The sequence below is a fragment of the Carassius carassius genome, chromosome 32, assembly GCF_963082965.1.
Source record: "Carassius carassius chromosome 32, fCarCar2.1, whole genome shotgun sequence".
NCBI lineage: Eukaryota > Metazoa > Chordata > Actinopteri > Cypriniformes > Cyprinidae > Carassius > Carassius carassius.
The window spans coordinates 20,205,019-20,452,815 of NC_081786.1; the positions used below are offsets into that span (position 1 = coordinate 20,205,019).

At 37.5% G+C, this 247,797-nt stretch overlaps 9 protein-coding genes and 1 long non-coding RNA gene across 12 annotated transcripts in view; 6 read left to right on the top strand and 4 right to left on the bottom strand.

Moving 5' to 3' along the window:
• Positions 1-17,576, bottom strand: part of LOC132112943 (ribosomal protein S6 kinase alpha-5-like) — a 26,832-nt gene extending 9,256 nt beyond the window's left edge. The window contains exons 1-11 of the mRNA XM_059520706.1: positions 17,260-17,576; positions 12,690-12,761; positions 12,382-12,600; positions 10,300-10,415; positions 9,593-9,694; positions 5,209-5,292; positions 4,956-5,059; positions 3,968-4,118; positions 3,649-3,810; positions 1,729-1,854; positions 1-7 (exon numbers count right to left, since the gene is read on the bottom strand). The exon at positions 1-7 is cut by the window's left edge and continues 127 nt beyond it. Coding sequence (XP_059376689.1) covers positions 1-7; positions 1,729-1,854; positions 3,649-3,810; positions 3,968-4,118; positions 4,956-5,059; positions 5,209-5,292; positions 9,593-9,694; positions 10,300-10,415; positions 12,382-12,600; positions 12,690-12,761; positions 17,260-17,329 — 1,213 coding nt within the window. The 5' untranslated portion in view covers positions 17,330-17,576. The remainder of the gene's footprint in view (positions 8-1,728; positions 1,855-3,648; positions 3,811-3,967; positions 4,119-4,955; positions 5,060-5,208; positions 5,293-9,592; positions 9,695-10,299; positions 10,416-12,381; positions 12,601-12,689; positions 12,762-17,259) is intronic.
• A 1,337-nt stretch (positions 17,577-18,913) lies between these two features.
• cdan1 (codanin 1) lies at positions 18,914-31,907 on the top strand. 2 transcript variants are annotated; one of them, XM_059520708.1, is made up of 28 exons: positions 18,914-19,037; positions 20,062-20,723; positions 22,862-23,062; positions 23,142-23,332; positions 23,683-23,802; positions 24,734-24,812; positions 24,893-25,013; positions 25,089-25,198; positions 25,284-25,373; positions 25,480-25,555; positions 25,638-25,843; positions 26,437-26,569; positions 26,659-26,802; positions 26,892-27,058; positions 27,134-27,215; positions 28,072-28,161; positions 28,276-28,330; positions 28,422-28,555; positions 28,651-28,754; positions 28,863-29,012; positions 29,102-29,165; positions 29,367-29,445; positions 29,570-29,778; positions 30,370-30,477; positions 30,608-30,671; positions 30,771-30,931; positions 31,057-31,164; positions 31,284-31,907. In XM_059520708.1, the coding sequence occupies exons 1-28, from the start codon at positions 18,942-18,944 to the stop codon at positions 31,377-31,379; spliced, it is 3,900 nt and encodes a 1,299-aa protein (XP_059376691.1). In that variant the 5' UTR covers positions 18,914-18,941; the 3' UTR covers positions 31,380-31,907. The 2 variants fall into 2 exon arrangements, with proteins under 2 accessions (XP_059376691.1, XP_059376690.1); XM_059520707.1 differs by lacking the exon at positions 18,914-19,037 and adding an exon at positions 19,118-19,372.
• Positions 31,908-32,766: 859 nt separating this feature from the next.
• On the top strand, positions 32,767-84,981 carry LOC132113387 (stAR-related lipid transfer protein 9-like). The gene is made up of 23 exons (XM_059521170.1): positions 32,767-33,030; positions 37,370-37,439; positions 46,089-46,217; positions 67,497-67,613; positions 67,697-67,729; positions 68,230-68,288; positions 68,418-68,530; positions 69,699-69,841; positions 70,729-70,796; positions 70,972-71,069; positions 71,145-71,345; positions 71,424-71,521; positions 71,612-71,689; positions 72,773-72,850; positions 73,070-73,249; positions 73,871-73,925; positions 80,907-81,032; positions 81,175-81,257; positions 81,434-81,495; positions 81,823-81,995; positions 82,287-82,758; positions 83,182-84,824; positions 84,938-84,981. Exons 1-23 carry the CDS (start codon positions 32,984-32,986, stop codon positions 84,979-84,981), a joined length of 4,170 nt encoding a protein of 1,389 aa, XP_059377153.1. The 5' UTR covers positions 32,767-32,983.
• Positions 84,747-101,683, top strand: LOC132112947 (stAR-related lipid transfer protein 9-like). Its single transcript, XM_059520710.1, has 11 exons — positions 84,747-90,216; positions 91,113-91,310; positions 91,389-91,572; positions 91,686-91,826; positions 91,915-92,008; positions 99,525-99,685; positions 99,764-99,828; positions 99,903-100,105; positions 100,866-100,945; positions 101,025-101,183; positions 101,276-101,683. The coding sequence occupies exons 1-11, from the start codon at positions 85,118-85,120 to the stop codon at positions 101,375-101,377; spliced, it is 6,486 nt and encodes a 2,161-aa protein (XP_059376693.1). The 5' UTR covers positions 84,747-85,117; the 3' UTR covers positions 101,378-101,683.
• A 10,370-nt stretch (positions 101,684-112,053) lies between these two features.
• On the top strand, positions 112,054-133,571 carry LOC132112950 (spectrin beta chain, erythrocytic-like). Its single transcript, XM_059520714.1, has 36 exons — positions 112,054-112,628; positions 120,662-120,813; positions 120,904-121,077; positions 121,780-121,886; positions 121,997-122,077; positions 122,340-122,455; positions 122,545-122,657; positions 122,747-122,934; positions 123,024-123,141; positions 123,559-123,717; positions 123,856-124,158; positions 124,285-124,435; positions 124,549-125,419; positions 125,530-125,667; positions 125,789-126,548; positions 126,741-126,943; positions 127,621-127,711; positions 127,835-127,981; positions 128,231-128,500; positions 128,655-128,879; positions 128,986-129,075; positions 129,282-129,566; positions 129,735-129,865; positions 130,020-130,224; positions 130,379-130,602; positions 130,819-130,969; positions 131,066-131,310; positions 131,398-131,536; positions 131,623-131,707; positions 131,803-131,999; positions 132,110-132,183; positions 132,272-132,335; positions 132,560-132,816; positions 132,958-133,131; positions 133,246-133,288; positions 133,387-133,571. Exons 1-36 carry the CDS (start codon positions 112,106-112,108, stop codon positions 133,567-133,569), a joined length of 7,437 nt encoding a protein of 2,478 aa, XP_059376697.1. The 5' UTR covers positions 112,054-112,105; the 3' UTR covers positions 133,570-133,571.
• On the bottom strand, positions 132,278-133,391 carry LOC132112951 (uncharacterized). The gene is made up of 4 exons (XR_009425060.1): positions 133,219-133,391; positions 132,938-133,098; positions 132,507-132,794; positions 132,278-132,430 (listed from the first exon to the last, which is right to left on the bottom strand). It is a non-coding gene; the product is annotated as an uncharacterized LOC132112951 (long non-coding RNA).
• Positions 133,572-136,128: 2,557 nt separating the features above from the next.
• Positions 136,129-202,333, top strand: LOC132112948 (protein Daple). Its single transcript, XM_059520712.1, has 30 exons — positions 136,129-136,621; positions 137,638-137,738; positions 139,599-139,707; positions 167,782-167,851; positions 171,359-171,417; positions 172,951-173,034; positions 173,127-173,267; positions 173,381-173,568; positions 173,780-173,861; positions 173,979-174,137; positions 174,450-174,596; positions 175,082-175,226; positions 176,635-176,816; positions 176,907-177,044; positions 177,164-178,234; positions 179,127-179,254; positions 181,199-181,340; positions 181,476-181,661; positions 181,779-181,940; positions 182,719-182,996; positions 185,035-185,178; positions 186,483-186,669; positions 186,843-186,988; positions 187,281-187,370; positions 187,514-187,800; positions 191,786-191,992; positions 194,163-194,237; positions 194,331-194,390; positions 198,519-198,766; positions 200,031-202,333. The coding sequence occupies exons 1-30, from the start codon at positions 136,562-136,564 to the stop codon at positions 200,931-200,933; spliced, it is 5,979 nt and encodes a 1,992-aa protein (XP_059376695.1). The 5' UTR covers positions 136,129-136,561; the 3' UTR covers positions 200,934-202,333.
• On the bottom strand, positions 151,659-158,196 carry LOC132113332 (uncharacterized). The gene is made up of 11 exons (XM_059521132.1): positions 158,045-158,196; positions 157,537-157,722; positions 156,238-156,289; positions 155,871-156,045; positions 154,797-155,151; positions 154,245-154,448; positions 153,397-153,512; positions 152,905-153,278; positions 152,692-152,758; positions 152,340-152,505; positions 151,659-151,866 (listed from the first exon to the last, which is right to left on the bottom strand). The coding sequence occupies exons 1-11, from the start codon at positions 158,194-158,196 to the stop codon at positions 151,752-151,754; spliced, it is 1,962 nt and encodes a 653-aa protein (XP_059377115.1). The 3' UTR covers positions 151,659-151,751.
• Positions 202,334-203,046: 713 nt separating the features above from the next.
• LOC132112949 (ovarian cancer G-protein coupled receptor 1-like) lies at positions 203,047-225,677 on the top strand. Its single transcript, XM_059520713.1, has 2 exons — positions 203,047-203,180; positions 224,305-225,677. The coding sequence occupies exon 2, from the start codon at positions 224,400-224,402 to the stop codon at positions 225,429-225,431; it is 1,032 nt and encodes a 343-aa protein (XP_059376696.1). The 5' UTR covers positions 203,047-203,180; positions 224,305-224,399; the 3' UTR covers positions 225,432-225,677.
• A 5,707-nt stretch (positions 225,678-231,384) lies between these two features.
• Positions 231,385-242,196, bottom strand: LOC132112952 (D-glutamate cyclase, mitochondrial-like). 2 transcript variants are annotated; one of them, XM_059520716.1, is made up of 13 exons: positions 242,096-242,196; positions 240,779-240,865; positions 239,611-239,764; positions 238,892-239,090; positions 238,572-238,722; positions 237,396-237,518; positions 236,970-237,173; positions 235,994-236,254; positions 235,728-235,827; positions 234,203-234,351; positions 233,791-233,910; positions 232,361-232,515; positions 231,385-231,867 (listed from the first exon to the last, which is right to left on the bottom strand). In XM_059520716.1, exons 1-13 carry the CDS (start codon positions 242,097-242,099, stop codon positions 231,724-231,726), a joined length of 1,851 nt encoding a protein of 616 aa, XP_059376699.1. In that variant the 5' UTR covers positions 242,100-242,196; the 3' UTR covers positions 231,385-231,723. The 2 variants fall into 2 exon arrangements, with proteins under 2 accessions (XP_059376699.1, XP_059376698.1); XM_059520715.1 differs by lacking the exons at positions 240,779-240,865; positions 242,096-242,196 and adding an exon at positions 240,543-240,649.
• Between the last annotated feature and the right edge of the window lie 5,601 nt (positions 242,197-247,797).

Here is a 247,797-nt window from a genome sequence, read left to right on the forward strand (position 1 = left end):
GAGAGTCCTACGGTCAGTTTGTCAGAGGTCAGGTAAAATCCACTTACAAAGTTAATCAAGATTTTTGGCACCAAAACAATTGTAATATATATAGGCTGTCCTATATAATTTGTTGAATTTCAAACTGACATTTATCAGAATCAAGTTCATGATTAATGTGAAACTGCTGCAAAGGTCATATGTTATTGTGCTTATGGTTTGACGAATTCTGAATGATCCATTTTCGATGATTTATTTCTGATAAATGGTCTGGATGGACTGTGAAGGGAGCTTTGGTCGTAAATGTAAAAATCTTTTATTTTAGAAAAGCAAAGAAAAACTAAAAATCAACCAAAATACTGATATTATGGTATAACTAATGTGTGATAATAAAAATGCACAATATACATTCGATATCCATTCTTCTAGCTCAACCAGTAGAGCATGGCACCAGCTTTGGAAAAAAAAGCATCTGACAAACACATAAATGTAAATGTATTACCAAAAATAATTTGATCCTGTATTATATAATAATAGAAAGTCAAATTATTTATGCATCCAACTGAAATATTAAGTTACTGTACCTGTGAACTATGTATAATTAAAATTAGTGAACTTTAACCTTGTATAATTGTTATTTAAGACTTAAAGTCCTTAGGGATGGGACGGTATGAAAATTTAATATCACGATTATAGTGACTAAAATTATCACGATTATCAATATTATCACGGTTTTGTTGAAACGAGATGAAAGTGTTCAAAAATAGTTGATGCTCACACTGAAAACATTTCAGCAAGTTTTATATTTAATAATCAACAAACAACTAATAAAACAAGCAACTCTATGCACTTAATTTAAAGAAAGATTAAATTCTGTGGCATTTTCTTCCTTACAATGAAAAGTGTAGAAGCATAGAAAAGCATAGAAAAGTCACTGACTTTCGCCATTCCTTCTCGAAAAAAAACAAAAAAAACATTGTGCGCTGCGCTTGCGTCAGACTGTTGCTGGCTGGACATGATTTAATAGTGAGTTATTAAAACCGCGATAATCAAACACGGTTTTAATGATAATTCATTTTTAAACGATATTACTAACCTTCAGCACATTTTATCACGGTTATCAATAAAACCGGTTATCGTCCCATCCCTAGTCCTTGTCCGAAATTTTCGGATCATCCTTTCGTATTTTTCATCCTTTCCTATCAAAATCCTTGCTACGGATGTGAAATTAATTTTTTTATTACGGACAAAAGTTTTGGAGGCAGTGTGTAAGCACAACATGCCAACAACGCATTACTTTTTTAAGATGCAAAAATTTTGGACTCAGTGTGCAAAGACCTTTAAACTTAAGATGGCGTAAAACTGATATTTAAGAACCAATAACCACTTTAGTAAAAAAAAAAAAAAAAAAAAAAAAAGTGAAAATATGGTTTCAAAATATTAATAGTAGTTTAATGGTCTATCACTATTGAAAACTCATTTTACTGCCTAATAAGAACTGCCATTTCTTTCAGTGTTTTTGCAAAAATAATGACTGTTTCAAACAGGTTTCCTGAAGATTTCACCCTTTTTCCATTGGTTGCAATGGAGAAATGTTTACACTTGTAGGTCAAATCAACAAATGAATGGCATTTGCACCTCACATTAAACTGGGATGGGAGACAGTATTTTTCAGTTAACACTGAAAAATGACATACTTCAGCTTTAAATATAGTAATGTTTTTTTAAATCAGCAATATGCTTACTGACCTTCATCATAGCACTACGGGCAACAGCGGCAGAGCCCGGCCTCTCTGACCCGCCGCACAGCTGACCCGGATCGTCCATCACCGCGTTCCTCTTAAACAGAATGGAGGGAGCCATGAAGGAATAGCCCTGCAGATGCAAACAACTATAAACACACTGACTAACAGAACAGAGAACTAATGCAGAGGAAGTTTTAGGGTCACTGACAGAATTCAAATACCCAGGCCTTTTGCATTTCTGCAAATCATTCATGCTGAGGGACTCCAGTCACATTGTTTGCAATAACTGTATCATGTGCGCCCATCTAAATAAAGCCTCCGACAGCCCATGTCCCACTTACACGGCCAGACTACAGCTGTGTGCTATATGGGCGGAGGAGTGGCTGGCTGGTTGAGAGGATGGCTGGACGGAAGGATGAGGAGATGAATGGTTGAAAAATGCTTTTAATTGCTAAGCCAAGGTATTTGATTGCCCCGCTTTTCAAATGATCACAGTCCTCTAATGCAGTTTAATTTCAGATTGTGAGGAGTATGAGGGGGTGGCTGGGTTTATATGCGGCTATGCATGTGTGTGTGTGTGTGTGTGTGCTGTGGAGCGCTTCGCAAGTTATCATTGCAGACGCCGCTGCAATTGTACCGCCCGAGAGTTACGAAGGATCAAAATTCCAGCTCACATGAAAGGCGAACGCTTAGAAAAGCCATGATGAAGTTGGTAATCAAAGGTTGAAGGAGTAATTGAGCCAGACATGGTTGTTCTTGCAGACGCCGACCTTTTATTCCATGACAGAGCCGTTTAATGGCGGCATTGATCCAGCAGACTGAAGGATTCAGAAGGCAATCATAGACACCATCTCTTTCGCAGCCTCCCATTTCAGCTGGCATCATGCTATAGGCAACGTTATGGATCAAGCCGCATCAAAAATAGTCATTCACATCTGATGCTTGAATCCATCTCCATATCACCATAATTACATCTCCAAAAAGCTCTCTAATTCATCTGAATATCAACATAGACAGCCAGGCACTTACATCACCGTAAGTGATCATTATAAAGGCTGACTTGCCAATATACACTTTGGTACTTCCTGCTTACTAATAATGGAGGGTTAACGGAACGATAATATTCTAAAGCAACATCAAATGTCCACTCGTGTGCAAAAAAAATCATTCTCAATGTCATAAATAAATGCTCAGTGTGAATCAATATTATTTTAGGCACATCACACATGGATGACATTAGTGAAAAATAGATATATTGGCCTGGAAAGGAAATCGTACAATATTTGGTCATTTTGGGACAATCCTGCTTCAAAAGCTGAGCTTTATTTGAGTGAATTTTGAGGACATTTGCATAAAAAAAACTACCATTCAAAATTTGGAGTCAGTAGGATTTTTGTTGAAAGAAGTTAATACTTGCATGCAGCAAATATGCATTCATTTGATAAAAAATGGCAGTAAACACAGTTAATTTATATTTCAAATAATTCTATTAATCAAATAATTCTGAAAATCAATGCATCAGTTCCCGGAAAATTATTAATAACTGTTTTCAACACTGAAAATATAATGACATGACAATGATTTCTGAAGGATCTTGTAAAAACTGAAGTAATTGCTGCTATAAAATTTCAGCTTTTCCAACATAATAATATAATCAATAAAAATATAATTTAACTGCATTTAAGTTATATCATTGCATGATTACATAAACTAGTGAACTGAACCAGTTAGTGGAAAAGAATTGTACTTTCCCATTCGCCTGATGCTATAGATTAAAGGTAATAACAGCTAACTTTTACTGGATGAACTACCAGTTTAAATTCCTCACTTTCACATGTTAGGCCGTCTGACTTGCAAATAACCAAAAATATCTGCCAATAAACAAATATTTTAATACAATAAAAGCAGTTATTAATTCTATTACCTGAAAGATGCGGTCACAGTTGTTTGGAAGTGCTGCTGGGGAGTATGTCGGGTCCATCTCTGTAAACTCCTCAGCAAAGTTGCTAACATCCAGCTCATCACGAATTACAGGCTTAAACAGAGCCGGAACCTTCTTAGCAGCTAGATCCTCCCAGTTCATTTTCTGAATCAACCATAGTCAAACATTTTAGATGTTGGTCCTTCAAAGCATGAGTGAATCTCAATTAACAAGCCAATTAAATTACTTGTATTATTCTGTACTAAATATTTTATTTTATTTTTTTGTGGGTAAAAAAGTAAATTATTCATTTTCGTCTTGCCTGGTAAAATGGATGGCTTTTCACATTCTGGGCCCCACAGGGCCCGGAGCCCAGCCTCTTCTTTGGGTCTTTGATTAGCAGTTGCTGGATAATGTCTTTGGCCAGAGGCACCATGTCTTTGGGGAATGGAGGATCTTTGTTCATAATTCTCCTATCGGGAAAAACGTGAGAATTAATAATAAAAAAAAAAGCAACAACAACACCACCAACTGTACCCTTCCTTCAGATTTGTTTTGGAATTATAATAAAACCAAGACAGGTTAAGAGGGAAAAAAAGTGCAGCTTTAAGAAGATAATTCAATGATATTGTCATTATCATTATCAATATGCTGATGCAATCAAACAGTCAACTCATGATTTCAATGCAAGGCGGACTTCAAGATAATAACAGGAGAACTGGTGTTTAACCACATAAAGGCATGCAAAGAATTAGGGTTGGAAACCGAGAACCAGTTATTATTCAAAACAAGAATTCAAGAATTCAAAACAAGAATTCAAAAATAAAAATAATTTGAGTTTTCAGATCTGTTGAAGTCTGATTCCTAAAAAAAATTCCTCCAACGAGTCATCAAATTTCTTCTTGTCAGATGAACCCCCAAAAAACTATTCTTATTATCTGTATGTAAGGCTCATGATACTCTAGTTGTCTAGTTGACTGATCCTATCTGTTCATATGACAATGTGTGTTCATAACAAACAGATTTGGTACCCAATAACTTCCTTTCCATACAATGAAAGTCAATAGGAACTGAAACCGTATAGCAACCAACGTTCTTCAAAAGTACCTTCTGTTGTCTTATACAGAAGTCAGTCATACAGGTTTGGAACAACATGAGGGCAAGTAAAGATTTTTCATTTTTGGGTGAACTATCCTTTTAAAGAACCAGAGTTGCTAAGAGTAATCACAATCAGAATCAGCATCATTAAATTCCTTACTCCCATTCTTAGAGATGAAACGGCTCTGAGTGTGTGTATGTGCTGGTCTTACTCAGCAATGTCAGAATGAGAGTTCTCATTGCCATCGACAGTGAAAGGAGAGCCTCCGGTCAACAGCTCATACATCAGAACTCCCATACTCCACCAGTCCACCGCCTGCAGGAGCACAACACAAGGCCTATATTCCCAAAAGCACATTCAAATATATGCTGATTGGTGCAAAAGATTTATGAATCAACTTTCAAAGTCAAACTTTTTGTAATTAAATAGCACTTAAAAATGGGTGGATAAGCGGTTCACTTTACCTTGTCATGTCCCGACTCTCCTCCTGCTACAATCTCAGGAGCCATGTACTCAATAGTGCCACAGATGGAATAAGCCCTCTCTACCTACAAGACCAAAAGGGTTTATTTTACTGTTTGCAAAAACCTGCACCTCCCTTGCTTCCAAATGTCCTAAGGTTTCTTCTACAATTTCAGTTTTCAAAATTATTTTCTATCAGACACATAGATATGTGAATGTTGGGTTTAGGGCTGGGTGTATTTACTCAACCGAAAATTCTCTTTAATCTACCATGTGTCTTACACGACTGACAGTGGAAGCATGGACACAGAAGGTTCACTAACAATGGACCAATCAGCTTTGAGCTCAGGGCAAAACTTACACAGTGAAAAAAAAGTGCATTTCTTTGTTTACTACTTTATTACCAATAAAAAATACATTGGTATTAAAAATAAATAAATAATCACACAAGATTACATTTGGTCAGACAAAAAAAACATGATTCATAATACATGAAACATAATGAGCTGGCTTTGCAGAAATGGTAAAAAATATTATAATATATACACTACTGTTCAAAGGTTTGAGGTGGGTAAGATTTTTATAATGCATGTTTTTGAAATAAGTTTTACACTCATCAAATCTGCAATTATTTGATCAACAATTCAGTAAAAACAGCAATATTATGAAAAAGTATTACAATTTACAACTGTTTTCATATATTTTAAAAAGTATTATAATATATTCCTGTGAAGGCAAAGCTAAATTTCCAGCAGCCATTTCTCCAGTCTTCAGAGTCACATGATCCTCCAGAAATCATTCTCATATGCTGATTTGCTGCTCAAGAATATCTCTTCTTATTATCAGTGTTTCTTATTAGCAATGATTCTTTGATGCATAGAAAGTTCAAAAGAACAGCATTTATTTGAAACATTATAATTGTCTTTAAATTCCCTTTTGATCAATTTAATGTATTCTTGCTAAATAAAAGTATTAATTTCCTTGAAAAAAATATCTTACTGGCCCCCTGTATCAATTGCAACACAGTGTTTTAAAAGTTAAAGAAAAAATGAAATGTAAACCTATGCAGCAAAACACAATTCTTCATTCTAGAAGGATTAATTGCTGCACTTAGATGCTGTTGAGGCTAAGACTAAATGCCATCTGCGCTTTCTAAATTGGGCAAAACTGCTTTCTGAATTATACATCATATTTACGGAATGAAATACATGGAAACATCTGGAACAATCTTCTTTAATATCCTATGTGCATTTAACATTCTTGCCACATGTTTGAATACCGTTACAAGCACATGGCTTTTATAATTAAAGGTCCTGCATACATTTATTAATTGCTTTTATTTTTATGCATCTCATAATCAGCACATTTCTGTCGGATGAATTTACTCCTTTTATGTGCGCTGGTTTATATGTTCGCTATAAAGTCTTTAGTATTCACAGGCATGATTTCAAACCACACTTGTAAAATAAATCCTGGCTAGAAATGGGTTGTTAGCTAGTACAACAAAGGTCAAACTGAGGAAAACAAAAAGTTAATATAATCTTTTAGAACAAAGAACACCAAAACATGCATGATAAGCAATTACAGCATTGAGTAAACAGCCTTGCGCTGTAACTGCATCCATGGGACGGAGGGAGGTTCAGTTTGAACTATTGAAACATCAAACAGACACTGACAGGGCAGGACCAAGCGGGATATTGGGTGGTCCCCGGGAATAAACAATCATTTGTTATAGATGCACTTCTTAAAGACAATGTTAAAACTAGCAACAAGAACTATCTTAATACCGATTTTTTTACATTTGTCTCAAACACCCATAACAAAAATTTAGAAAAAGTGGAAGTCTGGTCGTTTTTAATAAGGAACACTTATCCTTGCTAAATAAAAGTATTAATTTCCTTCAAAAATATCTTACTGCCCCCTTTCACTCGCAATGCATCAATCGCAACACAGTGTTTTAAAAGTGAAAGATAAAAACAAATGTAAACTTATGCACTGAAACATGATTCTTCATTCTAGAATGATTAATTACTGCTCTTAGAAGCTGTTGAGGCTAAGACTAAACACCATCTGTGCTGTGTGTAAATTGGATGTATGTAATGTACTGCAATATTCACTTTAAATGTAGCATTTATGATGCAGGACAATGGTTGGTAAAGCTTATTGAGCCTTTTTGTCCTTGACTGGACAACCACTTGTCTGATGGCTCCCACATATGTTTGTTTGCACAGGTTGAACTCATGGTTTTGTGGTGTATATGCTGCTACAGATGTGACCAAAAAGCTCTTTTTGCAAACCACATGGTACTTATTTGTATGTGTTATGTTTTGCCCTTAGTATACTTTTGTAATAACCAGAACTATATGTAATTTGATCCAGAATTATATGAAAAAGAATTGTTATGCAGTTAATTTAAACTGCTATGAACTAGGAAGACTGTGTCAGGATGCTGCCTTGTCTCATGAATTAAGCTGCATTGTTAATGTCTGCACATTTTTTCTCACATATTTACTTCCACAATGACAATCTGTGGATATGTGGACAGACTCCAGCTGAAACACTGAAAACTAAACATTTTGTTCCACATTTTTGAACCTGCATTCTCTACAGTAACAACATCAAAAGTGAAGCATAGTGGGGACAATGGGAACAACACTTTAGGGCTCTACAATACATTAGCACCAGAGTTTACTGGCTTGTATATACGTGTATATATATATATATGATATACATCATATATATATATATATATATATATATATATATATATATACACACCACATCATGTAATTAATTAGATGAAAATTTGTAATCACTTACCAGCCCTATATATATATATATATATATATATATATATATATATATATTAGTGCTGTCAATCGAGTAAAAATTTTAACTAGATTAATCACACATTTTTTCTGTGATTAATTGCAATTAATCGCAATAAAAAAGAAATGTTTTTGTACGTTTTTAATATATTTTTTAATGTAATAATTTCACAGTTAAATTTAAATACTTGTTTAAATGGCATCTTTTTATGAATGAAGGCCAGTATTACTGATATTAATACAGCTACTGATTTTTTTTTTTTTTTTACATTTATTATTAGGCTTCAAAAATATAACAGTTTTTAATTTAAGTAAACTTAAAACAATGCTAACATAAACCCATAATAAATGTCATGCTTACTCCTGCCCTTCCTGTCTTAACAGTTAGGAAATATACAGAAATTTAATAAAGTTATCAAAGTTATATGCAGTCTGCACTGCATAAACTATAAATTAAATAGTTAATCCTTATTAAAGCTACAAAAGTTATTTAGTCAAGAGCAGTGAGTCCTTTTCTCTGTTCCCTTTGTTCTTTAACTTTACTGACAGGAAGCTTTATTGGCTGCTGTCCCTTTAAGAGCAGACAGACACGCGGATCTCACCGTTTATATACTGTCTATGGATCTCGCCTCATACTCTCACAACTCTTTTTGTTCATTTTAGACTTTATATAAATCATTTAAGATTGCTCTTATGAGGATAATCGACAAAACTGGCACTTTGGGATGTTTATTGTTAGTTCAAGTGGTTAAGAGAACTGGATTCTGGCGCCCTGTCTATGCATTGTGTGTGTGTGTGTGTGTGTGTGTGTGTGTGTACGTGTGTATGTGTCACATAAGGGCATTCACAGACAGCGCATTCTCTTTTGTCTTGCCGCGCTTGAAATGTTTAAAAGCATTTAAATGAATAAGAGCGTGATCATATAATGTAAAGCTAGCCAATGGATGGCAGAAAATACGGATGCTACGTTAATTGCGTTAAATATTTTGACACGTTAAACCAGACAAAAATTAATCGCATGCGTTAACGTGTTAACGTTGACAGCACTAATATACATATATATATATATAATTTAATATATATATATATATACATATATATATATATATATATAATTTAATATATATATATATATATATATATATATATATATATATATATATATATATATATATATATATATATATATATATATATATATATATATATATATATATAGGGCTGGTAAGCGATTACAAATTTTCATCTAATTAATTACATGATGTGGCGATTAATTAATTGCATATTAATTGCACATCAGATTTGGGTGAGAAATTACTCCCAAAAGATTATTTAAATTATTGTTGTGTAAAGCATCAAACAGACATTACAAAAAGTAGCTTCAGCAAGAAATATTTTGTTTGATAAAATGTATTACATATACTCTTTTGGACCAATGAGGGTGAGTAAATGATTTTTGGGTCATTAACAGGTTTCATAAAATATTGATAACTTGCAGGAATCCAAAGTACAAAAAGAGTTTCTTAAAGGAGAAAAACATGTAGAGTAACACACTCACCTCATGGAACTCCTTACTAAGGCCAAAGTCCGTCAACACGATGTGACCGTTTGAATCAAGAAGTATATTCTCAAGTTTTAGGTCTCTGTAGACAATTCCCAGCTGAAAAACAAAAAAGGAACGAATAGGCTCTTATGCTTAGATGTGTGACCAAATACTTACATTTTCATATCATAATTCACCACATTTTTTTGTCATCCTTTCCAAAAGTATTTGCTCAAAGGTTGTGTTCACAACCTTAACTTGTCTGGGGTCATAAAATGCAGCCATTGACCTAGTAAATGCAACAATACTTTAATAAATAATAAATGGCAACATAACAGGCAATGACAAAAAAATGAGACTGAACCAAAACAATGTTAATCTCACTGTCAATGTCCTTTTTACAAATGCTGCAATGCCTCCAGGGCAACTCTCTTCTCTCTGAATAATGGCTGCTATGCACAGAACAAGCATGCATTAAAAACACTTTTCTTCCTTTTTTGGTAAACACAGCCTTCGAGAAACTTTGTGCGCTGCAGATACATTTGCCCTGGCCTGGTTAACGGAGTGAGGAATTGATCTGAGTAGGCAGGAGAGAGGAGAAGTACCATCTGAGTAAAGGAAGGAATTACTTTCACTATTCTCTCTAAATGAGGATGCGTTCAGTCAGATTGCAAAGGAAATGAAGAGTGAAAATAAGTGTGCAATTTTTGCAGCAATTTTACCTTATGCAAGTGTTCCAGGGCTAGTACAATCTCCCCGCTGTACAAGGTAACCTCTTGCTCTTTAAAGCGAACTCTTTGGACCAAGTGTGTGAAGAGCTCACCTCCGTTCACATAGTCTGCAATCGAAGGTATATAAAACAAAATTGCAACTGGTCAAAGACACTTTTATATTTCTTATGTACCTGCTATTATGCAAAATCCTGCTTTAATGCTGACACTGACACAATCGGTTCCAAGCTTTACCACAAAACCAAGAGTTCCTGTAGTGGCATGCATGCTTCCGCTTTTCATTATTAAAGCATATTAACAGTCAGTGTTGTCACGGTACCAAAATTTCAGTATTCAGTACCGATACCAGTGAAAATCCACGGTTCTCGGTACCAAAACAAAACACAAAATTATGCTAATAAAAAAAAAAAAACACTTTTTATCACTAAAAATAAAACCAATGCCATTCTTTATACTTATTTACAATTGTGTTTAAAGTTTTTCTACAAGTAATATAATTATGAAAAACAGTAAACAAGTTTCACCCAAATTTAATTTGTCTTTTAACTAATGAAATTTAAACATTTTATTTTTTTGGTAAATAAAGGGAATTTGCTATTAAAATTAAAACGTGGAAGAAATATTGTGTGATTAATTTCTTTAAAAATAAAGTTTTATACATTTTTTCAACAGTAGTAGCAGTATCACATACATTCTACTAAATAATAGTAATATTTCTGGCACAATGGCTTTATGTAAAAATAAACTTTTATTTTGACTGTTTACCTCGAATTCCTTTAAATTGACACTGGTTTTACTCAAATGAAACGGTAAAATGCTTGTGAAGTGACTCAGAACAGTTCTGATGATGTTGTTTATGTATTTACAGTAAGTAGACAGCCTAATTGGGCTTTACCGCCGCGGTAACTGTAATTCAGTCGCGTGTTAAAATCATTCGCGAAACTACCGCCAGGTGGCGCAAAGGGACGGATTGCGAAATGAATGTAATTGTAAAATGAGATAAAAGGAAGAACTAAAACAACAATAACAGTATGATATAACATTGTAACATCTTTAAAAAATATACACTATTATGTTAACACTATTAACGGTGTTGAAATTCACGGGGTCCCTAGAGTTCACTGGTCTCTACACACTTAAATGTCCTACAGGTTCATCAAACAACACCTGAGTCACACAAAGAAAGGGTTTCAAGCATGATAATGTACAAGCAAAAAACATAAATTACTTATATATTCAGCCAAATTATTTATTTTAATGTAATAAATTATACACTGCAGTTCTGGGATCAGTAAGATGAAAGAAAAAAAATGTTTCTTGAGGATCTAATCAGCATATAAAAAGGATTTCATGTGACACTAAAGACTGGAGTAATGATGCTAAAAATTCAGCTTTGTTATCATGGGAGTACACAACATTTTTAAATATATTAAAATAAAATACAAAATTGGAAATTTAAATATAATTTCACAATATTACTGTTTTTAACTGTATTTTTATTTAAATAAATGCAACCCAGGTGAACATATGACCCTTCTTTCAAAAACACTACAAAAATCCCCAAACTTTTCAACAGTATTGTAAAGTATGTGTATTTTCTATTTTAAAAAAGTTTTTACGCATGTACCTGTTAAGTAACATAATAATGATGGCATTCTAACAGTCTTGAAATTGAAATACTCTCATATGGCCCAGCAACCACTTCTGAGGTTAATCAAGCTGAATAAAAATGCCAGAGATTGTGCACAATGACTGATGGGTAAATTTCCCTGCCCACTTCCTCTGAAGTGAGATATCAGTGTATACTTGTTCACTAAGCTATCTGCAGTCAGACTGACTAAATGCTCCCAATGACTGCATCACACCTGATGGCCAAAACCTTATAACGTCTGCTTGCTAGAGCACTAGTAGACAACAGGAATAGTTCACTATAACAATACTGGTGGTGAGCAAGAATGCAGGGGAATTGTTGAGTCTGCACAGGTCACACTCTTTTAAATGCAGAAGTAAAATTGAAGCATAAAGAACAGGTTGCATTTTTGCGGTCCACGAGAGAGAGAGGAGAGAGCGTACCTAGAATGAGATGCAGATTGGTGTCTGTCTGGAAGGCGTAATGGAGTGTAACCAGGAAAGGAGACTGTCTGATATGCTCGAGGACCTGTCTCTCCGTGCGTGTGTGCTCTGCTGTCTTGGCCTTCTGCACAATAGTGGCCTTTTTCAACACCTTCATTGCATAGAGCTTACCCGAATCATGGCCGCTCACCTTGCGAACCAAGAACACCTTGCCATAGGCTGCACAAAGGAGAAGAACGATTTGTTAGTGGAGTAGGAACAAATATAAGCAGAGAACACAGAGTTCACATACTTGAACTATCACTGACCTCCTGTTCCCAGCACTTTCAGCAGCTCAAAGTTCTCAATGCCCACTCGCTCCACGTGACCCGTCAGATTGGCTGGGGAAAGATTTAAACACATGCATCTGGTCACACGGCCAAGAAATCATGTTCTTCACTTGGATCACATACAAGAAACCTTCTCAACTTTGGTTGCTTGAACCTTTGCCACTTTCCACAACAGTGAGAACAGAAAATGTGTTCAAAATGGTGAACCCTTGGAGATGAACCTCTCTAGCTGTTTGTATACAGTATGCAGCTTATAAACACGTCCAGATGGAAACTTTTTTATGCATTTTCTGCACTGACTTTAAATATTTAAACATGCTAAAACAAAAGTGGCAGCCGAAAGCATTATGAAATCAGGCAAAAAATAAATAAATAAACACACTACCATTCACATGTTCGGGGTCAGGCATTTTTATTTATTTATTTTTTTAAAAGCAATTTATATCTTTATTTACCAAAGATGCATTAAATTGCTCAAAAGTGACAGTACAGACATTTATCATGTTACAAAATACTTATTTTTCAAATGTGATGTCCTTTTGAAATTTCTAATCTTTAAAGAATTTGAAAAGAACTAAGACTGCAAAACGATTAATCAGGATTAAATCACATTCAAAATAAAAGTTTGTTTACATACCATATGTGTGTGTACTGGGTATATGTATTATGCATATATAAATACCCACACATATACATCTTTTTCCAGAACATTTATAATAAAATGATAAATCAAAATATTAAAATCATTTCTAAATGATCATGTAACACTGTAAATTGGAGTAATAGCTTCTGAAAATTCAGCTTTGCTATCACAGGAATAAATTATATTTTAAAGATCCCATATAGTACACTTTTTTGGAGTTTTATTTTAGGATTTGATGTCCTTAATATACATTTGCGGTATAATTACTAAAACCCATTATGTTTTTACAGCTCCTTTCTCAGGAGGTCTGCTAAGAACAGGTCAATTTTATCCTGTCTAATTAATATTCATGAGGCCCTCTTCTGATTGGCCTGATGTTTTCTGAGTGACGCATTTCCAGGCCAGCCACAGGTAACTAGGGTCAGCTGATGTCAAAGTGCTAGCTGGAGGCAGCAAAACAAAGGGGAAACTGGAGGTGGCCCGCTCAAACAAGCACAGATTTAGCTACGTAAGGAACTTAAAATATCATCTTGTTTTGATGTTGGGTCCCAGAATCTACGTAATACAGCCTCAAATTAGAAATTTGAATGAATATCTGCTGCCACTGCAAGACAAACAAACCGATGACAGCTATGGTTAAACGCGTTAAACGAGCGGACTGGATAGAAACATTCATCAAAAATGCTTGTGTTGGCAGCGCACATTTATTGAAAAGGTTCAATAAAGTATTGTCTTTTGTTGTTATGGACGAGTCTACAGATCTCTTGCCATATGTTTCTTGAATCTTGCGATGTCATGTATGAAAAAATGCATGTGTGTAAAACAACAAACTGATGATTTATATATAATTGTATATACATTGTTGTGATATATTGTGGCTAGAACAATAATGTAGCAGTAAAAATAGTTGCCTGCTGAAATTGAGCATGCTAGATAGACACGATGAGTTTGTCTTTACTATACACGATAGATGTGATCCACCTCATAGTAACAATCCTATCAGATCATCCATCCTTTGAGTGAGAGTGTAACGTTACAGGTCAGCTTATCTGGTTTCGTGGTTAAAGTTAACCTTTTCGACATGTTTCAGTGCTGTTGTTGCTCAATGCTCAGCAATGGCACGGACGCGATGTTGTCTGGGGGTTTGACAAAAAGAGAGTGGGACGGTGGCTGGTGCTCGGGGTGGTGACGGAAGGAGGTGACTGTGTAGTTCTGACGTCAACTTTATACGGAAATCACAATGGTTCGTGAAAAATCACAGCTACTTTAAGCAGGCTGTATGCATTTTACTGTGGACTGACTGTTTTGAAATTTATATTGTAGTTAAATAGACCCTAGACCTCAGCTATCATGACAAAAAGACAGGAAATTTCAACTTTGACAATATGGGATCTTTGAAATTTCAAATATTAAAAAAATGCTATTTTAAAATTGCAATAATATGAATATTACAGAAGATTTCTGTATTTTCTGATTTTTTTTTCTGTATTTCTGTCTTGGTTTTCATAGATTTCGTTAAAAAAAACATTTTTAAAAATATAAAATGACCCCAAACTTTTGAACGGCACTGTAGAGGCATAACTATGAGGCATAACTATGAAATAAATGCATTCAAATTCTGCAGAAATCCGAGTTCTGAAGGTGCAGATTCTGTGTGGGCCTGCTCATAAATAACGAAGAGCCTGATGATTCAGAGGAAACAAAACGGCATTCATGAACGAGACATGGAAGAACGCGAGCATGTGTGTGGTGTATGTTTACATGGTAGCGTGCAGCCTGAACTAAGGTCACTTGTTTTATTCAGTAGATAGATACCAATGAGCGTGACCAGTGAAGGGAACACATTCCTGCTGTTACCCTGCATCTCAAACAAAATCATGATCTTTCTCCGTCTTTGCAAATTATCTGATTTTAGAAGGGGAAAAAAGCATATTCTGTTACCACATCCTCTGACTGGATATCAAGCAGCATATTTAAGGTGCGTGCAAGCACTCTAGAGAGGCCCATGGGAACTACCATGTTTATTAATACACTTCCAAACCCTGACCTTCTCCACAATCTGGATCCAAAAGCATTAATGAAAGAATCCGGTCCTTATTGGGCTTTCTTAGGTGAGCCTTATCAGGTGACCGCCTTCTAGTCTTTAGTTCTTCATTCTTATGTTACACACTTTGTTAATCATAACTAGCCAGAAACAATTACGTGCCCGTAAACTGATCACCTGCACTGACCTGCATTAGTGAAACAGTAATGCTCAGAGTATAATTTTTGGATCTGGCTTAGCATCTTAAATATTATAAACTTGTGGTCGACTGATATGGGTTTCTAATGGCTGAAACCAATAACTAGAGAACAAAGTGGTCAATCGCAAAATACATTTTAATGACTGCAGAACAATAAACAATATTTCCTGAAAACAGAAAATATGATCTATTCATAAATCTCTTTTGGAAATGCTATTAATAATCACATGGAATAACCAACTACTGTTAATTTGGCCTGGCCAATAATTTAGTGGTTGGAACTTATTTTTATGATGGGTTGCACAAGTCAAAACAGACCTTTAGACATGAGAGCTTCTGTGTCAAGATGGCAAAATTAATATTGATTTATTTTAATTGATAGAGTAAAAAATAGGGCCTGAAACACCTGGAAAAAAAATGTTATGAGCTGTTTTACTCACAGTGTTTTTTTAGGTTTTTCCTCAAAAATGTTGCTATGAAAATTTGTTGAAATACAATAATGTTTGGTTAAAAAAAATGTTCTTTCAAAAACTTGGGTAACAAGAGTTTAGCTAATTGTTTAGTTAACGAATGCAGTCGTACTAAAATTGTAGTAAAATTTGTGAAAATGGAATGAAATTACAATTCATCGTGTTGTAGCAAAAGAAAGGTCCACGAGTTATGAATCGAGCTTGGGACGACCAAGCGAAATTACATTATATGTCGCGAGGCTATAAGCGCCAATTAGTTTGAATAACTGAATATGAATGTAATAACTTATAAAACAAATTATTACATAGAATTAGATACAATTATAAAATTATTATCAAATATTTTTTTGTTATGTAAATTTGGGATGTTGTGTGAGCCTCACAACTGAGACGCTACATTTTCTTTAACGTTGCAGTAACATTTTCTGATACAGTCAAAAATTAGGCCTAGTACATTGAATTTTACTCTCTGACACACTCTGAAGATAACGAGGCGAGCCAAAATCCCTGTTTTATGTTTTTTTTATAGTGGGCATACAGACATTTGAAAGTAGTATGCGGCATTGTATTTTATCAAACATAGGTCTCACAACAAAAATGTGGCATTGGTATATCTAAAAAAGTCATAAGACAACAAAGTAATGCACCATATTGATGGAATGTGCCTACTAAGCATTTACTAAGACAGTCAAGTAAGGACAAACCTGGTAACTTCATTTACTATACAAAGACAACATCAGGGCCCTAGAGATTAAATTAGCTCCAGTAATTGGGTTTCGTTAGACTCAAGGGCATGTCATGACTGAGCAACTACTGAAACCACTGACACATAATAAATGCAATTAATTCCATACAGTAAAATCATTTTCTTCAATGTCAATTTGATTTCTTTTAAAAATTGCAAACACAACATGCACTGAAATACAAGTGCACTTAAGTGCAACTGCGGTTATGAATGTGAATTATGCAATTGCACATGCAGAACATCCTCTAACCTCAAAGTACCCCAGGCTGGAGGATAATTTGTGATACAGATATCAATATAAGCTACTAATAGCATTTACTTATGCTTTTACAATAGCCGATCAGCTAACGTTAAAGCGTCTCTTCAACTATATAACGAAAACATTATTTATAATTAAGCGTTGTTTCTTAAACATAAGCGCAGGACAGCATGCCCGGCGTTCATTTACCGTTTTTGAGCTCGTGTTTGACGGTAAACAGGTCACCTTCCCCCGACGAGCCCTCCATCGTAGACGGCATTACTCGCGGGATCGGAGCGGAGCACGCGCTCTTTCCTCTGCTCGCTGCACGACACTTGTGCAAATACTACGACAGAGACAGTCACAGCAGGATTACATAAACGGAGTTGTTGTTATATAGCAACATTTTGGGAAATAATGTAAATGACAATAACGGCATTCTCGCGGGAAGGGCAGCGGAGCTGTAAATACTACAGCTGCACTAACAGAGATACACACGCCGAGCCCCGTTAGACACGCCCACTAGAGCTTCTGGGAAAAATACTTCTGCTCTATTGGACCAGCCGACTGTCACTCAACGCCCATCGAACTACGTAACTGTAACGATGTCTTTAACTATTTACTGTAAAAGCCTGGGAAGCCTGTGTTCTCATTTGGACAAGCAAGGCCTGTTAACTCCACTTCTATTATGTTCTATTATAATAACTTCTTTTTCGTGCAATCACAGGAAACACCCAGTATACTCCCAGTATTTATTGTAAACTGCCTACACAGTTATAGATTGTTTACCATGTAAATATTCCCTAAACAAATTAAGACATTTACACAATGTACAGTACAGACAAGGCGTTGTAGCCAAACAGACACAAATACTGGTAGGGAAGGCACACACTGTGCATGCAATGCAAGCAAGCAGAGCTTATGAAGATTATTCATAATGTTTGTTGATGGTTTCGATGGTTCTGTCTGCAAAGAATAACTGGTTTCCAGTTAATTGTCTCATTCTGTTTTGTTTACTACACAAGCTGTTCCTTTTGTAGGTGCTTTGCTCATAATATAGCGTCTTTATATATTATAGGGACCAGTATAGATAAAAGCATTGTTCTGTTGTATTTATTGCAGGACATAAAACTGTCCAGTTTACAGTCCTAAAACCCAGAAGGGAATTACCGCTAAATTGGTAAATTGAAATCATTACTGAACAGCTCTTAATACAGTGTTTTTAGTAAAAAAAACAACAACACATAATTGATTTTCTTTTTGCAAATTAAAATTAGGCAAGGATAAATGTACAGGCGGCTCAGTAGGTTGTTCCATAACACATTTATTTAAATGAAATTACAATCTGAGAATTACAATTAAATTAAATTAAATTAAAAATTGAATGTATGCATTTAGCAGGCGCTTTTATCCAAAGCGACTTATAGTGCATTCAGGCTAACATTTTTTGCCTAACATGTGCTCCCTGGGAATCGAACCCACAACCTTTATTAAATTAAATAGGCTATGGCAGTGTGTTTGTTCTGTACTCTTAAAAAACTTAAAAACACAAAACCCTTTAAAAGAATTACAGAACGTATTTTTAGCACAAATTAAAAGGTTAAGTCTGTATCTTTAAAAGTATATGTCTGAATATACTGGCTAGAAAACATGTTTTTTTTGTATCACAAAACTAAAATCAAATAAATTAAAACAAACATTTTCTGTTTTTACCAACACCCTATTTTAAACAGTTTTATTCAATAATGAAATGGAAGGTACAGCCACAAGTGTCTTTTGAACTTTTATTTTGAAGTTCGTTCCGTGTAGGCGGTGTTGTTGAGATTTGCGCGCGCTGCAGCGCTCAGCCAATCCCGGCCCTGACCCGAGGCTCGTCACTGTCCTGATCCTCCATGGATCCTCCGAGCAGAATGGCGGCTCTTTTGGAATCGTTGCTGCTCAGTAAAGTGGAGTTAGGCGAGGCTGTGCTCTGGCTCAGAGGACGACACGTAAGAGCTGTACTTTCTCACTAGTGCTGCGGTGTCTTACTGTCACTGCGTGGTCGAGTGGAAGAGAGATTGTTCTCCTGAAATACAGTCAGCTAATTTATAGCTGCGTTAGCAAACAAACATTAAGGAGTCGCTTTATTTTAGAGCTGGATGTTTACAGTTTTGTTGGTTATTTTATGATAACTGCCACAGAACCTCTCCGAGGGATAAGCAGGAACGCTGTCATCAGCAAGTTTCTGTTTGGTGGAAAATTAAAAACAGGTTTTGGGGAAAATACATATATTTTAATACACATTACCTTCCAAGTTGGTATATTTGTTTTGATTGAGAGTAAAGTTAGTTCAATATAACATTTACTTAAGATAACTGAATTAATTTTTGTGTCAGAATAAAAACTGTTTTTTTAACGCGGTATATAACGTACAGTAATGTTTTAGTAGTATTTAGTAATACTGTGTTTTGAAAGAGTTTTTTATAATTTCGTTTTAGTGAGTTTATGAACTTTTTCATTACTATTAAATTCTATTTATCTTTATCCTATTTTTAACTTTGTTTCAGTTTTAGTTGTTTTATTTTATTTAACTTATTTTAGTTAGTTGCAAACGCATTTCTAACTTTTCTTTAGGGGTTACGTATTTGTTTATTTATTTTTATATTTTATTTCTAAATTTAAGTTAATGAAAAGGTTTTAGTTTCAGTTAACGATAAGAGCACTGATAATGTAATATGAAGTGGAGAAATTTCATACAAAATATCCAAATAAAAATCAAATTTTTTTTTGCTGTAAACACACAAGTAACTTGTTTGAGGTTTATTATTTCATAAAGTGTCATACAACTTGCATGAGGTTTTATTTATTGTGATTACATTAACATTTAATTTGATTCAGTTAAGAAATTAATATGGATAACTAAAATGTTGTCTCTGCATTATTTATTGGTAGCTTTTTGGGGCTCAGTTTGTAGTGTATTCAATTCTAGTGTCTTGGATCATGACTTAAATTTGATTCTTTTTTTCTTGCCAGGTTTGTGAATCCCAAAACTTTCCATTCAAGTTCAGCAAAGAGGAGTTTGTGCCTTTCCTATTGAATTTTTTGCGTGATCAGAGCAGTCAGACTTTGACCCATGGCCCCACCACGCCTGCCAAGACCCCCAGCACCTCCAGATCTGTCAGGACTCAGGACTTTTCTCGGAGAGGCAACAAATCCACACCAATTCAGACTTCACGCAGCGGCAGTCGAGTCCAGCTCTTCTCTCCTGCCCCGTCTGTGTCCCCGGTGAGTGAGAGGAGTGAGCAGGAGACCCCATTTACCGGCTCTCATTGTTTGAGTGGCATCAGTGCCCTCAGTAGCCCTTCCTTCAGCTCTGTCTGGAGCCCTGCTCCCCGCAGCACCCTCTCTGAGCGCCGCTCCGCCCAGCGTCCCAGCCTTGGCGACTTCATGACATCACCCCCAGAGACGCAGCACAGAGGCCGCAGGAGGAGCGGGGGGTTTGGGGGGGGTGCACCCGGCCGCCAGACGGGAACTCGCAGTGCTGCGTCGGAGGAAGGAATTCGCTGGGATGGAGGAGGCAGGAGGAGCAGAGGTGTGGGGAGGACTGAACCAGTGTCACCTCCAGCACCGGTGCAGCTCAACTTCAATAATTTGGAGGACTTTCCACCAGTGGGTGCCGCCCAGTCTTCACCAGTGTAAGTAAGGAGTCAGTGACTAATATTAGTATCAGTTATGTATTAATGTTGGTTTAAAAAAAAACTAAAAAACCTATATACAGGGCTTAAAGTTCTCCGGCACCGGCTCAGAAGTTTTTGGTCCTATAAACACGGGACGCACACTAGCTGCTGAATGGAAAAAGAAGCCTGGGTCTCGAGCGTGGTGAAAAAGCTGTGAGGCACAATGGTCAAAGATTTTCATTTAGCATCATATTTACATAGAAAAGCTATATAAAAAGCAGCGGAGCTTTGTAAACGGCTCAGAGTTATCATGTCATCCCCATGAGAACGGGATTTTTGAAAAAGATAATTTTACCAGTAAAGACTGTATGTGTGAAAGGGGCTAAACCACTGATATATCTATTTTATAGATCAGTGGGCTAAACTCTTCCTCTGCTTATGCTGTGAGTTTGGGTTGCTTAATGTTCATCTGGGAGAACTCACTTGATTTTTAATGTAAATCATTTAAACCTATGCCAACACTGAGAACATATTTCTAAATATGTGATTTATTTTACATTGCGATTTCAAAATAAAAGTCTTTGACTTTGCATGTGGTCAAAATTGAAAATTAAATGGATATAAACATGGTTGAATCATATGAAACATCACCAGACCGTTTGAGCGGTCTGCCGTATTTGTTATAATATAGGCATATTACATTATGTATTTAATGGTGTTGTTCAATAAAACGATGTACTTGGTTTTAAAACTTTAATTTAGGCCAATTATCATTGCCTCATCTTTACTTAATATATTAATATAGTCATATTAAAGCCTGTTTTTTCACTTTGTTCTATTTGTATTACTAAAAAAGATCAGATTACTCAATTGTCAAAATAATCAGATTACTTGATTAGCAAATTAATCATTAGTTAACCACTAGATCAGTTAAAACTTTACAAAATACAACCGCATTGTTTTAATTTTTGTGATTTAAAAGACAAATATGTTGTCATTTGAAAATAAATACTTAAAGTATTCAAACATTGTCTTGTTCTAGTGAACCAAGTGTCTGCATTTTGTCTCTTCTTGTAAACTAAGACCATGTCAACACAAAATCTCCGTCCACATGAAACGCAAACACATGCTATGATACACTGTAAAGAGCATGCCAAACCAACAGGTGACTAATATAATCTCAACCGTAAAGCCATGTTGGCCAATCAGAAGCCTGAAAAAGTTTCTAGTAGGTGGAGATAACAACGCAGGCTCTGATCTCACAATCCAAAAACTCGCTTCTCTGTCTATACGATAACACTGCAACCAGAGTTTTTGGAAATCTTCACCCTGGCAGGCGTTTTAAAATTTTTTCGGTTTCAGTAACCTGGCACTGCGTTTGCCTGTGGCCGAATGGCCTAACCACGTACAAAAAGCTGCGGTTTTAAAAATTTCCTTAGTGCCTTTGAGCATGATAAAGCTCATAATTTTCTAAGTGTATGACATTGCTTTCATTCTCCAGGTCAATCATATATTCCTGAAAAAAAAATCTGTTAGGAAATAAGGAAAGCCGTAACTTTGCCGGAGTATCCTTTCAAATGTTAAAGTTGCCAAAGTAACTGCATTCTTTGCATGTGCTGCACTTTATTTGTACCATGTTTATTTCATTAGTTTATTTATTAGAATTTGAAAGATAATAACAACATTGATTAATAAGTGAGATCTGATTTTAGTCCTTGAAAACCAAAAAAGTAGTGCAAGTCGTTGAAAGTCCTGGAATTGTATTTTGCCGTATCTGTACAAACCCTGTTTAAGTTGCCAGTTCTTGGACCATTTTAGATGAGCACTAGAGGTGATTTAGCCAATCACAACACAGTCACACTAGGCCAGCTAACCAATCAGAGCCCATTGCTTATTTCTGAGGCAGGGGCTTCATAAAAGCAGGAAATGATCAGCACGTTTTTCAGAGAAGGGACAGAGCGATGTGGAATAAAGGTAAATTATGTGAAAAATTAGGCATTGACCTTGACGAAAAAAATGGTTAGTTTCCCTGTTTTTTTTGTTTTTTTTGCACATCCTTTGAATGTTCTAGTTAGTGGTGCATATGTGTATTTATTGCAATTTCATGATAAATATAATATGAAAGATAAATGAAAACTTTTCTTCTGCTTTTCCAGAGCAACCAAACCTTCTCGGAGAATCAACCCAACTCCCGTAAGTGCTGAGCGGCCTAACTCCAAACCTAAGAGCTGCTTCACATCCACCCCGCTCAGCCTCCCTGCCAGCCCCCCTGCCATACCAGAGAGTGATGGGGCCAAACTCACCTCTGGCAGCCCTCACAGTCTGCAGGAAGAGAGAGAGTTGCTTAGGAGAGAAAGGTATGTTTGGGCTGTAATATTTAATTTGAATAATATCCCTGTGTTTATCTGTCACTAATTGTCCTCTTGTTTTCTTTAGGTCTAAACTTGCCCAGCAGACCAGCTCCCCACTGAAAACCACCCCTGCCATCTGTACCCCAACCAAAACATTGCACAGACAGGGGTCAAAGGTGACCCCTGACCCTCAGTCACCTTGCCCTGATCCAAGCAAAGTGACACAGAAATCAGAGCTGGATCTCTTAGCAGAGCTGTACTGTACCTGCATTTCAGGTGAATGGCCTCTAGAGGGTGCCGTATACAGCTGTAATCTTTTACAGCTGATCAAAGTTTGCTCCTTTATTTATTTATTTTTTATATTTGCGAAAATCAGTTTAATACTGAAAGGAATATATATCTACTCAAAATATTGGGTTCAGTGATTTTTTTTTTTTTAAGAAATGAATGATTTTATTCAGCAGGGAGATACATATATACACATATATCAATACATAATTTTTAAGCCCCCTGTTTCTTAAGAAAAAAAAGTAATAAAATCTTACCCTAAACTTTTGAACTGTGGCATATATTTTCATAAGAATAAGATGAAGTCTGTTTTAAAGTTGAATGTGTTTTGCTTCTAGAGAACCTGGTTCCTTGTGTCTTCCTGGAGCTGTTCTTCGTGCTGCAGCTCTTGACATCTCATGGCGTGTCTGTCTCTGAATCTGGGGAGGAAGGAAACAGTTTATGTGAAGACAGCCCAGGTGAGTTTGAGCGCAAACTATCAGTAATTTAAAGATTATTTAATCCTTCAAGTTTTTCGACAACATGATAAATCACGCTGAAGGAATGTCATAAGGATGGGTTTTTTTATCATAAGCTTTAAAAATGCATTACTCATACATTATTCTTTGCTGAAAGCTCCTATTTATAACATTTATGATCATCTTTTGTCATCTTTTTAAAATTGTACTGTCCAATAAAGTAAATTTCTTAAACTCAGTGTATTTTACAGTAAATGGTATTATTGCAATTATTAGTAATATTTTGCTTGAGTTAATTTATAAATTAAGCAGATATTATAATAGTAATAATGTGTTTTGATAATAGTACTATTATATAATCTATATTAATAACTTAATTATAATTATATTAATCCTGATATACAACTTATTATAATTAATAATCATATGTATATTATTGTCGTTGTATCATCATATAGAATGGATTCAGTTTATGGATTTTAAAGTGTGGATTTAAAAAAATTATATATGCTACATAATTGCATCACTGTGCTTGTTAAATATTTATTCTAGGTTTGAGAATGAAAATCTCAAAATGAATAATAAACCTTGTAGAGATTAGACACAATATTGAATTTTATACAGATAAAAAACAATGCTTTGAAGGATAGACTTACAGTCTTTAAAATGTGTTTTGCACTAAATAAAAGTCCTACAACCTATAATTTTCACAACTTCCCCAAAACTGCTTTTATGGACTGTCAACTGAAATAGTTTTACGAAAGACATTTCACCAGCTGAACAATTATGTTGTTAAACCACAGTACAATAATTTATTCCGTCCCTTACAGCCTTAGTTTAATTCCTGTCAAAAATCAATTTTGCGCTACACTGCTTAAGGTCTGTGATGATGATGAATTTGATCTGTGTGCTGTTCTTTATGTTCATGCAGATGTGTTGGAGAAAGCTTACCTGGGAAATGTCCACAACTGTGTGTATTTTTCTGTGAGGGTGTTGGAGAATCAGTTTGAGTAAGTCTGGTTATTGTTTAATTACTGCTCACTCAAATCGGTCTCAGAGAGTCTGACTGTCTGTCTTCTCTGTTGGTCAGGTTGGTCTCACACCTGGACAAATGCACGCTACGGCTTCTGTCTGAGAATGAGAGAGTCGGGACTTTCTCCTCATCGCTGAAAGATCGTCTGGCACAAGCTCAGGACAACTGCACAGCTAAAGTAAGCAATAGTTTGAAAACAACCAATACGTTACCCTTTGAAAGCTCGCACTGAATAATCCCCACACTTTCTCAGGTGCTCCCCAGTCCACCTTTGTTCGTTCATTCAGTCCCGTTCCAGCCCGCCACAGACAACCGCTCCAATTTTAGCAGTGACAGGGCCTTCCACACCTTTAAAAAGCAAAGGTACACTGCAAACCATGAATCTTTTTCAGACATATGTGACGTTATCAGTTTGATATGGTTCATGTTATGCTTTCTGCTTTTGTAGGGATGTGTTTTACGGTTTTCTCAGAGAATGGGAGGACTCTCACAAAGAACCTGGCTGGGATTTTGAGGCTGCATTAGGCAGTAGAGTCAGGTGACTTTTTTTTTTGGACATTTTATTCTCTTTTGGTATGATATACATATCCTCCCCAAATCATTTTGATTGTTATTCCTATTTTAATATTTTCTTATACCCACAGAATGATGGTCAGTCAGCTCACAGCAGCAGGAAGCCACTCTCACTTTGCTAGACTCTTCCAGAAGCAGCTGATCCAGGTGAGCCACAATGAATGATTATTCTGACATTTATTCTTATCCTCTGTCTGGCTGTTTTAAATTCTTTCCATTTCTGCTCTAGATGTGCAAAGGTTCTTGTGTGCTGGGGTCCTCCAGTGATGCCCCTGATGCTGATTTGCTCGGCATGCTGGGAGCAGACAGCCTGGGTCGTCTGAAGCGCCTGCAGCAGCGTCTGGTCCAGCCTCAAGGACTCATTGGTCCCTGCCCTCCACCATCCTTTCCTGGTCATCAGGAGTTCTTCAAGTGCTTCCTACAAACTGCCAGCTGGTAAATGTTGTTGACACAGGCCTTGAACTTTTCGAAGTTTGAGTGCAGTTTAATTTCCTGTTGACATTTTTTGTTGAAACGGGAAGTGCGCAGGACTAATCAAATTGCTTATCTCTTTGTAAACAGCGAATAGTTATTCATTTAACATCACAGCACAGAAAAATGCTGGGTTAAAGCAGTGGAAAAACCCACCAGAGCTACATTAAATTAAAAATATAGTAACTGTAATATTGTGAAATGACAATTTAAAATAACTCTAGTCATCAGTGTCACATAATCTTTCAGAAATCATTCAAATATGCTGATTTGGTGCTCAAGAAACATTTATTAGTTTTTTATTGTGGAAAACTGTTGTTGCATAATATTTTTGAGGAACTGTTTTTTTTTTTGCTTATCCAAGTATTAATTTCTTGGAAAAAAAAATTATTGACCCTTAACACTAGTATATACTTGCTTAAAGTACATTTTGTCAGCTTTTAGGAGTACAGTGCCGTATGTCAAAGTTAATAATAGATTAAACACTTTAATTTTGAGTTAATGGATTCATTAAGTGTTTTGGTGCTTGGCTCTAATTCCTGTCATCTTTATACTAGCTGTCAGCTAAACCAGCATCTGAAAGATGGTCTGTGTCAGCAGCTGCTGAAGCTAGATGAGGTGTCCATCCTCGGTCCAGACGCCAGCCCTGCCCGGGGAGAGGAGACGGGTGATGGAGACATGGAGCAGCAGGTTAGAGCAGAAAGCAAAATATTCACATGCTCTACAGTAATCAGAGGCTTGAATGGGTTTAAAATGCACATCTGTGGTCTTTGTTTTAGGATGAGAAGCAGCGTTTCTCCTCTGTGCTTCTCACGGCTCGACTTCTGGCCAAGTTTTTGGGCTTCATCTCTTTCCTGCCTTACCAGACCTCTGAGCTGCCGTCGAGAGACATACAGGACACTGCGATCACTCTGCGGATCAAGGTAAGGATTGTATAAGGGCAAGATTTTATTTTGGCCCTAGAAGCTATGTTTCACAGCCTAATTTGGTTTTATATACGTATATTGTCAAGAGTTCTCCAGTGCTTGATGTGTGTGCGGTGTTGAGGAGTTCAGTGCATAGGAGACGCACCATTTTGACAGTGCCCTGGATAGTGGAGTTCCTGTCCATGCTGGATTACATTGGCCCACTTCTTCCTTTTTACAGGACTGCTCTGTGCCTTCTGCTCCAGATCTACAAGTGAGTTTGAGATGTACGTCAAAGATGATCTCTGCGTGTGATTTGTGTTGTTAATTACGGTTGTGTGTGTGTCAGGAGGATGGTATTGGGTCGAGGAGGGGAGCTGTGTTACATGAATCAGCTGCTCATGGTGGCAGTTTTGGGCTGGCTCTTCCAGGTGAGATAACTCAAGTGAGGTTCTAAAATTGATTGAAATTGCGTAAAAAATATTTTAATGTGTGATGTTGCCAAACAGCAGAACGCTGCTATCTAAGACACAGAGTAGAGACACTGCTGATTTGTTTAAATTTGACACCAGGGTGAAAGCTATTGCTACTATGCTACTGTTGTAGTCAGAGACCTCTAATGTGTACAACTGTGTGTAAAGTTAGACAAATTTACTTATTACTTATGACTAGGGGTCAACAGCTATATGTGTTTCAGGGCTGATGCCCACATTGATTATTACAGATCAAGTAAGACCGATATTTTGAATCGACAAATGTCTGGTAAAAAATTAAAATTAATGTCAAAATTAAGAATAACAAGGGCTCTGACAAAAACTTTCATTAAATGCTTTTCAATTATTTTAATGCCAAATCGATATTGAAAATGATCCATACCGATAACCATAAAATATTTAAAATCGGCACAGATAATAGGTTGACCCCTACTTATGACACAACAGTCCATGCCATCATTTATTATAAAGTCTAAAAATATAAAAAAAAATTCAAAAATGTACCCAAAATGCTCTTAAACAGTGATCTGAATCTACTTTTAGAGTAAAAGCAGGCGTGAATGGATTGGAAAGTTAACTGGGTTCTTTTTTGCTTTTGCTAACTGAAAGAAATCTGAGTTTGGTCAAAAGCGACTGAACTAAAAATGACTTATTTCATAATTAATTCAAGGCATCATTTGATAGTTTGTTTTGCATACACTGTTTATCATATCACAATTGACCAAATTGTGCAGCCTTGTCAAAGAAGATAGGCTATGAACCTGTCAAAACTTTCTGTAATTGTCTCTTTTAGATCCCTATCTTCCCTGAAGATCTCTTCTTTAGCACAGATCTAAAGGAAGATGTTAAAGAACTGGAGAATATTCCAAGCTCTCAGGGGCTGGTGAGTGGGTCTCTGATTTTTTGCTCTGGGTACCTTTAACTTTTTCCTGTGTTTATTTATCTTTCCTTTTTTCTGAGTTGGCAATGTGTATAATACTGTATATTTACTTTCCAGGACACCCTCCCGTTAGTGGACCAACAGCTTCTCTACACTTGCTGTCCATATTTAGGTGAGAGTGAACTGTTCGGGGAGAAAAAAAAATAAGTGGCTTAAAATTCCAGTTGAGGGTGATGGATGTATCTTTGTCATTCTTTTGGCAGGGGAGTTTCGTAAGCTGCTTGCTGCTTTTGTTGCTGGTAGTACATCCAAGAGCGGAGGCTTAATTCGCAAGATCACCCCCACATCTGCAGAACTGAGGGGACCATCCACCACCCGTTCACAGCAGAAACTTCAGGTACACTGCCAGCAAAATGCCTCCCATCTGTAGAAGAATTAAGGGCATGTCGTCCATGTGTGGCTGTTCATGTTTTTCCATGTGTTTTTCCATAGGTTGACCTGGAACAGGCCTTCTTTCACAACCAGCCCCCATCTCTCAGACGGACTGTAGAGTTTGTTGCTGAGAGAGTCGGATCCAACTGCGTCAAACACATCAAGTCAGTCTCTCACTGTTTAATCAGTTTGTCTTATTCTGTATGTTAGTCTGTGTAAATCATTTAAGATTTGGTTTTCATCATTCCTATTTTCCTAACTCTGTGTGGTAGGGCTACGCTTGTGTTGGAGCTCGTGAAGGGTGGAGAGAAAACTCTCAGAGATAGTTTGGGTTTGGAGGGTGTCAACACGGCCAAGTTAAACGATTCTATCTGTGCTCAGCTGTGTGACGCAGGCATGCAGGCTCTAGATACAGCAACCAGGTCAGCAGCTCTCTTCTCTCATTACATATATATCATGTTGTTGGACGTGTTTTGGACTAGTTGTCCTCGATCACATCCTCTCATGATAGGTTCTGCAGTGAAAATGCCCCTGGAGCTGTCCGAGTACTTCTTCCTCTGGAGACCTCTCCTTCTGTGAGTAAAACAGTTACTATTAATCAATTCAGTCCATTTAAAATCCTGTTGCAGTGCTCAAATACAGTGTTTGTCTTGGGTGTATAGTGTTGTACAGAATTACTTTTTTTGTCATTTCATTTCCTGATTAATTTTAGAAAAAATTATTTAAGTTAATTTAGTTACTTTGCTATGTGATTAATATTTTATGATGTGGTTTAGATCCTGACCACTGCTGAGAGCATCACCACCCGTTTGGCTACAGAAAAGGCTTGCAGCTGGCTCTCCTCCAACATCACAAGTAGTGAAGTCTAATTTTAGTGACATTTTAAAATGGCAAATGCTCTATTACTTATTTTGTAGGAAGGTGTTTTTTTTTCTTTTTTTTAAAGGATTTGAATTAACCATTTGAATTTATCCCTCAGCACTGCTGAAGAGGGAGTGGAAGAGTGCTTTTGATAGGGTGATGAAGAGTGTGCCCTCATCCATCAGTTTGGATGCTGAAGAGGGCGAGGGATTGAGCAGGAGTCAGCAGGTCCAAAAGAGTACCTCAGGGCTTAGTGCTGGGCCCTCTTGTGTTTCAGACTGCATCCATAAAGTTCCACTGGGTTCACAAGTCATGATTGAAATAAAGGTGATTATTGCTAATTGGGTGTCAGAAAAGTTGTACAAACTAGTTAAAACAGATTCATTGGTGGATTGGTGGATTTCTGATGGTGATTTATACAAAATATAATTTAATGGTGAGAAATGAGACCTCCACACAATTGCTGAAAGTAAACACACAATTCACACAATTACTCAGTGAAACATTTTTTTTTTATTATTTCTTAGACCTTATCAGAAGTTTTTTTTTTTTTTTTGAAAATTAAACCTAAAGCTATTTAAATTATTTTAAAGTTAAAATAATCTGTATTACTACTTATACAACAGTTGTAACAAGAAAGCAATGAGTAAACCTATTGTAATTCACATTTTCAAATGTGAGTCAGATCACAAACAATGGGGTGGTGTTGGCGCAGTGGATAAGACACACGTCTTTGGTGTGAGAGACTCGGGTTCGAATCCACTGTGAGACACCAATGTGTCCCTGAGCAAGACACTTAACCCCTAGTTGCTCCAGAGGCGTACGACCTCTGACATATATAGCAATTGTAAGTCGCTTTGGATAAAAGCGTCAGCTAAATGGATAAATGTAAATGTAAACCATGTTGTCTCGTTTCAGGAGGTTTTAAGTGTTGCTGTAGGACCCAGATCTGATGAGGAAGTTTACACTGTTCATCAGATCGAGTCTCTGCTGGACAGAGTGGGACAAACACTTGGATGCAGAAAAGTAATCAGAACCCCTTCAAGCGTACTTGATTCAAAACTTTATAATCCACATCATTCAATGTTTTAATACTTTATTTTGAACTGTTTACTACACTTACACAGTCTTTCCTTTGTCCTGGTCTTTTTTCTAGCTCCTCTCCCCCGTGGTTGAGCAGATGTTGTTGCGTTGTACTGTTCAGCTTGCCTGCAAACTTGGTGAGAGTGCAATTAATGGAAAATTGAGAAAAGAACATAGTCAATTCTGTACATAATTAATATCCTATTGTGTCTGTTTGGGTTTGTTTCCATGTGCAGTATCCGGGGAGCTGCCACTTGTCTCCTCAGCCGAGGGTAACAAGAGACCTGCTCTTCTGGAAAAGTTTCTAGTTCTGTGGTCTCAGACTCCCTCTCCGCCTTTGCATCTTCTCCTAAGTGAACCCACTTTGACTGCCATTTTAAGTGCCACAGATAGTGAGGTATAACCGCTGATTTAATCTTGTAGTTGATGCAGTTTGCTTGTAAATATAACCCTTATTCTGCATTAAAACTAAAAACATTGGTGAATTGGTGATTTAAATTGTTTTATCTTTTAATATCCCAGAGGACTGACTACCTGTTCCTGATAAGACAGCTAATAGAGAGGGGTCTTTTAGGAGAGGAGGAAGTGGGCACTAACTGGCAAAAGTTGTCAGCGTTATCTTGGCCAGCGGTAATTGCTTCTTGCATATGATATGTGTTAACTCTTTTTAGAGAGAGCAAAACATTACGTTTTGAGGCTGGAATTCTCACAAATCACAGTCTGATGGCTTTTCTCATTTGCTTTTGTAGGAGTCTGCAGAGAAGTTTCAGCAGCTCTCTTTGGGCACCCAGTTCCCATTGCCTTCACTGCCAAACCACAGGGATATTCTGCAGGTCTCTCAGTGACCACCAGGGGGACACAGTCATCTACATTACCAACTGTACACATGAATCCCAGCCAAACACTATTGTATTAACAGACAGCAAGTGATGCATATTTGAACACAATAATGCTTAAACCTGCAATATATATGATTTTAAAAATATTTTAAAGTCTGATTTATTAGTTGCAAGGAGAGTATTTGCTGCTTAAAAATGCTGATTTGATAAGACAAGCCATTGATGGATTATAAACCTTAAAACACATTTTGTGGGGAAATTTTAGCAGGGCTTTGCCAGTTTTCTCTCGTGCTGCCTCAAAGTAGAAAAAGATAAAGACCATTCACTGTGCTTTCTTGTCATTTATGAAATCCTATTTATTTGTTTTAAGTGCATGTAAATGTTTTTCTGCTTGTTGGTTGATGAGTGTGTCTGTTTGTATGCTTTTCTTAGTCTATATTTGCGGAAGATTTGCACTTTGTTAATGTTGGACAATGTTTTCATCTGATTAATGCTAAACCTATCTAATGTAATAAAATGTAATTTTGTGAATAATGTCAAAGTGTCTTTAATGTGTTAGATTTATAGCTCAGCTAGGCTGCTCTTTTGACGAATTTCATGGGAACTGACCATTTTAAAATGGAAATAAGAAATGTATAAAACGGAGAAATCGGGGTAATATAATTATTTTTCTCTGTAGAAGTAATGACTCTCCGTGTCACGAATTACTCCAGTGAAGGTGAAGCTAAATTTTCACAGGCCATTACTCCACTTTTCCGAGTCTCATAATCTTTCAGAAATATAATATGACTAGGAAGATATTTTAATATAGATATTCTATTCTAATAATTATAATATGCTAATTTGATGCTCAAGAAACATTTATTCTTGTAATTTTGAAAACATTTGTGCTGCTTAATAATTTTGTAGAAACGGTGATAATGAACAGCATTCAACAATAAAGCAGTTATTTGCCAGAGATAAGTGTGATTTTTAAACAATTTTTTATTTGCTGAATAAATTTATTAATTTATTTTAGAAAAATCTTACAGAGCCCTTCATTTTAAACATTCGTGCATATGCTTTTAAAAGCGGAAAAACTATTGGCCTAATTAGCGTACACGAGATTATAATAAAGCAGAGACGTGTAGTTAATGCGTGCCTTCAGGCGAACACCTCGCCTTTGTTTCTTTTTCCAAAGTTTTCTACTATGGCGATGGCCTGCCTCATGAATATTAAAGTTATACTGAAGTTGCTTCCAGGATTGACCAGTAAAAATCTAAGCCCCGCCTTATTCAAAATTCAAGGTTCGTTCAGCAAATCGGAAAGAACCATGGGAACTAACGTCGTCCTGCCTTATTAATATTCATGAGCGAAGCCTTCGCCGTAGTATGATTCGTAACCTCGCCTTCAGTAGAGACGGCAGGAAGTTTCAGCGCAGTGCAACTGCGGCCGCGGCTTTATGATGAGCTCTGTGATTGTCTAGACGATATAAATAACATGACCCGAAAAACTTGGTTTCCTCACCCTGCTCGGAATAATTCAGTGCTCTGGAGGGATTTAATAAATGGACTCTAACGGTCAGCTGAACTTAAACTCATCGTTTCCCTCCTCCGCCCGGTGTCAAACGAATGGCAAACGTGAAAGTCGCGATTCGAGTCCGTCCGCTGAACTCCAGGTACGATAAGCTTTCTTGAATCTTATGTTGCATTATTTATCTGTAAAAGCTCGTGATAAAACTGCTGAATACAGTCATATTGAGTTCATAAACAGCACTGAGTTGATGGTGCTGTTGCTATGTCTGGGAATAGACCTGCGCTGACTGAACGCCAACTGAAACAAATAAACTGCCATTCAATAAAACTATCGCGTGAGCTTTGCATCTACACATCTCATTATATTGCAAATCTATATGATCTACTATACAAGTAATTAAACTTTTAAAACGTCAAATAAATGATAGCGTTTTCATAAACAACGCATAACGATGCATTAAATATATTATGCATAAGCAGTGCACACATGAAGACAATGCATGTTATGATGATCAACGCTGTTTTTGTTCACGATAAATGTACTATAATCATCAAAAATCTCCTTGAATCCCCTAAAACCCCTTCCCCCAAAACTGACAGTACTGTATAATTGTAATGTCCTGTTTGTATCAATTTTACAGAATTGCATTACAAATGTGTTGCATCACTAAAATCTAATGGATGTGTTTTGCTTTAACTTTTTTAAAAAAGGGGGGTATCCTGTATACAGAGTTTTACCCAAGAGAGCCCACTGCCCCACCCTGCAGCATTAGCCAAATTACTACAGTATGTGGGTCCTGGACAGGGGAGTAAAGAAACTCCTCCCAGATTGACACACAAAGCTGTGTGCGTGTGTCTGGCCGGAGCTGCTAGCCTTGACATTTAAAGAGTCTCCCTGAAGTGTGCATCACAAAGGACGACTTCATGGCTGTCCGTCTCTATTGTGCAAATGAAGATTGCTTTTTAACAGGCAGCCGTTGGTTTTATGAGTATGCGCATAATAAATATGTGACTTTATGCTCTTTGTGCTTTTGTAAAAAAAAGACTTCTGTTTGAGTTCAGAGTTTTAGCTGCTGCAGATGGCAGGAATTGTGTGGGAATGGCACAGAAATCCAAGTTTGTAAACATGTTCTCCTCATTACGAGAGTTATTTTTTCTTTCCACTGATTATGTTTTAAAATGCACCGTTTCTAGGCAGAGGTTTGTACACACACATACAGTGTCAGGCGAAGCAGGCTGTTGTGGTTGTGGGTAGGGCTTCCATTCATCGTTGGCAGAGTGAAACAGACCCACATGGTAAGAGCTTCATAACACTGAACATTCAGTGGGAGAGTCCATTGCTTAAAGGTGCGTAACATCTGCTGCATTATCAGCAGCAAACAGAACTGGAAAATAGGTTGATTTTGTACATTTTCAAAGAATTGTGCAATGATACTATGGCATTGTGATTGGTTGCTGAGGTGTTCCAAATAGTTTTTAGTGCATTTGCCAGGCTGTTTTGAATGGTTTCTAGGATGTTCTTACTCAGAGGCGTCGTGCCCATTCGAAGTGAGGGGGCACGTGCCCCCTCAGATTTCTGAGCCAAGTGGATTTTAAATGCAGCTTCCAAACAAAAAAAAAAAATTGCAGAATAATATTTTTTATATATTTGATACAATCACAGCGGTGTGATTAGATCGTTCAGTGCACAGCATCAGCTGCTAAATTCAAATCTGCGTTTGCTGGCTGGCGCTGAGCCAGAGACAGACGCGTTCGTACAACGCTTCATGATAACCAATCAGAAACTATTCTGTTGCGCTTATGGACGCAATGGCCAATCAGAGACGTCCAGAAGAGTCATCACTGAAACGCGGTGTTTTGTTCACTTGCTCGCTGACTGAATTATTTAGCGAATTCTCTCATCAGAAACAACAAAAAGTGCAGATGTGCGTACGAATGTAAGTAAGATATTCGTTTCATAATGTAAAGTGCTTCAGTGATTTTAATGGGAGTTTTTGAGAGTGCCTGAACTCTGCCTAGACTGAATGAAAATGTTTTTTGATAATGTAAATGTTCTTTACTCTCTGTAAAATGAAAGTGTTAAAATAAGTATCTTACAATATTGTTATTTAAAATTTACATTAAATGCAAATTCAGTCGTATTAAAAATATTTTATGGCATGATATGGCACTTAAGTAAAAAGTCAGGTTTTTATGTGTAGTTAATAGATTACACTACATTTCCATATATTGATCAAATAACAATCTATAAAGGTGCAAAACGCGTTTACCTACACATATTTGAGAAATGAGATATTTCCTGCTATATTAAGCATGTTTGGAATTGTTTTGAATAAAAAGGAAAAAAAAATAAATAAAAAAATAAGCCTATATCAGTTATACAGTGCTTTCGTAGAATGACTTATACCCCCGACCCCCCCCCCCCCCCCCAAAAAAAAATGTGCCCCCTCAAAAATCATGAATGCATGACGCCCCTGTTCTTACTGCTTAAAAAGTCAAACAGTCAAAAAAACCCATCCTCAAAGTTGCAGTAACCTAGTATTTTTTTAATACAATTTGTATTTGATACATATACACTACTGGTCAGTTTAGAGTAATTACTATTTTTGATTTGAAAGATTTTGACTGCATTTATTTAATTAAAATAATTTAGTGAATATTATTAGTATTTATAATATTACAATTGAAAAAAAAAAACTGTTTGTTATTTATGTCACCATTGTTATGTAATATGTTTTAATTAGTAATTTATTCCTGGGATGGAAAAGCTGATTTTTCAGCATCATTACTCCAGTCTTCAGTGTCACATGATCCCTCAGAAATCATTTTAACATGCTGTATTAGGGGCTTATTACTTGCCTGTTATTATTAGTACTAAATTATTAATAATTGTTCTTTAATTATTATAATATAATTAATATAATATAATTATAATTATTAGAAAATATTTTTGTGGAAATCCTTATACATATTTTTTCCGGATTCTTTGATGAATAAAAAATTCAAAAGAACAACACTCATTTGAAATATAAATCTTTTTACAACCGTGTAAATTTCTTTACTGTCACTTCTGATCAATTTAATTAAATTTCTTTTAAATTAATTAATTAATTTTTTTTTTCATACCCAAAGCTTTTGAATGGTAGTGTATCACAGTTTCCAAAAAATATTAAGTAGCAAAAACAATAAATAAATAATAACAATAATAATATATTTTTATTACTATTGTTATTAGTGATGATATTATTTTAATAATAATTTGAAGTGTTAATTATTATTCATATTTAAGTTTAACACATATCCCATAGTAGACCTGAACACCTTGATTCTAATCAATTTATAATTTATTTCATTTTTAGTCCGACATCAACAATAAAAAAGTACCACCACAAACTCACACCATTGGTTGAACTAGAAGTTGTTGTTGACAGTGTTTTGAAAGCACCTCAGAGCCACACAGTGTGAAAGTCCGCATACTGTACGAATGACTTACTTATAGTTGTGTGTGTGCATTAAACTAAATAGGAGAACATATTTTAACACTGAAAAATGACACACTGTAAGATGAAGTTTAGACTAACACGTTGTCAGAGTTTAGATTTGTATACAGCCGTGCTCCTACACTGGATTTCATTCTCTTGCATCAGTTTTATCTGGAACCCGATACTGTAGAGATTGCATAGCTGTCCTCACTGCTCTCTCACATACTGACACACATATCCTGCACGTGCGCACACACACACACACACACCTGATTCAGCTCAGCTGTGCAGTTCATGGAGGATTTTTCAGCTGTCTGTTTTCATTCTCATGCGACGCAGCAGAACTGTGGAGACGAATCCTCCAGACCCCCGGCCTCTCACTCCACTGCCCTGTCTGAATATGGGCCTGGATATGATCACAGCCAAATAAACATGCCTCTGAGGATTTTAGAAGGTTTATAGTTAACCTGGAGTGAACCAAACCATGCAATATGAAAAAAACTAAAAAGTATAATATCAATTTGGAACTGTTATCTTAGGGGGGAAAATTACATATGTTTGCACTTACATTTTTTTTTTCAGAATACATTGATTAATATAATGTTTAAATGAATAGAAATCTTTTGTAACATTGTAAATGTCTATGTTGTCACTGAATCTGAATTTAAAAAAAAGAAAGAAAATAAAATCATACATTCTCTCAACTTTAGAACACTAGTGTAAAAAACAAAGGCCTGCATATTTCAAATAACTAGGTCATATTTGACACTTTAAATGGCATTTTCCCCTCGAGTCTTGGTTATTTTCTGACTCTGGTAACTTGTTATTCTACACTCTCACATGTTCAGTAATGAATGAGCGTTTAGCCTGTTTTGAGTCACAAATACTTTTAACTAGGCACTAGAGTTTGTCGAATATGGTTGTTCTATACAGTAAATGTTTACTTAGTAGTTCTCTGAGCACTGTCTTGAATATCAGTCTGTTTGTTTTTGTTCTGCAGGGAGAGTCTGGATGGAGGACGGTTAGCTGTACAAGTAGAAGACAAAGTGGTGAGGGTCCGAAATGTGAAGGTAGGTCCATTTTTGTTTAAATATTAGTTCATACGTAATATTTATGATTATTTGTGAACTATTTAGTTGAATCTTTTAGCTTAGGGTGCCAGAAAGTACCTTTTTTTTAAAATTGCACTAGAAATGGTCAGTTGTTGACATTTCATTGGCTACATTGGCTGTAAGACTTCAAAGAGGAGGCGGTGTCAGGGTTAGATGGCTACTTGCAGTATCTCAGCAACAGGAAGTTTATAGTGAAAATGATTCTCTTCCTGCTGGATTACTCACTTGTTTATTTATTCCATGCATGAAAAGCATAGACCTATTTGATTATAGAAGCAACATGCTATTATCGCCTTCCACTTTACACATGAAAACCCCAAACACCTAAACAAGTAGCACACTTACCTTACACTTTCTAAAATCATTCCACACATTCTTGACAGAGAGCTTCAAAACCTGATTGGTGGGATGTTCTCTGCTTCTGGACCAAATAGTGTGGTGATGGCTACAGGGACTACAGGGCATAAATAAATATAAAAAAATATATAAGTGATGTCAATCGATTTAAAATAAAGTTAACTAATCAATCGCACATTTCTTATGAAATTCCAACATTAAAATTTTTATACTTTTGTATTGCAATAATTTCACATTCAATCTTCAAAATAATGTAGAAACAACATAGACAACATATTTTTGATGTTTGTTTAATGGCATCATTTTTTATGACTGAAGGTGAGTATCACTGATACCAATATTGCTGATGTCTCTAGGAAATTGTTCTTTTTTTCCTAATATTTAACCATTGACTATAGCCATTCAACATTACTGTATAATTGAGAGCTATCAATTGTAACATTTACTAGGCATTAAAAATAACAACAACTAATTTAAGTTAACTTAAACAATCTTCACATAAACCCATTATAATAAATATCATATTTACCTGTGCTCTTTTGCAAGTAGCAAATATACAGAAATTGAATTAAGTTTTTAAACACTGAATTCTAAATTAAATATAGATAAATTCTTAAAGCTACAAAAGTAATTTCTTTTCTCTTTTGTTCTTTGATTAACAGACATCACAGCAGCCAGGTTAGGTTATTAGGCTGCTATTACTTTAAGAGCTGCCGCTGCTGCTGCTGAGCATGATGTGGATCTGACATGCAAGCTTGTAGTTTCATTTGCGCTTTTAATATGAAATGATACAGATAACAGCGCTACAGTGATTTGTTCGTGGAATTGAATAGCATATTTTTGATGTTGTCGTAAAGATGTTCTGCATCTAAATAAACACAATTGTTGTCAAGGAAAAGAGACCGAAGCAGCAGTTGTGAGTGACAGTAAAGACTTTTACTTTGTTACAAATGAAAATCTATTTCAAATGACTATATCTGAAATGGCTTTTAATGTAACTGTGTGTCTCAAATGTATAGACACACTCTTACTTCTGAAGCAGGAAATACTCCCTTGCAGTCAGCACTTGATTAATAGATTAATGAAATGGCAGAAGCCACATCTGGTCACCTGCTGTAAGCATGTGAGCAAGATAAAGACTTACTTTCCATCAGGTTTTTTTAAAGAAAGTAAGATGGTTTTCAAGGGAATAGATGGGCTGCCATGAAGACAAGTGTGGAAGGCAGACAATAAAAACAGCAGGAAACACATTTTCACATTGTATTAATTGTTATTGCTGCACACATTAGAGGATAAGTGGTCTATGATCAGATCATAGTTCTTTTTGATATTAGTGTCCCGGGGCAGAGATCGGTCACATTAACTGAGTGATGAATGTCATGAGCCCAGTGTGTCAGTCGACTGAATCCCATTAAGAGTGAAATGAGAATCCAGAGGTCCAAGGAGTCTGAACGATTCATTATTATGTCTTTATTCCTGTGTTCACCTTAATGTTGAAATAATCATAATGTTATCAAAGCCATGGCCTAGTTGTTAACACCGATGCTTTGACATATTGTCTGAACTACAGTTTCATGTACAATAGTGTGAAAGTTTAGTACTAAAGTAGTGCATGTTTCCCAGATCAGATTGTTTGTTATAAAGTAAAATATAATAGTTCAGATAGTTTAATTGTTCAACCAAAAATGAAAACTCTGTCAACATTTACTTACCCTTATGTCATTCTAAACCTGTATAATTTTCTTTTTCTTTTGTGGAACAAAAGTATTTTAAACATTGTCATTAACCAAACAGTTTTAGTGACAATTGGCTTCCATTGAATGGGAAAAAAATAGCAAAATTTCTGCGTCCATGCAGTGTTATTTTAGTATTTTTATATATTATTACAGTTATTATTTCTATTTTGAATGAGCATTATTTTTATATTTTTAGTTTTTGTTTTCAGTTGAGTTTGTGCTTTTTGTCTTTTTTTTTAATTTATCTTTTAAATATTTTTCTTTACAAATATTTCTTCAATTTATTTTATTTAAGTTTTACTTATAATCATTTTAGTATGTAAAATTCAACTTATTTTAATTGTTGATCGGGCAACATTTCTGATTTTCACTTAAGTTTAACTAAAGTTTTTTCATCTAATATTCATATTTTAATTTGTCTTAATGAAAATGATTTTCAATATTTAACTAAAGCCCCTTTCACACAAGTTGGTCGAGAAGGGTCTGGCTGCAGACTTGCACTTGCACTCTCAGACTTGCACTCTCAGACACTTGTGCTTCCGCTAACGACGTCACTTGCAGTCTTTATTTTTTTTCATTTTATTCTATTTATTGATAACTTTTAGTTTGAATCTCTCATTTTACAACAGTAGACGTCACTTGCAATCAACACAAATCGTGCATGTTATAAAATATAGTACTTAATGTAATCCTGTTTCATAATGTTTCAGGAAACCAGGCCATGTGGAGCCATATTATCAGATCTGATTTTGTGTATTAGTATTGAGTCTAAATATAACGGTGCTAAATGCAATGTTGGGGCTCATTAGTAAAGCTGTGGGCCATATTGTGAGGTCATTAAGTCAGCTGCAGGATTGCTATTGTGTGAATATTTACACACCTGAACCGCAAATGTAATGTTATCTGGGTGACAGGTTGGCAATGCCCGGGCATGTTTCTGCATGCTCCTCCAAATGCACATGCTGTGCTGTGAAGATTGTGTTTGACTGGACGAATAATGAGCTGAGATATACACGATCTCTGTTTGCTGAGTTTTTGGAAATAACTTGATGCTGACGGGTCCATTCACGACGTGGTTATGCTCGGATGCTTAAGTCATTTGTCTCCCAGCCTAACTACTTCCTATTAATGTTGCTTTTGAGCCCACTAAAGAGTATCCCAGGCATAAGCTACAGGCACCCAGCCTTGCTTCTTGGCATCAGTGTACTGTAACATTATTAGTGGAAAAATTGAGCACATAAAGGGCTGGTCTCCCAGTAACCGAATAAATGAGCTAAATAGATTTTCAATAAAAAATCACTTTTATCAAAGTCTAATGTAGTTTGTGAAAGCATTTAATGAGAAAGAATCATAATGAAGGGTTATCAGCTGCTACAAGTGCTGTATAGGAAAATCAGTATAATCAGTATAACATTTGGTTGGGCGGATAACTAAGTATGTGAAATTATTTCAACAAAGAACATGATATCACTGGCGCCAGTGAGTAGTTGTGTGATGTAATATGATTTATGTTTTAGTGACGTTGTTAAATAACACTACTGCTCATATTTGAGGATTTAATCCAGCCACTAACCCTGAACATGAAACTTCAGAATTTAACTTAAGAATGAGACCTTAGATAGTGTGTTGAGAAGAGCTGCACTATTGCTATTTAGCGTCCACCTAGCAGCAAGCAACCCTTTAGAAATTCTTTAAAAAGATGGGTGTGAATCCCAGAGGGATTGTTAACCACTTAGTTGGAGAGGAGTGCCTAAGCAAGTTGGCGAGCGCTACCATCTGTGTTGCCAAGTCCGCGGTTGTTTTTTATGTCGCATGTTGTAGCGACCCCAATAACGTCATATTTAGGCAATGGAATGCGAATTTACCAGGGGAACCCTGACTGAAAGCGTAAATTTTACACCCCAGAACAAGATTTTTAAAGGGTGATTACCCTCGAAACACTGTTGGGCTAGTTTTAAGTAGGATTTGGGATGGTTTTGTTGCGACAACCTGGCAACCCTAGCATGCACCTATACATAAAACAATAATATAGTGCTCCAATCAGTTCTTAAAATAATGACAAAACTTTTTTTAACACTTATGCAAGTGAATCATGCCCACAGCTAAAGTTTAGCTGCTAAACTGTAAACACTTAACAAAACAATTATGGTGGATATGTTAGCCGAGTGCTGATGTGACTAACTGATGAAACAATACAGTTTGAAAAATATGAATAATACCAAAATATGTCTACTGTAATGTCTGTAGAGCGACAGACAAAAGACGCTTCGTGTCTTAACCTTTAATTATAATGGAGAACTAGGGATGGGACGATAACCGGTTTTATTGATAACCGTGATAAAATGTGCTGAAGGTTAGTAATATCGTTTAAAAATGAATTATCATTAAAACCGTGTTTGATTATCGCGGTTTTAATAACTCACTATTAAATCATGTCCAGCCAGCAACAGTCTGACGCAAGCGCAGCGCACAATGTTTTTTTTGTTTTTTTTCGAGAAGGAAATGTCAAAAAAAAAAAAGTCAGTGACTTTTCTATGCTTTTCTATGCTTCTACACTTTTCATTGTAAGGAAGGAAATGCCACAGAATTTAATCTTTCTTTAAATTAAGTGCATAGAGTTGCTTGTTTTATTAGTTGTTTGTTGATTATTAAATATAAAACTTGCTGAAATGTTTTCAGTGTGAGCATCAACTATTTTTGAACACTTTCATCTCGTTTCAACAAAACCGTGATAATATTGATAATCGTGATAATTTTAGTCACTATAATCGTGATATTAAATTTTCATACCGTCCCATCCCTATGGAGAACAGCTGTATCACATGAGCACCAGCCTTTTACTCCCTGCATTAACCTTACAACTACATAAACGGCACTTTCACAAAGATTATAAAGTCTGTCCACTACATTACATTATTTATTATTAAATAAAGTAATTAGAACAATGTCAGAAATAGTGGGTTCATAGTGAATTATCAGAACTACTTCATTAAGACAGTAATATCTTGTGCTTTAGTGCTTTACCTGGAAACCTAAAGCTACACTAGATATAAATTACATATTAACACACACACACACACAAAAAAAACTAGATATTTTGAGCACTTAATTAAAAATGTACACATAACATATCAATTATACTTACAGGTTGTGGTTCAGAGATGCTTGTTGGTCCAAATAAAGAAGATTAGAAGCCAACGAACATAAAAGGCAAGATTAGAGTAGCAGTCCTTAGTAAAAGTATGAGCACATCAAAAGGTTCGAATTGTATTGCTGTGGTATTGTGGAGCAAAGCATCTTCTCGACACAGAGAGAGTTTGTATTTTTTGGGCATGCAGGGATTATGCTAATGTGATACCCAGTAACGTATACAAGTAACAGGTGGAAGATTCGAAAAAATATAACAACTCGCTAAGGTGATTCTGAGTCGACTCTTTCTTTTGAGAAAAAAAATCTCTTTATTTGTCATGCACTTTTATGATTAACAATTTTGCAGACTGTTTACATTGAAGAATAGCTACCTTACAAACGGCAATAGAGATATTTTTCAAATACCCATATGACCTGCTCTTAAAAAAAAATCAAGCTCACCATAGACAAGTAAACAGTCAATGATTAAATAAAAATAAGAAACTAATTACCAGCAATTGGCCATAAAATCTACAGTAGAACAAATAAGAAATGCTACGTACACTGTATAAAGTAATCAAACGTACAGTATAAAACACTGCATATTCTTCACTGTGTAAATTAAGTATATATTTCTCCTTATTAAAGTTACAAAACAATTTAGTCAAGAGCAGTGAGAGAGATGTTTTCTCTTTTGTCTGATTAACATGAATGACAGACATCAAGAAGTTTAGACTGCTGTCACTTTAAGAGCTGCCCAGATCCATTACCGTTACATATGTTTTCTTCCTCAGCGGTTTGCTTTCACTTAAGACCTAATGTGTTTATATCACTGATCTACAAACCCCATTCCAAAAAAGTTGGGACACATTACAGATTGTGAGTAAAAAAGGAATGGAATAATTTACAAATCTCATAAACTTATATTTTATTCACAATAGAATATAGGTAACATAGCAAATGTTTAAAGTGAGACATTTTGAAATGTCATGCCAAATATAGGCTCATTTTGGATTTCATGAGAGCTACACATTCCAAAAAAATTGGGACAGGTAGCAATAAGAGGCCAGACAAGTTAAATGTACATATAAGGAACTGCTGGAGGACCAATTTGCAACTTATTACCGTATTTTCCGGACTGTAAGTCGCACTTTTTTCATAGTTTGGATGGTCCTGCGACTTATAGTCAGGTGCGACTTATTTATGTTTTTTCCTCATGACGTATTTTTGGACTGATGCGACTTATACTCAGGTGCGACTTATAGTCCGAAAAATACGGTAGGTCAATTGGCAACATGATCTCTCAGAGGATCACCAATTCCTCCAATGCTGCGTAAAAAATAGTGGAGCAATATCAGAAAGGAGTTTCTCAGAGAAAAATTGCAAAGAGTTTGAAGTTATCATCACCTACAGTGCATAATATCATCCAAAGGCTCAGAGAATCTGGAACAATCTCTGTGCGTTAGGGTCAAGGCCCGAAAACCATACTGGATACCCGTCATTTTTGGGCCCTTAGACAGCACTGCATCACATACAGGAATGCTACTGTAATGGAAACCACAACATGGGCTCAGGAATACTTCCAGAAAACATTGCCGGTGAACACAATCCACCATGCCATTCGCCGTTGCCTGCTAAAACTCTATAGGTCAAAAAAGAAGCCATATCTAAGCATGATACAGAAGCGCAGGCGTTTTCTCTGGGCCATGGCTCATTTAAAATGGACTGTGGCAAAGTGAAAGCTGTTCTGTGGTCAGATGCATCAAAATTTGAAGTTCTTTTTGGAAAACTGGGACACCATGTCATCGGGACTAAAGAGGACAAGGACAACCCAAGTTGTTATCAGTGCTCAGTTCAGAAGCCTGCATCTCTGATGGTATGGGGTTGCATGAGTGCATGTGGCATGGGTAGATTACACATCTGGAAAGGCACCATCAATGCTGAAAGGTATCTTCAAGTTCTAGAACAACATATGCTCCTATCCAGACGTCGTCTCTTTCAGGGAAGACCTTGAATTTTGAAACATGACAATGCCAGACCACATACTGCATCAATTACAACATCATGGCTGCGTAGAAGAAGGATCCGGGTACTGAAATGGCCAGCCTGCAGTCCAGATCTTTCGCCCATAGAAAACATTTTGCGAATCATAAAGAGGAAAATGCAACAAAGAAGACCTAAGACAGTTGAGCTAAGCCTCTATTAGACAAGAATGGGACAACATTTCTATTCCTAAACTTGAGCAACTTGTCTCCTCGGTCCTCAGACGTTTGCAGACTGTTATAAAAAGAAGAGGGGATGCCACACAGTGGTAAACATGGCCTTGTCCCAACATTTTTTTAGATGTGTTGATGCCATGAAATTTAAAATCAACTTATTTTTCCCTTAAAATGATACATTTTCTCAGTTTAACTATTTGATATGTCATCTGTGTTGTATTGTGAATAAAATGTTGACATTTGAATCTTCCACATCATTGCATTCTGTTTTTATTCACAATTTGTACAGTGTCCCAACTTTTTTTGGAATCGGGTTTGTATAATAGAGATTCAATATATAGATAAGTCAATAGAACTCATTATAAACAGTACTGCTGTCTAAACTGGATGCAGCAAGGCGTGACACTACAAATCCCTGACAGTAAACTGCTGCTGCATTCCGTTTATGACGTGCTGACAGAAATTTCTAATAATGCCGGTGCAACATTGTGATGTAAATCAGCCATCGGCAAAGGATGATGGCATAGTCTATCATTCCAACCCTACTCCTGAGCTCTATGAGGACCATCTTCATGTGTGTGCGTCTCAGACAGCACACAGATGTAGCAAAATTAGTTCTCTTTCGCTGCTGATTTTTTTTTAACAACATACAATCACTTGATTTAAAACCGCAATTCTTATAAACACATACAAATGATAAGATTTCGTGACCATGTAGCACAGCAACTTGATGTGAGCATGTAACTGTGATAGAGACAACAGTCCAAAATCTCTACTGGTTACTGGTATATCGCCCACCCCTACCTGGGGGAACCCATGATTGAACAAAACATCTGGAAATAAAACAAAACAACAGAGTACCAAAATAGTGAAGTAGTCTTCTGATCCCATGTTTATTATTTACATCAATAATCTGACATTAATTTGATCTCGATTAATTTGAAATCAATTAATTAACAGAAGTTATTACACCACATCCAGTGTGATGGTGGTTGTGATACATGTGGTTAGTTTATAATGTAGTTAATTAAACTATATGCATTATATTAGTCAAGCAAACCACAGAACGGCACTATGGCAAGGAAGATCTTAGGAAGTGTAAGAAAAAAAATCTAGTTTATTTTGCTAACTGTCTTCCATTTATCTCCATTTTTTTCTCAATGTAGTTGGAGGGGCGTTTAGATGGGCGATCAGAAGTCTTGCCTGACTCCAGGGAGAAGTTTATGGAGTTTGGGTTTGATTTCTGCTACTGGTCCGTGGATCCATCGGCTCCCAACTATGCGTCACAAGAGGAGGTGAGCTTCCACTCTCATGCATGTTTACTGTATCTGCACTGATGTTGATGTCACTGATGAGCTTGTGTATCTCCTGTGTCCTGGGTGGAGGCTGGTGCATGATAATCAGAGCACTGCAGGATGATAGTGTAATCAACACCTTTGACCCACCAGGATAAAGTCTGAGGAAATATTATCCCTAAGCAGAATCAAAACACTGCTCAGAGCAGAAGATATTACATCATCTCTGTGAAGAGAGTCTGCCCACCCTACATAGCCTTACATTTAGTTTATTTTAACCTATATGTGGGTGTGCAAAGTTGGCCGGACGATTAAGGTCAGAAACATACTCTATAAGTGTGCACATGTAGTTGTGAAGCATTTCCCTGTGTTAAATAAGCTGCCAGCACTTCAGTTTACCGCTGTTCATTCAGCTCTTCAGCTTAATCACATGCAGCTTGTGCACAACAGCAATACACAACATTAATAACTATAATTGGGAATGTCATTATAAAGAGAATATTACCGTAATAAAGAAAGTTGTGAATTATTTGGGATTATTTGCCGTGTTTCAGCATGCTCAGAGTGTGTCCACGACATATCTGACTATTCGGGTTGTAGCGCGAGTGCATAGCAATATTGGAAATAGTCTACTTCTGTTTTAAACCGTGAAGGCGAGCCAGTGGATATCATACAAGCAACGTGCAAACTTTGTGCAAGTCAAACTTATGCTGGTGAAATTCTATCACTGTGCTAGTGAAAGTAAAAACTGACGGTGCTTTCGTCATCTGACGACACATGTTTAGAATGTCATGTAAAATTAATGTAAGTTCAACTTTTTAAAAACATATCTCGAGACTTTATGGTGGGTTTTTGTTCCCCATCCAACTGCATCTCATGTTCTTGTGGTCTCAGGAGAGAAGCCAAACGCTTTTCTTCACCCGAACTGAAATTATGCAGTTCAAATTCAAAATGATATTTTGACAGCCCTATTAAGCATTTTTTTATTTTTTCTAAGGCTGCTTTATGTTTGATTTATGTTGAAGTGTTTAATGCCTTTTAATGATGAGACTTTTTTGGTAAACAGGGTCTCAAAAATTATGTAAAAATGTGGATTTAGATTTATCGGCCAACATATCGGGTATCGGCTTTCATATTTAAAGAATTATCGATTATCAGTATCGGCCAAAATTTTCATATACAGATCCCTACTTTAAATGCTCAAGCTCTTGAAAGTCATGTGGTTTCTGATTGGCTGTCAATGATTTTCATTCATTGGCTAGAAATTTTTTTTTGAAAATGATTTAAATTATATAATTTGTCTGTGCTGTTATCGTATAGTTGAAGGGCTTGAATTTCGGTGTGGGATTGCGGGGATAGCACATAATTCTACTGATTCCTGCAGTTTCCATGCTTGTAATGTGGGAAATTTAAATATTCCCGCTAGGGCTGTAAGATTAATCGAAATCGAATCGAAATCGTGATTTGAGACGTTGCGATTTGCTAATCGCAAAAGCCTGCGATGTCGACGCGATATTACTCTCTTCCTGAGCATATGCATGACTGTCAGCCTTCAGTGACAGTCTTACCAACCAATAAAGTGAGCGCACCTCCGTTCTCCCCAATCAGCTCTGCTCTAGGCAGCTGTGTAAACGCCCACCATTAAAAAAAAAAAAAATAGGCAAATTAAACCTAAAGAAAAACGTTCGTTAACTTAAGCTTTGAAAAGACAGACAACGAACAAAAAATATAATTTACAAGAGCTGCGACACGATGCATATCAAGAGCATCTCTTATTGCATGTTCGCTATTCCCCATTCTGAAGACCGCACACATAGCCTGTGTCTCTGAATGCTTCTCATACTCGCCCCTCTCTTCCCTATGCGGCGTGAATCTCGTGTCATGGGAAAGTCATGGTCCCTTTCTGTGAGCCACCTCACACACAAAGTATGCGCACATAGAGACGCATCTGAGAGCGCACGCCTTTGCGCATAAACAGCCAAATATGTATTTATTTGTGCCAGTGCTTGTCATTAATCTATTCTTATTTTATTACTGTTTACTTGTCTTTTTTAGTTAAAATAAATTCAATTCAGTTTGAAAGTTTTGTTAAGTATCTTCCTCACAATATAAATATGAATCAACAACATTATAAATTTTAAATACACTGGGTGATGAAACATTTTGTTTGTATGATTGTAGTTTAAAAATATGTCTAAAAAAATACCGTTGCTCCCCTCTAGGATTAAAAAATTCCGCCCATAAGAGCCACCTAAAGGGGGAATTCCCCTCATTTCCCAAAACGAAATTCAGGCCCTGAGTTGTGTAGTTGTGGTGTAGATGCTATTCTTATAGAATTATATTGACTATTAAATATGTATAGTTATAGTAACTCTCGTAGTTTTCATGCTTGGTGTGTAAATGGGCCTTAACGCAAACTTTCAAAACTTCTCTTTCTGTTGTGAAGTAGAATTGATAGAATTACAACCAATCATAAGATATTTTGTAGAGTGGGATATTGAAACAATGAGATTTCACTGATTCAACAATAATTTAAACTAATTGAATACTGCTGGCCTGCTGCAAAAACAACAAGTTCTCTCAAACTTCAGACCAACAAGCACGTATCTCATACACATAGTACTCACAGTTAACCAAGTTAGGTTAAACAATTGAGCTATAACTTTCCTTTGTCAGTGAATCTTCTCCTCAGTCACGCCCTGGTGTTCCCTTCAGAGTGTCTTTGTCCACACTGTATGAAAGAGTGAGCTGTGATGGCCCATGCACAGAGTATGGCCTTGTCTCCACAACACTTTTCTTTCTCTTCTCTCACTTCCTCTCTTTCAATTTTGCCCAGTCAGAGCTTTACGGCAGAAGCACAGAGCTTGCATTCCCTGGGCGGCCTGTAGCAAAGTCTGTTCAGAGAGAAAGAAACTGACCTCTTTCTGGAGTCCTGTTGGACGGAGTCCCATCTGAAGCAAAAAAAAAAGTCCAGACAGTCTCATCATCATGGGTGCACTGTGATCAACCTCACAGTGTGTAAAAAAAATATATATATATCTTCTGCTTTATGACTTGATATCCCAAAAAGCACCTTGTGAGCATGATTTTTAATACAAATAGTGTACTAGCTTGCAGAATTGTTCTGTAATTTAGTTTGAAGTTCACATGAAATAATAATTGACTGCTGGCGTTTGTGCATGCTATCAAATCAAGTATGGCATACTTCAAAAGGTGTGTAGCTGTCTACATAAGTGTTCATGTCAAATTTGAAGTGTACTTTAAGCCGTAGTGTACATTACTAGTCTTGTGGTGATCAATTCACCCATGAAAGTTCATTTACAGGTCTTTATAAACTTAAATCAAAATCTGAAACTTGACGCTCTAGACAAACATCCTTGAACCATTTCCGTCAAAAGCAAAAAAACAACAATGGCAGTTCCCTCAGAAACATGTCACAAGTGAAGTAAGTCTTTCATTTCACACAGACTCTAATTTTGTAACAACATTAATAGCTGATGCAAAGTTACCACAGTTTTAGTGTAGTACCAATAACTCTAGAAACTGGGATTTTAAATGAAACTTTGGTTTTTGAATGTAAATATTTGCAAGAGTAAGAGACCACATTACAGACAGGATAAATGCTTTTCTCTATTCAGCTCGCTTGCATATATATTTTTTAATTGAATAGCATTCATTTAATATTAAGTTTGAATCGTTTTATCCAATTTAGTTTAATTGGTTTTTAGTGAAAAGTCTTGTGAAGTCGCACATGTTGCTCCTTAATTGGATCTTCCTGTGAACTGCTGTTCTCTGTGGCTGCAAGCAACAGAATGAGACTGCAACCTCTCCTTCCTGTGGGGTCTCTAGAGGCGCCTCAGTGGAGGAGAAGCCAGCCGTGCTCCTTCTCTCCAACTTCTCCCCCACTGTTTCCCTTTTGAAGCCAGCTGCCCCTCCCTGCACTTCTCTCTGTGCATGTGGGAATATACTTTCGGGTTTTTTTGTTTTTTGTTTTTTTGGTGGCTAAAAGTTTGGTGGTTGTCTTTAGAGAAACATGTCTATCTGTATATGTCCATGTGTGACGAGAAAGCAGAGGGCTGAGAGTAGGATGGAGAGGTTGATCAGGCCTCGGAGCAGAATAGATAAAGATGGGTAATGGAAGCCAGCTGTTGTGAAGGCAAGGTTGGATCACATCCTGAATGCATTACTGGGTATTGGATTAAACAGCATCTAAACCATTGGTAATACATTAAGTGCACACTTTTGTAACAAAATAACAAATTTTTTTTTTCTTGAGTTATTTTTTTTTAGGAACTAGTTGAACCAGTGCACCAAATTGGTTGTTGATTGAATGAATATGAGCTTGCTGTTGATTGTAGGAAAGGGGAAGGGTTTATGCAGACTAAATGATTGGAAGGTCCAGCTAAAAAATAAAATAAAATAAATAAAAACATAATTTCTCACAATGAAATCAAGTTAGAAAATATGTAAGGTGGATTTCTTTTTCATGCAGATTTTTAAGCAAAATGTAAGTGCACTCTGGTAGTAAAAATAAATAGTTTCAAAGGGATAGTTTTTTTACTGCAATAAAAATATTTAAGGCAAGGACAGAGCTATAGGGTTGGCCACCCCACTCACAATTGCTGGTTCTGTATCTCTTTCTCTTGACAAGAAGTGCATTTATGTAATCGCAGAACGTCTTTACGACCACATCAAACAGTAGACGGTTCAGACATGTGCTTCAAATTCACTTCAGCATCAGGTGCGAGTGCGAAAGCGGTGCTGTGCTTGGAGCGTGTGCTGCCACGTGCTGTAGCCTGCATAATTTCATATCAAAGCACGAAATAAACTATGTGCATGCAATGCCGTGGTCAGTTAAGTCATGAAGATAACAAAAAGGCGATTAACCCTCTGGAGTCTAAGGGTATTTTTGGGGCCTGGAGAAGTTTTGTCATGCCCTGACATTTGTGCTTTTTTCAGTTTCTTATAAACATCTAAATGGCTAAAGTCTAATCTCACTGTAATCGGCACAACCTGGGCTATAATAATATGTGTGCAGCATGTATGTACATGATTGTGTTTTTGAGGAAAAAAAAATGTTATGCGTGGTTAGTGAAAAACTTAAAATGTTAAATCACTTGAATAAGGCCATAAAACACATACAGAACATTGGTTCCCGGGACTTTTGAGAACTGGAGCTTGTAGCCTATAATTTTTCTTTCTAAATTATGTGAAAATCATCTTGTTTACTCACTCACAGAAAACAATATATTGATTTAAATTTTCTAAGACACTTTTTGTTTGTAAAAGTCATATGCGAGTAGGCGCCAACTATCATCAATATCATTATGATTTACACCTGAGAAGACAAAGGCCTGCATAATGAGCTGATAATGAGCCTTTCAGTCAGGTCTGAGAGGGAGGAGATACAAGAAAGAATGTGAGGACAAAATAAATGTATATAATTTTATGTTTGTAGTTTATTTAGAATATATTTAATTATCCCACAACATAATTTAATATCCACTTGCGAGTGCAGTTAAACAGTTTATTAGGAAAAATCAAAGCTGACTTTCAAACTGAATTTTTTGCATCATTACTCCAGTCACACAATCCTTCAGAAATCCTTTAAACCAGTGGTTCCCAACCTTTTTCAACTCGCGGCCCACACAACCAAACACATATGTTTGCGCGGCCCACTGCAATAAAATTAACTGAATTTTTTCCTATCGTTGGGTTAATAACTTAGTACTCTAGATTGTTAACTATTTATTGAATGAACTAGGGCTGTGCAATATGAAAAAAAAAACCTATCGTGATTTATTTGATACATTTTGCTATTTCGATTTAAATCATAATTTGACACACACAGATATGCTTTACAGTCATAAATGCATTCAAGATGAATTTTGAAACATATTTCCAAAAGAAAACTAATTAGAGCTTTATCAAAAAGTTGTAACGTTGTAACGTCTCTAGAACAGACATAAGTCAAAATAATCACTATAGTAAAGGTAAACAAAATTTCTAGACTTATGGCAAAAATATATAAATCCCGTGTCCAGAGACTTTTTTTTTTCTTTTTTGCCATGCATTGGTCATAGAGCTCATTAATTGTAACGGTGCCTCAGGTGTTGAAATAGATTTGTTATACATTATACAGGTGCACATGCACTCCGTTTGCAGTGTGTATAATACAGCATGTGTCTGCGTTGGAGAAGCAGCAGCGAGAGTGCGTTAATGTAATGCGAAAGCACATTAAAATAATTCACGAGCACGAATCCCTCTGTTCGCACGCGGATTTCCTTTGTTCTGTCACAAAACCAGGCGTGCTTGCTCAGATACATTCTGCTCTGGCATGGAGAGAGTGTGCGCACTTAAAGGTGCTCTAAGTGATGTCACACATTTTTTAGGCCAAAACATTTTTTGTCACATCCAGCAAACATCTCCTCACTATCCGCTAGCTGCTTGTCCCCTGAACACATAGTAAAAAAACGGGGTCTCTCTAGACACCACAGGCTCCACAAACAACAAGAAAAACAAACTGGGCTCACCCGCACCACAAAACATAACAAACTGTTCCAGCCAATAACCGTCAAGAAAGATTTGGGGGGTTAGTGCGTGGATGAGGAGGAGGGAGGGTCTAGCTAGCCTCCGTTTTGTTTGACAACAATTTGAACGTCAACAAGAAGTTACGACTCCTGGCATCGCTTAGAGCACCTGTCTCCTCTCACTTAAACTGCGTCCTGTGCACTCAACTCTCTCTATGCTCATGTGCTAGATATTAATTATTTTCGCACGTTTTTATTTCTAGCTTTTTATCGCGTGCAGTGTGAACGCTCTGATCCGTTAACATGGGCTCGGAAAAAAGGCGCATCACAGACAGTGTGTGAACCTGGAGTAGGCATATGCTCAGTCTGTTCTGTTCTCGCGCTAGGCGCTGCATTCTGATTGGATCGGATAGCATACTACAGGAGGTCAGGGCCGCGGAAACGCTCACGCTCGTGCACGCTCAAATCGTGATTTTATGATGATTTCTATTAATCGCACAGCCCTAGAATGAACTGGCAACAAACAGAAAATAAAATATGAAATTATGTTATTATGTTATGACTTAGACATTTTTACATAGATTAACAATATTATTATTTCTTTTAATAGTAATTGGCAGCCCACCTGCAATACCACCGCAACCCACTAGGGGGCCGCGGACCACAGGTTGAAAACCACTGCTTTGAACAATCTGATTTTCTACAACAAAAAAAAACAACAACAACATTTATTATTATTATTATTATTATTCAAAACTATTTAGAATTTTGCTTAATGAATTTTTCTCTAGATTTCTCTGTGAATTTTACTTCTATCTCAAAATAACCACCAAATATGAAATCCTGAGACTCAGACCTTTCCAATGATATGTTTGTTGCCAAGATTATAAAAAGTTTTGGTTCTAGAAGACCGTAATGCATTATGTTTTATGACACTTGACCCTGTCCACTAAGGGGGAGGTGACCGCCATTAGATTTTAAAGTACCATTTCCATGGTAGAGCAATGTCCGATTTCAAAATGGTTTTCACAGGATAAATCTTGGGCTTCTAAGCTTTCAAATGATATATGATTTCTGATGATTACTAAAAGATTTTATAGAGAAAAAGACAACAACAAAAAAGAGTGCCAAGAGTGCCAAGCGTCCCACAGGTGGGACGGTGACAGTTATGGGGTTTGAAAATACAAATTCTTGTAGGAAAACAGGTTTTAAAAAGCCATTTGAGAACACAAGTGCTTAAACATCCATTTCATCAAAACATCAAAGTTTCTCTAATAATATACAGAACTAGAAGAAAGGTAGATGAGTGGTATAAAAGAGGTAAAATGTAACTGAGGGGGAAAGAAAAAGGCATGAATTGGGGAAAAATGAGGAGTGGCAGGCAAAATAACGGCTCATCAATTACTTTAAAGATTGTAAGTGTTCTCTATATAAACAAGTAAATGTAGCTTTCTGACCTTTGAATGATTTGCACAATACATGGTCATTGACAGTGTTGGGGAGTAACTAGTTACATGTAACGGCGTTACGTAATTTAACTACAAAATTATTGTAACTGTAATTAGTTACAGTTACTACGAAAAAATGAGTAATTAAATTACAGTTACTTATGAAATTTTTAACGATTACAAAGGGGATTACATTTGAATATTTACGCATCCACATACAGATTTAACTGATTTATTTCCCAAATTGCACTGACTATTCTGAGACATACGCCCTAATAATTTCCGGGATGCGGAAACACAGTCTGGTTCGTAGAATCCAGTCATAAAAACGGAATGCTTGACGCGGACGGAATATGCCACATTTTGGATGACTAAATCAAAAGTAGGTCAGTACACTTGAATCAAAACATGACATGGAATAGTGTCTGTGAATATTAAGCCCCAAAAATGCAATATATGACTTCCACATTCTGCGTGTCTGTGGAAATCAGGCGCGGACTGGACACCGGGAGAACCGGGACAATTCCCGGTGGCCTGGCAGCCGATTTTGCCCCACTATTTAATATCATTATTGTATAATTGCCTGCCGAATGTACTAAAGCGATCATTTGCGAATCCGCCATTTGATAATTAAATCTCTAATAAATCATGAATTGTTAATCATGACTCACGCGCTCTCCGCGCCTCCGCCAAACGGTTTGGATCAGACTCCGAGTAATCAATGCGAGAGAGAGAGAGAGAGAGAGAGAGAGAGAGAGAGAGAGAGAGAGAGAGAGAGAGAGAGAGAGAGAGAGAGAGAGAGAGAAAGAAAGAAAGAATAGAGTGGACAGCTGGAGCAGAGAAGCAGAACTACTGTTCAGGGTTTCAGGTCAGTTTCATCTGTAAAGATGCTTTTTTGTCTTTGTTTTTTTCTTTATTTAATCAAGCAGCAGCACGTTGCTCATCAGTCATCACTCAAAATACTATATAAAGGACACCATTATTATCTGTTGTAATGTTACAGTAGTAATTTAGCTGAAAAAAATTCAGATTTTTTTTATAGGTTTAGGGGGAGCTACGACAGACAACAACACAACCCTTACGAAAATTAACGTTTTAATATTTAACTATAAATCCAGAGAAAATGGTTACTATTGTTTAACTGTGATAACCAAAAATGTAAAATTATTTTACAAATGTATTTATTTAAAAATAAATACAAATCCATTTGCAAAAAAAAAAAAAAAAAAAAAATTACTCATGGTTATTTTACTTTTATATAGGCTAATAAAAGCATGGTTAATTTTTGTAAGGGAAGAATATGGATTATATATAGGATTTTTCTATAAAGATATTGTAGTATTGTAGAGAGTATTGTATTGTAAAGTATAGTTTTGTTTAATCTTGAGTATTAAAGTCATGAGAGAGATGCATAACAGGGCAAAATAAAAAGACTGAAGAGAAAAATGGAAGTGAAGGTGCAGTTCAGGAGAGAACTTTTAATTATTTTGCATGTCCCCAAATTAAAGATTTAAAATAGATAAAAAATAGTTTTGTCCATGAATTTGTTTGTATGAGTTTGAATTTTCCAGTCAATGTAAATTAATGGCAAAGACATGGCTTCATTTACTACACATAGGCCTGCTGAAGCTCGTGGTGTTTTCAACCTCTGCTGCCTCAATATAGGAGTACACGAGCACATAAACATAATTTCTAGAACTGCTCTGTGTCACTTCATGTGCATTTTACTTATTTTGAGTTTTGAAAACTATCATCATATACAAAGAGACAGCAGTTTAAAAGAAACACCAATGTTTAGGATTTTATTACACAGAATACGTCACATGCTTATTAGATAACTGTATTTAAGTTGATGTATATGCTTTTATTTATTATTCTTTAATTTTCACAAATTTACAAAAGTAATCAAAAAGTACTCAAAAGTAATTAGTTACATTACTTTAATAAAGTAATTGAAAAAGTTACACTACTATTACATTTTAAACAGGGTAACTTGTAATCTGTAACCTATTACATTTCCAAAGTAACCTTCCCAACACTGGTCATTGACTGTGTTGAATAATACTCACGTTGTAAACTCTCACTAAAAGCAATAAGAACACACAAGTGAAATTGGTCTATTTCCAATAAATGCTCAAAGTTTTTTCCTGACAGTAAACACTTGACCAACATTCAGCATTAGAGATTTCAGATAAAGAAAAAAATAAATATATATATATTTTTTTATATTTTGTTATATTTGTACATGATATTATTGATGGCATGTTTAGGCACACTATATAGTATAGTACTTTGACTGACAGTCAAAAAAGCATTTTAGTATAATTTATTACTGATTCTGGGATAAAATAATAATAATAATAAATATATTGTAATAGTTAAGCTGATTGACTTTTTCCCTACACATACTGCTCTACAATGAATTCACTATCATCAGTACATTAACAAGATTTAAATATTCTCTTACATCACACATCTTGATTATCTCAGAAGTCTCCTCTGAAAGGAAGCGCAGAAGGCCAAGTAAGGCAGCTTTTCTTCTGTTCCAATTTGTGTCCTACAGTACATACAATTATAAACAAGACTGAGTGACTCCAATATATAAATTAGAAAACTTATATAAGTGCAAATTGATCAAATTGAGTTCATTTTTATTCATACCTCCTTTTCAAGGCACTGAATAACTGCTAAGGCTCAAGCTCCTGCTTGATGATACAGCTGCTTTGTACAGCTCTAAAAGACACCAAGGCATCTAGTCCATCCAAGAAATACTGCAGACGATCAGTGGTGAACTCTGTGCTTATCTGAAACAGACACAAGACAGGAGGAAAAATGGAGCCAAAGAGACTAGTAGTGGGCAGCAATTACAGATGAAAAATAATCACATATGTAAATCACATGCCATCTTATAACATAAATGATTAAGAAGATCATGTATAAAGGTCATGACACAAGTAATAAAATCAAGAATAAAGAATGATTAAAAAATGAGCAAGTTCACAATTACCTTATTGTAAAATGAACGTCCTTCACACAGCTTCTTGAAAACTTTGTAGGGTGACACTTTATATCTTGAGGTGACAATAACTTTGAAGAGGATTCAACAGCTGTAACGGTGCAGAAAAGCAGTAGCATATCAGTAAAACAATATAGACTAAGCATATGAAATTGTACAAAAAGAACTGTATGGTCTGCATTAAATATGTTGTGTGACTGCATTAGGCATGCAACAAATATACAAGTTAAACAGCAAAAGATAATAATATCAGTAAGGATGTGTTAACTGTACGTAATCGTACATCGTAACAAGACGTAAACGTCATCGTAACAAGAATGTCCTTAAAATCAGCTTCTTGAAAACTCTGCAGGGTGACAACCTTATATCTTGAGGTGACAATAACTTGGAAGAGGAAGAGCTGTAATGGAGTGAAAAAGCAGTAGCATATCAGTAGAAGCAATACAAACTAAGCATATGAAATTGTGCTATAAAAAAATTAGTAGACAAACAGCTGTCAGAAACGTTTAAAAGTAACTTTAAAGTAAATACAAGCGTAAAATTAGGGGAAAACCCTGCGTCCTTACATTGCCCCAGTCAAGCGAGTCTTCATCTGTGAACATCCGGTCAAGACAGCCGCTGCCTGGATTTGAACATTTGTTCTGTAATGGTTTTCAAAACCGTCCTGGCGCAGCCCAGCACTTTCTTCCTCATCTTACACTCCCGATTCAACTTGTCAGCTCATTAATAGAGACTTCAAGACCTGAAGTGGGTCAGAAAAGGTAAAGAGAATTGAGAGAAAATACGATGTCTCTCAGATGCGTGTTATGTTAAGCAGCGGCAGCTCTTAAAGAAATAGCAGCCAAAAAAACCTAATAACCAGCTGCTGTGATTTCTGATCATCAAATAAAAAAAAGCGTAAATCAATAACTAATTTAGTTAGTTCGAATTTAGTGTTTGATAACTTCAATTTCAGTTTTTGTAGGCTATATTTTTGCTGAAGGGCACTTTGAAGATTGTTTTAAGTTCACTTAAATTAGAAGTAATTTTTAAAGTCTAATAAATGTTCAGATTGATAGCTCTCAATCATACTGTAATTTTGAATGGCTAGTCAATGCTTAAATATAAGGTGGGGAAACAATTTGGTACTTGTTTTAGTAGACATCGGTAGTACTGGTATCAGTGATACTGGCCTTCAGTCATAAAAAAGATGCCATTAAACAAATCTTAAAAATATACTGTCTTTATGTTGTTTGTACATCAATTTGAAGGTTTAATGTGAAATTATTGCAATATAAAAGTACTTTAAAAATCTTTTATGTTAGGAGGGATTGATCGCGATTTAATTTCAGAAAAAAATGGGTGAATAATTAGTATTTTTTTAATCGATTGACAGCACTAATTAAGATATTTTTGATTAAATCCGAGAGCTCTCTGACTCTCTCGGAGTTCTCAACTGAAATGTTTTCAGACCCAGAAACATAGTAAGGACATCGATAAAATAGTCCATGTAGCATCAGTGGTTCAACCATAATTTTACAAAGCTGCAAGAATACTTTTTGTGTGCAAAGAAAACCAAAATAAAGACTTTATTCAAAAATTATTCTCCCCCAAATTACATCTTCCACCATTATCTAGGGTACCTCTGCACGTAAACAACACATGCTGCTGATGTAGAACATGCATGCGCTGCGCCTTGTTTACATGCAGACGAAAGCAATGATACTCTTGAAAATGGTGGGATACGTCATTTGGAAGAGAAGAATTGTTGAATAAAGTCATTACTTTTGTTTTCTGTGTCCACAAAAAGTATTCTCGTAGCTTCGTAAAATTCAGGTTGAACCACTGTACAGTCGTGGCCAAAAGTTTTGAGAATTACATACATATTAGTTTTCAAAAGGTTTCCTGCTAAACTGCTTTTAGATCTTTGTTTCAGTTGTTTCTGTGATGTACTGAAATATAATTACAAGCACTTCATACGTTTCAAAGGCTTTTATCGACAATTACGGGACATTTATGCAAAGAGTCAGTATTTGTAGTGTTGGCCCTTCTTTTTCAGGACCTCTGCAATTCGACTGGGCATGCTCTCAATCAACTTCTGGGCCAAATCCTGACTGATAGCAACCCATTCTTTCATTATCACTTCTTGGAGTTTGTCAGAATTAGTGGGTTTTTGTTTGTCCACCCGCCTCTTGAGGATTGACCACAAGTTCTCAATGGGATTAAGATCTGGGGAGTTTCCAGGCCATGGACCCAAAATTTCAACATTCTGGTCCCAGAGCCACTTAGTTATCACTTTTGCCTTATGGCACGATGCTCCATCGTGCTGGAAAATGCATTGTTTTTCACCAAACTGTTGTTGGATTGTTGGAAGAAGTTGCTGTTGGAGGGTGTTTTGGTACCATTCTTTATTCATGGCTGTGTTTTTGGGCAGAATTGTGAGTGAGCCCACTCCCTTGGATGAGAAGCAACCCCACACATGAATGGTGTCAGGATGCTTTACTGTTGGCATGACACAGGACTGATGGTAGCGCTCACCTTTTCTTCTCCGGACAATCCTTTTTCCAGATGCCCCAAACAATCAGAAAGGGGCTTCATCAGAGAATATGACTTTGCCCCAGTCCTCAGCAGTCCATTCACTATACTTTCTGCAGAAGATCAATCTGTCCCTGATGTTTTTTTTGGAGAGAAGTGGCTTCTTTGCTGCCCTTCTTGACACCAGGCCATCTTCCAAAAGTCTTGGCCTCACTGTGCGTGCAGATGCGCTCACACCTGCCTCCTGCCATTCCTGAGCAAGCTCTGCACTGGTGGCACTCCGATCCCGCAGCTGAATCCTCTTTAGGAGACGATCCTGGCGCTTGCTGGACTTTCTTGGACGCCCTGAAGCCTTTTTACAAGAATTGAACCTCTTTCCTTGAAGTTCTTGATGATCCTATAAATTGTTGATTTAGGTGCAATCTTAGTAGCCACAATATCCTTGCCTGTGAAGCAATTTTTATGCAACGCAATGATGGCTGCACGTTTTTCTTTGCAGGTCACCATGGTTAACAATGGAAGAACAATGATTTCAAGCATCACCCTCCTTTTAACATGTCAAGTCTGCCATTCTAACCCAATCAGCCTGACATAATGATCTCCAGCCTTGTGCTCGTCAACATTCTCATCTGAATTAACAAGACGATTACTGAAATGATCTCAGCAGGTCCTTTAATGACAGCAATGAAATGCAGTGGAAAGGTTTTTTTTGGGATTAAGTTAATTTTCATGGCAAAGAAGGACTATGCAATTCATCTGATCACTCTTCACAACATTCTGGAGTATATGCAAATTGCTATTATAAAAACTTAAGCAGCAACTTTTCCAATTTCCAATATTTATGTAATTCTCAAAACTTTTGGCCACGACTGTAAAGACCTTGTCTCAGATGACCACCAGGACAAGACCCCAGGAAACAGATGATTCTTCTGCACAATCTGACTTTGCTGCAGCCTGGAATTGAACTACTGGTTTCGTCTGGTCAGAGGAGAACTGGCCCCCCAACTGAGCCTGGTTTCTCCAAAGGTTTTTTTCTCCATTCTGTCACCGATGGAGTTTCGGTTCCTTGCCGCTGTTGCCTCTGGCTTGCTTAGTTGGGGTCACTTCATCTACAGTGATATCGTTGACTTGATTGCAAATAAATGCACGGACACTATTTAAACTGAACAAAGATGACATCACTGAATTCAATGATGAACTGCCTTTAACTGTCATTTGCATTATTGACACACTGTTTTCCTAATGAATGTTGTTCAGTTGCTTTGACGCAATGTATTTTGTTTAAAGCACTATATAAATAAAGGTGACTTGACTTGACTTGACTGATGTCACATAGAGTATTTTATCGATGTCCTTACTACCTTTCTGGGCCTGGAAACATTTCAGTTGTATTCCTGCCTATGCAGGGTCAGGATCTCTCAGATTGAATCAAAAATATCTTAATTTGTGTTCCAAAGATGAACAAAGGTTTTACAGGTTTGGAACGACATGAGTGAGAGTAATTAATGACAGAATTTTCATTCTTGAATTGCCTGCGTTTCTTTGTAACTATTTGTGAAATTTACTTTACATTTTCTGATGAAAAATTTTTCAAAGTAATTTTTTTTAAAAATTATACAAAAATCCATGTCTTGGCATTCACATAATTTTTACTATTTCAAAAGTTATTATTTGCAGAGCTTCATATTAAAAGCACCCGCTAGTATAGTGAATTTTTTTTCCAAGATATGCACCTTTATATCTCTTCTATTTCAGTTTCAGTTGATTTGATTTTCTCAGGTTTTCACAGCTTGAAGTAATGACAGTTTTTGAGTGAGTTGAGATGACATTAAACAAAAGATGAGTGTAAAGTAGATGAAGGTGAAGGGCACTGGGGTCGCTTTTAGCTGCAGCTCCTCTCTTGCCAGCCTCACAGCTGCTTTAGTAAATCATTTTTCACAGACAGATTGTGCTGAGAGGACGTCATCGGTCCAGAGCTGGAGCACAATGCTGGTTTTCTTTTCCAAGTGAAGTCAGCTTTGTGTTTTTACCCTCCTTCTTTCTCTTTATCACACTCTCTCTCTCTCTCTCTCTCTCTCTCTCCCCCCTCCTTCTTTTTCTTTTGGATACAGTGCATGACTTCATTATGCTCTTGGTATTTCTGGGTTTCTGTGTCAGTGGCGTGAAGAAAATCCCCACAAACATCTTTACACACAAACTGACCATGTAAAATAAATTTTTTAAATGACGCAGAAATGAACTTGTGTCTTTTGAACTTTATATTCATCAAAGACTCCTGAAAGGAAATCATAACATAAAGGTTAATAAGAAATTTTCTTTCTTTTCTTTCTTTTTTTTTTTTTTTTTTTTTTAAGTTTTTTTAAGTTTTTAAGTTTGAGCACCAAATCTGCATATTAGAATGAGTTCTGATGGATCATGTGACACTGAGCTTTGCCATCACAGAAGTAAATTACATTTAAAAAAAATATATTTTTTAAAGGTAAAATAACTGTTTTGTATTTTAATATATCAAAAATATTAGATACAAAAAAAAATGTACAGATTCCAAAGTTTTTAGTATATGTACTTCTTCATTACTATAGTGTGGACTTTAAATTGTGCTGCAGGATTTCATTTACCCTAAAAAGACCAGCTGCGATACAGGCAGCTTTCAGTAGAGTGGGAAGAGGAGATTGGGGGAAAACTCCACTGGTTTTGTGTCCTTGTTTTATCCTGAAGTTTAGCCCCCTATTGGCTCGTTGGCTAATTGCAGCAGCAGTTTTGGAATTCCTGCTAAAACTCCAGTCCAGTCTCTCACTAACTCTCTTTCTTTAGCTCATTTGTTTTTGTAGGCCGTCTCTATGTAGCCCTCAGAATCCCCTGACCTCTTTCCCTCCCCTTGCAAATTTGACCCACATAATGTCTGTGAAAGTATGACAAACCAGAAGCAAGCTGAACCCCTGCCAATCAGCTCTGTTTCATTCTCTCTCTCCCACAGTCCACCCCACCAGACCTTTAACCCAGCTTTCCCTACAGTAGCATACGGCTATAAACAGGATCTCAAAATTATAACATGAAACTGTCCTTTGTACTAGGATTAGTATTAGTTTGTGTATTTATTAGCAGGTTTGAAGGCCACATACATTATTTGGATCTTCTACTATATGTCAGCAACAATAGCACGGATTCAGTGAGATCGTTTACTCATAAATGAACATTCTGGCATCATTTACTCATTATTTAGACTTATGTTGTTCCAAACCTGAACTTTGTTTTTCATGGATCAAAAGGAGATAGTCAGCACAATGTCCAAGCTGCTCTTTAACCATAGAATGATCATTTGTAGTTGTCATCAACATCCACTTTCATTGTGTACAGTTTGCATTCAGGTTTTTTGTTTTGCATCATTGATCTAGATTTTATATTTGAAAATTTTTATATTTATTTCTTGTATCACTATCATAAAAAAATTGGCGATGGTTATTTAATTATTTTTTTTTAAAATGCCTCTTATGCTTACCAAGACTGCATTTTTTTGATCAAAAATACACTAAAAGCATTAATATAGTGACATATTACTTTTGAAAGTGAACTTTTTGTATTTTAATATATTTTAAAGTATAATTTATTACTGCTATGCAAAGCTGTGATTTTTTTTTTGCTGTCAAATTTTGTATAACGTATTTTAATACTGATTTTTTAATTTAATTTTTTATAGATTTTTGTGATACTCTTCGAGTTCCTGCAATATAAACCATGTGTTTCTGTATTTTTGTCCCTGTACTGTATATGCAAGAGAACTGACGTATTGGTCTTTGGTCTGGGACGGCCTTTGCCTTGGATGGGTTTCAGTTGGCACTCCCCATGAGATCTCACAAGAAACAAGGGAGTTTTTCAGAGGTCGCTATTAAGAAAGCCACATTAAAGAGCCTCTCCCCACTGTAGCGCTCCACACACTGATTACAGGTCTTAAGATTTTAAAGTGGATGCATTACGCACTAAAAGTTTATTAATGGAGTTTCTCTCCTTCTTTCATATCCATCCCTCTTTTTCTGCTTGAATAATTCATCTTGAAGCACCCTCTCTTTTACTACGTCTTTGACTAAAGCATTTACACCCTTTAAACGAGAAGCCAAGACCGTACCCACGATAGTGTTGTTTGTTATTGAAAGACGTCATCTCCCTTAATTTAGACCGCCTGACTCTTCCTTTCCACTGCCCCACTTTTGGGTTTGCTCCTCCCTAATCGAGCATCTCCTCATAGGGGTCTTTGGGATCATGTTGCCCGAAGCACTAACCTTCTGGAAACTTCCTGTCCTGAATCAACTCTATATTCAGCTTTCCTCATGCATTGTGACCAAAAGTCCTGTTGTTTTTGTTTGTGTTATGATGAGGGAAAAGGAGGAAAGCAAACATCAGATGCTTTTGTCCAAGGTTTCCTTTGGCTGTACACATGCACACATTCATAACTGCATGCACAAACATATAATCATAGAGGGGATTTAATTCAATTATTATTGTTATTATTATGTGGTCCTATTGAGTGGTTTCTGTAAAAACAACAATGTGAATGTGGCGTGTGGCAACTAAAGTGGAAAGAGACTTTTTTAAAGGTGACATTATGAAAATCTGACTTTTTCTCCATTTAAGTGCTATAATCAGTGCATCTACCCAGGCAACATGGGAAACAACAACCCAGTATTTCTTTTTGGCAAGCCTTTCTCTGAAAACCTGTGAAATAAGCGTGTCAGATTTAGCTCCCCCCGTGACTTAGAAAGTGGATCTTATTATAATGTTACTGACCATTAATCTGCTCGTTTCCACCCACGTCACCACCATTGTGTTTCGTAAGGGACAACAGCGTACCAGTTCTAACGTAAATTCAAGCAAAGATTGCTAACTGTTCTGTCTTTGGCTGCACAGGTGAGCACAGAACATTATACAAAGTGCCAGCCTCAGAGGAGGCAAGAGAGCAGTGGATTTATTGATTAATTTGCTGTTTATTACACTGCTGCCACACAGATCTAATAGAAACATGGAATTTCTTTCCCAGCTGTTTACCGTCACAGACATAACTATGGAAGCCTGTTTTTCCGCCACTGAATAAAAAAACAAAACAAGGTAATTGCGACTTTTTTTTTCATATCTCGCAATTCTGATGTTTTTTCTCAAAGAAGTCAAAATTGTGAGATATAACCTTTTTTTCTCTGAATTGCGAGTTTATATCTCGCAATTTTTACTTTATAACTCTCAAGTTTTACTTTTTTTTACTGTCAGTTCTGACCTAATAGCTCGCAATTACAAAATTCTGAGATATAAAGTAAGAATTATGAGATAAAAAAGTTGCAATTATCATGTTTTATTTTTTATTTAGTGTTGGAAACGGGCTAACATACATAACCAACTCTTTTTGTGTGTGTTTTTAACTTTAAGCACAATAAGACATTAAAGAGTTTAGTACTCAAGCTGATTTCTGTGCGTGTGCTTCCTTCCGTATATCATTACCTTCTCTGAAAACTCCTACTTTTTTGATGCTGCTTTTACATTTTTTTTTTAATTGTTGGCAAAAGTGAACAGATTTTGCTTTAAGTGAAGTTAGACACATTAATTGTTGTGTGCCAGTTCACTACTACCCACCCTAAGCACATTGCTGTTTAAGAAGTTGTTAGCTCAGGCAAGAGTCCAGTGGTGACAAGGAGAGCAAATTAAAAGAACATGCTGTGACAGTGGAAAAAAAGCATCTTACATGAGCAGAGTTCAGTGGAGAGTGAGTTAAGATGGACTCCTCTAACAAGCTCCCTCACTGATTCTTTCAAGTTGAAGAAGCTCAGAGCTCAGGCTAATTAGAGTGAGACAGACAGAAGTGGCTGCTAGATGCTGATCTGCTCTCCCTGCAGACAGCATCCCAATTAGCCTCTATTCACACCCTACACCGAGAGCGCAACAGCCCCAGGACTCTTCTCATCTCGGCCAAATACATACCTGGGTTACAATACTCTGAGAGAGTCTCTTGTTTTGCTGACTCACTGGGTTTTCAATGGACGTGAAGGTCAAATTACTTTCACTCTCCCACACCTGTAGTACACAATAAGAAAGACTGTGTTTTATGCTTTTAGTGTTTGTAATGCTTTTGAAAGTTCATGAAGATAGACAAAGGTGTGTAAAAAAATAATTAAAAGAGCATTAACCTGTTTTTCCTTTAAGAGCTGGCACGAGGGCAAGGCTGTTTAAAGAATACATTACAGTGCCATTTGTCTGGCCAATCTTATAGATTTTGATTTGTTTCTCGTGTGTTAGCTGTTAAACATTATCACAATGTGTACATGCTTTCTCTCTGAGATCGACATTGGTTCTTTTATTACCAATCTACACAGTTACACTACTATAATAGGGGTTGTTTTCTTACTGTACATGTTCATGGTGTCAGACAGTTTAACAGGCACATAGTTCACCCCAAAACCCTTCTGTAGCTCCAAACTTGTATGATTTTCTGTGGAACGTAAATGGAGGAATTTAAATAATGTAAAGTTACAATGAATGGGAAATGGACCTTTAAATCTTTTATAAATAAAATTACCATAAAAGGTTCAACTTGTTACATGTGCATTTCATAATAATCCTCTCTTCCATTGGCCTGTTAACTGTACCAAGGAAAACACCAGTCAGATTTGTGAATTAATCATTCAGACCAGTTTTGTGAAATTAATAAACCAATTAAGTGAAAAGATTAGTCTAAGTAAAATCTTTTACATATTGTGATTAAAGATGACCTAATATTAGTTTTTGAACTATTCCTTTAAAATTTCAATTTAATTTTAAACTGTTCCCCAACCCTATTATGAACAGTAGTTATACTGAAGCTTGCCTCTGTAAAATAGTCATGCACCAACATTTTTTACTCAAACCCAAATTAAAGTTTTCATTTAGCCAAAAAAAGAAACAGATAATAAAGCTTCTTTTTGTTTTTCAGTGTGTTGTGTTCTCAAGTGATAAATGAAACCAGTCGTAGTCATGTTATTTGGCAATAAACCACTTTTCGATATTTCAGCCGAACAAATTTTACATATTGTCCACACTGTGTGCATAAAAGAGATGCTGACACAGTCAAAATTCAATATTGGAAAAGCTACTTAAACATTACTGTTTCGGTCAGTGGTTTCGGCCCTCCAAAACTATTTTGGCTAAAACGAAAAGTTTTTATTTTTTTATTTGCTGTTTTAGTCGAATATTTTTGGTTGCTGCAATTTTGATGCATCACTACTCTTTAGAGTAGTGTTGATTGAGAACTTTGCTCTGACCAGACATGTGTCAAGTCAGTGTCGAAGCCAAGATGAAGTGTAATATAAAACAAATGCCAGCGTAGTGGAACATTCTTTCAAAGCCATTTCGTTAAGACACAGGGGTTGAATAATTCTGAAGAAAAGTAGACTGAAGGAAGAAAAAGAGGAAAATAATGCAGTACAAAGTGGGGATGGTGAGAGAGCAGTAGGTCTCTGTGTTTTCATTTCTCCTCTCCTTACAGTGAGAACGGAAGAAGTTTGATCTCCACACACTCTGAGAATCTCAGGCAAACAGACGCAGCACATTCTCTTTACTCGAAACCTGCACAAACATAACTTTCAGAGAACAGGCTCGCTCTCTTTCTCTCAAATAAACACAGATCAACAATCACATTCTGTCAACAAACCCATAGAACAAGAATTTCACCTGTGTGTCAGAACATTAGACTTGTTATTAGAGATTACAATAAAAAAATGCTTTTCTGTCAAAAATGTGCTTTCTCTTCCTGTAGGTGTTTCAAGACCTTGGTGTGTGTGTCCTGTCTGGAGCTTCAGAGGGGTATAATGTGTGTCTGTTTGCGTATGGACAGACGGGCTCAGGGAAAACTTACACCATGATGGGCACTCCAGTACGTAAATACTTGTATGAGATAAAGACGATGGTAAAGCATTATTTCAACCTAATTATTGTGTCTCCTCTTAATCTGTGCAGGACTCCATTGGACTGACACCAAGGATCTGTCAAGTAAGTTACTGGCATTTAAGGGATAGTTCACCCAAAAATTACATTTCTGTCATTATTCAGTTAATGGAAAACAAGTGTAAGTTTCATGATTTTAATTAACTAGAAATGGCTTTTGATTAATACCATTTAATTGAACCATTAAAACACGTTTTAAAATAATTAAAATAGGCAAAAAAGGGAATACAGAAAAATTCAAATCGAAAAATGGAATTTGGGAAAAAATCTAATGAATTTTTTAGGGCCCTAGATTACACTGCAGGATTCATATGGATTACTTTTATGATGTCTTTCGAGCTTTTTGAAGCATTAATTTTTTGGTTGCATGGAATTTCAATGGAGGAACAGAAATCTCTCAGGTTTCATCAAATATGACTTCATTTGTGCTTTCAAGATGAATGAAAATTGTATGGTTTTGGAATGACATGAGGGCGAGTAAATGATTTGAGTGCATGATAATTGGGTTACCTAATAAGCCTATTTTTTACCCTTTTTTGATAAAGGGTCTTTTTAGGTCTGGAGTTGAGTCTGCAGATGGACAGAGCTGTAGAGTTGAAATAAGGTTAGAAGGAAACCCTCTGTTTCTTTTTCTTTGACTCTTTCGCAACAGTATCAGTAAGCCAATCCTGAGAATGAAGCAAGAAGTATGCTTGTAAGCAAAAGCATATCGCAACCTCATTTTCCCTCTCAGTTTTTTAGAGATCTATAATGAGCGTGTGCGTGATCTGCTGAGAGGGGCAGAGCAGAAGAAGCCAGCACCCCTGAGGGTTCGAGAACACCCAGAGAAGGGGCCCTATGTGCAGGGTGAGTGTTCACAAAAGCAAATGTAAAATGCCCTTCATGCTGATTTGTTGTAGAAAGAATTGTGGTGAAGCCAAATTACCTTGTGTAACCAGTACTAATGAAAACATGAGGAAAGCGCTCACTGTGTTATAATGTTTGATGAATGTTTGGGTATTTTTATTAAAGAGGTAATTGTGTACATAAGTTACTTGTTCCTGAGTGTTTGCATTTGTTACTCAATTCCCACCGCAGCGTGGTTGCTGGAGCCACGCCCACCTAACTCGACGGCAGAGACAGCAGCGGCAATCCACCTGTCACTCAAGTGGCCACGCCCTTCATTATGCAGAACTATAAGGTTTAATATAATTTAAACGGATGAGTTAAAAAAAATTCACCCCCTCACAGTTGTCACGAAGGGCAAAATTAAATATATATACCAAAATCATTTTTTGTACCAGGCTGTAAACATGTTTTTGATCTGCTGTAAAGTTGGGCATTTTGACATGGGGAGTATATGGGATTTACTCCCTTTTGGAGCCAGCCTCAAGCGGCCAGTCGATGAATTGCAGTTTTAGTCACTTTCTTGATGGCTTCAGGAGAGAGAGCGGGAGGTTGCCGCTTCTCTCTCTCTTTCTCCTTTTTCTTGTCCAACATCCAGTCATTGTGTGTATAAGGAAAAAAGCCCAGTGCAGCAAAGGAAGTGACCTCACTTCCATGTGGCTGCTAGAAGCTCAGTACAGGGGCATTGTGTATTGACCAAGATGTGTTTCTCACACATGTAAACACAGTGACCTCAAAAAGTATTTGGACACTCGAGGCACTTAAAATATATACATTTTCTTAGCACTGAATACCAAAATATAGAATTTTTTTATTTGTAACTATTCTGTTAATTCCTGACAGATTAACAACCAGCTGGACAACAAAATTTGTCCAGGTGCTAAAATACGTTGTATTTTAAAACCTAACAACTAAATGTACAGAAATAAGCACACAGCAACTGTAACTAAACTCAGGCCCAATTACACTCTAGAAGATCAATAAATAAAAGTTTTAGCACCCCAGGCCGCTTTACATAATGAAAGATGATCTTCCTCATTTTGTTCCATTTCTATTCTCTGGCAGGAAGAGAGTGTCTGTGACTCAAATCATGGAAAGGATGATGATGCTATTATGCTGTTTATCTTAGGTCTCTCTCAGCATGTAGTGACTGACTACAAACAAGCAGTGAATCTGCTTGAGGAGGGCATCGCTAACCGCATCACAGCCGCTACACATGTCCATGATGCGAGCAGTCGATCTCATGCCATCTTTACCATTCAATACACACAGGTTTGCATCTCATTAAGTTCATTACATTTACATTTATGCATTTAGCAGACTGCAACTGAACATCTCTCATCAGTCTTTTTTAAATCCCAAACTGCATTAGACTACTTTAGTTGTGTAACTAAATGGCTTCTAGTCACACTAGATAATTCACACATATTTCACTCTAGACTATATATTTTGCTTTATTATCCATGTGCCAAAAATGTAATGAAATCACCTTTACAATAGTTTTTGTACAGTTTGGCTTCAGTAGGATAAATTTTTTTTTAAAGAAATTAGTACTTTTATTTAGCAAAGATGGATTCAGTTGATCAAAAGTAACATTGAATACTTTGTATGTTATAAAAGATTTCTATTTTTAATAAATGCTGTTCTTTTGAAACTTTTATTCATGCAAAACAATTTTTTTTTTTTACATCTATAATAATAATAAGAAATATTTTTGGGCACTAAATCAGCATATCCATCACAGGAAAAAATGACATTTTTAAAATGTATTAAAAAAGGGAAACCAGTTATCTTAAATTTTAATACCGTAATATTACAAAATATTACTGTTGGTAACACTTTAAGGTCCAATTCTTGCAATTAACAAACCATTAACTATGTCTTTATTGCTCAGTAAACTCATAATTTGCTGCTTATTAATAGTTAGTAAGGTAGTTGTTAATTTAGGTATTGTGCAGCCAATATGTTAATAATAGGCATGCTAATAAGCAACTAGTTAATAGTGAGAATTGGTCCCTTTACAAAAGTGTTACCTCGCTGTTTTTACTGTAATTTTGATCAAATAAATGCAGTCTTGATAAGCATAAGATGCTTCTTTCCAAAACATAAAAAATAATCTTACTGACCCCAAACTTTTGAATGCTAATATTCTTTTATAGGCTATTCTAGAAAATAACCTTCCCTCGGAAATAGTGAGCAAGATCAACTTGGTGGACCTGGCTGGCAGGTTAGTGTTTTAGTTTAAACTTAAACCAAAGTCTCCTTGTTTAAAATCCAGAAAGCTGCATTCACTGACATGAAACCATTATATGTGGCCAGGTTGCCCTCTAGTGGCTGATCACATAATGGTGAACAGTAAAGTGCTAACTTGACTTGAAATATCACTCTTTGTGCTGTGTCAGTGAACGAGCCGACCCTCAGTACTGCAGAGATAGAATAACAGAAGGTGCCAACATCAACAAATCTCTTGTCACCCTTGGCATCGTCATCTCTGCTCTTGGTAGGCACCGGTCTTCTTTATTCTTACTATCCCCTCTTATCTTCCTTGTCATGAAATTGCACTTTGTTTTTCTAGCCCAGAACTCTCTGATGTTCAGCAGCAGTCAGAGCATTAACAGTGTGCTCAGTGAGGGTGAAGGAAGCACTGTGGGTAGTCAGTCCAGCTCTCTGTCGGGCAGCGGGCGCAGACAATGCTTCATTCCCTACAGGGACTCTGTCCTCACATGGCTCCTCAAAGACAGTCTGGGCGGCAACTCCAAAACCATCATGATTGCAAGTAAGCCGGTCAGAGTCGAGATATGCTGCATCAGTTTCAGTGCTAGTGGAATTGATCCTGAGATTCATTTTCCTCCAGCTGTCTCACCATCCAGCAGCAGCTACAATGAGACTCTGAGCACCCTCCGCTATGCAGCTCATGCCAGGAACATCGTCAACAAGCCAAGAGTCAATGAGGTGTGTTCAGATGTCTCCAAATGTCTGTACCACCATCAACAGAAAATTATGTTAATGAAACTAAAAGTAAAACATTTTGTTTTATCTCAGGATGCCAATGTGAGGTTGATCAGAGAATTGCGAGAGGAAATTGATCGTCTGAAGAGCATGCTGATCAGCTTTGAAATGGTACCAAACTTTAAATGGATAGTTCACCCATAATAATTCTGTCATTAATTACTCACCCTCATGTCGTTCCAAACCTGTAAGATCTTTTGGATCTTTAGGATATTTTGGATGCATTCTGAGAGCTCTCAGATTATTTTTACGATCTCCTTGATACGTTTCTTAGCCTTGATTGTGTAAGGATCCTTGCTGTCTATGGAGGGTCAGAGAGCTCTCGAAATTCATCAAAAATATCTTAATTTGTGTTCCAAAGATGAACAAAGGTCTTGTGTGTTTGGAACAACATGAGCGTGAGTAATTAATGACAGACTTTTCATTTTTGAGTGAACTATCCCTTTAACAGCTTAAATAGACTAGGTACAATATAAATATTGGGTATCAAGTAATTAGATAAAAAATGAGTTGTATTGAGTGAGAAATTGACAAATGAGATTTCAATGTGGCCTAGACTACTTTGCACCATCAACAGTAACAAAACCAAGTCTTGTTGTCCTGTGCTGTTTACTGTTGCAGTTGGTTGGGATTAGGGCTGCCAAAACTTTGTGCTTGCCTTACATGGAAAATATATCTAGTGACATGTCTACTTTTAAATAAACCAATTCAATCGGAAAACACATTATCAGACGTATCCTTATATTATCTGAATATGAAACATGCATGTTAACTGTGGTGTCCGTGTCGTCGGCTTCATCACTGCAGCCAAAAATACAGAAAACACTAGTTAGTTATTGAATTATTATGATGTTAAGGCAGTCTTCTTCCTGTTTTATCTCTGAAGCATTCATAATCATTTCTTCTGTGGTGCACTGTTGCAAGCTGACTGTAGGCAATTAAAGGCTCATTATTATGAATTGCATGGTTTGTTAAGATAAGCATGCGATTAGTCAACTAATCGCTTAAAATGAATGGCTATTAGTTTATCAGAAAAATCTTTAGTCAAGGACTAAGCACTAGTCAGGATTAAAATGGAATGGACACTTGTCAGGTGCCTGGTTAGGACATGGTGTTACAAAGTCAATGGTTTCCATATTCATATTAAACAAAAGTTGTGCAAAAGTGAATGATAATTGTCTTTTCCATCCACAGCAAAGGAATCCCAGTCCATCTCTCAGTGATGAGAGAGAAGGTAGCTTGTCTGATATAGTCCTACAGAATGAACTGAAGGTTAGTCCACCTATCTTTTGTGACATGATAAAGTTCCACACTTTTGAACGGTTGTGTAAATTGTAGTGTGGGTCTCCTTAGGGTGATTTTGCTCGTTTTCTACAGAATTCTTTTTTTTTTTCTTTCTGTTTTTTCTTTTCTTTATCATCACTCTTCAGTTTTTTTTCCACAGTTAACTTTCCACCTGCTAATTTTCACTCGCTCATGTTTCCTTTGCAGGTGGAGCAGCTGACTAAGGACTGGTCTGACAGTTGGTGTGATACGCGAGCCCTGTTGGAGCGCTACAGTGTGGACATTAACCAGGACAGAGCAGGAGTTCTCATTCACTCGCTCTTGCCCCACCTCATCGCTCTAGAGCCAGACGTCCTCAGTACAGGGGTCACCATCTACCACCTTCGGGTAGAATTATTTAGCTATTTATACACAATACATTGCTTTTTCATGTCACATCCTTGAAACCTTTAGCTAGCCTTCTCTCTATAAAATCCTTTGTCCTTTCAGGTCATTTAACCTATGATTCTTTCTCTTTTCCCTCCAATAGATTTCCCCTTCACTTCTCTTCTATCTTTTCTACTCTTGTTCTGTGTGCAAAACTCTTGAGATACCTCTCACAGGAAGGTAAAACATCTCAGAGTTTTAGTCATGTGGTCCAGACATTCCCTCCTATTCTTTTCACTTTCCTCTTACATACTTTTGTGTGATTGTGCAGGAACACTTTAGTGAGGATTACTCTGTGTTTGCGTAAATCTGTGGTAAGAGGTTAGTCATGATAGCCCATAAAAGGCTTACGGCTGTGCAATTTCAGCAGTTACCTTGCTAAAGCCACCTGGGAATGATCGTGCACCCATGTGTCCAGGCTTATATAAGCAGGTATTTTATCATTCATAAACAGTAGACAAATCCTTTGTTTGGCTGTGAGGTGTATAAGGAACAAAAAATAAGACATGGAAGAAGAAAATGTTTTATTTTCGACTAAATCCTCTTAATTCTATTAATGTTTGTTTTATTTTGGTGCTACAGGAAGGGGTAACAAGAATCGGGCCTCAGGATGACAATCTGGAAGAGCCTCACATAGGTATCTCATATTCATCTCATCTTTAAGAATTATGGTTTATTTACATCTGTTAGGAACCCGTGTTGTTAAAATGCTCGTTGCTAAAGGGTTCAGCAACATAAAAGGAGACGCAAGGCAGAGAGCAGTTCAAAACATTTATTAAGACTAATAGGATGACTGCACAAACTCACGTCTCAATTTTTCTCTCTCCTCACATGTAAACACACATTTACTCTACACTAAAGTCAATACAGACATAACAAACACTAACAAAGATAAACAAAATAGTAGCACAAAAGACAAAGAACACAGTTTGAGTTGACCAGCGGCTAGGTATCATGACGCGCACGGAGTCACCGTCGCGTGTCTCACCCTCCTTCACACTCCACTTATATGCTCAGCACGAGCCATCAGAGCAACGGGCCACAGGGGCGCAAGGGCGGAGTCTACATTCAGAAAGAAACCCCCGATTAGAAAACGAAACAAACACACAAATACACACAGGCAACACCCATAAGGCTGAGGCCGTAACACTTCTCCCCCTAAAGGAAGAATCAGATTTTTTTTTTTTTTTTTTTTCCTTCCTTTAGAAGAGAAAAGAAAACTGATTCTGCATGAAATCACACAGAAAGCTTAAACTAATCCGCGAGACAACGCGTCTGCAACCACGTTGTCAGATCCTCTTTTATGATGGATCTCTAAATTATATGGTTGAACCATTAAAGCCCAATGCATCAATCGTTGATTATGGTTGTACATTTTGCTCAGAAAAACCAGCGGATTATGATCCGTGTAAACAACGACAGGAGAAGAACTAGACCCCACATAAACGTTAAAATGTTGTAATGCTAACAACATAGCTAAAGTCTCTTTTTCGATTGTTGAATAATTCAACTGATGACGGTTAAACTTAGCTGAAAAGTAAGATACTGGGTGGCCTATTTCGTCAGCACCCTCCTGCAGCAAGACAGCTCCCACTCCAACCGCACTAGCATCTACCTCAAGCTGGAATGGACGAGTCACATCTGGAGCAGACAGAACAGGTGCACTGCAAAGGAGAGATTTTGCAGAGAGAAATGCCTGCTGGCACTCATTAGTCCAGTTAAAACAAACTTTAGGACTACACAATTTTGTTAAAGAGGCAACGACACTCGAGAAATTTTTACAAAAGCACCGGTAGTACCCAACCATCCCCAGGAATCTACGTAATTCTCTCCTCGTAGTAGGCACTGGGTAGCTGAGGACAGCAGCCACTTTTCCGTCCACTGGCCGTACCTGACCGTTTCCCACCTGCTTCCCTAAATAGGTGACAGAAGCCTTCACAAATTCACATTTTTTTAGGTTTAACGTTAAGGAAGCCGCTTCTAATCGGTGAAACACGTCATGTAAAGTCAACATGTGTTCAGCCCATGTAGACGAATAAATGACCACATCGTCTAAATAGATATTGCAGTTTGGAACTTCGCCTAACACGATAAACATTAAACGTTGAAACGTTGCTGGTGCGTTCCGCAAACCGAAGGCCATACGCGTGTACTGCAGAAAAGCATCAGGGGTTACGAACGCGGAGATCTTAGAAGCGCGCTCGGTTAAAGGCACCTGCCAATAACCTTTCAAAAGGTCTAACTTAGTGATGTATTTCGCACCCCCAAGACTGTCAATGCAATCGTCCATTCGCGGTAACGGAAAAGCATCAGCCACAGTGATAGAATATACCTTTCTAAAGTCAGTACAAAAACGTAAAGACCCATCAGCCTTTGGTACGAGGACGCACGGCGAGCTCCATGGACTATTACTCGGGACAGCGAAACCATTCTGCTATAAATACTTAACCTCACTTTTCATTGCTTCTCTCTTATTTATTGGGCAACGATAAGCATGTTGCTTGATTGGCAATGAACTACCGACCTCGATGTCATGCTGGATGATATTAGTACCGGGAGGAACGTCGTTAAACAAACTCGAGAAACTATCTATCAGCTTCATTACGTCTTCTCGCTGTTCAGGCGAGAGATAAGATAGTTGATAAGGAAGCGAAGATAAAACTTCAGAGTTCTCAAAACATCCTCCTTTTAAAGCTTCCATAGATACATTCAACCCATCATCCTCAGTGTCGGTAGGCAAAGCATAAGTTAGCAGTGAAACATGCTCAGTGGTTAACTCAGTCACCGGTTCACAGACCAAATCCTCAGTGTTCTCTTTTGACTCAACACGACATAAATATGGTTTCATCATATTCACGTGACATAAACGGGTTTTTCGCCTCCGTTCTGGAGTGTATAAGATATAGTCAGTTTCACTCAACTTACTTTTTATCACGTAAGGACCGGAGAAACGCGCAGAGAGAGAGGATCCAGGAATGGGAAACAGCACTAGAACTTTCTCTCCTGGCAGAAAATTACGCACCACTGCTTTCCTATCGAAATTTCTCTTCATTTTCTTTTGTGACAGAGAAAGTGCTTCCCTCGCCACAGTACACGCATTTTGCAAATGTTCACGAGTACGTGATACGAAATCAAGGACGTTGGGCTTCGCAGACGAATCATTACAGAGAAATTCCTCCTTTAACATTTTCAAAGGACCACGGACATTATGTCCGAACACAAGCTCTGACGGGCTAAACCCAAGCGAGTCCTGTCGCGCCTCACGCACCGCAAACAAAACCAATGGGACTCCATCATCCCACTCATTTCCAGTCTCTATACAATACTTCCGCAGCGCAGATTTTAATGTTTGGTGCCACCTCTCCAAAGCTCCTTGCGACTCAGGGTGATATGCACTTGATACGACGTGAGATACCCCAAGAGCCTTTAATGATGTACAAAAAACGTGCGACACGAAATTTGAACCCTGATCCGTTTGGACAGTTTTCGGTAGCCCAAAAGTTGTAAAGAACTTCGTTAAAGCCTTAGTTACAGTCTTAGCCGTTATATTCCGTAACGGAATGGCCTCTGGGAAACGTGTAGCTACGCACATGATTGTCAACAAATATTGACAACCAGACTTAGCCCGAGGGAGTGGACCCACACAATCAACTAGAACACGCTCAAATGGTTCGCCGACTGCAGGAATAGGACAGAGAGGAGCAGGCGGTACCACCTGATTAGGTTTTCCACTGACCTGACAAATATGACATGTTTTACAGTACCTCACGACATCAGATTTTAACCCTGGCCAGAAAAAATGCTGGAGCACCTGGTTATAGGTTTTAGTTATCCCTAGGTGTCCAGACCAAGGATGGTCATGGGCCAGACTTAAAACATGTGGTCGATATTTTAAAGGTACCACAATTTGATGCACCGCATTCCACTCTTCCCGCTGCTCAGGATTTAACGATCTACTCCATTTACGCATGAGCACATTATCGTTCCAGTAAAACTGGTGGTTACGCAGCAACATTTTATCATTTTCAGCACTCGCACGACATTTGTCTAATGATAGATCACTTCGCTGAGCTTCAATCAGAGTCTCACGCGAGACAGACAAGTCAGCGGTAAGATCAAAGCAAACAGATGACCTAGAAGTCATTTTAGACGAGTCTGGAGAATCAGGAAGAACATCAGTTTTCAAAATATTTGAAAAGACAGAATCGCCAAGAATATCACTTTCCTGAATGTCACGATTCGCTTGTGCTCGCGTCCCCACAGCACTAAACACATTTGGCAAATTCTTACCAAGTGCATCAGCCTGCGAATCATTACACGGGACATCAACCACTTGCACTACCGGCATTACCTTACCTCCAGCTATGTCATTTCCCATGATGAAGTCAACACCTTTCACAGGTAAAGAGGGACGAACGGCAACCTCAAAACACCCAGATGCCAAATCAGAAGAAACATATACCCGATGAAGTGGAACAGGAACAAAACCCATTTCAATACCCTGCACAATCGCGCTTGTATTACATGCCGAATCAGCACAAAAATCCAGAATATCTGATAATATAAAGGACTGAGACCCTCCGGTATCACAGAGAATTCTTACAGGTTTTCGGCTTTCGACCTTCTCATTTAACGACACAAATCCATCGAACACAAAAGGCTGAAAACAGCTATCAGGAGTCGCAGGAAAACCAGAGAATGATGGAGACAAAGTTTTCACCAAAACAGAACCTCGAGGCTGAAACGATGAGGACTCTTGTCGCTCTTGTTTCCGTTTTAGAGTACGACACTCGGCCATCATGTGTCCCATCTTGTGACAATAACCACACTCTCTATTGGACTTCGGACTGGTAGGAACCCATTTATTTTTTGAATCAGAAAGATTTTCATTTTCTTTTAGTGAGGGACCCCCAGAATCAGACGAACGCTTAAAAAACACCGTTTTGTGCATTAATGCGTACTCGTCAGCCAACACAGCAGCCTGTTGTACCGTGCTGACTTTTTGTTCGTTTAAATACAACGCAGTACGTTCCGAAACACAGTTTTTAAACTCTTCGATCAGCAACAATTCTCGCAATGAATTATAATCAGTTACCTTGCACGCTTTGATCCACCGATCAAATAAAATGCCCTTTTCGCGAACAAATTCGACATAAGTTTGAGACGTACCTTTTTTCGTGGTACGAAATCGTTGTCGATAGTGCTCAGGAACTAATTCATATGCTCGTAAAATTGCATTTTTCACGGCATCATACTGCACGCTGTCCTCTAACGAGAGAGATGCACACACCTCTTGTGCCTTACCTGATAGTTTACATTGTAACATTAGTGCCCAAACCTCGGTTGGCCATCTTAATACACCCGCAACTCTTTCAAACGCCTGAAAATACGCTTCAACTTCCTTCTCACGGAAGGGTGGAACAATAGCGATATTTTTAGCCACATCAAAATGTGTCGAAACCGGCGCTACTACAGATTCAGATGCGGTACCAGCCGAGACAGAATTAATACTCGAATTTGATGGACCAGCCAGTGTCTCCGAATTACCCTTCAAACTAGATGTTTTTAAAGTAGATTTTTTAGGGACTTCTGGAACAACCTGCAACTCCAACTCCCGCAGTCGCACTTTTGTATCTGCATCAATTCGATACATTTCGATCTGACGCTTCAAATCATCTTGTCTCGCCTGAGCTCTATCTTGAGTCTCTAATTGTAACCGTGCTAAACGTATCTTTAAACGTGACTCTAAAGGCAAACCAGATGATGCCTCGGTGGAAAGTGAAAGAGGTTCAAATTTAGGCATCGAAAAAGACGGACCTACCTCCGCGCCAGCCACAGTCACTGGAGTCACTGGAATACCACTCAATACACGTAAGGGCGAACTTCCTGCAGCTGGTGCCGCCAACTCCGCTGCTGGAACAGTCTCAGAAGGAAATACCCCCTTGGTAATCAAACTAGCCACTAAACAAGCTTTTAACTCTTCTTTACGTAGTGTTCTAGAGATAGAAATCTCATAATGTTGAGCAATAAGAAACAAATAATTTTTCCGACATGTCTCTAATATTTCAACACTAGGCTGATCTATAAATTGATTTAACTCAAACGTTGCCATCTTTTAAAAAAGAAAACACAAAACAATCAGAATGATCCAACACTCTCTGGACCTACCTACCTCACCATTAATCTAACTATCCCCTACCTAATCTTCAGAGGGTACCGATTAAGAGATCGCTCTCTCCCCCGGAATACCTGCAAAAACAACAAACTAAAATAACAAAGAAAAACAATAAACAGTAAACCGTCGTCAGGACTGGCGCTAAGCACAGCCCCGCTGGTTTACTCTTTCTAACCAGAGAATATGGATCACCTGAATCAAATGAGATCAATCAAATTGCTACTACTCAGACACAAATCCTGGACGACAAGATCCCGGATGAGCCCCCATTTATGTTAGGAACCCGTGTTGTTAAAATGCTCGTTGCTAAAGGGTTCAGCAACATAAAAGGTGACGCAAGGCAGAGAGCAGTTCAAAACATTTATTAAGACTAATAGGATGACTGCACAAACTCACGTCTCTCAATTTTTCTCTCTCCTCACATGTAAACACACATTTACTCTACACTAAAGTCAATACAGACATAACAAACACTAACAAAGATAAACAAAATAGTAGCACAAAAGACAAAGAACACAGTTTGAGTTGACCAGCGGCTAGGTATCATGACGCGCACGGAGTCACCGTCGCGTGTCTCACCCTCCTTCACACTCCACTTATATGCTCAGCACGAGCCATCAGAGCAACGGGCCACAGGTGCGCAAGGGCGGAGCCTACATTCAGAAAGAAACCCCCGATTAGAAAACGAAACAAACACACAAATACACACAGGCAACACCCATAAGGCTGAGGCCGTAACACATCTGATAATAACAGCATTAAATAGTGCCACAGGGATGACACATTTTTGTAGGTCAAAAACCAGAAACAAGGGAGGAATTTTTGAACTTCCCAGTTCCATCGTCCCAAAAATCTGTTTTATAATTTTTTTTGAATGGGTGTTTAGTTAAATGCATAAATAACACCTGCAGCTAATACAAGCATAAAACATTTTCACATTTTATTTCTAAGACCCCTTGTGACATTTTTTAAAAAGCTTTGACTTGTCTAAAAAAAGATGATTGCTAATAAGTGGCTAAAGCAGACTACACAGGTAAATGATACTGTCATCACTCATCTACTCAGTTCACTTTCACAACCATGGTGTTGTTCATTTATATGCTACATTTAACATTTGACCTCTGGAGACTATATTCATTTTTTTCAAGTTCTGTTCATTTGTGAAGATTATCATGATAAACAAAACATATAAGCATAATAAACATTTCATAATCAAAAAGCCAATAAAAACATCTTGTTGGGTTGACCTACAAAAACATGTCATCATTGCAGGACTCTGTACTAGTGTAAATGAGAATTAAAGCATATCGTGATCCGATCACTCGAACCGCTTTCGGAGATGACCAGGGACGCATATATACAAAATAGTCTGTTAAAGTGCTGTTTAGCAATATATATCTTTTACGTGAACAGCAGTGATTGACTTGCATCTCAACCCCTCAGTCTTGCCAGAAGGTTCCTCCTGTGAGATTGAGAATAAGAGTGGGGTGGTGACTCTGAAGCCGGTCTCAGGGAACATCTGCAGAGTCAATGAAAGAGAGATCAAGGAACCCTGCAGACTTGCACAAGGTAAATGAAACGTTCAAAATACAACAGTTATACCAAATGCATGTAAAGCAAAATCTAAATATACAGAACAAAATAATATATTTACATTAGCAGATACTGGGAGTATCCTGAAGTAACATTGTGCATCTCTGTTTCCCCTAAGGTTCAGTGATTACCTTAGGAGGACTCCATAAGTTCAGGTTCAACCACCCTGCAGAGGCGGCTATTCTGAGGGAGAGAAGACGGGTACGGTCCATTCTTTGTAATGAATTTATCCACTAAAATGACCTTGAGATTAGATGGCTAAAAGTATTTACAAAAATAGCTCAGAAAATTCAAGTAAGTTCAGGAAAATGTAATAGAATCGAATTACATATATGTATTTACTTATTTATTTACTTTTTTATTTTTTATTTATGCAGACCAGTGATGGAAGTCTGGTCTACAACTCTACAGAGCTCAGCTCATCCAGTTCTGACATAAGGTAAATGTTTTGTTTATTCGAGAGCAATACATTATTGAACCATAGATATATTGTACAAGTTCATGGTGTTTCTAAATGTTGAACTGGTAATGAGGCCTCTGGAGGAACTGTTGTTTATTGTAGCGTTTACATGGTGTTGCTTGGTTACTATAGTGAGAATGCAAACAATAAAAGAAAGGTGGGATGGAAGTAAACTAGTTTGTTTGCTGTGTAATTGTAACTTTCTTTAGATCTTTTGTTTCTAATTTTTCAGAACTAATGGTCATATATCTGGTTGGCTGGTGTGTCAACCTCCAGCATATGAGTTTTTGTCTTTGGTGTGCTCAGGGTTGCAGGAGCAGGTTGTCATGAGAAAGGCAATGGGACAGTTCCCAGACAGCAACTAGAGGAGCAGCAGTGGTACATAGAGTGTCTACGAGAGGAGATTCAGATGGAGCAGAAAAGAGCGGAGAAAGATCTGGAAAGAGAGCAGGCACGTCTCCGGCAGCAGCACACTGAGAGTGAGTTGTATTCAAATGCATGTTTGGCATTCAGAAAGGTTCAAAATATAGAAAATGCTCTTCAATAAGTAACTTTATTTCTGCTGAAATGTAGGCTTTTAAGAAATGGATTAAGACATTAGTTATATTTTACACACTTTGTGCTGAGATGTTTTTATTTTGGCAGCAAATGCACAGTCTTTAACAAAGCTTAAAATAAATTAATATTGAATTCCTGACAATAAGAAATCGTCCAAATTTCAAACATAAACCTTACCTTACTCTAAATTCTGGTTTCTTTTGCATCTAAAGTCAAGCAGTGGATCTTGCAGGAAAAGCAACGGCTTGAAGCCCACAGGGAAAAGGGAACACTGGAGTCAGGGGTTCAGACAGATCTCATACTTCATAGTGGTTTATCAAGTCAGATGACTGAGGAGCAAGGCAGTGCTGAAAGAGTCCAACCATCACCGTTAATGGGTGACAGGAAAAGAGTGGTGCAGGAGGAGCTACTGAAGCACCATGCATTACGCAGAGCTGAGAACCGTGTGCGCCGCAAAAGGTTATGTTACCAACTGGAGAAGATTGCACGAAAGCGCCATCTGTTGGAGGCAAAGCGAGAGCTGCAGAGGCTAGAAAATGAGCTTCTACAAGGGGGCGATGAAGCCTCATCTCCAGATCTGGCCTACCCCTCAAAATTCAGGGGACGTCCAATGACTTTACGAAGGCATTCATTTTCTGCTGATCTGCTGTCCCGACTATACCCTCAGCACACTCCTATTTTCAGGTGAGTGTAATCATTTACTGAGAGGCTCTAAAGGAAGGGTTGTTTGGAAAGCCCTTATATGGAAATGATGTATGTGTGCTAACCTTTTGCATGTCATTGCTAATTTTTAATCATTTAGATTTATTAATATTAGAGCAATGTTACGAACAAGTGTTAAGCAGATTTTATTTTTATTTTTTTTTTGTGAAAAGTTCTGCTTTGCATGCAAAAATAAATAGAACACTGCAATTGTAAGTGAGTGAGACCCGCTGTGCATGTTTTGGAGTTTACCTGGTTTAAAGAATAAAGTAGTACACCTTACCAAACAAGGTGTTATTCATGTTTAGATTACATTATAATTTAAAACGATTCTTTCAATAAAACCAAGAACAGTGGATTGTGTTTTTTTTTTACTTTTAATACTTTTTCTTTTTCTCCAAACAGCCAGTTCCTCAAAAGGAATAGATCTTTTGAGTTTACAGCGTCTCTATCTGGCTCTGCTTGTTCCACTAAATGGGAATCTGATGAATGTCTCCGAGATCAAAAGATTAGAAGACGTTCAAATACAATGCCCTCAAGATATGACCAAGGATCCACAGGTTTGGCCAGTTTTTCTGACAGCATCAGAAGTCCCATAAAAGATGCAAGTTCAACTGATGCTACAAAATTTAAAATGGCCTCCTCGAGGTTGACAGTCAAGAAAAGCACAAGTGTCCAAGACAAGAATTGTCTGGATTCAAACACCAAAGTCATTAGAAAAGTATTACCAATAATAAAACAGAAAAGTTCAGTGAAGGGAACAAAGACTCTGTCTCAAGGTGGAAATAAAGGTTTGGAGACCATCCGCAAGGTTTTTTCCCACTCTGTTGGCTTTGGGATCAGAAGTGTTTTGACAAAAGTTTTCTGCAAGCCACCATCAGGCTCACGGGGACATAGAAATGTCAAATCTGTGAATAAAAAGATAGGTCCACTTAATGAGAAATCATACAAAATCAAGACAGGAAACAGGAAACAGGAAAAGTGCCCTATCAAGCCAACAATGTCCTGTGAAAATTTGGAGCAGCTTAACTCACTAAAACATAAGCCACAGAGACAATGGCATAGTGCAGAAGTACTAACGAGTACCAAGCAATGGGTTGCAGGGCAAAAAGAAACCGCTGGATGGGTGGAACTTGGTGGTTGGGAGGATCCAAATGGATCTTCAGATTGTGATAGTATCTTCTCATTGGATTCACTGTCATCAGCTTATGCTACAGCTCTAGCTGAACAACTTCAGCAGGAGGAATGTGATTCCAGTGACGCTGAGAGTGAAGACAGTCAGATGTCTCAAGATTCTCTTGTTATGGAGAGCAGTGGGAAGCATGTGACTGCCAGACCAGTGCTGAGGTTTAAAAATTTTCCAAGCCACTTAACCAGCCCTACAATACCGGCCTCAAGCAGCTCTCAGGCAATTGGCAATAAAGAGAAAGTGAGAATATCCAAAGATGTACCTGCAGAGGTTTTCTGGAGCCTTAATGGTAGTCAGAAATTGAAAACGGAGAATGGCAAAGGGATGGCTAGAGAGCCTTCACACATCTCTTGTCTAGCATCTGAATCAAGACCTTGTAGTGGTGCAAGTATGAGAGAGACTGAGAATCCACTTGCTCTTACCGATGCTTGGTCATCTACTGATGCAGCAGACAGTCCAAGAATAATCAGGGCTTCAGGACACTTGATTAAACAGGATCCACACACACTAATAGAGAGCAGTAGATGCCAAAGCTCTACGAGCCTGGATCTATCCGACAACATGAATGCCTCAGAAAGCCAGAGCTCACCTCGTTCTGACTCTGGAAATACAACACTGGAAGAACAAAATGACACATCCTTTGAAAATACCCTGTTGTTAGAGAATGATATCAGTTTTATCCCAGGGCAAGAGATCTATTTTAATGAACTGGCTACCAATGCAGGACCATGTACAACTGTCTGTGACTCTACAGACTCTTCAAATGTGGAATCAGACCCAAATACCCTAACCACTGAATATGAGCCACTGAATTCCACTGTGACTGAAGCATTGCTGATCAACTCTTGTTCCAAAGATGGTGAGATCCCAATAAATACCACTTTCTTTCCAGTTAACTCTAGTAGAGAAGATTTACACGTTAGAGAGGAGCTATCCTCATCCCCAGTGTACCCTGAGGATTGTTCTCTGAAGTTGCACTTAAACCTAACAGCAGGTTATCAGGTTTCAACATGTGACAATGCAGGAGATCCAGAAGTTAAAGCAGCACAGATTCTAAATGAATCACACAACAATGCAAGCACTGCCAATGGCAAAACAATTGAACACTGTGATGAAGAAAATAATTACTTCTATACAAAACAGTGCACTGAAATGGCTTGCACAACAGATACCAAAGATTATTCACTGACAATCGAACAATCAGACAAGCATGGTGGAGAAGTTAATAGATTTGTCAGAAATGGCGAACACTTTGGGATACAGTTGGAGAATGAGCCAATCATTGGTGCATGCAAAATGAAAGACCCTCATGCAGGCTTTGTAGGAAATATGAAGCTTCCAAAGAAAAGTTATGAATATGTTTCCGACACTGAGACAGCACTTTTAAATATAGATCAGGAACGGTCATCTACTTGTTCAACAACCAATGCAGAATCTGTAAAAAATATATCTCTTTTGAAAAACTGGCTAACACCTGATATGGAAAACACTCATCAAGAGATAGAAGACATAAAAATAAAAAATGCACCATTAGCAGGTGATGATCACAAGACTTTAATCAGCAAAGTTCACATTAATACTTTAAGAAGTGACAGCAGTGTATGCGATAGTGGATTGACACACACAAATTGTACTAGCCTGAAATCCTCTAGGAGTCCAGAAATAAAAAACAATATTGACATCAGTAAAGAGGATAGAAAATATGCAGACCAGATTGTGGAAAGAAAGGCCAATAACCGTTATTTTCAGATGAGTGACTCTGCAATTAATGATAAAATATCAGAGGTGGTGAAAGAACATTTTATGATCTCTCTAAGAGAAGACTACAGTGAAGATCAAGAGCCAAACACAAAGACAGAAAATTCTTCTTCTGCTAAACTGGATACTTCGAAGGCCAAAACAAGCAAACACGAATTTAATATCAAAACTACTCAGGCTGGACATGGTGAGAATAATAGTTCCCAGACTTTCTCATGTATGTCAAAATCAGAGATTCATGTAGACAACTCTGTGCACTTTGATAGCGGCAATGCACAAACAGAATCAAGACATTCTTTGACTATGAAGGATAACACAGTCTTGAACTCCAGTGGCACAGAAGAGCAAATTGTAAGGAAGGAAGAGAAGAAAGTTGAACAAGAAAGTCCAAAATGTGAATATGTCAGTGATAACATGGAATCAGTACTATACTGCACTACACAGGAACAGAGCACAGATAAACTAAAAACAAGTGAATCAGTGTTGTCATGTGTCAAAGAAACTATTATTGATGTGAATACATCAAAAGAGAGCATAATTGTCTGCTCCCAACTGAGAAAGGATTATGTTGATGCTTCAAACCCTGTTCAAGGGAAAGATTGCATCAGCGAAGGGGATTTAGAGGGGGGTAGAGTAACAGTATTAAAGCCACTGCTTCCCTGCATGTTTGCACAAGATACTTTATCTCTTAAGCTGACAAATGGGTTGGAGAAAGTTCAGAAAGTAAATCAGTGCTTGCACCAGAATGCACGGGTAGTTGACAACAAAACAAAACTAAATGAAAGTACACTAATCTCTAAGGAAATGGACAGTTGTGATGATAAACCACTAACCCATGGACATTCAAGACTTTTGAATGAAACTTTGTGCTCACCAAGTGAAAACTGTCTTATGAAGGTCTCAACTCCAGTAAAGTTGAGTAAATGCCACATTCCTCAGGTGTCATTGTCCTCTGATGCAACAGTGAAACATACTGTCTCAGGTATACATTCTGAATATGTAGCTGATACATTTCAGCAAACCATGGAGGCACAAAATAAAAAGACATGTTCATATAACTCTTCAGTATCAAGTATGGAAGATTACCACTCAAAAGTGGATGGCAGTTACCCAACTCCCGAAGCCCAGCCTTCAAGCAATCTTGCATTTTATGAATTTGGTCAAGGATATCTTGGAAAACATAATGGTTGTGTCAGCCAAGATAAAACTTGCACTAAACATTCCTTGGAAACTGCCACTATCAGTAGTAATTGTGATAAAGACAAAGAAAGAACTGTGGAGCACACACTCAAAAGTTACTCTGAAGATTTAAGAAAAGATGGCACAATTTCAGATTTAGGCCAGGCACCACAAAGAACACAAATGCACAATTTGCTTAAAATCTGTGATACTGGAAAAACAAACAAGGATCAAACAATCTACACAAGTAATCAAATGGAAATTGTGTTTAAATCTCAGTATAATGATGGCAGCATCAAAGGAATACAAAGTTGTGATAACCAACAACCGAAAAATCAAGAGCCAAATATGCCTAAAAATCACCAGTCAACTGAAAAAAGAGAGCCTGGTACATCTGTTGAGGTATATCACGATGCAAAACAAACTCCTTGCAATCAAAATACAAAGGAATATTATAATAACACATCTACAGACAAAGCAGAACATGTCACAGCAGCGAATGTTACAAAACATTTTGTTGGCAGTGGTAATGATGACAGACGGAAAGGGAAACAAAAGCGATACAGAAAGGCCCACTTTATAGCACCTCCAAGTTCATCCACTGATTCTGCACCCGATTTATCTTTGGATGAAAGTACCACATCTAAATGTCATGTGTCTCGTACCAACCTTCTTCCTACCAGTGAAAATGCTCTTGGCAAATACAAAAGTTCTCCACTTGATGAACAAAGCATTCCTTTACCTTCAGCAATTAGTCCAAGATCATTAGAAGCACAGACAGGACAGAAGAACACCCAGCAGCCTAGAGAGATACTTCCCATACGCAACAAAGTTGGGATTGAGACAGTTGCATGTCAACAAGATCATGGTTCTACCGAAGAAATGCCAAAGATAGAAATGAGGGAATCAAAGGGTAACAAAGACATTACTTTAAGGAAGAATGCTTCTTCTGAAGATATTTCAGTTTGTGTGGAAGCCCTTGCTCAGCCATTCGAGGAGACTTTCCCACATACAAGAGATTCTGCAATGCATTTTGCTTCAAGTGATATTAACCCATTTATTCATTCAAGAACTACTGTGGCGGTTAACACAGCAGTCCACAAAAAGCAGGCCTTTGGAAGTGCAGCCAATTTATCCTGCAAACACTCTCCACTCAGTAGTTCCAACAAGTATATAAAGAGGTGCTGTAGTGTAGACAATGGCCTAAATATTCAGGACTCCCCTTTCAGTTCCCATTTGAGCGCGTATGTAAATCATAAAGGCCTCTCTAGCACACTGAGTAGTAATGAATATTCTAGAGATCAAATTTCATCTGAACCTCTGTTGAAGGCAGCTTCTTATTCCTCTAGCAGTTCAAATAAGCAGACCCCAACAGCTTTGAAATGTGACTCTTACAATTGTGCCTCAGAAGAGTTACGCCAGAGTTCAGGTCAAGTTGACGAAATAGTGTTAGTCTACTCCTCTGAGTATGAATCTCAGGAACATCCTAGTCCAAGCAGGTGTAATCAAGGCACACAAACCATTGAGGTTAATAAGGACCTTAAAAGGAAGAGCCGGCACAGAAGAAGCAGCACCCAGACACCAGTGTCCAAACCAGGGAATGGTGCCCCAACCACGTGGACAAGTCTGCAGAACATGTCTGAACATCTCTCTGACCTTATACACAACACCTCTGATCTTCTGGGGAACATACAGTGTATGCGAACAGGGGAAAAGCCACCAAAATATGACTGTTTCCAGGTTTCATCTGGCAGTAACTACAAGAGGGACTGTTGTACACAAACTTCACTGGACATTGGGGTCCAGACAGAGAATGCTCCAAGGTCAGCAAATCCTACAGCCCATGAAGTAAATGTTATTGTTAAAGTCATTGGCTCAGATATTTGTAATGTGTCCCAGCTTGGAGGTGATGCCAAGATTTTGAAGAATAAATGTGAAAGTGAACAGGCCTATGAAAGGATTAAAAGCCTGCCTGATTTACGTCCCAAAAGTTCAAAGGTGACTGAGAGTCAAACTTTTCTGATTCCTCCCCAAAAGGTTCTTTCATTAGAGACTCTTATGCCAAATCAGGATGCTCCCACTAAAGGAAATACAGTCGATAATTCCTGTAAGAAGTCTTCATCCGGCTACCTTGGAGCAAAACGCTCACATATGAAGCAAGAAGAGAAGCAGACTTGTCACAGAAATGTAGACCTAAGGAATTGCTTTAATAAACAAATTATGCTTATGGATCGTGCATGCTCCCCTATTCTTACAGTGAAGGCTGCAAGATACACACAGCAAAGACAAGTAAAAACAACCCATGCTTCAACAAACCAGAAAACCGAGGGACAAGAGAATCAGTACTCAAATGTATACAACATGCCATTGAAAGGTCATATAATGTCCAACCATGAGAATAAGGTACTAGATCAGCAGAACCTTTGTATCCTTCACAATAAAAATGCAAGAACAGCATCTACATCAGTGTCATCTGTGACCTATGAAAACCTTAGAGACCGTTGTTGTCCAAATCTAGGTGAGTCGGATGACTTCTCAAATAGCATCTGTCCCCACAGCAAATGCATAGAAAATAAGAGGAATGAATATTCTTATGAAGTTGAAGACAGGGTCATAAGTAAACCCAACCATTCCCCATCTCAGCCACAAAGAATGTCCCTTTCCCCTCCAAGCAGTAACACTGGTGTCCAACTAGCATCCTCCTCAGATAACGTCAGACAATCTAAAACTGAAAACATAGAAAAACCTAATTTTTTAACTGTGAACAGTCATTTGAGCCACAGATCTTCCAAGTATATAATAAAGAGTTGGGATCATTCAAAACAAATTACTGTGCAACAGGAGGAAGATGATGTGATGTCTCTGGTGCCAAGCGAGTGCAACACAGATGTTCTGGTCAGCATCAATCCTCTGGCAGAATCCACCACACTCAGAGAACATCAGTGGATCCCTGATGATCTGCCCATGCACAACAAATTTACTAACTGGTCTGGCATTAAACAGCAACCACCATCAACATTTAGTAAAATTCACAGACCAATTGGACAGCAGTTCACAAAGCTCAGCCCCAGTTACTGGCAAGAGCCATCAGACAAAACAGACAGGAGGGCACAAGAAATTGAGAAGCTGAGGAAAGAACGTGAGCAGGTTTTAGCCTCTGTACATATGGATCTGAGCCCTCATCAGCTGACTGTTGAACTCACAGAGGCCAGGCTGCATTATGGCCAAGGGGAAACAGACACTCTGCTTAAGATTCTCAAGTCTGGTTCTAAAAAGGCGTTTTTAGACTGTGACAAACGGGAGCTCCTTAACAGGTCTGTATAACCTGTGATTACATATTATTTGAAGTATTACAAAGTTTGTACAATATTTAAAGTGGTCATGAACTGCCTTTGTTTTTTTTATTTTGGACCGTTCTTATCGAGATTATATACCGAGTATTATATACCGAGGTCCACTTATAAAAGATTTTTACATCAAAAAACATAATTTATAAATAATAGTTTATTTTCTCTCCTGTAGTGACCACGTAATAAAAATGGTTACTCACACTTGTGTGGTGCGACATGAATGTCAGATTCAAAATAGTAGGCACAGCTTTGTCACTATTACATCATAAAGTGGCACATTCAACAACCTGTCATTTTGGCGGATTTGCTTCAATATAATCTGTTTTTAGACTAATGAGAAAGTTTTGAGTTCTGAAACTTGAAAAAGAATGTTTTCGTAACACAATGACCTCTTACATGTCAAAATATCAAAGGAATTTTGATTTCTCAGTTCGTGACCCCTTTAAAGTTTTTTTTTTCCTTTGGAAATACATTTAGGGTGCACACTAGCACTTTGATTTGTACCCAGGTTTATTTGTCATCAGAATTTGGTGTGTTTGGATGATGTGAATGGCTCCAGCAGGAATTTATGTTATTTTCAAACATTTGCAATATATTTGACCATATAGACAAATTTCTGTGTTGACGCATGGGAAAATAAATTCACATGTTCTAAAAGATGTAGCACAATACATGGTCATTAACAAGCAATAAATACTGTGGTTTAGACCCCAAAAATATAGTGTATACACAATGCACACAAACTGGGGCCAGGGTATGGGAACATTCCAGCAATGGTTCAAGGCAAGCAATTGGACCAAGTGTGAAAGCACCCTTAGTTTTCAGAGTTTGTGTTAAATTGAATTCTGTTCTGTCATCAGGCACAGGAAGAGCATTGAAAGTTTGAGAAAAGACAGAGAAGCCCGTTTTCAGATTTGCCGTCGGGCTCGAAGCCTCAGTCCCAGTAAGCGTCGGATCCCTATAAATGATGAGGAGCAATCTCAAAGAGTTTCAGACCTGCCAAGCAGACAAAGGGAATATATGCAGCAGATCAGACAAGAGATTGTCGAAACCAGCAGGTGATTTGGAATTTCAAAAGTTACATTTTGATGTAATATTCTAGAATTCTACATACAAAACCAGATGCCCTTCCACAGAGTACCTGATTCACCAAGAAGGGAGGGTCAATGTCCATCTGACATTGAGCTTCTATTGCGTGACTACAGTCGAGCCCGTGAGGAGGCAAGAGCAGAGATTGCACGTGCACGAGACCGACTCCGTGAGAGGACCGAACAGGAGAAGAGACGACTACAGCAGCAAGCTCTCTCACTGGCAGTGAAGGTCAGTGACACTTGATCATTTTTAAAACTTCAAAGAATCAGGAAATATCAACCTTTGCTGTTTTGAAATAGTTTTGCATAATTTCTTTCCCTATTTCCCTGTTGCTTATGTAGGATGACCTGCGGTTTCGCACACGCATTAGTAACAGTACTTTATGTAGTGGTTCGAACCTGAGTCTCTCCTCAGGGCCCACTTCAGGGTACAACAGCAGCAATGCTGCTTTATTTAAAGATATTAATTCACCATTAATACAGGTAAGGAACCACACTAAAAAGTTTAACGTGCTTCCATAATATTTTCATTTAAAATGCTGTTTTTCAAGCTCTTCTCCTCATTCCTTAGGTAAATGGAGTCTCAGAATTCAAAGTAAGGACTCGACCTCCTATGATTCCGTTGCAGACTTCAAAAGCTCAGCGTAGATGGTTGTCAGTCCAGGGTGAGCAATAACCCATAAACGATTGAAAACCCAACGGTTTTGAATCCACTTAATCCCGGGTACGGCACAGGACCCAGTTTTTATGGTAGCCTGTGAAAGGAACAGTGGCATGCTCCTTCCCTCCGTAGTGCTAGGGTCTTCTCCTTGGGCAAGAGAGAACAACCCTTTAGCCCCCCTTACTAGGGTTACAGTTATTTTTAATTATAATTATATTCTTATATTCTTGTGTCGATCTATTCCATTATCACACTGAAAGAATTTGGAAGTAAACAGATCCTTAATATTCTAAATGGGACAACTCGTTTGCCGTGAGTTGCGACCTGTGTCGATTGTGGAAGAGATCCTGGTCCCTGAGAAATGTGGTTTACTGAGGTTTCCATTATTTCAACACGGTACTTTGGCTCCTACTTCACCTAGACGGGAGGTTGGAATGGCTCGATCCAATCAATTCGCTGGTCAAGGCATGCCCTGGGAAATACTTTTCGTCATATATATTTCCAGAAGGCGTTGGCTTAGGTTCAATCAAGTGATTTGAGCAAATGATAGCTTACTTTGCTTGAGTATACCATTTTTATATCCATGATGCATAATCTGCTGGTGATCTGCGGCGCTGTGCATCCCTTTTTTTGGGGCTCTGAGGTGGGTGGGGAGTAGAGATGATGAAATTTAAACATTTAAATATGGCTACAAAACGCAACTCAAAAAAATATTTTTTGGGAACTAGACACGGATAACAGTACAGCAAACAGAAGTTTTCCTCTAACGAGTAATGATGATTGGCCAAAGTTTATTACTATTGAATCTATCTCTTCAGATCTCCCAAACACCAAGCTTTCCCCTTTTGCCATACAAAAGGTTATTGCAAGAATAGCAGGAACTGTTAAAGAAGTGAAAAAATTTAGTTCGAGACAAATTCTTGTTGAATGCTGTAAAAAGGCAAATGCTGAAAACCTGTTACATGCTAATATGCTGGCAGGAGTTCAGAGTTTACTATAGTAAAGGGATAATTCGTACTAGAGAACTGGATGATGTAGATGAAGAAGAAATAACAAATGAGCTTAAAACTCAAGGGGCCCTATAATACACCCGGCGCAATGCGACGCAAGGCGCAGCGCAAGTGTGTTTGCTAGTTTCAGTCCGGCACCATTCGCAGTTTCCCGTCCAGCGCCACGTTGTTTAATTAGCAAATGTATTTGCGCCCATTTGTGCGCCCATGGGCATGCTTGTCTAAAAAAGAGGTGCGTTCAGGAGCATTGCTGGCACATTGCTATTTTTAAGGAGCTGAAAATAGACTGCGCCATAGACTTAAAGGATTATTAGGAACACCTGTTCAATTTCTCATTAATGCAATTATCTAATCAACCAATCACATGGCAGTTGCTTCAATGCATTTAGGGGTGTGGTCCTGGTCAAGACAATCTCCTGAACTCCAAACTGAATGTCAGAATGGGAAAGAAAGGTGATTTAAGCAATTTTGAGCGTGGCATGGTTGTTGGTGCCAGACGGGCCGGTCTGAGTATTTCACAATCTGCTCAGTTACTGGGATTTTCACACACAACCATTTCTAGGGTTTACAAAGAATGGTGTGAAAAGGGAAAAACATCCAGTATGCGGCAGTCCTGTGGGCAGAGGAGAATGGGCCGACTGATTCAAGCTGATAGAAGAGCAACTTTGACTGAAATAACCACTCGTTACAACTGAGGTATGCAGCAAAGCATTTGTGAAGTCACAACACGCACAACCTTGAGGCGAATGGGCTACAACAGCAGAAGACCCCACCGGGTACCACTCATCTCCACTACAAATAGGAAAAAGAGGCTACAATTTGCAAAATTGGACCGTTGAAGACTGGAAAAATGTTGCCTTGTCTGATGAGTCTCTATTTCTGTTGAGACATTCAGATGGTAGTTTCAGAATTTGGCGTAAAGAAAATGAGAAACATGGATCCATCATGCCTTGTTACCACTGTGCAGGCTGCTGGTGGTGGTGTAATGGTGTGGGGGATGTTTTCTTGGCACACTTTAGGCCCCTTAGTGCCAATTGGGCATCGTTTAAATGCCACATATATATATATATATATATATATATATAAATAAATGCCTACATGTCATAATGGATAGTCATCGCATGTATCTTATTTGCCCGCACACGATCAGCTCCGTTTAATCTCGGAGACTTGTTCTGTCTTTGTGCTTGCCAAATTCCGCCATGTAAATAGCAAATCCATCATGGCACGAGCGCAACTGGCTCTTAAAGGGAATGGAAGATGAGACTCTGATTGGTTTATTGCACGTTACGCCCAAAAAACACCCATTACTCATTAAGATAATAGGGACAACCCATTTAGACCATGCGCCCAGGTGCGCCAACCGTTTTTCCTTTACACTTTACACTTTGCGTTTAGATCGTTAAAATAGGGCCCAAGGAGTAACAAATGTGAAACGAATTATTATCAAAAGAGAAGCAAGAATAATTAAAACTAATGCATACATCATCACATTTAATAAACCACTCCTTCCAGAAAGAATTCAGATCGGGTATGTAAGTGTTCCCTTAGACCTATATATACCTAATTCTCTCAGGTGTTTCAATTGTCAAAAGTAAGGACATGGATTTAATAGTTGCAAAAACAGACACATCTGTTGTAACTGTGGAGAAGAAGGCCATGACAAGGGGAGTTGTGAGAAACCAACTAAATGTTGTAACTGCACAGGTGATCATTCGGCTGCATCAAAACAGTGTCCCATGTGGATCAAAGAAAAGGAAATTATTTATTATAAACTATTTTTACTCTGAATAAAACCTTTGCTTCTACTCTCTCAAGGGCAAAAATTACAGAAAAACAAAATGAAGTTCCCTCAAATGACACAAACCAGAAAATCAGAGGACAAGTAAAAGCAACAGGAAATCAAACTCTCAATCCAAAGTATCTCAAGATGAAACATCAAAGACAAGACAAATAAAAGATGTGGAAATGAAAGAGAGTGAACATTATAGTAGAAGCCCATCTGCAAAAGGAAAAGTTGGGACAAATGTTCCTGTTCTTCCTAATAGGTAATGAAAGAGTTTATCATCCAATGGCATTGTCGTGGGGTCAGAGCAAATTTCACAGAATTAGAGCGTTTAACTACAACCTTTGACCCCCTTGCAATATGTCTTCAGGAGATACAACTCTCAACTGATTGTAACTTAAAACATTTTTTTTACAGTATTTGCCACCTTTGGTCCGAATGACAAATGAGCTTCTGGTGGTACAGCAATACTAGTAAGAAACAATGTAATTCATAGTCCTATCAGTATTAATAGCAGACTACAAGTGACAGCAGGCTCCATTTATATCCCTCCAGACTTAAATTTGACACACACATACTTAGATGATCTTGTAAATCAACTTCCATCTCCTTTTATTCTCATGGGAGATTTTAACACTCATAACTTGCTGGGGGGCAGTGATCATTGTAATACAAAAGGAAAGAAGATTGAGGACTTTATAAATAATAACACCTTATGTTATTATTTATATAACTTATGGCATTTGTAGAAGTGACCATTTTCCAATAATCGTTACTTAAGGAAAAGAAGAAGCAAAAACACAAAGATGGAAAATCAAAAAAGCTAACCGGTATCAATTTCAAGCTCTATGTTATGAGAGATTTACACATTTTGTGGAGGACAGCCCAGACGCCTTGGAAACTTTTACAGATACGCTAATGTCTATTGCAAATGATACAGTCCCAAAAACATCATTAAACACAAATCTAAACAACTCCAATGGTTTGATGATAAATGTAAAGAAGTTATTAAAGTAAGGAAAAAAGCAGAAAGATATTTCTACAAAACATCCATCAACTGAAAATCTTATTAAACTCAAGATTGCTAGAGCAAAAGCAAGAAGAACTATCAATGAAGTTAAGAAGGAAAGCTGGAGAAGTTTTGTTGCCAGTACATCACCTAGCACTCCATCAACCAAAATCTGGAATTTGATACGGAAAATGAAGGGTGAAACCATTGGTTCGCAATACAACACATCAAGCAACATGATTTACTCTTGACTTCAAAACAACATATTGCAAATATTCTAGCAAGAACTTTTAAAAAGAATTAATTTTTTGATATTTGTTCTCCTGCTTTAAGAACATTTCAAAATTCAACAAGAGATAGAGAAAATAAATTTTATTTCAAATAATTGAAAGCCATACAATCAGATTTTTTTCTTGAAAGAACTACAATGAGCCATTAGGAAATCCCATGATACAGCGGTTGGACCAGATAAAGTTCATTATCAATTTACAAAGAACTTACCTCACCTCTTTCTGAAGAAGCTTCTGGGAACTGTTAATTCTATTTGGATATCAGGAAATATCCCATCATCTTGGCTTGAAGCTGAAATTATTCCTATCCCAAAACAACGAAAAAACCATAGTGCTCCTATAAATTATCGACCTATAGCTTTAACCAGTTGTTTATGTAAAGCTATGGAGAGGATGGTAAATAATCATCTAGTCTGGTTCCTGGAATCCAAACAACTTAGAAGTAAGGCCCAATGTGGTTTTAGGAAAAATGGAAGCACAACAGATCACCTTGTCAGTCTTGAAAGATATATCCGTGATGCGTTTATTAAGAAAGAACATGCTGTATCTGTTTTTTTTTTTTACTTGGAAAAAGCCTAGGATACCACTTTGGAAGGATGGAATCTTAAAGGATCTGTATCGACCACATTTTAGAGGTCGTCTGCCAATTGTTATTGGAAGATTTCTTTCGAATAGGATTTTTAGAATCAAGGTAGACAATACTGTGTTCGACCCGCATAAACAAGAACTTGGAGTACCTCAAGGAAGTATTTTATCAGTAACTCTTTTTAGTATTAAAATTGACAGTATTGCTCAGGTTATTGGTTCTAATGTTCTTTGTAGTTTATATGTAGATGACATCTGCATTTGTTATAGAAGCACAAGGTTGGGGGTTCGATTCCCCGGGAACACATGATATGATATGTAAAAATTGATAGCCTGAATGCACTGTAAGTCGCTTTGGATAAAAGCGTCTGCTAAATGCATAAATTTATTTACATTTATAAACACTATTGAACGAAAAATCCAGCTAAAAATAAAAAAATGCTCTCATGGTCTATACCAGGGATAGGCAACTTCGGTCCTGGAGGGCCACTGTCCTGCAGAGTTTAGCTCCAACCCTAATTAAACACACCTGAACAAGGCAATCAGTGTTTTCGGGTTTACTAGATAGATAGATACAGGCAGGTGAGTTTTTATGAGGGCTGAAGCTAAACTCTTCAGGATAATGGCCCTCCAGGACTGGAGTTGTCAATCCCTGGTCTATACGGAATGGCTCTAAATTTTCACAAACAAAAACTGTCTGTATGCATTTTTGTCAACTTCGTTCATTGCAGAATGAACCAGAATTATTTTTGGATATACCTGATTTTAAGAATGCATAAGTAAATGCTGAAATTAAGATGAACGAAGATTAATAAATGCTGTGGAAATATTGTTCATTATTAATGTTATTTATATTTGTTAACTAATGTAATTACCTAATGTTAACTAATGAACCTTACTGAAGAATGACCGCAGATGAGGCTTTGAGTGCATGGGACTGCAACCAACTTAACATTTTACAAGTTTAATGCAGCAATGTGGTTGCTCAGTTTTTAAAGATAAGTTTTAATTGTGTAACTGTTAATAGATTTGAACAAAGAAATAAAGTGTGACTATGCACAGGCCGTATTGATTGCAAATACAAAAAAACGCGGTACTTATTAAAATAATCACCCTTTACTTAAATATATGAACAGAAAACCGCTGTTAACAGGTTAATATTACGTTTCCCATTCTATGACTAGTAAAATAATGGTAACTTACTCTGACGAACACAGCTCTCCTCGGAGTAGCTGAGAGCGCTGCGTCTTCTTCTTGTGTGACAGGAGTCAGTGTTAAGGCACAATACTGCCACCTGGGAGCTCAATCAGGTACTGGCACTGGAGTTATTTACATGTGATGTTATCATAAGAGAACTGTTCATTTAAATATTGCGGTTATCGCTAATACCGGTATATTGTCACACACTAAATTTACACGATATATATAATTGTTGCTTTGAATATCATGGTTATCGTCAATACCGGTATATCGCGACACCCCTAATTCCACATATTAAATGCTTAAAAAGAAGTGTTCTAAAGACATGAACATCGTAAAGGTTTTGTCTAAAACTAAATGGGAAGCAGATATGACATCACTTATGAACTTATATAGAACTCTGATCCGATCGAAGTTGGCAATGGAATTATTGTTTATGGATCTGCCAGGAAATCATATATACAATCCTTGGATACTATACATCATCAAGGCTTATGACATTCAATGATGTATGAAAGAAAACCAAATCATTCATCCATTTGGTCTACGTATAAAACCTCATCTGGAAAATCTCAAAGTAGATTTAAACATCTTGGAACAAACTCACTTTGGCAAAATTCCACCTTATAAAAATAAGATATAAAAAAAAACCTTTATTTTGTTGGATTTATCAAAGAATCAAAAATCGGAAACACATCCAAATGATTATCAGCTACAATTTTTAAAAATAAGAGCTATTTATCCCCAGCATACTCTAATATACACAGATGGCTCCAAATCTGAAAACCAGGTAGCGGCAGCTTTTGCAACGAATGAAGTACATCAAGGTATACAGTACGTATTCCAGATCAAAGTTCAATCTTCACAGCAGAAGTAAATGCTTTATTGTTGGCATTAAAATTTATTGAAACGTCTTCAAAGAAATTCTTAATAATGACAGACTCAAAATCATGCCTGGATTCAATGGAAAGTATGAAAACTGATCATCCAACAGTAGTCAAGATCTTCGTTAAATTATCAATGCTCAAATCAAACACTTTTAACATCTACTTTTGCTGGGTACCTGGACACTCAGGAATTGCTGGCAATGAGAAAGCGTACAATGCAGAAAAAGAAGCACTATCCACAGAATTAGTAAAGTGTTCTATACCTTTTACAGACTTAAAACGATAAATGAATATTGAATATACATCTGAAATAAATGGCAATCAGAATGGGATCAATGTCAAAATAATAAGTTGCATGAAATAAATCCTGATGTGAGGAAAAAACATAATCTCTGTTTTAAGAATCGTTGGAATCTAGTCATCTATACAAGATGCAGAATAGGACAAAAATTACACATACATCCTCCAAAATGTTTATCTTGTCAGAATTCATTGTCCATTAAACATTGTATTACATCTGCCCCTGTAAGAAACCTGTTTTATTCTGTTGATACCTTAGGAAAAGTTTTTAATCAAGTGAATCCGAACATGGTTCTAAGATTTCTAGAGGAAATACATTTTAAACATCTTTTCTAGTCTTCCTATGATTGATTGCACTTTATTCTCGCCATGAATATAGCATTAGAAGCTGGTATGGTGTCTAAAAGAAAAGAAAGAAAGAATCCACTTAATCAGATCTCCTATTCTCTCTAGATGTCAGCCTGGAGACATCTGTAACTGGATACGAGTCCTCCTCCACTCCATCATCTCCTCCCTGTGCTCAACAACGCACTCTCTCCTTTGGCTCTCCTTCATCTATATCAACTTCATATCAGGATATCGCAGACTGTACTCTTGCCAGTGCTATTTCTGAAGTATGCTATTTTCATGTTTCAAAATATTCAAGAGCATATCGATATCAAATGCTTCATGGACTTGCTGGTTTGTTTTAGGTATATTTGGCCTCTGGTGGTGATGCGAGGAATCTGCTGGCTGGGAAGGCAGCTGCTGGTTGGAGGTACACTAATTTGCATATTTTGCATGTATAAACCTCTTAGATGTATTCCGTCCTTACGTTCCATTTCTTACCAGGCAACAAGGTGTGGAGAGAGGCGTTCAAGTCTTTCACAAGGCTACTTCCAGACCCTCAGCTCATGGGTTTCTTGGAGCAGTTGAGCTGGAGAGACCTTTGGCCAGTCTGTGGTCTATAGTTCGAGATCACTCAAAGACTCACCTGTACCACGAGTCTATTAAATCTGCCTGGACACGACCATTGGACCAAAGCACACAACTAGGTAAGGCTTAGTGCACAATATATGGTTTTGACAAATTTTAAGAGTCTTTGATCATCTAGTGTCACATGTTTACTGATGGGCAATTAATGGTCTTTGCTATGCTACAATGTGAGCACTTCTAAGGCTTGCATGCACTGAAGAATCAGTATGTGGTTTCTGCAAATCTGAATTTTCATAAATGAAGACCTAAGAAGATCATAAATCGGAGGAGAAAGTCTTAAAGTGATAGTTCACCCAATAAAGAAAATTTTAATTAATTACTCACCCTCATCTCATTACAATCCTTTAAGACCTTTGTTCATCTTTGGAACACAAATTAAGATATTCTTGATGGAGCTTTCTGACCTGCATAGACAGCTACCACATTTAAGTCCCAGAACGGTAGTAAGGATATCATTAAAATAGTGTATGTGACATCAGTGAAAAACCTTCATTTTACAAAGCTACGAGAATATGTTTTGTGTGCAAAGAAAACAAAAATAACGACTTTATTCAACAATTCTACTCTGCGTTAATGTCTGCCGCCATTCATGAGAGTACCATGACAGATGCAAGTAGGGAAGATCTTTTGAACACTTTACATGTCGCTCAATCTGCCTTGTCTCTTTTTGTGAAATTGTTATCTTAAAGGATTCAAAAACTTGAGTAAATAGCAGGCTTAATAGATAAGATATGATTATAACTTACCTTCAGATGCAGGCAAAAGCAAAATTAATTGTATAGTATTGTATTGCTGAGTCTTGTGTTTTTCTTCAATCAGTCTATCTTTTGACGGATGTATCCAACTGCCAGCTTAAACAGCCGCGGGACTTCTGCTGCCTCAGTACAGAATCCAAACAGGTTTTCTTTACAGTCTATTCTGTGATTAGCTTTATCCAAAAGTACCTTCATTGATTTTGATCTGACCTCTTTTCGTTAGGATGATATGTGGGTGCTGGCCATGCAGTCTGTATTTGAGGAGACACTGCCACGTCCCAGTGTGGATACTGTTCGTGGTGAGATTCTACCAAGCGCTTGGATACTTCAACCCAGCCAGCGTAATGGTCGAGAGCTCGTCACTGTCATCTACTTGTTACAAGTAAGATAGCTTGCTCTTGTATTCTTTCCTTCACCATGTATCCGTTTACTAAATTAGTATTTGCTCATTGTTTCCTGTGTGTCCCTCAATAGGTAGATTTGGGGAGCCCGTCCTTGGCTCCTAGACTGCTGAATACAGTGTCTAGGAAGCAAGCAGCTGTCATAGCAGACCTCGATTCTTTCTTTTCTTTATGATCAATCAGGTTACACATGTAGCAACAAGCACTTACACTAAAGCCCTGAAAGTTTTTGCTAAGATTTGCACCTCATGTTCTTGCTCTTTACTTGATTCTTTTTCACATAGCACTGATGGAATGATTATATTGTGTAACACATTATCTTTATTGTTGTTATTAGGTAACTGTGCCCCCATGTACCAAAGTATTAATTATTGTAAAAAGATTATAATACTTTGATAGATCAAAGTAAAATCCCAAAGCTATTTTTTCATGCATGTATATAGTTACTGCTTGATTATCATTTTGATATAGACTAAACCAGGGATAGGCAATGTTGGTCCTGGAGTGCCGCTGTTCTGTGGAGTTTAGCTCTAACCCTAATCAAACACACCTGAACAAGCTAATCAAGTTCTTCAGGATTACTAAGGCTACAGACAAGTGAGGCTTTTTTTCAGGGTTGGAGCTAAACTCTGCAGGACAGCGGCACTCCAACGTTGCCTAACCCTGGACTAAACTATGCATAGCTCTGTTATTTGTAAGGAAGGATATTCATGTAAAAACAATCAACTGCATTACAGTATTCTTTTAATGTATACCATTGTCTTAAGCTACTATCAGAAATAACTAGTATGTAAAACTTGAACTTGACAGCTGTAGAGACTTTTTTTAACTTTACTCTGTAAAATGCAGTATAGTGTCTTCCATAACTATGTCCGGTTCCTTTTCTTTTTTTTAATGGGTTGTTTGATGGTAGTATAGTTTTTTTCTTTTTTTGTGTGCAAATTTTTGTGCAATTTCTGTGTAACTGCTTACACAATTTATGACAAGTTCTATATTGGCTGAAATGGGATAGATTGCCATGAAACTGTTATTGACTGCAGTGCTATTGTTGATATTGGTACATTCAGTATCAATATTTAAAATGTTCTTTTAAATTTCTGTGAGGAAATGCAAATGATTTAAATAAAAAAAAGAACTGTTACACTTTCTATGGTGTATAGATAATACACATATTTGGATTTGCATTAAAGCCATTACATTTTAACTTTGCTCAAGCACTGTAGAATGATACAAGACCAGTGGTTTTATTTGTAACTCCATTGTAACTAATGAAGGATATCTTTTTTTATTATTATTATATCACATTGTTTTAATAAACTGTAAATGTCTTCTATAATATGTAATCTATTATCCAAATGTAAAATAATTCATCATTTGTTATGTTTTAAAATATTCTCTTCATTTTTGCAGTTTTTTATGTTTCTGTGGAAGAGCTTCCAAAATCTTAATGACGCTTAATTTATGAACCAGAACATATTTTTATTAAATACATTTGCCATTTTTCATGTTTCTTGTTTTCAGTCTTTATTATATTAGTTTTTTTCAATGCAAGGCCATGATTAATTTGTAATGGAAAGTGTCTAGCATACATTTTTAAATGAGTTTATGCAAATAACATATGAACTGAAATATAATATGTTTTGTATATAAAATATTAAGCATGTTCTATATCAACAGAGTTTGCGGCTCCAAGGTGAGTAACCTTATACTTTATTCTTTTTTATATTAGTTTATAGTTTGTTTATCTGTAATACTGTATGTTAAGTATTTTTAATTTGGGAATCCCATTAACAAGTGGATTTGAAGACTGGCCTCAACAGGATATTTGCTGGTATGAAATCACTAAACTACATTTATAAGTATAAGTAAGTAGAGTTGTTCAGATTTGACTGGATTTTTAATCTTAAGTACTTGACCGTGAATAGTAGCGTGAATACCGTGGTTACTTGAAGCAGCAGTAGGCCCAAAAGATGTTGTTTTCTCTGGCCATTAGTGCTGCGATGATAACCTCTGGTGGTGATCTGATGTAACTATTAAAACTTAAATCCTATCCAAACATCCTTTCCCCCACTGTCCTGTCTATCTCCACTTCTTATAAAAAAATAAGACCAATAACACTGAATAAGGCCCAAAAAAAAGGTAAACAAGTGAAATAAGTAATTAAGACAATCAAATTTAGTAATTTCAAGGATTAATCAAATCTAAAAACAGAAAATGCAAAAAGACTGTCTGTGATGAATCTGACACAATCTATCCAAATGTATTTTTTCATCAATGTAATTTGTATAGTGGCCTATAATGTATTCAAAGTCATTACGTAATGTGTTAATACTATAAGAGAAGACGTTGTAGTTGTTTGTAGTATTGTTAATTCCCAAGTAGATGAAGTACGATAACAGACTTTGATGTTGGCTTTTACAAAGCTAGAGGTTTAAATGTTTTATTGTCAGAAAACAAATGAAATTTAGATAACTTCAGACCCCATGTGACTTCATTACACTTAAAAGGAACCATCAGTTTAGTAAAATATATATCAGATGGAAAAATTTAGCTAATGTTCTAACACATTTTAGCATGTTGCTAGCATTTAAGTTTAACACATTGCTATGTCCTAAGCAAGGCTTTGCATGGTTTCCTGAAAGCCTTTTAAGTGAATTCAAGAAAAAGATTCTCAAAACTTGAACAAGGTAAAACTTTAACTCTAGTGTGGTTGTGATTTATTAAAATGAAACATTCCTTACTTGAAATAAAAATATTGTTTACAGATAGAATTCTTGTAGATTAAATAACAAATATAGCTAGATTAAAGCAATACTACAGTAACTTCTAGCCAAATATTTTTAGTAAATGTTACCAACCAATAAATTAGTAAATAAATATTCTAGGCTACACCTACGCAAAAAATAACGATAAACAAAATGTATAGCCTAGTGGAAAATAATTTCTTACTCGTGTAGTTTTTTTGTTTTGTTTTTCGCAATAGAACGAAAAGACTAATATCTACGGAGAACTAGAAAACCGCAAACAAGCAACAAGTGTAAACGTAAAATAACAACGTAGCTATCCATACTGGCACAATTCCCTATCGATAAGAAGCGAATTGTAAACAATTGGGGGGTGTATTTATGCAGGGCTCGTGTTATTGCATTAGAGGCGAGCAGTGGAAGGGTGGGGAACGCCTTTTAAAGTCAGTGACTCTTGACAGGAATGCGCGTCCCCTGCGTTCCGCTCCGCGGGTCTGCTTTATTTTTAACTCTTTGGGTGGGTCAAACAGCGGCTGAGGAGAATGAGCGCCCCTGCGCACTCCCTGCCCCTGCTGCAGCTCTCCCCCACCGTGACCTAGACCTCAGCGCCTCTCATGGGATCATTACTGCCCTTCAAATAACGGACTTTATTCTAAAGACATCGACAAAGAAGCGTGTCATTGTCCAGGATTGTTTTTCAGTTGTAGGTAAGTTTACTGTTAACATTTGAAACTCATAGGCAGCCTGTCTTCAGTTTGGGGTTCCCAATGTCATTTGTTTCTGGTTTTGTTTTAATCACATTATAAATATATTTCTTTATCTCTGAATAGAAAAAGTATGTTTAATATTGGAGTGACATGATTAATTAGCTTGTTGTTCCTTTCGTCAAAGTATTGCACTCTTATGAGAAGTGCAGCGACCTGTTGAGCACTGAACTGTGTGATCAGTACAGATAAAAACCCTTTGAGAAAACATACTGGATACAAACCAATGCAATGCATGTAAGAACTGTTATTTTTTTTACATACCTGTAATTATCTATTTTTCACTATGAGAACTTGACGAAATATGATGATTAAATTTATATTAAATAGATAACTTATCAGCTGTTCTTCTATATTTTCATTAATTTGACTCTGTGAGCAACTCTGAGGTCCAAGCGGGACATTAGCTGAGTCAATCTTGTCCAAATTGGTGGACCACGTTGGACCAGAAACAAACCAGCTTGTTAAATGTTTAGTCAATCTGGGTTTTGGAGCACAGATCAGTTTGGGCACTTAGAAACTAGCCACCATGTTCCAACAGCTAGCTATCAGCTGGACTTTCCAAAAGATGATCAACGCACATTCAGCCGGTCTCTTTGTTTCTCATTGAATAAACAGAAGAAAGCTATTTCACAGCATTAGTAAAAGAAAAAAAAACAGCTGTCACTAAGCCTGTGAAATAATAAAAGTCTGTTAGCTGTTTCAAGCTCACCTTATAGGGAGAACTGCTGTGGTGTAAACACCATTACTTACTGCCCAGAACTTCATAATGTGACCAGAAAGTTCATTCCAGGAATAGTTTGTGTTATTCTGACTGTTAATGGTATTGCTCTGTTTGCCTGAACTGAACTTACTGCATCTTTAACAGAACAGTTTTCAAGCATTAAAATCATGCCAGCCATATTTGTTGTCAGTGCAATGAAAAGGAGCAGCATGAACATTCCTTGAAACATTTCTTTTTGTGTGTTTCAGAATAAAGAAAGTCACGAGGGATTGGTGTGAATAACTAATGACAGAATTTCAGTTTCAGGGTAAACTTGTTCCTTCAAGGTGGTGTTTATACCCACAATTTACTTTAATTTAAACACAGAATACTCTAGTGCCATAGTGCCAGGCTCCAGCTGTTCCTACAGTAACATGGCACACACAGTGCGTCATGATTTCATACCACACCTAGATGTGGCCTCTCCCCTCACACGTGTGAGATATAACCCGCTGTGTCGGCTTCCTGGACACTAGATAGCGTTGGTTGCAGAATTTGAGAGTAAACACACCGTGACATTATCATGGCTGTGATAGATATTATTAGCTAGAGATACTGTACAGCTCTTAAAGTATTTCAGCTACAGTTTTTATTTTAAAGTTACTGCCAAATAGACTATAATGTAATTTTAATATCCTAGAAATGTCCAGATTTAATAATCTAGCATTTGTAGATTTAGAAAAATTAAAGAACGTCAGGTTGGGAATGACATTATAACACGATTTTCTCTTTTAGGAGAATAATTTTTTCATAGCAGTCCCTACTGCCCTCTTTTTTGGTTGAGATAGTACATACTTGGTCATGTGTGCACGTAAGCATATTGCAGAGACAGAGACACCATAAGCAGCAAAGTTGTGTCTCCTGTGATAACGGGTTTCCTGCTGGTGGGTGGAGAATAGTTCTTTGATAACACCCCCTCTGTGCTGGCCTGATACTGAGAGAGAGAGAGAGAAAACCATCATCACCACTCTTTCTGACACCTGTTAGTTCTCCCCTTCCCTCAGTTCTTGAGCCAGATGTTGATTGTGACGCCTGGCATTGTTACAGTACACTAACCCTGATTAAATTAATTTGGTCCAGTGCTTTTCAATGGCCTAGATATCTGGAGCCAACTAGAGCAGAAGCTTTGGATTGTCTCAAGAAGTTCACTGCTAATGTTTAGCAAGATTTTCCCCTCTAATTATATGACTTTGAGACAAACCACGCAGGCAAATATCTAATTACTTAGCACGTGATGAAGTAGGAAAATTTGTGAAGGGTGCACTTCACATTCTTTAACCCAGAGGGGTTGCCCAGCCCCCTGTTTAGGGTGATAAGACTACACATGAGCAACATGCCTCACAAAGATAGAACTATCTTAGTGGCTAACCTTCACCCGCAATTCCACAGTAGCACGCGAAAACACACACCCTCGTTAAGAGTGACGGTTAGAGGACATGTGCTGAAAATGGCGGCCTTTGGAATCTTGAGGGTGTAGAGAAACATCCTATAAGGAAAACAGATATATATTTATTCATTGTATTATTTATTGCTTATAGACGGGGACAAGCAGAGGGGTAGGTGATGATAGGAGGATGTGCAACTGCAAGAGTCAGTTTTTTGGCATAAGTACCATCACAAATTTGCACACGTCTACTTTCATAAATATTTCTTCCAGTCATGCTTCAGACATATATTTGTGACCCTGGAGCACAAAACTAGTCTTAAGTCACTGGGGAATATTTATAGCAATAGCCAAAACAACATTGTATGGGTCAAAATTATCGATTTTTCTTTTACGCCAAAAATCATTAGGATATTAAGTAAGCATCATCTTCCATAAAGATATTTTTAAAATTTCCTACTGTAAATATATCAAAACTTAATTTTTGATTAGTAATATGCATTGCTAAGAATTCATTTGGACAACTTTAAAGGCGATTTTCTCAGTATTTCGATATTTTTGCACTCTTAAATTCTAGATATTCAAATAGTTGTATCTCAGCCAAATACTGTCCGATCCTAATAAACCATACATCAATGGAAAGCTTATTTATTCAAAAATCTACACTTAAGTTTTGTGTTCCATGGTCACATTTTTGTGAATTTGAGACCACTTTTGAACATTTTGTGTTTTTCTAATTAAAAAAAATTTTTCATTACAAGTTATATAATCAGTATAAATTTGAGTAAAAATTTTCTAATTTAAATTTATTTAATTAAATTGAATAATTTCTTATAAGCTTGTCTTTCTCTTTTTCCCCTTTTTAACGGCAGCAGCCCTCGAGCTGAAATGAATAATACTTCATGATCATGTTTCAAAAAGCATCTTGTGCTTCAACGTAAGATGTGTAGATTCTTTATTATTTAGAAATTTTCTAAATTCTAAAACTTTTTAATTCCATTTTTAAATTATAGTTACTGTGTGTTCCCCACTGTACAGTGGTGGCCAAAATTATTAGAACACTACTATTTTCACCAGCTAAAAATGGTTTTAAGTCAGATATTTCTATCTTTTGCTGTAATAATCCAGTGAGATTTTTGTTTGCACAAAGACCTACCTGCAAAGCTACCCGAAAAATTATGCACAAGTGCATCTAGGGCAAAAGCTGCTTTAAACGCAAAGGATCGTCACACCAAATGTTGATTTGATTTAGTTAATAGAATTTGATTGATAAAGAAAATCTATTTATGGCATTATTTTTGTTAGCCTCCTCATTTTACAGCATTTTTGTGAAATAAAACCTTTAACAGTAAGCTTTGCAGGTAGATTTTTGGACACATCTTGAAAAAATTGCCACAGTTCTTCTAGATTTAGTCTCAGATAATTTAGATAATTGTCTCAGTTTATTCTGTTTCTTTATGTTATTCCAGACAGACTGGATGATGATGAGATCAGATCTCTGTTTGGAGCACTGGCTGTTGTCAGACTCCTTGTGCAAACAAAAATCTCACTTGATGGGAAAATTAATGTTTGGAAACTTCATCTGTTATTTCCTTCTGACACACTACAGCAAAAGATAGAAATATAACTGACTTAAACCGTTTTTTAAGCTGGTGAAAATACTAGTTTTCTAATTATTTTTGCCACCACTGCATATAAATAGGCTTATATAATCATAGTATGTGGGACACAATAACGGGCTGTTCACACAGATCACATTTTTGCATTCTTGTACTTTAATCTTTTTCTATTTAAACATCTCAAACGTCTTTTCCAGTTTCTTGCACATGACAAAGTGTCTTAAAAACTGAACTCTCTAGTTCACTCAGGATCTTAAGTTGCCTTTTTTCCTTCACTGCCTGTTTTGCATTTTTTTGTGTGAACAGCCCCTTAGGTACAAATATCTAAATATAGTGTGGTGCAAACAGAAATGTAAAAATGTATAATGGGCACTTCGGTGCAAAATCTGAAAAAGATAAATGTGCACTTAAACTTCTCCTGCATCTCTTTCACCTTTCAGGTGATCCATCTCTGGCATTCCACTGTCTAGCCTTCTTGTGGCCTGCTGAGGTGTTTGGTCCAGCTCATTCTTCTTCATCTTGATGGCAACTATGACCACAGACTTTGACAATGCTGAAATCACTCAGCAGTACAGCCGCATCAACACCCGCTTTGAATTGTCTGACGAAGAGCTCGACAACGACAACAGCTCGGCCAGATTGTTTGAGCGCTCGCGCATAAAAGCGCTTGCAGGTGAGTCATCTCAAGTTACATAAAACTGAGCACATGTTGCTTTGGCTTGGATATACAGAGTCCACAAATGTGCAAATACATGTACAGACATTTGAACCCTATCCTCTCCTGCCCCTCTTTACCAGCCAGGATCATTTGCACACACCCAGCCTTGGTATGACTGAGCTGGACAGCTGCCCTGCCTGATCGTGCCCATAGCTTAGATCTCCAGGATGGTTGCAGGAGCTTGTAATTTTTAGCACACTTGTGGGGTCTTCTGCTCTCAGAGACAGCAAGTTTTAAATAGCAATTTCATGACCAGACTGGGTAATCCACACAGCACAGTTATGAAAACCGTTCGAGTGACAGTACACTATCATCATTTTTTTTTTAAGAAGAAAACGTGAGTGGTGCTTCACGATGCTGTTGTTGTTGCTCGGGTGTTCTGAGTGGTTTCTGAGGCATTTTTAGGAGGTCCCTTACTAGGGACAGATGTGGTCTAATGGTTAGAGAGTTGGACTAGCTACCCGAAGGTTGCTGGTGCGAGTCTCGTTCTTGGCAGGAGTTGTAGGTGGTGGGGAGTGAATGAAAGAGCACTCTCTTCCACTCTCAATATTTAGTGCCTTGAGCAAGGCACTGAACCCCCAGTTGCTCTCCGGGCGCTGGATATATAGCTGCCCACTGCTCCGGGTGTGTGTTCACTTCTCACTGCTGTGTGTGCGCACTTGGATGGGTTAAATGCAGAGCACCAATTCCGAGTATGGGTTACCATACTTCATTTTTCCACTTTTTTTATGGGCCCAAGTCAAAGCTTCATGGAAAGACCTCTTTGACTGCATTAAAAAAATATAGAGTTTTTGCACCCATTTTGGGACATTTCTCCTATAGCAAATTTTATCATTAATATCTACCGTAGCAGAATATTGCTTTATAGCTGTGCATATCTACATTAAAAATTTCTAGAGTGTGAATCAGTATATGAGTGGGAACTGAATATATAGTTTTCTGTCAATTAAAGAGATACAGTAATTCACCCAAAAATTAAATTTAGTTGTTAATTTACTCAACCTTTGGCCATCCAAGATTTCTCTTCAGTAGGACAGTAAAGAAGATTTATTGCTGCAACCATGGTCCTTGGTTATTCGTTAACTTGTAAATCTGTGCTACTTGAGCCTTGAACTGTTTCAGGGAGTTCAGTCCAATTTGGTAAACTGGTTTAAATAGTTCACCAAAAAGAACCAGTTCAAATGAATGATTCGTTCGCAAACATACATCTCTCTTGACCATTTGCCTAAGGCTATGGATTACAGGTAATAATGTTGTAAATAATGTTCGGTTTCTTTCACAGAACAATTGTTTCACTTCATAAGACCCCAATATAGTGTCAGAGCCACAGGTGTTCATTTTGTTGTTGGCTGATATAGGCTACTTTTTTGATTCTCAAAAGTGACATTAGCATTTGACTTGCATTTTAAGAATCGCCAAGGACACGGTTTCAGCTAAAAATCTTCTTTATGGTTTGACTAAAGAAAAAAGTATCTGCATTTATAGCTTGTATGGCCTGAGGATGAGTAAATTAACAACACAGCTTTATTTTGGGTATTATAATTGCAATTAAATGAAAATGTACTATAGTTTAAATTGATATTAAAGGCAGTTAGCTGAACTTTAAAGTGTTTTTTTTCTCCACATACAGTACAGACCAAAAGTTTGGACACAACTTCTCATTCAAAGAGTTTTCTTTATTTTCATGACTATGAAAACTGTAGAGTCACACTAAAGGCATCAAGGCCTATTTGACCAAGAAGGAGAGTGATGGGGTGCTGCGCCAGATGACCTGGCCTCCACAGTCACCGGACCTGAACCATTTCAGGTGACTACCTCTTGAAGCTCATCAAGAGAATGCCAAGAGTGTGCAAAGCAGTAATCAAAGCAAATGGTGGCTACTTTGAAGAACCTAGAATATGACATATTTTCAGTTGTTTCACACTTTTTTGTTATGTATATAATTCCACATGTGTTAATTCATAGTTCTGATGCCTTCAGTGTGAATCTACAATTTTCGTAGTCATGAAAATAAAGAAAACTCTTTGAATGAGGATTGTAGGATTGAAGTACATTTTTTAATATTCATAATTACTTTGAAATATGGTTATATTATATTTAGTTAAAGTGTACTGGTGAACAGTTATGGTTAACTAAAATATACTGTAATGTCATATAAATTAAAACTTATATGTTGTGCATTTAGTTTTGTGAGAATAAGTTATGTTTTTTTAAGGCTAGAGGTCTTTCTGTTTTGAAATGTATTAGCCATGGTGTACTCGAAATTGGCCTGCTTCTTTAAGCCAAGTGTATGTTGCTGAGCCAGGGGGAGTGTGATGTGTTCTGTCGGTGCGTCTGTGCTCTGCTCTTTCTGTAATGCAATCAGAGAGAGTTAAAAAGCGAGGGAGGGCGAGCGAGCTAGCGAGGGAGAAGTGGTTCCCATTCTTCACCGTTGATTTACAGCTTCTGAACAGACATGCATCCCTCTGAGTATACTAAGTACACAGTCATTAATGCATTTGTAGTTTGTATTTACATCAGGGCCCAAACCGCTTATGCACACACTTACAGTTTGACATCACATTGTATTTGTAAGAAATCAAAACATACACAAGCATGTGTACAGCCATTTTATGAAATTTTAGATGAGTCTGTGCGTAATGGGACGTACAGGAATGGGGGCAAAATTATATGCATGGCTGAGGGGCTGGAGAACCACTCCATGTGCTGCCGGGGAGAGGCACAACAGCATCACTGCTAAATGAGGAGTGAGTGAGTGAGGGCGGGAAGGAAGGAGAAAGAGAGAGAGGGAGGGAGGGTGGGCAAGAGGAAGAGAGAGAAGATAACAGGACTCGAGACAGAAGGAGGGAAGAAGAGTGTCCTGTTTGTCTCGCTCATTCCCAGCCTTGGGTGTTGGTTAAGCGTGGTGAGGATGAGCAGCCCCTGTTTGTGTCGCACGGTGCCCGTGAGCCAGACCCGGCTGAGGGAGGTCAAGCTCAGCTTGAAGACCAGCAGAGAGACCATTGCGATCCGCCCTACCCCAGTCGTGCGAGAAGTCAGCAGCCGGCAATATACCACGGTTAAAGAAGTCCCGACCAGGACCAATGCACCAGGAAGTCGGAGCAGAAGCACCCCGCCAGTTTACAGGGCCCAGAGCAGAGGGAGCAAACCTAAAAGTACCCACATTCGCGCACCCGAGCACCTGCCAGAGAGAAACGGAACTTTACTGGGCATCGCACCTAAAGTAGTGCCCATGACTCTTTCTTCAGTCTCAACCTCATCATCCTCTTCCATCTGCACCCCGAGGGGACTTCGGCCCTCACCTCCACACTCCTCACCATCTTGCCCCCTGTCCCCATCCCGGAGTATGAGACGAGCACGCTGGCTGAGCTACAGTGCTTCCAACATCTGCTTCAACAACTCCATCCTAGATGGGCGGTTTAGACAACTGCAAGGTAGTATCCTGCTGGGTTTTTTTTTCTCCCATCCTCAAAAAGGGGGCAGTCTTTCCCAGCATAGCCCTCCACCCCACCACAGGGGAGTCATTAGGTAGAGATCCAGAATGGGAAGGGCGTTAAAGTGGTATGCTTGATTGTTTTTTGTAGGGTGCTGTGGGAACTGGTTTGTCTTTTTATGTGCAGTATTTATTAATTTCATTATTTATACTGTATATACGGCCTAATTGCTCACTGCGTTACCTCTAAATATTTAATGGCAAACTCATAGAAATGCCATTCAATGGAAAAATACTTCTTGCCTCCCACCACATCAATCTTTTTCTTGCTGAATTACAAAGTGATTGGTAGACCATCTACTTCTTGTCTTCAGCTATTCCTACCTCTTACAGAAAAAAATTATTTTGTCTGATTTTGGGTATTCAGCATCGAAGGTCTCCTACCTCACTTATTCTCTGCTGGCAGCTCTGTTTATTTTTAGAGAGAAGTTGACTGTCACTGTTAATTTGCGTAAAACTGAGCTTCCTCTTTCTCTCTGATGAGAGTTTTCTTTTAATGCTGTGGAACAGACAGAGCATAGTTCATAGTAATTTTTTCTATAACTATCACAAATGTTTACATGTATAGTATGAATACATATAAGGGATTAAACCTTGTTAGTGTAAAGACAAATTGACATGGACTAGTTTGCATATTACTTTTCTACTGCTCTAGTTAATGGTGTTTGGCATGAATCACCAAATTTCACGCTCATACTTAGGGTTATGGTTTTTATGGAAACCCGTTTTAGAATAAATAAAAATGAAGTAATTGTGAGGTAAAGGTTACAATAATAAATATAGTAAGACTGTGAGATATGAAGTCACACTGTAAGCTCTAAAGTCGCAGTTGTGAAAGATAATCATAGTTGGTCACTATAAAGTTGCAATCATGAGAAATATAGTTGCAAGCACCTAGGAATTGAGTTCTATGTAAAATGGAGCAGTTTTGTTCTGATGGACCGTAAAATGGGTGAAAAATCATACTTATTTATATTGAAGGATATATCTGTTACTTGTGACATTGTGTTGGTAAGAACCTAATCTTGTAGGTCCAGAGCTCAAACAATGACTCAGGTATGAGTATTTAGTGAGACTGCAGGTCACATCCAGTGGGGGCCTACTGTGGGGGAGGGAGAAAAACACTGGCTTGTTGTGTACAGGGAAAATCCATCAATATGAATATTTCACAGACCTTACATGTGAGCTTGAGAGAATATCAGAGATCAGCAGGGTCCTGGTGTAACAAATTCTATTTAGACTCACTGCGGTTCTAATGGAGAGAGAGAGAGAATCATTTAGAAGAGGTTAGACTACAGTCCTGCTGTACAAAGTGTGGACAGGAAGAGGAATCATTTGGCAGTAGTTTGATCATGAAATATGTAGTGTTGCCAAGTTTAGCTCTCTTATTATGCTTTAGCACATCTGGAGCTTTCGTAACTCTGACAGGAACATGGTAAATTGCACTTTAAAAATTAAAACGCAGTTGTTGCTTTATAGAGCTTCTCCTACCTGACCTGATCCTTTAAAATGTTTTTTTTTTGGTGTAACCCAATAAGTCAAGGTCTGTCTCGTTAGCATGGCCTGGTATGGTAGATGAGATACTTGGAAATATAGCTGCATGTAAACATTAACTTTAACATTAATGATATTAAACATGACAGGATTTGTACATTTCAAATAGGGCTGCAACTAACGATTATTTTGATAATCGATTAATCTGTCGATTATTTTTACGATTAATCGATTAATCGGTTTATGTACTTATATTTTAGTTTTTCCCATTTTTTCCCCAAGTAAATTATTAGTAAATGGTCTTTATCATTCAGCATAGATTTAAGAGATTTTAACCATTTTGCACTGTCATATCCTAATCAAAAATATACCTGGAGTTGTTTTATTGTGTTAGTAATCCTTTGTCGAACTCTTCTGCAATCAGAACACTGACCCATACAATAGCAAATTTCACAAGGAGATTTCAAATAATGTTTTCACCATGGCAGTCCTTAGAGCTCCTAAAGTAGTTTAACATCCCGAACAAAGCTTATTAAGGAATCTTTCAGAACATATTTTCACGAAGAATAAGGATAAAACAGAATAAAATTGCAGTGCATTGTATTTTATTATTTACTGGGAAACAGCTTTATAGCTTATGCTGTGAAATTGTAAACAATCCTTCGAATAAAGTGCCAATGGCATGAAACCTGAATGGAACTCACAATTTAAAGTAAAATCCATCAGAAGGTTGTCCAGAAAAAAAAAAATTGGACAGTCACACACAAAAAACCTGCTGTGTGAAAAAGAGCAGTGAATACTTAGAAAAAAAGTGCATTTCAAATATCTTTAAACATTTACCTCTCTCATTCAGTCATAATTAGGCTGCACGACTGAATTATGAACTGGTAAACGACAAACTGACCACAGAACATGTTTGTAAAGCTTTAAATGTTAACTGTTAAAAAGCAATGTTATCAGCTTTTACGACTAAACATTTGCAAACAACATTGTACTGGAGAATCTGCACAAATAAAAGTCTTAGGGGCCGTTCACATATCGTGCCTAAAAACGCGTGGAAAACGCTAGTCGCACCGCTTTCTCCTTCTTTCCAAAGCGCTCGCGCAGAAGCGCCCCTGAGGCGTCTGCCTTTGATAAGCAACCATGACGTGCTCTCTCCTTGAAGACGCGGAAATTTCAGCAAAGGATAAATGGATTTGCAGCTCAAAAAATCACTTGCAGTAGCTCTGCTACTAAATTTATTTCAAAATGGAAATCCATATACAACTATGATCAGCTGTTCCTTTCATCTTGACTGAGCTTTTAACGTTGTTACGGGAAAGGATGAAGCTGATTGGTTAGTTCTTGTCACATGACCCGCGATGCGCTTGCAGCATCATGAAAAGTTGAGATGTTTTTAACTCGATGCGGTGCGGTGTTGGAAATAACGAACTTGAGCGCGCAAAAGACGCGATATGTGAACGTCCCCTTAAACAGTTCAGTAGTGCAGAGTTTACAGGTTACTCTTCTTTTTTGAAGGCTCAAAGTAAAGTACTCCCAGTCTCCCACATCCCGCTAAATGCTGCAGAGACGCTGTTCGGGAAGCACGTGACATAAAACGAGGCCAGCTATTGGCTATTCGCTACTTCTCCGTATGTACTGGCTGAGTAAAACCTCCGATGGCTCATTACTGCCACACTTTGGTCACCGCAGATTTGAAATATGCACGAAATGAGCCGCTTACGGCAAATAAAAGTTATTTAGCAACGAATCGATGACTAAATTAGTTGACAACTATTTTAATAATCGATTTTTATCGATTAAATCGATTCGTTGTTTCAGCTCTAATTTCAAATGTAAATGTTTATGGCAAAATGAAAGCTATTTTGTCTCTACAGATATACTGCCAAAGAATGTGCTTTTGGTCCAACACTGTTCTACACAAGTATTTCTTTATTTTTAAAGCAACAGACTAGGGCTGGGTGGTATATCGAGTTTGTACGATATATCAATATTTTCTTTATAATCAATTCTATTTGAGGCAATACCATTTATATCGATATACAGTAGTTTAATACGAGCACATCTGAAAGAGGACGGAGGACACAGACTGAGCTGCTTCGGAGAAAGTGCATAATCCAATTTGTTCTAAACATGTTACAAGCTTCATATTAAGGCCTTTAAAAACTGGCAAGACATACTTTCATTTTGCATATTAGTTTATATGTACTGACAGAAAGGCTGCATGTGCCGCTGACAAGAGACACAGACTGCTCGCGCTGTTTAATGTGTTTGAGATGTGCTGTCTTCCTGAATGCAGAACTTACATTTCACTGGTATATTGTCCATTTGTAAATGTTAGAAAGCCAGGGAAATATTCAAATTTTTCTGTCAGAAGTGCATGAACCTTCTGGGATTCTCTACCCTGACTTCAGTGAACACATGTGCGCCAAACAGACAGAGCTCAATTAAATAGGAGCACAATAATTCTGACTAAAATATACATTTCGCTGAAATATTTGTAGTTGGACAATAAATGTGACATGAAGATTTTTAAACCTACAAATAAATCTATTTTTATGATAGCACTGACTGTAAAGTGACTGAAATGAGGTAATCAAAATAGCCAAAATTTATTAAAATTTATTTTCATTTTAAGTTTAGTGAATTTAATCTTCCGCTTTAAAAGCCTTATTTATGTTTTTAGATTGCACTGTTACGATGTAAGAATGAAATGTGATTTTAACCCCTCTTTGCACATAATGTAAAGTCTAACATAATTACATTCATTTTTGTTTTACATTTACGGGAGCTGTCCTTGTCGACAGAACCAGCGGCAGACAGTAAACAGAAGTAAATAAGGAACTGCTTGAAGCAAGCTAGTGGTTTGCTGGACGCTAGACACTACTTCCGCATTTGTCCACGACACTGTTGTCATGTGGTTTCTACATCAGTAAAGGCGGTAACAAAGGGTAACTAACGTCATTGACAGGCGACTGCACTGCCCCGTGTCACTGTTTAGAATGGGAATTTTCTCATGATTTACAAGTAGTTGAAAACATGAGATATTGTTAGTAATAATCAGCTGAACAAAATATAGAACACTAATGGTTTTTGGACATTTTACTGCAAATATCTTACAAATTGTACTTTTAAAAATGAAAATACAGTGATATATACTATCGCAAATCGGCCAAAAAATACTGAGATATGAATTTTTGCCCATATCGCCCAGTCCTACAACAGACCCATTTTATATTAGGTGGCCTCAAAACAATGTACTTGATAAAACTTATGTTATGTAATATGTACTTATTGTGTTCATATTGTATTGCAAAACACTTTTGCTGCTATTGAGGTTATTTACGGGTAAAGTTAGGGACAGGTTTGGTGGTATGGATACGTTTAAGGGTGCGTAAAGGAACACTACATTTTTTTGAAAATAGACTAATTTTCCAACTCACCTACAGTAGTTAAACAGTGGAGTTTTACCATTTTCAAATCCATTCAGCCTATCTCCAGATCTGGTGGTAGCAGTTTTAGCTTAGCTTAGCATAGATCATTGAATCGGATTACACCATTAACATCTCGCTCAAAAATGACCAAAGAGTTTCTATATTTTTCCTAGGCCGATATGGATAGGAGCTATACTCTCATTCTGGCGTAATAATCAAGGAACTTTGCTGCTGTACCATGGTTGCAGGAGGAGCAGTGATATAACGCAGTGCCTGAAAATAGTCCCTGACTAGTTTGTGTAGTTGCAGCAATAGCAGAGTTGCTGGGGACTATTTTCAGTAGGGCTGGGTATCGATTCAGATGTTCCAGATCGATTCGATTTCGATTCACAAGCTCTCAAATCGATTCTATTTCGGTTCTCGATTCGATTTTCGATTTCGATTCTTGACCGATTTTCTATACTCGATTCTTGATTTGATTTTCTATACTCGATTCTCGATCCAACTCAATCAATATAGATTTAATACAAATACTATATTTATAAAAAAGAACAGTGAACATAAGTTTACAAGTGGGTAATTAATAAAAAGAAATTAAGTGCCAGAAACCTGTATATTAAATTATTTTATCTTAGGTACATTAAAACAAAACCCATCTCTAATTTTCAAATGCATACAATTGTGTTAAATAAATACAATACAATTTTGATGCAAGATGAAAAATGTATGCTGAAAAAAGTCAGAACAGTCACATTCCTTGATCAAACAGCATCAAGTTATTTCATTTTTAAGATAACATAATCATACAATTGTACAAAATTTGCTGTAACATTGAGGCTACAAGCCTATGAACAATGTAGGACAAATAATACTGGCTTATTGGTGATAGTTCATACAAAAATAAAAAAATGTCATTTATGTATGTATTATTCATCATGTATAATAATTTCTTCTGCTGAACAAAAAAAAAAGATATTTAGAAAAATATGGGGAACCACACTTTTTTTTTTCAATATTATGGAAGTCAACTTATGTGTTCAACAGAAGAAAGAAATTCATACATGATGAATGCATTCAGATTTGTAGTATTGCTACAGCATTTCACCTCTGCATTACAAATCACGCAAACAGCTTTGTTCTTTTCCACAACACTATCGTCGTTGTCTTGTGAAATCTAAAATGCTTCCATACCTCTGACTTTTTATGTGAAGGCGGCATCAACTTCAACAAAGCACCCGAAACCGCCTTTTTAAGCACTGAATGTATAAATGACAGGTTCGCCTCTCGCTCCTTGGTAACATCGTGCAAGAAAAATAAGAGGGTGACATCTAGTGGAGAAGACTAATTATTAGATTAACGTTAATCTTGCGTTCAATGTTTGCGGAAATAAATATCATGGCCTTTGAGAATCGATTTTGAATCAACCACATTTTAAAAAAACGATTAATCGAAAAATCTTTTTTTTTTACCCAGCCATAATTTTCAGGCGCTGTGTAATATCACTAAATAGGAAAAATATTGAAACTTTTTGGTCATTTTTGAGCAAGATGCTAATGGTCTAATCAGATTGAGTGATTTATGCTAATCTAAGCTAAAAGGGCTACCGCCAGACCCGGAGATTGGCTGAATTGATTAGAAAACGGTAAAACTAAACTGTTTAACTCTAGGGGAGTTGGAAAATATGCCTATTTCCAAAAAACAGTGTATAATTACAACAGTGTAATTATAAATGTAATTACAGAAATTAACTACATATGCAATTACATGCAGGTATTTAAAAAAAAGTACAAATAAAAACATATGTATACGTACTATAAGTGCATTTTATCAAATGATTCATTTAAATGTAAGTACATAGTATTTGAGGCCACCTAATATAAAGTGGGACTAAAGCACCAATCCATTTGCCAAAACATGCCTTTTTAGAATCTCATTCAGAAAATATGGCACAACGTCAGTGTTGTAGCTGAGATCAGTTCATTTGAATCCAAATCCAGACCAAGACCTGAGAAGGCTGAGTCTGATTCAAGGCTGAGACAAGAAGAGGGTCAAGTCTGAGACAGTTTAGCTGTAGTTTATGCATAAATGGGAAGGTAATCTAGATTGGCTAAAAAGCATGCATACATTCTTCACCCACTTCACATTATAATGTTTTAGTTACATAACAACTTACAACTTAGTTAACAACAATCCCACAGGGGGCGTTTCATAATGTCTTTTTCTCCCACTCTGTTTTTTTTTTTACCTCTCTTTTTGTTATTTCCATCCCTCCATCTTTCCAGGTTCCTGCAGCTATAGGATCTGAATCATTTATGAAACGCATTAAGAATGCACAATTTTGATCTTTTTGTGGCAGAAACTTAAATATATGTCGTGCTGCAGAAAACTTGCTGATGAGAAACACATGGTCATACATAAATATACACTATGAAGAATATAAATACATAGATTATATTGAATAATCATTGTATGGTTGTGACAGTCTGTCTAAAAATAGGGTTTTGAAGGTTTGAGTTATAAAAATATTCCATGTATGTCTTTTCTCCATCTAAATGGGTGAATGTCAAGAAAACTCCAGCAATCATAAAAATGAAGCCTATTTTTATGGCCATTAAGATTTTTTGCATTGTGACATTATTTTCAGTACAGTTGAGCACATTCACAATTACACACATCTACAGTAATGTATTTTTTTAAACATTTGAACATTATTTTTGCACAATTCTGAGTAAATATCATTACAGTGTTTATTGTACTGAATTTAATTTAAGATGATATGAAAATGAAAATGCTTATTGCCATAAAATTTTCACTTTGCCAAAAAAAAAGAAAATAATATTATTGGTCCTACAAATAGGCCTATTTATTTATGCAAAATATATATTTTTATTTTATTACTTTGATTCTGATATATTCCTGAGATTCAAATAATTATTTTTTATAATGTAACCATTTACATTATTTTCCATGCAAATAAATCATCAGATGTGAATCTACTAGGCCACGTCAGAGTAGCTGAATGTTTTTCCCTTGCTGTACAAACTAGATGAGCGAGAGGCTGTCCAGAAGAAGACCTTCACAAAATGGGTGAATTCAATATTAGCCAGAGTCAACTGTCGAATCTCAGATCTCTATCTAGACCTTCGGGATGGGAGAATGCTCATCAAACTACTGGAGGTTCTGTCAGGGGAGAGACTGGTGAGTGTCAAGCCTAGATTTGGCCACACCACAATCATTCCAAGTGATTCCATTAATATCTTTGACTCTCAATCTTTTTCCACCCTTCAGCCCAAGCCAACCAAGGGCCGAATGCGGATCCACTGTCTTGAGAATGTGGACAAAGCTTTACAGTTTCTAAAGGAACAGAGGGTGCACTTAGAGAACATGGGATCACATGATATTGTAGATGGGAACCACCGGCTCATCCTAGGCCTTATCTGGACCATCATTCTTCGTTTCCAGGTCAGCCAGTTATTCTATACTTTTTGACCAAATCTATTCATTTTGTGCCTCTATGTATAATTTAAAGCAAACAATAAGGGGTAAGCAAAGTTTAGATATTAAAAAATAAAATAAAACATTTTCAGGCTATAAAACTGAACAAACCAATCCTTATGATACAGTGGACTACAGCGGTTTTTGTAATGTTTCTTTGGCTGATAAGAAAGCTTACATTTATTTGCCTGATTGGAAAAGCTTTCATTTATTTTTACATCTCTTATTTTGATAGCTTGATATTTTTAGCCCAGCTACTTCAAACGCTATAGTCTGCTACACAATTCAGACCCTCAAAAATTAAAGGAAAAAGACAGAAAAGGTTATTGTTGACTGCTCTTTATTCTGCCTGCTTCCCACAGTGATGTGCAAACTATTGAGACATAAAATGTCAGAATCTAAATAAAGTAAAAATGCATATCTCTCTGCTCTGCATATCCAATAATGGATGCTCAAGGGCAGCTTACAGTAGCTCTTCTAATTAATGTAAGATTTAGAGTACATGATATGTCAACCAATATTAGAACTTACTGCTTTTAAATGCTTCAAATCAAAAGGAATGTCTAGTTGAACGAAATACAATAAGAGGTCCAGAAAGAGGTATGAATATAGTTTAAATGCACATGTGGGATTTATTTCAGTTTTTGTTCATTTTCTTTTCTTATACAGATTCAAGACATTATAGTAGAGACAGGACAAGCTGACCAGACAGGCCGGCAAGAGACCCGCTCAGCCAAAGATGCACTGCTCCTCTGGTGCCAGATGAAGACTGCAGGGTAGGACAACAGTGGTCATACTTTAATAGTAATTAAGCTGACAGCAAATCTTCTATTTTTATGAGAAATCTGTGGTTGCAGATTTGTCTGAAGTCGTTTTGTCTCTGCAGGTACCCCAATGTAAACATCACCAATTTCACCACAAGCTGGAAAGATGGCATGGCTTTCAACGCTCTCATTCACAAACACAGGTGATAAATATAAAAGAAAATTAGGACAAAATGTAAATATTAAGATCAAATAGCTTGTGGGGATATTGTTTAGTGGTTAGAAGACATGCATTGACATACACTGAGCAGATGTGCTCATATGTTTCTTAGATTTCCCTAAGAATTTAGATTAGATGTCTTAGAATTTCTAGCAACCACTGAGAAATGAAACTGATCCTGTTCCTCTTCATACTATCCTATCAATAAAAGAAATAGATATAACCTCTTCATTTCACTCTATAAGGCCGGATCTGGTGGATTATGGCAATCTACAGAGGTCCAATCCCACTCACAATCTTCAGCAGGCCTTTAATGTAGCTGAAAAAAAGCTTGGTGTCACCAAGCTCCTGGACCCAGAAGGCAAGTAACACCTGCTGACTATTAAGCCAAACATTTAATAATTATCCTCCCATTATAGAAAAAACTAATGTATATTTTATTGTTTGCAGATGTATTCACTGAGAACCCTGATGAGAAGTCCATAATCACATACGTTGTTGCATTTTACCACTACTTCTCCAAGATGAAAGCTCTGGCAGTTGAGGGCAAGCGAGTTGGCAAGGTGTTAATTTGAGCTAGTCCGCTTCCATGTGAATTTTATGTGTTTATTGCAAGAGGACATTTTAATTGACCTATACTCATATTCTACAGGTGCTAGACCAGGCCATTGAAACAGAGAAGATGATTAAGAAGTATGAGACATTGTCATCAGACCTGCTAATATGGATTGAGCAAACCATTATTGTGCTGAACAACCGCAAGCTTGCTAACTCCCTTACAGGTGTCCAACAGCAACTTCAGGCTTTCAACTCTTACCGTACCGTGGAGAAACCACCTAAGTAATTCAGGCTATTTATGTACAAATGTCTCTTTTTTGTAGTAAGCAACCAACTGCTAAGCAACCAACTTTTTAACTCTTACTCTTCAGATTTCAGGAGAAAGGCAACTTGGAAGTACTGCTGTTTACCATCCAGAGCAGAATGAGAGCCAACAATCAGAGAGTCTACACACCTAAAGAGGGTGCACTGGTGTCTGATATCAACAAGGTAAGATGCTAAGGTTAATGCTGCATTGATTTAAACTCAGGAATATGAATTTCCAACCTCCAGTGAGCGAAGGTGCAATATAATGCCACTTGTCAGGCTTTGAACATGACCCTATTTCTGAACCTGTATCTGTTAAACAGTCTTTGCCTTTTATCTTCTAAACTTTGAACAATATAATATATAGTAGTAAGGGTGAGACTGAGTAGAAATATCCTGTATCTAACTTTAAATGGGGGCACAATAAGCACAGTTATATCAATAAATCCATGAAAAACATTGTTATGAAACACACCAGTTATTCTTAACCACTTTGTGTACATTTTATGTAGGGACGGTGACAAAAATTGAACATAATAATAAATCAAGTGGTCCGAGAGGCTCTGAGCTGTGTGTGTGTGCCTGTGCATGTCTTCTTAGGCATGGGAGCGGTTGGAGAAGGCAGAACATGACCGTGAGCGGGTCCTAAGAGATGAACTCATTAGGCAGGAAAAACTGGAGCAGATGGCTCGTCGCTTTGACAGGAAGGCAGCTATGAGAGAGACCTGGCTTCAAGAGAATCAGAGACTGGTTACACAGGTAACTCAATATCCACAGCTTTTATCTAAAAGATGAAAGGTGCTGAGAGCCTTTATTTATTTAGATACCCATCATTTCATGGTTGCCAACACCTGCAGATTGACATTAATGATCATTATTTTACTTTCTACTTTAAAGGACAACTTTGGCTATGACTTACCAGCAGTGGAAGCAGCTAAGAAGAAACATGATGCGATAGAGACCGACATTGCTGCATATGAAGAACGTGTTAAGGCACTGGTGGCCCTGTCTAAAGAACTGGAAGCAGAACGATACCATGATGCTAAACGCATTGATGCAAGAAAAGACAATATCTTGAGGCTGTGGGACTACCTGCAGGAGCTTCTGAAAGCTCGCAGAGGTCGTTTAGACAAGAACCTTACCCTTCAGAGAATCTTCCAGGAGATGCTCCACATCATTAGCTGGATGGATGAAATGAAGGTAGGTAGGACCAATTTGTAAATTGTGTCCTTGATTTATATGCTCTGCTTAAATATAATGGTTGGAACTCATGTAACTGAAGCAAAACCACATTATCAATATTCTAATGTGTCATTTGTTATTCAGAGCCAACTATTGTCCCCAGACTTTGGAAAACACTTACTGGAAGTGGAAGACTTGTTGCAGAAACATTCATTGCTAGAAGCGGATATAGCAGTGCAGGCAGAAAGAGTACGATCAGCCAATGCAGCTGCTCTTAAATTTGCCAATGGTGACAGTGAGTACAGTTGAATCCTTATATAATAGATGTGATGCACTCTGTAGTCTTTTTGTTGCAGTTGTAACACATTATGACATTGTTATTTTACTTTTCTGCTCTAAATTTTCTAGGTTATAAACCATGTGACCCACAAGTAATCCGTGATCGGGTACAACACTTGGACCTGTGCTACCATGAGTTGTGTGCTCTGGCAGCTCAGAGGAAAGCCAGACTTGAGCAGTCACGACGACTTTGGAACTTTTTATGGGAGATTGCAGAATTGGAGAGCTGGATTCGGGAAAAGGAGCACATCTTCTCCTCTCTTGACTATGGTAAGGACCTGACCAGTGTGCTGGTACTGCAGAGCAAACATAGTGTCTTTGAGGATGAGCTTGCTGCCAGACAGGACAACTTGAAGCAGGTGATGGATGAGGGAGAGAGAATGATTCAGGCCAAGCACTTGGGTTCCCCCAAAGTGCAGCAGCGAATGGATGATGTACGAAATCAGTGGCAGCAGCTGGAGGAACTGGCCGCCTTCCGTAAACAAAATCTGCAAGACACCCAAAGTTTCTTCCAGTTTCAGGGTGATGCTGATGACCTCAAAGCCTGGCTAGTTGATGCTATGCGGCAGATGAGCAGTGATGATGTTGGGCATGATGAGTACACTACACAGCGACTGCTCAAGAAACACCGTGACTTGAGAGATGAGGCTGCTAAGAACGGAGCCACAATTGACGCTCTATCCAAACAGGCCAATGCACTTCCTGAGGAATTAAGGAGTACACCAGACATTCACGGGCGTCTGAACGATATCCGGGATATGTATATTGAGCTTTTGACCCTCTCAGACCTGAGGCAGAAGAAGCTGGATGACACCATGGCTCTTTACAAAATATTCAGTGAGACAGATGCTTGTGAGCTCTGGATGGGCCAGAAGGAGACATGGCTGGTTGGGCTGGAGACACCAGAGAATTTGGAAGATCTAGAAATTGTACAAAATAGGTATTGCTATTAGTTTTATGAACACAGAGACAGTAGTGTAAGTGTGTTTCATAAACTGGAAAACTATTCCAATTTATGCCACTGTTATAAAATTTTCTGTTTGTTTGCAGGCTAAGCATTCTTGCTCAGGAAATGGGTAATATGCAGGCTCGGGTTGACAACATCAATAAAGCAGCCAAACAACTTGAAGACAGCAGACATCCACAAACAAAACAAGTGAAAGAATGTCAAACTCGTCTCAATAGGAGGTAAGAGTTATAATCCTGGATGTGAAATCCAAATAGAAAAATACTTTATAAATAATCAGTAATGTACCTTTGTACATTAAGAATTTTCAGTAAAGATTTTCCTTTTTATCTCTTCCCATAGATGGGAAGCTTTTAAAGCAATGGTAGAGGATAAGAAACACAAAGTAGATTCAGCCCTCAGCCTACATAATTATGATCTGGAATGTGATGAGACAAAAGCATGGATAAAAGAGAAGACACGGGTCATTGAGTCAACACAAGACCTTGGGAATGACCTGGCTGCAGTCATTACCATTCAGAGAAAGCTCTTTGGCATGGAAAGAGACCTTGCTGCCATCCAAGATAAGTTGGATTTCCTGCGTAATGAGGCCCAGAAGCTTGTGATGGACCACCCAGAGCATGCTTCTGATATACTTGCCAGACAGGAAGAGTTGGATGCAGCATGGGACACCTTGAAACGCACCCTGAAAAACCGTGAAGACTCTCTTGGGGAGGTCAGCAAACTGCAAACATTCCTACAGGACATGGATGATTTTCAAGCCTGGCTTTTCAAGACACAGAAGGCTGTTGCATCTGAAGATATTCCTGATGGTTTACCAGAGGCTGAGCATTTCCTGAGTCTTCATGATGCTGTGAGAGCTGATATGGATAGCCATGAAGAAGACTACCACCGTGTGAAGGACACAGGAGCAGCTGTCATTCAGGGCCAAGAAGATGATCCTCAGTACCAGCAGCTGGAGCAGAGGCTGGACGGTCTTGATAAGGGATGGGATGAGCTGCACAAAATGTGGGACAGCCGCAAGAGCTTCCTAGATCAGGGTCTTGGCTTCCAACAGTTCATGAGGGATGCCAAGCAGGCTGAGGCCATCTTAAATAACCAGGTATACATACATTTAGTATTCATCTGATAAACATTGTAATGGAAATAGAAATTTGGGTAACCCAAAATCTTGCCAATATTGCTACCTCCTTAATATTTTTTGCAAATAACCTCCAATTACAGCTCCATAATATTGTTCCTCACTTTTAATTTGCTATCTCTTTTTGTGTATTTTTCCTGTACTTTTTAAAAGGAATACACTCTAGCCCACATAGACAAGCCTCACACCCTGGATGGAGCAGAGAAGGCCCTGAAGAAACACGAGGACTTTGTTACTACCATGGATGCTAATGAGGAGAAGATACTCAACACACTGGAGACTGGTCAGAGGCTGGTGGACAGTGGAAACCTTTACTCAGAAAGGGTCAAAGACAAGATGGGCTCTATTGAAGATAGGTCTGTTTTTTTATATTATTTCACCTATTTTACTTCCAAGGTCAGACATAAAACATATTTTACATATAACATTCCTCTTTGACCTAGCAGATGAACTTGCCCTTTCAATCCAAATTCCATGCTTAATTAAGACAGTAAAAGTGTATAAAACATTTTCAGTTCAATAGGCTCTAGCATCCCTACATAAGAAAAGTTATCTTATGTAAAAAAAGTTATCCTTTGGACCAGTACATAAAATGGAATGACAAGAACATTTACATCAAATAATTTACTCTTGTCAACTCACAATGTCAGTGTAATTTAGAAAGCAATCAAAAGTTTCTCCTCAAACTTCATGCACCCATGAATTTGTGCTGAATTGGCAGTGTGTGAGAGAAGCATTATACTGTAAAGGAGTAGCCTGCATTTCCCCTATTAGCCCAGGCAGTCTGTAGCTCCTTAAGATGGGCGCCTGCCCTGATGGGTATTGATCTCTATGTGAAAGTATACCTAATCCATTGGCTTATGTTGCTTTTTCAAAGTGTTCTCTCTGCAGTGAGAAAATGGAGGAGTAAAGAAAAGCCATTTCAATGTCTGCCAGTATTCACATTTAACAAAATAAATTTCTTACACCACTCTGCACTAAAGGCCAACCATTAAATAACTCATGTATTTACAATATGTGTATATTTCTTCAGGTACAACAAGAATCGAGACAAAGCCAATGAAGTCTCTGGGAAACTGAAGGATAACAGGGAACTTAAGCACTTCCTTCAAAACACCCAGGATGTGAGTAATGCTTTACTCAAAACGTTCATATATGCAAGATCTCACACATTTGTTTCTAATATGAACATATAGTTCTTTGTGACCTTTTCTCTTATTCAATGTACATTTACTTCTCTTTTTTAGCTTACACTGTGGATAAATGAGAAAATGCTGACAGCACAGGATACATCATATGATGAGGCTCGTAACCTCCATAGCAAGTGGCAAAAACACCAGGCCTTCATGGCAGAACTAGCATCTAACAAGGATTGGCTACATAATATTGATAAGGTATATGCCAATTTTATATGCACTTTAATAAAGCACTGCAGTTGGGTTTCCGAAGTTAAAAGCAAAAGGAAAAAAAAAACATCCAATTTTCATACAGGAATTCTTTTTACAATAACTTTTAAACATTTAAGGACATACCTACCTTGAGCACTAATTTGTTATTAAACAATATAAGATTCTGTTGAAGCTCTAGTATCAATGTGTTGAAATGACTGAAAAAAATGAATATTTCAACCATGCTCATATTAGGAGGGACAGGAATTGATGGAATCCAAGCCTGAGTTTGAGCCCATTGTCACCGATCGTCTTGCTAAGCTTCATGAACTATGGGATAAGCTGGAGAGCACCACACAGGAGAAGGCTCGGCTGCTTTTTGATGCAAACCGTTCTGAGCTGTTTGATCAGAGCCTTGCTGACCTGAAGAAATGGTTGGCTAAATTGCAGCAGCAGCTCCAGGGTGATGTGGATGAAGAAGTTAAGGATCTTACTAGTGCCAACATCTTACTCAAGAAACATCAGGTGTGACATTAAATGTGTTACTTTTTCATCGTTTTGTGTCTACTACAATTCCATAGAGTACCTCAGGTGAAGCCAACTATGGTCTGTGCTTTGCCTTTCCATATTTGGTGATCATTTATACAATACTGCTTAAATTTGCCCTATTCTCCCCTAGATGACAGAGAATCAAGTTCAGGATCGTGCACGGGAGCTCGAAGAACTTCAAGAAGCTGTACAGCAGCATGATTCTCTTAGAGAGGACCAACCTGAGCTTGAAATTGAGCAGCAGACACTTCAGAGGGATTTCCAGGAGCTCTTCACACCTCTCACCCAACGCAGGGGCAAGCTGGAGGCCGCTAAGGCAGTGCACCAGTTCTTCAGAGATCTTGCAGATGAGATAGTATGTGCATGCCTAGCATTACAGCTTCTCAGAATGCATCATTGGTTTTTGTTGATTTTTCTTCCTAAAGAATTCTTACATAAAAGTTTTGATTTGCTTTCCTCAGCTCTGGGTTAATGAGAGGTTACCAATGGCGATGTCAGAAGAACATGGCAACAATCTTCAGACTGTCCAACTTCTGATCAAGAAGAACCAAGTGAGTTTTACATTTTTTCCACATACACCCCTAATTCATTCCTTATTATCCAGTTTGGCAGAACACAACATGACACAACTTTCTCCATCTATGATCTGTTTAAACTTGTATTGGAAGTAATTTACATTATATTCACCATGTGATCATGACTCCTTTCATATACATCACCTACCCTTCTAATTACAATCCTTTCATATCATGCACAGTCTCTTCAAAAAGAGATTGACGGTCACCAGCCACGCATTGATGAAGTATTAGAGCGTGGTTGGCGAATGGTGGCAGCAGCAGAGGGTAGTCCAGAAGAAGAACACATGTCTGAGGAGATGAAGAAGCTTCAGGATCTGTGGGCAAAGCTGCAGGATGAGATGGCCAAACGGAGAGCACGGCTCTATGGTTCTAATGAGGCCCAGCAGTATTACAATGATGCAGATGAGGCTGAGGCCTGGATAGGGGAACAAGAACTCTACATGATTGCTGATGAGAAGGCCAAGGTAGAGTGTACAGCATATACAGTATTGCTGTTTTATGCTGTTTGTTTTAAAAAAAAATCTTCAAAAATGCCAAGTTATGTAAACTTAGTGCTGGCTCCAAATTTTGTGTGCAATGAAAAGCCATACTAAAATAAACTGTCTCTGGCAATTAATCTCTCTGGGTTGTAGGATGAACAGAGTGCTATGATCATGCTGAAGCGACACCTGCTTCTGAAGCAGACAGTGGATGACTATGCACACTCCATCCAGCAGCTGGTAGACCGTGCCCAGAAGATGCTGGCTGAAGAGCACCCAGATGGGTATATAGGGCTAATTGTCTTTACACAATGTATTTTATATTGAAATAAGATAGCCAAGCTGAACTGAATGAATCTCTCTGAATCTTGAGGCACCTCAGTATAGGTTAAAACAGTCCATAACAAAGATTAATTTGTTATTTGTCTGTATGTGAAGTGAGGCCATCAACCGGAGACAAGGACAAGTTGACAAGCAGTATGCTGGGCTGAAGGAGCTTGCAGAGGACCGCAAAAAGAAGCTAGACCACACATATCATCATTTCTTGCTTAGTCGTGAAGTGAAGGATCTTGAGCAGTGGATTGCAGAGCGTGATGTGGTGGCCTCTTCACAAGAGATGGGACAAGACCTGGACCATGTGACGGTAAATAGGAACTTGTCCCCAGGCAAAGGACAATTACCGTCTCTCACACAAAAGCATGTTTTGACATGTGCAATACACAATGTATTCACTCATATTTATGTTTTAGATTAATATAATTACAATCAAAATTTTCCTGATTCCATTAATATTTTAGATCCTCCGAGATAAGTTCAGAGAGTTTGCACGGGAGACAGGGACAGTGGGTCAAGAACGTATAGACACTGTGAACCGGATCATAGATGATCTGATTGAAGCAGGCCACAGTGAGGCAGCAACTCTAGCGGAGTGGAAGGATGGAGTCAATGAGAGCTGGGCAGATTTGCTGGAGCTCGTCGACACTCGTGCTCAGCTCCTTACAGCCTCCTTTGACCTGCTTAAGTAAGTATGGATTAATTTAATAGATTAAATCACTAAAGAGTGCAGTGCTTTTATAAGATCACATTATTCCTACTGACTCACTGTATCTCACATAAAAACGAGCCTATGGAACAAAACTGTAATTATTTCACAATATCTTCACCTGTGTGAAGTATTGTAACGGGTACAAAATTAGAATGGAAAACATTATCTAAAATATTCTGTGAATTTGGTCAGGTATTTTGATGATGGTAAGGAGCTAGTCACTCAGATTGAGGAGAAAAAGAATGAGCTTCCTGAGGATCTGGGAGAAGACTTCAGCAAAGCAGAGTCCTTCCACCGAATGCATGCTGCATTTGAAAGAGCCATCAGCTCCCTTGGCAAACAGGCAAGGGAAACACATTATCACATTATTATATTGATCTCTGGCTTGTACATATTTATCTAAAAAAGTTAGGGATTTTTCATATCTCTTTCCTTGCAGGTGAAACAATTCCGGGAGACTGCAACTAGACTGTATGCCCAGTATGCAGGAGACCAGGCCACTGCTATTCAAGCAACTGAAAAAGAGGTTGTGGAGGCCTGGAATGGTCTGCTGGCAGCTTGCGCAGGCAGGAGGAAGCAGTTGGAGGATACTGCAGACAAATTCCGCTTCTTCACCATGGTGAGAGACCTGCTGGCCTGGATGGAAAGCATCAGTCAGCAGATAGAGACACAGGAAAAGCCACGGTATGGAAATGTATAATTGTAATTATTACAGTAGAGATATCTATGTTCTTCTTAGTGTTGAAATTTGTTTCTCGTTGTCCAATGAAGAGATGTCTCCTCAGTGGAGCTCCTGATTAAGTATCACCAAGGGATCCGTGCTGAAATTGAGACGCGTGGGCCAAAGTTTAATCAGTGTGTGGAGCTGGGCCGAGCCCTCCTGGAACGCAAGCATAAGGACTCTGCAGAGGTAAACAGACATGGAGGGTAGCAGGTGTAGCCACAATGAAGTGTCCGGAAAGGCATCAATTGCATGTACACTTCTTGTGCTCACAGATTAAAGAGAAGCTGATGCAACTAGTAGAGAAGAGGAAAGAGATGATGCTCAAATGGGATGAAAGATGGGAATGGCTTAGACTTTGTAAGTCCATAAATGTCAACAAACATGCATGAAAAGACACAAAAACATACAAACTACTGCATATTACAGCTGCTTATGATTATATCTCCCTCTAGTGTTGGAGGTATGTCAGTTTGCCAGGGATGCATCTGTGGCAGAGGCCTGGCTGATTGCCCAGGAGCCATACGTGGCCAGCAGGGATCTGGGTGAGACAGTGGATGAGGTTGAAAAACTGCTCAAGAGACATGAAGCCTTCGAGAAATCCACTGCTACATGGGAAGAGCGTTTCTCAGCACTAGAACGTCTTACAACAGTATGTGTGTTTTAAACTTTGACATATTAAACTCGGAAATGATACCTCAAATTATGTGAATTGTTTGCATTGGCAGTCACCATTCATTGACTATTAATAATATGTTGCAGTTGGAGCTGTTGGAAATTCGGAAACAACAACAGGACATAGAACAGTATAGACAAGAGGCGGAAAAAGAGAGCAGGTGTATATATATATATAATCTTGGTAACACTGTACCTCCCTAACGGCAAATTCCATACTAAAATTTGACATTCAAACTTTGACCTTAGGAGAGAAGACACCGGGTTTGTAGAGGAGTCTTCACAAATCTACACCACAGAAGAACAGTCTCTGGTGAGTTCAGGTTTTTGTAGGAATCTCATCATCTTTCTCTTCATTAACAACATTCTTCTTATCAGACATTCTTTCACATTTCATGTTGTCATCTCCTATTGCAAATACAGCATGCAATACCCAAAAATATAATTTAACTTTTTGTACTCTAAATGTTTGTTAAATGAATACCTGGAATACTTGTTTGAATCTGTACTCAAACTTTGTTCTTTTGTGATCTTCAGTCTGGTTTAGGAGTAATAGAGCCAAGTTCCGTGGGATTTGATGGCACAGCAGGGGAATCCACTGTGCCTTTGATCTCAGAAATGCAGGAAAGTGGCTCACTGGAGCTGGACCCTTCCACATCCATCCAGGTTACCAAAGAGACAGAAAAAGCTGCCACGCTTCCCACTGAATCCTCACAAGTTCAATCAGTCTTGATGGAGGGACCTCTATCCCGCAAACATGAGATGGAGGGATCTAATAAGAAGGCATCCAACAGGTTAGTTGTTGTCTAGAGACAACTAGAAGTGTCCAAGCCATTGACCAGGAATATAACAGTGAATTTGGCTAAATCAAAAGTAGTCATCATTTTACTGTTGAACTTAATTTAAACTGTCCACCTTCTCATGTCTTGTCTCAGGTCCTGGAACAACATTTACTGTGTGCTTAAACCTGGGCAGCTCACTGCTTACAAGGACGCCAAGAGCTTTAGTCACAGTGTCACCTACCATGGTGAGGAACCCCTGAACCTAACCAATGCTTCTTGCGAGATCTTGACTAACTATAAGAAAAAGAAGCAGGTGTTCAAACTCCGGTAAGGGTCTTGGTCATCAACCTTGATATTAATTTTTTAATAAAAATGTATTTAAGTGTTGTGAAATATATTACATATAGGGCTTACTTGTTTTATCCTTGTTCCATATGCCAGACTTGAAGATGGAAATGAATATCTGTTCCAGTGTAAAGATGAGGTACCCTATTGACTGCTTCTACTGTTCCTTATTAGTTAATATATTCTTTGAAATATGCCAGTAAAAAACATTAATTATGTATGTTTTTATGACCACAGGAGGAACTCCAGAACTGGACTCAGGCTATAGAACAGGCATCACAAACTGTAACAGAAGAACCAGTTGCAGGGCCATCAGGAGTGAAGGCACAAAGCCTACCTCCACCTTCTTCTACTCTAGAGGTTCCCTCAACCAAGAAGGAAAAGGAGAAAAGGTTTAGTCTGTTCGCTAAGAAGAAATAAACTCCTGGACAGAATGTGACACAAGTGAAATGGAACAGATTGATACTTTTTTTTTAAACATATTAATTTGTAAGAATTTAGCTATATTGAAATGTTGATTACACTGCTGCCTGTATCTAAGCTAATGAGGTGTTGCTAATGTCCACGAGTTTGCTTTTTTATGTTCTGCTGTGTTTTTCTGATACTAAAGTCACATGCCACATTCACTCTGTATACAAATAAAAGCACAGAAACCGATCAAATTTAACCAAAAATATTTGTTAGAAAAAATTAGTTATTTTTGTCTTGGGTTTTTTTTATGTGTTGAGTTTCTTCTAGGCATGCTTAAGTATGTATTTTGACTATAAAAAACATGCTTAGTTTTGTTAATCTGCCTTATTCCTTTAAAATGGTTGCAAATGTAATACTGTGCTCTTTGCATCGGAACTTATAGAATTTAAACAGAGGATGACATAGGAGAGGTGTTTGTTTTTGTAAATGGTCATCAGCTAGCAGGTGTGATAATGAAGGTGTTTAACACTGTACTATTAACATGCACTATATGTTAACATGTTAACATGTTAACATGTTAACATGTTAACATGCACTATATGCAATAAGCACAGTGTTTAGTGTACTTTTAGACTGTTTAGGTGTTTTATTTTTCTTTATTCCAACAAACATTAATATTATAATAATATTCAAATGTGAACATATTAATGCCATTATGTATGAATGCATTAAGAAGTACAGTCATGGTACTGAAGAGAATACAAAGATGAGAGAGGTAGCTTTTTTTTTCTTTTCCATAACCTATACTATGTTGAATGCTTTTGCAAAGCATGAATTGATATATTTATTTAACATGGTGCTATATCTTTAAGATAAGAGTTTTACCCTCTCATAACTCAGGTTCCCCACTATTAGTCACATTATAAACGCCCTTACACAAGGACAGAAAAAACATTATAAGCATTAAAATGTATCTCTCACATTATCATAACAATGATTAAAATTTATAAGTGATGTAAACAGCTTAGAAAATGTAGTATAAATTAAACTTGATGAATGAATGTTTGAAAACATGGAAAATAGTGTTTCATACGAATATGAATGTAGAAATAATGGAAAAGGAATGAAAAATTTTACCTGTAACGTAATGATAATAATAATAATAATAATAATACTTCAACTTCCTTAATACATTTAAACTTAATGCCCATATTCTGATCATTCTAATTAAATATTCATTTTACATAGATGAGTTTTTATCACAAGTTTTTAAAATGTTGTATCAAAACAGTAAAACAGTACATTGAATTGAACACAGAATATTAGTGTCCTATTTCCAAAGGGGTCCTATTTCTTTTTCAGTATTATATTAATTAAGTATATGTCCACACTGTTTTTGTCAGGCACTGCAAGCTACAAGCAATGTTTTTTTGTTTTAATTTAATCTCTGTTGGTTTTTTGGATATGAATATGTTTCCAGAGTTTTTTTTTAATAAGGTCAGAATGGTGCTTTATTAAGATGGTGCTTTTTGTTTTGTTTTTGGCCATTACATCTTGGACCTCCAAATCTTTCTTCTCTGGTTCTGGTTCAAACACACTGCAGTTTATGTTAAAATGTACTCCCTTTCAACTAATATGCCTCCATTCTCTCTTATCCTTTTATATCTGTATGTTCAATGCAAAATCACATATAATAAGTTGAAAGCAAGTTATGACTCATTTTAGGAGAATGAAAATCAATAAACATTTGTTTGCAGTAACCATTAACAATTGTTGTCTATTTAAGGACTTGTAGTGTGTGTTTATGTCTGACTCATCTTATTTATTTGACTGATAAGTGAGTATTACACAGTTTTATCAGGTAAAGTTGTATCAAATTCACTAAGTAAAATGTTATTTAAAGTTAATGTTAAAACATACCGCTCTTGTCCTGTAGAAGACACTGCTGTGAGCAAGAAGTGTGAGAATGTTGTATGAAAAAAGTGATGTTTAGTTCAGAAATTCATGTAACGTTAGTAACATTTACACTACACTACTACTACTACTTAGCAATAAAACTAATAAGTTTATGTAGACTCAAGATTATGTTGTGCACAAATTAAACGTCATGAACTCAAATTACGTATTTTACAAAACATACATATAATTACAAATAATTAGTATTAAATCTACAGTAATCGATGAACCAACAACAAAAAAAAATAATTTTGCTTTATTGTTTTTGAAGTTTCATTTAAATTTGACTAAAAAAGTGAGGGGCGGATGACACTACTGATTCATCATGGCCTTCATAAATCAATGCTTCGACGGTTAATCCAGCGTGTAATAATAGTCCAAAGTGGATCATTTTAAAGGTAGATGATTCATAAATGCACGGAAGTGTGCGAAACAAAGTGTACATTTTCAAAAATGTACAAAAACATAAGTTTTACCTGCTGAGGGTGCCATCGAGCTGCGCGGTTGAGAGGTGGTTGTCCCGACAACAGTTTGGGCTGTTGGTTACGTCATTTTGAATGGAATTGAGTACTCTCAAGGCTGCTTATTGGTCGGTTTGCTAGCACCCGCCTTTGGGTCCGCGCAGCTGATTGGCTGTTGAGCACGACACTCTCCCACGCTGTTCGTGCGGGTGCAGGTTGAATGCGCGGCGACAAAGTAACTCCAGCAATCGCTTAGCGTAAACGGAGAGAAGTTGAACTTTAATCGAGAAAGTCCGCGTGGAACATAGTGTTTTATTTTTTATGTATCCGTAGCCTTTCACTATTGGGATTGCAAGTCATTTTAAAGTTTTAAAACTGTTCCCTCAAAGGATGTCTTTTTATTTCCAGGATGGATTTGATTCGCGTATCCTGCATTGTCCTGCTGTGGAGAGTAATGTGGAGCACCTAAAGCCTTAGAGGAATCCGACGCACTTTGTTTTTTATTTGTTTTTTTTAGACGCACCTTCAGTTGCAAACAATTTTAACCATTGCGTGGATATTTTGTGTGCTGTTTCCTCCCCAAAATGGATATTACAGTGTCTGAACTCATGTCTAACTTCGTGGATTCGCCGCTTGTGGTTTGGGTAAGTCACAAAGGCATGATGGCACCTGCTGTGTGTACGCGGAGTTTGTATTTGCGTTGTGTAGTTTGTTTAGCAGCGGCCAGTGACGGTGCAAACCTCAGCAATATTGATGTGGACTGGATGCTTTCTGTTTGTATCAAACCTAGTGGAAAGAGACTAACATGCTTTTCATTCAGCAGATGTGTATGAGCGTGTTAAAATTATGCTTAAACTTCATTGCAACATTTTGTCATTGTTATTTTTAAATCTATTTTTATATACTATCTATTTTACATATAATTAAGTGCTAAAATTTGGATTTATTTGTTTGTTTGTTCATTTTATTTATTTTATTTTATTCTTTATTCTCTACTTATGTAAGATACGTTTTAAAATTAATAGTTGTTCTTACTATATATATGCATATATTTTGTTTTTTGATATAATGTAACAAATATGATTTATTATTATTATTATTAATCGCACTAGGTAGAAGTGTTTTTAAACCTGTACACACAACAGCTTAACATTAGTACTTTTTGTGTGCATACTTCTTCATTCTACACGAAGAGTTTAATGACACTTGACAGAGTTTGGTGAAACCTGCAGAACTTCCTCCGACCCCCTTACCCTGACCCCTGTGTCCTGTTTGGCTGTACTTTCTCTGGCCACTGTGTTTCCAACTCGTACGTCACCATCTTAACCACATTAGACAATCATCAGCACTCCCATGTTGACGTGTGCTGTTCCATGATACTGTATAACATTGAAAGAAACAAACAAACACATACATAGTAATTGGACGACAAGGTTATGTTTAGTTTTTAGAGTTAAACACAGACTGTTTGACAAACAATATTGACTTAGTATTTATTAATAACGATCTTACAACTATCTCATTGTAAATGTGTTTTAAATTGGGTAAACTCTGCAGTTTAGTTCTGAAACCGAAAGCATGCTTGTGCAGCTGTGGGTGCATCCTGTCATGATATTACTAACTACTTTATTTGATTGATTTTCTTTCTTTTTTTTTTCAGGTCAAGACTTTTGGACCCCTTGGGTCTGGTTCAGAAGACAAGCTCTCCATGTTCATGGATTTAGTGGATGGTGTCTTCCTCCATAAGATAATGACACACATGTGAGTGACAGATGCAGAACTGTGTGTGTGCGTACTGTAATTTAGCAGCTGTTACGAGCCTAACTTTTTTCATTCTTAACCACATCATATCCTTTCCTGCCTGCCATCCAACTGTGCAGACACTCAATCTGAATCTTCACGCTCCATCAGTTTTGTTCCTCTTCCATAATTAGTGTGTTAACAAAGGGTCTCCAGCTGATTTGGGGCTGTACTTTGCCAAGAGTTTTTAAGGTCATGTGTAACATCAGTTTGCAAGCATGCAGTATAAATTTTAGGCCACGGAAGTTTCGGTTAGCTCGAGCTGTAACCTCAGCTAACAGGTGACTAGGCAGCAGTAACTCTCTTCTTTTTAGAGTATTTGCATCATACAAAGCAGCTCATTACACATATTTTGACACCTATTGTTTGTGCACCTAGATTGAGCTTTATAAAACTACTGTTTTCGACTTCTTGAAGCCAATGCATCAGCTTTGTCCTTTAACCTACTTTTACTTGAGAAGCTTTGCCGCCCTCTCTGCCTTAATCAGGGGCTTAAACACTAGACCTCCTCAGACAAAGGAAATATTTTCTCTGTAAATGGGGGTGGGGGTTATGTCTAATGGGAGGATGACACATGTTCTGCATTAGCTGTCCTCAGACACTCTTGTCACCGTCCTTAATAGATTATTGTACCCTGGTGTGTGTCATGTCACTTAGGGCATGGACTGCATCAGTTTCTATTTCTCTAGTTGCCTTAAAGTCAACATGAACTGGCATTTGGAACCCGTTCTTCTTTCCTAATGTGGAACATTTCCTGCTGAATTCAGTGAGTCAAGCATGAAATAGAAGCTTGAAATTTAATGCAGTAGGAAATAATACAAAGAAGCCAAGGTCAAGTGTACACAAAACCAGACATTTGCAACCTAAAAATTATGTAGTGTATATATGTGAGCTGAAAAGATAATAAAAGAATAATGTTACAGGAATAATTAATCTTGTACATTGTTAGTATGAAGACTCACATAATCAGGTGTCCAGTGTATTTCCACTGAATGATTACAGATGAGTGGTGATGTGGAATTTTGAGGGCAATGTACACACTGCTCCTTTCTCCTCACCCACATTCATTTTTAATGTGCCCACACCCGTATGCCTGTAGGAAACCGATAGCCTTGACAGTGTATTCATTCACCAGGTATGTGGTAACACCATCGCTGTTATGCTAATGCATACCATCTGGCAGATGTCCTCTGCATGCACCCTATCGGTCTTCCCTTGACTTTTACTAAACAATCATTGTTTTTCCAACCATGCTGTCAGTTGCAATATCCATGCTCGTAAAATGCCACAAAAAGTGAAACTCAATGCAGTGTTCTTGGCTCCAGGCAATAGAAAACAGTAGAATCAGACAGCAAAGGAAAAAAAAGAAAACTGACCCTGATCTTTTAAGGTTCTTTCTCTTGCAAGCGGGAATTTGTGGGCCAAGCTGGCAGAATTTGCATGCCATTCTCACAAAACAAATGTAAATGAGGATCGCACAAACAGAGTCTATGTAGGACCTCAGAACTATCTATGTGCCAAGACCAGGACCCACTTACTGGCTTCAACCTTTACATCCAATGATCCAGTCAAGTTATAGGAAAGCCCAAAATTACTCGTTATAAAAGAATAAATTGGAATTTCATGTTGATGTAAAGGATATAATTTATTCAGAACAAGGATTTGTTTGTAATCCAAGAAAAAACTCTATATGCAAAGTATAAACTAGTCAGCCTCACTAATTAACTTGGTTGTTGAATGATAGTCAAACATCTTGCCCAGCCATTATTAAAGTGCTTATGTGAGATTTTCAAATGTACTATTGTTGCTCTTGGTCCACAGAGACCCAAGCCCCACGAATCAGCGAGTCAACAAACAAGTCAACAATGATGTCAACCTGAGAATACAGAACCTCAACACTGTCATCCGACAAATCAAAAACTACTACCAGGTGAGGCCTCTTCCTCCATGTCCTGTTGCAACAGGAAGAGAACTTCTTAATCACTAATTTTGTATTTTTATTTTTTTTATAAAGACAGCATTGTGTGTGTGTGAGTGATTTAGGGATTTGAATTTCGGTTATTTTCCGGTTAAAACATGTTTATAAATAAAACTAGGCAATATAGTGAATAAATAGGCCTATTTGAGAAATATATTTTTACTTGAATAATAAATTCCAAAAATGAACGAAAAACGCCATTTCAGTTAATTTTTGTGCTGTGCGAAAGGAAACAGACGGCAGAAAGTGGCATCCTATTTTTCTCTAGGCTTATTTTATGCACAAAGATGTTTTTTATTGTGAATGTACACATATAAAGGCAAACCATTTACAATTCCAATTATCTTTATGACTAAAAGGAGAAGTTGCTTCCACTGTAGGGAAAAAATCAAGTGATTGCTGGCGCCGCATGCACACACAAAGTTAAGCTTCGCTACGCTTTGCTATGACGTAGGCTATAACAAATTATTTGGGATTCAAACACATTGCGAATACGGAAACATTTGATTTTGTGTTGAATGAGAGACTTTGGTTTCAGTTTCGTTTGAGCCTAAATGAATTCGGTTTGGCTTGTCATTTATGTTGCTATAACTTCTTATTGGCTATTGTTTTCTTATTTTTTAAATTAACTACTGTTAATTGAAAGGACTTGTTGTGGAGTGAGGGGAACTAAAATAGCAAAGCTATGTGTTTATTATAAAGTTTGTAAACTTTTTGCGTCGGCATTAGGCCTATTTCTGAATGAAATAATAAAACGCGATGTATGGTTTTTTTTTTTCGCTAAAAAACAAAACAATTCATATGTGTAGCGTAGCCTTTTTTTAACAATGCAGCAAACCGTTTTAAATATTTTGATAAATTACTGAAAATAAATAAATTACTTTTTAAACCATTTAAGTGATTGTATTAATCTGTCAAAATTCTTAAAGGTTGGTTAATGGTTAACCGGTTAAAATGAACATCCCTAGTGTGATTGTATTAACTGCCAGACAGCAGCTGGTCTCTGCAGACATAAGGTGATGATTCTGGTGGCATGGGGATTAAACCTGTCTGCAGATATGACTGAAATCGTGGGTAGCTGTGTGCCTTATTTTTATCTGCATGGAAAGGATTCTGTTACGTCGAGCCTGTTTAAACTTCTGATCCTAATTTTTATGTAAAGGCAGCCAGTAAGGGATGTGTAAACCTATGTATAAGATAAATCAGCTGGTTGGTGGGTCACTGGGTATAGTTTTAGTATAGGTATAGTGTGATGTCCGCCAGCCGCCAATCAGAGATGTTTTCTATTGATATTTGAACTTAAAATATTTAAAAGTAAAGAAATATCTACTAGCTGACCTCCCTTACTGATCAGTTAGTTGTTGGTTAGTCATCCTTCGTACATACTAGGAAAGCATGATTATTATCAACCAATATTAGAAATTTACATTTTTTGTGCCATCCAAAGCTAAACTTAAGAATAAAAATGGCAATTTAGTAACATTTTAAATGTTCTGTTTAGCATATTTCACAATGAATATCCAGTTTCATACTGTATGTACATGCGTATGTTCACTAATGGCATTAAAATGGTTTATTTTCCTAGTATTTTAATTTAATAATTTTTATTTTTAATTTATTTAGATAAAATAGTGAATAATTTTAATATTGGCCATTTGTTGACCATAACATGAAAATAATTATTGGATTATTAGTATTAACAAGATAATAGATTTCAAATGATGTGTTTTGTGAACACATATGGATGTTCATTGGGATAATATAGGAGTGAGAATGGTTTGCAAGAAGGTGAAGGTGGTCTATAAGAGGTTGAATTTTTTTTACGAGAGACTGTAGTTTTAATCATAGTAATTATTGTGAAGAAAACAGGGAGACATGAAAGGACAAGGTCTTTCACAACACCATATTAGAGAAAATGTAGCATTGACTCATAATTTCTGGTCTCCAGAAAACAGTTCTCACTCACAATTACTGCTGGAAGGAGGTTTTTATGTTGTTGGTTTTGGGAGTTGAAATCTTTTGATTGGTTTGGTTGGTTCTGGGCAGCGTCCCACCATCTGAAGCGTTTGCCACATCTGACCCTCTTTTTCTCTTGGCAGAGCATCTCAGAAGCATTCCTGCTCAAAATACTCACTGCTTTCCATCCCAACCTAGTGTGTCAGTTCCTGGGAATTGACTGGGTTTTCTACTCACACTTGTTTATGAAATAAAATATAGATGAATCATTTGTTCACTCATTTTATTTCTGTAGATTGTTCATTTATCTAAACGCATATAACCAAATATTCTCTGCTGGGGTGTAAAAGTTTAGCGATGGGTCCTAACCAAGTGTTTGTAATTTATTGTTAAGATACATGGACAATCTTTTATTGCTTATCATTTTATCATGTTAAATATGGTTAGGACACTGTAAATAATGGGGGAATATGGGGAAGTCCTGATGGTTATTGTCCTGTATTTTTGCCCTGCCCTACTTTTGCCATCCAACAGGTCTTTTCTTTGTCCAGTTTTGCATTAACAGCCGAGGTATTAAAATAACCTCTCACTGATTAGTGTTATTATGTATTATACAAGATTTTGGCAGTGTGTCAGAATGTAGTAATCATCTACAGTACAGACTCCTCCAGTGATGGAAGGCCCCCTTAACCACATATTTGGCTTGGGTGGAGCTCAGCTTAGTGTTTTTTTATAGGTCACCCAATGGGCTCAGTAATAAGTAACTGAGAAGTTTGTGTTCATATAGAAATGCCCTAACCTTGGCATAAAATGCATTTTAACCAAGCACTTTAACTAGAAATGTGGCTCTCAGTCAGATATCTTGAGTCAGACTGGTAAAAGCTTATTCATTAATATTCTTTGCACTGACTGAATACACACTTTGGGTTGTTTGTGGTGTTTGAAACTGGCCAGCAGTCTCAGTTACCTCATGTAGCTTTTCCAAGGCATACACAAAATGTTCAGTCTCAGCCCAAGAAAAACTGTCCTATGTGACCCCAGAAATGGACTTCAGAAAGGTAACATTTGAGCATCTGACGTGGGTCAGCGCTCTGCTGAACTGAACCAGATGTGTTGTTTTTATCCTGTGTTAATCGCTCCTCCTGAGACCCACATATGGGGGTCTGGATGGGGGAAGGGTCACTGTAATGTGAGAACTGAAACACTCAGGACCCCCTGAAATGCAGTCCTAAAGACATCAGGCTGATAGCCAAAGGAAATGCTTTTGTCATGCATTAGCTCTCTCACTTCAAATTAGGCATGTTTGTTTTCTTCTAATGATTTAGGAGTTAGGTCATTAACTCTTTGTTCAGTATCTTCTCATTTAAATCCTTCTAAGCTAATAGTGATCCCTCACAGACAAATTGGGCCCCAAGTACATGACACACTGATAAGAAATGAGGTGTCAGCAGTGAATCAGGTGACTCAATGTTATGGTTAGTATTCATTTATTAACCAGAAATAATGCATGGTTACTACATGGCTTGATAAGGATTTTTTTCTTTGTGGTTCCTTTAACAAGAGAACAACTTATTAACAACAATTTATTATTATATAATATAATTTTTTTTAAATTCTCAATTGACAATGAATGTACAAATATATATAAAATTACAAACAATGTAACATGTAAACTACACAGTTGTTTACTCAACCTCAACTAATGTCAAATTTATTGCACTCTTGATGTATTTCTAACAGTATGTGCAGAAGGAATACATGTATCTTTTTATCAATAAATTTGCATTCAGACGCAGCATAGCATCACTTATGTGTCTGCTATGAAAATGTGTTGCCTTATTTGACACATTATTGAAGTACCATATTTGGCTGATAATAATCAAAAACAACATTCAGCATAAGGTGTGTAATTTTTTAAGGATGCAGTACTACTCTGTAGGTACTCAATATTACCATGAGATAAGGTGAAACTGTGTTTATGTACCCTTTAAAATGTGACCTTTGACACCATTGTAAAAATAGTTTTCAAAACTATTTTCGATACCAACACTAGATACTAACACCAACCACACTATTGAATACCAATAATCAGTTGTAAATATCTATACTGTTGCATAATCAGAATCAATATTAGTGAGAATATACCATTCATGAATAGAACTAATCAATTTGTTGTCTTCCACATTCCATCAATTTGGATTGATTTGCAGAAGCATTCCATTTGCGCTAAACACAGAAATCTGAGATGAACTGATGTTGTCTCTTTTTGCAGTTTTTTCTCTTGGCTATGAACTACATTGTTTCTGAGTGTCAACAGTGGTCCCAGCCAATGTGTTCAGAAATGGCCCAGAAGGCCATTGAGATAAGCGGCCAGCTGTAAACTGGTCTTTTATGCTCATGTGAACAATGACACATATTTCTAAAAGTCGAACAATGTCAAATATTTCTAAAAAAGATCTATAAACTGGAAAATGGTTGTTGACATGAAGGGTAAAATAACACACATTGTCTGGGCATGTTCATGCAGCAGCAGCACGGGAAGTGAGTGTGATAAAGGAAGATGCATATGATTTTAGTGATTAATTAGTGGTGTTTGCTAAGGCAAGTCTTGCTATTCCTACTGCTTGTACTGTTTTATCACCCGTAAGCCTGAATTAAACTTTGGTGCATTTTTGTTCCACCCTGTTTATCCTAGAAACATGAATGATAGCTGAATTCATGAGGCTTTTTTAGGAGAGTTGTGCTGGCTTTTCTTAGCCTTAAGACTTTGCCTTTTTTAAGACTTTTTTGCCTGATGAACAATAAGATTTGCAACCAGATAAATGAAAACTGAGCCATGTCAGAACCATGAACCAACTGCATTGGAGAATAGAGAGTGGAAAGTTTCCCAAGCAATATGAATGCCAGCAAGATAATTTCAAATTGAAAAATCTTCTATACTGTTTATGTAGTCACATAAAGTACTAAGCATTGGTTGCTTCTCATGTCTGAGAAAATGCAGGTTAAATTCCAAATCACCCCAACCAGGAACTGGCACCAGTACCATTTTTGTGGAAAAGGGGTGTCAGAACATCTTGACCCTGGAAAACACCCAACACACGCAGGCATTGTGGAGCCAAGTTTTGCACAAGTTGGCGTCACTCATATTTACCTGAGATGCAATATTTTAAAACCAGATTTTTCAACATTGTGGGATTGATTAAAGATGGCCTTAACTGGTTGTCTTTGGACATGTAATCTCTCTCTTTCTGGCACATGGACTACTGCAGCATGGGTAGATCAAAAACAACATCCTCTTAAGTCTGGATCCCACGGATCAATGATAGGCACTGGAAGGTTTCTAATGATTTGTGATCTAAACTCTGTAAATATTTGCACTCAAGGCGAATGTGTATCTCGTGTTTGGTTATGAAAGAGATTCCAGTGCCAAATGCCAATATGATACATTCTCCCAGCTTAGCCTAGATTTAGGTTTAAGCCTAAACCTTAACACTGGGTGATTTAATCTACACTGATCAGATTTGCCCTAGTTTTATTAAGGAATTGAGAATGTATAATAATCTGTTTTGACTGTAGGTTTGGGTTCACAGTCCCGATGTCACACTTTCTGCTCTCCCAATTAGATTAGCCCTAAAATGACTCTGTGTTTGCTAACCAGAAAGCATCCCACCACAGAGATCAGGGCTACAGACAGTGGGAACAATGGACCTCTGGGGGAGGGGTAGTATGTTGGTTCCTCCCTGCCTATTGTCTGGTGAGCAAGAGTACTCTTCTCAGAGCTGGAACATGAGAAATGTGGCCTTGCAGGTCCCCTGATCTGCCCAGGGCCCATGCCTAATGAACCACAGTGGACTGAAAAAATGCATAATATCATGTTAAAATATCCAGCCAAAGCTGTTTTGTTTTAGAATTTGGATCTCATTGGTTCATTTGAAAATGTTTCAAACAGCTAAAAGTTTGTCTTAGACAATGACTTGCCAACTGTTTTTTTTTTTTTTTTTTTTTTTTAGGTCTGAGGGCTGCCCCCTTCGCCCTCTCTTTTCAGACAGATTAAAAGTATGAGCATTCTCCACTGGTCTGTAAGTGGTTGTGTTCCTCAGTTGCAATGTTACATGCAACATTGTAAAAGCAAAACCCCCTCTTTATTATTGATGCATTTACAATCTTCACGGTTTGATTCAGTTCGCTGCCATAGCTGCTTTAAAGGATGTGGTTAAGACTCATTCGTAGAATTTGTGAATAACCCTCACGCAAGGCCTGTAAACTGGCGTTCCTCACACACTTGGCGGGTTTTTGCAGGTTTCACCATGGCTCTGAAAGAAGGGAGGTGGTGTCTCTTTGAGTTAGCCTGCTTGCACTTTGTTCTACTGTTTGCTTGCGTACAGTGGAGATGACATGGCCATTCCCAGAGGTGTACAGTTTCCCTTGTGCCATATGCGTGAGCATCCCTAGAGGCATCTTTGAATTACAGAGTTTAATTTTTGTATTATGTGTTTCACTTCAGTATTTTTCTCAGACACACATGAACATCAACTCTCTCTTGTTCATTACCTTTATAAGGCATGTGTGTTTGTCACTGAACACAGGAAACCCCCTCCAGAGGCCGGCTGCTGTGGGAAACCCAAAAACAAAGCCTTCTGTACTGCTTTAAAAATGGCTTCTTTACTTTTTCTCTTTATTTTATTCTCATACCCTCTCTCCATCCCATTCTCTGACTATTTCTCATCTCACAAAGTACACAAAAAGTGTCAGTCTCGTTTAATTAATGCCTAAAGATTTCCAAGCAAGTAGAGAGGAAAATTTGCTACAGCAGACTTTGGCACAGCATGTTTTCATGTGTTTAGTGAGATTATAAGTTCACTCACTGTGCAAAAATATGGAGACTGGGTTTAGGAAAGACTGTAATATAAAATCTGAATGAGGTAACTCTGGCAAATAGTTATGATTATGCCTTTCCTACATGGAAGTTGTAATTATGATATGCATTTTTCATGCTAGTGTTGCAAAATGAAGAGCAAAGGACGCATATGACACTTTTCTTACCAGGTATGATGCAACAAGCAGTTGGTTTGTTCTAATTGAACGCAGAAATGGGGAATGACACAATTGCAGTTCACCACCAGTCAAAATATATACCTTCTGTTTGCACAGTTTCTTAAGTGTAAATTGTACTTTGAATTCCATTACCTCTATGATGATTTCACTACACAGCATGCATGATGTTAGGTGTGTAATTGACACTTAATCTGTGTGTTTTATCATTAATTTGCCACCGCAGAGAATGATGGGAAATGTAGGTATGTGACAAATAGCGATGGGTACCGAAACCCGGTATTAAACTGGCCCCGGGGCTAAATTATGAAAGACCGTAGTATCAGTAAGATCTGACGCTATCGGTTCTGCTTTCGGTACTGGAGGGAAAAAAAAATATATGTACTATGTATTTTTGCTTAATAATGTTATCGTGCACATTTTATCACACCAAACATTTCTAATGTGCGATCATATTAAGACGTTTGTCTGTAAGATCTGCGAGATCTCTCATGCGCGCCGCGGCGCTGTCTGTCAGTCACACACACACACACACACACCACAACGAGCGCAGCGCACGCACACAGTACGAAAACTCCCGCTTAATAATAAAGAGTGACGATGGCGAAGAGATTTGCTTAATAATGTTATCGTGCACATTTTATCTTACGAAACATTTCTAATTTGCAATATTAAGACGTTTGTCTGTGAGATCTGCAACAAGAACGAGCGCGGCGCACGCACACGCATAAGGGGTCGTTCACATATCACGTCTTTTGCGAACTCAAGTTCTTTATTTCAAATGTAGGCGCGCGGTATGCGCGTTCATAATGGAAGCGGCGCGGTTGCGACGCGCACACGGTATGACGTGCTCGTTTTTTTCCATGTTTAAAACATCTCAACTTTTCAGAATGCCGCAACTGCACCACAGGTCATGTAGCTTCCTCACCTTTTCCGTAACAACGTTGAAATCTCAGCCAAGATGAAGGAACAGCTGATCATAGCTGTATGTAGATTTTTAAATTAATTTAGTAGTAATTAATTTATGTGCAGACAGAGAAATGCAAAGTCTTCGACTACCTAACACAACACAAAGTAACACAACACAAAGTACCGATAAGAATACCGTTAAAGTACCGGACCGTTAAGCAGTATTGGTAAGAGTAGTAATACCGTTAAAACCTTAACGATACCCATCCCTAGTGACAAACTGGCTAAATAAGTAGTATTTTCTTCTGGATATTTATCATCAACAGTAAACAAAAAGTTAATCATTCTGAAAAGACAACAAGTCAACAACCCCAAGTTTTGAACCCTACTTTTTTGTTGCAATTATACATTATGGGTCATCTTCCTGTTGTTGTTTATAGACATAGAACAGTGCACTGTTCACATTATGTTTTTTGTATAAATGAGGTCATGGCGGAGCCTGTATTGTTTTATGGCAGATCTTTGTTTCTTTGTCTCTATTGTTGGTCCTTGTTTTTGCTCCAGATAACTCCAGACTGAAGGTTTCTCAATTTATTAGCTGCCATATGGAGCAGTTCTAGCCTTTCACGTGTCTTTGATGGACATCTGTTGCTTCCAAATGTGACACATGTAGCAAACATCGCCACTGTGGGCCTCTGGTCAAAAATCAAGCTGTCTTTAAAAGGTAATGGTTGAACCCATCACACCCCCCCCCCCCCCCCCCCCACCAACCAAAGATCCTCTTGGTCTAACCAAGAAGTCCCTTTTTCCTCCGGTGGGGTGTAATGTTAGTCTAGGCTGCTTGGAGACAGGGATCCCAGCATCTGAACATCTACACTGATTTGGTTCAGCTGCTGTGGTGGTCACTCTACCTCTCTGGAATGGGACAGAAGTTGGGGGAGGTTCCACTATAGGTTGCTTTTATTTAATGAAGAATTGGGGGAAAGAGGGTGGTGGTGTGGCACTCTAGGTCAATTAGAGTTGCCAGGGAGTCTGGAATGCCCCTTTCTCTCCCTTCTGTCTCTGCTGTTGCCCTCCGAGTCATTAAGAAGTGAAAGCTGGTGTGTCCACACATACAGAGCCTGTAGGAATTATTCTGAATATTTTTAGGTTTTAGTAGTAGGTTTATTTATTAGTAGGTTTTATTCTGAAGTTCTGTTTTCTTGGGTTTTAAAAAGTTACCTACCTGAATTCACAATGTGTGCATTATGCTTTGCTGTTCTTTGTGATCTTACAGTGCTTTGTGGAGGTATCAGAGGCTGTACGATTTTTGGTAGCAGGAAGTGGTGACATGGCCTCTGACTGATGTCTCACATGGCAGCAGTACTCGCCTAGACTCTTGCCCACTTGTTAGCTGCTGATATTAATGCTCCTCTGTTTGGACACCAGTGATTTTTTGGTCTTTATGTGGTTTCCAGCTTTTATGAGTCCCCACATTCTTCCAATAGAAGGTTGAATAGGGACTCAAATTGCACATCCTATATCAGAAACAATGTGACTGGAACTGCTGTATTGTGTGTTGGGGGGAAAGAACTAAAGGTTCAGTTCTAAACATGAAGAAAAACAGAATTCCTTTGAAATGTCCTTTAGAGGGATGCACAAATTCCTGGTTATTGGTCAGTGTTAAATTAGAAATGAAACACTGCAAACTATAAATTAGTTATTTTTAATGGTTCAAGTTGGCATATACTGAATAAAAGTATGGATATTAAATGTAAGATTTTCTAAAGATTACATTTACATATTCAAATTATTAATGTTTTTAATTATAAAAGCTGGCACGAAATGAAAAATGGTTGTCATACATCTAAGTTTGTTTGATTTATCCAAGTATATGATTCATTTTTTGACCTGGTAATAAAATGATCTTCTGGTAAATATGCCAGACTTCTTTCTGGTGATGTATCGGTTGACTTAAATCTCTAATATCAGCTTATAACCAATATGATACCAAATTGTGCATCCTATCTCGTATGGTGTAGTTGCTTAGTTTGAAAACAATTTTACATCAATATATTTATGTCTGTACATAGTATTTCGAGGCTTTTGGCTTTCATGGCATTCTGACCATATAAAGAGCTGTTTAGGTTCTAATGTTGCCTGCTGTGTTTGGACAGGGACTCTGTGGATTGGGCTTTTTATATATCTGGCTAACAACATGTGAGTGTGTGTTCATGTACACAACTGTGGTCAGCGTGTGGTTTATTCCACACTAGAGTGAATATAGAACACTGGGCCACTGAGTAGAGACAGAAATGGGGCCACAATTTTGGTGAGATTGACCTTCACTTTCAGTAACAGGCATAAATAGACATACACACTTTCTATATGAGCATGTTCAGCACAGCCCTGGGTGAACATGTGGCATGACCTGGTCTGGTGAATTAGATATTGATCATTTGTGGGTTTCTCCATCGCATATTCAATGAAGAACCCTCAGGCACAACTGCAATATGGGTCACTGTAACATAGAAGATTTTATCTTGACCATGACCATTGATCAGCCCCTTTTTGGAAAGAGTATAGTCTACTGGTGGCAATTATTACTAGCCTATGCGTTTGCCTCAGTTTTCTTCAGTGTAAGATTAGAAAATTAAACTTTCACTTTTTCCCAGTTGCAAAGACACATTTACTGGAAACACAACTTATCTGTGCAGACATATTTTAGTAATTTTAATAAACCATTACAATATTCACATACACTGAAAACTTAACAATATGATGATTCATTTATTAAACATAATTAGTGAGTTTTTACGTTTTTGAATAAACGTTGTTTCATGCATTTTGAGATAACTTTCAATAACACAATAACACGTATTTGTAATAATATTTTCTGAATATACTGTGTTTGTAGTTATAATTGCACCTTTTTCAAAGATTTTTCACTACATGATTATTGTGGCCAAAAGAATTAACGATTCTGATACTATCACTACCTGTAGAAAAAATAAGTTCTCAGTCAAAGCTAACAGAATATTTACAGTATTATCACATGTATGAAAACAATATCAGTTTTTTTTTTTAATATATATATATATAATGTTTATCACTACCATTTGTTTTCATATAAAAAAAACACACAATTAAAATGTAAACAAATAAAAATAAAACTCTAATGTACACTGCAAAATTTTTCGTTGTAAATTTACAATAAATAATTGGATAAATTTTGCATGACTTTCACAGTAAGGATTACAGCAATATACTGTGAAATATAGTCACAGCAATTTATTGTAATTTTATATCTGTGATATTACAATGCATTGTTGTAAAAGCACAACTGTATACTGTAACTTCACAGCTTCAATGTCAAAGCAATTACTGTGATATTACAGTACATAACTGGGGAATTACAATCTCTTGCTGTACATCATTACAACAAGGCCCTGTACTTTTACAGTGTGTACTGTGAAAGTAATGTACAAGTTGACAATAATTTACTGTGAATTTACAATGTATACTGTGGAAGTCATGCTAAAATTGTCCAATAACTTACTGTAAAAGTAATGCAGATGAAGCTTCCATTTACTGTGAATTTACAATCATTGTACAATTAACCCCCTCCCCCCAACAAACAACTCTGAGGTAAAGTCAACGTTAGCCCAATGGCATATTTATTAACAAAAAAAAAATATTTTTCAATGTACAGCAGATGCCAAGAACTTCAAGAGTTCAAGAAATTCAAGTCTAGTCATTTTCTAGTCATAAAAGCCATCTTAAAATGCAGAAAATCCAGAGAAATTGTGCAAACTTGCAATTCAACTACCTGTCGCAAAATTCAACTATTCAACTAGCTGTGTCACAATAACAGTAATGGACAGGATGAGAATGAGGCCTTCATGGCAAGATAAGAGAGCAAGGGAGAGAGCGATGAAGTAATGTCAGGCACTCCTCTCAGTCTCAAACATTATAATGAGTCCACACGCAACAGCATTGTTTAAAAATCTTGTAGTGCAAAGTTGTCTTGAAAAATTACAAAAAGAACAAGGCTACTCAAAACTGAGCCTGACAACTACCGCTGCAAAAAAAAAAAAAAACTATGATGCCCACTCAAAGTCAATAAGTTTCCTCAAAAGGGTGCTCACATGAGGGTTCATTGTTGTCCGCTTCTTGGTCTTTGAGCCTCTTTCAGGATTGATGCCCAGGAAGCATCTGTTAATAAACAAAGATAGTTTCAGTTTTAAATAGACTTACAGTATATAATGCAGACAGCATTTATCAAGGTGTGCTTTTTGCTGTGCTTTTTCCCCACATCAAACCCTAATAGATTTATAATTCAAACTTGTTAGATCTTCTGCTCACCATAATTTTTTTTTGCCATTTTTAGCCAAGGTGTCTCAGGTTAGGTTTGCCTGAGGCAAAGTGGTTGATTTTTTACTGTGAGAGGTAGCAAAAAAAAAAAAATAGCTGTGATTGGACCGGCAGGTATTTGTCAGCATAACATGTGTAGAAACCCAGACTGATCTGCAGAGCGAAACTGAATGAGTTCGCGAGATCAGGATGGTCTCACCAGGCTAGCCTCATGTACCTCGTTTGTCAGCATTTTCAACCTCAAGACAATCATTGAGTTGGAAACCTGTACTATAATGTGAATTACAAGATTAAATGTGATCTTTATAAAATACCTTTGAATGAACTCCAGTGTCGAAGATCCAGCGGCAGGATACTCAAGGTTGAATACGTAATAGCTGCTGAAGAAAGAAGCTACTCCGTGTAAAAAGAAAGGGTGTGGGCCCATCACGACATGTCCTTCGATGGATATAAGCCATCCAGAGGGCTTCATCATGACACCTGAAATGAACAGATACAACATTATGTGTTATAAGCACTTTGCGATCTGCTTAAGATACAAAGGGCTATACAAATGTAATTATTATTATAATTAGAATTATTATTATTTATTGTGGTCATGTAGATTTTAGGATGAAAACAAAATAATGAGTTAGAAATGACGATACTAGATCAAAGTAACATTACCTTGAATGATCAAGCAGGGGGTTCCGGGGAGTTCTGCAGTATTGACGTCCACAGCAGTGGCACATGGCTGTAACATAGTTAACACACAATAGCATGGATTTAGGATAAAGGATAAATATTGTTAATTGGTCAGAGGTAGTAAATAATGCAAGGTAAATGTTGATAATGTAATCACTCATTTTGCATTTTAAATATTTGAATGAAAAATCTTACATCAACTTCAAGCATCAAACTCTCTTTCGGCTCTTTGAAGTACAACATTAGGAGCAACAGAATGCAGGCAGCCTTGTCAGAGTCTGGATCATAGCAGGCCAGAACATCACGGATCTTGGGGTTGTCCAGTGTTGCACAGTAATCCAGGATGGTCTGTCCTCGTCGACTAATTGCCTCCTGTAGCTTCTGAAGGACATCGACGTCCGTCAGGAGGCCAAAGTGCGAGAATAGGCATTTCTGAGAGAAGAGAAATGGCCATTCGTGTTTGATCTCAGACATCGCTGCAGCAGGCACTTTGTTAAGGTATTTCCGCAGGATGACGTATGTCTTTTCCATCATTGGTTCTGCTCTCTCTGCCCCACTCATTCCTTCCTCTGTGTATACAGACATAGAAATGTATTATTAGTACCCAAGTAACAATTTGTTCTTGTAGCCGCCCAACACACACAGTGTTCAGATCTTGACCAATTACTAAAGTCTAAACAAAATTACCCCAAAAGACAATAGATGGCATGCCTGAGTAGATGTTCAGCAGATCCCTCTTTATATTCTCCAACGTTGCCTCGGTCTCCCCCTCTGGCAAATCTGCTGGGCCCCACCTGACACACCTAGGAGTGGGCATCACAGGGTAACAATACTATTGGGGACGGTTATAACTCAGAAGGTGGAGCAAGTCGTCTCATGACTGAAGGGTCAGCAGTTTGATTCCCTATTGTGACTGTCTAAATAGACCCATCCCACAGAAGTTATGTTACAGTGTAATAGTGTTGTAAACACAGGTGTATTTTATCAAACTAATTAAAGGGATATTCCACCATTTGGGGAATTAAGCTAATTTTCCACCTCCCCTCGAGTAAAACAATTGATTTTTACCATTCTCTCGTTCATCCAGCAGTTCCCTGAGTCTGGCGATACCATGTATAGCTCCAGCCTAGCATAGATCATTGGATCGGATTAGACCATTAGCATCTCGCCCACAAAGTGACTAAGATTTCCAGAATTTGTCCTATTTAAAAGTTGTATCCCTTTAAGGTCAAGGTATTTAGTGTACCACAACCATGCATGCCAGAGAGCCACTATGCACAATATCAGCACCCTGGCTCAGATAAATCCTAAATGGAACAAGGCCATAATCACAGGTAATAACACCTGTGTTTACTACACTATTAACATCGCAACATGATTGCTGTGAAAAGGGTCCATGTCAAAGTGTCAATAAAGTAGTCAAGAGAAAAGTATGTTTTGTCCTGTTTCAGGGTTATTCATATTCATATACAATGCTTTCGAACAAATATTGACAGAATTTACATGTATATTGCCACATACATATTGCCACATACCCGTATTGGTCAACAGGACCTCTTGCCAGTCTGGCCTCTCCTGCCATTCCCGTGCGCGGTCTACTTTCTCTGCGGCGTTGAGCAAGAGTTTTATTCCTATTTTTGTACTCCACTCTCGTTTTTACTTGTTGCAGAAGAGAGTGACATCCGTCTCCAGCAGTATCACCGTACTTGCCAATGTCGCCAAATGATTTTGGATGGCTCCTGAAAATGTGGGTGGGATAATTAGAAAACACTTATGACAGAAGCGTACAGCTAATGTAAGGATTACTTAAAGGAAAGAACTATGCTTAAAAAAAAAAAAAATCAGGCTGAACAAGACCAAAAAAAAAACATCAGGCTGAAACAGACCTTCATAAAAACATGTGAATTATTATGGTTTTCTTGAATATACTAGCTCTGTTTAAGCAAACCATGTTTACAAAGTCTTCACTTTTGCACCCTTTTAACATAATAGGTGCAGGGAATGAATCAGTGAAAGTTACAAACAGTTGAAGGGGGTGGGGCTGGGGATTAACTGACAGCTAATATTGATAATAGTCCCATCCCTACCTGACAATGTTTCTCACAACGTTGTGGCACATGGCTCTGGTTGGGTTGCGGTCGTGCTGCATCATTTGGTCCACGAGCACGACCACAAGAGCCTTTCTCTCGTCTGGCAATGGTCTTTCTTCTTTTTCCACTCTAAGTCGAATGGCTGGTGACACCTGGTCCCAGTTGAGACGAAAGTCAACATGCCATGGTACGCCAGAGTGTAAAGCGCTTGACGTGCTTGGGGCAGTGCTTGGAGGGCTGGGCAACAGCTGATTTGGATGCTGGAATGTTGTGTTTGGAGGACATGGAGTTAGGGAACTTGGAGCACTTGGATCAGGAGCAGAGACCAACTCCATATTAAGAGTAACAAGTCCTAGAGGGCACAAAAACAATTTATTAATTAAGATAGGGCAAGATGAAGGGCTATGGGGTCAATAGACTGCGTGCTTAACTGTAGTCCTGCTCCAGTACTTCCCGGAGGAAGCTCACACATTGGTTTCCTGTCAGCACTATTGGATGAAGCAATTCGAATTTATTCACGTGAGTGTCATTTGTTAGAATGTGACATAATGGATTGGGAGAACGCAGAAGTGGCCATTGACTCATGTTAAAAGATTGCTCTGATAATGCCACTTAAAAAAACAATAGTTAAAATAACAGGCCAATACACTATTGGAATTACAAACTCATCATAAAAGGGTCTGATTGTTTTTCACTGCTATTGTTATTAAGTTTGGAAATGCATGCAAGTAATTAGCATCAGCTGCATTCACTTCTATGTATTTCCAGATGTAAAAACAACAGCAGTGAATAACAGCCCAGTTTTGATGAGTTTGTAATTCCATACACCATATACATTTCCCCAACCCATTACGTCACACTAAACAAATGCCACACACATGAATAAGGTCTATAAGCTGTGCTGCACTCCTAAGATTAATCACTTCATCCAATAGTATTTGACAGGTAACCAATGTGTGAGCTTGGGACTATATACAAAGCATATTGTCTACCAGTTTTGCAAATGTTCTAAGGCCCTACTTCAGTGACATGAAAGAGTGAAAAGTGTAATGGGTGAACAGATGAATTTACCGTCCTTGATGCCCTTCAATAACTTCCGACTTTGGATAGGTTTGAGGTATTTCACCAGATCCCTCTCCTCCACCAAGGTCAGATCTTCAATAGACTCGACCCCAAGCTCATCCAGCATGGTGGTAAGAAGGTCATCAGGGAGATCAGGCAAGTATGACAACACTGCCTCCTTGGCCTAGTCTCATTAAGTAGTGAATCATGAAACACTGTAATTTCTCATTTTTGCCATCCCTACACTGTATGCATATTTCATACTATAGTCTGTTCAATCAACAAAGCAAGTTAATGACAAAATCAACTTTATTCTAGGCTACCAAAAAAAAAAAAACTTTTTTGCTTTGACTATATAGCCTGCTCTACTACTCACATCTCTCCTCACGTATCCTGTATCCTCACTTTCCTTCCTGCTCATACTGCCTCTGGAAAAGAATGGTGGAGAGCAATAAGGGACTGATCATACACATTGTATGCTGAAAGAGGATAGTAGTCCAGTAGATCTTCCTGCTTAATGCACACATAATTGTCTTAGGCCACTCCTAGGTCACAGTACACACCTGTGTCACATAATTTTACAAAAGTATGTTTCTCTGAGACAAAATAGACCGAGTTATGAACAACAATAATTAGCATAATCTTCCCAATAAGAAGCCCTTCATCACTGTTCTCTAGTAAAATGTGCATCCCCCTTTTGTAATCTGTGCCTTTGACTGTAACATAGTTACAAGCCACTGCCGACTGTAACTGGAATGGACAACTGGCTACAGATGCCCTGATCTTGTCATTGTAATCGTCAACATGAAAATCAGTCCCCTTTTCTGCTTGTACAAGTGGAGGGAACAAGTTTCCTGCACTCAAATACGCTTGTAGAAGTTGGTGCCTCTCTGCTAGAGTTTTGCACAAATTCTTAAAATTGTGCAATTTTCTGGCACACTGTTTAAAGAATGTATGTTTGCTCTCAAATCGGAGTGTCCATAGGCGAATAAGTGGGCCAAAGTGAATAATGAGAGATGGATAGTGGCACAGATAATGGTGCTTTGGTCTGAGGGGGGCATTGGGGAAAAGCCTTGTCCTGTTGTCTATGTACTCCTCTATGAGGACTTTAAGATACGCAACCTGGCCCTCTGTAATGACCGGTGCACAGATAAGCTCAACAATCTCCCTCAGCTGCAAAATCATTTGCCACACCTCATTTTCGCAGGGATCTTTAATCCTGTCACCGACCATGAGTGGGAGAAGTCTAAGCAAACACCAGTTCTGAACTGCATGCCCACTGAGCTTGTCGCTGCTGGGAGAGAGGTCTGCTGGTTTGTCCTTACCATCGTTAATTTCATATCTGAACTGGTTCTTGCACCTGTTTAACTGCAGGTATGTAAAATGATTATCCTCAACTAAATGGCGAATATATAAAGGAAGGTCATAAGCTATGACTCCCTCAAATAAGTCATGGCCTAGACATGGTGGTAGGCCAGGCTGGCAAACATGGAAATGTGAAAGCTGATTGAAAGGAGAGTCAAACTTGATGCCGCATACAGAGTCAGTGGCAGTAGTTTCCTGCTCTTGCAAATTACTTGCATATGATTGGGCTGTTCTTTTGGTACCACACGATATAGGATTAGTCAGGAAATCATCTCTACACACCTCACAGTAACGACAAAAATAAGTAGACCGACTGAGGTTCTCCAAGAATCCCCCAATAGAATGGGATCCCAGGTTGTCTCCTGCAATGGCAACCAAAGAGCCCTTTAGAACAATGCCATCAGATGTGACTACACCTCTCTGCTCCAGAATTTTGAGGTCCTCAATCAGGGGAGCAAAAACTTTATTTACCCCAAAATACTTAAAGTCCTGTTCCCTACATAAGAGAACAAGTTGCATCTGATCAATAGAAGATCTATTGTGAGGCAAGATATCAGTCAGAGTTAGGTAAACCGCTAAAACCTTGTGCTTTTTTCCCTGAGCCCAGGGGGTTGACAACCTCAAAGGCATCTTGGTACAGTATTAAACCAAGTGAAGAAGGGTCAGCTTTCAACATTGGAATACTTTCAAAGCCTTCTCCATCCTTGACATCCTGATAGACAGCATCAGTAGATGGCTGCAAACGTGTCATGGTATACTGTTCGCGTAGAGACTCATTTTTGAAAAGTGTCACCAATGTCTCATGAATAGGAACATACTGAGCAAAACATTCTTTGTCATTTTCATCATTGCCCAAGAGCAAAGGAACGGGATGAACATAGTTAAAAAACTCTTTAAAAGCAGCCTTCCTCTTTGCATCTGTACTGAGCATTCCCCTGTTATAGAGTGTGAGTAGATCATCTCTGTTCATGTCCTCAGTGATGCTGCGTATAGTGGCCTGAGGGATTCTGAGTTCTTTTAGTTTCTCACTCAGAATGTTTAGGGAATTGGACAGGCCAAGTTCATGAGCACTTTGAAAACCATCAATAATGGTTTGAATGGTGCTTGCTGGTAAGAGTAGCTTAGATTGCAATTTCAGGTAAAAAAGTGTAAGGATCTGTAAAAATAGGTTTTGGTCGATAGCTAATGGCATTTGTGGTTCATTATGTTCCTCGGCAGCCTCTGAATATGACTGACTGGGTCCTGGCAACGGCTCTGTAGCAATAGACTTGTCTAAAACAAGGTTATCTAAAACTGAATCCTCTGCACACCTATGTTTTCTGGAAATATTTGAAGCAAAAGTCATTACGTATGTGAACGTGCAATCATACATCTAGTTACCATTCCTTCCCTTATGTGCGTCTTCAAATGCTTAATAAGAGAGGTCAAAGTGTCACACTTAAATGCACAAGCCTCAAGCAGACATTTCAAGGGTGTGTCAGGTGGTAGAGCTGATGTGCCAGGTAGTATAGGCCCAGCAGCCTGCAGGTAGGACCTATGCTGCCTATACATATGAATTTGCAGTCCCGTGTGTTTTATGTACCTCCGTGAACAGTCAGGCACCCCACACTGGTAGTGATAATTGGGGGCATTGCTATGCACTTTTGTGTGCTGAACATAGTTACACACATTCTCAGACACATGCTCACAGCCAACGAATTTACAGTTGAACATTGTGGTGCATGTTAACTAGTCACCTACTGTACCTAATCTATTTCTCCTCACTCTTAGCCTGACACTGAACAGAATGGTTAGCCTCGCCCTCTGATGACCTGGAAAGAAAAGGAAAGAAAAAGGAGAAATTACACGGCAACCAACAATAAGAATTTCAGTTTGAATGCAGATTATGATCATTTATCATTGTAATATAATTTTAGCCGTATGTCAAAAATGATAGTGGTATATAAATAGTGTTTTTTTCTGTAGCACTTTGAGATTGCTCACTCAATGTAAGGTGCATTTACAACTTTTACAATTATTATTCATTCATATCAGGACAAGTGGGAACCCTAGTGTTAAAACCCTCACGTTGTCGAATACGACATGAGACTAACTTACTCCAGTTAGCTCAGTCATATTGTAACTAGGATATCTGCTGGAAAAAAAGAATAATTCATGTACCGTTTGAATCACTAAGTTATTAAAGTTAAACAGCTAACGGTTAGCCCTGCTAATCTATGATAACCTTGACTAATTAGAGAAATGTGCACACATAAATAGTAATGTTTGTCCCATCATTGGTTTATAAACTTTACAAACACCAGATTTGTCTAAACTGTGATATTGACATGCAAAATATCAGCGAAACTCTCGTCATTACTAACATTACTACTATTAGCAAATGCTGTGAGAGAATTTTCAACAATTCCGGACACTTGCTAACAAAATGAGAACTGTTGTAACTAGGATATCCGCTGGAAAAAAAAAAATCATGGACCGTTTGAATCACTAAGTCATTAAAGTTAAACAGCTAACGGTTAGCCCTGCTAATCTATGATAACCTTGACTAATTACAGAAATGTGCACACATAAATAGTAATGCTTGTCCCATCATTGGTTTATAAACTTTACAAACACCAGATTTTTTTAAACCGTGATAGTGACATGAAAAATTATAGAGAAACTCTCGTCATTACTAACATTACTACTATTAGCAAATGCTGTGAGAGAACTTTCAACAATTCCGGGCACTTGCTAACAAAATGTGAACTGTGTCATGCGATAAACGTTTATTTGAAAGAATATATTATAATTATATCAAAATAACATCGGTGTAAGTGCTGCAAACATGCATGCTGCTCACCTTCTCCATTCAGCCCGGAATAGAAGAGGGACACGATGGCGCTTTCAATTCAAAACAGATCGGTTATGTCATGTGACTTCCCAGGGCATATTTCAATACAATATTTCACTGTAATAATACCGTTTAATGTTGTGAAATCCTTAATTTTTTTCACTGTGTTGCTGTGATATTACAGACCTTGTTGTGATATAACAGCAGGTTTTAGATTGCAAGATTTTACTGTAAAATAAGAGTTAAATTCTGTAAAATCCAAGGATACTGTAGTTTTTACAGGTATTCATTGGGATATTACAGGGAAAACTTAATTACAACAAGTAACTGTAAAATAATACTGTTAATTATTGTGAAATGCTGGTAATTTTTAACAGTGTAAATTCCTTTTAATTAAAAAAATATGAAACCCATTCGAAAGCACTCTACTGGGATTCCTTAAACTGAGTGTAATAGCATTGCAATTATTATTGAACGGTTGCACTGTTATGCTGCAAAATGCAGGATTTGTTCAGATGTACAAAATAAATAAAAACAGATTTTCAACCTGAAAACAAGTTTATGGTTTAGTGAAATAAGCCTTCCGTGTAAGTATGTTTATTGTCCAGTAGCAGGGACCGTCTCTAAGATTCTCCGGTTTCTTGTGTGAAACTCTTGTGTTTCCTCATTCCTGTCTCTGTGTTGGCTGCAATCTCAGAATGGAACACAATGGCACTAAATACTGTTACTCACCTCTATTCATCTGAGCTTGGCCTATTCTAGTCATGTTTGTGTTGTGATAAACCCTAATGATCATTTTGCTCTGAATTTATACCATCAATCCAAATATTTACTTGAATTTTTTTAATCCAAAATAACATCTGATATGGTCTAATTCAGCAGACGAGAATCTGTTAATGAAGCTTGATGTTCTTTGAGGCACTAAGCTTTGCTGCTCCACAGAGGTCAGTAGAAGCGTGATTGGCAGTAGTTTGTTGACGCCAGAGCTCCATCACTGCTGTGCTATTGATTATTACTACTGGAGAGCAGTCCCTTTGCTGTCTCCCCCCCCCACAGCCCTTTTCTTCTTCCATCCTTTCATCTCAGATGAAGAGCTCTCTTTATCTTTGTTTATTCATCAATACAGTCCTTTTAAGAATTGCACTAAACGTCAAATATTTTTGATAATTACTCTAAGATACACACAGCCATTTTTTTACAAAGGGAAATTTTTTATACATAATGATATTTAAATGAGGCCTGATTTCTTTGTTAATAAATCTAAATTTTTAGCATCATTACACCAGCCTTCAGTGTCACATGATCCTTCAGTAATCATTCTCTTATGCTGATGCTTAGAGAAAATGTCTCTTCACAGAATAGAATAGAAAGTTAAAAAGAGCAGTACTTATTTTAAATTGATTCCTTATAAAAGTTTTGACTGTCATTTTTGAGCAATTTAATGCATTTCTGCTGAATAAAATGATCAGTTTCTTAAAATAATCATAACTCCAACCCTTTGTACAGTAGTGTATGCATAAAACGTAATGGGACAGTTCACCCAAAAATGAGCTCCATCACTGCTGTGAAAATTACCTCATGATTTATTTACCCTCAAGCCATCCTAGGTGTATATGACTTTCCTCTTTCAGACGAATCCAATCGGTGTTACATAAAAAAAAATGGCCTGACTCTTCCAGTCTTTATAATGTCAGTGAATAGAGGTTGAGATTTTGAAGCACTTAAAAATGCATCCATCCATCATAAACGTTTTCCACATGGCTCTGAGGTTTTATGAAGGCCTACTGAAGTGAATCAATGCATTTGTGCAAGAAATATGGAAATATTCATGTTTAAAACTTGTGACCATAATCTCTTGCTAACTGTTGTATGCACGTTCATTAGAGAGTGGCATCCAGCGGATGATGTAGAATGTAGGCGTAGCCTATATTTATTTTTCTGTAAAATAACATGCACTGATGAAACATGGACAATAAGAGCAAGAACATATATTCAGAAAGTAAATGAGGTTAATTTTATTCTCATGTTGTTTAGACTGATTTGCCTCGCTTCCAGTATATAGATAACGATCGTGTGTTGACCAATGATCGTGTGTTGACCGCACTGGCCTGTAATGCTGAACCCAGCAGGGGTTGGGCAGATACCAGTGTGTACCTCAGTGAAAACAGCCCCAGAGCCAGAGATCTCCTGTCCTACTTTACCGTTCAGGCATTGTTCCACACAGCAACAGAGGAAATGACCTCAGGAATGTTTCTATTCTGACCAGTTGCACAATGACTTCATGAGACACATGCCAAACCACCATTTTTTGTGGATGTTCCTGTGGCGTAATGCTGAGGTTACCTCTCTTGTCCTGATTTTACAGTGGAAAATGCCACTTGAATACTGAGTGAGGTTTAGGAGGCCGGCAAAACCAACACTCCCATATTTCTTCGTTGTGAAATCAATATTGGCTAAGATGGAGTTTCCTCCATCTTATAAAATTGTTATGTTCCTTTAATAGTCATTTTGTTTTCAAAAGGCTTTAGAGAGAATATGGGAGTCTTTTAACAAATGCCTAGATGGCATTGTGATATGGACACATGCCCATCAATAATTTACTTTGGCAGGTAGTTCTCTGTAATGATGCAATTGCAGGCCCAGGCCGGTGTTGTCTTATTATCTGCTATGATGAAAAGTTATTTTGTGTTGACATTACATTTCATGCAACAATTCTTCCCTGTTTTGTTGTGTTTTTATGGTAGTTTCTATAGTTGTAATGTATCTGAAATGGTGTAGGCACCTTAAGTTCCCTAAGCCCGTCTCTGTCAGACAAGAAGTGTTAACTGATCCTTCATCATCGCTTTTTCCATCCCCAGCTGAAACCAGATACTAATGCTGGCACGGAAGCCTACTCATCTTGCATATGACTCAAATTTAGTAATTAGCCTGGTGAATTTAGCAGCGCAGAAATGATCAGGTTAACTGGCAATTAAAGAATGAGGTGTTTATGAAGAGAATGCTTAACGTGACACTACTGTACACGCCCCATCGCCGTGCAGCTGTAGAATCAAACACCGTAAAGAGAAATTTCCCCCTCTCAGGTTGAAACGTGCTCATTTCTGTAATTATACACAGCAGACTGGCTGTCAGTCATAAACACTTAGGTTTCTTCCCAGAGTGCTTTGCTTGTTCCATTAGTTATCTCAGAAGTGGTCTTTCTGGAGTAGTTCACCAAAAAGGAAAACTCTTACCCAAATATTACTACAAACCCGTATGACTTTATTTCTTTTGTATACATTAAAAAGAGAAGTTTAGCAGAATGTTGATGCTGCTCATTTCCAACCAATGTTGAACAGAAAGTTGCTTGGTTTGAAAGTGATTTATGAAATAAAATAAAATACAAAATAAAAATAAAAAAATTGCCCACAATATTTTGCCGAAAGTAAATGACAAATTTCACAAATTTTTTGCTAATATGACCACACCGTAAGGAAGTTATATTGGTACAATATTGTTTTTTGTGCAACATTGGAAATATTTTGGTATTTTAGTATCATTTGATGTTGGATATATTTATTGTCCAGTATTTTATATTTAATATTATATGCTCATGTCCATATTTTTAGTGTTTTTCTTAGATTACCTGCCATCACCTGTCTTCTAATTCTTCAAAAGTTAATAGTTCATATTAATATTAATGTAATATTAACTTATTGATACTAATAATTTAATATTACAAATTACAGTGTCATTTAAATAACGGATTATATTTTTTTATTTAAACGAAAATTTTACAGAATTGTAATATTGCTCGGTTAACATCTTTTAAAAAAAGAATCGTTTATATTGACAAAACTAGCAGACTAGCTACTGATTATTCAAAGTCTTCTTAATTTAAGCCACTATTCTCTGAAAATGTCTCTATCGTAGTTTACAAATATCATTTCTGCTTGCATATATTTAAATGAAGCATGAAGATGGTTTGTACCTATTATGATGTCCATAATATCAGAAGATAGAAGTTCTCATGAATCTCATAACAATTCAAGGGGTTCATCAGCCAGTTAACCTGTTTATCACTAGAAAAAAATTGATATCGATGTATTGAAAGTGGCTGAAGCACTCTACATACTTGTGGACGAAGTAGAACATAAAAGAGAATTTTGGGTTTGGTACTTCTGAAGTATTCTCAGTGTTTGTGAAAGAGCATGTGTGAGAAGACAGCAGTGAAGAAAGGAATGCTTGCAGGCCTCTGTTTTGACAAAGGCAGTGTGGTCTGGCCCTGCTCTCAGCTGGGCTGGCTCTATTATACTGGATGAGGGTCTCCGTTGGTCTCTGCACACAAAGACCTCCCCTGGGAGTCACTCCTCTGAGAAGGAGATGGAGTTTTCAGCAGGGGGTCCGGGATTGATGATGCCAAATGGGATAGCACACTTTCTCATTAGCTGTGTAGCCATCTTTTTGGGTGAGAGTGTGTCCATTTGCTTACAGCAATGCTTCGTTTTTTTTTTTAAGCAAGGGATGTGCAGAACTACGTATTTTAAAGATTGAAATTTTAAAGATTGACAGGCTGCCTGTCTAATTGGGCCTATATAATCAGGCTGGTTTACGCAAGATTTTTTTCATTCAAAAACAGCCAGAAGAACAACAATGGAATGAAAAGAAAAAAATTGACTCTACATGGGTTTTAAAACTTAAATCTTGAATAGTAGGAAAATTTATGTAATATACAACTAATGTAATTTGTAAAAAAAAAAAAAAAAAAAAGGTAATGTTTTATGTCGAAGAAAAGCTTGCTTTCAGAAATGTTTCCGAAAAATAGTTTCTTGTCAGTTGCACAGAAACAATAGGTCAAGTATGTAATTCTGTCAGTGATTTCAGTGCTCTTATCTAAGTGTATTTTGGAATGAAGGGTTTGGTCAACGACCTGTTTGGTCTTGTCCTTTGTGTACTTTAGCAGAGGTGGAAAGAGTACAAAAATATTCTACTCAAGTAAAATTACCATTACATTAATGAAATTTAACTTAAGTACAAGTAAAAGTACCAGTCTAAAAATCTACTCTAGTAAAAGTAAAAAGTAGCTCATTTAAAATTTACTCGGAGTAAAAATTACTTTTTACATTTTAACAATGACTACGTTTACATGCTGTTAAAATTCGGGTTATGGTCGGGTTAAGGTCACTATTTGGGTTTCTGAAACATTCGGGATAACCCGTTTACATGCGTAAGCAGAGAGAGTTACCAATCCCGATGTAAACGGCGACGCAAGGTTAGCGTCTGGACGTACGGACAACAAGACGCAATATGCGTCATTTCCGATTCTTCTTCCTGTATCCAAAGACAACAACAACAGCAGCAGCAGGCGGATAATGAATAGTTTGGGGCAGATAGCGATAGTCTTTGTTTGCGCTTTGGCGCTGGTACTGATCCACTAGCAGCACTTGACACTACTGTGCCTCTATACTGCACGCGGGGGTTTTTTATGTGCCGTCTCTACTCAAAAGACCAAGATTCATTGCGAATAGAACATGCGCAGAACACACATTTTGATGGGGATATGCCGAAACGCGTTTACAAGACCAAATATTCGGGTTAGAAAAGGGGTACCCCAGGTATAATATCCCGGTTTTCAAAAACCGGGATATGAGCATATCCGGGTTTTTGCCGGTGTTTACATGGCCGTGCGCAACCGGGTTATTGCTAATATCCCGATTTTGAACGGGTTATTGGCTGCATTTAAACGTAGTCAGTGGGAGGGAATCAAAAATGGGACAGGCCAAGGGTGTCAAACTCAGTTCCTGGAGGGCCACAGTCCTGCACAGTTTAGATTTAACCCTAATTAAACACACCTGATCCAGCTAATCTAATCATTTAGGTTTATTTGAAAACTACATGATATGTGTGCTGGAGCAGGGTTAGAACTAAACTCTGCAGGGCTATGGCCCTCCAGGAACTGAGTTTGACACCCCTGGGATAGGTCTATTAATCTCAAACTAGTTGTTTTTAATTAAAGGAATCCGTTATTTAGAATAATAAAACATTTGGGCTGTTACCAGGCAAATCAGTATCAACAAACTCATCTTTTAATGCAGAGGAAATGCAGAAGATTCATTGGAAGTGGCATTTAGATGTATTACACTGTTTAGTGCAGGACAAGAATGCATTTAACCTGCAGTTACGCATGAATAATGTTTTGATATACAAGACATAAAATGTTGAATACTCATTTGAAATGATAAGAAATTAATTATAAAAAAAAATCAAAAGATACTTTAAATGTGAAATTAAAATGGCCAGTATGTGTCAGCAAGTCACTGTTAATAAGTGAGTCATTGCGATTGAACCGAATCATTTAAACGGTTGATTCATTCAGGAACGAAACACTGTCACGTTGCTCAGAGACGCAAAACTGTGCTTTGGTGGCTGTGTTTGGAATTATTTTCTGTTGTAGAAATAGAGCTAAAAAAGGCAATATGGTGTCTAAAACGCAAGTCTCTTAATTAAGTTGTTTACTGAACTGTTATATATATGTACGTATATATTCATGATGATTTTTGGAGGAAAAGACGGCATTCTTTGTGTGATTTTGATTAAATATATGAAATTATATAAATATGTGAATTTTCTGCCCCTATATCTTCAATTTTGTGATCATTCTAAATGCATTTTAGGAGACTGAATCACACAGTGAAAGAACGCACTATAAATGCGTGCGCACATCATTAAAACAAAAAATATATTATCATCGCAGACGATATATATAGCACACTCCTCACCACTGTCTTTTTGGCTAATTTGTGCAAAACCTCTTGCTAAAATGTCAAAGCTTCATTTTAACCACCAATGCAACGATGCAATTATTTAGCTTACCTCTACATTCTTGCGAAGAGTGGATGTCTCGTCGAGATTTTATAAGCTGCTAGTTTGGTCTTCCTAGGCAAGTACAGCTTACACTGCATAATAGAGCATACATATGGCCAGGGGTTCACTTCATTTCCTTCGAGTTCAACTTCAGAATATGACGGGGTTTCGTTTTCAGCGGTGTCTGCACCACTAACGCCTGTTTTGATCGTCTGCATCTTTCTTGTGATTTTAGCGCCAGTTTGCCCTCCTGCCCATTATTTACTGACGTAGTTTCCAGGGAGCGATTTTTTTTTTTTTTTTTTTTTTTTTTACTCCGTAATTAATGTGTTTTAAAATGTAGCGAAGTACAATACTTTAAACAAAATATACTTAAGTAAAAGTAAAATTACAGATTTAAAAAATTACTTTAAAAAGTATTAGTACACAAAAAAGCTACTCAATTACAGTAACGCGAGTAAATGTAATTCGTTACTTTCCACCTCTGCACTTTAGTGCTTAGTTACCCTAGAGGCCATTGTGCCTGAAGTCAAGTCCAATTGTACATGGGCAAACCTAGCTCATATTTTGCCTGTATACTGGAATTTGATGTTTCCCACCCAATACATGCCATGTTTGGGACTGCTTATGTTTCCCATTTCACGTTTGATTTCCTGCCTGTCTAATTGTAAGTAGGAGTTTCCTGTTCCTACATTAGCAGTGACTCTGTTTTAGGTCCTTGCCCCAAATACTGACACCTGTCCATCTCCCAGGCTGGCTGAATCTTGAACCATGCCATCTTCGCCTCTCACTGTTGTCTTTTTACATGGGTCAAATGTTTAGGGTGCCATCACAGTGGTCTACCTGTTTACAGTGTGCATGTTTTCTGTGTTCTCTCAGGAGCATCTTCAGCAGCTCATCCTCATGAACCTGCCCAATGTGCTGGCCATCGCCAAGGACCCATTATCAGGTATTGCTCATGTATTGTAAATAAGCCACTAGATCAATCTACAAAACAGGTGTTTTTCCACAGAACTTTAAGTGAAAATTTTAATTCTCTCAGACATGTAATGTGTTATGAAAATGCACTCTGCCATCTCAAGCTAAATTTAAATAATTTGTTCAAAAAAAATAAAATAAAACTGGAATACATGTTCTGTATACCTTCATAAAGCTAACAGGGTTGATGGTATTATACTTTAATTAGGTGTAAAAGATTAAAACAATATGTAAAGTTCTTTTTAGAAAAATAATTGAACAATTTTTTTTTTTTTTTTTTTTTTTTTTTTAGAAAATCCAGTTTTCAATTCTTAACTAACAAAAGCATGGTAACAGGGTTGACATTTTAAGATTATTCCCTTGAAAAACCTAACAAGACATAATAAAGAGCCTTGAAGTATTTGCTTGTTGAAAAGGTGATGATGCCTTTATGACAAAAATGTTTTTTATTTATTAAATAGTTCACTGTTTTAAAAGATGGAAATATGATAGTAACAGGGTTGATGCATAACCTGGAGACAGAATGTCATAAGAAAATGAATACTTTTACTTTCATATAATATGTTTTCATCAAAACGCGCAAGAAGAAATTGAAAAGAAGTGGATCAAGAAAAAAAAAACTACATGGTTTTTGTTTAGAGAATAATTGTATTAATGTATAATAAAAGTTAACATCAGCTATTCATAGCTTCTTATCATTGGTAATTTTTTACACGCATATATGAGACAACACTCATTCAGTAGAATCACCATACTTTCAGCATACCCTATTTTTCAGACTATAAGTCGCACCTGAGTATAAGTCGCATCAGTCCAAAAATACGTCATGATGAGGAAAAAACATATATAAGTCGCACTGGACTGTAAGTCGCATTTATTTAGAACCAAGAGAAAACATTACCGTCTACAGCCGCGAGAGGGTGCTCTATGGTTTCAGTGTAGACTACAGGAGCACAGAGCAGCATAGAGCGCCCTCTCGCGGCTGTAGACGGTAATGTTTTCTCTTGGTTCATTTCTCTTGGTTCATTTCTCTCGGTTCATGTCAAATTAATTTTGATAAATAAGTCGCACCGGACTATAAGTCGCAGGACCAGCCAAAGTATGAAAAAAAGTGCGACTTATAGTCGTTATCTTCACTATAGTCACTATAAATCACCTACTACTACGTTATCTGTGCCCCAAAGCAAAACGTACATCCTGCTGAACAAACCTCCACATTCATAACCTCTCTCACACAGACACACACACACACACACACACACACACACACACACACACACACACACACACACACACACACACTCCAGCCTTCATAAACACCCTTCCTATACGGGGTGTGCAGACAGGGTTCAGGGAAGGAAATGCATGTTGGGGACCTTGTAATGGCAGGAGGAAAGGAGAAAGGCTGGAGGAAGCTTTATGGGACCAAGCCAATGCCTGAGCGCTGACTTTAGATCCTGCTGTTGACAGTAGAGTACAGCTATGTCAAATCATCTCTGGGGAAATCAATCAATTATATAGTTTCTTGAGTCATTATACAAAAAATGTGACTGTGTAGAATGCTGGAATGCTTGCTTTCAGTATCAAGTAATAAAATAGGTAAAGTTAAAGAAATGCTGATTTTAACACACTAAATTCAATGTTGTTAGCTGATAAATTTCAGAATGGCCAAATGTTAGTTGTTTAAAATTTGATGGAGTTATACTAAACTTCTCTTTTTACTGAAAGGTTTCGTTTTAAATTGCTTTCATATTAGGTAATCCTGACACTTCTGCACATCTACTCCAAAATACATGGATAACAGGCCTTTGCTATACTGAGGTGTGATTCTGACATTTATAAATGTGCATAGACAAGGTTTTCTTCTCTGCTCATGGTTGATGAGTTATAATGCTTCTGCATATACCAAAATAACCTTTATGATATCTATGGTGACTTTATTCGGCTTGTGATAGGTTATCAAAACAGTCTGAGATTCTGTGTTTCTCCTGAGAGCTGTATTAGTTTATGTCAGCACATATTTGGTCAGTAGGCTACTTGTGACCACATTCTGGCCATGAAATGCTAGGAAGTAATGTTGTCAGGAAAAACTGTCTTTATTATGAATTTATTTCCCCTTCACAGATGTCAGTAAGGCTTTACATGTTTCAGGATGGGTTTTGTTTGCTTCTTCTCTTGTGTCACCTGTGCAACGTTACATTCTCTTGTATGGTTTTACATTAAGCTTCACTGGTAATGGACAATAGAGTGTTTTCCCCACGGCTGCTCCTCTGATGTGTGTGTAAAAGGGGGTATGCTGTAGGGTGGGGAGGCTTTGAGCAACAAACGATCGCTAGGGCGACGGCACCCCCACACCCAATCCATTCTCTCCAGAGTATTTATTAGTCTGCCAGACATAAACAAACTCACCAACACACAGACACAAGCTTCAAATAAGTAATCAAAAATAACGTTGTCTTATAGGGTTTGTGTAATTGTGAAAGAGTTGGTTTGCTTTGTAATGGTGTCCTCCGTTTTATAGAAGATATAGAAGAATACACTGCCTCCATGTGAAGGCTTGTTTAATTTAATGATTGAAGAAAGAGAATATCTTTCTGAAATCCTCTCTTCTAGGTGTATGGTTCAGGTGAAATTCAATATTTTGTTAATATTCTATCTGTTAGAGCATTATTTAAACAGTGATGACACTGACCCTTTAGCTGTGAGGTTTGACCGAAAAAAAAACCTATTTTATACAGTTCTCTTATACCATGGTAAACATAGTTTCCTCCAAAATACCATAACTTATAAGATTATTGATACAACTGTAAAATTATCATTAAGCATTAAGAGTTGGATTGATGCCCACATTTTGATTTTGGTTCCAAAATCTGCTATCTCAGTTTTAATAATAAACCGATCATTGTTGTTTTAGTATTATTTATATACTATCATAATATTTATAAATATTTTAGTTTAGCTTTTATTTTTATATTTTGTGTTTTCATTAAGTTGTAAAACATTCTTTATAAATTTTGCTATTGGCCTTTTTTCCCCTTTTTTAGTAGTTTTTTTTTTTTAACAGTTGTTTCTATTTGGTTTTATTTTTATTTTGCTTTAGTTTTAGTCATTTTAGTACTTAAACCTTTATTATAAAATATGAGTTGCCCAGACAACATTTGTAATTTTTATTTAAGTTTAAGTAAATATTAGATGTTTTTGTTATTTATTTTATTTGTTTTATTCCTGTTAACATGAACAGTTTTATTTTTAGCTATCAATAGCAACAATAAATATCAAGTAATATGTAAACAGGGTTGTCATTTAGGAATGTGGGACCATAACAGATGTCTGTCTTCACTAGTGGTGTCTGCTTAAGTTTTTGTATCCACTTCCTGTTTTTCAGCTAAACTTAATGCTTTTTTTAAATTATTCTGTCATTTTATTTATAGTATCATATTTTCAGTTCTTGCGATTTCTAACCATTTGATTCCCTCAGGTAAAAGCATGGAGGAGGTGAAGAGACTGCTGTTGCTGATACTGGGCTGCGCTGTTCAGGTAAACTGATTGAACTAGCAGAGTTCCCCAGCCCACATTTTAACACCACTGCAGGAAATCATATCCATGCCTGGGCATGCCTCTGCTTTTCCAGAGAAAAATGAACATGCGCTCATTATGCTACAAAATAAAGCATTCATCAATATATGTCTCCAAGAAGTCAGCGCAGATTATTGGGTTAGATTTGCTAAGATGTTTTTTATGTCTCCTCCTTTTCCCGGAGATTGTTCCTCACGTGTCAGTTCTGCACAGTCCTGTTTCTTTTACATTTTAGCCCCATCGCTAGCTGTTTTATTCCTTTTCTGTGAATAGATAATATACAGCTCACAGTGATTTAGAGCCTTAAACTTCACAGCGTAACATTTGCCTGTTGATTTTCTTTCAGTTCAGAGTCTCTTTGAGCTGGTCTAATCCTGCCCCATAGCTTCCTCTCACAGTATTCCAGTCACGAGGCACACAACTCAGTCTTTATTCCGTTTGAAAGTATCTCCGGCAATCTTTTATTCAAAGAGGGGCTCAATCTCTGATTTAATTCCCACTCTTTCGTCTGTACCGGCAGTTTAGTTGACTAATCACCATTAAGGCATACTAATGAATTCAGGGGCAATGTTGATTTCATTAAAACCCAAAATAGTTATTTCTTTGTGATATGGATTGTGCAACATCTGTGGTAGTCTTAAACTGTAACTATACTCTGCTTATTTTTCCTCTTCCCTTTACTTTTACAATTCATCTTTGCCTTTCTTTTTCCTATCCTTTCCTCTTCCCTTACAATTTCCAATTTCCTCTCCCCCTTCTGCTTCCTCTTCACTTTTTTGTTCTTTTACCTTATCCTTTCCCATCCTTTCCTTTTATCTATCTTTTCCTCATCTTCATCCTACTTCCCTTTCTGCTTCCTTCCTCTTCCCTTTTCCTTTCCCTTTCCCCATGTATTCTTCTCCCATTTCCTTTCCCTTTCCTTTCCTTTTCTTATCTCTTTCTCTTCCCTTTAAATTTCCCTTCCTCTTCCTGTTTGCTTTTCTATTCCTTCTACTTTTCCCTTTTCCATGCTTTCCCTTCCCCTTTTTTCTCCTCTTTTCCTTTCCTTCTTTCTTAATCCTCCCTTCTTAATTCTTTCATCTTCCTTTTCTTGTTCCTTCCACTTCCTCTTCCTCTTTGCTTTCCCCTTTTCCATTCTTTCCTTCCTCCTCTTTCTCCTTATTCACGTCATTCTCTTTATCCTACCTTTTCAATGCTTTCCTCTTCCTTTTCCGGTTCCTTCCTCTTCCTCTATACTTTTCTGTTCCTTCAACTTTCCCGTTTTCAATACTTTCCCTTACTCTTCTTTTTCCTCTTTCCCTTTCCCTTCTTTCTTCCTCCTCCCATTTAATTAATTCTGCTTCCTTTTCCCATGCCTGCCCTTCCTTTTCCTTTTCTGGTTCTTTCCTCATCCTCTTCCCCTTTCTTTTTCCCTTTTCTTTCCTCTCCTCATACCTTTCCCCTTCTCTTTCCATCCCTTCCACTTTTCCTCATTCTCTTTATTTCTCCCAACAGTGTGATCGTAAAGAAGAAATGATTGAGAAGATCAAGCTGCTTGACATTGAAACACAAGCCGCCATCGTGACGCACATTCAAGAAGTGAGCTTCCCTGATTTCGCCCAATAACTTAAGTATATCACATACAGTTACTAGAACTTGTATTTGAGGTGCAAAATCCCTCGTGATTGCAGGTAACTCACAACCACGAGAATGTTCTGGATCTGCAGTGGATGGAAGTTGGGGAGATTCCTGCTGAGCAGTTGGACCCTCTGTCTCGGACCATGGCCTTTCACCTACGCAAACTCATAGATGAGCGAGATGAGTCTGCTGAGGTTTGCTGATCATCAACAACAGCAATAATCTTTTGTTAGGAAGTAGTACTAAACTTCCTCAAGCCATAGATCATTACTGATTGGATGCTGACACGTCTGTTTTGTGTCATTAGCTGATCATAGAGCTGACCCAGGAGAGAGACTATCTTCAGTCCCAGCAGCCTTCCAGTCTCTTGGGCTTTCCTAGCCCTGAGTACACATCACTATCCCCTGTCACACTACTGTCTAAAGAAGATCGACAGCATTTAGCTGTGGAGCTGGCTGACACAAAGGCCAAACTCCGGCGCTCCCGCCAAGAGTTGTGAGTGTGTTCTCTACAGTTTCTACTTTTAGTTTTACCTTGTCTTTATTCAGGTTTCAAACTTCATTGGGATAGCTACCTTCACTGACAGCCTCAGAGCTGTCAAAATAAAATTCCCACTTCTGACTCTTATTGACTGAAAAAAAAAAATCCCAAATATGGTCATCCACTAGTGCAGCGTACCAGTGTTGTAAGTCTTTGCTCTCTACAGGGAGGAGAAGACCGAGCAGTTGATTGATGGCAAGAACGAGATTGAGCGCATGGATGCAGAGATCCAGAAACTCAAGCAGGAGGTATCACATCAAGAATCTTTGTTTTCTTACATTCACTCTTCACAAGGTTTACTCAAACAGGGAAACACTTTACTGAGCTTCGGAAAACTATCATCTGTTGTGTTTGTGTGTGAGTAGAACACGCAGTTGCTGGCAGAGGCACGTTCAGTGCGGGCGTACCGTGATGAGGTGGATGCTCTGAGGGAGCGTGCTGGAAAAGTGGATCGGCTGGAAACTGAACTGGCTCGCTTCAAAGAGAAGCTAAATGATGTCCATTTCTACAAGACACGCATAGAGGTAACGTCTCTCCAACCTATATTGCATTTCCATTTTAATGACTTCAGCATTGTATAAAAAACAGAGCCGGACATCTTTGACATTACCTGGAAAAAATTAGAAGGGTTGGTTTCTTCATGAGGGGACTGATGTACAGCTGCATGCTGAGAGCTCCTGCAACTTTTATTTCTCAGATATAAAGCCTCAGGTGTCCGCTGAGGCCCTGAGATGTTACTGACTACAGTCTCCTGTCATCATCTTCTCTATCCTTTTTGATCTTTTCTTTTTGTCCATCCCTTCATTTTTTTTCTTCTGTCTCTCTTTTGTGCACAGGAGCTAAGAGAGGACAATATGACCTTGCTGGAGACAAAGTCCATGCTGGAGGAGCAGCTTGCTGGGGCCAGGGGGCGCTGTGACAAGCTACACGAACTAGAAAAAGAGAACCTTCAGCTGCGCTCTAAACTGCATGATATGGAAATTGTAAGTGTTAATTGAAATTATTTTGGAGATGTCTGTGTAGAAAATGTTCATCTTTATGCACCTAACAAATTAAATTGGTTTTGATTCACAATGTGATAACGAAACAATCCTTGATAAATCTTACTGTTTTGTAATGTTGGGGCAATAAATCATGCTGTAGACCTAGTTGATTCATTTCCAATGTATGTGGTTTGTAGCTTTGATACTTGATACATTATGGTTCTTTGGAACTGACCACAGGAATGCCATTGTTCCGTCAACTGTGGGCTGAAACATGCATTATGTAATGTCATGCTGACTTATTTTAGTTTAAACAAACTAAAACTAAAAATAGGTCGTTCACATTGACCACCAACTTTACCAAACTTTTTCAAAATAATTTTTTAGAAGCTGAATCATTTGAGAAAGCGTCACATTGAATCTCTGAATGAGTACTCTTTCCCAGCACTAAGAATATGATTTTTCCTGTTTTGTTTGGGGTTTAGGACAGGGACAGTGATAAGAAACGTCTAGAGGAGTTGCTGGAAGAGAACATGTTACTGGAGATCTCTCAGAAACAAAGCATGAATGAGTCTGCTCACCTTGGCTGGGAACTTGAGCAATTGTCCAAGAACAATGAGGTCAATGAGGGTGAGTTCACCACAGTGCTTTCAGACAGAAGCTCAGTTTAAAATCTTTTGAGACAGTCTCTTTAATCTTGAACTTAGAATTTGTGTTTTTAACGCTAACCCAACACAGACTGCCTTAGAAAACACAGAATAAAGAGTTCAATTTGGGTCATGTGCTGATGGCCTATTTTCTGTTTGTTGCTTTTTTAAGAACTCATCCCAATGCAAATATATTGCCAACAGATATTTGCCGTTTTGTTCATGCAAAGTGAACAAATGCTAATTTGCTACTAATAAAGCTTTTGAACGTGAAGTTTCTAAAAACATTAAGCAGGCACAAATGGGAAACTTTCGGAGTTGATTAGCACGAAATCTGTGTTGACTTGAGAAAACTGGTTGCTGAAATATCTCTACCCTCAGGCTGTTTGTAAGCCGTTAGGTGTGTATACGTATTGTTTATATGTTAATGCACAGGTGACTCAGCATCTTTCTGCTGGATGTTTGCCACTCAGACTACTCAAATCTCAAATGAGTATAAATTCTAACTACAGAAATGCAATACAAATATATGCAAAATACATTAGTCAACATTTAAAGTGGATTAAAACCTTTCATCAAAGTTGTCCTGAAACCTAAAACCAAAAGCTCTTGTCTTAGGATAACTTTGATTAACTTTTTTGATCCACTTTAGATGTTGACTACTCTTTAAATAAAGGACATCGGATGCCCATTTTCCACAAGATGGTATGATTCTTTAGGGTCTTCATGAAAAGTATATAACATAACATTGGTTAAAATACCCTTTTTATCTTGTCAAAAATTGCTCTGTTCACAGTGACCCATTTCAGTGCATGTCCCTTTAAATGATAATGAGCTACTGTTCACCCCGCCCTTCTCTCCCATTCTTGCTTTAAAGTCACCATTCTTACTCATGCAGTTATAACTGGTCAAAAGGTTTAAAATACATTTGTAAATGACTTGTTAGTCATTAACAGCCACCTTTATAAACCCTTAAAAGCACTGCATGGATTTTTTGCATTATTGGGTGGTTGTGTACACAGCACACTGCCAAGACACATTTAAGTTTTAAGAAACAATATAAAGATTATAGTTGATAAATATTTATAGTTAAATATATAGTTGATAATATAAATAATCTGTTTTTGAGACCTTAAGAGTATAAAAGGTTTGCTAATAACTAATTTAATACCTTTAAAGGGAGGTTCAAAATCTCATACTAAGTTAACATCAAGGGATTTGACATCTAACTTAATATATTTATTTATGATCAGTTATAAGAAATTATTGGTAGATCGTGGAGCTGGGGTACTTTTAGTAAAAGGGGCACAATCTTTGGTTGATGCCCCTCATCTAGTCTGGTCAATATGTAATAAAGAGCTACACTGTTTTTTGGTCATCCACTACTACAGCCCGTAAGTCATTTGTGTTTGAGCTGAATGAGAGCGCATCCAGCCGACTGTTGAAGCTGGAGAAGGAGAACCAATGTCTTCAAAGCACCATCCAGGAGTTGAGAGAGGCCTCCATTAACATGGAAGAAGGTCAGCTGCACGCAGTGGAACTGGAAAGAGAGAATCAGAGCCTCAGCAAGAAGGTACTTTAAGTTTCTGCATTTCCTTTAAATGTTAACTGAGAGCCAGAATATTGAATGCTGATGAGATCTCTTCTGTGTTGTGTGTTTTAGTTGGAGTGTCTGCAATTCCAGTTGGACCAGGAGAAACAGACAACTCAAGACATGGAGAACCTTGGAGAGGAGCTGCTAAAGGAGAAACAGAGACTAGAAAAAACTCTAGAAACAATCCAAGCAGATAAAGAGAGACAGGTAAACGTTTAAAGAAAGAAAGCCCATGATGATCAGAACATTATATGAATTATGCATAAATATATCATTAAATATCATTCATAAATGTTGTATATTTGTATGTGTGTGTGGCCTGTTAGATCTCGGAGTTGGAGCAGGAGAAAGAGCACCTGTCCCAGGCCGTGAACTCCCTCAGGAAACGTGCTCAGGTGAACAGCGAGGCACGTGTGAGGGAGGTGGAGACAGAAAACCGTGTTCTCCACCAGACCATCTCTGAAACTGGCAGTAAAATAGCTCGTCTGGAGGCAGAGAAACGACAGGCGACTAAAGTGCTCGACTCTCTCCGTGAACGAGGAGAGCACTGTGAGGAGTTGGAAAGGGAGGTAACACGTCTGGAGCGTGTCCGAGAACAGCTGCAGAGGGAAACTGCCTCCTTGAAGATTGGCAGCGAACGTGCAGAGGCCCTGGAGCGTGAGAACGCTACTCTGGAACAAGACAATCGGCGGCTGAAGAAGCTGGCTGACACAGCGCAGAATGCCAGCCTGCGCTTGGCTGTTCTGGAGAAGGATCATCAGCAACTTGAGGAGGAGAACCTGGAGCAGCGACGTGCCTTGGAGACCCTGCGGCCCGCTGCCACTCGCCTGGCACAACTACAGCAAGAACATGCCGAACTAGAGCGGGAACACGAGGAGATGTGCCGCACACTGGAAGAGCTCCGCTCCCAGGCCAAGAGAAGTGAAAGACTAGAGAAAAACTACAGCAGTCTGAGCCAGGAAAATCAACGGCTCCAGCAGACCCTGGACAACAGTGCCACCAAGATTCAGGGTCTAGAGGGCGAGTTGAAGCAGAATGAGGCAGAGATGAAAAATCTGCGGCGAGAGTTGGAGGGGTTGAGGCAGACGGTGTCATGGGCGGAAGCAGTGGAGAAAGAGAAGAGAGGAATGGAGCAGGAATTGGGCCAGGTGGAGAAGGAGAAGAAGCAGCTGGAGAAGGAGACACGTAGGTTGAGGCAGCAGTTGGAGGTGAAGGAGACAGCGCTGGAAGAGAACTGCCTCAGGCTGGCCAGCATGGAGAAAGAAAGCACGGCTCTCAATAAAGATTTGGGCCGCCTTAAAGAGGCTGCAGGGAGACTTAAAGAGCTGGAGAGAGAGAACAAAGACCTGCAAAAACAGGCCACCATTGATAAGAAGACTCTGGCCACACTAAGAGAGGTATGATGCATTAGGATGAGTCAATCACATTCTATTATTCCAAGGTCAAAGTCTTGCTAATAACAAACCATTAACTATAAATATTACTTCAATAAACTCCTAATTTGCTGCTTATTAATAGTTAGTAAGTTAGTTGTTGAGTAGGATTAGGGATTTAGAATATGGTTATGCAGAATAGGTGCCAATATGTTAATAATAGGTATGCTAATAAATAACTAGTTAATAATAAGAATTGGTCCCTATTCTAAAATGGTACCAAGTTCTCTTTGTATTGTTTTGAAAAAAAAAGAAAAAAAAAAAAATATATATATATATATATTTTTTTATATTTTTAAAGAAAAAAAGTGGTGTAACCATAACGTAAAAATTTATCATTATTATATAAAAATAGAAAAATGTACTGTAAAGTAGGGCTGTCAAATAGATCAATCATGATTAATCACCATCCAAAGTAAAAGTTTGTTTTTACATTATACGTGTGTGCATGTATAAACTTTCTGGATGCGATTAATCACAATTAATCTGTTTAACAGCCCTAAGAATTATGTTTTTGAAGTTGCATCACACATTTTACAATCTGATCTAACCTTGCCTAAAAAGGTCAGATTATCTGATATATTAAAGTCACAATGTATCCTTAATGACAGATCATTTTGTCCACGTTATGTTGTAAATCAGAGTGAAACTGATGATCAATATGGTGTTGATTGGATGGGGGCAGATCTGAATGGAAGCTTGCAGTTGATTTTAAAATAGAGGGCAGGATTTAGGTAGACTACCTAAATGATTGGAGAAGTCTGTCATTTGTCACCAGAGACCAATTATGTCCATTTACTAAGAAGATCAAATTATGACATTTTGGTTAAACATTTGGTCATGTTTTGTTGAGCAGGAGCTGGTGAACGAGAAACTGAGGGTGCAGCAGCAGTGTAATGAACTGGAGAAGCTGAGCCATGAGCTGGAGAAGATCGGCTTGAACAGAGAGAAACTCTTACAGGAAGAACACAGCTGTGAAGACAAGTGAGTGAGATTTGTTAAGAAAATTATCAGGCTTAGAGTTCATTGCTAGTTTGTAAGTACAAAGTGTTATAAAGTGTCTTGTTTGTTTTATGTGAACGCTTCCCTCTGAAAGGTGTAGCAGGTGAGGAGTTGCTAAAGATGTAGATGTATTTGTATCTGTCTCATATACTTTACATCATCACCACTTTTCTCCACTCGGTTTTCCTCTTAAGGAAAGTGTTGGGATTAACATGTCATGAGTAGCAATAGGAATAGTTTTTGTCAGTGAGAATAAAGTAACACATTACATTTTGAATGTAAACTGTACACAAAAAGAGAGAAAGTGTTATGTAAAACAAGCATATTACCTCCTATGTAATCAGTTTTATAAGGAGAGTTATGCAGAAAAGTAGAGTTTCCTCAACACTGTTCATTACCTTATAGTCAAAGTGCATGCTATCTTTACTCTAGTGTGTTGCAGTGTTCTAAGCTCTTTAGATTATTGTGGTGAGAAGGAGGTTTGCTGTGTGTAGTGCTGTGTTTATAATAATTTCTTTCATATTGAGGCCACAGTATGAAGTAATTAGAGGCCTGACTCCGGTTTGATTAGTTTTCTCTGGAATGTTCCCCGTAGAGAGGGTTCAGTAGTGAAGTATTCATCTTTCTCTATAAGGAACTAGACTCTCTCCCTCTCTCCCCCACCTCAAACCCTTTATTGCGGTGAGTGTGACAAGTGGCATGTATTTGTAAGTTAGATCAAAAGAAACAAACGTGACTTAATGTTTGCTGAAACATTTCTCACCAGCTAATAGTGTCATAAAACGCTAGCTGTCGCTAATCACTTAATGTTTGAAGACGTTTACTACTAACAGTCACATTCTACTGTGCTTAGTAATCCATCCAAGAGAGTCTCTGTGCGTGTGTGTGTGCGTGCGTGCGTGTGTGCGTGCGTGTGTGTGTGCGTGTGTGTGTGCGTGCGTGTGTGCATGTATGCATGTTTCTATTATGAAAGATATTCAATTGTTCCTTTAACTTTTGCAATGTTGATATTGTTAACTAAAGCTATAATTGGTTTGTTAAAAATAAAATAGAATATAAATATTAGATAAAAAAACTTGGTTGAAGTTAAAGTACTAAAATGACTGACAACCAAGAACAAAATGTAATGAAAGTGTCAAAATCTTATAACAAAATTAGTAAAACATAAAGACTGAAAATACAATTAAAAGCAAATTTAAAATACAATAATAGTATATAAATAATACTAAAGTAATACTATGGACATTTTCAGCCCTTTTTTAATTAAACTTTTTTAAAAGACTTTGAATACTCAGTAGTTTATTTGTCTTCTGATATTATCCAACAGTGGGAAAAAAATAATAATTTCACTAAGATCTCAAATCAGCATTGTTCTATGGTGGAAATGGCATTTATATATATATATATATATATATATATATATATATATATATATATATATATATATATATATATATATATATATATATATATATATACATATACATACATACATACACACACACACACACACACACACTACTTTGTTTTACTAAAGCTAGTATTATTGATAGTGTTTTAATGTATCCTAAAGATACACAATTCAAAATGTTTTCCATGTTTGTCATATCTATACAAGATCACAACTTAATTAGAAATGACTTTGGTAGAAAAAGCTTCTTTAGAGGAATATGCCACAACTATGGGACAGTCATAATATGTGTAAAAATTCATGTTACCCATTTTCACACAATCATTTATAATGGTATGTTTATTTCATTTGACTTCTTTGTTTAGAGTTTGTTATATGGGTAATGAAAAAAAAAACAGAATATTCCTAAGGCTGATGTAATGATTGATGACTTCTTGTATTCGATTTTTCAGATTCTGATGCTCACGCAGGTTGAACATCATAACATACTGACCTTCCACTTTCTCATCCTTCAGTAAATATAAGATCCTGGAGACAAAGATTGAGTCTGCACTTAAGAAGACTCTGGAGCTGAGAGAGGAGAAGATCCAGAGCCTGGAGTCTCGGCTGGAGGAGAGCAGCAGCTTAAACCAGCAACTTCGCACTGATCTCTGCACTGTATGTTCACGCTTTCTCAAACTACTAACATGCATGTACATGTCAAAACAAAGAAAGCTGGGGAGAAAGAGAAAGAATGTATCTGATTTATTACATCTAATGTCAGACAGTTTTGTTCTGATCTATCCTCACCAGGTTAAAAAGAACCTGGAGGCCCTCAAGCAAAGGCAAGAGGAAGAGGCGGCTCACTCGGAGATCTCCCAGCAGTCTTTGGGGCAGGATAGATGGAGCCCAAATAAAGAGAAGTGGGAGACTGAGCATAGGGAGACCACAGCCGAACTGCTCAAGCTGAAAGACCGACTAATCGATGTTGAGAAGAATGTAAGACGGCATATTTACTTTCAGCCATGGGGATTTTTCTTTCAATTAAACTTGAAGGCTTTGAATACTCACTAGTTTGTTTTGTCTATTAACATTATCCAACTGTGACCTCCCCAGAATGCTGCCCTGCAGACAGAGAAAAATCTTCTGAAGGAGCAGTTGAAGCAGTTAGGTTCCCAGAATGCACAGCTCAACGCACAAACACTAGCTCTGCAGAAACAGGCAGCGTCCTTACAAGAGCACAACACCACTCTTCATAAAGAGACTGCTAAACTGCAGGTACAAAAACACTGTATTTTGACCCTGCCTTACTTTTTTCTGTGGAACTCATACATATGCCTTCTAGTAGTCGTTTGAAAATGAACATAGCCTTTAACAAACAAATTACAAATAGAAGACAGAATTGTGAATAAGGACATGATGCCATTATCTGAATTTGGCATTTTTGCATGGAAATTGTCCTGCACATGGTCCATTGAGCCTGTTAAGATTGTACTGCTGGTCAGTGCTTTTTGATCTCCAAAAATATCTGACATTGTCAGACACATAGAAATGATTGACATGACCACTGCTTAGCAGGGCTAGCAAATCCCCTGCGAGAACAGGTGAGGAAGCCTGTTCTGTTTTTTTGGCCGTGTAAGGGTCTTTAGTGCCCAGAGAAAGCAATTTTGTGACCTCAAGGGCTAAAAAAATGACAGGTGTGATGCTTTTGAGGAGGACTGACAATTTCAACTGTTCACCTCTGACCCATACAGCAAGAAAGGTATTTACCAGATGTCGCACAGGTCATACAAGACTGGCTCATGCATTTTTGCTTTTTATTTTATTTGTTATACTTGCCTTGCCTTGCCTTTTGTAATTGATTTCATTTTATATTTTTTTTTATTATTTAATTTTATTTGAGAATAGAGGTTAAAAAACAACTTTTTACCTTTTTTTTTTTTTTTTTTTTTTTTTTTTACATTTGATGTGATATTATGAAAGCTTAAAATAGATTATTAAAATATACAAAACCGAATCAATAAATGTCCAATTTTCACTTTTATTTTGTGTTCAGGTGGAAAATTCAACACTAAGCTCCCAGAGCTCATCTCTCATGGCTCAGTACGGAGCTTTACAGACCCAGCTACAAACTCTGGAGTCAGAGGCCGAGTCTCTACAGAAACAGCGCGAGGAGGCGTGTGCGGCCCGCGACCGGGTCACGCAGGACCACGAGCGCCTGCTTGCCGTGCACGAAAGGCAAGCGACTGAGTACGAGCAGCTCATGACCCGACACGCAGGACTGAAGGGCAACCAGAGAGCTCTGGAGCAAGAACACCGCGCACTGGAGAGCAAGTCAGTTCCTTTTCAACCCGATCAGTCCTCTAAATATGCATTCATCTGCCATCCAGCTCTACTTCAGAAAATGATGCCTTTATGCCTATATGTGAAATGGAAATCTAGCTTACTACATATATTGTATATCACCTACTACTTTAAAATGGACAGTTCACTCAAAAATGAAAATTCTGTTATTAATTACTTACCCTCGTGTCCTTTTCATCAGAAATATCTTAATTTGTGTTCTGAAGATGAATGAAGGTCTTATAGTTTTGTAACGACAGGAGGGTGAGTAATTAATGACAGAATTTTTTTTTTTTTGGGTGAACTATCTCTTTAAGAAGTATTCCATTGTCAGGTGGCATTGCCAAAATGAACAATGAACATATCCAATAAGAATTCTTCATATTTAGCCTTATTTTCTGTAGTGGTTGACACAGTAGGTGACCTTTTGTTGAGTTATTGAGCCCTTCCATAGGTTGCAGCTTGTATATCGTTCTGTCTGCCAATAGAGTAATGAACTGCGTCTGGTCTAAGACGCCACAATGACCCTCATACCATTAGGACCGCTGATGGGACAGAGACGTTGAGAAATGGAGGGCATTTAAAGGGATAGTTCACCCAAAAATAAAAATAAGATGTTCATTTTTGGGTGAACTATCACTTTACTAGCAAGAAACAGTTTTGGTAAAAATGGTCTTTGCTGTAAGTAGATGCTTCCGGACTAGCATTATTTTTAACTATATGCAAATCTTTTTTCATGATATTTTTAGGCATTAAGGGTCAACTTGTCCTGCAGTTTAGTTTTTGACTGTTTGGATTTCAGTGGTGTTGCTAAAGAAACAACCCCACTGGGAATCTGGTGGACCACAGTGGAAAATATCCCTTATTTTTATGCGCACACATTAGACATTAATGAGCACAACCTGCTCCAATACACACTGATCCTCTCACGCGTGCCTGTCACACTCATTTTTCCATGGTGCAATGTGGAAAGTTGTGTCTTTTTGTTAGAGACAGGAAAAACATGGTTCTGTTTGCCTTAATGTAGTTTTGTAGTCTCCCCTTGGCTGTTTTATCTCTCTAGCTCATGAATAATGCAGTAGTGTGTCTCTGGGGGCCTCGGCTGAGGGGTTCAGCAGATGGCTGTCAGGGCCCCAATCAGCTGTAATGTCCCCCAGCCTCAGCGTCCATGTCCAACACTCCACATGTCACACACACTCAATTTCCTAATTACTTTATTTATGTAAATTTCCATCATCCATTTACAACACAACTGTTTTTTTGGAGGAGTGTTGGAATATGAAACAGGTTCCCAAGCTTTTTTTTTTTTGTCAGCTGAAACCCCTTTGGGCTTGAATTATTTACTTGAAATGCCCCCTATGATTTTAAGTAATGCTAACCTTTCAATAAATAATGTAACATCTCCACAAATAATTTAATTAAAATAAGTTTTAATTAAAAAATTTAAACTGTCATGGAGAAATAGAATTTATAGAAGTGATGGGAAATAAAAATAGAAAAAAGTCTGAGGCACTTTTTCTGGTTCAGAAGTTAATAAATAAATAAATAAAATAAAACTTGGCCCATCACACATGCACATTTAAAATTGTCAAACTAAGTATAATCTATTGTATTTTTTTTAAATATATATATTTTATCAAAGTGTTTGGTTTAATGTGTTTAAATGATTTACTCTTAAAATTATTTATTTGAATAATTACCAGTCATTTAAAAAGTAATCTTAGAATTAAAAAATAATATATATATGTATGTATGTGTGTATATGTTTGTATATGTGTGTATATGTGTGTATGTGTGTGTATATGTGTGTATGTGTGTTCCTAGGGAATTGTGAATGTAGATAGGTGCACAAATATTAAATATAGCATCCTCCTTCACTTCCTGGAAGATCAGTGGGGAAATCCTGCTGTAAATGAGTTTTAATCAGAATGTGCTTCCTTATGCTCCTGAATCATTTGACTTGAATGTATTTTAGAGAAAAGTCTAGTTAGAATCACTGCATGTGTGTGTGTGTGTGTGTGTTGAACAGATACACTGTTCTCCTGAAGCAGAAGGACGCTATGGAGGCACTGGAGGCGTCTCTACACAGGGACCGAGAGAGTCTGGGAGAGGAAATTCACAAGAACACTCTTATCCTGGGGGAGAACCGTAGCTTGAGAGAAGAAGTAGACAGGTTAGAGACTCTTTTTTTATCAACAAAACCCACTCAGTAGTCAGTATTAAGTTGAAAACATTAAAGAAGCTGAAGTGAAGGATTTATTTTAAATATCTACTGCCCTCTGCTGGCGGAAATAGACTACAACACTAGCGCAGCAGTAATAATCTTTATGGATGCACAGCATTTCATTTACTATATCATCATCAAAGGTAATTTTATTTTATTATTGTTGGCTTTGTTCATTTGTTATAAAATATAATATGCACATACACGTGATTATTTTTTTAAACTATAGGGTGCAACAGTGACTAAAGGCTCATTGAGATAAATGGTGTGTTTGACTTTCTTCTTCTTTAAACCACTAGATGGTGCAAAACGTTCACTTATTTAATAATTAAATTAAATAATTAAATTTAGATGGTAAATATCATATATTAAGCTGGTTGTCAACCTCCTGAGATAATCATCATATTTTTTATGAAACATCATAAAAAAATAAAAAATATATATCAAAAAATGAAATATCAGATATATTGTTAATACTGTGAAACTATATTAAATTGAGATCTCCTTCAATCCATTTAGAATCTTTATTGATTTATTTAAAATGATTGTTTCGGTAATTTTCTAAATGGCCATGTTTTAATGACAGTATATTTAAGATATTTGAAGATTTTTTTTGTATTTTATTTGTAAAAGTAAGGAGAAAATACTACACATTTGCTAAAGGGATTGTTTTCATCATGTATTATACACTACAAATTACTTTAGCTGAAGTATTTGTATAAATACTGGAGATCTCTTGTTGTGTAAAAGGCCCACCTTGCCACCTCGTACATTTGTAATATTTTGAGTAGAAACAAGCCCCATTTATGGTCTATTTTCACACAAAATCTGTTGCTCCATCAATGTTCAACAATAAAAAACAAATCTACAATTAAGCATTATGGGAGTAGTGAAAAGCACCTTTTTCTTTTTTTGTCATTTATTACTCAACCTCATGTCGTTCCAAACCCATAAGATATTCTTGATGAAATCCGAGAGCTTTCTGATCCTGCATAGACTGCAAGGGAACTGGCCCAGAAAGGTAGTAAGGACGTCGTTAAATTAGTCCAATTGATATTAGCGGTTCAACCATAATTTAAGCTACGAGAATACTCTTTATGTGCAAGCATACAATGTCCTAACTACATTTCTGGGCCTTGAACGTGGTAGTTGCATTGTTGTAAAATAAGCAACACATACAATTGAGGGCAAATGTTATATTATATTAAATATATCAAATAGTACTATCTAAGCCTCTGATTATGTACCTCCAGACTGACACAGACCCACACGCAGCTGAGGCGGGAGTATGACAGCCTGCAACTGCAGACCAAAGATCTCAAGACCTCTCTGAACGAGTCCCAGCTGGAACTGAACCGCTGGCAGGGGCGTTACGACCAACTGAAAGAGCAGCATCAGGGCCTGGACATCTCCATGACCAAACTGGACAACCACTGTGAGGTGAGAGACACCTTATATAAGAAGTTAACTGAAACTAGATACGCAATCTGCTTCTTCGGAGAACCCAAGACTGTATTATACCATCACATACGAGACTAGATATTGATCCCAGGCCTTGAAATTGATTATTTTTAGCTGCTAGTGCTAAGATATCTTTCTTTCTCTGAATTTAGCTGCTAACCCGTTTGAAAGGAAACTTGGAAGAGGAAAACCATCATCTTCTCAGTCAGATCCAGATGCTCGGCCAACAAAATCAGACCCTGCTGGAGAGAACCATGGAGAGCAAAGAACTTTACCACGAAGAGCAGAAACAATACATGTGAGCAGTGTGTCATCATATCATCAATGGTTTTTAACCCCTGTACTAGGTGTATGATCCTAGTCAAGTTTATGATCTTTTCATACTGTTTCATCAAGGTAATAACTGGATGAAAAAAAATCTGTGGCTAGTCAGAGGGGGGTTAGAACTACTTCAAATGAATATATTTATTATCTGGAGTGCTTGACTGAGGTGGGGGTATCTAAGAAATCCTATCAGAAAACTAATCAAGAAACTTGTGGTCAAACTTTCCTAACGCCATGCTTTTCATTTGTATCGTTTCCTTTTACAGTGATAAGCTGAATTCTTTACGGCGACAGAAAGAGAAATTAGAGGAGAAGATCATGGACCAGTATAAGTTCTACGACCCGACTCCTAAAAAGTGAGTCCATCTGTGGCATCTAAATGGTTTAAGACTGAATAGAGACTGTTTTTCTAGGCCTATTTCTCAAGTTTAACGATTTTTTTACTATGAATGTTTAATACAAGAGAATATTTTGTGACTTTTTTTTTTCTCTAACACAGGAGCCGGCATTGGGCTGGAGCCAAAGCAATAGCAAAATTCATCAAACCTAAGAAAGACAGTCAACGAGAACGAACTGACGCTCCACGCGAGAGAATCCGAAGCGCTCCTGACATCCCTCTGCCGGAGATCCCCACATGTATAGACTGTCCCGAGAGCACACCACCCCTTCCTCCTCCACCGCTGCCCCCCAGACAGTCACGTCTCAGTCTGGACTCCATGAACAATCACTCTGCAGAGGAGAATCATATACTGTCCCCAACACTTTCACCTGCCCTCAACGGCCGAGGTGAGTGCTGCTGTCACAGGGCCGAACTGAGCCCCCTCATGAAGTAACACAATGATGGATTCCCTCCCAATATTAGAGGAATAGTTCAATAAAAAAAAATACAATTTTTATTTTACTCTGTCTGTGGAACATAAGAGAAGATATTCCAAGAACTTGCTTAAAGTATCTTTTTTCCACTCTTATCAAATGGTACAAAAACTTTTTGGTTGCCAACATTCTTCAAAATATCTTCTTTTATGTTCCACAGAAAAAAGTAAGTCAGGTTTGGGATGACATGCGGATAAGTAAAAATCTCTTGAAATCATTGACTTGGAAATTATAGCATAATAGATAAGTGGCACCATCGATAGGGAAAGTGATGGGAAATTAGGCCGAATTGCTTTAGTATTGATTGTGAAATGCAATAGAGTCCATTTGAATCATTTTCTAGATGCCAATTATTTAAGCGGCTTTGGAGTTTTGGCCCAAAACCGCTTTCACCAACTGAACATTTTCCGGTCTGCACTAAAAAGTTTTAAACGATTTCATTTTAGTTAGCGTATACTAGTTTTATTGTGCTTTAGCTATCTGTCTTTTACACTAGGGGGCGCCATGCGACTTTTTTTTTTTTTTTTAGGTTTGCTATAATTACAACTTATTTTTCCTCCCGACGGCCACTCAATGAACTAATCCCATTGTAAATTTCCAATTTCAGTCTATCATTTCTCAGCTTTCCAAGCACAAATACTTTCCCAAGTTTCACGCTATATTGCATGGCCAAACTAGTCTTCAAAGGGAACCTCAGGGGCTTCATTCTTCATGAATCATAAATGTAACTGTTTTTTAATCTCTGAATCATCATTTCTTCTCTTCCACTGACCCATCTCTCTCCTTGTCTGTGTATCTGTCTGTACATTAACCCTCACACACTCCAGCCCCACCAGCAGCAAAGCGTTTCTGCTTTCTCAGGAGCAAGAGCCAGGAGAAAATGCGCGTTCAGGGGACGCCGCCGCCCTCTCGACGATCCATCACCAGACGCCTACGCTTCTGGTCCTCATCTGACAGCATCGTTCCCTGCCCCCCCGCCGAGCCCTTTCCGCATATCGGCCATTTCTAACACTTCATCCTTTCCATCATCATCACCATCGCCATAACAGCTGCTTACTCTATCATTACTCTTCCCATATACCATTATTATTATTTTGTTTTTTTAAACATCAAACTACACTTACTAGCTAGCCAATGAACACTCTGAGCTAAACGCAAAAAAAAAAACACACTCAGGAATAGATTTTCTTGTCACTCTCACCACCACAGGCTCAAAGTGCTGAATCAAAATGAAGAAACACACATACATACACACACAACACACACCTTGCAACTCATATAAATGCTCTGGGTGGCTGTGGGACCGGGCTGTGGGACTCTGAATGCAACCCTGCAGTAAGTAATGTGTATTAAACAGAGCGAAATGCAGCCGGCTTTGCGCTTGCCATGTGATATTGCTCACACTGAATAAGGGTGCTGCCTGCAGTCAATAGTAAGCAAATTAAGTGCAAGCATACAGAGAGAGATTGGAAGAGGGAGGCAGACGGAGGCGACAACTTCATCAGATACCTCTAGTTGAAAGATAGATTTATGTTGTGTGGCTTGTGAACGTGCGTTGCTTAAGGTTTGCTCTGTAATATTGACTAATATCCAGCAACAGGTGTTCATGTAGTTTTTGCATCCTTAACATTTCTCTCTGTTTGTCCACTGTGCGTTATATGCATGCAACTGTCCAATTTATGTTAATCATGTTCATTTGCAAATGAGATGCATTGATTTATACCTTAGCCTTTTTATGTAGGGCACATGAATCCATTCCTGAGAGTGGGGATCTGTCCCTTGATCACCATTCTTAAGACAGCACGAGGTATCTTAATTGTCCAGCTGCTTTGATAAGACTAAAATATTTTAGATTTGCATGAAGATATTGCGTCAATTTTATAAGAAAGTTCTGAAGGTAGTGTTACAACTGTGAAAAGATCTGTGCGTCATGCAGAAGGAAAACCTCAACGCCTCCACATCCTGTGAACTTATTTTTGATGTGAAACTGGTTTTCACAGCTAGGCTACTTTTGTTGTCTCCCCCATCAAGTTTTTGTATTATACGTTTTTAAAAAGGTGCAGAATAGCCTAGCTATTATTAATAATAATTCCTTACATTTATATAGCGTTTTTCTGGGCACTCTAAGGCTTTACATATAAGGGGGTAATCTCCTCAACCGCCAGCAGTGTGCGTATATAATTTATGTATACAGAAAGTATTATAATGATTGCTTTTATATTAGGCCTATTAGTAATAGAAAGGCAAACATTATTATACTTTCTCGTTTGCCGTCAGCATTACGCAAATATGCATTTATATTATGTAAACAAATCTTTGAATGACTAATGAACATTTAATTTCACAAACCTTGCAAATTTAGTCGAATCAGCTGTGAGATCTTGTGAAGTGTGTATCCAGCATGATTGCGTGTTCTCTGTGACGATCGGTGTGTGTGAATTGAATGCTTTAACCTTTAAACTCATGATTTCAAATTATGCTGCGCTTTATGCATTTGCCCCCTATCATGTTCATGTCATTTTCACTGTGTGCTGTATGTAAAATCAGGGTTACTCTGGCTTTATTTGAAAAATATGATTCCTAATGCACAAAAACTGAGTGCCCTGTTGGTAACAGTGTTTACTTATATATATATATATATATATATATATATATAATGTTATTTTTTTACACATTTATTTAATCCATTGTCAAATGATTTCACATTTTTTTAATATTAATAATAATAATTAAAATAAAATATTGGTTTCATATCTGCTATCACCCCCCCCCCCCCCCCCTTTCCAGGATATCGGCATCTGCTGTCACAAACACATATCGGTCGACCACTACTACACATCCACTAGGAAACATCAGTAGGTCATTCACGAAACCCTTCACACAGTGAAGACAGAGCAGTTTTTGCACATGCATATAAATTCTTTATTAAACCTAAGTTCAAAACCTGACAGAATACAAAATCGAAAAAGACAGCAGTTTGCTATATTTCTACAGTACTAAAATATTGATGTATATTGAATTATATTTGCTAGTTATGGAAGAATGTGTTGATTTGAAATAACAGCTGTGCCAAGCTGAAAGTTGGTGTGGAGAACTGTCAAGTTTAGAAAAAGTGACTTAAGTGTTGAGAAATGTGTCCTAGCAAATGTAAAAATCAAAAAGAAGAACAGGTCTGCTATTGCTCAATGTAAATGAACTCTTGTACATTGAGTCAGGATGTTAATACAGACATTGTATGTTCAAGTCTGGCTTGCAAAATTTCCCTTTTTATTTGTCATTTGAAGTGGTTAAAAGCCCCCTTTTAGTTAAACCTTTAGTTACCAGCATTCTTCAAAATACCTTTTAGTTTTTTATTAAAGCAAAATTCATACAGGTTTGGAACAACATAAGGGTGAGTAAATGATGATAAAATTTTCATTTTTGGATGAACTATTCCTAAGAAGATATGATAGAATCACTCACCAACCTTGGCATTTAAGTTGTTGTGCAATATTTCAACTCTTGCATGAATTGTACATTGGTAAAGCCTATGAGTCCAGTGACTTTTGGATGCTGAAGACCATTTTGACAACTTTGCATCTTGCATAACACATTTTTGCATGCTCCTTATATGTAAGAGCATAATGGATGGAAACCATGAGTGTGAGTGAGATGCACAGATTCTGCTGATACAGCTTGGCTTGTAGGCTCCTTTAACTGTCTAAAACTGTCACCGGCGTCCTGCTTAAGTTTTTTTTGGAGTGGATTCATTTGACTAACACATGCTTGTGCTTTTGACCCAACACCTTTTCCTACGCAGCTGCCCACAGCATCACTGGAGCCCAGCAGCAGCGCTTGCACTGCACATGCTCTATATGTCTCACAGACACTGACCTTATTATTTATTTATTTTTTTTAGTGTTGAACGACAATGGAGGGTCCAGAGGCAGAGAGGGCTATCGCTTAGTAGGAGGTGGGAGTGAGAGCATGAACGGTTATGAAGAACTGATACGGTGGCGGGGCCGAGAGCCAGGAGCCACCTGTTCAACTCCACTGAGCCGCAACTCCCACAATGCACCAGGCTACACATCGTCCTCCAGCATGCGGCCGGGACGTAGGCCAAAGGGTAATGCTAAATTATGTTGTTTAGTAGACTACATGCCAGCAACCTTGAGCCTCAAATGAAAGACCGTGTTCATTCTGCCATGTACGCTTGTAAATTTCCTCATCCTTAGAGACAGGTTTGAGTTGTATTGTATTGAAATTGCAGCAGACATTTAGTTTTCACTTGTAAAGGAAAATTTAGGGTTAAACACAAAGGGATAGTTACCCCAAAAATGTTATGTTATGTCACCCTTATGTTGTTGTAAACCTGAGCCTCAGTCGTGAGATACATGTATTATAAGCGTCTATGGATTTTTTATTATCTATTCACTTAATTTAGGAAGTGATTAAAGTGAGAGGTTGCAAGTTAGGGACAGTGATATCTTTATATTATTTTCATAACTCAAGATTTGGACTCGTTGCGGTTTATTTATTTTTTAGGTTGTTTTGTTGGTTTCTCAATATCTGGCAACGGCGGTCACGAGAAATCCTGATCAACTGGAATAGAGATAGACCTGCCTGAAAGACCTGAAAAAGCATGGTTCATTTCAGTTTTATATTTGAACTATTGTACCTATTTGTGCAAAATGGTTATCATATATTACAATACAATGTTACAGTCAACAATGAAAACATAAATTTTGTCTATTGATTGATTGATTGTGACAAGGCCTGTGAAAATTTAGTCAGGGCAAGTAAAAAGTTTTAACCACTGGCTGAACCAGAAAATGTCCTTACTGTTAAACCCTGTCAATACGATCAAAATCCGTATCATAACACCTGTACACATATCTGTAGAACACGTAGGTTACAAAATGATATGTTAAAGTTATGAACTTAAAATATGTACTTGAAAAGAAAACAAGATTACTTTGAATAGCATCATTGTAAAATTGTGTGGAAGAGCTGAGCAAGTCTTGCACATGTATTGCCCGCTCTGTGAGTTCTACCGGTTTTTTTTTTTTTTTTTTTAAAGCAGGAAGTCAATGTATGTAAAAGGAGAATGTAAGCGTGTGAGAGTGCCAAAATTAATTTTGGCTTGTACTGCGCCTCATACACATACTTTTTTTTTTTTTTTCACACATTCTTTGGTGAATAGAAAGTTTAAAAATAGCATTAGTTTAAAGTATATTTTGTTAGTTTATTAATGCATTTGCTGTCATTTTTGATCATTTTAATACATCCCTGCTGAATAAAGCTTTTAAATTCTGAAAGACTTACTGACCCCAAATTTGAACAGAAATGTGCAATATACAACAAAAGCTTAAAAAATTAGAAGTTTATCATTTTGTTTTCAAACTCTTTGGATTCTTCAGTAAGGAAAGTTTGTTATTTAACGTTTACATTTATCCATTTAGCTGACGCTTTTATCCAAAGTGACTTACAATTGCTATATATGTCAGAGGTCGTACGCCTCTGGGGCAACTAGGGGTTAAGTGTCTTGCTCAGGGACACATTGGTGTCTCACAGTGGATTCGAACCCAGGTCTCTCACACCAAAGACGTTTGTCTTATCCACTGCGCCAACACCACCCCACTTAAGAGCTGTAAAGCTGTCTTCTGTAAATCATCCTTTTGAAATGGGACTATTTTTCTGGCTAGATGTCTGCTTTGGGAGTTCCAGTCGTATTACTATAAACATCATTCATTTTTCAATTTAAGGGTAGAGTGGAAAACCCGCAGAATTTCCATTAAGTGATTTTGTTGTGTTTTCCATGCTGCATAGGTTTATTTAGTCATTAGCAAGTTTATAATGTGTAATGTACCACCATGTACACATGAGGGCTTCAGCTTTAAACACCACTGACCCTCTCGGTGACTCTCACCTCCCAGCCAAAAAGCCCCAAGCTCATTTCATCAAATCTCTGTCAGCGTAATAACAAAGCGTGCATTCGTTTATTTTCAAGTGCTTCAAGCTTTCTCAGATTTCCACTGCACTGGGTAAACAAGCAGTCATGGAAGGAAGACCGCAATAGCCAAAGGCCCATCATCTCCCATAATGACACTGTCCTTAAGAGAGCATCTTTAAAAATGAATTTTGTGAAATAAAGATAATTATTATAATAAATAGTGGTACTAATTAATCAAATGTCTTTATGAACTGTTGTAAGAGGAATAATCTAAGAGTGCTGTGTATAGTATATACTGATATATTCAGTGCTTCATTGTTGGGCAACACTCTCTTATTTGCAGGATTGGTCTCAGAGGAAGACTTGCGCCATCATTCCCCAGATGCTGGCTTTGGGAGCGGTGTCCATGGAAACACAGGCAAGAGAATTAACTTAATCAATACATGTTGCTTCGACAGCCTCGCTTTATTTCTTTATGTGCTTATATGTGGTATGTGCCCCCCCTCTATAGGCCACCGGCCCAGCTCTGCCGAATTCACCTCCAGCAGCAATTCCCCTGTCAGCTCCAAAGGTGTGTGTGTGTGTGTGTGGTCTATGACATTTGCATGCATAATCACTTCATTAGCCAGCTATGGAAACTGCCACCTTCCCTCACACTGTCTCTCTCAGATACTATTGAGACCGTAATTGTTTCTCAGAGTTAACAAATGTCTTCAGAAAAATATTTGCAGAAATTCATTTGCAGAGGCAACGCTGTTGATGAGCAAGCATTATTTGATCATAAATAGTCATTAAATTAATCAAATAATAGTTTGATTAGTTAAATAGTCAAATTATTCATTATTTAAGATATATAGTCTATATTGTGGTATAATACTGCTGTTCAAAAGTTTGGGCTCAGTAAGATTTTATTTATAAAGAAATTAATCATCAAAAAAGCGTGCAGTCATCAAAGAATCCTGGAAAAATGCATCTTGGCTTCCGCAAAAATTCCACAGCTTTGATAATAAGAAATGTTTTTTGAGCAACAGATTTGCATATTAGAATGATTTCTGAAGCATCATGTGACACTGAAGACAGAAAACTCAGCTTTGATCACATTAATAAATTACATTCTAAAAGTATATTAAAATGGACAACAGTTATTTTAAATTGTACTAATATTTCACATTGTCACTGTTTTATTTGCATTATGCAAATAAATGCAGCCTTGGTGAGCATAAGAGATTTATTTAAAAAAGATTAAATCGTAGCCAGTAATATGACAATAACACCAGTAATATGACAATAACACTACAAATGGAACATAAAAACTCATGTAATTGGATAGCAACTTTACACCCTGCCTTTCTCTAAGTGGGTGTTTTTTTGTTATGAATATGCTATGGGATGTTTTTTTTTATATTTAGTCAACAGTCTATGTGAGAATACCCTTATAATGACCTTTGAGACAGTTTACACATTTGGCACCTCAATTTTCTCTCACAATGTGTGGCCATGTGATTTGTGGTGTTGCTAACAAAAGATAAAAAAGACGATGTGCTTTTAAAGAAAAAAATCTTGCATTATTTCCATCATTAATGAGCTATCACTTCATAATAGTGAGAGCTATTAGTGGCATGCGTTTTCTTATGAACTCTTTAGACTTAAAATGTGTTGATTGTGAAAGCTCTGCCTTCCTTCCTTCCTTCCCTTTAGAGGTGTTTGATGAGCCAAGCATCACTACCCTTGAGAGAATGTTTTCTTAAAGCTCTCTTTAGGTACACTTAAATAGCCTTTTATTGAATTAAAATTGAATAATTATATGCAAGTGCAGTTTTTGAGGGTGTATTCATGTTTGGCTTTAATCAAAGAATACCTGTTTTTCTCTCGCCATAGTTTTTTGTTGCAGTTCGGTACAGAGCCACATCTCTTTGCAGATCTTTGTTTGTTTGTATGGCAGTGGATTTCCTGCTGCTGTTTTGACACATTTTATAAGCTCTTCACAAGTTCTCTGCTGGTAAAAGTACTGTAATATGTACTGTTTGCATACACAATAAGCACATTTTGTTTGGATGTTCAGCAAAAATATTCAAGTTGAGCTTTATTGTCATTCCTCTACATGTGTGGACATACAGTGGAACGAAATGTCGTGCCTCACAGGACCCCTGTGCTACATAAATACAGACATTGAAGTGAAACAGTATAAACCTATACACAACTAACCTACTGACAGATTTTGATTATAAATATACTATACGTGTGGTGTATTGTAATGAAGTAATAATACTTTGTTACAGTACTTAAGTATTTTTTGGGAGTATCTGTACTTTACTTTTTTTTTTTTTTATTGCAGCCAACTTTTACTTTTACTCCACTACATTTTGTGATTAAAATGTATACTTATACTCTGATACATTTCCACAAAGCATATTTGTTATTTACTACAATGTAAGTAGGTTTTAAGCCGGTTTGACGACTCAGTGATCCTTTGCTCATGTCCAAACAAGTGCGCGCACAACCGTGAATGATTCATTTTCCACCCAAGTCGAGTCAGGTAGTGATAGGTAGGAAGTTCCCTAACATGTCTACTAGTACTTACGCAAACGTTGATCACACTACAAACAATACAAAACTATAACGCTATAAGGAACAGAAAAGATTAATTCTTGGTTTACCTATGTCATCAGTATATGATTAGCTCAATTAAAGCATATGGGTCTGTCACTTAATGAATGAACGACTCGAAAACCCAAAAGACTCATGAGATGAGTCTATAAGTATATAATGAGTATATAAGTACTGAGTAGCAAGATTTTGTTCAGTTTTAACTCTTTTTATCCATGTTGTATTTTTGGATAAGAATAAGCACTTCATCTGTACTTAGTGTCTTTCATTCCAACATAAGAAAACATTTCTGGAATCTGCATGTAAAAAGGTGTATTACATTTTATGTATCTCAGAGGGGACATGGATGCATTTAACCTGCAGTTGCAGATGGATAAATTATGTTTTGTTTTTAAAAAAAATGTTGAATACTGATATTTGAAATTTTTTTTTGAACATGAACAAAATAGTCGAAATGTACAAATAAAACCACCAGTCAGTGGCAACAAGTGCCTGTTAATCAGTGAGTCATTGAGATTCAACCAATTCATTCAAAACTCTGATTCATTCAGAAACAAAGCATTTGACTGTGTTAATGAGTGAATCACTGAATTATTTACTCAACCGATTCCTTCAAAAAGCTGATTCATTCAATAGGTTAACGTCAAATTCTACAGGTTCTGCACTGGAATCTAGTATTTCACCTGTTTCAGACAATGCAGTCTGAGCCGGAGCTCAGAACTGATTAGTTCATCTCATGAGTCTTTTGGGTTTTCGAGTCGTTCATTCATTAAGTGACAGACCCATATGCTTTAATTGAGCTAATCATATACTGATGACTTAGGTAAACCAAGAATTAATCTTTTCTGTTCCTTATAGCGTTATAGTTTTGTATTGTTTGTAGTGTGATCAACGTTTGCGTAAGTACTAGTAGACATGTTAGGGAACTTCCTACCTATCACTACCTGACTCGACTTGGGTGGAAAATGAATCATTCACGGTTGTGCGCGCACTTGTTTGGACATGAGCAAAGGATCACTGAGTCGTCAAACCGGCTTAAAACCTGCTTACATTGTAGTAAATAACAAATATGCTTTGTGGAAATGTATCAGAGTATAAGTATACATTTTAATCACAAAATGTAGTGGAGTAAAAGTAAAAGTTGGCTGCAATAAAAAAAAAAAGTAAAGTACAGATACTCCCAAAAAATACTTAAGTACTGTAACACACGTCAATATTCAATGCTTCTCATTGCCATGTTAAAATAAGTGTATAATTGTAAGTCTTCATTGCTGGAGCCGAGATGAATGATAGAGGGAGATACAGAGCATGTGCAGAGCAGGGGGACATGTGGAACAGTATTAAGAACCACTGCTCTAGAACATTGATTTTGAAACTTGTGAATCCATATGAATGGTTAGAAGACAGAGTCGCGATTCATGTATGAATAGATTTTTACGTGCACCTCTAGTTTTCTCTTCCTCTTCTCTAAAGCGGCGCAGCATGGCCTCGCCCCCTTTGCTGCCTTTACCCGAGGGTGGGGTTTATCTGGGTTTGTGATGTCACAAACCCCGGAAGTAGCTCATTGTAGTCCCTACCATCCGTTTTTGTAGGCATTAAACTGCCAGAATTTTAAAAGACGATATCTCCGTTTACATTGAACTTTCAGCTTCGTAACTTTGCAGATATTGTTTGTGCTCAAAGAGCAACATAACACACTAACTAACATTTAAAAAGTGAAATCGTAATGAACCACCCCTTGGAAACCACATAGAAACGTTTATAAATGCTCTGTACACGTTAGCATCGCAAAACCTCACATATCAAATTGTTCACCCTACAGTAAAATTGATTTCATTACCAAGCGAAGTGTCAAGTAAAAGCCCAGCAGCACTTAACAGAGGCCAATTTCTCCTTGGCAAGTCAGATGATGATTCAGATGGCCATTACATCACTTTGATGTTTGTGAGTGCATGTAATTGTTGAAATGACAAGCCATGATTATACTTGCTGTGAGAATAGCGCTGTGGACACAGCTAGCTTTTAAAGTGCACATTTTTATGAAATCTGACACGTTTTTACAGTTCATGTTTTATTTCCTGTCTTCCTCCAGGTTCTCTGGACCGCCTGCAGGGCCGATCGGCCAGTCTGTCCAGCGATGATGTGGTCGGACTGGGACATGAAGGCTCATCTCTCAGTCAGTCCTCTCTGATTCCTCGTAGCTCCACCGTTCCCTGTGATGCTCTGTCTGCTTCACGCTCTTCCCAGCGGCCCACTTCTCAGCGGCAGTCCTCTCCTGGCAATGAACTGGTCACCCTGGAGGAGTTCTTGCAGGAGAGTAACGCCCTATCCCCACCCACTGTAAGTTGTTTTAATGCTAACAACGTTTAACACTTCTCTGCAGACTTGTTTGTTTAGTGGTTTGACCTTTTGAAAAATTCACACTTTTCTAGAAGTTGTTGCATTCATTTGCAGGGGATTCTAAAATGTGTGGTGAATCTCACATCATTCAATTAACCTTTTTTTCCTCATATGAAGATTATGTGTGCATATTTTGCAGTGAGAATAGCAAAGGGGAATAGCAAAAAAAAAAATTTTTATTTATCTCAGGATCAGTAGACATTTATGCTCCTAATTAAATGACACCTGAAGTTTGAGCTATTTGACCCTGCACTATGGATTGTTGTTTGCTAATTGAGGATAATTAAGATAATGTCTTTGAGCGCTGTGTGAAATGTTTGTAATGCAGACACTGAGTGATGGACCTTCACCATCATCTCCATCTTTTACTGAAATACTGTAGATTTCAATGTGTTTCTGTTGTAAGACACTGCGTAAATGATAAGAAATGCATACATTTTCATTTTAAAACAATGATTTCTAGCAATAAGGGATATTTGGGGGTCAGTGGATTTTTTTTTTTTAGTTGCCAAAGTTGATAAAATATATAAATGTTTTAAAATTGTTTTTATCACCTTTATTTTTATTTATATACACATTATTATTTACTGTCATATTTAAGTGACAAAATATATTGCTGTTATTTTATTAATTTAACAATTCTTTCTTCAGTTAGTCCTTAGTTTTAACAGTGAGAATAAAAAAAATATAATATTTAATTTTTACGTTTAATATGGGCATATATCTAACAAGTTGTATCCCCACTGTCGGAGTAAAGTATTATTAGTATAATTATCTAGTAAATTTTAATGGTTACACTTTATTTTAAGCTGCAATTCTCGCTATTAACAAACCATTAACTATGACTTTCCCTCAAACTCCTAATTTGCTGCTTATTAATTGTTAGGAAGAAAGTTTTTTAAGTTTAGGTATTGGGTAGGATTAGGGCTGTAGAATATGGTCATGCAGAATATGTGAATTATAAGTAATAATTAGTAAACTAATAATTAGTATATATTAGTAATAATTAGTATAACTAATAATTAGCCAATATGTTAATAATAGGTATGCTAATAATCAACTACTTAATAGTGAGAATTGTTTCCTGTACTAAAGGGTTACCATTTTAATAACATTTTAAGTACATTTTTGGTAATTTTTCTAATACTGGAATTGAGGCACCGTTAAAACCACAAATATTTATGAGGATTTAAATGTCTTTCAGGTGCAAACAGGAAGTCGAGAGGATCTGATGACTGATTATTTCACTAGATCTACTCAACCTGTTCCTCCGCGAGATGGAGCTAAAACCCCCACCAATTATGTCACACCAACAATCAAGACTACTCCACCAGAATTAGATGGTCGGGTCCCCAAACCTGGACACAGCGTCAAACCAAGCGTTCGGCTCACCCAGACCTCCATACCTCCTTCTCACTCGCAAACCCTTCCTAACAGAGGAGCAGGACTGCGGTCAGCACCTTTGCAGCAGTCCAGTCCTCGTGGAGGTGTGGGCAGCAGCACCAGCCTAAGTCGTACATTCAGCCTGGCCTCCGCAGACCTCCTCCGCTCCAACGGGCCGGACAATTACCGTAACGAGGCAAATTCTCCCAGCCAAAACGAAGTGGTGGTGAGGAGGTCTGGAGTAGTCAACAGAGAAAGACCTATGTCCGCTAGGCTGGCTGGTTCTTCGCCGCTGCCTGGAGACCCCGGACACATATCCGTGGACCCCCGCCGTCTATCTCTCGCTCCACCAAGAGATGAGTTGTCCCTAGCTAGTCCGCCTCCAGTGCACTCTTCGTCTATGTTACTGCAGGCTGAACGGGAAAACGTTGGGAACAGTAGCAGCAGGGCAGGAGCGGCCTGTTCTGGACCGGCTCAAACCCGAGCAGCCCCCCATCGTGGCGAGGTGGCCATGGTGACTCCGGTGCGAGCCGTATCGGCGTTGAGGCTAAAGGATTTGGAGGAGGAACCTCGGGATCAAAGGCAGGCAGAGTCGCCTATGTTGAAGAAAGCAGACACTGCGAACTTATCCTACGCCACCAAGGAGCAGCCCACCAGCAAACCTGCTTCTCCAGACCCCAACAATGACCCTCAGACTGTTTGGTACGAGTACGGCTGTGTGTAGAACCTCAGACTTGGTGAAGAAACACTGTTAACATATAAAAGCCCCAGGCAGCTCTGGGAGACTGGTCATGTCCTCTAGGTGCTTCAAAGGCACCAGTTGCATTTGAAGGTCTTGCACATGTTCACACTGACCTGAAAACTGATGTATGGGGCACTTGAATGTATTTTTTCCCTTCGTATCCAATCGAATGCCATTGATTTCTGCAGCTCTCTGCAGCTCCATGGCAGTTCAGTTCATGTTCTATTCTGAATGTGGAAAACAAACGTTGGACTGTGTGCTCGGAGCCACTCCCAGCGTAATTACTGAGTAGTGGCTGCATCCATCTTTAGGAGGCACAGGACAGTTGCAGATCCATCACCGAGACAGCCTCTGAGGGACCCATTATGGGAAGCGGCCTCTCTCTCTCGCTCCCTGTTGACATACCAAACAATTGGCTCTTTTCTGCTTCTTGTGGGTGACCATGTATTCGCTGTAGGACCTGGGTTTAGCTCAGACTGTGTTCAGAAGCACACAACACTGAGCCAAAAAGAGAGACAGACAGAAGATAATTGGACACGAGAATAAGAAAGAACCTACCTTTTGATATAAGGTGGAAGAATGTATCGGGAATGGGTTTTGAGGGGGAATCTGAAGTGCTGGACATTAATCACCAAGTTTAGTTTGGTGTTTTTTTCTTTTCTTCTTTTGTTTAGTTTTGTTTTTCCAACACACTCATTTTTTTACACTGCACAACTGTTCCTTTATTGGTTTATTTATTAATGTCCTTGAGACAATTAATAACACTTGTGGTTTGTTGTTTTGAAGTGTGTGCATGAAAATGTATGCCTCATTTTTCAAATCTGCTTTTTTGTTTTGCGTGATTGATTGGTTAAGTCTGATGATGTTGAACACTGGAAGAACATAGTCTGATTATAATTGTATTTTTCCTAAGAGAAGCGTGTAGGTAAAAAAGCCTGCGGAATCCTGGAATCCCTCACTCCTGTAACCAATCTAGCACCCCTTATTCCTTATCAGTGGTGCTTTTCTGCCATCTCGTGTCACCATCTCCAACTTCTGATGGTCTGCAGGGGCTTCCACAAGTCAAAGGCAAGAGCTGATCACCAATGGCAATGGTGTATTTTAACAGAAATACATTTGGATCAAGCATTCACACTGGGTGTGTGAATATAAAGAGAATTGAATGTGCACAACTACTGGTTAAATGATTTTAGATAAACAGTTGTTTTAATACACTACTGCACATGAACATAGATCAGTGCCTGTAAGATATTGTGTTTGATGTGAGTAGATACCCTAACAACCTTTTACACTTAATGTAAAGTTTATTGTGAATGATAGAAGCCTATTTAGAGAAAGCTTTTTTTCCAAAACCTGAACTCTTTGTAATAAAGCTTTTTTTTTTTTAAATAATCCATGGAGTTGGCTTTAGTAATTTACATGAGTAAATTCATTTTTATGAAATAAAATAATAATAAATAAATGATGCCAGGGGTTGCAGCATATCTTGAGATGCCACTTGATCTAGCCAGCTAATTTGGCACCAAATGTTGAGTTATTACTGATAATAAAGCTATAACTGAGAAAAGAGATTAGACTTCGTTATCCTGCCATATAAAGTTATAACTTGGTTGTCATAATGTTACTTTCGTTCTTTTTTTTCTGTAACTGAGGAAATCATGCAGTAACGGCTGAACCAAATATGGGATTTATTTATTTTTCATAAGTTATCAAACATATCTAGTCTCACAAAAATGCGTTATAGAACACCAAAGTGTGAATATTCGAAGAATGCAAAACTTTGAAACGCGTTTCCTTTGCGATCGGTCTGAACCTTAAATGCTTACTTATGCATACATCACATAAATAATTACCGTCAGTTCATCTGACTGAACGCAGCTGTTGTGGCCAGCATGCTGTCTGTGCAGGGACAGGATATGAGCAACACTGTCTGTGGAAGCCACTTGCAATGAGTGTTTCTCTCCGAGTAGTGCGCATCATCACGTACAACTGTTGACGCAATTAAATTTTACCCCCTTACTGACGCGAAAACCCCGGAACCCGGGAGTGATGCTATTTCTGCAACAACAACAAAAAAGAGAGAGAGAGAAAAAAACTCCCACGCGTAAACTATTAGAAACGGACAAGTCTAGTGACAAGACTATGTGGAGCGGTTGAGCTTGAAGATGTTTATCACACTTCAGAAATGTCTCGAATGAGTCGCGTGGGATCAAAAGCAGCAGTCTTAAGGTAATGTACTTTCATTAAGTCTATACTCTTCTATTCCTTAAAAACAAATAGTACAGTAATTGTTGCTACAGTAAACTGAGTTCTTAGAAGGCTATTATATTCTCCTTTAAATAAAAAAAATCAAGGGACCGGAACGCAATTTCAGTGGCGGAGCCAGAGGGCTTTTGCCACCCCAGACGAAGTCCTTGCCCCCCCTTGTCGCCACCCCGCTGAAAACATTACACTGTTTGATTTTTATGAACATTTCTCAAAACTCCCAGCGGACGTGAATGCATCCTGACGCAGCACGCACAAGCGTGCAGCTGCTGCTACACTTTTCATTGGTTAAGCTGGCACGCAGCTCCTTCTGTTCCAAACGGCTCCAAAACAACGCGGAAGAACACACGTGATAGATGAAGAGCGTTTTGCTGGTATGTACGGCTTTTATTGGTATTAAATTAAATGAAGTACTGTTTTAACGGGGAGTAAGGGAGACGTTGCACTGTAGTGCTTAGCATTAATACTTAAATGAGCTTTAACGTTACTAGCCTCGTGAAACTGACTGACTAACGTTAACCTAATACTGTCACGCCAGCGTGAAGATGCTTAAAACATGTCGTTAGCAAATGTTCAGCAACAATCACAGACGTTAGGTAACTTAGGCTTATTCATATTGGCACGTGTAATGCAGCATATTGAACTAAGTTAATCTTAATAAAACCGCCGTGGAGATACAGGGATGCAAACAGCGCGCTTTTCGGCGCCTTGCGCTTTTTCACGTCAGTTTGGGTGACTTGGGTCTGAGAGGGTCTGATTATAATTTCACAAAGTCATCTGAAGCCATTCCATAGCTTAATGTGAGGGACAGAAGTCTATTTACATCATTAAATTAAAGTTTATGGAAACTCGTTTTCCCTCCTCTTCGGCTGTCAATCATTCTCCATTCAGTATTATTCAACCAGCGCGCGCGCCTCGTCCGGTTACATTTAGATACACAGTAAAACTCTGTCCAATATGATATATTCACATAATAATGCTTGATCTGTAGATAAAAGGCTGTGGATTTGCATAAAATGACTTTATTGTGTGTATTTGTATTTCATATTTGTTGCTGTTTTAACGACTCGCTACCGTGTGCCTGCTAAGTTAGATCACACACACCACAAGGACTATGAATCGGCATCAAACGCACAACAACTGGAATTTAAAACCGTGAAGAAACAAATGATCAATAAAGTGTTGGACAGGTATACACTAGGATTTGTGCGCTCGACATTTCTTCACTTTGTGCCGTGAACTTCTAAATGCGCACTTGTGCAGCGCAGCACACTGTGACCCCATTTTGCTTTGAGCACATCATTCTGCACCCGCGATGAACACTTTGTATATTGACCCCCCAAAATAATACCTTTGCCACCCCTGTTTTAAAAGTCTAGCTCCGCCACTGAACGCAATGAACATTTCTAATACATTTCTAATTTCGTTTATAACGAAAATTATAATCGTGGCATTTTGCCAAAAAATGGTTACCATGGTATCCGTGTAGTAAACTAGGCAATTAAATGATGCGGATTAATAGCCTATTTTACAGCTTTCCAACAGCTATTTGCGAAGCACTTTTACAATAATTTACAATAATCCGCAAGATCATTTCTCAAGTACTACAAATGAGAATCTACAAATTGCACTTCTCACCAACAAAGGCTATTGCCTGTAAGATTATACAAATGGTGTAATGAATAACGCATAATGGGCCTAGCCTACTACATTATTAATAAATGTATTACAACGTTTTACATGTCAAACTTTTTTCAAAATGCAACCGGTGGAAGTACAGTACAGTACACGGTTTTAATAGGTTTCATGTCGAAATGAAGCGTTCAAGCGCACGTTCTTCATCTGCTGAGTAGCGTTATTAGGATTATTTTATATGGCAATCAGTCCCTAATAATCAACCTGAATTACGCTGAACATGCTCAGGTTTTTATTTTTTCTTCTTCGGAATTTCACTTATTGGGTGGCAGAAAATATACATAATCTAATCTAGAACTTTTCAATTTCTGCTGTGTAACAATAATAATAATAATAATAATTAACAAAGTGTGTGTGTGTGTGTGTGTGTGTTGATATAGATTTTTACTAAGTGTGTGACCACACTTCAACTGAATTCTGCATTGGTCGGCAAACACAATCATTATTACAGTTTTGCAGAAAAAAAAAAAAAAAAAATATATATATATATATATATATATATTCTAGAATTAGTAATGATTAATGTATTTATTGGACTATTGATGCAATGTTGTGTTTAAGGACACCCCATACCCAAAAGCATTGTAGTTCATTGCTACATTATTGTGACCAAACCATTTTTGGTTCTGAACAGGAAGTGAACTGCTTGTGGTATCATACACAGAATAGGACTTCATCAAAGTTTCATAGAGGAAAGCAGCTTCATAGTTTGCTTGGGAAATGTCAAATTTCTAAAGGCAAGTCTCTCTGTAAGGTAGCTGAAGCTGCCTCCATATAGAATATAAAAGTTTAAATCAGAAGTGACCATTCTACTGAAAACAGTTTTCCCATATTGAGACTCTGGTCTGCAGGGGCGTGCACAGACATTTTGAGGGGCAGTGGCCCAAACCAAAAAAAGGTGCACGATGAGGGTGGGTTTGAGCCAGGGTTTGTAAATTAGAGGTCTGGGTGGGAATTATGCTATATCGACCCACTCATTATATACACGAAACACTTTAAAAGAGACGGATGTTTGTGAAAGATGTTCTCTGTTTTGGAGGAATGAGCATTGTTAAATTCTATCACATTGCACCATTACTTCAGGTTGGGTTATATAATTTTAACAGTTTTTTATTATTCATTAGTAGTAATTATTCTACTGCTTCTGTCATGATGATTTATGACTTTGACCTTTGACCTTTTGACAGGTTGAACTTCCGGTGACCTTATGATGGATGGGTTGAACTTCCGGAATGAGTTCAGGGGCTAACCTATGACCGTTTCCCACGCATCGATCATGTGGTTTTGACAGAAAGTTTTACCCTATTGACCTAGTTAGTACTAAATTATAGTATTTGACGGCTAGTTTAAACGGTAAAGGAAACACTCCCCACGCATCGATCATGTGGTTTTGACAGAAAGTTTTACCCTATTGACCTAGTTAGTTCTAAATCATGGTTTTAGGAAACCCTCCCGATGCATCGATCATGTGGTTTTGACAGAAGCTGTTTGAACTTTCTGTCAGTTAGCTTGTTTGAAGTTTGTGCCAGCTAACTTGTTTGAACTTTATCCCAGTTATTATGGCTTCTCCCCCCTCCCATTACATTCCTGAGCAGTGTATAAATGGGATCGGTGTGTTCTACGTTTATATATAAAACATCCTATAATTTATGTAATATTTATATAATTTATATAATATAATTAATTATCATGCTAAGGTTGAAAAACATTTCTGTTATTTCACATTCATATATAAAACATTATATCATTTATATAATATAATTAATTATCATGCTAAGGTTGAAAAACATTTTAGTTATTTCATATATGTGACATTTTAGTTATTTCACATTTATATATAAAACATTCTATAATTTATATAATATTTATATAATTTATATACTATAATAATTATCATGCTAAAGTTGAAAACATTTTAGTTATTTCACATTTATATATATATATATATATATATATATAAAACATTCTATAATTTATATAATATAATAATTATCATGCTAAAGTTGAAAACATTTTAGTTATTTCATATATGTGACATTGTTATTTCACATATATATATATATAAATTATTATATAATTTATATGATATAATTAATTATGCTAAGGTTGAAAAACATTTCAGTTATTTCACATTTATATATAAAACAGCCTATAATTGATATAATATAATAAGTATCATGCTAAAGTTGAAAACATTTTAGTTATTTCACATTTATATATAAAACATGCCGTTCTTTATATTCTATCTTTTATATAATATACATAATCTGAAAGCAATTTAAATAAGGTTGAAAAACATTGTGTTCTTTTAAAAAGGTTATACATGAAACGTTTATAAAAAATATACCGAAACCGACTGTTTCAGATAAAACAAGATCCATTTTTAGGGGGCAGAAGAAGCTGTTTTCATATCAGCTTTGATCCTGACCCTCTGTGTCCCACTGTCTACGTCTGCACACTACAGTGCACACTCGTCCGAATTTACTACAAAATCACAAAATCTTCAAAGCCATTGCTAATTAAAACTAACGTATCTCACGCAGGAGTACCGTGTTTTGACAGTTTTCTGACGGTTCACCTATGAATTACGGTTGGTGCGCGGCTAGCATCTCTTGTACCCCTCTCTCTCTCTCTCTCTCTCCCTCTCATACATTCATTCGTCTCCAAGTCTTATTTTCTTCTTTTAATGAATATAAACACATTATACATTTGCAAACAATATAAAACAAAACATTTACATTAGTTTTAGTCATCACATACATTTTACCAGGGAAAAAATATATAATTAAACAGAACAAAGAATATGGTCTATTGAGGAACCCGGATGTGTCGTTGACACAATTCAGTTAAATTCATTTCACATTAATCGTTGCAAAACATTTTCTATATTATATTTAAAACCTTTTATATCCATCTTTATATCATATCTTTTTCAAAAAGCTGTTTAATTATTTATTTTAACCGAACACCTACAGTACCACCACACACTAAAATGCTGCATGCACGTACATTTTTTTAATTAAATTTAGTTTTTAAGCGATCTGAATTATGACTACCCTATACATTTAATCATAAACCACACGTACCCTGATATATCACTATAATATCCATTCCACTATACAATTTTGTATTCTGATAAACCAAATAAACAAGCGGACATACGCATGAACATATCAAGTTAAAAAGAGCCTTATCTCTATTTTAAAAAAATATGAAAAAATAAATAAATACAATTATATATGACAACGTGTTACTAAACCAGAACACACGTTTTAAACAAGTATTCATCATGTTTATAAAACACATCGCAGTAACAGACATGTTACTAAACCAAACCAAATCATTTATCATACATTTTTAATCATGTATTCAACATATACTTATAACACCAATGTCTGGGGGAGGCCAAAATACCTCCAGTCACCCCAAACCCACTCAGACTCCAGGGGTTAAAGAATATGGAAATAAATAATTATATAATGACATCACCATCCTAAAGCAATTCATTAAACAAAAAAAGTATAACTTAAAAAAAAAGATTACTTATTTTAAATGTGATAGCATAGTATATAAAATAAACATTTCTGATGATACATATAAAAAATATCCCTTACATTTTTTTAGACCGGGGAGAGATGTCCAAACATGAATGAAATATCCCAAAATAAAATAATACGACTTAAAAAAATAAAAGTAAAATGTTTAAATCATAAACAGAATCTCACAGGTCCAAGTTGGGGTATTCTCCTGTATGTGAGACCTGAAGGGGTGCTTCACACACCCCGCGCGCAGCGAGGGTGGAGTTCCAAACCGCATGATCTAAGCCAGAGGGGTACATTATTTCAAAGTTAACATTAATGTAATGTTTGAATAATCAGTACCCTCACTACATCTGATGTAATTCATTACATCTGTTTAAATGTTTCTTAATTCAACAAAATGATGATATATATAAAATATTTAGATTTTTATATAATATTATATAATAATTATTTATATCATATCATATATATAATTATATTATATTAGATGCGTTATGCATTAATCACTTTAGATTCTTTAAAGTTCTTATTTTTTGCATGATCTTCAAAGTTTTTAATACCATCTTTCTGTCTCCCTCTCCCTCTCTCACACGGACACACACACACACACACACACACACACACACACACACACAGACAATGAAACATGATGCCAAAGTCTTTCTGTATGTTTTAAAAATAAAGCTAAAAATATTGATTTTGCTTTAAATGTATGCTACATTTGTTTGTCGCAGCATAGACTGTGAAGTTTAGATGAAGTTGATTGATCTTTTAGAAGAATTCTTTCAGAGAAAGACCCTCGATCGTATTCACCCATTAAAGATGGTTCAGGAGAGATGGGCTTCTGGACCCACGCATCCTAGAGATGTAATTTATGTGCGTTGCTACGGTCGTAAACCTTTCACATATCTACGGTACTTTCAGACAAAGAGCAGGAAAGACATTTGCAGGGCCTCTGTTTAACCGTTCCAAAATACCTCCATTTAAAAGCAAAATTAAAATATAAAAATGACCGCCTGTACAGCTGTAGTTCTATTTTATATTAAAAGTATCCTTACTATCCATATTATATTCTTTATTTAAAACGATATATTTAACCGGCAGTATCCCCCCAACGTGTTAGTTGTTTGGCCTTCGGGCTTTTTACGTAGTGCTTTTCAGTTACTGTAAGATCGCTTTACGCTAGTGTAATGAAAGTTAACTTTTCTTAAAGTTTATAGTTGTATTTTACTGTATCCGCATCCTTCTATCCTGTAGATTGTATGCGTACTGTAAAATAACAAATATACATTTTGCTTAAAGTCAGTAAAATAATTACACCTACGATTTGAAACGTGTTTAAACACATTGTGTGTCACTAAAGCAAGGCACGCCGTCTATCGTCTTATTTTTTTAAATAACCTGATGACCAGCATTGTTTCTTCATATAATTTATGCCCCCGAGTGCTTTTCTCACACGAGTAGAAAACTCTTTCTCTTTGGATGTGTTTGGCAGAAACATCATTTCTACATCAGAAAATTTTTTAAATGTACGACTGAACTTTTCTCATTCGACAGAAATACTATTTTCAAATTATTTACCCGGCCTATGACACTAGGTGTAAATGTTCTTACCTAGAACAGAAAACATACGCTTTGATTATTTTGTAGGCATCGTGTAATGTTAAATGGTTTACTAAAAAAATTAAAGCACCGGCAGCTGTGATTTTCAAAATGAAAGACATGTACGAGCTAAGGATGTGTCAACTATTATCGTCATTTCCTTTTGACCCGGATAATACGGTAATTAATTTTCTATGCGAGTGACACAATAAACAGTTCTCATACTATTGGTGTAAATAGCCGTGCTAAAACATTTATGACTATTTTTGCAGGCCAGCAGATCATGTCAAGGGTGTTTCACATCTAAGAATCACAATGTTTTGTAAATGACATTTTTCTTACACCTCGAGATTTAACCGTATCAAGATTTTGGGCGACCGTTCGCAATTTCATCATTTCGTCATCGTAATAGGAATAAATGAAAATTAAGAAATTAAGTTACAGTTTTTCTCTTCGAGATATTTCTTTTAGCGCAACTTCGTGTCTGTCCAAAAAGTGTGATCGCATGAAGCATCGACGCAAAAATGAAGTCTAGCTGTTTAACACTTAAAACTATTACAACATCAAACGTTACACTCGTTTAAGTTTCCACACTCTTGTTGAGATACATTTTTTTATCCATAACCTTTCGTGTATTCGAGCGACCAAATCACTAAGAAAAGACAGTATAGCAAGAAAACTAACGTTTACAACGCATATAGAATTTAGGTTTTTTTTTTGATTTGTAAATGATATTTTTATTACTCCGTTAGATTTAGTCATCGTGTTCGGATAGCCGATGACACAATTCACATTCTGTTTTAAGACTCCTGTAAGTTCATGCTAACTCTCGCGTGGGAAAGAGAGTGGGGTGAACGCATTCTATTCATTTAAGAAAAATTATTAAACATTTGCCCAAACTTTTTTTATTATTTTGACAAAACACAACACGACGACATTAAAGAATGTTATCAGTTCCTACGGCCATCTTCTTTGATTCAAATAAAGCAACATCTCTGGTGTACGTGTGTATGCGCTAAACATCTTTGCTTTTCCACTTCTGACAGATTTGTTAGATGGGCTACCGTTGTAATACAAACACATTTGAGAACTACGATGTTCTCACTTTTGTAACGGTTATAGAAAAATGCCATACACACTTTTGCATTTCATAATTCAGTGATTTTAGCTGTAATGAGCACATGAGACAAAAATTGTCAATGTGTGACTCGTAAACATGAATAATTTTATTTATTTATTTATTTTTACCAGAGATAGTCGACCGATCTGTTGACACGTTGTTTTGCAGTTTTCTGATGAAGAGTTTTCTCTGACCGCGGTCAAACATACACTGCCTGTTCATAGGAATTTTACAGCATAAAAATATCACCCCTACATCTAGAGCTCTTGTTCATATAGCCGATGACGACGTTCGCATTTTACTCGTCGTACTCGTTTCAACATTTCCGCTTGACATTAAAGAGTAGACCTATGCGTACGCCCCTTCGGTCGTAAGCATTATCATCTACCGCGTGCTGAGATTTTTCTGCTTTGTCCACTTTTGACGGATTTGCTAGAGGGACTATGTCACCTCGTTGTAACGTGATTACGTTTAAGATCCATAAGATTGCACTACATTCACCTGAAAAGGTTATAGACATACTCTTTTATACAGGAAATGCGTATCAGAATAACAAATACCTAATAGTGAAATCCAGTATTCTAAACTATTGTGAAAGTTTTAATGCAACTCTGTAAATAGCTTTTTTTTATTTGGTTGTCTTTGTACGGTACTTCAATCAATAAACCACTGTTGATAAGTCGTTCATTTAAGTGAGAGACGGGATGATTTTGACTGTTTCAGTCATTCATCGTGTTTAAGGTCTGATCCGGAAACCGCGCTACGACTGGAACTGTGCTCTGTCACGTCTAAATAACCCGTTGTTCTTTAAGAAAACACGAGGCGAGCAGTTTCTGACATCTATTAATTCACTTCATTTCACAACCGCAAATGTTTTGTTTAGCATACATATTAGTTTTAGTCAGTTACATAGGCGTCACGCATGAAGTTTATAGTTATTTTAAATAATTATGATAGAGTTACAGGTTTAGGTTAGTGTGGCGCCTGTAAGCGGTGAAAACTTCAAGCATCGTAGACGACGGTGTTGCTCAAACAGCCCATAGCGTTATCTTTTAACAAACTATTGTATTGTGCGTTACTAAGACAAAATCTGTAACAGCGTTCATTAATATGTTGAAATGAAAATAAACATACAAAACTTTATAATGACCGCGAGTTTAGTATAGCCTAACACCGCATAGACAAATGTTTGTTCTAACTCTTTCGCCCTAAAATTGCGAGATTTCTTGACTTTGCCGTGTTTAACGGACTCTAGATCTCATCAAGCCGCAGCGAACTGTAAACCACACACTTTCTCATCGCATTACGCTAAGAAACTGCACATGGTTAAAGCTATTACACCATAAACTGTCTAAAGTTGTTAATGTACAAGCCGAGTAAGCTATTTCTACAAAAAATAACATTGCACTACAGTTTTTTTTTTTTTTTTTTTTTTTTGCGTATGATACATCGTTCAACAATACTTTTGCACACTCATTCGACTGTATTTTTTACCACCGTTCTCACGTTCCTGCTGTTCATAATGCATATATAATCCTTCATTGCTCTGTTCATAATGTACATACAATCCCTACATTGCATTCATATTTATATTCTGTATATACTCCGATCGATATTGTACGTATATAGCAACTACACTGTACTTTCTGTATGTCATAGCTTTACTTACTCTGCACTTTTATGAATATAAAACACTATATTCTCGCGCTTCTGGTTAGATGCTAACTGCATTTCATTAGCTCTGTACTTGTACTCTGCATAATGACAATAAAGTCGAATCTAATCTAAACAAGTGCAATCGTACGCTTCCAGGACTTTGCTCATTCTTTCTGTTTAAATTTGTTTAAACGGACTTTCACATTCTTATTTTCACCAATTAAGTGTAATTTCCTAGGCCTCGCGGATTGTTTTCTAGTTTTGCCGTCAACCTCTTTGTTCATTGTTCATTGTACGTTATATCATTATACTATCCTAGTTTATATCAGATACAAGTTTGTTTCTTCATATTTCTCGCGAGTCAAACCGTAACCAGGCCCCCTTCACCCTCCTCCACTTTTGTGTGCAACACCCCCATTTCAACAACCAACCAAGCAACATTTGATACGTAGAAACAAGACCGCTTATTTTTATTTTTTGTTCGAATGTACAGAAGATCCGCCACTACTTCCTCGTGACTACGGCTAGTCTTTATCCCCTGTGAGTGGCTGGCCTCATAAACTCTGCAGTTATCGCAGGTTTTCTTATGATCTGCGAACATCTTGTCAATCAAACTTCAACATCTTGTCAATCAAAACATTATCTACGTGGACTGACAGAATCGGCTTCAGCGATCAAAACGATCAAAAAATTGCACAAGGCCCGGATTGTCGTGGATTTTAAAAAACACTCGGTTTACGTGTTGGAATAAATTCTGAAAAGGATGTCTGCCACTACCAGCGCTGGTGCGGATGAGCGAGTGGAGTGCGGCTGTGCCGAAGGAAAGATGTGTCCTGTAAAAGCCAACATAGACTCTATGTTTAAACAATGTTACAGAGAGCAAATGATCGATCTGATGCGTAAAATCATAGACGATGCGTCTGATCCGAATCATGATTGTACGACGGATTCCAAGCGCGTAACAAATCTCAAGAAAGAAATGGACGTTGTAAGAAGCCTGAAAAATAATCCATGGCCCGATTTGTCGAGCTTGTATACGACCAGCAAGGCGCCGATTTGTGTAACGACCAGAAAGATTCTGTATGTGACGGCCGAATGTAGTGACGAGATGTACATTAACGAGACTCTCTGTCTGTGTACGTGCATAACGGATTTGTGTGTGATGTTAGTCGCTAAACATTATGGGTTCGCGATACATGAAATTATTGAAACCGTCGTCAATTTCATAATAGAACAAAACTTGAGGGCCTGCCGAGATTTTCTTTTCTGGCTAGATAACTTGTGATGTCATCCCTATTGTTTGTAATAACAATTTGATCACTTTCTTCATTACTTCATTGTATGCATGTAAATTCAACACTGTATTGTTGAAATAAAAGTTTGAATCCCTTCACTGTATATTCTTTCACCGAGTTCATTTTTTGGATTTTAATGTTTTAACATACGTCCGAAGAGACTTACAAATGAGTACACAGTCGTGGATACTCTAACGGGGTAGAATGGACGGGAGTAGATGTCGCGAGAAATATGAAGAAACAAACTTGTATCTGATATAAACTAGGATAGTATAATGATATAACGTACAATGAACAATGAACAAAGAGGTTGACGGCAAAACTAGAAAACAATCCGCGAGGCCTAGGAAATTACACTTAATTGGTGAAAATAAGAATGTGAAAGTCCGTTTAAACAAATTTAAACAGAAAGAATGAGCAAAGTCCTGGAAGCGTACGATTGCACTTGTTTAGATTAGATTCGACTTTATTGTCATTATGCAGAGTACAAGTACAGAGCTAATGAAATGCAGTTAGCATCTAACCAGAAGCGCGAGAATATAGTGTTTTATATTCATAAAAGTGCAGAGTAAGTAAAGCTATGACATACAGAAAGTACAGTGTAGTTGCTATATACGTACAATATCGATCGGAGTATATACAGAATATAAATATGAATGCAATGTAGGGATTGTATGTACATTATGAACAGAGCAATGAAGGATTATATATGCATTATGAACAGCAGGAACGTGAGAACGGTGGTAAAAAATACAGTCGAATGAGTGTGCAAAAGTATTGTTGAACGATGTATCATACGCAAAAAAAAAAAAAAAAAAAAAAAACTGTAGTGCAATGTTATTTTTTGTAGAAATAGCTTACTCGGCTTGTACATTAACAACTTTAGACAGTTTATGGTGTAATAGCTTTAACCATGTGCAGTTTCTTAGCGTAATGCGATGAGAAAGTGTGTGGTTTACAGTTCGCTGCGGCTTGATGAGATCTAGAGTCCGTTAAACACGGCAAAGTCAAGAAATCTCGCAATTTTAGGGCGAAAGAGTTAGAACAAACATTTGTCTATGCGGTGTTAGGCTATACTAAACTCGCGGTCATTATAAAGTTTTGTATGTTTATTTTCATTTCAACATATTAATGAACGCTGTTACAGATTTTGTCTTAGTAACGCACAATACAATAGTTTGTTAAAAGATAACGCTATGGGCTGTTTGAGCAACACCGTCGTCTACGATGCTTGAAGTTTTCACCGCTTACAGGCGCCACACTAACCTAAACCTGTAACTCTATCATAATTATTTAAAATAACTATAAACTTCATGCGTGACGCCTATGTAACTGACTAAAACTAATATGTATGCTAAACAAAACATTTGCGGTTGTGAAATGAAGTGAATTAATAGATGTCAGAAACTGCTCGCCTCGTGTTTTCTTAAAGAACAACGGGTTATTTAGACGTGACAGAGCGCAGTTCCAGTCGTAGCGCGGTTTCCGGATCAGACCTTAAACACGATGAATGACTGAAACAGTCAAAATCATCCCGTCTCTCACTTAAATGAACGACTTATCAACAGTGGTTTATTGATTGAAGTACCGTACAAAGACAACCAAATAAAAAAAAGCTATTTACAGAGTTGCATTAAAACTTTCACAATAGTTTAGAATACTGGATTTCACTATTAGGTATTTGTTATTCTGATACGCATTTCCTGTATAAAAGAGTATGTCTATAACCTTTTCAGGTGAATGTAGTGCAATCTTATGGATCTTAAACGTAATCACGTTACAACGAGGTGACATAGTCCCTCTAGCAAATCCGTCAAAAGTGGACAAAGCAGAAAAATCTCAGCACGCGGTAGATGATAATGCTTACGACCGAAGGGGCGTACGCATAGGTCTACTCTTTAATGTCAAGCGGAAATGTTGAAACGAGTACGACGAGTAAAATGCGAACGTCGTCATCGGCTATATGAACAAGAGCTCTAGATGTAGGGGTGATATTTTTATGCTGTAAAATTCCTATGAACAGGCAGTGTATGTTTGACCGCGGTCAGAGAAAACTCTTCATCAGAAAACTGCAAAACAACGTGTCAACAGATCGGTCGACTATCTCTGGTAAAAATAAATAAATAAATAAAATTATTCATGTTTACGAGTCACACATTGACAATTTTTGTCTCATGTGCTCATTACAGCTAAAATCACTGAATTATGAAATGCAAAAGTGTGTATGGCATTTTTCTATAACCGTTACAAAAGTGAGAACATCGTAGTTCTCAAATGTGTTTGTATTACAACGGTAGCCCATCTAACAAATCTGTCAGAAGTGGAAAAGCAAAGATGTTTAGCGCATACACACGTACACCAGAGATGTTGCTTTATTTGAATCAAAGAAGATGGCCGTAGGAACTGATAACATTCTTTAATGTCGTCGTGTTGTGTTTTGTCAAAATAATAAAAAAAGTTTGGGCAAATGTTTAATAATTTTTCTTAAATGAATAGAATGCGTTCACCCCACTCTCTTTCCCACGCGAGAGTTAGCATGAACTTACAGGAGTCTTAAAACAGAATGTGAATTGTGTCATCGGCTATCCGAACACGATGACTAAATCTAACGGAGTAATAAAAATATCATTTACAAATCAAAAAAAAAACCTAAATTCTATATGCGTTGTAAACGTTAGTTTTCTTGCTATACTGTCTTTTCTTAGTGATTTGGTCGCTCGAATACACGAAAGGTTATGGATAAAAAAATGTATCTCAACAAGAGTGTGGAAACTTAAACGAGTGTAACGTTTGATGTTGTAATAGTTTTAAGTGTTAAACAGCTAGACTTCATTTTTGCGTCGATGCTTCATGCGATCACACTTTTTGGACAGACACGAAGTTGCGCTAAAAGAAATATCTCGAAGAGAAAAACTGTAACTTAATTTCTTAATTTTCATTTATTCCTATTACGATGACGAAATGATGAAATTGCGAACGGTCGCCCAAAATCTTGATACGGTTAAATCTCGAGGTGTAAGAAAAATGTCATTTACAAAACATTGTGATTCTTAGATGTGAAACACCCTTGACATGATCTGCTGGCCTGCAAAAATAGTCATAAATGTTTTAGCACGGCTATTTACACCAATAGTATGAGAACTGTTTATTGTGTCACTCGCATAGAAAATTAATTACCGTATTATCCGGGTCAAAAGGAAATGACGATAATAGTTGACACATCCTTAGCTCGTACATGTCTTTCATTTTGAAAATCACAGCTGCCGGTGCTTTAATTTTTTTAGTAAACCATTTAACATTACACGATGCCTACAAAATAATCAAAGCGTATGTTTTCTGTTCTAGGTAAGAACATTTACACCTAGTGTCATAGGCCGGGTAAATAATTTGAAAATAGTATTTCTGTCGAATGAGGAAAAGTTCAGTCGTACATTTAAAAAATTTTCTGATGTAGAAATGATGTTTCTGCCAAACACATCCAAAGAGAAAGAGTTTTCTACTCGTGTGAGAAAAGCACTCGGGGGCATAAATTATATGAAGAAACAATGCTGGTCATCAGGTTATTTAAAAAAATAAGACGATAGACGGCGTGCCTTGCTTTAGTGACACACAATGTGTTTAAACACGTTTCAAATCGTAGGTGTAATTATTTTACTGACTTTAAGCAAAATGTATATTTGTTATTTTACAGTACGCATACAATCTACAGGATAGAAGGATGCGGATACAGTAAAATACAACTATAAACTTTAAGAAAAGTTAACTTTCATTACACTAGCGTAAAGCGATCTTACAGTAACTGAAAAGCACTACGTAAAAAGCCCGAAGGCCAAACAACTAACACGTTGGGGGGATACTGCCGGTTAAATATATCGTTTTAAATAAAGAATATAATATGGATAGTAAGGATACTTTTAATATAAAATAGAACTACAGCTGTACAGGCGGTCATTTTTATATTTTAATTTTGCTTTTAAATGGAGGTATTTTGGAACGGTTAAACAGAGGCCCTGCAAATGTCTTTCCTGCTCTTTGTCTGAAAGTACCGTAGATATGTGAAAGGTTTACGACCGTAGCAACGCACATAAATTACATCTCTAGGATGCGTGGGTCCAGAAGCCCATCTCTCCTGAACCATCTTTAATGGGTGAATACGATCGAGGGTCTTTCTCTGAAAGAATTCTTCTAAAAGATCAATCAACTTCATCTAAACTTCACAGTCTATGCTGCGACAAACAAATGTAGCATACATTTAAAGCAAAATCAATATTTTTAGCTTTATTTTTAAAACATACAGAAAGACTTTGGCATCATGTTTCATTGTCTGTGTGTGTGTGTGTGTGTGTGTGTGTGTGTGTGTGTGTGTGTGTGTGTGTGTGTCCGTGTGAGAGAGGGAGAGGGAGACAGAAAGATGGTATTAAAAACTTTGAAGATCATGCAAAAAATAAGAACTTTAAAGAATCTAAAGTGATTAATGCATAACGCATCTAATATAATATAATTATATATATGATATGATATAAATAATTATTATATAATATTATATAAAAATCTAAATATTTTATATATATCATCATTTTGTTGAATTAAGAAACATTTAAACAGATGTAATGAATTACATCAGATGTAGTGAGGGTACTGATTATTCAAACATTACATTAATGTTAACTTTGAAATAATGTACCCCTCTGGCTTAGATCATGCGGTTTGGAACTCCACCCTCGCTGCGCGCGGGGTGTGTGAAGCACCCCTTCAGGTCTCACATACAGGAGAATACCCCAACTTGGACCTGTGAGATTCTGTTTATGATTTAAACATTTTACTTTTATTTTTTTAAGTCGTATTATTTTATTTTGGGATATTTCATTCATGTTTGGACATCTCTCCCCGGTCTAAAAAAATGTAAGGGATATTTTTTATATGTATCATCAGAAATGTTTATTTTATATACTATGCTATCACATTTAAAATAAGTAATCTTTTTTTTTAAGTTATACTTTTTTTGTTTAATGAATTGCTTTAGGATGGTGATGTCATTATATAATTATTTATTTCCATATTCTTTAACCCCTGGAGTCTGAGTGGGTTTGGGGTGACTGGAGGTATTTTGGCCTCCCCCAGACATTGGTGTTATAAGTATATGTTGAATACATGATTAAAAATGTATGATAAATGATTTGGTTTGGTTTAGTAACATGTCTGTTACTGCGATGTGTTTTATAAACATGATGAATACTTGTTTAAAACGTGTGTTCTGGTTTAGTAACACGTTGTCATATATAATTGTATTTATTTATTTTTTCATATTTTTTTAAAATAGAGATAAGGCTCTTTTTAACTTGATATGTTCATGCGTATGTCCGCTTGTTTATTTGGTTTATCAGAATACAAAATTGTATAGTGGAATGGATATTATAGTGATATATCAGGGTACGTGTGGTTTATGATTAAATGTATAGGGTAGTCATAATTCAGATCGCTTAAAAACTAAATTTAATTAAAAAAATGTACGTGCATGCAGCATTTTAGTGTGTGGTGGTACTGTAGGTGTTCGGTTAAAATAAATAATTAAACAGCTTTTTGAAAAAGATATGATATAAAGATGGATATAAAAGGTTTTAAATATAATATAGAAAATGTTTTGCAACGATTAATGTGAAATGAATTTAACTGAATTGTGTCAACGACACATCCGGGTTCCTCAATAGACCATATTCTTTGTTCTGTTTAATTATATATTTTTTCCCTGGTAAAATGTATGTGATGACTAAAACTAATGTAAATGTTTTGTTTTATATTGTTTGCAAATGTATAATGTGTTTATATTCATTAAAAGAAGAAAATAAGACTTGGAGACGAATGAATGTATGAGAGGGAGAGAGAGAGAGAGAGAGAGGGGTACAAGAGATGCTAGCCGCGCACCAACCGTAATTCATAGGTGAACCGTCAGAAAACTGTCAAAACACGGTACTCCTGCGTGAGATACGTTAGTTTTAATTAGCAATGGCTTTGAAGATTTTGTGATTTTGTAGTAAATTCGGACGAGTGTGCACTGTAGTGTGCAGACGTAGACAGTGGGACACAGAGGGTCAGGATCAAAGCTGATATGAAAACAGCTTCTTCTGCCCCCTAAAAATGGATCTTGTTTTATCTGAAACAGTCGGTTTCGGTATATTTTTTATAAACGTTTCATGTATAACCTTTTTAAAAGAACACAATGTTTTTCAACCTTATTTAAATTGCTTTCAGATTATGTATATTATATAAAAGATAGAATATAAAGAACGGCATGTTTTATATATAAATGTGAAATAACTAAAATGTTTTCAACTTTAGCATGATACTTATTATATTATATCAATTATAGGCTGTTTTATATATAAATGTGAAATAACTGAAATGTTTTTCAACCTTAGCATAATTAATTATATCATATAAATTATATAATAATTTATATATATATATATGTGAAATAACAATGTCACATATATGAAATAACTAAAATGTTTTCAACTTTAGCATGATAATTATTATATTATATAAATTATAGAATGTTTTATATATATATATATATATATATATATAAATGTGAAATAACTAAAATGTTTTCAACTTTAGCATGATAATTATTATAGTATATAAATTATATAAATATTATATAAATTATAGAATGTTTTATATATAAATGTGAAATAACTAAAATGTCACATATATGAAATAACTAAAATGTTTTTCAACCTTAGCATGATAATTAATTATATTATATAAATGATATAATGTTTTATATATGAATGTGAAATAACAGAAATGTTTTTCAACCTTAGCATGATAATTAATTATATTATATAAATTATATAAATATTACATAAATTATAGGATGTTTTATATATAAACGTAGAACACACCGATCCCATTTATACACTGCTCAGGAATGTAATGGGAGGGGGGAGAAGCCATAATAACTGGGATAAAGTTCAAACAAGTTAGCTGGCACAAACTTCAAACAAGCTAACTGACAGAAAGTTCAAACAGCTTCTGTCAAAACCACATGATCGATGCATCGGGAGGGTTTCCTAAAACCATGATTTAGAACTAACTAGGTCAATAGGGTAAAACTTTCTGTCAAAACCACATGATCGATGCGTGGGGAGTGTTTCCTTTACCGTTTAAACTAGCCGTCAAATACTATAATTTAGTACTAACTAGGTCAATAGGGTAAAACTTTCTGTCAAAACCACATGATCGATGCGTGGGAAACGGTCATAGGTTAGCCCCTGAACTCATTCCGGAAGTTCAACCCATCCATCATAAGGTCACCGGAAGTTCAACCTGTCAAAAGGTCAAAGGTCAAAGTCATAAATCATCATGACAGAAGCAGTAGAATAATTACTACTTTCATTCAGCCTATTACTGTTATAATTTTTATTAATAACAACTGCTGTATATAGATGATAACTTTGTCTAGTGCCCTTATGAATGTTGTTGGCACGACTACAATTATGTAATAGCATAGATGTAACTTGTTTATTCTACAGATCTCTGCACTAGTGTTATATGCTACCATTCTGATAGCATTGATAAGGTTTCTCACAGATAATATCATGATGTGGGGTTTTTTTTTTTGGAGGTTTTTTTTTTACGTTTGCCTTACCCCATGTGGTATCGTGTCAGCAATAACATGTCTGTGGGCTTTTTTTGATTAATATCAGTTTAAGTTCTGGCAGTGTAAATGCTATGAAAACAAATGAAAATATCTTTCCACCTGTAGTCATGGCCAACAAACTCTGTTTAGTCTTTTTTTTGGAAGGCTACAACTCAACATATTGTTTCAGAGACAAACAAATAAATATTGAAATTTAAACTTAATTTGGTTGGTTTTATATTCTTAAAGTTAACTTTAAGAAAAAAAAAAAAAGACTGTCTGTCAGATGGTCATTTCACACCCATATGGTACATCTTGCCCAATGACTCGATTTGGGTCCATTTACCCCAAACCCGGGGCAAACTGAGCCATGGGAACACTTTTTTATTTTTATAAGAAGCCATATTTTTATAACCCTTTGTCATAGATACATTCTGATCATGTCTGAGCAGTATTATTGAAGGTGTCGTGTTTTGCTCAGGTGCAGGGACAAATTCTTAAGCATTTAATGGATTGGTGATGAAACATGTTGTTCACGCTGCTTTATTGGTCTCTTTTGTTATATTCCACAGTAGTCACTGCAGTCAAGGTCTCAATCCCACTCTATCTAACATCATTCATCAGCCAGACATTTTACAAACCTGGCCATGGTCAGATTGAAAAGGGCAACATATGTTACTCAAATCCATGACATGAATTAGGATTTCTATATAAGATGTTTAAGATGCTTTAATTGCATTGAACAGGCTCTACTGAACAAAGAAAACGCCTACAGTACGCAGACGTCAGAGCCAAGTTGAAAAGACGTATTGTGTAGCTGGATTCGTCATATGGCATATATAGAAAAAGCAGTAGATGAGTTTCACACTTCCTTGTGAAACTTCATAATACCACTTCCTGTACAGGTGCATCTCAATAAATTAGAAGTTCGTTTATTTCAGTTATTCAACTCAAATTGTGAAACTTGTGTATTAAATAAATTCAATGCGCACAGAACAAAGTAGTTTAAGTCTTTGGGTCTTTTAATTGTGATGATTTTTGACTCACATTTAACAAAAACCCAGCAATTCACTATCTCAACAAATTAGAATATGGTGACATACTAATCAATTCAAAACCCCTTCAAAGGTTTCCTGAGTCTTCAAAATGGTCTCTCAGTTTGGTTCACTAGGCTACACAATCATGGAGAAGACTGCTGACCTGACAGTTGTCCAAAAGACAATCATTGACACCCTTCACAAGGAGGGTAAGCCACAAACATTCAGCACCAAAGAAGCTGGCTGTTTATAGAGTGCTGTATCCAAGCATGTTAACAGAAAGTTGCTGAGATGGAATACTGTATGTTCTAAAAATTTATGAGTTAACAGATTCAAATTCAATTCAATAGCGTTCATCCTGACTTACATATGATAGTAAAAGATGTCTGTAAATATTGTTCTTTGAACAAGTAACAAGACACACCCATTTAACTTTACATATCAAACTGTGTGCATTCTAAATTAATTCATTTAAACTTCTGAATGTCAAACTGTGTTAAGACAAGTGCAGTATCTTCTTCAAGGGGGCGGTAAATTGCACAATCTTTGTCATGCTTTTTCTCAATTGTTCCATTTCAATAACTTTTGTTGTACTATAATTCTGTGAATAAAACTAACATCTAAATGTTGTTTTATGATCCAGTAATAAGACCCCTTATATTTGATGATAATTTTTATTTAGCACTTTGCAGACGGTCCCTATCCTGCACTTTTACATTATAAGGTTTACAAGTTACAATTCCTTAAGCCAGATTAAAACAAATAATAAAACATTGTGTGTTCTCTTATACATTTGAAAATGATTAAAACACAGCATGTTTCTTGTCATTGTGCTAAATCGTTAAAAGAACTATTGAAGATTTCCGAGGCTGAATCTCTGACAAAGGTCAAACATCAAATCAACTTTATATCGGTTCACGGATGTTATATTAAACGTACCTCTTCCATTCAGTAAAAGAGGCCATTAAGACCACCGTTTCTAAGGCGAAAACCGCATCAAGTGTATTTTTCAATATAAGCTCTTTCATGAAACCTCAAAATACCCCTGGACATAAACAAAGAATGAAAACTCTACATTTTGAATCTTTACTTACCATTATGTCTTTCACTCACTTCTCGCTTCTTTCACGCTGAGAAAATGGCGGCTTCTCGTACTGGCGTCGTCCGAAGTTAACGTGATGTGTGTGCTCTCTTTCACGTCTGCGTTCTCAACCCAGCATTTGGGTTTAAAAAAAAAGAAACGTTTTTTTAGTGTACAACTACACTCTGCTTGAACTGAGAAAAAGCCAAATCCGTTTGACAAGTATTTACTGAAAGCCATCAAATGTTTATGATTATTAAGATAACCTTCACAAATGAACTCAACATTCCCATGACGTCCAATACCTACATCAGAATTTCAGTGAAAGTTGTAGCTTAGCATTGTCTTTTCTGGGTTGTATGAATCCTGTAGTGGTATTTGGACACACTAATTATGATATTTTGTTTGCTTCCCATAGAATCCACGGAATGTTATCTGGAGACCTCTGTTGATTACGAACTTGCCTACACTTGCTGAATAAGACTCTGCGAATACGATGTTAGAAAGATTAACATGTCTGAAGAGCAACTAAACTGCACTATAAGCCACACGATTCACCAGTACCTGTTTTCGTGTGTGTTCATCCTTATCCTGCTAGTGGGTGTTCCCGCCAACGCTTACTCGCTCTACCATGCATGGCTCCAACTGAAAGTCGGCAATGAGCTGGGGGTCTACTTGCTAAACCTGACCATATCTGATCTGCTGTACCTGGCCTCCCTGCCCCTTTGGATCCAGTATTTCTTCCAAGGGGACGACTGGAGCAGCCCTGAGTGGCTCTGTCAACTGTGTGGTTTCCTGCTCTATGAGAACATCTATATCAGCATTGGTTTTCTGTGTTGTATCTCCATTGACCGCTACCTGGCGGTGGTCTACCCTTTCCGCTTCACGTCTTTCCGAACGGTACGAGCAGCAGTGCTGGTCAGTGCAGTGGTCTGGCTTAAAGAGCTTGCCGTAGGAGTTGTTTTCTTCCGGCACCAGGAGTTCAGCAGGGGCCAGAACAACCAATCTGTGTGCTTTGAGCACTATCCTGTGGAGACATGGGAGTACCCGATAAACTACTACCGCTTTCACATAGGTTTCCTGTTCCCTTTAGCAATCCTCTTCGTGTCATACTTTAGAGTTCTCCGAGCAGTGGGCAAGAGTGCAGGCACGCTGACAGCCCAGAAAAATCGTATCAATTACCTTGTGACCAGCACCATCGTCATCTTCCTGGTTTGTTTCTCACCATACCACATCTTCCTGCTTGTACGCACCATATTTGAGCGGGACTGCAACTTCATTGAGAAAATTTTCAACTACTACAATTTCTCTCTGTTGCTTACTAGTTTTAACTGCGTGGCTGATCCGGCACTCTACTGTTTTATTAGTGAGAGCGCCCAAAAGGGCATCCAGAGGGCTCAGGAAACTTGCACTCGGGTCTTATGCTGTTGCTCGAAAAGCCATGAAAGGCTCAACACGCACTGTACTGAGCTTGCAGTAACAAATGATAAAGTTACAGGTACCTCAGTGGCAACACTCTTGCAGCAGGTCAAAACTGACGTTTAAACAGTTTCATTGTATTAGTTATCCATACAATAGACATCATAGCATTTAGCCACAGGCTCCTCAGATGTACAGCTGCTGCATACTGTTTTTCATTTTGCATGGGTTAGAACATTAACCTACTTTGTCAGAGTCAGTCCTGTATTTTGTTCTAAAATTAAACTGATATATTTGATGGTTTTGGTAAGCTAACACGCTACTGTTATGTGGTGTAATTCTCAGGGATTGCCACCTTGATAATGACCAGTGAGGTTTCTGTACTGTTCCAAGCCCATTTAGCTCCATGTGCATGTAGCAGTTAAAACTGTCCAAGACTAAAACCAATTCTGCTTTCAAACCTCATTGGTTTCAGTTCTTTTAATATGGTATACTTCACCCAAATATCACAGTTCAGTCTAAATTTACTCACCGTAATGGCCACGGCCCGTTGTTATCACAGGAAGTCCCTTGTTGAAGAAGCAAACTTCACATGTCAGATTTAGCTATGAAGCGTGAGAAGAGAACCAGTGGTGTTTGGTTCATTAATGTCAAACAGGTACAATACAAATTGATGAAAATGTATGCATGCTTAATTTGATATGCAGGGAGGGGAAAGTTATCATTAAATATATAAATTGTAGTTGTATGGCTTTAGAAGTTTCATGGACCAATGTGATGATACTTCTATGGTGCTTTTATGATCTTTTTGGTGTTTAACAGTTCCTGCTTAAAATATGCTCTTATTTTATGAGAAATAACAGCATGGAATTTGGTATTCAACGATAGAAAATGCAAGTCATTCAGGTTTGGAACATCATGAAGGTGGGTAAATGATAACAGAATTGTCATTTTGGGGTGAAACCTTTCCTCTAAGGAAACATTAGCAATGAAGCTGTATACTTGTTTGCTTACTCACCTTTTACATGGTTAGACATGGAGCACACAGACAGTTAACAAAGGGTCAACCACCTCCAAACAGACCATTTTAACCTGGAAAGATAACCAATGTGATTTCACATCATGGGAAATTAGATGAGCAAGATGTGATTGATGGTTGCTTCCAGAAATCATGGATCTTCCGTTGGCTCAAAACACTGAGGTAAAAGGTGATGAGTGTTTGGTGCAGTGTTTATATTTTTATATGATGGAAGTGATCACCGCTAATACAAGGAGTTTAAATGAGTGACCTGAACTGAAAGAACAGACATGTGGAGGTTCTCTTCTTCCTGCTTATTCAAACCATGTTTACAATGAATAATCAACATGCATGCATATTGTATGTAGGCTATATCAAGATTGTTTTCAGGTTTTCATTGATTTTATATAGTGACTGCTGTTCAGGTTCACAAATTTATTATTATGTGGTTGTACCAAAGGTTTGTTGCATAAATCACTGGCAATGATTGTATTGTTGCACAATAAATGGAGGCAGAAATGGTGCTGTGATGTAATGCAGGGGTAAAAAAGTACAGAGAAATTAACTGTGATTATACGTACTGTGTTATCTAGTCAGATTCTTGTAAGATAGTATGTTCTCTCTAGGTGTCTGTTAACTGAATTTTGGTTATGTTAGCTTCAACAGCACAAAATACTGAAAATAATAAGTAAAGCAAACCCTTGCAGCAAATATATGATATGTGGTGCAAAAATATGATTAAATCTGTGTTGCACTTCCTGTCTCTCTGCTAGCCAGACTTCTGGCTTTCTTGTCTGCATACTTTGTGCAATGTGATAAAATTATCTAATACTAATATTTTCTTTTATAATATTGAAGAGGAAAACTTGTCCCATATTAATAATTAAAATAGGTCTGAAATTATAAATAAATTAGGATAGAATTATACCTTTCATGCAAACAGGAGATGGTAATCAATTCTTATTGATTGCTCAAAGAAACACTTTCATCATATAGCTCTTTTAGTTTAATCATGGTCTTTCTTTGGTTTTGATTATTTAACTCTACCGGAAGCAGACTTGTGACATTAAAAAAATGTGCATAAATAGAAGCCTAAATACAGATGGGATTAATTAGTATAAAGTCATATTCCCAGAAAAAACATCAAGCACGGGTTTAAAAGAAATTGAGAGATTGGCCTACTTATTTGATTTTCATACTTGTTATTCCAGTCTCAGATAAATTTTTAATCATTTCAGGTGTAACCAGAGCCAGACTGATTAAAAGTCTGCTGTTTATTTGACTTTATTATTAAGGGTTTTGGGATGGTCCTCTCCACTGTTGATTTAGGTTGAACCTTTGAAGAGAGAAAGACACAACTCTAAAAAGGTCAGTGATAATATACAAATTTCCAAATAACATGAATGTGTTATGTAACATGGATCTGAACTAGAACAGCTACCTGTACTCTCCGATACACGCGAGTTGTGTAATACCATGGAATTTTTAGGTATGGATCAAATCAACTAAAAATCACAATAACCATAATAACGTACCACCAAAGAATGTAACCAAATATGCCTATTAATTAGATTTAATCTGAACTGCAATACCTAAAACAGGGATACCGAAATCAGAACAGGGTGTTTAACGTACCACGGGTTCGGTTTAAAAAACGTTCTGCACCGTTTTTGTCGGAGCTGAAAGCGGCCCTGGTCAATAAGTAGCTAGTCTTAAAGGGCCGCGCTTCTGTCATTATTTCATATTTATCCTGTTGTCTGACAACATAAACAGTAAAATATATTAATTAAAAATTTTATTGAGATTTTGGCTAAATACAGTTTGTGAGCACAGAGACAAAAAAAAAAAAACTAAAAGGCAATATGACACGATGACGTCGCAAATGCTAGTGTATGGTGTCATCTAGTGACATTTAGAAACGTTTCAAACTGGTTTTTATTGAAAGAAGTTGGCAACACTGCATGGATGAATCGTAGTAGTAATCAATATCGCCATTAAAAAATGGATCACAGTACAATGATACTGACAGTAGCCTACTAAAAATGTTCAAAGTATATCAGAACAAAAAGTAATTTGAGCAAAAAGTACACTATCATATCAGTTGTGGGATCTTATTTTATTTTGATAGTGGTTTTGACATATTACTTTTATCTATGCAGTTCGAAGTTTCATTGTGACAGATGGGTGATTCTTCACAGATTTGCCGTTTAACCGTCCATAGCTAGCTGAGCAGACATTAGCTTATTTATTGTTGTATTTTATTTATTTTTTTTTTTACCTTATATTTAACCAGGAAAGTATTCGTTGAGATTAAAAATCTCTTTTTCAAGAGTGTCCTGGCCAAGATAGGCAGCAGTACAACCATACATACAACACAGAATACACAATAACATAAGACAACTAAAATAGCAGATACTGTACAACAACCACAAATCCTTAGTTAGCATATCATGCAGACCAACTACAGCCAGATGTGGCTGCTTCCAAGTCAGTTAATATCCTCTTAAAAGTAACCAATGAGACAAGCTTATTAAGTTTCAAATTTTTCTGTAACTTGTTCCATGCAAAGGGAGCAGCAAAGTTAAACGCCTTTTTCCCCAGCTCAGTTCTAACATTTGGTAGAGAGAAGATCCTGGGACCAAAGATTGTAAGTCCCAACATTTTTTACACTGATGTAGGTCAGAAGGTAGGATGGAAGAAGACCTAAAATAGCCTTATATATATAAAAACATACCAGTGTTGAAGTCTCCGTGTTGACAGAGAAGACCATCCAACACGTTCATACAGTTCACAGTGGTAAGTGAGGACTTTAAGACCAGTGATGAACCTCAAAGCTCCATGGTATATAATGTCCAGTGCATGTAAACTTTGAGACGAAGCGTGCATATATAAAACATCACCATAGTCAATAATAGACATAAAAGTACCAGCAACTAACCTCTTTTTAGATTCGAATGAGAGACAGGATTTGATTCTAAAATAAAACCCTAGTTTAAGTTTTAATCTTTTTGCCAGCTGCTGAATATGAGAAGTAAAAGAAAGAGATTCATCTATTAAAATACCGAGATATCTGTATTTAGAAACACATTCAATCTTCTTACCCTGAGAAGTGATGATTGGAGGCAGATTTAATTTGGATTTTGAAAAAAGCGTTACTTTTGTATTTTCAGCATTTAAAACAAGTTTCAGATCATAAATGTTCTGTTGAAGCAAATTAAAATCAAATTGTAATTGGGAGAGGGCCTGGACTGCTGTAGGTGCTGAGCAATACATTACAGTGTCATCTGCATAAAAATTAAAATTTCCTTTCAATATGTTATGATTTATGTCATTTATATATAGAATAAAAAGCAGTGGACCCAGCACTGATCCCTGTGGCACGCCTTTTGTTATTTTGAGATAGCTAGAGGTATTTCCCTCTAAATGGAGTCAAGCCGGATACTCACGTGATGTAACCTGGTTCCCGTGAAATCCAACCCCGACAACGTGAAATGAATCATTATAGGCTTATATTTTTAATATACTAGCGTAATAGTATTTAATTAAAGGGATAGTTCAATTTTAAATTAAATTTTGGTATGTTTTAGCTTACCTCAAGGGCATCCAAGATCTAGGTGTCTTTGTTTCCACAGTAGTTTCAATTTTGATATTTTTAGGTCAAACCGTTCTCATCGGTCACTCATATAATGGAGGTCTATGGTCACCACCTCAAAGAACATGCACAGAGAAGTTCAAATTAAACAATTCCCCATAGTAAGTACACATTGATGGCCTAAGACATGAAACGAGTGGTTTGTGTGAGAAAACAAACAATATTTATACCTCTTGTACACAACCACGTCCAACTGATCTGAGGGCGCATGTGCTTCCTGGTTTGTGACGTGTGCACACGTTCTGGCTTAGTCTGCACAATCATCAGAAAGTGCCGGAAGTGATCTCTCGCGCGTGTACATCACTCATTGTTTACAGAGAGATTTCGGAAGTGTTACCTTTCACAAATCTAAACCTATTTAGATGTACAGGAAATCGCAATGGAAGACGAATTCGATATATCAACAGACAACGTTGAATTTTTTTCACAACCATATTTCTTTTAACCAGAAAACACAGATCAAGAACTCAGAGCGATGGAGGAAGCATCCGCTGCAGCAGCACGTCTTCAAGCCTCAGAGACACAGAGATCTCTTCAAACTTGGTGATGTTTTAGTAGCAACCCAGACAACAAGCAGTGTTGACCCAGATCCGGCCCGAATGGATTTCATGCGGGCCAGATGTGGGCCGGATCTGGGCCAACACTATATTGCTGTCTGGGAAGTGTTGTGAGATGCCAACAGAAGTGGAGAGCATATGTTGTCACGAATGGAACATCGCAATGCCACAACAACAAGACGACGACGAGGACATTGACAGGATCTTCAGTCAGGCAGGTGTGTGATGGGATACTAAGTTTTCTCGGCTGTTGAGCCACCGCGTGCACACGCCACATCAGGAAGCACGTGCGCCCTCAGATCATTTGGACGTGGTTGTGTATAAAAGGTAAATACTGTTCGTTTTTTCACACAAACCGCTAGTTTCGTGTCTTAGGCCATCAATGTGTACTTACGATGGAGAATTGTTCAATTTGGACTCCTCTGTGCATGCTCTTTGAGGTGGTGACCATAGACCTGCATTATATGAGTCACAGACAAGAACGGTTTGACCTAAAAATATCAAAAACTACTGCGGAAACAAAGACACCTACATCTTGGATGCCCTTGAGGTAAGCGAAGGCATACCACAATTTAATTTCAAAGTGAACTATCTCTTTAAAAACCTATATTTGTACAATATTTGTAACATTTGGAAAAAAATTTTTTTAATTCAAATACTGCATACAGGAAGAAACAGGCTAGAAAGTGAAAAGCAACATTGTTTAATAAGTTGAGAGCACAAAAATTAAACACTACTTTGTTGATTGTCATAAAGAATCAATGGGGAAGTTGTGGCATAGTGATGTTAGAGAGTTTGTCTCCTAACCCTAAAGGTTGTGGGTTCAAGTCTCGGGCCTGCAATACTCGACTGAGGTGCCCTTGAGCAAGGCACCGAACCCCCAACTGCTCCCCGGGCGCCGCAGCAGAAATGGCTGCCCACTGCTCCGGGTGTGTGTTCACTGCTGTGTGTGTGCACTTTGCATGCGGGGCACAAATTCTGAGTATGGGTCACCATACTTGGCCGTATGTCACGTCACACTCACCTAAATATTACAAGTGCAGCTCTTTCGATTACATTCCCATATTCATATTCGTCTGTGAGAATGAGTGAGAATATACAAACAAGCTCTAGTCATCTGTGACCAGTGTCAGAACTGAGTCATGGTTCCTGTGGCTATGTGATGTGTCCGTGATGTAGGCCACACTGACATCAGGCGAGGGTGAGATTTCGAAGCCGCTGTATGATGTCAGAATGGTAGGAATGAAAGGTCAATCCATCCACCTCCAGTCCTAGGTTTGCCGTTTTACCGCTGCGTACGCCATATTTCACCAAAATGTGGAGCATCTCTTCCTCCTGTTTTTCAAACAGAAGCACCACAAACTTTTATTTTAAACCACATATGGGAGTGGGAATTAAAAAAACAGGAAAAGTGTTGTTAAAGCGTCAATCTGTTGCGGCAACTGAGGAGAAACCACATGATGGACACAGAAAAGGTTTACGCTAACAGAAAAGAATGTGAATACAGGGTTTACGCTAACAGAAAAGAATGTGAATACAGGGTTAAGAGGTTCTGAAGTGGTCTGCAGTTCACCACAAATATAAAAATGGCCAGTGTTGACTAGAAGCAGCACAGCGAAGCGCCTGCAATTTTAATGCCAGTGGATTTCCACTGAAAATTAAATGGGACACAAAGTTAACAGCATGAGGTGATATTATAAGGTGCTTAAACACTTCCAGATACATTGCAATGCAATAGGTTTTTTGAGAAGAACAGATGTTTTAATGTAATGTAGGACTAAACTTAGCACTTATAAACTTATTTATTTTTGCTAATACTGTTGTATACCTTGGCTACAGTGGGCAGGCAGGCCATCCACAGGCTCTGTTGATCAGGCGTCAGTGACAGACCCAAACCACTGTGGAGGTACCGCCAGTGTACAGGGCACAGATTGAGAACATACAGAGCACAGGCGACAGCATAGCCCCCCCAGTTAGACACTCCTACACAGGAAGCAGACGTTAGGTATGCTAAGAAAAGAACATGGTACACTATCGTGGTGCAAATACAAGCTTTTGTAGAAACCAAAATAATATACACTCTTCCAATCAAAAAGTTTGGAATAATTACAGTCTCTAATGTCCACCAAGACTACACTTACTGTATTTGATCAAAATATAAAAACAGTAATATTTTGAAAATATTACAATTTAAAATAACCATTCTATTTTAATATATTAAAATAATATTTAGTCTTGTGACTGCAGAGCTTAATTTTCAGCAGCCATTACTCTAGCATTCTTCACAATATACTACCATTCAAAAGTTTGGGGTAAGATTTAAAACGAGAGAAAAAATATTGAACAATATTTGAACAATATGAATACTGTTACTCAGCAAGGATACATTAAATCTTTCAAAAGGTGGTAGTAAATACATTTCTCAAATAAATGGTGTTCATATTCATCAAAAAATAAGCAGAACATTAATCGAAGACCAAATCAACAATGATTTCTGAAAGATTGTGACACTGAAGAAAATTAAATACATTTTTAGCCTTGGTGGGAATAAGAGACAAACATTTTTTTTTTTTTAAATAAACCATACTCCAAACCTTGGCCCAATAATAGTGTATTCCAATTGTAAAATGCTAAAATAAATAGCACACATACATGAAAAATAAATAAAATTGTATAAAAGTTCTTTGCATTGCTTTATATTATTTTTGCAAAAAGTATTCTGAGTTACACACAGTACAAAGTCTTTTAACTGTAAATGTGACATGCTAAACAGTCCCAACGGTTTCTATTTTTTTCGTTAATCAATACAGCTTAATTTAAGCATTTACGTATTTAATATGACACATTAATTTATATTGCATCAAAATGCACTACTATTCAAAAAGTGCAATTGAAATCTTGGCTTAGGCAGGAAATTATAATTCAAGATGTTGTTGTTATTATCATTATTATTCTCAACATTACATTCCTTTGTGCCTAAATGTCAATTCAATGTCGGAATATAAATATATATATTATTTTTTACGAGACATACCCTAGGCAACACTATGTCAAATAATATCTCTGATTCACTTCCTATGTTATCAGAAGCAATCAATCTTTCTTTAGCTTCCTTAATAAACAAGTAGGTGTAATGTGAAACTTAGCACCGCTTCGTGCGTGACCACATTGGTTATGTTAAGGTGCAACATACTTTTTTTTTCCAGCTAGCAGGAAGCATGTAAGCACATTGTGTGGTCTCTGTGTGAGGTCAGTTACCTGCTGTGATGGCAAAATCAGCAGCCACGTCACACGCAATCAGATTTCCATTAGGCATGTATGCTTTAACTGCTGCTTTGACTTTGCCCATACCAAGCTCATTACCTCCATCCCCGATCCCTGCACACACACACACACACACACACACACACACAATTAATCCTGTTCCAAAGAGGTGACAGATCTCATTAAACTGCTCCCTGGTGCCAACCAAACTTATCGCTAATTGGGAACAAAGTTGGTGATTCAAGCATTCATTGTGATCGTTAAAAGAGATTAGGACACTGACTACATCAGAGATGGTACGGATAAAACCACAATCAAAATATACTTCTGTTTTTATTACACACTAACATTTGCTAGTGTGAGTTAGTCCCAGTGGTTCAAAGCATTGAAGCTCTGGCTTTGTTACCTGTAGTAGTGATGCCTGCTATAGTGCTGGCAGTAGTGAAGAGGTCATCTATTGGGTCGACTAAATGCTTGATGTTGACCCCCCTCATGTTGTAGTAGTTCCCGTCGGTAGCCCGGCCGCTGCGCTCTATTGCCACCAAGTGATCAAACCTTTTTAACGTACATAATTTCAGTTAAACATGGTAAACATGACATGGGCTGTGTTTGGAATAGCATACTAGTCTTCTTTCTGTGGTCTAGTATGTATACTGTGGCACAAAGTGTAAATTTTCTGAATTGATAAAGCACATGGATGACCATGTGACGAATTAAATTATATTAACAGTAATTTTAACCCCTTTTCTTTGGAATGAAGGGGAATAAGTCAATTGACAGCATTTGTGATGAAATGTTGAACTAATTTCCATATCCATCATTTTTAACAAAACACAGTGCACATTTACAATGGAAATGAATGGAGCCTATTCAGGAACATTAAAATACCATTTTAAAAGTTTAGCGACAATATCTTTGTTTGATTGATTTTAGTGTGACACAAAACACTTAAGCTTTTCTGTGTAAAGTAGTATCTGATTTTACAATAAAAAAAATTAAAAAAAAAGTAAAACTGGTAAACCGGTAAAACTGATGAGAGCTGCATAATTAGTGTACGGTAAGTTAGTTTTACTGTAACCTCAAATTTACATTTTTTAATTAAAAAGGTGGGACAAGTCAATGATTTTTTTTTTTGATGAGTTATTTTATGAAAATGATTGGCTGATGGTATATTATCCCTCTGATTATACAGCTAATGACCAGATAGTTACATAAATGGGCATGAAATATTGCCATACTCTATCACGCGTGATCTTATAAACAACCAATGCTGAGTCGCAATTTGCATAGTATTTGTCTTAAATAGTATTAAAAATTAAAATGAGTGCAGCTCAAATAACGGTGTGTTAAAATTAGTATCTCAGACAGTTTACTATTTCCATTGAAAATTTGAAGTGTAGATTCATGTACACTCGAATGGCTAATAATGTCCACAACACAGTACGCATTGGACGCAGATTCGATTAGAACTACAAACACAAATAAGAAGTTGATACGCGAGACTGACGGTGAAGTTAAAGTATGCATATATAAAGCAATTTGACTAAAATGACCTGAGCGGATTAAAATATAATATAAAACGACTATTAAATGGTATCTGCATTATATTTGTGAACATTGAAAACCTTTATAAAGATATGTTTGGTTATTAACTTTAAAATGCATCATTATGCAAACACATGAGGAGAGTTCATGGCATTAAAGATCCGCGACTGGCAGATTAATGTGCCTCTTTGGTTCTCTCCAATATGATTGATAAACGAAATGATGATGAAGTAGTATGACCCAAAGCTGGTCTACTATTCTGCTACATACTCAAAAGTATGTACCATTTCTTCATGAAAAATTATATACTTTTAGGGCATAATAAGTAAGTAGGTGCAGCACAAGAGAAAGCAGTGGATGGAAAATGAGATTGAACCACATTACACCTGGGCTTAGTGGGATCTCCATCATGGCACAGAAAGTGAAGTGCTGAGTCAGGGCCTTCATTCTGGAAACTTATTACTGGCACAGCAGTCTTTATCACACCTGTTAGTGAACAAACACACACACATTCAGAAATCATGGTACAGTAAGACCCTGTCCTAACCAGACATGACAAGTCTACCCCCTAAAATGGTCATTTGTATGTCGCTTTATCACGTCTGGCTAGCACAACCAAAGAATATCTCAAAAACAGCAATGATGGAGGCACCTTTCGCCACAGCATCCCGCATGATGTGCTGATTCATCTCCAAAGCGCGTCCATCTGTCACGATGACCACCTCTTTGCAGAGTGCTTGAAGCATAGCTGCCATGGCAATGGCCCCCGGCGGGCCATCAGTCTCTTCAGGGGGGTTGTGCATGTAGTGTGTGGGGAAACCAGTGGTGATGAGAACAGAGGAGGAATGGGACAGCGAGAGACAGGCCTTTAGGAGCTCATCCTGCAGGAACAGGGCCCGGATACCTCTGGAACCTGCACACAAGGCATGATGAAATGGAACAAGCAACAGATCTTTTCTTCCGTATTGTAACATGTCAGTGTAATGGGTTCTATGCATCGTTTGTTGAGATGCGGGCACTGCCCTCAAAGGTGGAGACTACAGTAAATGATTGGAGATATCCAGCACTAAAAGAGAAGTCTTTTTTCACAGGAAGGTGCAATTATGACACTGTTTAAACACTACAGTAAAAAATAAAAAAAATCATACGGTGATACCAAAAAATAATTTGTACACTTGGGCCACTCAATAGCACAACTACTAAAACAAATCTTGCTACGGTGTCGTGGACGTACACTAACACCTAGTGGTGTGGATGTAGCATTACACAAATATCTTGAGTTTACAATTCCAATGTAGAAATTCACCTTTCCAGGATATTATTTGGAAGTAGCTTTTACGATATCTATTTTTTGCATTTTATTCAGAACCTTTTTTCAGACGTTTGTATTTGGTTTGAAATTAATGGTGTTTTTTTAAATGCATGTCTTTTCTATTTTAAAATATTATATTACTGTTAATATTGTTATTGTTGTTAACACCAACACATACATAAAGTATACATAAACAATTAAGTGAAAATGTCCAATAACAGCTGGTCATGTGATCTCTGTTTTTCCTCAAAAAGCAACCTACTCAATACAAAATATATTCCATATTATATACATTTATAATTATAATGCTTCATACCTGGGTCTTCAACAACAAGTTCCTCAATTGCTCGAATTTGTTGAACAGCTCTTTTGCTAGCAATACTGTAATGCTGAGGATTCTGGGAAATGCAGATAGTCAAAGGGCAATGTGCTGGCTCAAGAGTGAGGGGCGAAACAGTTTCTGCCTTTTGATCGGTGATGAACATGCAGCCAGGAGAGTGTGTGAACGCCAGAGTGGGCTCTGCAACATTAAAAAACAAAAAGGTCAACATGCAGTTCTTCTCCAACACACTGCATAAAAATGATCTGTGTGTGCTGCAAAAATTCACACTAAAGAAACAAAACCTCAAGTGTGCTGAATACCCAGTTACATTAAATCTTAAAGGTCAAGTGTGTAACTTCTACTCCACTTGCAGCACCAAACAGTGCAACTACATTTGAACAGTTTTTGGAGAAACCTTACTGCAGCTCTGTACAGCTTCAACACCAGTGATCCCACAGGCCCAGAACACAGGCACGTCACCAGGACACTGCTTCACTGGGTCCCCATAGTCTGGCTGTGACAAGTCCTGGATACCCAGGAGCTCTGCAAGAGAATTATGGGTGATTACGAGATGTTTAAAGAGGAGTCCATTTTTCTCAAAAAGCCCCTAAAATCTTAACAGTTTTTGATCAGACACATGCAGTTAAGTATTACAGATGGGCTCTTAGGAGCAAATTCCACCATTAGTCTTGTCCTCCATGACCCTTCTTGGTATTAACAATGGTCCCAACCAGTATTTGGACACTTAAAAGTGTATTCTTAGATAACAGCATATAAAAGCCATTGTTTTTCTTGTTAACTCAAATTACTAAAAATAATTTTCATTACAGTATTTTGGGCAGAAGCAATGGTTTAAAGTTAAAATAACTAAATGATGGATGTTTCTTACAAACACAGTGCTATTCAATTCACAAGACATCAATTTATGTAGTCGAGAGGATTATTGTAATGCGTTTAATCTGCTGTTTGGACTCTCATTCTGACGGCACCCATTCACTGCAGAGGATCCACTGGTGATTAAGTGATGTAATGGTAAATCTCTCCAAATCTGTTCTGATGGCAAACAAACTCATCTACATCTTAGATGGCCTGAGGATGAGTACATTTTCGGGTGAACTATTCCTTTAAATGAAATAAATTAAGTTTTTCATCTATATTTAATTATATTTCGGCTTTAAGTCAGTTAGTTCCAAAGGAAATGTCTATCATTTAAAGTACTATAATTACTCAAATTTAAAATTAATAAAATCTAAATAGAAATATTAAAAAAGCATCTATTTAAGAAAACAAACAAACTTAAACTACAATGAAAGCTGAAAGTACAAAAATAAAACTTAATTCAAAATATAATTGTACTATAATGGTATATAAACGATACTAAAAATACAACTAATCAAATCAAGTCCAATTAAGAAACATACAGCACAAACAAAAGTTTTTTTTTTAAAATCACTTCTTTAAATGGAATAAACAATATTAGATATTCAGAACTATTAAAAAAACTGAATAACTCTTAATTTGAGGGGAACTGACGAATTGATTATTGAAAATCACCTTAAGATCATTATATATATATATATAAATAAAAGTACATACTAGGGTCTCCAATATGGACGGGGCCTCCATGTGCCAGGGGGATCGCGTGTGTGCTCTGAGCTGCAGCGTCCAGCTTGTCTTCTGGTACAGGTCTCATGGTCACCACCATCGGACAGTGAAACTGACCTGCTCTAATACAAGCTACTGAGGTCTGCAAAAACAAAGCAAAACAGGCATAAGCACTCTGACCTAAAGGATTTTCCCTCTGGTCATTTTTTCAATTTCAAAACAGGGAAAACATCTGACAGAAGCAAAATCAAGTAATACGCTGCAGGGGCTACTGCACACGGATGTAATCCAGGCCCGAGGTGTTTACTGACCTTGTACATGCTGACATTTTTACCCTGTTCCACATTTCTCACTGGAACCCCAGCGGCCTTCAAGGCTGATTCAAAACCAAAACTACAGCCGAGGTAGAACGTAACCATGTCCTGAAGCTGAGGAGTGTAAGAGGATAAACTAGCGACCTTCTTCATTAGCACACCGTTCTCAAACACACAGTACTCTGGACAGTCCTCCCTGAGAGAAAGACAGGACAATGCACTAGCTAAATAAAATTCTTTTTGAAAAATCTTAGTAACCAAACAGTTGACAGTAGCTATTGACTTTGGAAAAAAGCATGGAAGTCAATGGCTACTGTGAGCTGTTTGGTTACAAACATTCTTCAAAATATCTTCTTTTGTTTTTAACTGAAGAAAGAAACTCATTCAGGTTTGGAACAATACAATTGAATTAATTATATTATATGGAATTTGTATTTTTGGGTGAACTATCCCTTCAAGGGTTGTCCAGCGCTTTTTTTCCTAGTCTATCTCTGGGTGTAAATATTAAATGGCAAGATGGCAATAGCCACAGACAGCTGTAAAAGATTAATTTTCTTTTGTACTATAAAGTGTTCTAAGGATAATCTGTAAAGGAACAGCCTCCTATTAAACAGGATTTTATTTCATTTTCCCATAACTTATTTACTCAGTAGTTAAATTAAACGTGCTGGGCAGGGGTTTCATTTCTGTTAGTAAACTCTTTGGTGTGAAGATACCTGATGTCAGATCCTGTGGCGAGGGGGCCGCAGCTCCATTCTCCACACTTGCTCCGGTACAGCAGCGGGAGGGGGCTACTGTTAGCTCTGCAAAACGCCTCAAAGTCATCAGCATGATCCTTGTACAAGATCACCACGTTAGCCTGTTGATATCCTGTCAGTAAACATACAGTAATATTATCTGTAAGATCTTGCAGCTGTCTTCAAGATCCTTGTGCACGATCACCACGTTAGCCTGTTAGTATCCTGTCGGTAAACACAGTAATATTATCTGTAAGATCTTGCAGCTGTCTTCATGCTTGCAGACTCGAATAAAATCTTTACAAATGTTTTGCAGATTAAGGATTTACAATTTGGTATTGAAATATGTACTAAATATTATATCGAAAATGTGGATCCAATCCTAATCTACAAGAGTCCCATAAAAAGATACTACTGGAAAAACGAACTGAAGTTTCAGCTTTCCGTTTATACAGTACCTACAGTTTATAGTTGATATTTACATGACCTTTACATGTTTTATTTATTAAGAGTTGGTTCAAAATTGCATAGGGTTTTTGGAGAAATTCATCCAGCTTAGATCCCAAAGTCTGAAAGCGTGATGGTTCAAGGTGTCATAATGCACTAGTCACATGTTATTTCTGAGGCTGTGCACTGCATGCAGAAAGTTCTTGATTCATTTCTTTTACTTTGTTTACAGAAAGTGAAAACGGTAAATTCAGCCAATGCATTCACTGATCAATATACTGCATAATTAGAAGTAACTTTCAAACTTTCTCAGTTTGAAAGTAATTAAAACATATATCCATCAGTACAAATCATTCTTGTAATGTGCTTGGCTCAAGCAATAATAAAATCCTAACATCAACACCAGATTTAGTGTATTTGCTAAAAATACCATGGCATCGAATCATAATTTTTACCCTTCATACCTGCAGCGATACCAGAGGTGTTCTTAATATCCTGACTCTGCAGCCGAATAATGCTCCGCAGAGCACTGGGAGACAGACTCGCTGACTGCCACATGCTAAATCCTGTGCTTTATGACAGCCTGACACTTTAAAGTCCAGCTGGTTAATGATTTTACTGTAAGCTGATGTAACTCACTGCTAAATGTTAACCCATAATGGCGCACAGTTACAGAAACCAATCCATTTGTAAATCATACCTGGCTTCATCTTTGCTCGGGTGCTGTACTTCAGGCCTTTCAGTAGAACAGCACGACAGAGGAAATTTGTCGCACATTTCAACAGCCCTGCAGAGAAAACTGTCACCGGTTACTGTAATGCATAACTGGACATAACGGAGACTGAAAAACTGATTTGAAGGCCAAGAACAGCCATATGTTTGTGTGTGTGCACATGTGTATATATATATATATATGGAGAGAGAGAGAGAGAGAGAGAGAGAGAGAGAGAGAGACAGAGCGGGTGTAATGAAAACGTGTTTTTTTTTTTTTTTTTTTTTTTATATAAATAGTTGACATAAACCTTTTCTTCTGCTATATCTCAATTTTAGGTTTTAATTTACATCGGGAACACCAAGGATAAATACAAGGTTTTTGAGTCAATACATTATATTTTTTTCTCTTTGGGTTTTGTATGGTAAGAGCATTTTTATGCACTAAAATCACAAAGTATTTTTTTTCTTCTATAACTGCATAGTGAACAAGCACACAAAGTAAAACCATAATAGCATACAACGAGGCATAGTTATATGATAAGGTATTATAAGGTAAATGTTTAACTGTGTTTATAATTCAGGCTGTCCATTTTCACTACTGCAATTTGTCAAATGTGTTTTATAAAAATACAAAAATAAAAGTTATCAATCTATTTGTTTTTTATTGACTAAATGGTGACTTGGTCCAAACCATAGACCGTAAAAAAAAGACATGGTTTGATATTTTAGTATATTACTTTGTAGCTTTTATTTTTACGTTTTTGTGTTAGATCAATTGTAACTTTCCCTGAACTGTAGAAATGTAGCACGTTGTGCAGTAAACGTACAGTGTGAGTACTAAGCCCGGGCTCTCTCAGCTAGGTCTATGGAAAAGTGAAAGCAGCATATGTTTTATATATAGCCTATGCTGTAGCTGTCGACGTTAATTTTGTAAACAATTTTAGAGTGGCACACATTAATTTTTGATCCCCCGTCATTAAAACGCTTTAATAATTATAGAAGCATTAGAAAAACGGTTTAAAAATAATTGGAGTCACGTTTTAACACAATGTCATCTGTGCTACGTCACCAGTACTCGTGCTACGCGTCACCTTGGCCGCACAGGTAACGTTAAAGCATACATTTCAAACTGCAAAACTATATAACTGTAGTGCAACAAATAGCGGAAAATAGACGTTTTGCAAGCGCACTGACACTTCCGTGATTGCCTATTAGAAACAAACACAACGCGACCTGCTTACATGCATAAAAAAGAAGCCTAGTTATCTTTTCGATGCCAATTCCAATTATTTATTGAACTTACCCATCTCCGTGGATCAGAAGAGACTGCAGAAGGTCAACCACGATTCCATTTCAGACGAAAACACAAAATGGCCAAAACTGCAAGTACTGGCTTTATACATGCGAGGGCGCTAAAAACTCACTCAATGAGCAAATGCAAGACAGACACCCAAGAAACATTTATAGACTGTATAGTTTAATCATTTTCTCTATACAATACTCGTATGCTTCATATATTATTGTTCATATTCTTTTTAGATTATTGCTTTACAGTAAAATGCATTGGTTGGATACATCCATTGCGAGCAAGACAATACATTCAAGTTACACACCAACGTCTTGTATTGAAAATCATTAAATCGGTACCTTACAAAAGGTTTCCTATATGCAGATCCACTCACAGTGCAGCAGGTCACTTGTGGAGCAGTTGCGTGTATATCTGTGCATCCGTGTTTAATAAATCAAGAAACTGCATGAGAAGTTCTTGTACTCTTGTGCATATTCAAGCGTGGCAGAGTCATTTGAAGCATTTTCCTTTAAGTTTTTGCCCTCTGAACAGGCATACAATGGAGAGTGCATATAAGTCAATTCATGTAAGAGTGCTATACAACTGGCAACAAAGACATCCCGTCTGAAGTGACCCAATGAAACAATTAATCAAACCACTCTGGAGGTCTGAAGTTTATAAAGTACAATTAAATGTCAAAAAATACTCATCTCAGTTCAAATACAAGATTAGCAATTACATCAAGCATGGCACAAATAACCTGAAACAAAGTAAATTATAGTGTGCTGACAAACAGATTCAAATAAATCTAGTATATAAATGCACTGTCTACTGGACCGGCAAAATAGATTTCCCAAAACAACCAGGGAGAAACTAACAAAGATTAGAAACTGGCACCAAAGAATTCATTTAATGCTGGAAAAAACACTCGTTAACGATTTAACGTGGCAACCAGCATAGGAAGAAGCTTTAGAAGCTCCTCCGACAGTGTGCAAATGGTGTATCTATTTCAGCTGAATAATGTCATCGGACAGATCAACACCACAGAACAAAGAACGAAAGAAAGAACTTAGGAGAATCATCACATGACACCACCGTCATTCTGCAACGCACATAGCCACAATAAACTAAACTAGAGTCGACATTCTACAGAATGGCAATTATGTGATGTAAGATTAGATGAAAGAATCTGCATGCATGCGTTACAGCAGTGGGCGACTTCAGCAGCTTTCACAAACATGGCTCATCTATGAAAATATAAACTCCGTACTTGACCCTCACCGACTGAGATTGCATATATCATATATAATGTGTACATCAAATACTGCAACACCTGTCTTTTTGCACAGACAACAGTGACAACACCTAGCACATACCGACGGGTTCTACGACTGACAAAAGACACAAAGACATGCTCGTTCCCCTACGATCAAGTTCAGCTCTCCTGAGCCCACTAGCAGCTGAGTGAATGGGGGTCCTGTAGCTGCCATTTAGGGGTGAATCTCAGGAAACCTCTCGGGGTCAAGTTCAGGTCATATTTCACCAAAAGAAAAACAAAAAGAAAGCTACTTATGTTATGCTTAAAGAAAAAGACAATGAAGACATTATCATCTTGTTTTTGTATTGTGACATCATAGAAAGCGCATTTTCTACCTCAGAAATCATTACTGTAATTTCCATAAATGCAATGGAACAATCTCCATTACCGTAATGCAAAAAAAGCTAGATTTTAAATTTATAATGATTTAAATGTGCACCTCAATTCTCCATCCATCCATCCATCTTCTACCGCTTATCCGAGGCCGGGTCGCGGGGGCAGCAGTCTAAGCAGAGAACCCCAGACTTCCCTCTCCCTAGACACTTCCTCCAGCTCTTCTGGGGGGACACCGAGGCGTTCCCAGGCCAGCCGGGAGACATAGTCTCTCCAGCGTGTCCTAGGTCTCCCCCGGGGTCTCCTCCCAGTGGGATGTGCCCGGAACACCTTCCCGGGAAGGCGTCCAGGAGGCATCCGGAACAGATGCCCGAGCCACCTCAGCTGACCCCTCTCGATGTGGAGGAGCAGCAGCTCTACTCTGAGCTCCTCCCGGGTGACTGAGCTTCTCACCCTATCTCTAAGGGATCGCCCAGCCACCCTGCGGAGAAAGCACATTTCGGCCGCCTGTATCCGGGATCTTGTCCTTTCGGTCATGACCCAAAGCTCATGACCATAGGTGAGAGTAGGAACGTAGATTGACCGGTAAATCGAGAGCTTTGCCTTGCGGCTCAGCTCTTTCTTCACCACGACAGACCGGTACATCGACCGCATTACTGCAGAAGCTGCACCGATCCGTCTGTCAATCTCCCGTTCCATCCTTCCCTCACTCGTGAACAAGACCCCAAGATACTTAAACTCCTCCACTTGAGGCAGGAACTCTCCACCAACCTGAAGTGGGCAAGCCACCCTTTTCCGACTGAGGACCATGGCCTCGGATTTGGAGGTGCTGATTCTCATCCCAGCCGCTTCACACTCGGCTGCAAACCGTCCCAGTGCATGCTGAAGGTCCTGGCCTGATGAGGCCAACACGACAACATCATCCGCAAAGAGCAGAGACGAAATCGTGTTGTCACCAAACCTGACCCCTCCGGCCCCTGGCTGCGCCTAGAAATTCTGTCCATAAAAATCATGAACAGAACCGGCGACAAAGGGCAGCCCTGCCGGAGTCCAACACGCACCGGGAACAAGTCTGACTTACAGCTGGCAATACGAACCAAGCTCCTGCTCCGTTCGTACAGGGACCGGATAGCCCTTAGCAAAGGGCCCCGGACCCCATACTCCCGGAGAACCCTCCACAGGCCGCCGCGAGGGACACAGTCGAATGCCTTCTCCAAATCCACAAAGCACATGTGGACTGGTTGGGCATACTCCCATGAACCCTCCAGCACCCTGTAGAGGGTATAGAGCTGGTCCAGTGTTCCACGGCCTGGACGAAAACCACACTGTTCCTCCTGAATCCGAGGTTCTACTATCGGCCGGATTCTCCTCTCCAGTACCCTGGCATAGACTTTCCCAGGGAGGCTGAGAAGTGTGATCCCCCTGTAGTTGGAACACACCCTCCGGTCCCCCTTCTTAAAAAGAGGGACCACCACCCCGGTCTGCCATCCCAGAGGCACCGTCCCCGACTGCCACGCGATGCTGCAGAGGCGTGTCAGCCAAGACAGCCCCACAACATCCAGAGACTTGAGGTACTCAGGGCGGATCTCATCCACCCCCGGTGCCTTGCCACCGAGGAGTTTCTTGACTACCTCGGTGACTTCAGCTTGGGTTATGGACGAGTCCACATCTGAGCCCTCAGCCTCTGCTTCCTCAATGGAAGACGTGACACCGGGATTGAGGAGATCCTCGAAGTATTCCTTCCACCGTCCAACGACATCCCCAGTTGAGGTCAACAGCTCCCCACCTCTACTGTAAACAGCGTTGGTAGGGCACTGCTTCCCTCTCCTGAGGCGCCGGACGGTTTGCCAGAATCTCTTCGAGGCTGACCGATAGTCCTTCTCCATGGCCTCACCGAACTCCTCCCAGGCCCGAGTTTTTGCCTCCACAACCACCCGGGCTGTAGTCCGCTTGGCCTGCCGGTACCTGTCAGCTGCCTCTGGAGTCCCACAAGCCAACCAGGCCCGATAGGACTCCTTCTTCAGCTTGACGGCATCCCTTACTTCCGGTGTCCACCACCGGGTTCGGGGATTGCCGCCTCGACAGGCACCGGAAACCTTACGGCCACAGCTCCGAGCGGCCGCTTCGACAATGGAGGTGGAGAACATGGTCCACTCGGACTCAATATCTCCAGCCTCCCTCGGGATCCAGTCGAAGCTCTGCCGGAGGTGGGAGTTGAAGATCTCTCTGACAGGAGACTCGGCCAAACGTTCCCAGCAGACCCTCACAGTACGTTTGGGTCTGCCGAGTCTGTCCAGCTTCCTCCCCCGCCATCGGATCCAACTCACCACCAGGTGGTGATCGGTTGACAGCTCCGCCCCTCTCTTCACCCGAGTGTCCAAGACATACGGCCGGAGGTCGGATGAAACGACCACAAAGTCGATCATCGACCTACGGCCTAGGGTGTCCTGGTGCCACGTGTACTGATGGACACCCTTATGCTTGAACATGGTGTTCGTTATGGACAAGCTGTAACTAGCACAGAAGTCCAATAACTGAACACCGCTCGGGTTCAGATCAGGGGGGCCGTTCCTCCCAATCACGCCCCTCCAGGTGTCACTGTCGTTGCCCACGTGGGCGTTGAAGTCCCCCAGTAAAACGACGGAGTCCCCAGTCGGAGCACTTTCCAGCACCCCTCCCAGAGACTCCAAGAAGGCTGGGTACTCTGCATTGCCGTTCGGCCCGTAGGCACAAACGACTCTAGGTCTAGCTCTAGGGACGTGGAACCTCAATTCTCATTACAGTAATTTTCATTACTACAAAAAAGAAAAATCAAAACATTTCCATGACCCTATAACAAAATCTCAATCCTATTACTGTAATGCAAAACATTTTAATTCGATATCATTATGGCAATTTAAAATTTGCTAATTTAAATATATTTTATTATAGTATGCACAAATTACAGTATGAAGTCCGCATATTACAGCTATGAGAATCCAGGTTTGAAAGCGTGCTTACATTTTATGAAAATAAATGTTGCAGTGCAGATAAACCTTAAAAGGACTTTAAACTTACATTTCCTTGCACCATCTAACTTATTTTTCTTTTAAATTTTGGAATGAAATATGACCTGGACACCAAATTTTCTTGAGATTCATCCTTTTAGGAACATTGACGTGAGCTCACAAAGCTTTTTCCCTGCTTTAAAAAATGGCTTCTTCGTGTCAAATCATGCATTACAGACAAACAGTAATAGATATCCAGAGAGGGAGGTTACAGTGCATTGGAAATAAAGAAAAAGTGGCCGCTTTGGTCACTGTAAATTCACCCTTACCTCCCAACATCTGTAAGGAAGCACTGGTTCAAACAGGATCAATGATGTTATATTTACATATATATATATATATATAAAATCTTCAAATTGTAGCATGTTTGAAATGTATGAAATACCAAAGTAGCCACAGTTGTCAGTCATCGTCCATTGTGCGAAACAAGCAAAGAGCGGTCCTGAGGGTCGTCTGCTCTGGTATGAACGAGAGGTGATGAGCAGCTTTTGAGGTGTGCTTTATGACTGGTTCCATTCACTGGTTAATGCAGATCTGCAATAGTTAAGGGAAACCAAAACGTGTCCAGTTTTAGAGATTCTGTTTCCATGTGTCCAGCTAGTCCACTCGCTGACCTCTCCGATGGGCACCTGCCAGAAGCTCTCAGCAGGAATTATATGGTCCAGCTCATAAGGATTTTATAACTGCTTGCCCCCGCCGCATGATCCATACAGAAAATGCTTCACATCTGCTATGCGTCTTAATTCAACCGTTTTCTTGTGTCTAACGAGCTGCGAGAATCACTTCCTTGCCCGAGGGCAGTCATTTCATGTCAGTTCCATCTTTTTATTGCACCACATCAAGGACGTGCTTTAATTTTTCTGTTCCGGAGGAAATCAATTAATATGATGTAGATATGTTATGCCACATATAAAGTGCATTATGTTCATGTCATACGTTGTCTCAACTCTCAAGGGAAGACAGAAATTAGAAAATGTAGATTGCTAATTCATATAGGAATGAGCAGCATTCATTGTCAT

Excerpts from the sequence above, each read along its gene's own strand:
- cdan1 (XM_059520707.1), top strand. The coding sequence starts at position 19,214 with ATGATAACTGCCACAGAACCTCTCCGAGGGATAAGCAGGAACGCTGTC. Across the intron at positions 23,803-24,733 it reads TTTATGTGAAGACAGCCCAG|ATGTGTTGGAGAAAGCTTAC; the intron begins GTGAGTTTGAGC and ends ATGTTCATGCAG. Across the intron at positions 27,216-28,071 it reads TTTTGGGCTGGCTCTTCCAG|ATCCCTATCTTCCCTGAAGA; the intron begins GTGAGATAACTC and ends TGTCTCTTTTAG.
- LOC132113387 (XM_059521170.1), top strand. The coding sequence starts at position 32,984 with ATGGCAAACGTGAAAGTCGCGATTCGAGTCCGTCCGCTGAACTCCAG. Across the intron at positions 46,218-67,496 it reads ACTATGCGTCACAAGAGGAG|GTGTTTCAAGACCTTGGTGT; the intron begins GTGAGCTTCCAC and ends CTCTTCCTGTAG. Across the intron at positions 69,842-70,728 it reads TTACCATTCAATACACACAG|GCTATTCTAGAAAATAACCT; the intron begins GTTTGCATCTCA and ends ATTCTTTTATAG.
- LOC132112947 (XM_059520710.1), top strand. The coding sequence starts at position 85,118 with ATGGCTTGCACAACAGATACCAAAGATTATTCACTGACAATCGAACAA. Across the intron at positions 91,827-91,914 it reads TTAATTCACCATTAATACAG|GTAAATGGAGTCTCAGAATT; the intron begins GTAAGGAACCAC and ends CTCATTCCTTAG. Across the intron at positions 100,106-100,865 it reads GGACCAAAGCACACAACTAG|TCTATCTTTTGACGGATGTA; the intron begins GTAAGGCTTAGT and ends TTCTTCAATCAG.
- LOC132112950 (XM_059520714.1), top strand. The coding sequence starts at position 112,106 with ATGAGCAGCCCCTGTTTGTGTCGCACGGTGCCCGTGAGCCAGACCCGG. Across the intron at positions 122,658-122,746 it reads AGGGCAAGCGAGTTGGCAAG|GTGCTAGACCAGGCCATTGA; the intron begins GTGTTAATTTGA and ends CATATTCTACAG. Across the intron at positions 128,880-128,985 it reads GAGATCTTGCAGATGAGATA|CTCTGGGTTAATGAGAGGTT; the intron begins GTATGTGCATGC and ends TGCTTTCCTCAG.
- LOC132112948 (XM_059520712.1), top strand. The coding sequence starts at position 136,562 with ATGGATATTACAGTGTCTGAACTCATGTCTAACTTCGTGGATTCGCCG. Across the intron at positions 177,045-177,163 it reads AAGCAGATAAAGAGAGACAG|ATCTCGGAGTTGGAGCAGGA; the intron begins GTAAACGTTTAA and ends GTGGCCTGTTAG. Across the intron at positions 181,662-181,778 it reads TAATCGATGTTGAGAAGAAT|AATGCTGCCCTGCAGACAGA; the intron begins GTAAGACGGCAT and ends TGACCTCCCCAG.
- LOC132113332 (XM_059521132.1), bottom strand. The coding sequence starts at position 158,196 with ATGAACAGAGATGATCTACTCACACTCTATAACAGGGGAATGCTCAGT. Across the intron at positions 155,152-155,870 it reads ATTGAAGGGCATCAAGGACG|GACTTGTTACTCTTAATATG; the intron begins GTAAATTCATCT and ends TGTGCCCTCTAG. Across the intron at positions 153,279-153,396 it reads GCCATCTATTGTCTTTTGGG|AGGAAGGAATGAGTGGGGCA; the intron begins GTAATTTTGTTT and ends CTGTATACACAG.
- LOC132112949 (XM_059520713.1), top strand. The coding sequence starts at position 224,400 with ATGTCTGAAGAGCAACTAAACTGCACTATAAGCCACACGATTCACCAG.
- LOC132112952 (XM_059520715.1), bottom strand. The coding sequence starts at position 240,636 with ATGTGGCAGTCAGCGAGTCTGTCTCCCAGTGCTCTGCGGAGCATTATT. Across the intron at positions 232,516-233,790 it reads TGATTTTGCCATCACAGCAG|GAGTGTCTAACTGGGGGGGC; the intron begins GTAACTGACCTC and ends CTTCCTGTGTAG. Across the intron at positions 231,868-232,360 it reads GCCTGCCCACTGTAGCCAAG|GAGGAAGAGATGCTCCACAT; the intron begins GTATACAACAGT and ends TTTGAAAAACAG.